This window comes from Poromitra crassiceps (assembly GCF_964638095.1).
Source record: "Poromitra crassiceps genome assembly, contig: HAP1_SCAFFOLD_80, whole genome shotgun sequence".
Classification (NCBI taxonomy): domain Eukaryota; kingdom Metazoa; phylum Chordata; class Actinopteri; order Beryciformes; family Melamphaidae; genus Poromitra; species Poromitra crassiceps.
The window spans coordinates 175,001-420,000 of record NW_028152247.1 but is presented as its reverse complement, the minus strand read 5'-3'; the positions used below and the strand labels follow the sequence as shown (position 1 = coordinate 420,000).

General features: G+C 43.4%; 1 protein-coding gene across 1 annotated transcript; it reads right to left on the bottom strand.

Annotated features, from left to right (window-relative positions):
• Positions 1–36,840: 36,840 nt before the first annotated feature.
• On the bottom strand, positions 36,841–203,472 carry LOC310800797 (protein NLRC3-like; the record flags this gene model as incomplete). Its single annotated transcript, XM_083664717.1, has 6 exons — positions 203,414–203,472; positions 165,836–165,964; positions 141,170–141,298; positions 43,150–43,220; positions 41,209–42,801; positions 36,841–36,899 (listed from the first exon to the last, which is right to left on the bottom strand). The coding sequence occupies exons 2-6, from the start codon at positions 165,943–165,945 to the stop codon at positions 36,841–36,843; spliced, it is 1,962 nt and encodes a 653-aa protein (XP_083520843.1). The 5' UTR covers positions 165,946–165,964; positions 203,414–203,472.
• Positions 203,473–245,000: the final 41,528 nt, after the last annotated feature.

Genomic DNA, 245,000 nt, shown 5'->3' with positions numbered 1-245,000 from the left:
ATGAACAATAAAGTTTTAGTGCACTTAAAGAGGAACTACACCCAAGGAACTACAAAAATGGTGAAAAGTAGGGTACTGAGCTGAGCTGCTATTGGCTGGTCTCTCTGTGCCCTGTGATGTCACCAGGCAATAAGAGAAGGCCGGTTAGAGGTAGTTAGAGGTTAGTTAGAGGTAGACTATTGAACTGATCTTCTGCTATTGGCTGGTCTCTCTGTGCCCTGTGATGTCACCCTCAATAGCAGGTACTGACATCACCTGGCACAAAGACCAACCAATAAGTGTAGGCCAGTTAGAGGTAGGGTCTACCTCTAATGAACACAAGTTTCAAGCCCTGCTTCCTCGAATGGCCACTTGAGGCTGGACCCAAAAAGGAGTCGTTCCCGTTTACCCCCTTGTTAAAATGTCCCACTTTGTAACAGGATTAACAGCCTGGGAAAAAAACCACAGCTTTGGCTTATATAGATAATTTCAGCTTTCATAACAACTGTACACGGGTGAATTTCTATATAACTCACTTGTTTAGAGTAAAACAGACAATAGAAAAGAGTGTTTTGGGAGTGATTGACAGGTCGCCTGGCCAGTGATTGCGCAGCTTGACGAGGACGGACCAATAGCAGGTGGAGCTGTGGCTCTGGGAAACCCCCCGTCTCATATGAGCTGCACAAGTTCCCCAAGATAGTCATAGGCTACACTAGGCTTCCAACCGGGAGTCCAAAAAACAACGGTAGGCTTCGTCCATATTATTTACTGTCGTTTTTTTTTTATGTTCTCCAACCACTGCTCCTTTGGTACAGACTCTACAGAGGGGCAGTATACAGTTCCCTTATATTGGCTGTGTCCAGTCGCCTCTATCCTGTACTGCCCGCATTTCTTGCACGTGTTGTGCAGTACTTTGCGCGTCGGTTTGCGGCGGACTGGATCATGAGCAGGGCCTGAGGGTGGAGCAGGGAAGAGCTGCCTCTGCATCACACGCTGAGGACCTGAGGGTGGAGCAGGGAAGAGCTGAGGGCCTGAGGGTGGAGCAAGAAAAAGCTGAGGGCCTGAGAGTGGAGCAAGGAAGAGCTGAGGGCTTGAGGGTGGAGCAAGAAAGGGCTGGCCCTGCATCACAAGCTGAGGGCCTGAGAGTGGAGCAGGGAAGAGCTGAGGGCCTGCGGGTGGAGCAAGGAAGTGTTGCCCCTGCATCACAAGCTGAGGGCCTGAGGGTGGAGCAGGGAGGAGCTGAGGGCCTGAGGGTGGAGCAAGGAAGTGCTGCCCCTGCATCACAAGCTGAGGGCCTGAGGGTGGAGCAAGGAAGTGCTGCCCCTGCATCACAAGCTGAGGGCCTGAGGGTGGAGCAGGGAGGAGCTGAGGGCCTGAGGGTGGAGCAAGGAAGTGCTGCCCCTGCATCACAAGCTGAGGGCCTGAGGGTGGAGCAGGGAGGAGCTGAGGGCCTGAGGGTGGAGCAGGCGAGATCTGCCGCGGCAATATCTTCCTCTTCTTCACCTTCGCCTGGCCCACGGTGCTGACGGGCAGGTGGTACTGGTGAGCTGGGCCTTGCTGGAGGGGTGCAGACGGGGGGCGCACATTAGCAGGAGGGACAGGGTCAGCCGCGACAGACAAGCGGCTGGGCAAGTCCAACCCCTGCATCACCACTGTGGTGTCCTGCCTCTTTACCCTCTTATTGTGCCACTGCACCAGGGTGGTGTGGCTCACTTCCACCAGCTGCAGGTTGGTATCCCTGATAATGGACATATTCCCCAGAATACGCTGCCTGATTTTTCTGTAGTCCTCCAGGATGAGATCCCACCTAGACACTGTCCTATTCCCCCTCTTCTTGGGATTGCGATGGAGATCACACAGCCGGATGAATATGGTCTCAATCAGGCGACAGCAATTTGGCCATGTGGCTAATGGGGCAGTGGTGGTGAGTGCATGCCTCTTCAGACTCTCCACACCTGGAGTGAAGTCCTTTCTCTTCTTAGGAGACCTGAACTTCCCCGTGTCCAGCCTGCTCTGGTGTCTGGCAGCAAACAACACCCTTCGCTTGTCGTACTCATGCAGGTTCTCCCACAGAGCAACAATGTTGCTCACCTAAGCAGAGAGAACACAACAGCGCATGAGAAGACAAACATATGTGAAGTGTGAACATGTATGACAGGGCATAGAGGGAAAGTAGTAAGGCAATAAGTGTTACTGAAAGGAGAGAACAGCCAGCACACTTGAATGTCCTTTCAAAGGTTTAAATCTATCATCTGGACAACCAGCGACAACAGACATTTCAGCCAAACAGCTTCAGCTTCAGCTTCATCGTTGAGGAACTACTATTGGGCTGTTTTCTTTAGATGTTTTTAAATTACTATTTTTCTATTTGTAGTTTTTATGATATATTTCCTAATTTATTTATCCTGCCTGTTACACTGGGTACAGCAGGACCAATGCCCTAGGTCTTTATTCCTTATCCTATCTGCTGTAGTTGTGGCTGACCAACCACACCTGCAGCACAAAAACCCAGTTGAATTATTGCAAGTCATACTTCAGAGGTCTTTGATATAGAGGCCGTTTTGAAGCACCTGTCTGTATCTACACATATCTTCTATTGTCCACTGATGCAGTAACTTATGAATGTAAAATTTTTGTAATCGTGCTTTCTACAAATGTATTATTCTACTGGTGGTTCTTTGGTGTGTTTGTAAAATACGTTATTGCTTAATTGATTGCATTTCCGGTATAATTGTATATAGCCGTCATTTCCGTAGGATTAGGGTTAGGGTTAGAAATTGAAACCTTTGAAAGGATATTCAAGTGTGCTGGCTGTTCTCTCATTTTAGTCATTGTGTTGTGCTTTGCACCTGAGCTTTTATTGATCGGTGAGTGTGCTCGCTACTACTGTGGTTGGACAATAAGTGTTACTGACCTGCTGGTTGTTTAGGGCCAAGGAGGACTGGTTCCTCAGCTCCACCAGATACTCTGCCAAGCTGTCAACTCTGTCAATGCCTGGCACGCCAGAGTCATCCACGTACTGAAAAAGGAGAAGAGAAAACTGAGATAAGCAACAAAATTTGAGAACAGTGGAGTGGGACAAAACACAGATATAGAGATTTAATTTCTTGAAAAATTATTAGCTCTTTACATACCACGGACTCAGCAGGAGATGATGAATGAAGCGCTGCCGAGACACCTGGCATGGTGTCAGCAGCCTGGAAGGAGGCAGCAGCCTGGAAGGAGGCAGCAGGCTGTGAGGAGGCAGCAGGCAGGGTGGAGGCAGCAGGCAGGGTGGTGGCAGCAGCCTGGAAGGAGGCAGCAGGCTGGAAGGAGGCAGCAGGCTGTGAGGAGGCAGCAGGCAGGGTGGAGGCAGCAGCCTGGAAGGAGGCAGCAGCCTGGAAGGAGGCAGCAGCCTGGAAGGAGGCAGCAGGCTGTGAGGAGGCAGCAGGCAGGGTGGAGGCAGCAGCCTGGAAGGAGGCAGCAGCCTGGAAGGAGGCAGCAGGCTGGAAGGAGGCAGCAGGCTGTGAGGAGGCAGCAGGCAGGGTGGAGGCAGCAGGCAAGGTGGAGGCAGCAGCCTGGAAGGAGGCAGCAGGCAGGGTGGAGGCAGCAGGCAGGGTGGAGGCAGCAGGCAGGGTGAAGGCAGCAGGCAGGGTGAAGGCAGCAGGCAAGGTGGAGGCAGCAGCATGAGAGTGAGCAGGCAGGGTGGAGGCAGCAGCATGAGAGTGAGCAGGCAGGGTGGAGGCAGCAGCATGAGAGTGAGCAGGCAGGGTGGAGGCAGCAGCATGAGAGTGAGCAGGCAGGGTGGAGGCAGCAGCATGAGAGTGAGCAGGCAGGGTGGAGGCAGCAGCATGAGAGTGAGCAGGCAGGGTGGAGGCAGCAGGCAAGGTGGAGGCAGCAGCATGAGAGTGAGCAGGCAGGGTGGTGACAGCAGCCAGGGTGGTGGCATCAGGCTGAGAGGAGGAGATAGGTTCAGAGGAGGGACAAGGCCGGGTGGAGACAGAGAAGCTTGGGCCATCGAGGAGACTGGTCACAGTATCTTCCTCGAAGCCCTCGTCTTCTTCGTCTTGTTCTACCTCGCCCTCAACCAACTCTTGCAGCATGTGCTCGGTCTCCTCTGAATCGGGGTTGACATTCAGTGGCTGTCCAGTCTGACTCAGAAGATAGTCAACACCAATCAGCTCTCCTATGAAAAAGGACAGACAGCGTTATTAGTTATATTCAAAGCATTGTACACTGTTTAGTTTTAATATCAGAGTTGTATGTATCATGTTATGAGTGTATGTTTTGCTTTGGCAATTTGAATGATACAAATAAAGCCTTGTTGAAGTTAAGTTAGAACACTGAAAACACTTTCAGTCTGAGGTTGCATAGCACAGGATTTGAGAGAAAATGGAAAAAATGGTTTGATTATACAAATACAAAAATATAGGAATGTCACAATCCCCCAGGCATATTATAACAATATACCGTAACTAAAATATAAGTGGGAAAAGAATACTGAAAACACACAAACTAAAAGTATTATGCAGCCAGATATCACATAGGCCATGTTCACATTACAGGCAAATCTGATTTGCTGCTAAAGTAATTAATCATCATTATCTTCATTGGTTTACCAAATCTGATTTGGGAGTGTGTCCGCACTGCCACAAATCTGATTTGGGCAAGTGTTCAAGTCGGATCTGTGTGTGCAGATACAATGAGCCAATGAGCCAACATACAATGTTTCTGGCAGTGTTTGCATGTCTGCTCTCTGCTCTTCAATTCCCCGCCCACTGCAAAAGACACTCAAATCTGATTTGGGTGATCAGCGCGTCCACACTGATGTCACATCAGTCAAAAGGAGATTGGAAACCACCTCCATATGTAGTTTGGGACAAGTGACACAAATCAGACTTGGAGCATCCAGACTCATTAAACCAATCTGCATATAATCATTAATAGGTCATTAAAGTTCACAAATCAGATTTGGCCTCCTAGTCTGAACATGGCCTTAGACATACCAGTATATTGGGCAGGTGGCCTGAAGTTTGGCTCCATTTCCTGGCCAAACACCTTCAGGCTGTTGGTGTTGACAAAGTGGGCCACATCACCGGAGTAGGTGAGGAGGGACGACGGCCTGCTGGTCACAGCTGCAGTCCCCCGATCCTGGTTCCACCTGTTCAAGCCTTCCAGGAGGTACAGCTGGAAGTTCAGTGAGTTTGCACTGGTTCCTGGGAAAACATGAACAATATTTAGCTTTTCAATCTGAATAATGCTTTCATTAAAACAAAAAAAACAAAAAACAAACAAACATACAAATTATTTTAAATATCATACATAATAATAGAGACCAACCTGGAATGAACCTGTTCAGGTGCAGGTGAAAAGACTCCAGGGATGTGGACCCTCTGGCACAGCGGTACCTGGTCAGCATGCCCCCGCCCTTGATGGTGGTGGTGCCTAAAGCTGTGTACAGTTGCACACCTGGCACGTCCTGGATGCACTTGATGTGCCGTTTCTGCACATCCCAGATGTGCTTCATGCGCACCTCTTCCAGCAGTGGCACCCCCATTAGGTCTCTCCCATTTGCCCCTCCCATTTGCTTCAGCAGGTCCTCGATAAGTTTGATGGTGGCCTCCTCACCACGTGTCCTCCGGCGGCAGTACTGGCTCAGCTCCTTCTTACTTATTCGCATGTCCACCATGTGATCAGTAAGGCCTGGCACACCCTCCTCTGTGAACTGCACTCTCTTAGCCTGCCGCAACAGAGTGAGGTCTCCTGCATCCCATTCGAAGATGCAGGCAGACAGGCAGCCCATGAAGGCGGGGTAGAGGGGATGAGCGTCGGTCGTGCAGCCGGCAGCCAGCCTCCTCATAAAGTGCCAGATGTCAAGCCGTATGTGAAGGTCTGGCCACTCTGCAAACCTGGTCTGCAGCTTGCTCGCCCCCTCATTCACGCAGCAGCCACAGTCTGTGTACAGCAGCACTGGTGGTGGAACAGCTGCCTGGCGGTACCGCTTCATCACACCCGACACCATCCTGTCCAGTCCTGGCCCCTCCTGCACCGTCAGGACACTCATCAGGACCTGGCCCACCTCATTTCCTATGGAGGCCACCCAGAGAGCTGTCCCCTTGCCATGGCCAGCCAGCTTCTTGGTGATCTGGAATTTGAACAGCGATGTTTAAGATAGTTTTTTTATATACACATTATTTATAGCAGTAAAGCTTAATTTATACTTATTAGAAAGTGTCGCTCAGCACATGGTCGCAGATGAAAAAGAAAGTGTCGCTCATGGTGTTGTATTTATACTTCAGTGAATGTTCGCCTCGTTCAACGGTCACGTGACACGATACCCGAACGCTATCAGTGCAGACAGCCAAGAGAAGAGAGGGAATGGAATGCACAGTGAAACCACCTCGGAGGCAAGATGTAACGTACTTGACTGCAGCTGCATATAAACGACACACAACCACACAACTCACCTCCTCTCGCTCTGGGAAATGCACAATGTTCTTTGTGATTTTCACGAAGTCATACATCAAGGACAGGCTGATAAAAATAGCGGAGACACGTTCATTCATTTGAATCGAGTGAAAACCGAAACAAGGAAGTCAAACGCGTGCCGTCTATATAGCAAGCCAATCAGACTTGCGCGATACTATGACGTAGTCAGCGACACTAGACATTTCACCAGGTAGCAGACACTGCTCGCCGACACTTGAAAGTGTCGACTCAAGTCCTCATTTCTGTCGGCGACCGTTTCAAAAGTGTCGGCAGACGAAGCATAAATTGGGCTTAAATGTATGTAGATTTATTACACAGCAGACATTTATAAAAACTGCATAATGTTGTCACTGACAAAAATCTGAATGTGCAGTTTATTACAGTTTTATTATTACAGTCAGATTATGTATTACCTTTTTGGTTGAGTCCATCTTTAAGATGGACCCTAATGTGGAGGTGATCCTGGCCTTTATGTGGTCGATGCGGGTGAGGATATCTCTGGCGTATACAGTCAGCAGCCAGCGACTGGTGGGGATGTCGATGGGCTCCGGGGGCTGCTGGCAGGTCACTGGGAAGAGGCTGGGCCGATCAACAAAGTCAGCACACTCCCCAAGATAGTGTGCCAACCTGTTGAGCCATTCCTCTCCATGATTCTCCTTTAGCTGCTTCACAAGCCGTGCTGGACTGTTGCCGAGCGTCCGGTCCCGAAGGAGCCGAATGACACGGATGTCACAAGCATACCTGAAATGCACATTTAATTTAATTTATTGGTTTATTTAAAACAGGGATGGTATACCCTAAATGTATTGCACCAGATATAGCAATGCTAATCTCCATCTGTTGTCCCTGGGCGTGTATACAATGCACATATAAAAATGATAATCCCACATAACACAAATAAATACACCAGTGGGACAGACCAGTATATTTTCAAAAAGGAATGATCAAACCTTATTTTATGATGATCGTGTTTGTCTTATTTCACCATGAGATGTTACAATAAATTGTTTAAGGAGTGGGGGAGCTAAACCATGCAGTATCTTATAAATTCAACAAAAATTGACCAAAGAAAGAACAAATAATAAGTTATATTATTCGATAATATAGTGGTATGGGATTGTTTTTTTGTCCAGTACTTTAAGAGCTCATATAAACAGTTTACAAAGTGGTTTACTCACCTTTGGGTCAGGATCAGCTGGAACATTTTCTGGCGCGGCAGGTCCAGCTGGTCCCGGACAGTCTGACTGGTCGACAGATAGTGTTGGGAACAATGAGTGCACCTGAGTGTCTCTGTAACCATCAGATAATACCTGTCGATGTCCAGAACCTTCCGACACCTCCTGTGGACACCAGCACCCGTCAGCTGCTTCCCACAAGTTGGGCAGGACACCCTCACCCTCCACAGGTGGTAAGGCATCCATACCAGGAGCCGATCGGTGAAGAAGCGGTCGGGTGTCGGTGTCTGGTGGTAGATGAGGCATGGGGCAGGGGGCTCGTACCACAGCTTCAAATCTGACCGCAGTTTCCCGGCGTTAAAGAGGGTGCTGGAGATCCACCTCTGGTCCTGTACAGGGATGCCCTTGGCCATTCCAGCTGGCAACCAGAAGGAAGCTGCAGCTCCAGCAGTGGCTGGCTGAATCCGTCCAGACTCATCCTGTTTGGAAGACAAGAAATAAGAATTAGTTTATTGCTTAGATAAAGGCTACACTAAAGATGAGTTACAACAGAGCCAGACCAATTAATATATGCTGTACTCACAGTCACGGTGGCCAATGAGGAAGTCCTCACAGAGGATGGTGCAGGGCTGGGGGTCCTCACAGAGGCTGTAGAGGAAGTCCTCACAGAGGATGGAGCAGGGCTGGGGGTCCTCACAGAGGCTGTAGAGGAAGTCCTCACAGAGGATGGTGCAGGGCTGGGGGTCCTCACAGAGGCTGTAGAGGAAGTCCTTTCAGAAGATGGAGCAGGGCTGGGGGGCCCCATCGAGAATGGAGGAGGAGAAGGAGAAGGAGAAGGGCTGGTGCTCCTACTGGCTGCTAAATTGGGCTTCAGTGAGGCAGATTGTGCCCCACCAAAACGTGATTTAGTGAACTGAAAGGAGAAACATGGTGCATCAGCCACCAGCCAAATGGACACATCAGAATATTCACTAGCATTTGGCTGGTGGACAAAAAAGTTAGTTTTGGACCCTGAAAATGATTCATACAAAACATTAATTTATAAGAAAAAAATACCATTGACAAACTCGGAGGGGGCCGCACGAAGGATCGTGGGGTTGCTGCAGTCGCACCAGGGGCTGAGTCTGAGGCCACAGACTGCGAGGCTTCAGTGGAAGACTGAGTAGCAGGCTGTTAAAACAACAGCATTATGACATGTGATGTAACAGCAACATCATAACAGCATTTTAACATTTAGACATGCGATGCAAGATTAACAATAATGAGATGTCATTTTTAACTAGATCACCTTAACGGTATGGAATCCACAATTACAGGTCGCCATGGACGCTCCAAAGAGGGTGGCCTGTCCATGGGCCTGCATGGGGCATTTCTCAATCTGAAATGATCAAAATTGTTATTTAGCCTGGAGTGAGTCACTCAGTGTACAGTTCGTCATCTGGTTGATAGACCTGCATAGTAATGACCATAATACAGTAAGTAATGCAGAATGGAATTTAACACGCAAAAGGGAAACATTGAACCACTTGAAGAAAACCACTTGAGATCAAAACTGAGCCAGGAGCCGTTAGAGGTTGCCTAACCCCTTTTAGCTGTTAAATTCCATTCCAGTAACTAGGTACATATTTTGCTATACTTTACCTTCTGATAGAGGCCATACCACTTCTGTTGCCTTGGGGCTGGTCTATTGCCTCCAGGAGGCCAAACCCCAGAGGTGGCAAATGCCCTCAGCCTCACCTTCCACTCACTTTCTCCCATGGACTTGTGGCTTCTGGGTTTAGTACTCATCTAAGGACAACATGATAATAACAATAACAATAGTTACAACTATGTATTGCAGCATAAACATGGTGTGCTGAGCAAGTGCATACTGATGGGTACAGTACCATAATACTGTTAGTTAAGCAAACTAGACTGATAAACATGTTATCAGTTTATAGCATAGACTACAGTCAATGGTTTATAGCCTAACCCAACAACTCAGCACCATTCAAACCCAGGACCATGTGTGGCTGTAATATCATTTAGCTTTAATAGTTCAGTGTTTACACTAAATCTATTTGTGCTTTCTCTATTCTTGTAAATATTAGCTGATTCTGATTTGCAGTGGTGCAGCCTATTATCTTTCAGTAAAACCAAATAGTAATTTAAAAAGTCCCCTATAGACAGCCATCAGTAGCCTACATTAACTTCTGAATAGATACCCTGTCCTCCTGTTTAACAGAGTCAAATGGAGACAGCTCACAGATGAGAGATAGAACAGCAGAGTTCTGGGGACTCAAAATAAGGTTAGAATAAGTATTAGGCTACTGTTTTTGCTAAAATGACAGTTATGTTATGTTATGTTAGGTACTGATCTTTACTCCATGTAGAAGTTAAGTGACAATGTGCTAATACATAGGCTATAGGCTACTGTCCTATTTTGGCTGAAGTAACGTTAAATGCAAGAGTCACACATGTCACTCTTTATAAGATAACCTTTGCTGAAAAAAAGAGGTTTAGATTAAGAGCATACAATACTCTTCTGCAGCCACCACTTAACCACTGGTCATATCTGATGACTAGATGTCATAATTAATGCATTGATAACTAACGTTAGTTAGCAAACCCAAGTCTTTGACAATTCAGCAGCAAATAACATGACGTCAATGCTGTTAATCAATAGCAATCATGATATTTAACGTTAGCACTGTTAACAAGCATTGTCTTCACAACCAGCCCACCCGTTCGGCACCGGCTTTCCCTCTGCGGCCCGCACCAGTTCCCCCGTCCCTCGAATAATTTGTTTCAATACTGTAGTTGTTTTGCTTGCTTGATCCAGTTTCCCTGTCTATCTGTCTCGTTAGCCTAGCTAGCCCAACCATCACAGGTATCCTAGGCTACTTTTGAAGTTGCCGACAGCATGGCCGTAGCACACGAAATAAAATACATTTGTGAAGCGGATGTAAATATAACGTGTAGCCTACTTAAGAAGCAAATAAGAACTTATGAACTTACTTTGAGGAGTTACTGCCGTAGGCAGAGGCTGTTTTCCAGACCGGGAGGGGGGCGTTATCGGAGCGGAGAAGCAATCTTTGCAGGTGGTAATTCCAATTGGTGATGTGTCCTCTATCGCATTTGGACGGAGAATACCCTGATTGGACTGTGAACTTGGTGAATAGGTGATTGGCTGATGCCCATTGTCTCACATAGGACTGTCATTAGAAGATTGGATGGTAAATATGGTGGTGATTGGATGATACTATACTGATTGGATGATGCGATTGGAGTTTATTGGATGATACTATACTGATTGGATGATGCGATTGGAGTTTTAGGCAACCGTGCAGACCTCAGGTACCGCCACAGCCGCCCCAACAATTGCTTCCTGATGCTGGCAGCTTCATCATCATTAGGGGATGGTAAAAAATAAATATAAAATACCGATAGCAATACCGTTCGTCCCGACGATTGATACTCCGGAACTGACCATTCAGGCACCGGTACCAATTTAGAATCAGTACAATCAGTACAATCCAGAGCTGTGGCCGGATGGGGCGCTGGTGCGTCGCTACTAGCCCTGTAACGGCGGGTTCACACACGCCTAGAGCGACGCTTTAAGCAACGCCTAAGCAACGCATAAAATTTAGCCGTCCTTGTTAACAGATGAGAGCGTTCACACATACCGCTGCTACGCTGCGCTGAAGCCACGCCACGTCTGTTCTATTTTTCAGCGTCTAGGCGCGCTGAACTGTCAAGCTGGCTGTTGTTTCTGACGGACTTGGGGCATATTTTCTACCAGTTTGCCCAAAAGGGAGGGTGGAGCGCGAATTAACGAGTGCATAGTAGGAGAGCTGTCCTTCATGTGTTCCTCTATTAACGTCTTTTCTGTCAGATGTATATATACCCCCCCTGTCTCAATGCATGTATCACTCATGGTGTTGATGACTCATAGTCACATGATTACCCGAGGGAAAATAACAATTACAGCCGGCCAGGAAATAGACAGACATCGTCACTTGCACATTACAATAAAAAAGAGGACTCACCCATGGTATAAATCAGATCTGAAAAGTGTAAAAAACCGCTGCTCATGTGATCAGCGTAGTGCAGAGCGGGGCTTCAGTGTGGCGTCCTGTGTGAACGCAAATAGGCGCCTAGCGTGCATGAAGCGATGCCTATATGCGTAGGCGTAGCTAAAAGCGTAGCTTTAAGCGTAGCTCTAGGCGTATGTGTAAACCCGCCGTAAGACCGGAGTCCTAGGATTGGGCACTATACCTGCTGCAGGGGGTTCGGGTGTCCCAGAGGGTGCTCTGACCTCATTTTGATTCTTGTTTAATATGCGTGTTGGATCGTACAATTGTCGGGGGCGGGAGCGTACCTATGTTCCCCGGGTCCTATATTCCCCGGGTCCTATGTTCCCCGTTTTTGTGGGACCGGGGAACATAGAACCCTTCCTAACCTCCCCCAGACCCTAACCCAAAACCTAACCTCTCCCACCCCTCACGCCTAAACCTAAGGTCGGCATTGCGGGTGGTCGGCATAGCGGATAGACACCCCAAATGTTACGGAGAGTGTTAAAAACGGGGAACATAGGACCCGGGGAACATAGGACCCGGGGAACATAGGGATGACCCCTCGGGGGCTACGCCTTGGCAGTGGGGCTGGAGACATAGCAAGACGCACTGTAGTTGACAACTTGCTACAAGAATGCAACATTTTATGTTTAGAGGAAACCTTTTTACCCAGGCAGCACCTGGGTAAACTGAACTGCTTTAATGATAACTTTTACAGGGCTGGGGAATCCACAACTGACCTGTATTGTAAGGGGCAGAACAGCAGGAGGCATGGCTATCCTCTGGCATAAGAAGCTGAACTCTGTAATAAATGTGATCAGGCTCGAAACAGATTGGTGTATTGCCATACAGGTTAAGCTTAATGACAGAGAATTTATCATCATTAATGTCTACACACCTTATGAATATCATCAGAATGAGGATGAATACCTGAATAGACTAGCTTTCATAAACTATTTTATTTCGGATAGCCTGTCTTCAAGTATATATGTGGTAGGTGATATGAATGCAGATTTATCTGACAGAAGCTCTCTGTTCGCTTAACACATGCTTCAGTTTTGTATGGATAACTGTCTTACTCTTTCCAGCGAGCTGCTTTAACCAGCGTATAGCTACTCATACAGTGTTGGGCAAGTTACTTTAAATTAGTAACTTAGCTACAGTTACTGCTCTGAAAAGTAACTTAGTTACTTTAAAGATAGATAGATAGATAGATAGAGTACTTTATTCATCCCCGAGGGGAAATTCTGGCGTTACAGCAGCAGTAGCATCAATGACAGCAACAAGAGCATCAATGACAAGAGCATCAATTACAAGAGCATCAATGACATTAAACAATTAAACAATAAAAAAATAAAAAAAAAGTTACACAAATAAAAAAAAGTTACACAACTAAGGTAAGGTGCAGAAACAGCAGTATTAAACTATTGCAATAAGAAAAGAAACACACCCATACGCGAAAATATACAATATACAATATATACCACTTTACTTCCACCGCCTTTACATCTTACGTTTCCCAGAAACTGTAGGTAAATTAAATCAAATCAACTAAATACTCCTAAATAGTATTGAATAATACTATTATTTATATTTCTATTATTTCTATAACTAAACTAAAGCTGTACAGTTTGTTATTTATATAATGATTGATATACATACTATACATAGTGAGTGTGCAATGTGGGCATGTGCACAGTGCATTGGATTCAATGTTCAGGAGGGCGGGAGGGGAGGGGGCGGTAGGGAGAGGAGGGCCCTCCTCTCTCTGCGTGTCCAGGAGTTATAGTAAATTGTTATTGCGGTGGGTACGAAAGACCTCCTGTAACGCTCCTTGCTACAGGGAAGCTGACTGAAACCGCTCCGTTGTCCAGCCAGCAGGTCGTAAAGGGGGTGTGTCGTGTCATCCATGATTTTGAGTATTTTTTGTAGCATCCTTCCCTCCACAACCACCTCCAGGGGCTCCAGAGTGGTCCCCAGCACAGAGCCCGCTCTCCTACAAAGTTTGTTCAGTTTGTTAGAGTCGCTGGCTCTGATGCAGCATATTGCTGCACACGTTGAAGGATCTGAGCCTCCTCAGGAAATAGAGTCTGCTCTGCCCCTTCTTGTAGACAGCCTCGGTGTTGCATCTCCAGTCCAGTTTTTTGTCCAGGTGAACGCCCAGGTATTTATAGCTGTCCACACTCACCACCTCCTCACCCCCGATGGAGATAGGGTTCGGCTCAGTGCTGGTCCTCCTGAAGTCCACAACCTCTCTGGTTTTGGACACGTTAAGGAGGAGGTGGTTTTCTCCGCACCAGTCCACAAAGCGGCTCACCAGATCCCTGTACTCCTCCTCCTCTCCATCTCTGACACACCCCACAACTACAGAGTCATCTGAATATTTCTGCAAATGACAGGATGTTGAGTTGTATTGGAAGTCAGAGGTGTATAGGATGAAGAGGAAAGGTGAGAAGACAGTCCCCTGTGGTGCTCCTGTGCTGCTGACCACCCGGTCGGACACACATCCCTTCAGTCGCACAAACTGTGGTCTGTCTGTCAGGTAGTCGATAATCCAGGAGGTTGTGGAGGCGTCCACCTGCATCCTTTGGAGCTTCTCACGCAGTAGTGCAGGCTGGATGGTGTTGAAAGCACTGGAGCCATATTGGGGCCATATTATGCATTTCCTAATTTTGTATCATATATATGTTGTCACAATCTTGGATGGTCATATTAAACATGGGCTAAGCTTCAAATAAATAGGTGATGGTGTTTTAATGTTACCCCCATCAACCCCCCCTCCCCCCCATGAAGTCTCGTAGACGAGACGACATGGATTTGTACGAGAGCCATAGTTGACGTCAGTAGAAATTGTTACCATGGTGATGCCAAGCCTAGCCCGGGCCGGCAGTGCACCATAGCCTTCACCCTGCCCCTCTCTTCCCTGTTCTGACTGCTCCAGTACACTGCCGACTTGTCAACCTAACCCCGCGTCACCAGGCTCTCTCCAACCTGGCTGTCTTGGACTACACAACAGTAGTCTCATGGAATAACAGATTCCAGATCGCAAAAACAAGGAGACGACTTGGAAGTGAGCGAGGACGTAGGACTGAAGTGGTAAGTTCTGAAAATATGTGTCTCATTCCAGCATCGGTTGTGTACCAATGTGCTGCTAGGAAGCGCTAACGTTACTTACCGGCTGGGTAACGTTAGCACTTGCTATTAGCCTAGCAGCACAGCTGCCTTTCATAGACATGAACAACCAATGAATGACGAAGGCACACATTTTCAGAACTTGTAACGTTAGTCCAACTTGCTGAATTCTCCAAGTCCTCATTTTGGTTTGGTCCATGTAGCCTTTGCTAGGAGAGGCACACTTTAGTCACAAGCATTTGGGACGTTAGCTAACTAGGTACATTAGCTGTTGTTTTGTGGCTTGAATGTGACGACAATATTAGTGTGAAGCAGGGCGGACTGGGATCATAATTCAGGCCGGGCATTAGATACCAAGCAGGCCAGGCCGATACGGGCTGACGTGCGTGCCGACGACCGAAGGCCGATGTGCATGCCGGAGGCCAATTATGAAGCCCAATTTGGGTCGTTTGAAGCCCAATTTGGTCCGTTTGAAGCCCAATTTGGGTCGTTTGAAGCCCAATTTGGGTCATTTGAAGCCCGATTTGGGTCGTTTGAAGCCCGATTTGGGTCGTTTGAAGCCCAATTTGGGCCATTTGAAGCCCGATTTGGGCCGTTTGAAGCCAAATTTGGGCCGTTTAAAGCCCAATTTGGGCCGTTTGAAGCCCAATTTGGGTCGTTTGAAGCCAGATTTGGGCTGTTTGAAGCAAGATTTGGGCCATTTGAAGCCCAATTTGGGCCGTTTGAGCAATGAGATGCACCCACTTTAACCCTGAAATGTAATTATTACTTCAGACTAACTAATAAAGTAATAAAACCACCAGGCGGCGCCTGGCCTGCTGTTCAGTGAGTGGCCTGTGACTGCGGGCACCAACACTTTTTTTTTTTTTTTTTTTTTTTTGCAGGCCAGGCCAGGCCAGGCCACCGGGCATTTGCCCGACGTGTCCGATTATGAAGTCCGCACCTGGTGTGAAGCTCCCCAGGCAGGGCATGACGTTATGGCGGCCGCGGTAATAGAATCCCTGCTCGGCCAGCCACCGAAGGAAATGTCCGGGTGCAGCCCGGGCATAGCGGAGCTGTAGATAGCTAGAGGGATGTTGATATATCAATTGATAGCTTGCTTTACATCCAAGTCACGTTTGTCGTCAATGGTTAAATTCATTTTGACAATCCGTTGCTCGTTGATATAATTTTTTTACAACTACCAAATTTAGTAGCCAAAGCAGAGATTGCCTGTCTGTTTCTGTTACGCATGTCTGTCTGTCTATCTATCTATCTACAGTATCTATCTATCTATCTATCTATCTATCTATCTATCTATCTATCTATCTATCTATCTATCTATCTAGAGAGATAGATTATCTATTAGATAGATAGATAGATAGATAGATAGTTAGATAGATAGATAGATAGATAGATAGATACTGTAGATAGATAGATAGACAGACATGCATAACAGAAACAGACAGGCGTCCCACACAGAAACGTTTTACCTGGAAATACTGACAGTGATTAAAGGATGGCTTTACTGTGGTGAATATGAAGATCTATTAAATGTAATGCACCTATGGAGTTGGAATCCGTTGACATTTTTCAAATTGGTCGTTTCTACACAGAGAAATCAAACAAAACCCACTCTGTGGGGTGGGATGGGGGGGTTAGAGAGGCGGTTGCGGGAGGCAGAAATCCTCCACTTCCCACAATGCACTGGGCTCATGGTTTTCCAGTCCACGCCCAGCCCGCAGGCCCTGGGGGCAAACTCCTGTAGGTGGCGGTAACGCACAAAAAGCTGATACCAACCGCCATAAAACAATAGAAGAAGAAGAAGAAGAAGGCCCTGGGGGCGCTGGCTAAAAAACATTATTCACACAATCTTGCTACTACTCTACTTTACTTCGTTTGTTCATCAAACGATAATGGCAAGGGTTAAATGTGTAGTTAGCTCGTGCATGGCGAAGAAGAGGAGAGAAGCAGAGGAAACGGGCAAAGCGCTTATTTCGCATTGTTTCCCAAAAGCTTGAGCGCTACGGCTAGCCTAGGTAGCTAGCATTAGCATAGGGCTCCATTAGCTGGGACTGGGCCCTGCGAGTTTGCAGTATTCATTTCAAAGAGGACTATCAACGTTCTTTTCTAGCCACGGAGACAGCTCAGAGTCGGAAAAGATTGGGGGAAGACTGCTTGCAATAAAAATCTACAGCTCTATGTCGATAGCTGCAATGTATATTTTTATTCATTTTGATTTCGTTTTAAAATGCTGGATTTTACCTGTCTTGTCTTTTCACCATCATCACTGGCCAGCCTCCCCTCGCTGTCTACATTTTCACTTTCCAGGACTTGGCATATATCATCAATTTCAATTTGTGAATGATAGTTATATATATAGATATATTTTTTTTTCCATCACTTACCATAGCAAATCAAAGATTTGAAATCATTCAAATATGTTTTCATTCACATGTGAATTCAATCCATAAGTAACACAATGACAGAATGTGACTATTTTGGTCATGGGTTTCATACCCTTTCTGTAATAGAACATCTAAAGCAAAAATCTTATCAGATTTTTGCTCTCGGACATAATCTTCTCAAATGAGGGTCAATGGTCTAATTTGGCACCGTTTAGGGGTCCTTGACATGAAAAGTTTGAGAACCACTGTCTTAGAAAATGCAGTATGATTTCTATTACAAATTTATGTAATGAAGACATTTTATAGGTTGGTGTGAAAAGCAACAGCTCTGCATCCCATGTGTTTATACTATGTTTTTACAACAGTAAAATGTTTGAGTTTCTTTGGTTAACACAGTAGTAAGTATTGATGCAGGTGCAGAATGAATAGATGCCAGCAATGCTCAAATACCTCTAATCTACTGCATCTAATGTAAATATCAACCTGGCTGCAGCTTTTACAACCCCATAGTGGCAAATAACCAAACTACAAGCAACATATATTTGAAATTGTAATACAAGTTCTGACAATATGTAAACACTATGTACAATGACAAATGGATGTTCAAAAAGCATAGTTCAAAGAGTTCTAATCTGCATTGTCCAAGATGTAGCCTACAGATAATGAAAAATGTATGCCTAATTCTAAGAGTTCAAATAGTTCTTGTGTGTCATGGATTGTTTGCTGGAAGCCACGGTATTATCAATCAGGTGAAGGGTACATGGATCGCCTGCACTGCACACGCTGGCAAAACAATAGGACGATGCCTCCCTCTCTCGCCATGTAGATTAGGCTATCAGGCGACACTGTCAGCAAAAAAACAAAAACAAACAGAAACAACATTAGAACGAACAGCATGCCTATTTTCAGTGTAACGTTTGACGTTACATACAAATGTTCTGCTATATAGTAGGATGCAAAAAATGATTGGTTATCATCATAATCTACTGCAAGCTATCAGAACTAACATTACACAGACACCAAAACAGTATAGTAACGTATTGTTATTGTTACACGTATCGTTGTATCGCTATGAAAAACATCATCACATAATTATTTAATTTAATCCCAGATGCCACTCTAACACCAAAACAGTATAGTAACGTATTGTTACATGTATCATTGTATCGCTATGAAAAACATCATCACATAATTATTTAATTTATTCCCAGATGCCACTCTAACACCAAAACAGTATAGTAACGTATTGTTACACGTATCATTGTATCGCTATGAAAAACATCATCACATAATTATTTAATTTATTCCCAGGCGCCACTCTTCTAACACCAAAACAGTATAGTTACGTATTGTTACACGTATCGTATCGCTATGAAAAACATCATCACATAATTATTTAATGTATTCACTCTTCTAAGACCTAAACAGTATAGTAATTTATTGTTACATGTTCTGCTATTACTTACTCGATGCTGCTGGCCTTGGCCTCGTTCCTCGGTATATTCAGCGACTTCTTCAAGAAGAAATTGGCCTCTCGCTGTAGCACAGCGATCAATCGGAGCACATTTGCAGCAGCACATTTGTCCCCACATGGCGAGCCTCGGCCTCTGGTTCGTCTCCGGCGGCCTGTTCAACTGCCTCTCCTTCCATACAATTCCGCAATTCCTCTGCACTGTAGTCTGACTCATATGGCGTTAAGTAGCCCTGAATGTCAGAGTTTATTAGCACACTTTGGAAATCGTCTTCATCCATATCAAAATCTTCAATTTCACCAGAAATATTTCCTTCAGCCATGGTTCTTTGCAAGGAGCTAGGGGAGCTAATGTTAGCTAGCCTATGCGGTGGAAAAAGATGGCCGACTACTGTTTTGGTTTTGGAGCAGTGGAGGGGCGTGGAGGACCTCTAGAGGCGGGACCATGGCGGCACAACCACACAAGAGTTGTAGTTTAAATCTGCACATCTTCCGCATGTGTGGTACACCGCTCTGACGCGGTCGTGACGTAAAACGCGTCAGAGCGGTGTACTAAATATGTGAACGATAAGGGAGATCAGCCAGGAGGGTTGAGTGAGGGGAGGTAAAGGCTGCTTATCTAATCATACTACTGACATTGTAATGACACAAATCTGGTTGAAAATCAGGAAAGCTGGCCTTTAAGGGGCTCACGCACAAATGTCGGTGCAGTTCAACTTTAAAAAAAGTGATGTAACGAGTAACGAGCCTGCTTAAACTGCAATAATTGTAAGTACGTTACGTTACTGATGAAGTAATTTGTTACAGTACTCGTTACCGCAAAAAGTAACTTAGTTACTGTAACACGTTACTTAATAACGCGTTAGTCCCAACACTGCTCATACATAAGTCAAGTATGGCACACCACATCTTGGCTGGACCACTGCATCAGCACCACTGATGCCCATGCCACCTTACAGTCAATGGAGATTCTGTATGAAGCTACTGTGTCTGATCATGTTCCATTTGTTATGTCCTTGGATACAGAAAGGCTCCCTAAAATGTCTGAGGAGGCCAATGGTCTCAGTATTCCCAGAGTAGACTGGGCAAAGATAACAGAGTATGATGCTCTGGCTTTTTATGGGAGAACAAATTATCTTTTGAGTGTTGTCTTCTTACCCATAGATGCTATTTTGTGTTCTGATGTAAACTGTAATGATGCCTCTCACTGTAATGACTTATGTAAAATGTATGACTGTATTGTGGGAGCTTTGTGTGAGGCAAGTACTCCACTCCTCACCCACCCTAGTAAGGCATGTAACATCAAGCCAGGGTGGAATAAATATGTAGCTGCCCATCATGCAGAAGCCAAGGAGGCTTACAGGTCCTGGGTTCTAGCCGGTAGGCCTAGACAGGGGCAGGAGCTGGAGTTTAAAAAGCTCACCAATGCCAGGTATAAGTATGCAGTTCGCTGTAAGCATGAGCAGGCCATGAGAGCCGACTCTATGGCTGAAAAGCTGCTGGGTAACGATGTCACAGGCTTCTGGAAGGAGGTAAAGGCTCTGAACAGGGCTGGGGCATTGTTACCCTGCACCATAGAGGGAGTCTGGTGCTGCTAATATAGCTGAACTGTGGAGGCAACATTACTCTGTCCTCTTCAATTGTGTTAAAAGTAGTCCTTATAATGTGGGCACCATTGTGAATGACGATGTAGTGTCTGTTACAGCTAAAGAAGTCTACCAGGCTATCTTACAGCTAGCCGACAACAAAGCATGTGGATTAGATCATATTTCTGCTGAACATCTTAAGTTAGCTAGCCCCAAGGCTGCAGTTCTTCTTGCCATGTGTTTTAATGGCTTTATAACCCATGGTTTTCTGCCGGCATCTATGTTGTCAGTCACTCTGGTGCCTGTTATCAAGGATAAGACTGGTAAAGTTGAGAGCCTAGATAACTACAGGCCTATCGCCCTAGCCAGTGTTATTTCCATTCTGATTTGTGTATCTATGCATTGAAGGAGGTTGTCAAAGCCTATAAAAGGCAGAACTCCTCTGTTTTAGTTGGTTTTATTGATGCATCTAAGGCTTTTGATTGAGTCAATCATCATAAGCTGTTTTTAAAATTGAGTCAAAGAGGTGTGCCTGGCAGCAGAATACACATCCTGGCATACTGGTATGCCAACCAAAGTATGCAGGTAAAATGGGGCAACAGGGTCTCTACCCCTTTTGGTGTTGGTAATGGGGTACGGCAGGGGGGCTACTCTTCCCTGCTCTCTTTAATTTATACATGGATGATCTCTCTGTCCAGCTAAGAGGCTGCAAAATGGGATGTATGATAGGTAACGCCTTGGTTAACCATCTTATGTACGCGGATAGGGATGGGTACCGACATCCGGTACCAAACGGGCCCCAGGGCCAGATTTCGAGATACCAGAGGATCAATAAGCTTTCACGTTAACGGTTCTCTTATCGGTACTGGAGAAATTAAGAAAATGTATTCCCTATTTATTTGCTACATGAACGTTGTTTTGCACATTTTATCGCACCAACTCCGTAAGACATGCCTATGATGTGTTTTTTGCGATTTCCGAACGAGAAAAGAGATCCTCTTTTCTTTTCCGTGTTGCTTTCTCTCTCTCTCTCAGAGGAGAGATAGGCAGCAGCTGCCAGCGAGGAGCCGATCTATCTAGCTGACTGAGAGGAGAGAGGGGCGGGGCGGGCAGCACACACACATGCACACACACACTGAAGCCGACAGGCAGCTGAGCCGAGGAGACACGCAACACGTTAAGAAAGAACGGAGCGATCAAAAGTCTGGTTGTACTTCACTCGAGTTGATGCTGACAATTCACGTTGTCATAAGTGTGATAAATCGTTGACTAGCAACGGTGGAAACACAAGCAATTTGTCTAAACACTTAGCCAAAGACAAAGTGCATCAAATAGGTATAAACAGAGAAATGCACTGTTTTCGACAAGCTAGCTCACACGACTTCATCATCTGTCAATAATGACCCGGTTGTGGTTACCCACGATACACGGATCCACCTCGTCATCAGGTAGGACTATGTGAACATGCATGATTAGGACGAGAGTAGTAAACAAACATTATCCAGCTGTTTGGGTGTGTTAATCATCAAAAACCCAGTCTGAAATAAATCGTCAGATCATCATCTCTCAGTTGTCCTAAAGAAATGTTACTTCCAGAGCAGGGGAGGATTTAGTGATTTGGGGGCAAGTGCAGCAGACAGATACTGTCGTGCTTTATTTATGCTTTCCCAGCTGAATGTTGGTATTGGCAGTGGTAGGAGATAATTCTTATATAATGCTGGATATTTAAATTAATAATAAAAACGCACCCATTAAGATTTTGCAACTTTTTTTTCTTTCTCCCTTAAAAATAATGAAAATAACCGAACAACCAGACCAATTTTTTTCGTTTTTTTTTCTCTCTTAAAAATATCAAAAAGTACCGATAAGAGTACCATTAAAGTACCGGATCGATAAGCAGTATCGATAAGAGTAGTAGTATCGTTAATTCCTCAACGATACCCATCCCTATACGCGGATGACCTGGCGATCTTCTCCCCCAGCAGCGCTGGGTTTCAACAACTGCTGTTCTATCTGTTCTGAATACGGGGTCCAATTTGATGTTAAATACAATGCTAAGAAGAGTGTTGTTATGATCTGTAGAACTAAAGAGGACAGGGATGTTGCTTTTCCTGTTTTTCATTTGTCTGAGCATGCTCTATGTGTCTGTGATTAAACCAAATATCTGGGCCACTTCATCACTGACCATATGGGTGATGATGATGCTAGACAGCGACGTGTGTTATACATTCAGGCTAACATGTTGGTCAGGAAATTCCACTCCTGTTCCGATGATGTTAAGATCACACTCTTTAGGGCTTACTGTACCCCTATCTATACTGCCCCCTTGTGGGTAAAGTTTAAGAAGGCGAGCATCCATAAACTTCAGGTTGCCTATAATGACTGCATGCGCATCTTGCTGAAAAAGCCCAGCTGGAGCAGTGCTAGTGACCTGTTCTGTAAGGCGGGGGTGGCCACTTTCCAGGCGCTCCTGAGAAATCTGAGGTACAGATTCATCTGTCTATTAAACGTGTCTCAGAATGTCATTATTAAGTTGCTCACTGATCCTGGGCTAAGCACTGTGAGATACCAGTCACATATGTGGAAATTCTGTTACCATTTATTTTATTTATTTATTTTAACCAAAGGGCACGACCCAGATCTCTGCCTTTCCTCTGTGTAATTACTCACCAGCAGAGAGCAGGAGAGTTTGAGTTTTAACAAGCCTTTAATGAAACCTCTACCTAAGACATGTACATCATGGCAGAGGACAAACAAGGTTGACAAAACACAAAATCAGAACCAATGCAACCCCCCCAAAAAAACTCAACAAAACAACACCAATCAAAACAAAACAGATCAGTCATGGACAATCATACACACTGTCAAGCCCTCCGCATCCCAACTATGTGTTAAAAAGCAGCTCTCCTCCCTCCAGCCTGCACACAGCTTCCCCCAGAATATCATCAAAGTTCATCTTCATTCATTTGAAGAGACCAGTGTCGTAAGATAACCCAAAATTAGTTAGAAGGAGTGGTTTAGTAAACTCCTCCTCTGTATCGTAAATTATAATCTCCACCTCCTACTCCCTCTTGGGGATTAAAGCAGTGAACAACCTGGTAACAGGAAGTATTACAGCTACGAGATATGAGATGTAGAAGATGCTTCCATGCGCATGTTTCAGTAATAAATCATGGATTCTTTTAAGCAAATAGAGTTGGTTATTTAGTAAAGGAGTAAGGGAATTCTTACAACAGTTTGGTGCCGAAATCCGGTTCGGAGGAGGGATGTGGTCTGTGAAGCCTGTTTGCCGCCTGGGAGCAGTGAAAAAAACACAGTCGACAAAGAGGCCTATTTGGGGCCTGCTCACTGCTTCGAGGAGACAGACGGACAGAGATGGACAAAATTTAGGGTAAGTTACCTATTTGCTTTTAAAAGTCTGCGGTTGATTGTGAAAGAAGATATCTAGGATGTAATTTCAGTCTAATTGGTTTTGTGTGAGCTATTTGTGTTTGTAAGCCTCAGGGAATTATTATTAAGTATTTATGATACAAAGTAAAAATAAACATTTGGGATGTAAAAATAAAACATTTTGATAAGAACTTTGGGAGTTAGATTATTTTGATGAGAACTTTGGGAGTTAGATGGTCAATACATGATAGCCTGTATTGAAGCCCGGAAAATTAAAAAAAGAAGTCGTTGATTTACCGACCGCCGGGAGTGGAAAAGCGCGCGATATAAATGAATGAATCAGACGCTGACCTAGTAACTCGAAGAGTACTGAGGGAGAAGCGAATGAGGGTGCCTGGAAAAGGGCCCAGCAAAGACGGAGAGATTTTGGAAAATGCACACTCTGATAAGATATTCATATTCGATCCAAAATTGAATCAGATGGAGGCAGACAGACTACTAAACGTACAGAATTCGAACAAAAGTTCTGAATCATTTTTGAGAAATGATCAGTCTTCGGTATATAAGAGTCTGAGAGCCTAATGTGCCCATTGATCTCCTGGAAAATTGAAAGATTTGAACCTCATTAACACATTGAATGCCAGCCATGTTTTCATTCCTGTAGGTAAGTTGTGCCAGGGGTGTTTTTGACGATTCTGGCTCATTTTAGAAGAGCCGAGGATTCTTTTCTGTTAAGAATTCATGAACACCAATCATCTAAAAATAACTAATAGAATGTGTGCTTTCTCTGTCTAAAAGAGTTAGTTTGCAGAGTTAGTAGTTATGTAGATATTAGCCGTTGAGTACAGCATGGTTTCAGCGTCTGGAAATTTATTCAGAGATAAATGGCTTTTTGTGAAACAGTCACTTTAACCATTCATTTTTGGCATCAGTAAGACCGTCAGACATTCTAAACAATAGTTTTGAACAGTAATTTCCTCCATAACAACAGGAAACACCCCTCTCATTCAAACTCCTCCCTCCGTGTGTCTTCTCCTCCTTCCTCCTGGCTTCAGCGGGCGTGTCAGAAGCGCGTTGTGCTGCCTGCCTGTCTGTCTGCGTGCCTGCCTGCCTGTCTGCCTGTCGGGCAAGACGAGTCTGAAACGGATTACTGTAAAATCGCGTCGCCATTTCCTTGAATGGCTTTCTCCCGCGGTGTGTGTGTGTGTGTGTGTGTGTGTGTGTGTGTGTGTGTGTGTGTGTGTGTGTGTGTGTGTGTGTGTGTGTGTGTGTGTGTTCGCGCGTTGCTGCGCGGCTCTGGGGGGAAGGGATCTCTGTCCGTTCTGTGTGTGTGTGTCCGGGCTTTTCCGCGGGAGGCGGCTGCTTTTGTGGCTTTTGGGTCCCGTGGCTGTGACTTCTCTCGGTCTCTGTCGCCACTTAGTGGTCGGTAAAATAGATTACACGCATGCTCTTGCTCCAAATAGTTATCTGGAAGATGTAAAAGGGGTTGATTGATGTCCCACCGTCAAAAAAACATGTAAGACGAGTTATTTCGGTTCTGGCACTCAAGCGCTGGATTATGTAAGACGAATTATTTCGGCTATGGCACTTAAGGTGTTAAAAGGGTAGAAATAGTTTGGGGAGCTATATATGAGAAATACACATTTGGGATGTATAGAACATTTGGGATGTAGCTGTAATAGACAGACTCTGTGTTTGTAAGTTAGATTTGGCATCTAGAAACTTGGGGTTTTAAAATATTGATTAAATTTGATTGAGAGGCAACTTAGGGAGTTTTATAATGCTCACCATAGGATATTTGGGATATAGGAAGTGATCTATATTGGGATAGATAATAGCATAGCATTATGAGTGCACGTGTGTATCAGGACTGTCCATGAATGTGTGGTGTGTTTGCAAACTATGTCTGTGAGTGTGAAATCTGTTTGACTAAGTGATTCAGAATTAATAGTGTGCTTGTTCCAGATAAACAGAGAGAAATATAATTTAACAGGGAAAACATGTGGACGCCAGAAGAAAAGACATATTTCATATAGATATACTTCAGAATTATTAGTGTGATTATTGAGAAGCCTTCCCAGTATGAAGCAATGTTGTTAAATCAAATTAGGAATGTGTGAAAACAATAGGAAGACAATGTTAGTCATATTTTGAGAGCAAATGGCCCCAAAATATGACCACCCTTTGTTTTATGCTTGTATTTGGTTGGTAACTGTTGTATAATTGCATGTAATATTGGAAATATTACATGAGAGGGTGTACTTTACCGTGGTAATTGGCACGACTGTCAGGTGGGGACCTTGAATTAAGCAATATTATATTGCTTATTTCAAGGTCCCCACCTGACAGCGATGATATGCTAAACAAATAAAAACATGGATGAAGGTTTTTTTAAACAAGTGGACATGACTCTGCAGTGATAGTCTGGATTAGAACTTGTTGCTGAAAGGAGGCTGAAGGAGGCTTCAGGTACCTAAAGTTGGCAGCCTGGCTCTTCCTTATAAATAAGGATTTGAAAAGGACGAGAACGACTGTGCAGGGACCCATCATGCCTGTGTTCCCAAAACACGAGGCACCAAAACACTCTGCCACTGCACGCACGCACGCACGCGCACACACACACACGCACACACACACACACGGTGACTGGTGAGATGAACCCAGGATCTTCTTGCTGTGAGGCGACAGTGCCACCTTGCTGCCCTCCACCACCATCAGTGAGAAAAGTAGCCATTGTTGAGGATTAAAGGCTCCTCCAGTCAGTTTTCCTGCCTGTAGAAGCGTTGGTGTTCTATGAAAACCTTCTAATATCTATCTCGTATAGTCACACCTCATCTGATTTGACCAAATAATTGACATTGAGAAGAACCAAAGGCTAATAGCTTGTTCCACTGCAACATATTATGTGTAATATTATGTGCTCTAAACATTCTGTGTAATTACCACATTAATTATCATATTTTAAATTCCTTCATTGCCTCCAACACTCTCACATCAAAGTTTGTCCTCCATAGATGATGGAGGCCATTTTGAAGCCATTTGGAGCCCTGTGTGTTTAAAACGATGGAGAATAAATATCATCACCAAAGTTCATCTTCATTCATTTGAACAGACCAGGAATGTGTGAAAACAATAGGAAGACAATGTGAGTCCTAAGCCTGATTTCAGATGAAGTGACTCTATATAGACGTCCTCAAATTAAGTTTCACCACAATATTCATATAATATTCATGTCAGCACATCATTAAGAAATGCTGTCTGACCTCAGAGTCTCCAGGCTGCAGTGTGAACTCTCCAGAAGATCAGACAGGTGCTTCACTGCTGAATCCAGTATGTTGCCAGTCAGGTCCAGCTCTCTCAGATGGGAGGAGGGGTTGGACTTCAGAGCTGAGGCCAGAGAAGCACAGCTGCTCTCTGACAAGCTGCAGTACATCAATCTGAATAAAGAATAAAACATGTAGATATAAAATAAAACATTCCTGTATAGAAACCCTGATTGAACTGTGGAGGTTTTAAATATACATGTTTCTAAAATGGTGAAGTCAACTGAAAGCAGCTGAAGCCAACAGGCTGCCAGGTTCAAAAATACATAACAAGGACAAAGCAGCACTCATTCATATGAATGACAACATGCTGCTGCTTCAATAAACAAGCAGAGACTGAAGAGTGAGTTAGTGAGTGGAGGCTTTTCTTCACTATCAAATAAATCAGCAGAAACAAATAAAAAAAGATGAGAATGTAAATTTGTGGCTGGTGGAACAAACTTCCACTTGAAAGAGTGGCATCACTCAGCTCAACACACAGAGCTAAACTTGGACATTGTAGCCTACTTGCAAAAAGATGTTTGTGTCTCTGTAAACAGAGTTTCATGCCCGTCAATTATCTGTGCCAAACACGTTTCTATTTACACGTTTTATTTTGTTTTATTTTTAACTAAAGGGCACGACCCAGATCTCTGTCTTTCCTCTGTGTGATTACTCACCAGCAGAGGGCAGGAGAGAGAGAGAGAGAGAGAGAGAGAGAGAGAGAGAGAGCCTGGAAAGGATTAAAGCATGTACCCTAACAACAATTTGGAAAGGATGGAGCAGGCACTCCTCGCTGCCCCCCCCACAGACACACACACACACACACACACACACACACACACACACACACACACACACACACACACCTTGAATTATTTTTTTCACCAGCTCTGCATCCAGCTTTGGGGTCTATGAGTAATTATAAAATGGCTCTATCAAATCAAGCAATCTGATTGGTTCACAGCTGTGGTATTTAGCGTGTGCCACAGCTAGAGCAGCATCCCCCGAAACGCCTCTTACAAAACAAATGGTAGCTACCTAGCTTGCTAGCCTCAAAAACTGTAGGCGATATATTTTTTTCCCAGCATGGCGAAGGCATGACCTGCTGCTTTCGCTATCCTGGGAGAAGAAAATATCGTTTTGAGTCCCTCAAACTACCGGTGCTCTTGGAAAGGAAAAGTAATCAAATGGAGATGAAGACTCATAACCAAAAGGGCCTAAATATGCAGGTCCAGGCACTCAAGGAGGTTTGAAAATGTAAAAAGCCTTAAATTGAATGGGCTTGAATCATTAAAATACACCAACGCGTGTCGGCTTGCACCTTCTTCAGGGTGTGATGACACACAGAGAAATCCAGAAAACAAACATTAAAATGTAGCAAGTCAACCAAATGACAGCATCACTACGGATGCAATAAAACAATAAAAAGACAGTAGAACCAATGAGGAAACCACATGAGCAATACAGTGTTTTTGAGGAAAGAACATTGGGATTGAAAGGAGAGAGAACCAATGGCTACATGTTAGGACTAAGACCATGGCTATAAGTATGATGAGAGCTCCAAGTCCTCGTTGAGACCAGGGTAACTGTTGCACCAGCTGAACCTTATTTATCTCTTAACACATTGAGTGCCAAGGACGTCTGTGGACGTCCTAAAAAAAAGTAACGAGAAGTGCCAAGGACGTCTGTGGACGTCCTAAAATCATAATTCATATTATTCCATAATTCTGCTGTTTAAGGTCATACCCAGCCAGTGAGCATGAATCCCTTCAAGGGATCACACGGCGCCACCTTAAACATCTACACGGGAGCTGCGCCACCCACCTCAGATCCTTTACTTTGTGCAGGAGAAAGCGGAGAAAGCCGTGATCAAAGCGAAACCGATGCATGCTGCAGCCAGAGCCATATAGATTGCTCTGTCTGCAGCTGACAGTTGGCTGGGATCCGCGCCCACAACTGAGCTCTTCTGCTTCTGTCTATCTGTCTGCATATAGTTTCTCCACACGATTCCCTGCCAGAAAGGCAGCACCCGAAGCCGAACGGCCAAACCTTTTCCTTCAGTCCCGTTTGGCATTTCCTTGTTGCGCTGGGATGCGCCCGGGGCAAAAACGGAGCCTGCGAAAACAGACTGTGCGTGTGGGGAGGAGCCCGCAGCTCAGGGGTGGAGAGAGGGGGAGAGGGGGGTGGGGCACGCAGGCTGCACAGAACTACACCATGTCACTACATCAGAAAATAGTAGCTAGAGTCAGTGAATGTGCTTGAAATTAGAGTGCAAAAAGTATTCATAAAAGTGACTTTATCTTGAAAAGTAAAAAAAGACAGCAGAAAACCCTTGAAAGTGCTCTTCTTTCAGAGGCTGTCATTTCATAATGGAACTGTCTAGAAACAAAATTTCTTCTTTGAAAGAAGCAGGAGTGTCCAATGTTTCATTAGAGTCCAGTCCTGTCCATATAGCCCTAATAGAAAAAATTCTATAGCTGTTTTCAACTGAATGGAAGTGAATCTGGCACAGGCTCCAGACAATTTTACTGAAGCGCTGTGGCACTCAATGTGTTAAGTTAGGCTGTAAAGTCTACACTTTGTGTGACCTTGATGAAGGCACAGTGTGTTGAAACATCAGGTCACAACTTGATTTAAATATAGAAGCATAACAGAGTGTGCAGTTCTCCATCTTTTCACATGACACCTTCTTCAGACAGTCTGCACCTCACCTGAAGTCTCTGGGTGCTCATCTCCAGCTCCTGTGTTCTTTACATTAAATGTCAGCATGATATTCATAGAACATCTATAATGAACAAAGAACTGACAGCATATCTGACCTCAGAGTCTCCAATCGACAGTGTGGACTCTCCAGTCCAGCAGACAGCAGCTTCACTGCTGAATATTTCAGCTCGTTGAAACTCAGGTGCAGCTCTGTCAGATGGGAGGGGTTGGACTTCAGAGCTGAGGCCACGACTTCCCAGTGAGTCTCTGAGAGTCCACAGCCAACGAGTCTGTGATGACAGATTTAATGTAAAATCAGTTATTATCAAAACAGAGCTGAGAACAAGCATACCAATACCTTTATGCTGAATGAATATACATGATGGTGATAATAATAATCACAATGATAATAATCCTAGTCATAATAATTGTAATACTCATATTGTTTTAATCACATTTAACACGTTCACTGCCAATGACGTGTTTTTACGTCAAACAAAATCCAACCGTTCACTGCCAATGACGTGTTTTTACGTCAAACTGTTTTTTCAGTGGTTTCCACTAGGTGAGGCCCTTGGGCAATAGGTGAATGTGGATCCGACCTCTCCCGCTGCCCCGGAAGTACTCTAACAAAGATTTCTATATAAGGAAGGCGGGATCGTTTGATCGGCGTGGGTTGAAAGTAGGTAAGTTGAGACAGAGAGAGACAGCATTAGTAGCGATTTATAGATAGAGAATTTCAGCAATTTAGCAATTTAGAGTCAGATTTAGAGCGAGTTGGTTAGCGTAGTTGATTTAGTTTGTTAGTTGTTAGTACAGTAGTAGTGTTTAGTATAGTCTTTATAGTAGACTTAGTTTAGATACTTAGTTAGCGCGTAGTTACAGTTAGTGTTCATTGTAGTTAGCTTAGCACATTTAGCGTTAGCGTCAGTTCATTTTAGTATTTAGCCTTTATTCTAGTTCAGTTTATTCTAGTTCAGTTTGATCGAGTTGGTAGCCGGTAGATTAGCCTTATTTCAGTTCAGTTTTATCTAGTCGTAGCAGTAGTTGTTTTATTTCAGTTTAGTTGGGAGCGGGTGGCGTGTTTGTGCCATGCCGGCCAAACGCAAGCGGTCTTCGGCGGCCAAACGAAAGCGATCGGCGGATCAGAGATCACTGCTGGATTTCTTTTCCGTCCGAAACGAGCTTGTGCCGGAGACCGATTCCGAGGTCTCGGATGACGAACGGGGTGAGCCCATGCATGTCGCGGCTGCGGCTGCTGGGCTGACTGAGTCTGAGTCGAGTGACCTCACGTCTTCTCCAGACGCGGATTCTGAAGAAGAATGGGAGCCATCCAGGAGCGAAGCTCCACAGAGCAGTGGTAAGACGATGTTTGAGATGACTTGTGTAACTTGTGTAAATGTAATTACTATGACTATACAAAAGCCAGCAGTCAGTCAATTCATTTTACTGAATTTCAGACTCTGAAGATGAGCCTACTGTAGCCAGCTGTAGCGGTACAGCATCTGGTGCCACAGCCTCTGGTGCCAGGAAAATGGGTAAGATCACACTTCAGAATCAGGTTTATTTTCACATCACAGGTTCCAGCCAGAATTCAGTACCACACATATAAAAAACACTATTTTATGGTAATTATGTATTTCTATAATTTGCAGATTGTGGCAGTGGAGCTGGAAGTGGGAAACAGCCTGCAGGTCCAGCCTGGTGTGACGTTGACTGGGAGCCAACCCACATCCCCTTCACAGCAGAACCGGGTCCTCATAGTGGTGGTGCTGCTGCTCTTCCAGTGGAGTTCTTCCAGCTCTTCCTGGACGATGAGCTGCTCCAGGCCATTGTAGTCCAAACTAACTTGTATGCACACCAGTGCATCAGTCAGGTCAGTGAGGCTCTGCCACATTCAATGCTTGGGAGGTGAAAGGACACTACAGTGGCAGAACTCAAGAGCTTCTTGGGACTATACTTCCTCACTGGGATCGTCAAGAAGCCTGAACTGTCCATGTACTGGTCCACAAATGAAGTGCTTGCTACCCCCCACTTCAACAAAACCATGTCTCGCAACCGCTTTCAGCTCCTGACACGATTCCTCCATTTCAGTAACAATTTTGATGTTGATGGTGCAGACAAGTTGTTCAAGGTCCGGCCAGTGTTGAACGACCTGTTAGAAAAGTTCAGAGCAATGTTCACACCGAGTCAAAACATCAGTATTGATGAGGGGATGCTCCTGTGGCGTGGGCGGTTGGCATTCAAAGTGTACAACCCACAGAAACCCATAAAGTATGGGATAAAGTCCTACATACTCTGTGACTCCCAGACAGGTTACTGCTACAGTATGAAGCCGTACTGTGGTGAGCGGTCCACCCTAGGCGAGACGGTGGAGTTCCTCCTCGGGGACTTGGCAGGGCAGGGTTACCACCTATACATGGACAACTACTATAACTCCGTTTCAATGTGTGCACAGCTGCTGGAGTGTCAGACCCATGTCTGTGGCACTCTGAGGAGGAACAGGGGCGAGCCACCTGCTACCATGGTGACCAACCACACCGTGAAGCTGGGGGAAACGGTCATGCGCCACAATGGTGGCACCATGGTTCTGGCCTGGCGAGACAAGCGCATCGTCAAAATGGTTTCCACTCTGCACGACGACACGATGGAGACAGTGCAGGTCAGGCAGAAAGGCAGCAGAGAGAGGGTCCCACACGCAAAACCCAAGTGCGTTGTAGACTACAACAAGTACATGAATGGGGTAGACAGATTGGACCAGAACATCGCATACTACCCCTTTGCCAGGAAGACATCCAGGTGGCCATTCAAGTTTGTCATGTACATGTTTCAGATGTCTTTTTTATAACGCCTTTGTTCTGTACAAAGCTAAATACCCACAGAGAAAGTGTAAAACTTTGATGGCTTTCATCCTGAGTGTTATCTATGCATGGACCAGACCTGTGGTGGAGGAGGAGATGGGTGGGGTGGGGGAGGAGGGGGGTGGGGTGGGGGGGAGGGCAGTGACCAACCTGCAACCATGCCCCGCCAGCCCCGGGCACCATACCTGGACCCTCAAGGCAGGCTGGATGTCAATATAGCGGGCCATGTAATGGCCAAGTATCCAGCCACATGCAAAAAGATAACCCATCGAGGAGGTGTAGGCTTTGTACAAGGAAGGGTGTTAGAGGCGAGACACGCTACCGTTGTGTCGAATGTGATGTCCCATTACACAGGGGTCACTGCTATGAGGTGTACCACTCAGATAAGAACTTAGCTTAGTGGCACTGAGTAGGCATGGGTCGTAAAAAAAAAAAAAAACCTGCCAGGGAGATTTGTTTTTGATGCTCTTTGTTTGATTGTTTGCTAGCTAGCAGGAATACATAAAAAGCACCTGCCGATTTTCATGTAACTTTGTGGATGGGTGTAACATGGGCCAAGGAAGTACCCATTACATTTTGGAGCAGTTCTGGATTCGGTGTACGAGCCCAAACCGGTTTGATCATGAACCGAAAAAACCTATAAAAAATATATATATATAAAAAAAAAAAAAAAGCTGAGTGACCTGTGGTCTGCTCTTGTTTTGTATTTATTTTGACATTTATTTATTTTATTATTGTATTATTCCTCCATTATTGAAAACAACTATTGTTCAGATGTCTGATGTCTCACTGATGCCAAAAATAAATGGTTAAAGTGACTTTTCTGCCTGTTTGATTGAATTTCACAAAACTGCGATTATCTCAGCTTTCTGTCTCAGACGCTGAAACCATGCTGTACTCAACGGCTCATATCTACATAACTATAGTACTAACTCTACAAACTAACTCTTTTAGACAGAGAAAGTACACATTCTATTAGTACTTTTGAGATATTGTATGTTCACAAAGTTCAAGCAGAAAATAATCCTCGGCTCTTGTAAAATGAGCCAGAATCCTCAAAAAACGGCTTGGCAGAAGCTACCTACAGCAAAAAAAAAACGGCTGGCAGTCAATGTGTTAAACACTTTAACCACAGCTTTAAGCTCCTGAACTTAAGCCCCCCTCACACCTTAACTGGAAGATATTTAGAAATAAAACTCTGAAAAGACATTACAATCTGATAGAGTGAGTGTTGAGTAGGAGAGTAGTAGGAATACAGTGCGTGGTATGTGGCGTGTCTGTGGCCTCATCATGCTGGGCTGCCACTCGGCTCGTGTGACTTCACCTGCCTGCATTGCAGAGAGCTTCCACACGCTGAGCTTGTGAGAAGAGTGGAGTTATTTTCCGGGATGGGAACCACTCTCCACTGGGCAGCTGTCACTGATGTGGCCGCCCCACACTTCGATGTCGCCCTCTGGCTCCTCCGAAGAAGCTGAGAAGGAGGAAGAGGCAGCCGGCCATGCCTCTCCCTTCACCCCACCGAACACCACGGGCTCGTCAGAAGACACGAACGATGAGGGAGCCTCCATCCAGCTCTCCCTCTCCCAGACTCTCCTGCTCACCAGGCTTCCCTATCCCGGGCCGCACTGCCTCCTCCGCCTGCCACCCCTCGTCCAGCAGCAGCTGGCCAGCGGCTCGACCTTCCTGGTTTCCACCGCAGCTCGCAGCTTGGGCCTGGAGCTTCCTGCCCCGGGAGCCACGTGCTCCGAGGGCGGCTCTCCTCCTCTCTGGCTCTGCCCTGCCCAGCCTGCACGAGCTGAAACACTGCGGCCGTGCACCACGAGAGGTCCTGCTATGCGGTGAGAGGACATGACGCGGGTGGAGGGGGAGACAGACTGAGGCTTCCCCTCTGCTCCTCCACTTAAAGACAGCCTGGTCCTCGTGCTCCTGCCTGGTGCCTCCTTCTACAACGGAAGCATAATGTCCTGCTGTTGTCTGCCGCTCACATAAAGCAGCCTAAAGTCACTATTCAACACAATATGAAAAGTGTCCTATAGCAAATGTCCAGACTCTCAGAGTCCTGCTTTTGTGTAGGAAAGGTTCACAAAGTACAGGTTTATTATCTAAAGTGACCCCGTGCTACTGTCCTCTGCTCAGATGAAGAGGATGGAGCAGCTCAGTGTCCCCATATCCCATCTCCTTCTCCCTCCTCACCACCGGCCAAGCAGCTCAAATATCAGATAGCAGTGGAGTTTGATATAAAGCCTAATATCACCCGCCTGGTAATAAAAACACTATAAAGGGCGTCACCCTCCTCCCTCTGAAAACTAAGATACCAGAGATAAAGTGTCATGTGTTTTTTAATAGTGTACAAACATTAACGGCTTCGGCTCCAAAGCCCAATTCTCCAGATGGGGCTGGTGCCGTTCAGAAAGCTAGTTTGTCTAAAACACTATTTGAGTCTAAAGCAGGAAAACGATGAGATAAAACGTTTCCTGCTGGACCACAGCTTTATAATAATAAAGCTGTTGTACTTTTAATACAACATCACAAAACTGTGTGTGTGTGTGTGTGTGTGTGTGTGTGTGTGTGTTTGTGTGTGTGTGTGTGTGTGTGTGTGTGAGAGAGTGTGTGTGTGTGTGTGTTTGTGTGTGTGTGTGTGTCTGTCTGTCTGTCTGTCTGTGTGTGTGTGTGTGTGTGTGTGTGTGTGTCTGTGTGTGTGTGTGTGTGTGTGTGTGTGTGTGTGTGTGAGTGTGTGTGTGTGTGTGTGTGTGTGTGAGAGTGTGTGTGTGTGTGTGTGTGTGTGTGGCCGGCAGGTCCACGCTCGGCTCCACTCTGGACGGGAGGCCCGCTGCCTCGGCGGTGCTCCCAGAGGGCCTCAGAGGTTTTACAGCAGAAAACCTCGGACGAAAGCAAGCCTCCTGATTGGCCTATAACTTGCGAGGGCGTGAAAGACTCAACCTTTCCGTCCAATCACAGGAGGAGAAGAAATGTACCAGAATTCACATTTCCCCCCACGTGGGCTCACTCTGAAAGAAGTGAGATTCCTGCTCGCACTCTCCCCCCTCCTCTCTCGGACATCAGTAACCACACCTACTCCTCGCTCTCTGTCCTATCACAGGAGGGGAAGCCTCGCTCTCTGTCCTATCACAGGAGGGGAAGCGGTGTTTGCCTAGGCGGCCTCATTCAAAAAGAGATGACTTTTCTTCTCTCACCCGCTTTACAACAATAACAGAGGAGAGACAGAGCAATCCTACAAGAGATAACACTCTCACTCCCTTTCATAGTGGCCCCCGCGCACACAGCAGCAGCACGGTGGGCTGAAAGCTGCTGTTGAAACAAATGAAACATACAGACTCATACAGAGTACAGCCCCTCTCAGAACACAGCCTGCTGTGAAGAGACATCTCCCAGGGACAGAAATGGCTTTGGAACACAATCACAACAGGCTACACTCAGCAATTCAAAACAACACATACAGTCGTCTTTTTTCGAGAGGGAAAGTTGGCTCTGGAGACAGAATTTAAAGATCCTCTATTAAAAGAGACGATCTCCCGAGTTCCCCTGAGGGAAGTACAGAGCACTTTCTATTCCTGTTACTTCCTCACAACCAAGAGGTCAGGTGGTGTTCGACCGATTCTGGATCTGTCGTATTTCAACACTTTCATAATAAAGTGTCAGTTTGGCATGCTGACAGTCAGACATCTGATGTCATGCAGAAAACAACATGATTGGTTTGTGACAATAGACCTGGCGGATGCATATTTCCATATTCCAATCTGCCAGGCACACTGCAAATACCTGCACTTCCTCTTTCAGGGGGTAGCCTATCAATACAACCATCTCTCCTTCGGTTACGCGCTAGCACCTTGAACCTTTACCAAGTGCATGGAGCTAGCCGTAGCCCCTCTATGAAGGAGAGGTATCAGGGTCCTCCACTATCTGGATGACCTGATTCTGCTGGACGAGTCAAGAGAACAGACTGCCTTGTTGCATACGATGGAGACAGTAGAGCACCTCCAATCACTGGGTTGTGCCATACATTGAACAAAGAGCTCTCCCCTCCCCAGTCAGACAGTGACCTATCTGGAGATACACCTCGACTCCAGGGTCATGAGATGGAGATTATCCTCAGGATAGGGTGGAAGTGCTACTCTCCCTCCTCCATCAATTTGCCCAGGGAGCCACAGTACAAGCCCTCACTGTGAGGCTCTTACTGGGGACAATAGCATTGAGTCATGCCATGGTGGCGCTGGGTCTCCTTCACATGAGAAGGATACAGTGCTGGTTCAATCGAATGAAAGTAGACTCGATACGGCACAAGAGGCGTGTCCTAAGACCCCCCCTCTCTATTCTCCCAGGTCTGGAGTTTTGGGGGACCCCCAACAGACTCTCAGAGGGAGTCCCTCTGGGGAGAGTGACGTCACATGTGACAGTGTTCACACATGCTTCCCTCTCCAGATGGGGGGGAGGACACCCCCTCTTCCTGCACATAAATGCCCTGGAAGCACTTTGCCCCACAGCTGTCAGGTTATCACATGCTGGTCAAAACAGACAGCACAACTGCAGTGGCTTACATCAACCACCAGGGAGAGACACACTCCGCCACACTCCTGGAAATAGCAAGGGATTTGCTGATGTGGTAACAAACACATCTGCTCTCCCTCAAAGCTCTTTGTATTCCAGGGGTGTAAAATCAAGCCACAGATCGTATGTCACATGGTGGTCCTCGTCCAGGAGAATGGAAGTTGCTACCTGATTTAGTGCAAGAAGCAGGGCAGAGGTGGACCTCTTTGCAAGCAAAGAAAATGTGCAATGTCCTCTGTGGTTCTCCCTGAACACACAGGACAAACCCCCTCTAGGGGTAGACGCGTTCTCCCCTAATAATCCCGCATTGTTTTGCGCGAACCGATTTATGTTGGTGCGGAACCCAGTGGCACTCATATTCTTGTTTAATTCAAGAAAAACATTTTGGCTAGTGGAAATTCTAATTGGCTACAAACTTTAAAATCTAGCAGCCATATTGGCTGGTGATGAAAAAAAAGTTAATTTCAAGTCCTGCAGGGAGATCAGGTGGTGACATGGGAGTGAGTGAGAAAAGGACCAAATATTGATGGATAAGACTGAATAATGACATCACTGGCTTCAAACAACCAAACATTTTAGCCGGCGACCGAATAAATCCCCCCTATCTGATTTCAGGCCCTGGGTACGCACCATTCAGAATGCCAGAGCCCCTTCAACTACCACGGTTTATGCAGCAAAATGGCCTGTGTTCCAAGCCTGGTGTAAGGGAAAGGGAGTGGAACCCACATCGTGTCTCCTCCCCACTATCCTGTCATATTTACAGTCCCTGGTGGACAGAAAATGCGTAAACCATAAAAGGTTATGCAGCAGAAATGTTGTCATGCCATGAAGGTTTTGGTGATAGAAGAGTTTTCTCCCATAACCTTCTTAGGAGATTCATGAGAAGTTTGAGACACAGCAGACCTGTCCTCCTCACTTCCCCCGTGGGACCTGCCCTTGGTACTGCGCGCCCTCGGAGAGCCTCCTTTTGAGCCGATAGACAAAATATTGCTCAAAATGCTCTCATTAAAAGAGTGAGTGACTTGTTCTCTGTCAGTGGCACCATCGTGTCTGTCTATCAGAGCAGATGGAGGATCAGCCATCTTGTTCTCTGTCAGTGGCACCATCGTGTCTGTCTATCAGAGCAGATGGAGGATCAGCCACCTTGTTGCCAAATCCCTCCTTTATCCCCAAGTCTCTAGATAGCTATTTCAAATCAAGAACTATCTCTTTCTTTCTGTCCTCCTCCTCACAGAGACAGCTCAGCATTCAACACCATAGTACCCTCCAGGCTGGTACGCAAGCTCAAGGATCTGGGACTAAACACAGCAATGTGCGACTGGATCCTGGATTTCCTGACAGACCGCCGCCAGGTGGTGAGGGTGGGCAACCTCACCTCCTCCCCACTGACCATCAGCATAGGAGCGCCCCAGGGGTGCGTCTCCAGCCCCTTCTGGTACGACCTCTACACCCACGACTGCGTGGCGACTCAAACTTCGAACACCATCGTGAAGTTTGCAGACGACACAGCAGTCGTGGGGCTGATCTCGGGGGGCGACGAGACGGCCTACAGAGAGGAGGTGGGGGCCCTGGAACAATGGTGCCAGGACAACCACCTCTCTCTGAACGTCTCCAAGACCAAGGAGATCATTGTGGACTACAGGAGGGGGGGGGCGCACACCCCCCAATCACCATCAACGGCACAGTGGTGGAAAGGGTAGACAGCTTCAAGTACCTGGGAGTCAACATCCACCAGGACCTGACTTGGGCCGGTCACACTGCCACTGTTGTCAAAAAGGCCCAACAGCGACTACACAGACTCAGGCGCCTGAAGAAATTTGGGCTAAGGCCAGAAATCCTTAGGGACTTCTACAGAGGCACCATTGAAAGCCTGCTGACTGGCTGCTTCACCACCTGGTACGGGAACTGTACCACCATGGACCGCAGGGCGCTACGGAGAGTGAGACGCGCGGCCCAGCACGTAACAGGATGTGAGTTGCCAGAACTGCATGAACTGTATAACCAGCGGTGCCTCAGGAGGTCCCTGAAGATCATCAAAGACACAAACCATCCCCACAACAGCCTGTTCTCCCTGTTACCCTCAGGGAGGAGATACAGGGTTCCAAAAGCACGCACAAATCGCTTGAGGAACAGTTTCTTCCCGCAGGCCACGAGACTCCTTAACCTACACAAATAGTGTAGTAGCCGTAGTTTACCGTACTGTAGCTGCTACCATTACGTATGTCTAATGTTTAATTGTATGTTTAATAAGGTATATGCTATAGTTATTTGATTTGACTTTGATTAGATTTTTGATTTGATATTTGATTTGATATTTGATATTTGTACTATGTTGTAAACGGAGTCCACAGCACAAGAATTTCACACGTGATACTTGTACCATGGAGTGACAATAAACATCTTGAATCTTGAATCTTGAGACCCCTCTGAGGAGGAGGCACACTGCCTGTAACCAATACGCGCTCTGGCGCAGTATGTTTTACGCACGTCAAAAACCAGGTGGACACAACAGCTGTTTGTCCACTACAGAGTCCAGTCCACACAGCATCTCCCCCATTGGTTTTGTGATGCTATCACATGATGCCGCTGCACATCTGTGCAGCGGCATCATGGGCCTCATTAGGGCACACAATGCTTTGCCCTGGGTACCTTCTCCAGGAGACTATTTCTCTCCCTTGAATTAAATGTCCTCTGGAGATAGAAATAACACAGCTATATGCCCCAGGACTGAAAGGTTTCCTGTAGATTACTGTATTGACTGTACATTCTGTATTCATATGTCTTAAATTAGTTTTCCCCTTTGAAAACCACACCTGCTCCCCGGGCCCGGCCCGTGAGGATGCTAGGTGGTCCAAAGGGGGATACCCTGGTCACCCCAGCCTCTGAAAGGGCGGAGCCAATATAATATAAACAAAGGTTTGAAAGTCAACCATAGTTTATAGATATTGGCGCAGCCCTTTCAGATGTGGGCACACTGCTCCACAGAATAGTGAAGAAAAATGACTATTTTGGGAGCAGATCGATGTGCGCACCCGCCTTATATACCCCACATGCTGCCCTCAAGGGGAGAGATGTGCAAGGGGGCGTGGCCATGGTTGGTGACAGCAAGTAGAAAAAATCTTCAGCCTTCGCTGACGTGAGGGATTACTATATGCACAGGCTCTGAAAGGCCCGCGCCAATATCTATAAACTATGGTTTACTTTCAAACATTTGTTCTGCTGCTGAGTTGGACAAAGGGAGCAGCATTATGTATTATCTTGAACACCATATGGATATTGGAATACATGATTGTGTTTTCAAAATGTCACATTTTATATCAGGAGGTTATACAGCAGTGGTGATATTGTTGTGGTTTCTTGTCACATATTTTCAGGGCTTGTTTATGAAGAGACTCAAACGGCTTTAGGGATGTCTTATGACCCTCAATACAATAGGAGAAATAAGAAAAAATAATTGTGTTTGAAAACATCTTGGATGCCACAGTAGTCAGCGAGTTTCTGATTTGTCTGAAATTGGCTAGATTACATTTCAGTGTTTGGCTCCTCTTCCTTATATGCTTTTTAAAGCACAGAGTGGAATCTAAAATAACATATTTAAACTCATCAACATTTTTTATTGGTGAACATATACAACACAAACGTGATGTTGTATGAATATAATGTACTGGATTCAGACGCCAGGAAGACTAGCTGGTGCCATATACATCAGTTAATGGGGATCCTTCATATATATATATATATATATATATATATATATATATATATATATATATATATAAATGAATAGGACACCAGGACTAACCGAGCCTTCCTGCAGTTCCTCACAGCTGGGATCAGTCTCTGTCGTCCCTCAAGTGATGTGTTGTAGGCGTTCAGGTCCAACACATCCAGAACCTCCTCTGACATCTGCAGCATGTAGGCCAGAGCTGAGCAGTGGATCTCAGAGAGTTTATCTGATCTGTTCTCTGACTTCATGAACTGTTGGATCTCCTGATGTACTGACTGGTCATTCATCTCCATCAAACAGTGGAAGATGTTGATGCTTCTGTCAGGAGAGAGATTGGAGGTGGTCATCTTCTTCAGGTTGTTGATTGCTCTTTGGATGCTTTCTGGTCTGCTGTCTGTCTGACCCAGCAGGCCTCCTAAGATAATCTGGCTGGACTCCAGTGAGAGGCCATGAAGGAAGCGGACAAAGAGGTCCAAGTGGCCATTTTTACTCTGCAGGGCTTTGAGCATGGCTTTCTGCAGGAAGACATGCAGGGATTGATCATGTTCATCCCAGTCTTTTCCCAGTAATGCCTCAAATACTTTCTCAGTCCTGTTTGTGTAGCAGTGGAATATGTAGACTGCAGCGAGAAACTCCTGAATGCTCAGATGAACAAAGCAGTAGACCGTCTTCTTTAAGTGCACACTGCACTCTCTTTTGAAGATCTCTGTGCACACTCCTGAGAACACTGATGCCTCTCTGACATCAAGACCACACTTCTCCAGGTCTTCTTGGTAGAACATGAGGTTGCCTGTCTCCAGATGTTCAAATGCCAGTCTCCCCAGCTTCAGAAGAGCTTCCCTGTCAGTCTTCGTCAGCTCCTGTTGACACCTCTCACGTCTCTCATTATACTTCTGCTTCTTCCTCTCTGTCTGAACCAGCAGGAAGTGTGAGTACATCTCAGTCAGGGTCTTGGGCAGCTCTCCTCTCTGGTCTGTAATCAACATGTGCTCCAGAACTGTAGCAGTGATGAAGCAGAAGACTGGGATGTGGCACATGATGTGGAGGGTCCTGGATGCCTTGATGTGGGAGATGATTCTGCTGGCCTGCTCCTTATCACTGCATCTTCTCCTGAAGTACTCCTCCTTCTGGTCATCAGTGAACCCTTGTACCTCTGTTACCCTGTGGACACATGTAGGAGGGATCTGATTGGCTGCTGCAGGTCTGGAAGTTATCCAGAGGAGAGCCAAGGGAAGCAGATTCCCCTTGATGAGGTTTGTCAACAGCACATTTACTGATGATGTCTGTGTGACGACAGACACAACCTTTGTGTTCTGGAAATCCATTGAAAGTCTGCTTTCATCCAGGCCGTCAAAGATGAACACAACTTTACAGACAGAGAGCTGCTCTGCTGTGACCGTCTGTAATGTTGGATGGAAAACATGGAGCAGCGTGAGAAGACTGTACCGCTCATCTTTGATCAAGTTCAGCTCCCTGAACGAAAGCGGAATCACAAGACTGACATCTTGATTTTCCAAACCCTCTGCCCAGTCCAGAGTGAACTTCTGCACTGAGAAGGTTTTTCCAATGCCAGCAATGCCCTGTGTCAGAACTACTCTGATGTCTCTTTCTTTTTCTCCCTTTTCTTCCTCTTGGCCAGGTAACCTTTCTTCATTTTCTTTCCCTTTCTTCTCTTGGTCAGGTAAGGGTTTAAAGATGTCGTGGCACTTGATTGGAGCTTCATGGAGGGGCTCCATCTTGGATGCTGTCTCCTGTTTGAGTGGAGCATCATGGAGGGTCTTCATCTTGGACATTGTCTCCAGCTGCCACACCTCATGTTGGGTATTGACATCTTCACTTCTTCCCACTGTGATGTAGAGCAGAGTGTAGATCCTGTTGAAGGAGGTTCCCATCCCTGCTTCAGCGGTTCCTGCTTCAGTTCCTTCTGTCACAAATCCACATCTCTTTATCAGAATGATCTTATGCTCATCTAAAACCACCTGCAGAGCACCGTCCACTGGAAGACATGAAGGAGTAAATAAGGGTTACTCCAATAATGTATAGTATCTGGTATTAATGGTGTGTGTGTGTGTGTGTGTGTGTGTGTGTGTGTGTGTGTGGGCTTGTGTGTGTGTGTGTGTGTGTGTGTGTGTGTGTGTGTGTGTGTGTGTGTCTGTGTGTGTGTGTGTGTGTGTGTGTGTGTGTGTGTGTATATATGTACGTACACACACACACACACACACACACACACACACACTGTGTATGTATATTATATGTTGCATGAGAAAGAAACATGTGTCTGTAGCAACACAATAAGTCCTGGTTATAGAAATGGGGACAACAGTAGATACACTCCAAGTCTTACTTTGTACGATGCTGGTTTGACTGGATGTCGGCAGTCCAGGTCTTCGTCTGTCATCACTCATCTTCCTCTCTCTGTGGAGATGAAGGCAATTAATTATGACAGATTAGAAACATTTATAAAGGTAGTAAAATAACTAAAAAAGGTTTCAACTATCTTTTGTTGCTCGCAAGCAGAGTATGGAATTAATGGAAAGTATCAGTTGTGGTGACATCTAGTGGACATAAATCACGAGTACAGGTTTTGGCAAGGAGGGCCACAGTCACATAGCCTGACTCCACCATACGGGGGCGGCATTGTTCCACAAATTCACAATCCACCTCAGTCTGGCCCTGGCCTCAGATAGGCGTTCAAACCGGCCGCCAGCCAGGCGAACCAATCAGCGTGAGCTATGGGGCGGGCTTTAGGCGAGACCGGGTGTGACGCCACCGAGACGCGCCCTGTAGTCTTTCACTCTGCAACATGGCCGCGGCGATGAACACCACCAAGGCTAGCATTGACGAAGCAATAACAACAGTTATTTCTCAACTGGACAGTATTTCTTCATTAAAAGACGAGCAAAGAACGGCACTGAATGCTTTTCTGGGTGGAAAAGATGTTTTCGCTCTCCTCCCGACTGGCTTCGGCAAGAGTTTGATTTACCAACTAGCTCCACTGGTAGTGAAAGAAATGGGGACGAAGCCCAATCCTATATTGATTATCGTGTCTCCGTTGGTTGCCCTTATAGCAGATCAAATCAAAGAGGCTATGAAGCTGGGACTCACTGCTATGCAACTCGGAGATAGTGACGGTCACGCCGATATCCTCCACGGGCGATGTCAGCTGGTGTTTGGTAGCCCTGAATCTTGGTTACTTAACGAGAAATGGCGGAATATGCTTTCCTCAGAAGTGTACCGTGAAAACTTAGTTGGCATTGTCGTCGATGAAGTTCACGTCACATACAAATGGTAAGTTAAACACCATTAGCTAATGGCTGTATAATGTTAAACTGTAAAACAGAACGCTGAAGCTAACAACTAGCGTTAGCTAACTACTACCAGCTTGTTCATAAATCAGGCTTACAGTATCATAGCTCAAAGTAGCCCCATAACGTGACGTCCCTTTATACTGTACAGTAAGTACAGTATAAAGCGGTGTCACGTTATGGGGCTAAGCTCAAAGATGAAGTGTTCTAACAATTATGTTGTAGCTATGTTGGGGTCAAACATTATATTCAAAACAATAAGTAAACATACACGTTTAACATTTGTTCTTACAGTGAATATGATACTGTAATCGTATTGCTGTAACGTTATCAACTGTGACCGTTGTTAGTAAACTTAGTTATCAAGACTCATTGTAGGATCTAATTTTCTTTCAACCAGGGGAGAGGCAGCAAAAGGGGAGCCCGCCTTCAGAGAAAGCTTTGCCAGGCTTGGAGAACTTCGATCCATTGCCAAAGAAGGTGAGTTTTGAAATACAACAACGCTACGTGATTAAGTACATGACTAATTTATAGTAATTCAGAAAAGGGGCATTGTTTGGGTGTGGAAGGGGGGCTGCATTGTGGTTAATCCTGCTGCCTTGCAAGGTTATGGGGAGGGCTGTATACAGTAGAACAGAGACATTGAAATGATCGTTATGCTGGGGGGGAGGGAGGGTTACTGTGTGTGGAAGCAGGGCTGCATTGTGCTGGCAACCTAGAACACAGACATTGAAATGATCGTTATGTTGGGGGGAGGGGGGGGGGGGTTACTGTGTGTGGAAGCAGGGCTGCATTGTGCTGGCAACCTAGAACACAGACATTGAAATTATCGTTATGTTGGGGGGGGGGGGGGGGTTACTGTGTGTGGAAGCAGGGCTGCATTGTGCTGGCAACCTGGGGAGGGTATTCCAGCTGCCTTGCAAGGTTGGGGGGGAGGGGTGTATACAGTAGAACAAAGGTAGTCCAATGATGGTTATATTGAGGGTGGGGGTGTTATTAGAAAAAACAGGTACCGTTTTAAGGCAGTTAGTGTCGTCAAAGTTGATGAATACAATTATTTGCATATGCTTTGAGTTGTTTAAAGAAAATATATCTGGAAATACAGCATTCTTGACCTGAAGCTGCCAGATATCATACATCACCTAATTGTTGTCCTTTTCTCGATTTAGAATGACTGGTTGCTGATACATGTGTGAATTTATTTGTCTTTCAGGTGTACCTGTGTTAGCGTTGACAGCATCTGCTGATAACAAGAACATAGGCCGTGTGACCAAGCTCCTGAATATGGAGACGGCAACTCAAGTGACTGTTAGCCCAAACAGGAAAAACATCAGTCTCGGAGTCGGGTTCCTGCCGATAACTTGAACTGTATGGACTGGGTAGTGAAGGAGGCTAAACATAAGGGTCTATCAATGTCTCCCATCATAATCTATTGCAGATCACTTAAGGCAGTTGGAAAAGTGTTCTGCTATCTTAAAGCTGAACTGGGAGAAGATGCTTGGGTTGACAGAGACCAGGATCATAAAGCGGAGAACCTTCTGATAGGAATGTTCCACAGTAAGACACTCCCACAGTACAAAAACCGAGTGTTGGCATCCTTTAACGGAGAGGGGAGCTGCAGAGTGGTTGTTGCAACAACAGCTTTTGGGATGGGCTTGAATTTCCCAAATGTTTCACATGTTGTCATGTATGGCTTGCCAGAGGATGTTGAAGATATTGTTCAACAGGTTGGAAGGGCTGGCAGAAATGGGTTGCAGTCACATGCAGTTTTGTATGCCATAAAACAAACTTCAAGGGCTGATCCTGAAGTTAAAGGACTGATACACACAGCCACTAAGAGCTGCTTTAGAAAAGCACTGTACAGTCATTTTGAAAACCAGCCAACAAGTGTAGAGCCAGGACATGTATGCTGCAGCTATTGCCACTCTGTATGTGCATGTGCCTCTGCTGTTTGTGCAGAGCCAACACGTTCTCACTCCGACCACGTAGCATATTGACGCTTTGTCCCGTCCCTTATGCGCCACTTGTTACTAACATGGTACCCTTGAGCGACCCATGAAACGACTTGGGCTTTCCGACTAAACTCAATGCAAACCCATAGAAGTCAACTTTGACGCTTATGGCAACTGCGCCCCCATCATCCTAACTGCTCGCCCATTAGTCAACTGCTCGCCCATTAGCGTCTGGGGGGAGGTTAGGTTTAGGCATGGGAGGTGGGAGAGGTTAGGTTTAGGGTCTGGGGGAGGTTAGGTTTAGGCATGGGGTGGGAGAGGTTAGGGTCTGGGAGAGGTTAGGTTTAGGCATGGGGTGGGAGAGGTTAGGTTTAGGGTTAGGGAGAGGTTAGCTCCTCCAGACGTTAATGGGGGAGCAGTTAGGCTAACGGGGGAGCAGTTAGGCTAATGGGGGAGCAGTTGCCATAAGCGTCAAAGATTACTTCCATGGGTTTGCATTGAGTTTAGTCGGAAAGCCCAAGTCGTTTCATGTGTCGCTCAAGGGTACCATGTTAGTAACAAGCGACGCACAAGGGACGGGACAAAGCGTCAATATGCTACGCGCTCGGAGTGAGAATGGGTTGGCAGAGCCTATCCCCAAACATGAGTCCATAGAACAAGATGTTACCATTCAAGGGAAATGTAGAGTTGTAACACAGGAGGATAAATCTATGATCCGGGACATGTTAGAGGAATACATGAGCTGTCTAGCCAAAGACACTGCACATATCTACACTAGCAAGTCTCTATGCACTGGATTTGGGGCTGAACTTATTGATGCAGTAGTAGAACACAGCACACACATATTTGACTTGGCTTACATTGTCAGCAACCTTCCAGTATTCAGATTACAACATGCAAGAGAAATTCTGCAAATTATCGGTGAAGTATTTGGTGATATTGAGGATATTGGCCCCTATCGTTGCATCGGCGCAGTTTCTAGGCCGAGCGGCAGGCGCAGATCAAAGCAGTGGGCGTGGAAAGGCGCACTTGATATCGTCGTGCTGGCGCTAGATGCAGCCCAAAGCATTACAACCACGCCTTTTAGGCGTAAAATTATGCACCGTCATGCTCATTGGATAAGTGCAATAAACGAATCGCACGCTTGCCTTTTTAGCACCAATTCCAGTGATCCCGCAAAACCAGACGAAAGCCAAACGCTCTGCCCCCCCCCCCCCCCCTCCCTTCATCCAGCCTGTCTGTCTGCATTATAGGCTATTATTCCATATTATTATGCTTCTCAAACCAATCTAACTGCAGTTTCAATACTGCAAGCATGTAAATACGCTACACTATAGCAAGATCAAAGTGAAAATAATGTTCTATGCATCAGCTAGAAAAATATAGCCTATTAGATTGGTGAAAGTTTGTCCAGAAAGATATCATTTTCTCTCGCCTGCTGCAGGAAGGATGATGCACATAAATATACCCTACATTATGTCAAGTCATTGCATAAATGTGTTTTTATTGTAAAACTAAATGTGAAATAGGGCCAAGTTATTGGAGGGACATCACAGTATAGCAGATGCCATTAGAAGCGCGTTCCGAAGCGCGTTCCGCTGTTACTTCTCTAAATCACGTTAACTCGACAAGGGGTATATATAGGCCCAGGAGGACATATATGTTTCACTTAGGGTGGTGTTTTAATTTCGATGATTTATTTGGTCCAATATTGAAATGTTCTACAATTGCAGGCTGTGTTACCATTACACATTATTTTAGATCGACCTTTTATATCTATTTCGCCTCATTTGGTTGCTATTTAGTAGCGAAATTTAGTACCCAATTGCATGCTGGGGCATTCACAGGCAGTCAGAGAGAGACAGTCGTATTGTGCCTGTCAGACTGCCTGCAGCCTCAAAGCGGTACGGACGGAGTTGTTTTACCCAGGCTGGAAGCGTTGTCACACAGGCTTGTGACAGTAACTCAACGCGGAAGGATTTATTTCACAATAAACTGGTAAACGCACACCAATGCCTGCTCCTGTCAGTAGGAGAGAGGGAGAGAGTGACACAGAGAAGGGTGACAGAGGAGAGAGGGGACGGACTGGCCCATTGAATAGGCCTGCTTTTCAAAGGTGCAAGGCGCTAAATTAACGGCAGGTCGGAAGATAGGAGTACGCCGGTATTTAGCGCCGACACGCCCACTTTGGCGCATTCAGGGACTCCGCCACGCCCATTCGGACTAAAGCGCATTTGGCAGCCTAAAGCCTATTGCTATTTTCCCGAAACAGGCGCTAGGCACGTTTTTTTGCGGTTAAGGCCCGTAATAGCGCCGATGGCCTGTGGGAGAATAGGGCCCATAGAGCCTACTTCCCAAGAGGATAGCTTCACTGAGCCAGACATGGATTATATGGGCTATGTTGATGAGGAAGACGAGGACTTTGAAATAGGATCACAGCAGAGCAGCTCAGACTCATATGACCATTAACTCATTGAGTGCCAGCCACTTTTGGAGAATGGACGCTCCCAGTGCCAGAGTTTCAGAGCGTTTTCAGTGATTTCTCGAGGCCCACAGAATATTGTGTGATATTACTATGTAAACACCGAACACGCAAAAAGAACAAGGAGACTCTATTGTATCATCAGCAAAAAAAAGTTTATTGATACCATTTTCCGTTCTTTAGTTATCAGCCGGAGAAGATAGGTCAAAAACAGCAAAAACATGCATTTCTATCTAGAAGCTGAGATATTCACCCTTTTGTGAAAGGCAGCATTTCAAGCACATTCACTGACTCTAGCTAATATTTTCTGATGTAGTGACCTGGTGTAGTTCTTTGGAGCCTGCGTGCCCCACCCCCCTCTCCCCCACTGAGCTGCAAACTCCTCCCCACACGCAACCAGTCTATTTTCGGAGCCTCCGTTTTTGCGGGAGGTGCAGCTCACAGCGGCTCACAGCGCGACAAACGGCACTGCAGGTAAAGGTTTGGCCCTTCGGGGTCGGGTGCTGCCTTTCGGGTAATCGTGTGGAGAAACTATATGCAGACAGACAGACAGAGGCACAGGAGCTCAGTTGTGTGCGCGGATTGATTGCTGTTGCCAGGCACCGCACTCAGAAAAGTAATTCATTGACCAAGTAAATATAACAGTATTATAATGACAACTTCACCCAATAAAATTACTCTTAATCAATATGGTTATTATTTGAGTTGATCATATCATAATCCATGAGTAAAACGCCAACTAATGTTTATATATAATATTGACATATAATAGTGAGATTATTTCGTTAAAATAAATGGTTATTTTAATGACAGATTCCATTGATTAAATATTTGTAATCATTATTGTATGTTTCAATGAAAAAATTATAATGTTAAGAACTAGATGTATTGGTCATATTGCTTAAACATTTTGGTAAGCTGGCGGAAGTGACATCATTTATCTGTTGAGAGCCCAGCCACATGGACAGAGGACATTTTGAGCCGGCTGCTTGAAGCTTTTTGCCACCCAAGATTTTCATCTTGCAGCACATCAATGTAAGTAACTTTAAACATATTCAAGCCACTGTTTGCTAAAAACGAATTTGCCTTGTGTGACTGGCTTAATTCCAACATTTTATTCGTGCTGCTAAGGTCTTGCTGCTGCACGGGCTGGTGCTTTCTGCATTTCCGTGTTTTCTGTTGGGCTTAATCAGTTTTAATGGGCGCGAGAAAGTAGTTCATTATTCCCCGTTGGCAGAAAAGATTTGCGTTGGTCCAGAGGTAGGTGCATGGCTGTCAGCACGGTACTGAGAGATAATGTCGGGTCGAGAAAGCCACGCCAGGAGTACCGAGTTAACACAGGTTTCCTCACGGCTTTGAAGTGAAAGCGCTCGGCTTGGCTTCACTGCAGACTCCGCGTGGACATGGTCTTCCCACGTGCAGCACACACCGTAATGAGCAGAGTACATAGCCAATCTATCTTTTTATTTTCGCCTGTATATCGGCTATTTCTGCCCCATATAACGTTATAACATCACGTGGTGGATGTGAAGAAACACCGCAGGCGATATTACTGTCTTTCAAAGGCTGTAGCAGACTCATTTTTGAAACTGTAGTGAGGAGCCTTATACCACATGAAACTAAGACCCACTGCATCCAATGTGGTCAAGCAGTGGGTTTCCAATGCTCCAAAGTTAGGCATTTTGGCGTTTTTTTGTGTGTCAGACAAGGCTAGATGCAGCACACACATTTAGACAGTAAATCAAGAGTTTATAGTAGGGCTGCACAATTAATTGTATTTTCATCATCAGAAAATGAAAATGTCTGTCTTTTATTCATATCAAATGAAATATTGAGTGTGTGGTTCATTCACTCTTTGCAAAAACAAATGCACATTTCCCCAGCCAGGAGGCTGTGTGTGGCAGGTGCACTGCACATGCATTTTTTCAAATCTGTTTATAGGGAATGCTTGGCACATATGAACATTAGACCAAATAAAATAAAACAAAGTAATACTCTTTAAAGACACAGTAACTGTATTCAGAATACACACCAATTTATAGTTTAACTGTAATGGAATACAGTCATATTTTGTATTTTAAATACATGTATTCTGTTACTCCCCAGCTCTGAACCTTTGCTTTGGAGGAAACCCTGTCGAGGAGGCGTTGAGGAGGCCAGGACCAGTACAAAGGTCAGCACCGTTTTAGAATTGTAGGATGTATTCAAAGCAATCGCACTCCAGGGGTGTCACGATACACTCAGTTCATGATATGATACATGATATTGGGTTCACGATAACGATACGATATTTTAACAATATTTTTTTGCAATAGATTTGTAAGTTGAGGGGGCATCCTCCACGATAATTTTCGTAATTTCACCATTTCTATCCTCTGTATCTGTGACGTCCCTCATCTGTTCACACAAAGCAATGAAAAGGAGAGCGAGCATGCAATCAGATGCAGATTACTGCCACCACCATGTTCAGCTTCTTTTTCTCGCGATATTCATTTCGATACATATTGTCACGTTTTGATATCGCGATATATTGTGGGACGATATATTGTGACATCCCTACACCCCAGTGTTTCCTCTAGGATTTTTTCAGCAGCGGTGGTGGGGTCACAGGGGGGATGTTTGAATCCCATCCGGCGGCCCTACAGCACAAATGATTCCCCCCCCCCCCCACCCCATAATTTTGGTGATTTATTTTACTAGGGATCTTGCGCACTACACGCGCTCGATTCCTAGGCTCAGCCGCTACGTAGGCTCGCCCGTTGTGCAGCTTGCCAAGCTGATCCTGCAACTCGCATTCGCTGAGCGGCCTTGCCCACAGCTCAGCTGCTGTGTGGCCAATGACACCAGCATTACTGGTGATGTCGGATTTATAACATCACTGATGATGTCAGTGGATTTATGACATCACTGGGATTCATGACATCACTGAACATGTCAGTGGGATTTATGACATCACTGATGATGTCGTCATTAGGATTTATGATATTACTGTCTTTCAAAGGCTGTAGCGGACTATTTTTGGAAGCTGTAGTGAGGAGCCTTATACCACATGAAACTGTAAGACCCACTGCATCCAATGTGGTCAAGCTTGTCTGGAAGTGGGGTTTCAAAAGTTAGGCATTTTGGCGTTTTTTTGTGTGTCAGACAAGGCTATATGCAGCACACACATTTAGACAATAAATCAAGAGTTTATAGTAGGGCTGCACAATTAATTGTATTTTCATCGTCAGAAAATGAAAATGTCTGTCTTTTATTCATATCAAATAAAATATTGAGTGTGTGGTTCATTCACTCTTTGCAAAAACAAATGCACATTTCCCCATCCAGGAGGCTGTGTGTGGCAGGTGCACTGCACATGCATTTTTTCAAATCTGTTTATAGGAAATGCTTGGCACATATGAACATTAGACCAAATAAAATAAAACAAAGTAATACTCTTTAAAGACACAGTCACTGTATTCAGAATACACACCAATTTAAACTTTAACTGTAATGGAATACAGTCATATTTTGTATTTTAAATGCATGTATTCTGTTACTCCCCAGCTCTGAACCTTTGCTTTGGAGGAAACCCTGTCGAGGAGGCGTTGAGGAGGCCAGGACCAGCAGTACAAGGTCAGCACAGTTTTAGAATTGTAGGGTGTATTCAAAGCAATCGCACTCCAGTAGGGGTGTCACGATACACTCAGTTCATGATACGATACATGATATTGGGTTCACGATAACGATACAATATTTTAACAATATTTTTTGCAATCAATTTGTAAGTTGAGGAGGCATCCTCCACGATAATTTTAGTAATTTCACCATTTTCATCCTCTGGGTCTGTAACGTCCCTCATCTGTTCAAACAATGAAAAGGAGAGCGAGCATGCAATCAAGCTGGTCCTGCACCTCACGTTCGCAGCTCGGCCACTGAGCGGCCTTTCCCACAGCTCAGCTGCTGTGTGGCCAATGAGACCAGCATCACTGGTGATGTCGGATTCATGACATCACTGGGATTTATGAAACTACTCGCACACCGCAGAGCTCCTTTTCTCCAGAGTTATTTGTGGTAACGTGTTTCATCACTGGGATTTATGACATTGATGATGATGTCACAGGGGATTTATGACATAACTGGGATTTATGACATCACTGATGATGTCACAGTGGGATTTATGACCTCACAGTGGGACAGCCCTCCCTCTTATACAGTCATATGGTGCTAATTTCTCAGCTACTTGTGTAAAAAGGTTGAGAACCAATATAATAAATAATAATATGATAGGGTGTAAATTAAGCTATACTGTTAGACAAGGAGGGCCCAATGCTTTTCCATTAAGAGCTAAATCCCCAACCCAACATTATGCATGCATGTGCTTCAATGAGCTGAAGACTGACTGTATTTCGCCCTATGCCCTATATGTTAAGACTGAGTCCAGTTAGACAAGGCTATATGCAGCACACACATTCAGACTGTAAATCAATAGTTTATAGTAGGGCTGCACAATTGTATTTTCATCGTCAGAAAATGAAATTAATGTCTGTCTTTTATTCATATCAAACAAGATATTGAGTGTGTGGTTCAACATATTGAGTGTGCAATCACTAGAAGCCGTCTAGAGCCGAACTCTCTGATCAAAGAGCGGAATCCTCTATTTTTTTCCTGCTGAAATCGGTACGAAAGCCGAAAGCCCTGACTGGTACAGCTTGGCTAAGCTACCAGCGGCTAGCTAACTTGCTAGCTAGCCCAACTACTACTGGACCTTGGACTCCGCCACGGTTAGCCTCGACAGGCAAGTGAACTACTGTGTCTGCAGCATCCACTGCTTGTCTAGAGCCGAACTCTCTGTTTAAAGAGCGGAATCCTCTATTTTTCTCCTGCAGTTAGTTAGACGGCATATGAGGAGGCGTGAGCCTTGTTCCCATAGTCAACAAACACAACGACGGAGCTGCCGTAGCAGCAGCGAAGCAACGTATAACGTTGAGCATCGTTCATACGACGGATATATATTTTTTCGAGTAACTTGGTTACTAGTCTCGGACCACGGCGTGTGTTCTTTTTTGAGCCGAAATTTCTGTACAAAGAGCGGAATTCTCATCAATCGGCTAGCCAGCCCAGATTGGCTTAGCTTGGCCAGGCTACAGCACTCTGCACTGCTACGGGAGCTGCTAGCTGTCCACCGGGGGCTAATGCTAATCCAGGCCGGGAGCTGCTAGCCGGACATCGATTGCTGTTTTCGGAGCCAAGCCGGGAGCTACTAGCTGTCCACCGAGTGCTGCTGCGGACCCAGGCCGGGGGCTGCTGGCTGGTCATCGAGCGCTGCTTCGGAGCCAAGCCGGGAGCCACTAGCTGTCCACCGGGTGCTGCGGCGGACCCAGGCCGGAGGCTGCTAGCGTGACATCGGGTGCTGCTTCGGAGCCGGACCGAGAGCTGCTGGCTATCCGCCGGGTGCTGTTGCTGTTCCAGGCCGGGGGCTGCTGGCTGGGCACCGAGTGCTGCAGCCGATCCAAGTCGGGAGGGCTGCTACTGAACCAAGCCGGGAGCTACTGGCTGGTCTCCGGGTACTGCTGGCATTGCTAGCTGGTCACCACATCGGCTCGCCAGGTACATCCATGGTAAGAGGCTAATGCCAACCTCGTCTCTCTTGGATATCTCGGTCCAGATGCTCGCCATAAACTGCTAACTGACAATCGTTACTTCAACCTCAGCATCTATTATCATGGCAGTGGTATTGTTTGCCCGCCTGGTTCTGCTCTCCCTGCCCGTCATCATTGACCTGGAGGTCTCAAGAGACAAATGGGTCCCCAACGATCAAGGGGAAAAATGTAATCTTTTGTACTATAACCGGGGAACGGGCTCATGTATTACCTGTTTTCATTTTTGCCCCCCCTGGATAGTCCAGGCTAATGTTGACGATGTTCTGCCCTATTTTGTCTCATTGTTTAGCCCATTTGACTGGTTGCTGTCATTTTTCTCTGGTCCGCTAAGCCACTGCAGACCAATGATTATGCCTGGGGGTAGTCAGCCTGCACCCAAGCTTTCAGTCAGGAAAAAATGTTTTTTTGTCTTATTACTTTTTTTATCTGGTAATGTTGAACTCAACCCTGGCCCTAATTCTCTGACTAGTCCTAGTGGCTATAATTCTAGAAGCATCGACCCGCCCGTCAGTCCCTCCCACCTGGACAGGATTCTTGCATCTCGAGGTCTTCACATTGTACATCTCAATGTGAGGAGTCTCTTAAGTAAGATAGATGAAATTAGGTTTATGGTCAACAAAAACAAGGCCCATGTTATCTCTTTCTCTGAGACTTGGCTGGACAGTTCCATTAATGACTCAGAGATTGAAATTCAAAACTATATAGTAGTAAGAAAGGACAGAAATCGTAAAGGGGGGGGGGGGGTCTGCGGATACGTTGGCTCTGACATTTGTTTTAACATTAGAAATGACCTTGACAGTGTGCATTCCGAGGCGATTTGGTTGGACATTTTACTGCCCAAAACAAAACCCATCTTAGTTGGGATTTTGTACAGGCCCCCGACACAATCGGGTTTTTATGACCATTTGGAGGAGTCATGCACCAGCGCCGTTGACCACGGGAAACGTGAAGTCATTCTGATCGGAGACTGGAACACAAATGTTTTGAAAAAGGACTCCTTAATTTATAAAGCTTTTATTGATTTTTGTAAGACCTTCAGTCTCCATCAGTTGATTTCAACATGTACTAGAGTATCCACTTCATCACAGACTCTTATAGATCTTATTGTAGTATCGGACAGGCACAACATTTCCAGCAGTGGTGTAATCGATTGTGCCTTAAGTGATCATGCAATCATTTATTGCACTCGTAAAACTCAAAGACCGGTAACAAATTGCCACCACACGGTCAAAATTAGACCTCTGAGGAAATATACAGCTGAGTCCTTATTGCACGAGCTGGGAAAGCTGGACCTGTCCCGTGTCCTCAGTTTGAAGTCTGTTGATGAAGCTTGGTACCTTTTTAAATTCATGTTTTTGAGAGTGTTAAATAAGTTGGCCCCTGTCAAATCGGTTAGATTCAAAACCAGAACAGAGCCCTGGTTCAATGCAGACATTATTGAAGCCATTAAGGCTAGAAATAATAGTCTGCATGTACATAGGAAGAAAAAGGATGAATTATCCTTTGGCATCTTTCAACAACTGAGGAATAAAGTCTTTAGATTGATCAAAAAGGCCAAATCAGAGCACTACAATGAAGTTATTACAGAGAACAAAGATGATCCTCAAAAGCTCTGGAAATCTCTTAAGCAGTTGGGGTACAACAACAAGCTAAAAACAAAAACTCTCAACTTGAACCTTATGCAGGAGGGCACCCTCACCTCGGACAAATCCAAGGTTGCGGGTATTTTTTATGAATATTTTACTACTATTGCAGACACTCTTGTAAATAAGCTCCCCTCCCTCTCTGGGCGGTATGGCCAGGATCATGTGGACTGTTTTTACAGAGGTCTGGGAGTCCAGGCGGATGGCTTTCAGCTCAGGGCTGTGTCCGATGAGGACGTGCTGTTGAAGCTCAGGGCCCTTAAACCTTCCAAAGCTACAGGTGTCGACAACATCCCAAGCAGGTTCATACGAGACGCTGCAGATATCATTTCACCCGTTATCACACACATTATAAATCTGTCTATCAAATCTGGTCAGTTCCCTCAGGAGTTCAAACACGCCAGAGTTATCCCTCTGCACAAAAAAGGTAGCAAATTAGAACATGGTAACTACCGCCCCGTCTCAATTCTCTCTTCCATATCCAAAATAATGGAAAGAGTCATCTTTGAACAAATCAACAGTTATCTCACGTCTCATAGGCTCCTGTTTTATTTCCAGTCTGGTTTTAGAAAATCATACTCAACCGACACCTGTTTGCTCTACCTAACAGATCACATCTGAAAGGAAGTGGATACCGGTAAGTATTGTGGTATGGTCATGCTGGACCTGCAAAAAGCATTTGACACAGTTAACCATAACATCTTACTCGGTAAACTTAGGGCTCTGGGTTTCAACAGCACGTCCCTCGACTGGGTTCGGTCCTACCTGGACAGTAGACGGCAGGTGGTAGACATAAATGGGACACTGTCCCGCCCCCTCCCCATTAGCTGCGGGGTCCCCCAGGGGAGCATTTTGGGTCCATTATTATTTTTGGTGTACATAAATGACATGCAATCTGCCTGTGACTGCCCTCTGTTCCTGTTCGCTGATGACCCCGCCCTCCTGTTCTCCGACGCGGACAAGGGGGAGGTAGAAAAAAAGCTCAGCATGGAACTTTCGAATGTTGGTGTTTGGCTCTCGGACAACAGATTGTCTCTCCACTTAGGAAAAACAGAGTCAATTTTATTTGCGTCCAAATTTAATCTTAAAAAATCCCCGGGATTTTCAATTATGGTGGGTGACGTGTCTGTACCCTCAAAGGAGGAGATCACCTACTTGGGATGTATCCTGGACAACAAGCTCTCAGGCGAAAAGATGGCTCTAAAAGTTATTTCTAAGGTCAATCAAAAGACCAAATTTTTAGCTCGCATCTCCCCAGTCATAAACAGTGCTACGCTGTTGATACTGGCAAATGCTCTAATTCAATGCCACTTCGACTACGCCTGCTCCTCGTGGTTCACAGCCACTGCAGCCAAACTTAAAACCAGACTTCAGACGGCCCAAAATAAACTGGTGAGGGTTGTCCAGGGCCTATACCCCAGAGCCTCTCTCCTCCGCTCTCACTTCCTTAGCCTCGGGTGGTTGAGAGTGGAGGAGAGGGTCTCTCATATCAAGCTATGTATGGTCCACAGGATCATTAACCTGAAAGCCCCTGTGTACCTCTCTGGCTATTTCCGGAGTGTTAGCGAGGTGCACAGTCACTCCACCAGGGGAAGCTCAAATAACGTTGTTCCTTTTAAATTTAAAACCTTAATAGGTAAATTTACTTTTTTATACTCAGCAGCGATTCTGTGGAACAGTCTCCCCGAAAATATTAAAGATCTAAGGTCCAAACTCACGTATAAGTCCACCTTAAAACAGTGGCTACAGAGCGGCCCCTAAGGTTGGCCCTTTCTGCAGAAATTGATTCGAAATGATTATTGCAGAAGTGTAAAATGTTGTATTGTTTTTACATGTATATTTATATGTGTATTTAGGTACGTGTACATGGGTGGAAGTGTGTACGCGTGTATTTATATACATATAGATGTTTTTTTTTTGTATTTATTTATATGTGTAACGCATGTAATGTCTAGTGTGTTAAATGTCCCTCGCGCACACACGCGCTCATACATGCACACATACACTCACTCCATTTGCTTCACCTCAAGGACCACAATGGAAATAAGCCCTCGGGCTTTGTTGTGTTTTATTCCTTTTGTTTCAATGAATCTGATCTTATGCTGTACTTCTCGTGCCATTGTTTCAATATTGATTGATTGAATACTTTATTGAGACAATGGCACGAGAAATACAGCGTAAGACCAGATTCATTGAAACAAAAGGAATAAAACACAACAAAGCCCGAGGGCTTATTTCCATTGTGGTCCTAGACGTGAAGCAAATGGAGTGAGTGTATGTGTGCATGTATGAGCGCGTGTGTGCGCGAGGGACATTTAACAAACTAAACATTATATGCTTTACACACATAAATAAATACAGGAAAAAACCATCTATATGTATATACATACATATAAATACATAATATACAAAAAACACGCGTACACACTTCCACCCCTGTACACATACCTAAATACACACATAAATATACATGTAAAAAAAAACAATACAACCTTTACACTTCTGCAATAATCATTTCGAATCAATTCTTGCAGAAAAGGGCCAACCTTAGGGGCCGCTCTGTAGCCACTGTTTTAAGGTGGACTTATACGCGAGTTTGGACCCTAGATCTTTTATATTTTCGGGGAGACTGTTCCACAGAATCGCTGCTGAGTATAAAAAAGTAAATTTACCTATTAAGGTTTTAAATTTAAAAGGAACCACGTTGTTTGAGCTTCCCCTGGTGGAGTGACTGTGCACCTCGCTAACCCTCAGGAAATAGCCAGAGAGGTACACAGGGGCTTTCAGGTTAATGATCCTGTGGACCATACACAGCTTAATATGAGAGACCCTCTCCTCAACTCTCAGCCACCCGAGACTGAGGAAGTGAGAGCGGAGGAGAGAGGCTCTGGGGTGTAGGCCCTGGACAACCCTCACCAGTTTATTTTGGGCCGTCTGAAGTCTGGTTTTAAGTTTGGCTGCAGTGGATGTGAACCACGAGGAGCAGGCGTAGTCGAAATGGCATTGAATTAGAGCATTTGCCAGTATCAACAGCGTAGCACTGTTTATGACTGGGGAGATGCGAGCTAAAAATTTGGTCTTTTGATTGACCTTAGAGATAACTTTTAAGGCCATCTTTTCGCCTGAGAGCTTGTTATCCAGGATACATCCCAAGTAGGTGATCTCCTCCTTTGAGGGTACGGACACGTCACCCACCATAATTGAAAATCCCGGGGATTTTTTAAGCTTAAATTTGGACGCAAATAAAATTGACTCAGTTTTTCCTAAGTGGAGAGACAATCTGTTGTCCGAGAGCCAAACCCCAACATTTGAAAGTTCCATGCTGAGCTTTCTTTCTACCTCCCCTTTGTCCGCGTCGGAGAACAGGAGGGCGGAGTCATCAGCGAACAGAAACAGAGGGCAGTCACAGGCAGATTTCATGTCATTTATGTACACCAAAAATAATAATGGACCTAAAATGCTCCCCTGGGGGACCCCGCAGCTAATGGGGAGGGGGCGGGACAGTGTCCCATTTATGTCTACCACCTGCCGTCTATTTTCCAGGTAAGACCGAACCCAGTCGAGGGACGTGCTGTTGAAGCCCAGAGCCCTAAGTTTACCGAGTAAGATGCTATGGTTAACTGTATCGAATGCTTTTTGCAAGTCCAGCATGACCATGCCACAATACTTACCGGTATCCACTTCCTTTCGGATGTGATCCGTTAGGTAGAGCAAAGTATTCAATCAATCAATCAATGTGTGGTTCATTCACTCTTTGCAAAAACAAACGCACATTTACCCGTGACAGGTCAGACACAGCTCTCATCTTCTTCTCTCAATGCCACCTGCTGTTTATCTGGAACAGTGCCACTAAATGTGGTTTCCTTGTTATCAATGTCTAATGTTCATCAAGAGGCAAATAATAATAAATGCTGTATATTTTCATATGAATAGCCTTGTTAGACCCAGACCCCACATTATGTAGGCTATCCTACATTTTCACAAGTTTCTTCTCCAAAGAAAATTACAGGGGGGGCTTTGGGGAAGCCCATATGAACTTTAGACCAAACAAAACAAAGTAATACCGTAAATAATCTCTTTAAAGACACAGTAACTGTATTCAGAATACACACCAATTTAAACTTTAACTGTAATGGAATACAGTCATATTTTGTATTTTAAATAGATGTATTCTGTTACTCCCCAGCTCTGAACCTTCTTTGCTGACGTCGAGGAGGTGTCGAGGAGGCCAGGACCATCAGTACAAGGTCAGTACAGTTGTAGAATAGACCCTTCTCACGGGGGCCATTTTGTGTCAAATTGGCAGGGTAAACACAGGTGCAAGCAACACACTAATGAGGGTTTCCAAATTCCAATCATTGGAAGTTGGAAACCCTCATTAGTGTTTTGCTTGCACCTGTGTTTACCCTGTCTTTTCGACCCAAAATGGCCCCCGTGAGAAGGGTCTATTGTAGAGTGTATTCAATGCAGGGCTCAACATTAACGGATGCCTGGTTGCCCCGGGCAACCCAAAAAAAGTTAAGCATTGTAAAAAATAGTCACAGCAGCAAACAGCAAATTTTTAAATTAGTCCTTCCACTGAATAGACAACTATGTAAGCTATTATTTGGCACTTTGCCTTTTGTCTATATTGGAAAGACTGCAACATTAGTATTACAACTAGCCTATATCCACATTGTTTAGTTTCCATGTTGTCAGTGCTGGCTCAACCTTCGGTGCTATTGATAAGGGATTATTTTACAAATCTATTAATTATTTGCTTTGTGTGAAAGTCCTTGAAAAAGTACTTGAAAGTCCTTGAATTTGATTTTGTAATGTATGTATGAACCCTGAAATTTCACATAACATTTATTTTTGGCCCACAGTCATCCATTCAGATTAAAGCTGCATTTATCAATGTTTTTGTGTTAAAATAAGTGTTAAATGGCTCTATATTCTTCTGACGGCAATCACTGAAATAGTGTTTGGTCAGTAGTAACTGGAACCCCCACGTTAAACCCCTTCCCCCCAGGAATTTACCGAGATATGAGTGACCCAGAGAGTGACCCAGAGACACAGGAGGAGATCCTATGGCAAGTAGAAACGTTTAAAAATGCCATAGATGTGTTACTATGCTGACCGTGCAACTGACTTTACGACTTTAAGTACACTATATAGACCAAATCAGCGGGATGTTTACATTTACTTCCGGGTACCCCTGAGGTCCACACAATATAATGGCAGTGGACGGCACAAACTGACGTGTTGAAGACAAAAACAGACAAAGAAGACAAAAATGGTTTATCCGTGTTGTGTTGTTGTTTAATATCATTCATAACAACACTTTCACTAACGTTAGTGGAGCCCCGACTAGCTAATTTACCTGTTGGACCAGACCAGAGTAGACTTGAAGCTAAATTAAATTAACGTGGCATCAGTAGCTCTGTCTGTAACGTTAACGAGTCTGCAAAAAAACAGCGAGTTTGACAGACAAACAAACGTTATTAGCTAGCTAACACTACATAAAACAAACACAGAAGAAAGGCTAGATACGTCGGACAAGCATGTTTACCAACCGTTTAACCATTTAAATTGAAAGTAGTCGGCCGAAAACACCGAGAGGGTTTGACAGCATTTATTTGACAACACGCACATTTAAACCTGCCGCCTTCCCCAAGTGGTACACGGAAGTAAATTTGTTTACATGGTGACGTCACGGTGATTTGGTCTATAGACTAAGCCCTAAAAAGGCTGAGCTATATGCCCGAGTCTCGCGTCGAGTCTATAGTGGCCTGACTGAGTTTTACTAAACGTTTTCTTGTTACTGGCAACTAACCTAACGTGAACGTTACGCTACCTGGCAGTGATTAGTGCATATGGAAACTCGAAATGTGTGTTACTCGAAATGGTTAAAAGTTAAATCAATTTGGTGGCGTTTTACTGCTATGTATGCTTTTCTAATCTTTTAGTCCATGGGCCAAACACCAAAATTTCACATATCGGTACCACTCAAGTGGGCAAATTCTAATCATGATTTTTGAACATGTATGTTGAAGCCATTTTATTTTGAAAACCATAAGCGGAAGTAGTGGTGTTGAGCGCTGGAAACTTGACGCTGTTTGTTTGCTAATCAAACTTTATTTAACCCAGCTGTGCAAAGCGGCGAGCAGACGCATTTTCTGCCAACAGTTATTAAACCGCACTCACGCCGCTCGATCTAAACTCATTATACCGAACGAACAATATTTTGATTTGACACTTTATTACTTTACATTTGATAGGCTAACTTGTTTTTGAAGCTTAAGAGATTTTGTTTTATGATTTTGAACTGAAGGAGGCAATTAGCTCTAGCCACATACAAACACACAAACAATAAACACATTCATACACTGAGCCATCCTTGCAGACAAGACAGAGCTGCAAGCCAACAACTACGACACAGAGCTACAAGTTACGGTAAGAAGATCCACGCTGTTGCGCGTTTAAGCTGAAGTCGGTGCGTCTCAAATGGCTTATATGGAAATTGAAATTCAGTAAGAAAGCCCGAACAAAAGTTTAATAACTCGGCACACTTGAGAGGATAAGAAAGAAAACTTCTCAAGTGGAAGACTTCGCTTGTCGATGGAAAAGGAAAAGTATGCACGTTGTTAAATTAAGTTGAACAACTTCTCTGATGAGGACAGTGGAAATGGACCTGGATGGAATGAGTTAATGAGGGTGCATTGCACTGAAGTGGATGTTGCGATAATGGATTTGAATTTGATGGATATCGCAATAAAAGTGTGATGGTTACATTCCTCGCTGTATTAACTTTGACAAGGATTGCCGATGGTTCATTATTGATATTGAAAGTGCATGCCTATGTGAAGAGGACCGCTGTTGTTTGATCAGTGAATATTGATGTCTGTATGCTGTTCTAACAATGGAGGATGAAAATAAAAAGTTATCTGAAGCTGCTGGTGGAGTGACTGAAGATTTGAATGTTCAAAGCATACACATGCTGCAGCAAGCACTGCCTGTGACTGAGGAGAAAAGACAAGGGAAGCTAACTCCAAAGGCCCTTGAAGCTAATTTTGAAAAACAATGTAATAAAAGAAAAGCTAAACTTGGACAGCTCACAGGCAAAAGGAATGCTATTGAACAACTTTTAGTTGATTTTGCAAACATTGAATTAGTAAAACAATTATTTGATAAATTTAATGTTAAAGCAAATGAGTTCAAGTCACTTCACATGGCAGTACATAAATTACAGCAGGAAGAAGACAAAGAAAAGGATAATAATTGGTACATGTCAAAAATGTCATTCTACGAGGATTTCCACCGCAAAGTAGAACATTGGCTAAAAAATGCACATCTTGTACAAGAGGCAGAACGAATGAAGGCATGTGATGACGTTTCAATTGGCAGGATCAGCAGAAGAAGCAGTGCTACAAGCACCTCCTCAGTTCGTCGTCAAGCAGAGGCTGACAAAGCAGCTTTACTTGCACGTGCTGCTGCTCTCAAGCAAAGGCAGGCATTGGACATGGAGGAGGTACAATTGAAAGCAAAAAAGGATGCATTTGAGTTGGAAGTGGAAATCTCAGCTGCTAATGCAAAGTTGAAAGTGTTGGATGCTACTCATGATATAGACTCAAAGCCTGTTAAGTCTTCAGACCGTATCAATGAATATTTTGCATCAATGGAAGGTGTACAAAGCGATGATGGCGGTGATGATGAGGAGGAGGAGGATGATGAGGAGGATGATGACAAAGATGGTGGTGATATTAATGATTGTGAAGAAGAGGAAAATGGAGTTCAACCATCACCAGCCATCTATCAACCCCCTCCTAGTGGCCAATCACAACGTTTGATGGGACAGATGTCTCAACAACCACCGCCTCCTAGTGGCCAATCACAACGTTTGATGGGACAGACGTCTCAACAACCACCGCCTCCAAGTGGCCAATTGCATCACTTTATGGGACAAACATCTCAACAAATGCCTTTATGGCAACAGATGTCTGCTAGTCACCAACAACCTAGCACAAATGTTGGAGTGCAAGATGGTGCACAGTTGAACTTGCAACCAAGTACAGCTATGATTGACATTATGAAAAAACAAAATGAAATCACACAAATGTTAATTCAAGAACAGAGGCTCTCACTTTTGCCTTCTCGTGAGGTTCCTGTTTTTAAAGGTGATCCATTAAATTATATCACCTTCATTCGAATATTTGAACACTGTGTGGAAAGTAAGACCGACAACAACAGAGATAGACTGCTCTTTCTTGAACAGTATACGGAAGGACAGCCAAAAGCAATGGTGAGGAGCTGCCTTCACATGGATTCACAAAAAGGTTATGTGGAAGCAAAACGGCTGTTGGACAAACACTTTGGGAATGACGTTTTAATAGCTGCTGCCTACCAAGAAAAGATTTTGAATTGGGAGACAATCCGATCGGAGGACAGGAAAGCCTTGCACAGATACTCACTGTTTCTGAGAGCATGCTGTAATGCTATGAGTAATAATGACATTTTGCAAGACATGAATAATCCTACGCACCTGAAGTCTGTGCTGTCAAAGCTACCATTCAAGATCAAGGAGAAGTGGCGGACGGTGGCGTACGATTTTCATGAGCGCACAAATCAAAGAGCCAGGTTTCAACAGCTTGTAGATTTTATTGAAAGACAAGCAAACATTGCCGTTGATCCCCTCTTTGGAAACATACAAGATGCTGTAACAGCAAAAGACATGAAGCCAAATCCCCGAAGCAGCAAATATAAATCAATTCCTGGCCCATCGTACAATAAGAGCAGTTTTGCTACTGTAACAGAAACGCATGAACAAAAGGATGAATATCGAAGCGCAAACACAACTACATCCCTGCCACCGAAGACATGCATATTTTGCAAAGGAAATCACAGTACAGAGTTGTGCAAAGATTTGGACAAAAGGATGCACAAGGACAAAGTTGAATTCTTTAAAAGGAATGGATTATGTTTCGGATGTGTCACCAAGGGACATATGAGTAAAGAATGTAGCAGGAGAATGACTTGTAAGATATGTTCGAAGAGGCATCCTACTGTGTTGCACATTGAAATAAAGAAAGATGCAAGTCTAAGCACAGAGAACATGTCAGTGAGCAGTGCGTTGGTCACTATGAAAGGGCCTATCCGTACTGGGGCCGGTGACCAACAGAAGTTGTCGATCGTTCCTGTGCAAGTTAAGTTAACAAATTCCAATCAGAGACTCCAAACATATGCCTTCCTTGATCCAGGAAGCACTGGGACCTTTTGCACAGAAGCTTTAAGGAAGCAACTGAATGTCAAAGCAACACCAACTAAAATCCTACTTCGCACTCTAGGACAAGAAAAGGTAATTTCTATCAACACGATCAATGGACTGGAAGTGTCAAGTCTTGAAGAAGATGATTTTCTCCAACTGCCACGAGTTTACACCCAAGAAGAAATTCCTGTTACCAAGGAGCAAATTCCCACTCAGGATGATGTGCAAGAATGGGACTACCTAAAAGAGGTTAAGTTGCCATATATTGATGCAAACATTGGACTCCTGATTGGAAATGATGCAGCTAAGCTCATGGAACCTTGGGCAGTGATTAATAGCAGGGGTAAAGGACCCTATGCAGTTAAGACAAGACTTGGATGGGTGGTTAATGGACTGCTACATGAAAACATTATTAGCAAGAAGCAACCAAGCCACGTTTTCAGCAATCGTATATCTATCGTAAACTTGAATGACCTCATGATACAACAATTCAATGTTGATTTCCCAGAAAGACACTACGAAGACAAGGCAGAAATGTCTATCGAGGATAAAAGATTCATGAAAATCATGTCTGACTCAAGCAAGATGAAGGATGGTCACTACCAGTTAAACCTTCCATTCAAGCAGAATGATGTTGTAATGCCTAACAATCGCCACCTTGCAGAGCAGCGTGCTATGTCATTGAAAAGGAAGTTCAGATGTGATCCTGAGTTTCACAAAGAGTACACTGACTTTCTTGAAAGTGTAATTAAAAAAGGACATGCTGAAGCTGTACCACGAGCACAGCTAAAACAAGAGGAAGGAAAGAGCTGGTACTTGCCTCACCACGGTGTGCGTCATCCCAAGAAACAGAAACTTCGTGTAGTTTTTGACTGTTCAGCGTCATTTAAAGGAACTTCCTTAAATGATGAACTAATACAACGCCCAAACTTAACCAACACATTGCTAGGTGTCTTGATCCGTTTTAGACAGGAACCGGTGGCAATGATGGCAGACGTCGAAGGTATGTTTCATCAAGTGAAAGTCACACAAGCTGACAGCAACTTCCTTCGGTTTCTGTGGTGGCCGAATGGTGATGTCACTCAAAACCTAGTGGAGCACCGAATGACTGTGCATCTGTTTGGAGCAACATCTTCATCCAGCTGTTCTAGTTATGCCTTGAGAAAGACTGCTGAAGATAACAAGGACAAATTCTCAACAGTGGCTGTTAATACTGTGAAAGAGAATTTCTATGTTGATGATTGTTTGAAGTGTGTGTCAAGTGACAACGACGGCATAACACTATGTGAAGAATTAAGAACCCTGTGTGCTCAAGGTGGTTTCCGCCTAACCAAATGGGTAAGCAACAGCCGTGCTGTGTTGACCTCTATCCCAGAGGAAGAACGAGCTACAGAGGTAAAAGATATCGACTTGGATAAGAAGCATCTACCGGTAGAGCGAGCCCTGGGGGTGCAGTGGAATGTGGAAGAGAATACATTCACAATTCAAGTAAATGTGAAAAATCAGTCCTACACAAGAAGAGGAATCCTATCGACTGTAAGTTCAGTGTATGACCCGCTGGGATTCTTAGCTCCATTCATATTCACTGCAAAGCACATTCTGCAGCAACTGTGTAAATTGAAATATGGATGGGATGACAGGATTCCAGAGGCCTTCAGACAGTCGTGGCATAAATGGCTCACTGGACTACAACAGATGGAAAACTTCAGCATTGCAAGATGCATTAGACCTAAGGAATTTGGTGAGATAAAGTCAGCCCAACTGCATCACTTCAGTGATGCAAGCGAGTCAGGATATGGTACTGTGACCTACCTGAAAATGAGCAATGATAAGGACCAAGTTCATCTCACTTTAGTCATGGCAAAGGCAAGAGTAGCCCCCTTGAAGCAAGTCACGATTCCAAGAATGGAACTCACGGCTGCTGTACTTGCAGTACGAATCGTCAGGATGATGGAGACAGAGCTTTCCCTTCCACTTAAAAGAGCAGTTTTTTGGACCGACTCTACATCCGTCTTGAAATATATCAGAAATAACACAAAAAGATTTCAGACGTTTGTGGCTAACCGAGCCTGTTAAGTCTTCAGACCGTATCAATGAATATTTTGCATCAATGGAAGGTGTACAAAGCGATGATGGCGGTGATGATGAGGAGGAGGAGGATGATGAGGAGGATGATGACAAAGATGGTGGTGATATTAATGATTGTGAAGAAGAGGAAAATGGAGTTCAACCATCACCAGCCATCTATCAACCCCCTCCTAGTGGCCAATCACAACGTTTGATGGGACAGATGTCTCAACAACCACCGCCTCCTAGTGGCCAATCACAACGTTTGATGGGACAGACGTCTCAACAACCACCGCCTCCAAGTGGCCAATTGCATCACTTTATGGGACAAACATCTCAACAAATGCCTTTATGGCAACAGATGTCTGCTAGTCACCAACAACCTAGCACAAATGTTGGAGTGCAAGATGGTGCACAGTTGAACTTGCAACCAAGTACAGCTATGATTGACATTATGAAAAAACAAAATGAAATCACACAAATGTTAATTCAAGAAAAGAGGCTCTCACTTTTGCCTTCTCGTGAGGTTCCTGTTTTTAAAGGTGATCCATTAAATTATATCACCTTCATTCGAATATTTGAACACTGTGTGGAAAGTAAGACCGACAACAACAGAGATAGACTGCTCTTTCTTGAACAGTATACGGAAGGACAGCCAAAAGCAATGGTGAGGAGCTGCCTTCACATGGATTCACAAAAAGGTTATGTGGAAGCAAAACGGCTGTTGGACAAACACTTTGGGAATGACGTTTTAATAGCTGCTGCCTACCAAGAAAAGATTTTGAATTGGGAGACAATCCGATCGGAGGACAGGAAAGCCTTGCACAGATACTCACTGTTTCTGAGAGCATGCTGTAATGCTATGAGTAATAATGACATTTTGCAAGACATGAATAATCCTACGCACCTGAAGTCTGTGCTGTCAAAGCTACCATTCAAGATCAAGGAGAAGTGGCGGACGGTGGCGTACGATTTTCATGAGCGCACAAATCAAAGAGCCAGGTTTCAACAGCTTGTAGATTTTATTGAAAGACAAGCAAACATTGCCGTTGATCCCCTCTTTGGAAACATACAAGATGCTGTAACAGCAAAAGACATGAAGCCAAATCCCCGAAGCAGCAAATATAAATCAATTCCTGGCCCATCGTACAATAAGAGCAGTTTTGCTACTGTAACAGAAACGCATGAACAAAAGGATGAATATCGAAGCGCAAACACAACTACATCCCTGCCACCGAAGACATGCATATTTTGCAAAGGAAATCACAGTACAGAGTTGTGCAAAGATTTGGACAAAAGGATGCACAAGGACAAAGTTGAATTCTTTAAAAGGAATGGATTATGTTTCGGATGTGTCACCAAGGGACATATGAGTAAAGAATGTAGCAGGAGAATGACTTGTAAGATATGTTCGAAGAGGCATCCTACTGTGTTGCACATTGAAATAAAGAAAGATGCAAGTCTAAGCACAGAGAACATGTCAGTGAGCAGTGCGTTGGTCACTATGAAAGGGCCTATCCGTACTGGGGCCGGTGACCAACAGAAGTTGTCGATCGTTCCTGTGCAAGTTAAGTTAACAAATTCCAATCAGAGACTCCAAACATATGCCTTCCTTGATCCAGGAAGCACTGGGACCTTTTGCACAGAAGCTTTAAGGAAGCAACTGAATGTCAAAGCAACACCAACTAAAATCCTACTTCGCACTCTAGGACAAGAAAAGGTAATTTCTATCAACACGATCAATGGACTGGAAGTGTCAAGTCTTGAAGAAGATGATTTTCTCCAACTGCCACGAGTTTACACCCAAGAAGAAATTCCTGTTACCAAGGAGCAAATTCCCACTCAGGATGATGTGCAAGAATGGGACTACCTAAAAGAGGTTAAGTTGCCATATATTGATGCAAACATTGGACTCCTGATTGGAAATGATGCAGCTAAGCTCATGGAACCTTGGGCAGTGATTAATAGCAGGGGTAAAGGACCCTATGCAGTTAAGACAAGACTTGGATGGGTGGTTAATGGACTGCTACATGAAAACATTATTAGCAAGAAGCAACCAAGCCACGTTTTCAGCAATCGTATATCTATCGTAAACTTGAATGACCTCATGATACAACAATTCAATGTTGATTTCCCAGAAAGACACTACGAAGACAAGGCAGAAATGTCTATCGAGGATAAAAGATTCATGAAAATCATGTCTGACTCAAGCAAGATGAAGGATGGTCACTACCAGTTAAACCTTCCATTCAAGCAGAATGATGTTGTAATGCCTAACAATCGCCACCTTGCAGAGCAGCGTGCTATGTCATTGAAAAGGAAGTTCAGATGCGATCCTGAGTTTCACAAAGAGTACACTGACTTTCTTGAAAGTGTAATTAAAAAAGGACATGCTGAAGCTGTACCACGAGCACAGCTAAAACAAGAGGAAGGAAAGAGCTGGTACTTGCCTCACCACGGTGTGCGTCATCCCAAGAAACAGAAACTTCGTGTAGTTTTTGACTGTTCAGCGTCATTTAAAGGAACTTCCTTAAATGATGAACTAATACAACGCCCAAACTTAACCAACACATTGCTAGGTGTCTTGATCCGTTTTAGACAGGAACCGGTGGCAATGATGGCAGACGTCGAAGGTATGTTTCATCAAGTGAAAGTCACACAAGCTGACAGCAACTTCCTTCGGTTTCTGTGGTGGCCGAATGGTGATGTCACTCAAAACCTAGTGGAGCACCGAATGACTGTGCATCTGTTTGGAGCAACATCTTCATCCAGCTGTTCTAGTTATGCCTTGAGAAAGACTGCTGAAGATAACAAGGACAAATTCTCAACAGTGGCTGTTAATACTGTGAAAGAGAATTTCTATGTTGATGATTGTTTGAAGTGTGTGTCAAGTGACAACGACGGCATAACACTATGTGAAGAATTAAGAACCCTGTGTGCTCAAGGTGGTTTCCGCCTAACCAAATGGGTAAGCAACAGCCGTGCTGTGTTGACCTCTATCCCAGAGGAAGAACGAGCTACAGAGGTAAAAGATATCGACTTGGATAAGAAGCATCTACCGGTAGAGCGAGCCCTGGGGGTGCAGTGGAATGTGGAAGAGGATACATTCACAATTCAAGTAAATGTGAAAAATCAGTCCTACACAAGAAGAGGAATCCTATCGACTGTAAGTTCAGTGTATGACCCGCTGGGATTCTTAGCTCCATTCATATTCACTGCAAAGCACATTCTGCAGCAACTGTGTAAATTGAAATATGGATGGGATGACAGGATTCCAGAGGCCTTCAGACAGTCGTGGCATAAATGGCTCACTGGACTACAACAGATGGAAAACTTCAGCATTGCAAGATGCATTAGACCTAAGGAATTTGGTGAGATAAAGTCAGCCCAACTGCATCACTTCAGTGATGCAAGCGAGTCAGGATATGGTACTGTGACCTACCTGAAAATGAGCAATGATAAGGACCAAGTTCATCTCACTTTAGTCATGGCAAAGGCAAGAGTAGCCCCCTTGAAGCAAGTCACGATTCCAAGAATGGAACTCACGGCTGCTGTACTTGCAGTACGAATCGTCAGGATGATGGAGACAGAGCTTTCCCTTCCACTTAAAAGAGCAGTTTTTTGGACCGACTCTACATCCGTCTTGAAATATATCAGAAATAACACAAAAAGATTTCAGACGTTTGTGGCTAACCGAGCCTGTTAAGTCTTCAGACCGTATCAATGAATATTTTGCATCAATGGAAGGTGTACAAAGCGATGATGGCGGTGATGATGAGGAGGAGGAGGATGATGAGGAGGATGATGACAAAGATGGTGGTGATATTAATGATTGTGAAGAAGAGGAAAATGGAGTTCAACCATCACCAGCCATCTATCAACCCCCTCCTAGTGGCCAATCACAACGTTTGATGGGACAGATGTCTCAACAACCACCGCCTCCTAGTGGCCAATCACAACGTTTGATGGGACAGACGTCTCAACAACCACCGCCTCCAAGTGGCCAATTGCATCACTTTATGGGACAAACATCTCAACAAATGCCTTTATGGCAACAGATGTCTGCTAGTCACCAACAACCTAGCACAAATGTTGGAGTGCAAGATGGTGCACAGTTGAACTTGCAACCAAGTACAGCTATGATTGACATTATGAAAAAACAAAATGAAATCACACAAATGTTAATTCAAGAACAGAGGCTCTCACTTTTGCCTTCTCGTGAGGTTCCTGTTTTTAAAGGTGATCCATTAAATTATATCACCTTCATTCGAATATTTGAACACTGTGTGGAAAGTAAGACCGACAACAACAGAGATAGACTGCTCTTTCTTGAACAGTATACGGAAGGACAGCCAAAAGCAATGGTGAGGAGCTGCCTTCACATGGATTCACAAAAAGGTTATGTGGAAGCAAAACGGCTGTTGGACAAACACTTTGGGAATGACGTTTTAATAGCTGCTGCCTACCAAGAAAAGATTTTGAATTGGGAGACAATCCGATCGGAGGACAGGAAAGCCTTGCACAGATACTCACTGTTTCTGAGAGCATGCTGTAATGCTATGAGTAATAATGACATTTTGCAAGACATGAATAATCCTACGCACCTGAAGTCTGTGCTGTCAAAGCTACCATTCAAGATCAAGGAGAAGTGGCGGAGAGTGGCGGAGAATTCTTGAGATTCTTGATCTCAAGAATGATGTTGTAATGCCTAACAATCGCCACCTTGCAGAGCAGCGTGCTATGTCATTGAAAAGGAAGTTCAGATGCGATCCTGAGTTTCACAAAGAGTACACTGACTTTCTTGAAAGTGTAATTAAAAAAGGACATGCTGAAGCTGTACCACGAGCACAGCTAAAACAAGAGGAAGGAAAGAGCTGGTACTTGCCTCACCACGGTGTGCGTCATCCCAAGAAACAGAAACTTCGTGTAGTTTTTGACTGTTCAGCGTCATTTAAAGGAACTTCCTTAAATGATGAACTAATACAACGCCCAAACTTAACCAACACATTGCTAGGTGTCTTGATCCGTTTTAGACAGGAACCGGTGGCAATGATGGCAGACGTCGAAGGTATGTTTCATCAAGTGAAAGTCACACAAGCTGACAGCAACTTCCTTCGGTTTCTGTGGTGGCCGAATGGTGATGTCACTCAAAACCTAGTGGAGCACCGAATGACTGTGCATCTGTTTGGAGCAACATCTTCATCCAGCTGTTCTAGTTATGCCTTGAGAAAGACTGCTGAAGATAACAAGGACAAATTCTCAACAGTGGCTGTTAATACTGTGAAAGAGAATTTCTATGTTGATGATTGTTTGAAGTGTGTGTCAAGTGACAACGACGGCATAACACTATGTGAAGAATTAAGAACCCTGTGTGCTCAAGGTGGTTTCCGCCTAACCAAATGGGTAAGCAACAGCCGTGCTGTGTTGACCTCTATCCCAGAGGAAGAACGAGCTACAGAGGTAAAAGATATCGACTTGGATAAGAAGCATCTACCGGTAGAGCGAGCCCTGGGGGTGCAGTGGAATGTGGAAGAGGATACATTCACAATTCAAGTAAATGTGAAAAATCAGTCCTACACAAGAAGAGGAATCCTATCGACTGTAAGTTCAGTGTATGACCCGCTGGGATTCTTAGCTCCATTCATATTCACTGCAAAGCACATTCTGCAGCAACTGTGTAAATTGAAATATGGATGGGATGACAGGATTCCAGAGGCCTTCAGACAGTCGTGGCATAAATGGCTCACTGGACTACAACAGATGGAAAACTTCAGCATTGCAAGATGCATTAGACCTAAGGAATTTGGTGAGATAAAGTCAGCCCAACTGCATCACTTCAGTGATGCAAGCGAGTCAGGATATGGTACTGTGACCTACCTGAAAATGAGCAATGATAAGGACCAAGTTCATCTCACTTTAGTCATGGCAAAGGCAAGAGTAGCCCCCTTGAAGCAAGTCACGATTCCAAGAATGGAACTCACGGCTGCTGTACTTGCAGTACGAATCGTCAGGATGATGGAGACAGAGCTTTCCCTTCCACTTAAAAGAGCAGTTTTTTGGACCGACTCTACATCCGTCTTGAAATATATCAGAAATAACACAAAAAGATTTCAGACGTTTGTGGCTAACCGAGTTGGCATTATCAGAGAACTCTCTGATGTTGAACAATGGAGGTACGTGAGCACCAAGATCAACCCTGCAGACCATGTATCCCGAGGTCTTACAGCTGAGGCATTTTTAAAGTGTGAAACTTGGAAGAATGGTCCAAACTTCCTGCAAGAAAAGGAAGAGACATGGCCGGACTTACCTGCTGATCTCACCTCCATACCAGCCGACGATCCTGAAATCAAAAAAGAGAAGGTTACAGTCAATACCATTCTGATAACAGAACAAGATCCTACTAATACCCTGATACATCACTACTCAAGTCTCAACAGATTGAAAAGAGCTGTTGCATGGATGTTGCGATTAAAAACTCACCTTTTGCAACTGAGTAGGAAAAGGAAAGACCTGTTTGCCATGATACAAGCTCAGGACCCAGACCCAGACAAACAGAGACACGGGATTGAGCGAGAGATAAAAAGGTTAAAAGACAATATAAGAAAGCACAACATCTCTCAGGATGATTTGAACAAGGCAGAGAAAGCTGTTGTACAATTCAGTCAAAGACAAAGGTTTCAAGAAGAGATTGAAACTTTGCAAAAAGGAAATTTGAATGTGAAAAAAGACAGTTCAATTTACAAGCTTGATCCAAAACTTGACCAAGAGGTGTTGAGAGTGGGTGGGAGATTAAGCAGAGCAGCCATGCCGGAAGATGCGAAGCACCCTGCCATCCTCCCAAAGGACCACCATGTGTCTAAGCTCATTCTTCGAAGTATACATCGTCAAGTAGGACACAATGGGAGAAACCACATGCTTTCCGTGCTGAGACAGAGGTATTGGATTCCATGTGCCAATTCATTGTCGAGAAAGATTATTTCAGAATGTGTGATATGTCGGCGTCTGAATACATCTGTTGGTGAACAGAAGATGGCAGACCTGCCAAAAGATAGGATAACTCCTGACCTACCGCCTTTCACACAAGTTGGGGTAGACTACTTCGGTCCGATAGAAGTGAAAAGAGGACGCACCACAGTCAAAAGATACGGAGTCATTTTCACCTGCCTAGTCAGTAGAGCATTACATCTTGAAGTGGCCCATTCTTTGGATACGGACTCGTGCATTAACGCTCTCAGGCGCTTTATCGCTAGAAGAGGTCAAGTGAGTGAAATGCGGTCGGACAATGGGACCAATTTCATATCCACTGAAAAAGAACTAAAACAATCTTTGAAAGCATGGAATTTGGACAAAATTGAAAGAGCTCTGCAACAGAGAGGAGTCAAATGGACTTTTAATCCCCCCGCTGCTCCCCATCGGGGTGGAGTATGGGAGCGGTTAATCCGTTTACTCAAAAGGACCTTGCTCTCAGTCACAAAACATCAGACACTGGATGATGAAAGTCTTCATACAGTAATGTGTGAAGTGGAAGCCATACTTAACAGCCGTCCACTCACAACAGTCTCAGGTGACCGTAACGACCTAGAAGCACTCACACCAAATCATCTGTTATTGCTAAAGAAACAGCCGATTTTTCCACCAGGAGTGTTCCAGGCCGATGATGTATATACACGTCGCCGTTGGAAACAGGTACAATACCTATCTGATCTGTTTTGGACGAGATGGATAAAATAATACTTACCTCTCATGAATGAACGTCAAAGATGGAACCGCATCCAGAGGAACTTTGAAAAGGGAGACGTTGTGATCGTAGCAGACACAAATGCACCAAGAGGATCCTGGATGCTGGCTAGAGTCCTGGAAGCAATGCCAGACTCAAGAGGACTTGCATTTTGTGCGTCTTCAGACGAAAACCAACATTCTTGAAAGGCCCATCAGCAAGATTTGCCTGCTGGTGCCAAATGCAAACTAAAATACTGAAGCTATAATAGGCCATTACACCATGCCTGTTTCACACACTTCACAAGCATTTACATTGCAAATATTTTTGTTAAACATTTTTTGAAATGGCTCTTGTTTTGAGTTAGTGTATTGTTATTAGAGCAAGCCCATAACAATAGGGGCCGGTTATGTTGAAGCCATTTTATTTTGAAAACCATAAGCGGAAGTAGTGGTGTTGAGCGCTGGAAACTTGACGCTGTTTGTTTGCTAATCAAACTTTATTTAACCCAGCTGTGCAAAGCGGCGAGCAGACGCATTTTCTGCCAACAGTTATTAAACCGCACTCACGCCGCTCGATCTAAACTCATTATACCGAACGAACAATATTTTGATTTGACACTTTATTACTTTACATTTGATAGGCTAACTTGTTTTTAAAGCCTAAGAGATTTTGTTTTATGATTTTGAACTGAAGGAGGCAATTAGCTCTAGCCACATACAAACACACAAACAATAAACACATTCATACACTGAGCCATCCTTGCAGACAAGACAGAGCTGCAAGCCAACAACTACGACACATAGCTACAAGTTACGGTAAGAAGATCCACGCTGTTGCACGTTTAAGCTGAAGTCGGTGCGTCTCAAATGGCTTATATGGAAATTGAAATTCAGTAAGAAAGCCCGAACAATGTATATATCCATAGATGATATTTTAGTATGATAGCCTTTCCAGAATGGTAGCTTTCTCACGGTTATCAGCTCATGAAGTTAGCCAGCCCCTACAATAATTTGGATTCTAGGTGCTGATGCATATCCTATTCTAGGCTCTTTTTAGGACCTTTACTGATGTTTGATGAGAATATCTTTGATAGAATTGTAAAGGGTAGCTTCCTAGCTTTCATTTAAGCTCAGTTTTGTGTCTCTCTGACAAATACAGAGGTCACAGGAGCTCCTCAAACTGTCAGTGACATTCGTTTTTCCACAATTTTCGTCTAAACTATAGATTTATTTCAGCACTGTGGCATCTAGGAACATCAGAGATACAAACAACAAACACTGGAATACTCACAGGACTATAAGGATTCAGAAAAGGTATCATGTGCCCATACTATCCCATCGTGAGGGGTGAATGTGGCCCTTAAGGTAGAAGAATGACTTCTCAAGGGAAATGAGCCAGAGCCCTAAATTTAACAAATCGGTACCAGCCAGGTGGGCAAATTTTACTTGTGATTTTTTTAAATTCATATACATCCCTAGATTATGTTTTTATATGATAGACCTTGATGACTGGTAGCTTATTAGTGCTTATCCCCTCTTAAATTATGGACTGCTGTCGTTCAAAACTAGGAAAGTGCCCTCCCTGGAAATCATCTTTCTTTCATTATCCGTTTCCTAGGGTGTGTCTGGACTACTGTTAATATTACATAGATATAGGCAAACTATCCTATGATATTGTACATACTATACTATACTAGATATACTATGCTTGTCTACTAAAGTGGCACATTTCTCAGTCAAAAACAGAGTAAATTGACACGTTTCTCAGTCAAAAATAGTTTTATTTGTGTTACATTATATGAACAGCCACATTCAAAATGTTTCCAGTCTTTCAGGACAATATTAGGACAATCTACCCTTCCTGAGACACCATGCCACCCACGAGGGCAAAACACCATCATCGTCATTCACATCTGAGTGTGCTGGTTGGCACATTTTTGTAGTTTGCACAGGTTTGTGCACTTCAGACCATTATTGAGACCTGTGCACTCTGGTGGTTTGCACGACCTCACACACTTGCAGGAGAGCAACTGCAAAACGGTCTGGTGCTGGGGAACCGCACATCCACTGGATTTCAAGCTGCCCCTCATCGTCTGTGGTCCACCCATGGTCCTTGGGGCTTGGTACAGATGGCTGGGTTTGAAGAGACCATCTAGAGATTGCAGTCTGATCTTTTGCATGAATGGAATGCATTAATAGCCAATCCTCAAATGGTGGAAGCTGGCTGGACTCGACCTCCCCACGTCTGGTGCAGAAAAGTTGGTGTCGGAGGAGGTTGACATCTATAATGTGTGTAGAGGGTACATATACATAATACATGTGGCACATGATTTCCAGCAGCTTCTTGAAGAGCTCATTAGAGACATCCCAAGCACGGCCGAGCTCAAGGAAGGCTTCTTGATATGTCCTGTCTGTTCAGGGTGCCCACTTTTCCGTGTCTTGCAAATACGCTGACAGTGTTGCAGCCAGTGAACGTGTGCATGCCAATCAAGGCGCCAGTAATACTATCGCCGCGTGATTTGCATAGTTTGGTGATGTCCTGGAACATTGTCTTGTTCTGTGTTCCACATTTTTGGTACATTGGGCATGGGATGTCCTTGCTCCAACCCAGAGTCAGTAGCAGGACATCTGTGTCTGCCATGATGATCACTGCCTTGAAGCCAGACTCTGCTACATGGAGAGCATGCATTAGCATGCAGGTGTCAGCTTCTTCCTGAGAGGATTTGAGCTGTGTTACCTCCTCCCATTGGTTCCTGTTGATTTTGAAGCAGACTACTTCACAGGTAACATATAAGGCCTTGACTTGTAGTTTCTATCTGTGTTTGGGTCCTTTCCATTCCTCAAACAAGAATTTGATCAGACTGACTTTGCTGGCAGCGCTGTAGAGCAGTTTCCTCCAGTGCTGGATGTTGTGGCTGGAATCATGCAGGTTGGTTACATCTGGCGGGGCAACAGTTGCAGTTGACAAGCTGACAAACTCATATTGATCTGGACTGAGTGGATTCACAAAGGAGTTTCCCATGATATCAACAATGGACTGTACTTTAAGGACCATAGGTGGACCACAGATGATGAGGGGCAGCTTGAAATCCAGTGGATGCACGGTTCCCCAGCACCAGGTGCCGTCTTGCAGTTGCTCTCCTGCAAGTGTGTGAGGTCGTGCAAACCACCAGAGTGCACATGTCTCAATAACGGTCTGAAATGCACAAACCTGTGCAAACTACAAGCATGTGCCAACCAACACAGTGAAGAAGAGCTTGCTGCACAGCTGACAGACTCAGGTGTGAATGACGATGATGGTGTTGCCCTCGTGGATGACATGGTCTCAGGAAGGGTAGATTGTCCTAATATTGTGTTGAAAGACTGGAAACATTTTGAATGTAGCTGTACATATACCGTAACACAAATAAAACAATTTCTGACTGAAAAGCGTGCCAATTTACCCTCTTTTTGACTGGGAAATGTGCCAATTTAGTAGACAATTAAGTATAGCATATATATCTATCTAGTATAGTATAGTATGGTATGGTATGTATAGTATCATAGGATAGCATGCCTATATCTAGACATGTAATATTAACAGTCAGTAGTCCAGACACCCCAGGGAGAGGATATAATGAAAAAAATATGATTTCCCATAATTCCCATAAGTCCATAATTTAAGAGGGGTGGTTAAGCACTAATAAGCTACCATGGTCATAGGAATTTAAAAAAATCACAAGTAGAATTTCTCCACCCGGATGGTACCGATATCTTACATTTTGGGTTCTGGCCCATTTCCCTCAAGAAGGCATTCTTCTACCAAATTCAAAGGGCAAAATTCACCCCTCACGATGGGATAGTATGGGTTCATTATACCTTTTCTGAATCCTTATAGTCCTATATGAGTATTCCAGTGTTTGTTGTTTGTGTCTCTGATGTTTCTAGATGCCACAGTGCTGAAATAAAGACTATAATTTAGACAAAAACTGTGGAAAAATGAATGTCACTGACACTTTGAAGAGCCCATGTGAGCTCTTTATTTGTCAGACAGACACACAACTGAGCTCAAATGAAAGCTAAGAAGCTACCCTTTACAATGTTGTCAAACATGTTATCATAGAACATGGTTAAAGGTCCTGAGCCTAAAATAGGTTATGCATCAGCACCTAGAATGGAATTTATTGTAGGGGCTGGCTAACTTCATGACCCGATAACTGTGACAAAGCTGCCATTCTGCAAAGGCTATCATACTAAAATATCATCTATGGATATATACCTGTTCAAAAATCATGATTAGAATTTGTCCACTTGAGTGGTACCGATATGTGCAATTTTTGTGTTTGGCCCATGGACTAAATAGGGGAAAATAAGAAAATGTCCAATAAATATGAAAAGCTACTCCTGTGGAAAGGCTATCATATATTAATTTACTTATATTGACCCTATAAACAATTTAGTATAGGTAAAGTTTTGCCCACCCATATGGTACCGATATCTGGTCTGGCCCATGGACTATTTACGGTAATACTGGTTCATCTGCCAGGAAGCTCACAGACCAATGAATGCGCTGTAAATCATCGCACGTGATGCTACTCGGCCAATCAAATAAGCAAATCGTTTCTCCCTGTCGTTTCCTAGTGCTGCTGTGAGAGTAGGCTCGTTTGAGATGACTGCTGCCTCGCCTGGAAAGCAGTCGAGAGCAGGCGAGCACAGTCAGGCGAGGCGTCAACAAGTCGAACACCCCCGACGGCACACTTCCTGCTGCTTTTCTTCTTCTACCGTTTTGTTTAACAGCGGTTTGTAAACAAATTAAAACATGCATTAGCGCCACCCACACTCACTGCTCAAATAACACAGCCCTTCAGATTCCTTATTTTTATTTTTACGTAGGCATTCCAGGTGGTAGGCTATTTATGTAAAATATGGAGTGACAGCTTGGAATAGATATAAAATTGAAGTTTCTACACTTCACTGTGGGTTTGTGATGCACCTGTGTTGAACCAATGGGCGCTCAGCTTGATGCGTTTCTCGTCATCCTCTGTCAGCCACAGTCGGGCGCAGTTGGTGGGGAGCAACTGCGGCGCCTCGCTCCAAATCTGCGCCCGCCTCGCTCTCGCGAGAGTCACGTGACTCACGCAGTCGGGCAGGACGGAGCAAGTCGGACAACTTTCTAACCATCATGCAACGGGGCAAGCAAGGCGCTGGTCGAATCTGCGCAGAATTTGCTCATCTCAAACGAGCCTAGTGACACATGGACGGAGGGGATGATATAAGTAATTTCACATGGCGTGGTCAAAACAAATGACTCTTACATGTCCATTCATTGTTCTTACGGGCAGTTCAAAACCAGTATGTCTCGGTTGAAGTGCGATCCGATCCTGACCTGTCTATGGAAGCGCCACACATGAGCAAGCACACACACACACCAGCGCACACACACATTCACTTGCCCGACGGAGAAGTTTTGGGAACGCTCGACAGACACAGACAGACAGACACAGGCAGAGGGGGCAGACGGATAGATTGATATATGGATGGATGGATGGATAGATAGATAGATAGATAGATAGCTCACTTCTCTAAAGAGAAAAGGTGGAGCTGGAGGTTTGTTGGCTTGATTTAACAGTCAGTTGTATACAGACATTGTACCATTAGGCTACTTCAGTCATTGAGTTCAATGGCACTGAATCATAATGCAAGCTACGTTACAATGTTCCGGACCTTTGCTTAAGGAAATTTTCTCGAACTGGACCTCTTTGAATTTTAATTGAGTGCCCTCCCATCCAGCACCCGAACGACACGGCTGTAGAGCAGAATGGCTCTGCTGTAAAAGGGTAGAAGCGCTAATGCCATCCATCCAACCATCAGAGATACTGTCTGAGGTAGGCTTTAGACGTTAGCTTAGCATCACCTAATATCACAGTCAGTCCTTCTCACAAAAAATGCTCCAGGTAACGCTTTCTCCATGCAAAAATGCAAATGTTATGTGTGAACAGCCCCATACACAGCTGATTACCCCTGCTCCGTCATTACCATAGTAATCACACAGACCCCCCCATCCGCGAGTACCTGGTTACTCGTTCATAATTGAGGGAGAGTACTCGAGTATTTCAATTGCTTAAAATGCCCATCCCTAATTTTTGCCCTTGCCCCTGGCTAAATTCCTACACGGATTCTAAAGTGCCTCTAGTTTATTTCCTGTTGCAGTGTTTGCTAATACAATAACTGACAGGAAATAAGCTAGGTTTCAAACTTTTGTGGTCCCTAGCAACACAATTCCAGTGAAACCGTCTATATACAGACTGTCTGTGAAAGCTCAGTATTGGGCAATAATATATTAGTGGTCACGGTCAGGCCCTGGTTACTTTATGATGACAAGGTTGGGTAAGGCACCAGAGCACACAGATCAAGATCATGTTTCTCGGTGATGGAGATACTGGTTTAACACATTCCTGTTTCCACCATGTTTTAGTGGCATTTTCCGGCAACTAGAAAAATATAAAGCCGGACAGGAGAAACAGGTGAAATGTATGAACGAGCTGAAGGAGGACAACAACAAAACTACGGCACTGTAAGAGATGACACCGATGCTACTGTAACTATTACTGGTACAACACATGCACATTGAATTGTGTCTTTTGTGGAATGTTAATCATTCTGCTTCTTATCCTTAGGAATAAGAAACTTGAGGACCAGCTAAAGGATGTCACAGGTATTTGGAATTCACTATTGTAATTTGCTCCGAGTTCTGATTGCACAATTTATACACACCATTTATAGAGCAAGATTGTGTGAAATTTGCTTAATCTGCTAAGAGTAACTTATTTTTTTATATATGGAGTAATATATATATATATATATATATATATATATATATATATATATATATATATATATATATATATATATAGTGTTTCCCCTAGAAAAATGTTCAGGCCTGGAGGGATTTCGAAACGTACCCCGACTGCAACGGTGGGGGCCCTCGCCGGCGACGCTAAACTTTTAACTAACCTGTTCGCATCTATGTTGGCAATGGCATCCCAAGTATCATCATACTATTATGGGATGCGATGCGAACAGTTGTATTATAGATTGTGCTTTTCCCAGGCAACGACACACATTGACACATTTTGGAACAGCGCTGCACGCTGGCACAATACTCCTAAAAGCAAAATGCTTATTGTTTTGAATGATTTGGCATCTTCTATTACTGTCAACACTGTCAACACCAGTATTGTTGTATTGTAATAATATGCCATAAAGGTTTATAGACATTTTGGGGAGAGCGGGGGGGGGGGGGGGGGATATATATATATATATATATATATATATATTTTTTTTTCCTATTTTTGTTCTGGCCTGGTGGGGGCGCTGTTGAATGGTAGGGGAAACACTGACTGAGTGAGAGAGACAGAGACAGAGAGACAAAGTGGAACGTCACTTCCTGCTTCAGCACTGTACCAGATAGGGGTGTCGCGGTACGTGTATTCGTCCCGTGAATTCACTGTATGGGTGTCACGGTTCAGAACCGTTCGGTGCGTGAAGCGACACGACGAATACGTCAAATCCAGAAGGTGGTGCAAAGCACCTAAACGCTGTTTGAACGCCATTCAATTGAATTGAATTAAACGGCACAGAAGAAGACACACCAGAACAACACAAGGGCCATAGAAATCCACGTTCACTGAATGGAACGTTTTGTGGAGAGGAAACATTACCGTGGGGTCGCTCCAGCATGTTTACAAGCCGTAGCTTCCATGCTACTTCACAAAACCACAACAATATTGAAGCGTCCAGCTGCTCCCCCTTAACCATTGTCAAAAAAAGTGCAGAGCAGTATCCTAATGACTTTTATGACTCAGGCGATAAGCTGTTTTGCAAATTCTGTCAACATCAAGCCAACGAGGTAAGCTTGCTAATGTAACGTTACGTAGCCACGACGCGCAACTATAAAGGACTTTCCTTTAGTCCTTTATAGTTGCGCGTTGCGGCTAAACGTTACATAACACTGACAAAGCTGCTTGTAAACAAGCAACTTACATCATGAGATGTGAGATGACAAGCAAGATGCGGTGAGGAAGAGGGGATGACTCCTTGTCATGTTCCAATAATCCATTACGATGACCGAACGTAATGGGAAAGTGAAACCCACCCGCTGTCTGTCAGACAGGGTGGCTACTACTCCCCACATGCACTCTGTTTACAAACTTGTGTACAATAAAGATTTAAAGTGGGGAGAAATGCCTTTGCCCTGTCAAACAGCTGGAATACAGACATCTGAGAGGGAGGTGCACCCCACACTTTGAAAATCACTGCTCTAGATTAGAGTAAAACCTTTTTGTGTGGATTGCCTAGATTTGATTAAATTGTGGACATTTATTCATTCCCACTTATTAGACACTATTTCTGATGGTAAAATGAGCGTAAAAAGCAAAACACAGAATTCAGAAAAATTCAAAGGGAAAAAAACAGAATTTGGGATTTGTTGCTTTTTTCCTCCGTTGTACCGTATTCGTACCGAACCGTGACTCCGAAACCGAGGTACGTACCGAACCGTGACTTTTGTGTACCGTGACACCCCTAGTACCAGAGATTTTCATCCCCCATTTATTTTCCCATAGACTTTTCGTAAAATGCTTGTAAAAATAGTTTTACATCATCAAACCAAACGGTTCAGATATATTTAGAAACAGGAGAGACCACATAACTTTTCACTCGGACAAACACGCAAGTGTGTGTGTGTGTGTGTGTGTGTGTGTGATCTTTAGGTGCAGTGGTGACATCTATGTCCCTTTACCAATAAACTGTGCGTGTGTGTGTGTGTGTGTGCGTGTGTGTGTGTGTGTGTGTGTGTGTGTGTGATATTCAGGTGCAGTGGTGACATCTATGTCCCTTTACCATTAAACTGTGTGTGTGCGTGCGTGCGTGTCCAAGCTTTAATAGTTCATCATATTAAAAACATGTAATTTCAGCCCCTTTTTGTCCTCTGTCAAAATTTGCTAGTACCGGTATATACATTTTCTGCCTTCAAACATAATAGTTTATGTTTGACTGAAAGGCATATTACTTTAGCAAGTAACTAATATTAGATATTAGTTTGGCAATCCCGATGGAAGGCTTGCCCAGTGGACAAGGTGAATTAGCTGGTGAATTGAAATGTTCCATCTGAATTGAACATGTTTTTTGTTTTTGTTAAATTGTTTTTGTTTTCTCGGACAGAGAGTGGAGAGAGAGAGTAAAGGTAAGAAAATGTATTTTCATTCTTTCCTTTTCTTCGCTGTGCTCATATCTAAACGTTTCTCCAACAATGGCAGCTTTTCAGGATACGAGAAAAATAGCCTAATTTTCTATCTCACCACACTGATGAAACTTACTGTACTTGAAAGGACCATAGAAAAATCTAGTTCAGGTGAAAACTCCTGAACCATATGCATTACGCACTGCACCGCACCGTCACTTTGGTTGTATTGTATTTGTGGACTGTGGTTATGTATATACATTGAGTGTATACTGTGTAAAGCCTTGTGATGTCTGTGGTTATGTATATACATTGAGCGTATACTGTGTATAGCCTTGTGATGTGACTGTGTAGCCTACATAGTTATGTGGGTTTACAACTTTTTGATGCCTCCGCCGGCGATAGACAGGCCGGAGGCATCATGGATTCGGATTGTTCGTCCGATGTTCGTTAACGTGATATCTGAGGAACGCCTTGACGGAATTTCATCAAATTTGCCTCCAACATCGACTTGGACTCAAGCATAAACTGATTAGATTTTGGTGGTCAAAGGTCAAGGCCACTGTGACCTCTCGAATGCCATTTTCAAGCTTGTTAACGCGATATCTCAGGAATGCCTTGACGGAATTTCATCAAATTTGCCTCAAACATCGACTTCGACTCAAGGATGAACTGATTAGATTTTGATGGTTAAAGGTCAAAGTTCAAGGTCACTGTGACCTCACACACCCAATTTCCAAGCTCTGTAACACAACATCTCAGTAACGCCTTGACCGAATTTCTTCCAATTTGCCTCAAATGGCGATTTGGACTCAAGAATGAACTAATGGCGGAGCCATAAATCCGCGGTGCTGTCCTTCTAGTTCTCACTTGTGTTGAGTTGCAAACTAAATCAAAATGTTTATTATGATTTTATTTTTGGACAGCATTCATGAACAGCTCATCTCAAGCATCTGCGCCTGAAGTAGACCGCGGTATGCAGTTGACTTCACTTGAATTATTGCTTTTTATGATGTATTACATGAACTGGTCATTCACATGCACTATATTTACCCATAAGCAGATTGTTGTAGTTTCATTATGTCAATGTTGTTTTCTGTGTGTTCCACAGAGAAGTTCAAAACACTGCTGCAGGATTTGTGGGCATGTGTGCCGCAGCAAGCAGCGAGCATATTGCAGTTCCCTGGTGAGGCGGCGTTATTAGGGGCTGGTGAGCTCCTCTGCTCTGGTCCCTCTTGTATCTCGATGTTATTAAAAGCTTACAAATAGCCATTTGTTCTAGATCTGTATACAAAAAGGATTGAATGCAGGACTGGTTTGATAGAAGTTTCGATACTATTGGATACTACTGTTATTTTCGGTCGAGTACCGATACCCAGCCCTAATGATATGGTAAAACATGTTATCTTTTGTTTATTATTATTATTATTATGATTATGTTATCACACAGCTACATCTAGACTTTTGTGTGAACTGCAGGGGCCACTGTTCCTGAAATTTAAATGTAAATTACATTTAAATTAATTTAATTAACCTTTATTTATATGGATGGGAGCCTCACTCACTGAGAGCAATGCTCACTTTTTCAGGAGTGCCCTGTTCACATTACATACACTAGTGACTAGTACATACTTATACATTTACTAGGTTACATTACAATACTACACAACACTGCATATCTTTAGACTGTGGGAGGAAACCGGAGCACTCCGAGGAACCCCACGCAAACACTAGGAGAACATGCAAACTCCACACACAGAAAGGACCGGGTGGAGATTCGAACCCACGACCTTCTTGCTGTGAGGTGACAGTGCTAACCGCTGAGCCGCCATGCCACCCAAAAAATGTAACACCCTCTTGTGATGTCAGCCCCAGAAGAACGTTGCCCTGGCGGCCTGTAAAATAAGTTTTGTTTTTCTACTAATCATGAGCCCAAAATGTAAATTCACTTTTTTTGACCTGCATCACGCTCTTTAAGGGCATCAAGTCAAATGTTCCTGTTTTCAATCCCCTCATTAAGTCTTGTGCAGGATGAGGAAACTGCATAAAAAGTCATCAGAGAATATTTATAACCCAGCATTCCACTCTTCTGTTTCCTGTGATTTCAGAGCTCAGTTCCTCAGTTCCTCAGTTACTCAGTTCCTCGACTGACTCGGTGAGCATTCAGTCATATTTTAAGTGTGAAGTTCTTTGAATATCCGTTCTTTTCCCGATATACAGTAAGGCTAAGCCAGTGCAAGTTGCTGCTATTAATCCTTTTATTTTATTGCGCCAGTTCTTAGAAAAATCCACAGAAATTAATGAACAAGAAATGTACATAAAAGTCACAGCAGATAGAAGCTATGATCACCTTTCAAAATGTGTGTATGATTTCTTTAAGGACAGAGAAGTGGACTCTCTTGAGACAGAGGAGGTGGAGAAGGAAAACTGACCCGAGCCCACTAATGTAATATGATTATTCCAAATGCTGTCTCAGTGGGTTAGGGTTTGAAATACAATGTTGTGTGTTTTGATAAAGTCCCACTCTGGATAGCCACAATGCGTGTTTTACATGATTTTGTTCCTTGTCTCTGGCCTCAGGGTTTGTGGGTACAGTCGCCACCCGGTGTTGTAAGGACTACATCTCAAGAAGTCACGTGACTTCATGCCATGTGTTTGTCATGTGACTTTTCTTGTGTGGATTTGTTTGCCAGAGTTATTTCCTGCTGCATTTACAACTGATGATGGTGTTTGGATGAACACTGAAACGTCTTGTTAGGGGTTCAAGTCCCGAAGGGGCTGAAGCCCTATTGTTTTTGTATGGGTTTATTATTCTTCTGCTTCTTGTTGTTCTTGTTGTTCATCTGCCTCAACGCAAATTCCCGTGAGTTGGTAAATCTCTGAGACCTGAAATTTGGCACAATGACAGATATTGGGTGCTAGTTTCTACTCAAGAAATGTTTTTTGAACCGGCCTGAAGGTGGCGCTATAATTAAAGGTTTTACATTAAAGGCCATAACTTCCACGCCGTTTGTCAGATTTTCAAGCATTTTTTCCCAGATGTTTAGGTGAAACATGAAAGTTCAAAGTTTGGAAAACACATTTTTGACATCTCCTCCTAGACCGTTTGACCGATTTCCACCAAATTTGCCAGGAAGCATCTATTGAGGAAGCTCTACAATCCAGATTTTTGAAATCTACTTTAGTTTCAGAGATATTAATCTTAAAGTTGTGAGAGGGCGTGGCCTCTCAGCTAAATTGTCATAACTTCATGACCGATTAACGAATCTTCACGAAACTTACTGGAGATGTTCGGAGATCATCAAAGACCATGTGTATCAAGTTTTTGCAATTCGACCAAAAGGGGACGCCATAAACGCCAGAAATGGGCGTGGCCTAACACAAAAGGTGCCATGGCACTAGTCCGATACCTCACGAGTCCGACACCTCATGAGTCCGAAAAAGAGGCATTGGACAGACGTCACATTAGTCCAACAGCTCGTTAACCCGACAACTAAAATCTCACTAATCCGACCGCTCGTTAGTCCGAAAATAATGTGCTCTGACTGCAGCGCATTAGTTCTCATTCAGTCGAGACTGTGTACAAAACGGCAAATTGTTATGCTGGTTTTCTCTCCTTTCTCTCTCACCCCCTCCCTCCTCCTCCCTCTCCTCCCCCCTCTCCCTAATGAACATAATTATGTTTTTGATCATCCAATAGTTCAAGCACTGCATGGCTATTATGGCCTGATGACACGGAGGTATAATTTATGATCAGCAGACGTGCGTTATTAGATATGACAATATGGAAACAGCACTCCAGAACAGGCTGGAATGAACGTCGTAGCCTATACTATTGTGTGTATTACAGTGGGTCGCGGTCTGTTTAATTCAAGCAGCAGCCAGAGCAATCTACATGGCTCTGTGCTGCAGCATGAGCGGTTTCGCTTTGATCACAGCTTTTTCAGGCTGTATTCCTGACATTTCTGTAATCTGGAGAGCACTGTCGCCACCTAAGGGTTCTGTAAAATAGGTTAGACACATTCAATAGCTCCCATATTGTAAGAGGCGATGTAAGAGGCTTAGATCGACATCCCCCCGTCAAAAAACGCAATTGACGACAATCGTCGTCTTTGGCACTCTACGTCAGTATTTGAATTGACGACAGCTGTCGTCATTGGCACTCAATGAGTTAAGCAGGAGGCCATTAGAGGCTCTTACAACACTCCTGAGTGGTGTCGACGCAAGCTGTGGACTGTCTTGTTCAGTTGACTTTGTTTAGCTGAATGAATGCTCATCATTAAAATGGTTTTGGTATGTAACTTGAACATAAGCGAGTGATTAAAAGTTAGTGTCGCTCAAAACTGTCTGTTTTTTCTTTTCTTCCAGGGATGCAAATTCATCACCTTTAGGTGACAGTCACCTTTTTCATCCCCAAAAAAGTGAATTATTTGAGTGGTTTAGGTCACCCTTTTTACCATCCATGACTCTGCACCCCTGCTTTTCACCTGTTCAAAGGGATTGTTTCAAATCATTACGCTAGAAGCATTGATCAGAGTTTGCCATTTTACTTTGAGGACACATGGAATCCAACTTCCAGATGATGTACAAACATAACTTGTTCTGTAGAGTTACAAGCAAAAAACTAATGAAAACAAATTTGAAGTAAATCCAAGTAGTTACATATAAATACAAAAGTAAATCGGAAAGTCAATTAAGTAAATTCAAACAGAAATATTTACAGGCCTTCAAACTTCTGAATCTGAATAACTTGGCTGCCTTGCAAGGTTAGCATTATTGATCCCTGGGGTGAATATGAGTCATGCTACAGGTGCTCACACTCAGGTAGGGAAAAATATGAACATCAAAACAATATAAGAGTTATAGGAATAGACTTAAAAAAAAACAAGTGGCAGAGCCTAGTGTCACAATTATGTGCATTCTACAATCCTTTTCAAGTACTCTGAATGCGAGGTACATAATATTTTCATATATACAGTAGTGTGAGTGAAAGTAATAATGATAATTAAGATGCATTTGGTTCAGTCATTAATGAACAGTAAGTGTAGATTGTTGATTGAAGCACAAATTGGAGTATTTACCAGTTATTGCACATTGAGTTTTACTGCACAATCAGATATACATTATCAAAAGTGTATTGTGGAAAGAGTCCAAGGCTATATTTTTGACCGACTCAGAGTGTCTTACGCTCTGAGAGAGATGAGTTTGATGGCCACAGGCAGGAATGACTTCCTGCGACGCTCTGTTGTGCATCTGGCTGGGACCAGGTCTTGCACTGAACGTACTCCTCTGTTCGACCAGCTCATCATGGATTGGGTGGGAGAGTATGTAGTCATACCAAGGACTAACATTTTTTCACAATTAAAATCCACAGGATTAAATACAAATTGTTTAAAAATATAAATACAAAACTGAATGGGAAAAAATATATAGGAAGTAAATACAAATAGAGATACATATTTATAGTTAAACGCCCCCACACTTATGTTGCAAAAAGTAGACCGGGACACGCACATCCACACTGGGCCAGGGTGCTGGATCAAAAGGTAAACTTACAGTGAAAAAACGATCCGCACACCAAGAGAGCTCCCGTTGGACACTTATCCATTATGTCTTATGTAAGTAAGTCTGAGTCTGTGAAACTTATGTAGTCCCTTTTTTAAATTGGGACACCCCTCCACTCCTTCAACTTGGACCTCATCCAGCCCCACAACTCTCTGTCCTTCAGTTTTGAAATCAGGTTTCGGTTGAAGTGGGGGAAGGCTGTGAACTGTCTGCCTGGTTGGTCTTTGAACAGCTCGGCCTCTCTGACAACCTCAACAAGTGCTAGAATGTCCTCAGTCTGGTGACCTGCATGATGGATGCCACTGGACTTCGATACGCCCAGCTCAGTGTCTGTGATGTCCATCATGTCCTTTAGGACACCAATGGACTTGTTGATCCTGTCTGCTGCTTGCTCAGTCATGTTTGTGCCTGTGCGCTTCAGGAAGGATTTCTAAAACTTGTTGAGGTGTTCCAGATGCAAATCTAAGGGGATATTCTTCCCCTTCCCTCCCCTCCCATTCCAGAACCTGTTCCAGGTGAGACTGTGTGCCAAGCGAGGGGAAAGAGTGGCATTGACCTGCAATCTCAGCAGGAGTGTACTGTAGGCATATTGGGCCCTATTCTCCCACAGGCCATCGGCGCTATTACGGGCCTTAACCGCAAAAAAACGTGCCTAGCGCCTGTTTCAGGAAAATAGCAATAGGCTTTAGGCTGCCAAATGCGCTTTAGGCCGAATGGGCGTGGCGGAGTCCCTGAATGCGCCAAAGTGGGCGTGTCGGCGCTAAATACCGGCGTACTCCTATCTTCCGACCTGCCGTTAATTTAGCGCCTTGCGCCTTTGAAAAGCAGGCCTATTCAATGGGCCAGTCCGTCCCCTCTCTCCTCTGTCACCCTTCTCTGTGTCACTCTCTCCCTCTCTCCTACTGACAGGAGCAGGCATTGGTGTGCGTTTACCAGTTTATTGTGAAATAAATCCTTCCGCGTTGAGTTACTGTCACAAGCCTGTGTGACAACGCTTCCAGCCTGGGTAAAACAACTCCGTCCGTACCGCTTTGAGGCTGCAGGCAGTCTGACAGGCACAATACGACTGTCTCTCTCTGACTGCCTGTGAATGCCCCAGCATGCAATTGGGTACTAAATTTCGCTACTAAATAGCAACCAAATGAGGCGAAATAGATATAAAAGGTCGATCTAAAATAATGTGTAATGGTAACACAGCCTGCAATTGTAGAACATTTCAATATTGGACCAAATAAATCATCGAAATTAAAACACCACCCTAAGTGAAACATATATGTCCTCCTGGGCCTATATATACCCCTTGTCGAGTTAACGTGATTTAGAGAAGTAACAGCGGAACGCGCTTCGGAACGCGCTTCTAATGGCATCTGCTATACTGTGATGTCCCTCCAATAACTTGGCCCTATTTCACATTTAGTTTTACAATAAAAACACATTTATGCAATGACTTGACATAATGTAGGGTATATTTATGTGCATCATCCTTCCTGCAGCAGGCGAGAGAAAATGATATCTTTCTGGACAAACTTTCACCAATCTAATAGGCTATATTTTTCTAGCTGATGCATAGAACATTATTTTCACTTTGATCTTGCTATAGTGTAGCGTATTTACATGCTTGCAGTATTGAAACTGCAGTTAGATTGGTTTGAGAAGCATAATAATATGGAATAATAGCCTATAATGCAGACAGACAGGCTGGATGAAGGGAGGGGGGGGGGGGCAGAGCGTTTGGCTTTCGTCTGGTTTTGCGGGATCACTGGAATTGGAGCTAAAAAGGCAAGCGTGCGATTCGTTTATTGCACTTATCCAATGAGCATGACGGTGCATAATTTTACGCCTAAAAGGCGTGGTTGTAATGCTTTGGGCTGCATCTAGCGCCAGCACGACGATATCAAGTGCGCCTTTCCACGCCCACTGCTTTGATCTGCGCCTGCCGCTCGGCCTAGAAACTGCGCCGATGCAACGATAGGGGCCATTGTGTATGGTGATAGATTTCTCTCCTCAGATCTATGGTATTTTGATTAAACATTTCCCCATAGGTCCAGTTTGGACTCAACAGAAGGCGGATACTCCAGAATGACGGCCCAACATGCTTATATGAAGCATATGGATTTGTTAATTCAAATATATCTTTAATTATGGTTTAAATGTTCTGTTCTAGGTCTCGGAGGAACTGCGGTGACTTTGTGTGTAGATAGACTTCTCCCTTTCTCCTAGGGGACAAGAGGCCATGGAGAGGTTAAATGACCTAACTGCACCAGGTTGTCAGTTAATGGATTCAACAGATGGTTAAATGGTTCTTGTTATCAGTAAGACTTCTTTTAGACTGGATGGTCTATTAACCTTTAATGGATATATGGTCTTGCTCAGTCACGTTTGGAAAACAACATAGGGTTTATGGCCCTTCTCTGGGATAGATGGTTGCAGGAGAATGGGGGGAGCCGCATTCCACGGGATGCCCCAGCAGAAGGAGAGATATGTGGAAGGGAGATCAACTCTATGCATTTAACAATCTAAATGAATGACTGTTGTTGCTTATTATTCAATATATATCCTACTGATTGACTAACTGGTTTGGATATCCTATGAAATAAAGTTAAAGAGCATACATTGGATGCGCTGATTTTTCCACAGAGAAGAGAAGATATGCTCAAGGACACAGCACCAATGAGAGGACAGTCTGATGTTGTATGTTGTGTGTTGGACAAATTCAATTTGTCCCATTTGATACACAAGGAGAGTGCTATAATATTTAGATAAATAATAGCCTATTGTTATTATTGCAACTAGAGAATGGAAAATAAAGGTATAGTCAAATTAGTTGATAAGTGGTAATAGATAAGAGTTTTCTCATCCGGTTTAAACAGGGTGAGTTTTTCTCTGATTTGTTGAATTTAACTTAAGAAAGCTACCATCTTACTCTTTTTACACTCAATAGAGTGGTTTTAGACTAAGAGGTAGTGGTTTGGGCTGTATGATGTTTAAATCTGTAAATCTGTAAAATCTGTAAACTGTAAATGATTTCGAAGTCTGTAATTCACTCCTGCTACTAAACATCAAGAAATCCAAGGGCGAGGACGACATCGCCCCGTTCCTCCTGCGCCTTAGTGCGCACCTCACTGCTGCCCCGCTTGCCCATCTTCTTAATTTAATTTTTTCTTCTGGTGAAATTCCTGCCATTTGGAAATCAGCTCAAGTCACCCCCCTGTTTAAAGGAGGTGACCCAGGCGATTTAAATAATTATCGACCTATCTCCAAGTTATGTTGTTTAGCCAAGGTCATGGAATCCCTGGCGAACAAACAATTGCGGGCCTTCTTAGATGCACACAACATTCTCCATCCCCATCAATCAGGTTTCAGACCCAGCCATAGTACCGTCACTGCCACATCACTCATCCTCAATAACATACTAAATAAAATAGACTCTCGACAGCATTGTGCAGCTGTCTTTGTAGACTTATCAAAAGCCTTCGATACTGTAGATCATGCCATCCTGTTAAACAAATTGTCTTCCTTCGGTCTGGATGACCTCTCTGTCAGATGGTTCACCAATTACCTGTCTGGGAGAAAACAGGCTGTTATTGCCGACAACTTCAGATCTAATTTTGCAGCTATCAACAGGGGCGTTCCCCAGGGATCGATCTCCGGCCCAATCCTATTTACTCTGTATATAAATAATATCTCCTTACCCTTCGAGCACAGTAACGTCCATTATTATGCAGATGATACCATCTTGTACTGCTTCGGGACCACCCCTGCTCAGGCCGCTGCTAGATTGCAGACTACATTTGATGCATTTCAAAGGTCTCTGTTTGAACTCAAATTAGTTCTAAATTCAAAAAAAACTAAGTGGATGCTGTTCACTAAATCCCCTGTCGTCGAAGACAGTTTTGGCATTCACTCGCTTCAAGGTGAACAAATACAGTATGTTGATTCCTATAAATACTTGGGCATTTGGCTGGACACTAAACTCTCTTTCCATGTACATATTGATAATCTGACAAAAAAGCTACGGAGAAAAATTGGTTTTCTGTATAGGAATAAGTCCTGTTTTTCGTGTCATACGAGAAAATCACTTGTTCACTCATTAATAATGTCTGTTTTTGATTATGGAGATGTACTGTACATGCATGCCTCATCCACCACCTTGAAGCCGTTGGATGCAGTGTATCACAGCGCCCTGCGCTTTATAACAGGTGATGGCTTCTGTACACACCACTGTATACTGTATGAAAAAGTGGGCTGGCCCTCCCTGTCGGCTCGAAGAGAGCAACATTGCCTTTTATTTATTTACAAAGCACTAATTGGAAAGCTTCCCCTTTATCTGTCTTCACTCCTTACTCAGAACAACACAAGTCATCATACCCGCTCACAGTCTCATATCAGACTGCTCATTCCACGTGCGAGGACTGAACTCGGAAAGACGGCTTTTTCTTTCTTTGCCCCTAACAAATGGAACAGTCTCCAGGATATTTTGAAACTGGAACTCTTCATCCCCCTAGAGTCCTTCAAAGCGCACATCGAGAGTACCAAGCGCGAGGAGTGCGCATGTTTTATTTAATGTACTTAAGTACAGTACAGTATTTAATCTTGTCTTGTCTGTCTGCAATTTTGTTTTCCTGTATGTGTATTGTTGTACCAGGGCGCCCTTGTAAATGAGAGCCCGCTCTCAAGAGCCCTCCCTGTATAAATAAAGGTAAAAAAAAAAAAAAAAAAAAAAAAAAAAAAAAAAAAAATCCAGTTCAAACTGGGATTAACCCATGATTAGTTGAATTTGATCTTATCCAGGATGTAGAATTAGTTTATATAGTCTAAAGTAATTATAAATAAAGTGCTATAGGATTTCTAAATAGCTAAATAGCTAAATTAGCTGACCAAACCATAGGAGTTGAAAATAGGAATTTAAAGTAAATATATTGACAGTTGCTTTGGTAGATAGGAAATAAAATGGATGACCAGTATTCAAGTGAGGGTTAGTGCTGTGACCTCCAGTGGAAGCCAGGTCACATGATGCGGACCAAGAGGAGGAGGAGAAAACACGCCTGCATAGGAGTGACAGAAGGGAGAGATCATATGACCACCAATGACAGCCCAAGCAGTGAAGGATGTCCCCCAGGAGGAGGAACCTTCGGGGAGAGACCAGCCCACAAGGAAATGCACTTTAAAAGTCCACGCAAAATATTAGAATTGGTCGATTTACAAGGGTCTATTTCTTGACCTGCTTCATATCAGCTGTGAGGGAAAGACCACTGCAAATCCACCTCGGAGATCTCTGAATGGGGTAATATAACTCGACCTGCCTTTGTACCACTATGCAATAACTATATAAAATAATGTTCTAAATATCAGAATTGCTTGTTGTATTGATTTTTCATATATCTGGAATAATTGGACACTGGAAAGGTATTAACATATGTCACACCTTCTGATTGGAGTGGGCAGTTTTAACTAGGTTGAACGAGGCACAGAATAATACTTTCCAACAAATGGTGACCCCTCCGCGATGAGGATCCAGAGAAAAGTGAGCATTCTGATCAAGCATTTCAGGAAACAGTGGTTTAACATCCCGGGGAAATATCAATAAAGGGTTTACGGATTACCTTTTTCATAAAAATATCTGCATTGGCTATTCTAAATTATTGTTACACTAACTGAATTCCAAAAATGCTGTAATTTATCAATCAAATTTAGGAACCGGTACAAAGCTGGTCAGACACGTGTTTTGATATTTTGGAAGGATTTGTAGGCGAGATGTACTTTAAAACATCTGCCAAAGGGACCGAGCGCGTGTGAGGGACGTAATTAACCCCAAGACCATTGCCCATGACCGAGCACGTGTGAGAGAAGTGATTAATCTCAAGACCATTGTCAGACCGAATGCATGTGAGGCGAATAGTACATTATTATTATGATAATACTAATTTTCCAAGACCATAGCAAAAATATGTATATATACAGAGCCGGCGTGTTCTGGGGAAGTCCGCTTTGTACAGAGAGCATTAATGCTCAGGTTTTTGTATTTTATTGTAATATATCTCTGAAGGTTTTGCTATAATATGAATTGTGAAAAAATCAGCTATAGAAAAGATCATAAAAGATTATTTTTAATGGGGAAGAAATAACACAGAATTGTCTAATAATAGTAATATCAATATCCATATTTTGAGTTGAATTTTAGATTCTTCCAATTTATGTTGCTATGTAAATTAGACACAAAGGTGTATGCTATAAATTTAAACAACAAGATGAACCTAATGTAAGATTAAGTCATTTTGGGTTAGTATTCCTTTGTATTAATGTGTTACACTGCTTTATGATCCATAACTTTGCTGTAAGTTTGAGAAGAAGAGAATGAATGTAAACGATCCTTAGACTTAGGGGAACATTTTCTATATAATAGAAAGGGATAAATAGGTTGTATAATTAGTCACACTCCTTGATTTGTAAAGTGAGTGCTATTTGAAACAAAGAAGTTTCAGTGTGCAGGGACGCCTGTCACAGTGAAACGGTAATATGTAAGAGTATAGTATATAAATAGAATCAACAGTAATTTGACGCTTATGAAAAAACTGTTTGTGGAAGAAAATACACCACAAGTTGATGCGCGCAGCTTCTAACCAAGGGTTCGGGTGCAGTTAAATGGCCGCGGCTGTGATAGTGCTGGCACTTTTTACTGTCTGAGTGGGCTCTGGAATGTGGCAGGAGAAGTCTGGGAGGAACGCCGCGCGTCTGGCGGAGATGGGACCACAGAGCGGAGAATTGTAGATAGCCTATGAGTTATTTTGCCGTCAGGTTGGCGCTGTTACAGTCGCGCGACAGTTCAAAATTAGACATATAGGGCCCTATTCTCCCACAAGCCTTCGGCGCTAAAACGGGCCTTAAACGCAAAAAAACGTGCCTTGCGCCTGTTTTGGGACGATATCAATATGGCTTTAGGCTGCCAAATGCGCTTTAGGCCGAATGGGCGTGGCGCAGCCCCAGAATGGGCCAAAGTGGGCGTGTCGGCCTTAAATCTCGGCGTACTGATATCTTGGCACCTGCCTTAAATTTAGCGCTTTGCGCCTTTGAAAACCAGGCCTATTCACTGCGCCAGTGCACTTGTGCCTCTCCCCTGTCACCCTTCTCTGTCTCTCTCTGAAACCAGGCGTATTCAGTGCGCCAGTGCTCTTCTGCCTCTGAGTCACCCTTCTCTCTCTCTCTCTGACTCCCTCGCTCAAACAGACACAACACATAGCAGCCACGCAGCACCCAGCTTCCCATAGGAAATAGCAGTTGTAAGTTTACTGCCTGTGAATGTCCACTCCCAGCATGCAATTGGGTCCTCCATTTCGCTACTAAATAGAGCCGAAATAGATATAAAAGGTAGATCTAAAATAATGTGTAATGGTAAGACAACCTGCAATTGTCGAACATTTCAATATTGGACCAAATAAAACATGAAATGAAACACCACCCTATGTGAAACATATATGTCCTCTTGAGCCTATATATACCCTGTGTGGATTTAACGTAATTTAGGTAAGTGACAGCGGAACGCGCTTCGGAAGCTTCTACTGTCATCTGCTATACTGTGATGTGCGCTCCAATAACTTCGCCCTACTCCACATTTAGTTTTACAATAAAAACACATTTATGCAATGACTTTACATAATGTAGGGTATATTTATGTGCATCATTCTACCTGCAGCAGGGGAGAGAAAACGATATCTTTCTGGACAAACTTTCACCAATCTAATAGGCTATATTTTTCTAGCTGATGCGTTTAGTACATTATTTTCACTTTGATCTTGCTATAGTGTAGCGTATTTACATGCTTGCAGTATTGAAACTGCAGTTAGATTGGTTTGAGAAGCATAATAATATGGAATAATAGCCTATAATGCAGACAGACAGGCTGGATGAAGAGAGGGGGGGGGGGGGCAGAGCGTTTGACTTTCGTCTGGTTTTGCGGGATCACTGGAATTGGAGCTAAAAAGGCAAGCGTGCGATTCGTTTATTGCACTTATCCAATGAGCATGACGGTGCATAATTTTACGCCTAAAAGGCGTGGTTGTAATGCTTTGGGCTGCATCTAGCGCCAGCACGACGATATCAAGTGCGCCTTTCCACGCCCACTGCTTTGATCTGCGCCTGCCGCTCGGCCTAGAAACTGCGCCGATGCAACGATAGGGGCCCTAGCGTTTTAATTTAGAAATATAAATAGATATGGAATGGGATTAATGGCCTATGGCCTATGGATTATGCAAATAGATATAATAGGCGTCACATAGATAATATGTCCTCCCAACTAGTAGACATGTGTGCGTGAGACGGGGTAGATTATAAGCATGCCCGGCTCTTTACGCATTCAAAGAAATATAGCTCAGTTGGTAAAGCGCTCGGGTTTGAACCTGTGAAGTGTGCGGTTCCATAGTAGCCTAATGGAACAATGTCTGTATGTAGTAAACGATTGACTGTTAAATCAAAACAGACATCGACAACCTTTATTTAGTTTTTGTCTGTTTGTCAGTCTGTCTGTCTGTCTGTTTGGTTGTCTTTTATCTGTTGGTCGCTCGCAGTGCAAACTTCACATGTCGTTGGGCAGAGAATGTGTGTGTGTGTGTGTGTGTTTGTGTGTGTGGGCTGCTGTATGAGGAAGCGGAGTTTCCGGCAGTTTCCAGCGGAGGGAGAGGATTGCTGACGCTGCGAAACTCCGAGAAAAACGCCGCTGGCCGGTCCGGCTCGGGGGGGCTAAGCAGCTGTACAACAGGTAGACGTGGTTTTCTTTCAGGGCTGGTACAGTGACAGCGAGCTGAGCACCAGACGTGACTTGCATCGGGCGGTGGCGAGCCAGCAGCTACCGGAATGGCCAGGAGGGTGTTTCACGTTACCTTTGTCTGCTAAAATGAAGTTGATAATGTACAGTATTGATCCAAGGGGGAAACAAACCCTTTCAGAGGAACCTATAACACAAAACTGTCTCTTTTACTGCTTTGTCCAGGACATTGAGAGTAAAGGAAAAAAATGGTCTATGGGAGTGAATTGAGGTGTCGGGAGCTCCGTTCTGTTCAAGGTCTATATGATAAATGAAGTGAGCATGCGCAAAGACTGGGCGTGTCTAAAAACACACCATGTCCAAGAATGTTGTCCCTTGAGAAGGTTAAAGAGGTCAGCCCTTTCCTAAGGGTGGGGCTGCACGAGTGGGGTAGGCTCCTTGAGCAAGGCATTACATCAGGGCAGCGGTGCTGTAAGTGGCTGATTATGTAGGCTATAAGTTCCATGTTTGAGTTGATTTGAGTGTGATAATTTGAGATAGATAGGATTTTATGATACTGCATGAGTGATGGTTGGATGCCGGGTGTGAAATTTGATAGAAACGGATGTCATTGTTGATAATGCTGATAGTATGGGGCGTGAACGTTCATTGATTCTATGGAGAATGAAAGCATTGATTATAATATTTAGATTGGCGAAATGGTGCTGTGTTTTGTCGGTGTGGCTGTGATATGTGAAATGATGTCTGTTCATGTTTGGAACATTCTTGATGACATCATTTGTTGTTGGTGTAGCCTACTGGAGTTTCAGTGTGGATCAATTGGCAGGGAGGATTCATTAATGATTACTCGTTTGAGGTGTCAATTGATCTGACCATATTGATAGTTGTTTGATTAATTTAGACCAAAAGGGGGTCCCCATGCATTGTGAGGTGCATGGGGAATGAATGCGTAAAATATAGAATGGACCCAGATGGAAGGTTAAATCTCAGCAAAAAACACACTGACTCAGATATAATAAATTATGAAAAATAAAATAGATTGGACTGGGAAAGTACAGAAGTGGGGAACACTGAACACTGCACATTATATAGTAATACGTACTGAATAGGAAGTTTGCAGTGACACATAAAAGAACAATAGTTATATGATGAGTTTGTTTAGTTGACAACTTTGCATAAATGAAGGGTTTGTTGATTAACTTGAAAATTCTCTCTGTCGTCTCTATAGAAGAACTAGCTCAGACCCAGGTAAGATACATCAACATTTTTCCGTTTGAGAAAAGCTACACATAGCGAAATTTACACTTAAGTACGCTGGAGATGTTTTCAAAAGTATCTATAAATAAGTCAATGGCCTCCTCTGAGGACGAGATTATACTTGATTTTGCATTTAGAGTATTGTTGTTTTGCCTCAGTCTGGGGACTGACCCACCCCAATAAGCTAGCTCTTAAAGCAGTTGTTTTTTTTGGGAATTCATCCAACCCACTCAAGACATGTACACGAAATCTGTAAACTTGAAAGGCAGACTCAAGGAGCCATCTTGTTTATGAGGTGCATTGCAAACAAATTATAAAGTAAACAATTGAATATGTACTCACAGAGTATCTCAAACATTATCTGCCATACGGGCGTACTTGTTGTACTAATAAGAATACAAGAAATTATTTTGTTTAAAATACAGGCACATTGTGAAATCTGATGTTTACAGTTACAGGCGGTACATCACAGGAAGACCTTCACACCGGGACAATTCCAATATCGAAGATGTTGGGTTTCATTTTTGCATAGTGGGAACTAAGCAAATAGTCTTATGCACTCATTTGGTTACAAATAGGTCAAGGGGGTATGGGTTTAGAATGGGTCAAGGGGGCAACCATTATTATGACAAATTAGGAAAATGAATAGATGCACTAATGGTTAAGTTGTGTTTGTGCTGAGGTTTAATGTTGTCTAAGTGGGTTCCAGGAGAGCTATGGGAACAGTTATGCTACTGAATGAACTGAATGTTGTCGTTAGAGGGGTTTCAAATGGGGCTTATGTTAGATGCAGTACCAAGCCAGGTTGAAGAGCCAAGTTGAAGAATATGTTTAAAATAACTCAAATCACAGTGCTAATATAATATGCTATGTTTCAGGAAAATATGTATTTGGACCGTCCGATGCTGCCATGGGACGAGATCAATAAGTAGGTGGTTTCACACCTCTATTGGAGGTGTGAAAAGGGGGATTGATAGATTTCTCTCCTCAGATCTATGGTATTTTGATTAAACATTTCCCCATAGGTCCAGTTTGGACTCAACAGAAGGCGGATACTCCAGAATGACGGCCCAACAGGCACGTGCACACATAGACATGAAAGGGGGCTTGAGCCCCTGCCTTTTTTTCAGTCTGTAAAAAGTGCCTTTTTTTTTTTTTTTTTTTTTTTATTATAATACATTTTTCATTTTCATTCCAACAACACATGAACAAAACAAACAGCTCAGACACATGAAAAAATAAAATAAAAAGTGCCCTTTCCTGACCATGAATGCATTTCTAATGGTGCTTTGTATGGAAATGGCCCTTTCCATGCCATCACTGAAGGCAGCATTCAAAGAGAAATGCCTTTTCCGAGCTCTCTTGGCCTTGAATGCACCATTTGTAATAGGCCTCTGCATGGAGCAGTGTTTTTCTAAACCGCCCCTGAAGGCACCAACCCAAAAACGCACGTGGCCCATCCCCACCCACTCCAGCAGTGCGCACTCCACTCAGCCAGAGCAACCATGCAGACGGACAGCAGCAGCACAGGCGCACACAGTCTGACAGATATATCAGTCAGTCAACATGAATCAGGTATGTATGTTTGTCAAAGTCTCATCCTAAAATGAGATATTCCTCTAAATCTGGTTAAAATCGGAATATTTAAAATGAGTTATACCCCTAAATTGGCCTTCAAATTGCCTCAAATTTCTGTAGTGCCCTTTTATGAATTTGAGCCCCTGCCCCTCTAATGTTCTCTGCACGTCCCTGCGGCCCAACATGCTTATATGAAGCATATGGATTTGTTAATTCAAATATATCTTTAATTATGGTTTAAATGTTCTGTTCTAGGTCTCGGAGGAACTGCGGTGACTTTGTGTGTAGATAGACTTCTCCCTTTCTCCTAGGGGACAAGAGGCCATGCAGAGGTTAAATGACCTAACTGCACCAGGTTGTCAGTTAATGGATTCAACAGATGGTTAAATGGTTCTTGTTATCAGTAAGACTTCTTTTAGACTGGATGGTCTATTAACCTTTAATGGATATATGGTCTTGCTCAGTCACGTTTGGAAAACAACATAGGGTTTATGGCCCTTCTCTGGGATAGATGGTTGCAGGAGAATGGGGGGAGCCGCATTCCACGGGATGCCCCAGCAGAAGGAGAGATATGTGGAAGGGAGATCAACTCTATGCATTTAACAATCTAAATGAATGACTGTTGTTGCTTATTATTCAATATATATCCTACTGATTGACTAACTGGTTTGGATATCCTATGAAATAAAGTTAAAGAGCATACATTGGATGCGCTGATTTTTCCACAGAGAAGAGAAGATATGCTCAAGGACACAGCACCAATGAGAGGACAGTCTGATGTTGTATGTTGTGTGTTGGACAAATTCAATTTGTCCCATTTGATACACAAGGAGAGTGCTATAATATTTAGATAAATAATAGCCTATTGTTATTATTGCAACTAGAGAATGGAAAATAAAGGTATAGTCAAATTAGTTGATAAGTGGTAATAGATAAGAGTTTTCTCATCCGGTTTAAACAGGGTGAGTTTTTCTCTGATTTGTTGAATTTAACTTAAGAAAGCTACCATCTTACTCTTTTTACACTCAATAGAGTGGTTTTAGACTAAGAGGTAGTGGTTTGGGCTGTATGATGTTTAAATCCAGTTCAAACTGGGATTAACCCATTAGTTGAATTTGATCTCATCCAGGATGTAGAATTAGTTTATATAGTCTAAAGTAATTATAAATAAAGTGCTATAGGATTTCTAAATAGGTAAATAGCTAAATTAGCTGACCAAACCATAGGAGTTGAAAATAGGAATTTAAAGTAAATATATTGACAGTTGCTTTGGTAGATAGGAAATAAAATGGATGACCAGTATTCAAGTGAGGGTTAGTGCTGTGACCTCCAGTGGAAGCCAGGTCACATGATGCGGACCAAGAGGAGGAGGAGAAAACACGCCTGCATAGGAGTGACAGAAGGGAGAGATCATATGACCACCAATGACAGCCCAAGCAGTGAAGGATGTCCCCCAGGAGGAGGAACCTTCGGGGAGAGACCAGCCCACAAGGAAATGCACTTTAAAAGTCCACGCAAAATATTAGAATTGGTCGGTTTACAAGGGTCTATTTCTTGACCTGCTTCATATCAGCTGTGAGGGAAAGACCACTGCAAATCCACCTCGGAGATCTCTGAATGGGGTAATATAACTTGACCTGCCTTTGTACCACTATGCAATAACTATATAAAATAATGTTCTAAATATCAGAATTGCTTGTTGTATTGATTTTTCATATATCTGGAATAATTGGACACTGGAAAGGTATTAACATATGTCACACCTTCTGATTGGAGTGGGCAGTTTTAACTAGGTTGAACGAGGCACAGAATAATACTTTCCAACAATGGCCGTAGGCCTTGTAGAATAACATTGCTACTGAATACAACCTCAGCAACCTCTCTCCATCTCCCTCCTTCACTGCATCCTGCATGTTGGACAGGAACAAGCCAAAGCTGAGTCTTGCTTCTGTATGTTGTTTTTTGTGGTCCACCGAACTAGGCCTGGCTGTATCAGGCACACCCATGGGAGGTACTGTTAAGCCCTGTTGTTTTAGCTCATGGTTCTCCCTAGCCTTGCTGTACTTGTAGGTGACGGGACAACCTGGCATGCGGCATGGGAGGTTTTTATCCTGTAGAGGATGGTCGCTGGCACTATCTCTGACCCTGGTTACAATGTCTGAGATGTCATTGAACATGACAAACCGGTTCACAATTTGAGACACGGCTTCATGCAGCCAGTGCCTTTTCACATCTGGTGAACCAGTCCTGATGTGGTCGGGGATGAAGCCCTCCGGGACATCTGTTGAGACATTTTTTTTAAAGCGATAATTACAATAACATCATTATTATGGAAGCAATAGACACAACAGAAGAGCCATGACATTTAAACAATTCAAAAATAATAATTTAGATGCCTATTAGGGCATAGATTCCAGATACAAAGTAATGATTTACTATAGAGTGGCTGGCAAATTAGAAGATTTATGTCATCATAAAAAGAAAAATAAATCCTAGTAAAATGTTTGGAAATTGATAATGTCAATGTTTAGAAAGACTATATAGTGGAGTATGTGACCATAATTGAACTTGACTGTTTTAGTAATGACAATCAATTGTGTACCTGTGACATCGTTCAGTCCAAAATGTTCCATTGTGGCAGCCAGAAAGAGAGCAGCCGTGTCCTTTTGCACAATCTCTTTATATGGGTTGAATGCAGCATGTGGACCTTTTTTGGCATTGCTGCACCTGTAGGAAGATGAGAATAGGATGAAAAATAAGAAGCCGAAGAAGAATTTGAAGATGATGGCATGACCATCAGACTTATGCCAAATTCATGGTGGCAAGAGTTTGTTAATCGGACGCGGCGAGTGACATATATAGTAATAATAACTAATAATAACAATATGATAATAATCACTACAATAATAACTTACAGCGCTTCTCAAGAATTTGAAGCTGCTGTATAGTAAACGCTAAGGAGACGATGTTAGTCAAACAAACAGTGGACAAAACATGAGACAGACAGACGGAGATGGATCGGGGAACTAGGAAAAGGCGGTAGAGAAGAGATGGGTTTATGGTTAGGGTTAGGGTTAGAAAAAGGCAGGAGAGAAAAATTGTAAGAGACTCAGATTTTCAGATGTCAGGGGGGAAGGAGTTCTAGAGCCTGGGAACTGCCCTAGACAAAGCTGCAGAGATTAGACTTGGGTCTGGAGAGAAGGCCAGCTGAGGTGGATCTGAGGGGCTGGGAGGGTAGGTAGGGGGAGAGGATGTCAGTGAAGTTGGTGAAGGGCTTTATAGTTGATGTAAAAGATGTTGTACTTGATCCAGTAAGAGAAGTACATCACATGTACACACACATGAATATATACAGACGAGACAATACATACACAAACCTAGGTCATCGATCATCAAGTCATCGATCATCAGTCGTCAGTAATAGTCAATCACCCCCCTCCCCCCAGTAGTACCAAGCCTGACTTCATGGTGGCTGGACTGGATATCCCCCGGCGGTACAGAGCCCAGTAAGTCGTGATGATGAAGTACCAAGCCAGAATTCATGGTGGCTGGAGTTCATCAGTGAAAATAACATCCCTGCAAAACATTTGGACACAAGTTAACAATGCTGTTTGAGTCAGAATATATATATATAAAAACATGCATGCTGAACATGCTGGCATAAAAAACAGACACCTACTTAGAAGACCAAAGAAGACAACATAACACATTTGTTTTACCTCAACTTGTTCATGTTTGAAAAGAGTGTCCCATGATCTCGTGCAGAATCCTCTTTGTAAAATACGTGATGATAGATCTAAAATGCAATGCATTGTATAGTACAGTAAGCACACAATTTCATGTAGGAGGAAGATATAAATTAAATTGGTAATATATTTATTCAAATAAGGCACAAATATATCAAGTTAATTAAAACATTGTTTTGGCGGTTGTGCTACAGTAATTAACTGCTAATCAATACTGTTGTAAATAAACAGCTAGAGTTCAAACTTTGAGTGAGCTCACCCACCTCAAACAGGTTTCGGATTGCATGCCAATCCTCAAACTTGAAGACAAGGCCTTCCAGTCTGTGTTCCCTGCTCTCTCCTTCCGCAAAGGCCCACTGAATGTTCCGACTGTTCCCCTCTGTCAGCCTGTCACCGCCGACTAAGACGCTTGCCCCTCCATGTGGGTCCTTTGGAACATACCTGCATGACACATCAAGTAGATTTTCAAAGCTTTATCAACACACTTCTCTTCAGATCAAGCTGTAATTAATAAATATCTTCGCCTTAGTTCAGGCCAAAATAAGGCACGGGGGCCGCTTGCAGCGTGTAATCAAGCCCCTGCACTCAACGAAACAATATTGGAATGTTATAAATAGAAACATACAGGCATTTTCTAATATAGATGTCATGAATCAGAGTTGACTTCTGTGCTAAAAAGCTGTTATTGCACAACGTATGTGCTTGTGCATCTTCATTCTAAAGGAGCAAGTGGTTTCTATTTGTTTGTTTGTTTCTCTGCCATTTTTGTCCCACATTGTGAGATTTGTGATGATTTTGGTCAGTAATGATGTCACAATGTCTAGGATATGCGAAGTTGGGCAATTGTGCGCAGAGTAATGTCACTCGAGCACTCCATGATGCCATCGAGATGCGTAGTGGTGGAAAAGCACTAAGTTGAGTGCAGGTGTCACTTTTCAACCAACTATGGTCGGTGAAATGCACAATACTGACATCAGATAGATTATTAGTGGCCTGCCTTGGAATTTATGAAGCACGATGGGAGTCCTACTTACTCATTCTGGAGGTGTTGTAAATGTGGACTTCTTCATTCGCACACACCACCAGTCTATCAGCCGAACAAACAAATCCATCCACTGGATCCACCATACAGTATGGCTGTTGAAGACAGAGGGCCCTATTCTCCCACAAGCCTTCGGCGCTAAAACGGGCCTTAAACGCATAAAAACGTGCCTTGCGCCTGTTTTGGGACGATATCAATATGGCTTTACGCTGCCAAATGCGCTTTAGGCCGAATGGGCGTGGCGCAGTCCCAGAATGGGCCAAAGTGGGCATGTCGGCGCTAAATACCGGCGTACTGCTATCTTCCGACCTGGCGTTAATTTAGCGCCTTGCGCCGTTGAAAAGCAGGCCTATTCAGTGCGCCAGTTGCGCGGAGCGCTCCCCTCTGGCTCTCTCCCTCCCTTCTGGCTCTCTCCTCTTTCACCCTTCTCTGTGTCACCTCTCTCCCTCTCTCCTCAGTCTGACAGGCACAATACCGACTGTCTCTGACTCCCTCGCTCAGAGTCCCATAGAAAAAATAAGCTGTAAATTCACTGCAATGTGAATGTCCCAACATGCATTGTGCTTGTCCATTTCGCTACTAAATAGCAACCAAATGAGCCGAAAACCTATATTAAGGGAGGATCTAAATAATGTGTAATGGTAAGACAACCTCCAATTGTAGAACATTTCAATATTGGACCAAATAAAACATTGAAATGAAAACACCACCCTATGTGAAACATATATGTCCTACTGGGGCTATAAATATCCCTTGTCGATTTAACGTGATTTAGATAAGTGACAGCGGAACGCGCTTCGGAAGCTTCTACTGTCATCTGCTATACTGTGATGTCCGCTCCAATAACTTGGCCCTACTCCACATTTAGTTTTACAAAAAAAACACATTGTGGCAATGACTTTACATAATGTAGGCTATATTTATGTGCATCATCCTTCCTGCAGCAGGCGAGAGAAAATTATATCTTTCTGGACAAACTTTCACCAATCTAATAGGCTATATTTTTCTAGCTGATGCGTTTAGAACATTATTTTCACTTTGATCTTGCTATAGTGTAGCGTTTTTACATGCTTGCAGTATTTCAACTGCAGTTATATTGGTTTGAGAAGCATCATAATATGGAATAATAGCCGATATATGGAGACAGACGGGATGAAGGGAGGTGGGGGGGGGGGGGGGGGATCAGAGGCTTGGGTTTCGTTTGGTTTTGCTGGACCACTGGAATGGAGCTTAAAAGGCAAGCATGCGATTCGTTTATTGCACTTATCCAATGAACTGACGGTGCATAATTTTACGCTTAAAAGGCGTGGTTGTAATGGTTGAGGCTGCGTCTAGCGCCAAGACCAAGATATCAAGTGCGCTGGTCCACGCCCACTGATTTGCGCTGCGCCAGGCGCTCGGGCTAGAAACAGCGCCGATGCAACGATAGGGGACAGAGTGCCCACCAACCATCTCAGCAGGGACAAGCCAACTCAGCCAATGTTGGACTATGACATTGCTAAGTCCCTCCCTGATCCTATATCCATATGCGCCGTGAGTTCATGGTCCTGGGGAGCCGAATCATAACACAGTACCTGGATGCCTTCAAGCCATTATCGCCTGTCGTGGTTCATCACATCCCTCATCAATATTCAGCAATAATGTCAGAGGCCTCCACCCACGTAAGTATTAAATGTTGTACAGTACAATTAGGATTTGTCCGTTGAGTTAACTTCTTAAGTAGAGCAAGTAATGACTAGTGTACTGGCATAGGATTTTAACACAAACCTTTATGAGACTATAATCCATATATTGTCTCTTCATAGCACCCTCTTGGACTTATCTTCAAAGATGAGAACCAATCTGGGGACTTGGTGGACATTGGTGTATTTGAATATGTGGGTGGTGGAGATGAATGTGTTGATGGTGCTGTTGCTACAGGCAAGACACTGATGCCCAGATCTGCCATTTCAGCATCTGTTAATGAGCTGAAGGTTAACTCAGCGGTTTCCCCTGTATCAAAAACAAACACAAACAAACACACACACACAAACAACAGAAAAAGAAACATTAAGAAATGTTAACACAAATAGACTCAGAAAATTAGAATTGACAACACTACTGCAGTAACAATATAAACAACAAACACCAAAAATACTGTCTGGCCCTTCTCACCTGACAAGACAGACAGTTCCATGCTGTGGATAGCTTTATCCAGGTCCCTCACACTCGCAGTGTCACTCAGTGGGCTTGTTGCAGGAGCTCCAGCCGCATCCATTGTCTTGCCAGTGTTTTCCACTCCTTCAACAGTGCTTCCACCTTCAGCAGTGTCTGTGTCTCTGTCTTCTTTGGCTACACTTGCTTCTCTACCCTGGCTCTCCCCCCCCTGCACCCCCATCTCTCCTTCTCTCCTCCTCCACATTCCTATCTTCTCCCCACCTCCCCCCTCTCCTCCGTCTATATTGCTCATTCTCTCCCCACCTCCTCCCTCCCCCTGCTCTCTTCTCCCCCACACCTCCCCTCCCTTCCCCTCTCCTGCTCTCTCCTCCTATACCCTCCCCACCCCATCACTCTCTCACATTCCCCCTGCTATTCTCCCTTCTCCTGCGCTCTCCTCTGCTCTCCCCTCATTCCTATATTTTCTATATTATCAATTGTTCAAATGTTATCTTTATTCTGTATATTCTTGTTACTGTTGTGTCAGCTAGAATTAGCTAGACATATTTTCTGTGAAGCCCTCTGAGACATGCTTGTGAATTAGGGCTATATAAATAAACTTGACTTGACTTGACTACTTTCAGGAGGTGAAAATCTTCGCCACAGGTGTTTGCTAATTCTTTCTGTTTTCCTACAGCGTTGTTGTGTGTTGTTGTTATGCCCAGTTTGCTTAGCCTTTTAAAAACTGCCTTCTTCGCTCCGCCATACTGTAGGATATCCACATAATATGCAAAGGCTGATAAGCGGGGTTGCCTTCCTCTCAAAGCTATCGCAGCAGCAGCACAAGTGACATGGGGAGACTGATTGGTGATTCGATCAAATATGGCAAATAGGAATGGTGACAGATGCTGGAGATCTAACAGCAAATTTGCAAATGAGAATGCCTTCAAATCATCTGCTGATGACTTAAACAGCATAAAACCCTGGTATGGGTTACAAAGTATTTTGCTCTCATCCTCGATGACTTGAAGGACATTTTCCATCAGTTCTCCAAATAGTTCTTTGTGTCTGACTATCAGATTGGCTGCTGTTGTCCAATTTTCCCTTGTGATGTGTTCCACAATCCCTGCTGTGCTGTTGTCACACACGGTTGTTTTCCCCCTGATGTTAACCTGAAAGACAAAGGGGTTTATTATTAAGTAACCATAACTGTCACTATGCATATTTAATTATAATGTATCAGCCTCTGATTCAGCTTTATTGGCCATGGATGTGTTCAAATAACAGGAATTTCCCTCGTTTTTTTGTTGCTCACAATGCACTGACACAGAAAACAGCTCCAAACCAGGACAACAGAGCTGAACAGAGGCAAACATAAATATTTGCTACCGTGCAAAGATATAGATACAGTACACTATAGAAACACATGTATGTATATAAACAACACTGAAATTAGCAAAGAAGGCAAGAGTGCAGCATGCAAAGCTGGTGGAATAAATATGTTATTATTAATATTAAATTAGGTTAAGTTATATACACATGAGGTAGAAGGGTAAGTGTAAAGTTTAGAAATGAGACCACAGCACAAAGGGAGTAACGTTATAAAGCTTTTAGTGATATTTTACTGTTCTCTAGAATACAGGCTTACAGACCTCTTATTCAGTTGCTTCCTGAACCCGCTAACCACGAAGAAGACCGGGCACTGAATATCACAACAACAAACTGAGAGTGCCCTCTTGTGGACAACATGAGAACATCACATGCATAGCAACATAAACATTACAACCCTCCCCCCCTTACTTTTTTTCTTTTACATCAACTGTTAGCATGCAATTGAACTCAGATTTTTTTCTTTTACATCAACTGTTAGCATGCAATTAAACTCAGATTTTTTTTCTTTTAGCACTATACTTTTCAGTCCACTCAATTTATTCAAAGTCAGTGAGGTATGATGGGGGTCCTCTGTTTGTCCTGACTGGATATCTACGGACAGGTGATTGTGACCCCGGGGGTTCAGGGGGCTCTGGGTTTTGTTCTGGATGGATTTCAGTCCAGTCCATGGCATCCTGTCCACCACCCATGCCTTCCCCCCCACCTGCATGAGAGTGGTGATTTCCAACCCCCGGTTGAGTCTGAAAGTGAGATGAGTTTCTGGTGATGATATGGTTGTTGCGTTTGGCTGTCACCATGGAACCTTTCACAGCGATGACCTTATATGGGAGGGGATTGTAGGGAGGGCATAGCTTCCCTTCCTTCTTTTGACGACACAGGACCAAGTCGCCCACTTTTAGAGCCAAAGGAGCAACACGGCGCCTCTTGTCAGCATTATATTTCATCTTGTTCTTTGCCACCGCATCCGCTTGTCGTAGCTTTGCATCCGTCTGAGACTGAAAGGGAAGAGGAGATTCGGGCAGCTTGATTCTGAGAGGCCTACCGAAAAGCACATCGGCAGGGGCCATTCCAGTGGAGCAGTGGGGCGTGGCACGGTAGTTCCGGAGGAACGCATACAGAGTCTGTTTCCATGGAAGACCTTCAACATGAGAAGCACGTATTGTCTTTTCAAGAGTACGCATAAAACGCTCGGCCTCTGCATTAGCCTGTGGCCACAGTGGAGTTATCTTCCTATGTCTGAAACCCAGGTATGTTGCGAAGTCTGCAAATTCTGAGCTTTGGAAGGGCGGGCCGGCCATTGTCCGTTTTGACCTCCAATGGGATCCCCAATGTAGAGAATATTTTGTCAAGTTTAGGTATCGTGGCTCTGGCTGATGTGGACTGCAGATCTTCTACCTCCGGATACCTGGAGTATTCATCAATGACCACCAAAAGGTAATCGCCAGAGGGGAACGGACCACAGAAATCCACACCAACTTTTTCCCACGGGGATGATGGCAGCTCAGACATGCGGAGAGGCTCTTGTGTGTGATTGGGCACAACAGCCTGACACGGGATGCAGCCAGCTATCATGCTTTCTACTTGGCCGTCGATGCCAGGGAACCAGACCTTCTCCCTGATCAACCTCTTCGTCTTAACCACCCCCTGGTGGCCTTCATGTGCAAGCGATATTGCCCTGTTTTGTAAGGAAAGGGGGACAACAATCCTTGTGCCCCGTAGCACCGTGTCATCATTAGCGGTCACCGTCAGTTCATTTTTTATTTTTTTGAATGACATGAGAGCAGCAACATCCACTCCGTCTCCGTCAGCAAAATCCTGTTTTTCAGAGAGTGACTCCCACAATCCTTCTTTAATGAGTCTAATGACTCTGCACAAAGTGGGGTCAGCTATGGTAGCATGCTGAATTTCGACCAGTGTCATTGCTTTAGGGACAGCATTTATGGCGATAAAGTTCACGTATTCTTCCGCCTGCCTCTCAGCGTTTGAAGCCTCCTGACAGACATGTGACACCTGCGCAGGGTGACGTGACATATAGTCTGCCGGGTTATCCTTGCCAGGTTTGTAATGGACCGTGTAGTTGTACGGCTGCAGACGCAGACCCCAGCATTCTATACGAGCAGGCGGCCTGGATTTGGGGTTATTGAAGATCCATTCCAACGGCTTGTGATCAGTGATAAGGACAAAGGGTGCTCCATACAGATAGATGTGAAAATGTTCACAGCCCCACACAATGGCAAGAGCTTCACGTTCTGTCTCTGAATATTTACGTCCAATGGGGGACAGTGCTCTACTTGCATAGCTTATCACTCTAGCTGGTTCATTTGGGCCTTTCCTTTGTGCCAATACGGCCCCAAGACCCACTGGGCTAGCTTCGACTACCAGTTCAGTTAGTTTGTGTGGGTCAAAGTAGTTCATCACAGCATCACTTGTAAGGCTTTGTTTCATCTCCTTGAGAGATCTCTGATGCTCATCTGCCCACGTCCACTGAACACTCTTTTTCGTAAGTTCCCTCAAGGGCTGAGTTATTGTGGCAAAATCTTTGATGAAACGGGCACTGTAATTTGCCATGCCGAGAAGACTACGGACCTCGCTGGCATTGGTTGGGGCAGCAGCATCATGAAGCGCCTGAACCTTTTTGGGATCAGGAGAGAATCCCCCATCTGAGAATGTGTATCCAAAGAAGTCCAGAGTAGAGCTGCAACTATCGATTATTTTAGTAATCGAGTATTCTACCGAATAATCCATCGATTAATCGAGTAATCGGATAAGAACCCTTTTTTGTGTTTTCAAAGGCTTATCGTAACTATACACCAAAAAATAAGATAAATCTCTTCAAATAAACAACTACATTAGTTTCTTTCTTAGAAAAAACAACATTTTTATTTTTAAATTGCATAGAACTGGCGGTGTCATCTTTTCAACCTGACGTTTGAGTTCTTCCAGTGTACAGCAACCGTTAAATAATATGAATGAATGGCTTACTAGCTAGTTTACATCGTTCATTTACCTTACAGCTGCATGAGGCAACTTCACACTTTGCTGCTTCCAAATGGCAGCGGGAGATAACTGAAACATTTGAACTTTAAGACCCAGAAATCCTGTAATGTGATGTCAGTAAACTGTGCACAAGCACGCTGGTCGCTGTATGATAGCTTCACAACAAAGGAAAATGGAAGAGTACACACATTAGTGGTTTATATTGGAACACTTTCAAACTTGCATGCAAAAAGGGGGAAACCACAACCAAGTTAAATTGTAGAAAACTGTATTTATTTACTCAAGGTAATTGCACATATTTACTGCTTTAGTTTTAACATGAACCCAACCAGTGCTTTTTTTTTTTTTTTCTGTCATTATTGAGCGAGGTGACGTAATCTGGGCCTTGCCTTGCTAAGCAGTGCCTAAAAAATAAAATAAATAAAAATAAATGTCTCTACACATACTGGTGTGTATTAAACTAGTTTGGGACCCTCCGAGGAGCAGGTGAATGCAGCATTTGTCATAGGCTATGCGGTAGCTTACTCAGTCGCTACTGCTGCGGCTGTAAAATTGATTTGAGCGACACACAACGGCGGGGAAAAATGACTCGTTTCACTATCAGAATATGATCCATTCGGTCCGATAACATTCGGAAGGTCTAGAAGAGCCGCATAATTAAATCATTTATCCCCATTCCCGGTAGCAGAGGGCTAACCCGAGGTTATCCAGCTCAGTCTGCAGACGTCTCTGGTGCACAAACATGCTCTATCCATTCAAACAGAGAGCAGATTGAAAACTCAGCGACAGTAGATTGTGAAATACAGAGAGTTATGTGGCAGTGATGGTGATCGGCTTAATCAGCAATGCATTGTGCGAACTCGTTTGGCAACGGCTTGAACGTAATGGACGCTCATTTATATGTAAAAGTCACACACTAAATCACACGACGACAGTTTCGGTCGCTTTTTCGGCCCTGGTTCTTCCCTTCCCGGCTCCTCCTGTCTGCTTTCTCCGTCGCCTCGTTCCATTTTGCGGGGTCCGCTCGCTAGTCGCTATAGCTGCTCTCTGGTCTGTCTGTGTCCTCACGTGTTTACACAGGAAGAGCGCTGTGCCACACCAGTAAGCGTCCGTGAGAAACAGTCTCTCTAAATGCCGTGTCGAGGCGAATCATTTTGGCCTCGATCAATTTAATTATTCGAGTTATTCGAGGTACTCGAGGAATCGTGACAGCTCTAGTCCAGAGTAGTTTGTGCATATGAGCACTTGGCCTTATTGAGAGTCAGGTTCTTCTCCTTAAGGCGCTGAAATGTTGCCCTAAGAGCTTGGTCATGTGCAGCCTTCGTGTCACCACCAAGATGTCATCACTTAGGTTGATAACTCCCGGGATGCCATTCAGGGTTTGTTGGATGGCATTTTGGAACACCTCTGCGGCTGAGGAAACACCAAAGCTCAGTCGTTTGTAACGGCGCAGTCCCACGTGAGTGGAGAATGTTGTGATGTATCGAGAGGATGGCTCCAGTTCTAGCTGATGATACCCACAGTTTAAGTCCAATTTTGAAAAGAACCTAGCTCCATTGAGTGACTGTATCACGTCATCCACTGTAGGGGTGAGATGTCTTTCCCGTTCAATGGCCTGATTTGCAACCTTCATATCCACACAAAGGCGCACTGCTCCCGGGTCTTTTGGCTTAGGAACAGGGACGATTGGAGAGACCCAGGGAGTGGGACCGTCCACTTTCTCGATTATATCAAGGTCCTCATAGGCGTTGCAACTCTTCCTCAACTCTCTTTCTTACATGAAACGGTATCTGTCTGTGAGGTTGTGCAACTGGAGGAACATCTTTCTTTATGTGCAATTTGACTTGAACGTCCTTCAATTTGCCCACCCCACGAAAGAGATCAGCATACTCTGTGAGGAGATCATCCACTGACTTCACTTCTGTCTGGTCCGAGGCGGTTGTGGGCTGCACTGGTTGTCGTGGAGAGGTGTGAAGTGCGTTGGCAACTTTGACCAGTCCCAGTTGAGTGGCAGTGTCATAGCTCAGTAGATTCCCATTATTACCTTGCAGCACATTGAACGTTGCAGTTGTAAATTTAGACTTTGATTCCACTAGTGTGGTGAATTTCCCTATGGCAGGCAGTGGGACACGTGAGCCATAAGGAAAGATGGGAACCATGCATTTGGTGAGTGGGGGCTTGCATCTGAAACTCTGATATGTTGCTTCATCAATGATATTCACAGATGCCCCGGTATCAAGCATCACTGTTATATTGCAGTCACTGACCCTTATCTTTGCATGTGGGAGCTTTGTTGTTGGTCGGGAAACTGTGTAAACGTACTCCTCAGAAGACTCTGTGTCTACATTACTCATTGCTTGTGATCTGATGTCACCGCTTCCCCTGGTGTGTACATAATGCACTTCATGTCGTCCTCTGATGCCGCCTTGTGGTCGTTTAGAGCGACAGCATTTTGCAAAATGTCCTTGTCTCCCGCAAGCATTGCATATTTTCCCCCGTGCCGGGCATGGCATCCCTTCACGGTGGGGAAAGGGACCAGAGCAGTTGTAACATTTTTTCTTTACAGCTCCCCTCCCCATATCCACAGCTAGAACGTCTTCCCTTGAATGTCCTTGAGCTGCACTTTGTGCCTGTTCCATTCCTGATGCTTGAATCTCAGCAAGTGCTATGGTTCTGCCAATCAAGAGGTGTCAATGTCATCTCTGGTTTCTGTAATGCCTGACGCGGTAGCTTATTACATGTGCATGTTTGAATGATCATAGTTTTGATCTCTCTTTCAACATCAGGGAAGTCACAGGTTGCTGCCAACTGCCGCAGCCTCGTGTGATAGGAGTCAAGTGTAACCCGGGGCTCAGCTCTAACTGAGAATAGACACTGAGTGGCACAGAGACTTCTCTTTACCTCTAGAATCAGCAACCAATTGGACCAGCGCATCAGAATTTAGGTTCGGTTCACGGGATGCAGGAGTGTTATCAGTAAGCATTGAGCAGCAAGATCAAAGAAGACGCACAGACCAACAGGTAAGTATAAAAGTTATTAATAGAAAAACTTGTATCAAAGTGCAATAAAACATAAATCATATACAGGGTATTGTCTCTTTTTTAACAGTGTATTTCTTGGTTTTTTACCTTTTTATAGTTCTTGTTTTTCACTTTTTACAGTGTAAATCGTGTTTTTAACCTTTTTACAGTGTAAATCCTGTTTTTACTCTTTTTACAGTGCAGTAATTCGAGTTTTTTAACGAAATCACTTTTTGTAGTGTAGTCACACAAACTTGATGATGGAAACAATTGCTTTTGGTCACGTATTTATGAATTATATTTGAAACCTATTTTAGAGACTGTTTTTAATGACTTTTAATCTATTTTAGCTTTTAAACTGGAGTCGAGGTATCGGGTTTTGACCTGAGATAAACCATTTGTTTTATAGTATTTTTTTAAACAACCTTAACCACCCTTAAGTGCAAACAATACGAAACATTAAATTAAATACCTCTTAAGGTGCATCAATTGGCAGAAAAACAACTTGAGCTTTACAAAATAACAAGTGATGAATGAGTTCCCTTTTTGTTCTTTCCGTCCAATGGAGAATTAACTACTCAGTCCGTGGACTAAATCCCAGTGTTCTGGTACAGACCAGTCCTACCAGATCTCCAATTGAAAGCAACAGTTCAGTTCGTTCAGGATTTTCAAGTTAGCCTGGCTCGCCACGACCACGGCACTCTGCAACCACTACTGTGGCACAGGGTAACAGCAGAATAAATCCACTCCAGTGAAGACAGTTACATATCGAACGTAGAACAACAGGGAGACAAAAAGACCCGGCCTGAAAGGCCAAAACAAAATTACTCATTCATTCACTATTGCAATTTACCAATATTAATGCGACTCTTTTCATTGTGTCTCTCAACTTCAGTAACTTAACCACACAGATGACTAATAATTATCATGGCTACTATACATGTAAATGAAATAAAATAATCAAATGTATTTTCTTGGATAAACATCACTGTATGAATTAGTTACTCCGACCCTCCTCCTTCAATTTCCATCGCGCTGCATAGCACACAGGCAGGGTGTCAAATTACAGCAAGTGATTTGCACACGCCATTCTAAACAAATCAATTGTAACTCATGAACCGTTTTGGCATGGGCTTACACACAAAATCTGATTGCTTTTACCCATCTAACAATCTGCATTGGTCGGATTCAACTAATTCACTCGCAAAATAAAATGCACTCACCAAGGGACGTCTGGTGTAACTCTGCTATTTTGCGGAAAAACAGCACAGCTCACACACCGCAGATTTCCATCCACTTTGTAGTAAACAGGTGACATGGGAATAGAGCAGATAGCAGTTTTAATATCTAATCTTTACACCACAGTCGATGCGCAACACAATGACTGCAATAAAATGTGGGTCAAGTGGAAACGTTTTCCTCCAACTTCAATACACGCGATAGCGGGTACAGCAATATACAGCAACACACGGATTTCGGCAGCTTGAAGCTCAAAACCGAACGTTAGTAACAAACGGATTGGCTTCTCCAGCAAAATTCACCGTCTGGTATCCCAGTAGAATCAGGTTACTTAAGAGTAATTCAGCGTTCAGGTACGTCTGTCTCTCATCTCGTTTGGAGGGAAAAGGAATTTCACACCACGTTTCCGGCTGACAGTTCCGCAATGCGTGGAATTTACGGAATGCAGTCAATAAACGAAGTTCTCATTGGTCGGAGTGTAAAGTCTCGCGAGTCTATCTCACAGAATCATTCTCGGAGCTATTTTATTCCCAATGTCACCTGTTTCTTCACAAACACTTCAAAACAAACACATCCCCAGCTGAAATGATGGAGACATTTCAGTATTAGAAATCTTTATATTTATATCATAGTGGATTATTTCGTTTGAAATTAACAAATTTATTTCCTTTATGGAAAATACTAATTTAGGAAGAATACTTCACTGTTTATGATTACTATAGTTCAGTCTCATAGTTAAGGTCTAGTAACATGGGTTACACAAGTGTCTCCCCAGCCAGTTGTTTAGCTTCTCTGAATTTGTAAGTCTCGTAGGTTATGTTGATTTTAGGGGAGAAGTACTCACTCAGTTTGTCTTTTGCTCGTTTGTAATCCTTTGCTTCCCCTGTGTCAGTGAGCGTGTCAAAAACGTCCTGCACACCTTTCCCTGTATAATGCAGAAGCATTGCCCATTTTCTTGTATCATCTTTTACATCCAGGGCAATCATGAAGTTCTCAAAGCGTTGTATCCACTTTTTCCAACGGACAGACGAAGTCTGATCTTCACTGATGTCAAAAGCAGGAAAAGACGGCAGTGCGGTAGCCATTTTTGCAGAAAAAGAATTGGGTGAATCCTCGTCGCCAGTGTAAAGTTTAGAAATGAGACCACAGCACAAAGGGAGTAACGTTATAATGCTTTTAGTGATCTTTTACTGTTCTCTAGAATACAGGCTTACAGACCTCTTATTCAGTTGCTTCCTGAACCCGCTACCCACGAAGAAGACCGGGCACTGAATATCACAACAACAAACTGAGAGTGCCCTCTTGTGGACAACATGAGAACATCACATGCATAGCAACATAAACATTACAGTAAGTAGTTAAACTATGAATTATAATTTCGATTTTAGAGGGCAGGAAGTAGTGCAACAATATTCGGCACTTCAGGTAGGACCCCCCCCCCCCCCCCCCTCCCTCTCTCCCTCTCTCTCTCACACACACAGAGGTCACCCCCAGTGTGCCTTGACAATGTGATCAAAGGGTAGCTCTGGCTCTTGGGGGGCCCACTATAGGAGATTAACAGTAGAAGTGTGTGTGTGAGTGTGTGTGTGTGTGTGTGTGTGTGTGTGTGTGTGTGTGTGTGTGAGAGAGAGAGAGAGAGAGAGAGAGAGAGAGAGAGAGTGAGTGAGCGAACACTGGGCAATTTGCGTTGTTGAGTCTGCTTGTAACACCCTTCCCCCACCCTCAGCTGTAGGTACAGTGAGAGGATGGCCGGCATGGTGAGATGAAAGGGAAGATTAGACCCTGCCAAATTACCAGGGTTATGTGTATTATTATCTATTGTGTTATATGTACTAGCCAAACATTATCTCCATAGAGAGGGAATATAGCTAATCCCTGCCTAGTCACATAGATAGAAAAGCGACAACAGTCATGAACCAGATACAATTTAACCTGCCAAGGCAGCTGGATTAGCGCAAGTTGGCAGCATTAGATACAATTTGGAATAGTTTAATAATGCAAATTTACCTCCAACAGACTTCGCCGTGCAGGCATCCCAGTGGTTGGCTTCGACAGCCTACGCGTTGGAGTCGTTGTAGGGGTGTGAGGTGGTGTGGTGGCAGGTTTCGTTTTTTTAATACTCCTTGGTGTTTTCGAAGGTGTAGGCTCTCTGTCCCGTTTATCTGACCTCGCTGCATCGGCACTGTCGTCAGGTAACGTCCGTGTTTCTACCGTTGAAGTAGCGTTAGATGTTTCTGGAGGTCTTCTTTCTTTCTCCTCTCCTTCCCAGCGTCTTAAAATGGAAAAATCGTCTTCTATTCTTGCCAGCAAGCGAAGACACGTCCTACACATGCGACACGATAGTGAGGGGTCATTAAATAGTGTTAAACCTAATGCTATCAGGCGTTCGTTAACACTTTTTTCGCTGGCGACCTTCTTATCAAATATTTTCTTTGTATGCGATAAAGTGCCTTTTATGCGCAAATTCACGTTACAAAAACGGCAAAAATCTCCGACCTCCATGCTAACTATTGTGCTCTCAACTTTCAATGGTAAATTGTAGTTCTGTTTACGTTGTCCTCTCCGGCGCATCAGCCGCTACGTCATGAAGGCAAGTCAATCTGATTGGTTGGCGTTGGCACGCCCAGACGGTGACAGACAGACGGTCCATCCAATCACCTGCCAAGTAGCTTGAAAAAAGTGACCGCCCTCTTCAGCAGGGTAGCTTGACCAAATCCAGATGGATGTTGTTTGTGAAACAGAATGTGAAGCAAACTCATCAATCTGGCAGCGTCAGGTTAACAGTCACATGGCCCGCAAAGGACTATGGGATATGGGTTGAGGTATTGCCATGTTCTGACTTAGTGATTCAGTCTATCTCGTGACCTGAGAGCGACTGTGAGCAGTGATGGAATATGTAGAGTACCAGGAAATAAGCGGCTCCAGCTACTTGCTGGGCCAAAAGAGAAGCGTCTTGTCTCTCTGTTCCTGCGTCTCTTCACAGAAAGACATGTAGCATCTTTGTTGCTAACTTGATGACACAAACATAAACCTGTCAAGTGCAGTCGTACCAGTAATGTAATGTACACACTATGGTGTGTACATTACATTACTGGTGGGCGGGATGAGACAATTTGATTGACACATGATGGACGTGCTATTGATTAACAGTAGTGTTAAAAGCAGCATCAAATTAAACAGGGTAGTGAAGCAGTATTTAATGAAAAGAAGCAGCGACGTTTGGAAACACATTAAACTGAAATGCTGAAATTCCTTTTGAATAAATAAATGTTGGTAAATATCGGTTATCAGCCATAACAGCAAAGTAAATATCGGTTATCGGTATCTGTCACAATTTTCATATTGATGCATCCCTAATTGGGTTGTTCAGCACACTCTACTCAGAGGCCTAATCACAGTATTTCTGCTATACAGTTGTGGCTGTGAGCCAGTGTTGAAAAAGTGTGCAAAATCTAGCAGATAATGAGTAAGTATTGGACTTTTATAATTTGGCTTCAAAACACAGTTTTTTTTTAAGTTAATCTTAATGACTTTTTGTGGTTATGTAATAAACACTTTCCCCACGAACTGGTGCATCGACTCCGCAATAGAAAACCAAAGTCACGGCCACTTCCAGTTTAGGCATACAAACAGATTTCATCCGCCAATAAATGTAAAAAAAAAAAAAAAGTTTTACTTGGTCAAAGCACTCGGCCCAAGTTTTGTTCTGAGTGAAATGTTCTGGTCTCTCTTGATTCTAATAATACAGATTTTACTTGTGTAACTTTGCTGTCTTACTGTAACATTTTCAAGGTGCTTTTTTGGTGCCATGGCAGCAGTGAGGGGGTGCTGCTGTGGCAGCGTGGGGGTTCTTTTGTAAAGAACAAATAAAACATTTAAAGTCCCTGGAAACCAGAAATATTTTTTTATTATTTAGCATTTTGAGTTCATCACATCACAGGAACCTATGTTAATAAGCCACCAGCCAAATTTGAACGATGATGAACGTCGCAAAGTATATAAATTTAGGTTTGACAGTCATGGCAAAAGTCATGAGAATCAATTATATTTTAGAGTGTATTTTCTCCCGCGGACTGTGTGGGCGTGTCCCATCTGGGCTCTGGTACGTAGAGGGACCGGGCTCTGTGGGTTGCCACCCGGCCGGGCTCCTCCCTCGTCTCACCAGGTCTACGACCTGTGCGCTGCACCAGACTCCCCCGCTCCAAACATCCCAATCCGAGGTGATGGTATCTTAGTGGATACCATGCAATACCAGTACTTGGTGGCACTGCAGTCTCCACTTGCGGCTTGAATTGACCTCCTAAAAGGCCTCTCGTGGGTTGTTGGGCTTCTTCCTCATGGAAGACGCAGGCTGGGGAGCTAACCCACACTGCTACCCGGGTGCCGTCCCTGTTCCGGCTGTCAACTGACTCTCCAGTAGTCACTAGTCTTTCCTGGTTGTCACGTAGTCTATTCCTATGAGTCACTGGCTAGGCCAGGCTAACTAATAAAGAAAAAAAAACATTGCATGGATGCATAACTGGGATGTATCCTCAGTGATGTACCCTGGGGTCATAGGATGTTTCGGGTCTCGCAACATCATACACCCTCGCCCAGGTGACCCAGCCGGGGCTGGCCCAACTTTGCCAGTATAGCTACCCACGGTCAGCCCTCCAGGAAGGGTCGAAGGTGGTCACGCGGTCAGGGCCACTCATTCATATTATACTTGCAGTTATCTAGGCAATGTTGAATTATATTAGTGAACAAATAGGTAACATGTAACATCACGTTAGCATTATATTCACCAAATCTTGCTTCAAACGGCCCAAATTTGTCGCCAGCATGTGTGTCAGCATGTGTTGGCCTGGCCTGCAGGGTATCTGCATGGTCAAAATGATTATAAAAAGTTGCAGAAAGCAACAGGTTATGGTTGTTTTGTTCCTTTTCAATTCGTTTTAATTCGATTTTGTGCCTTGATTACGCCTATAGCCTAATAGACCGCCTATCAAGCCTATCAATTGATCTTCGATAATTTAACGTTACTGAAATGTGTCTCTCTCTCCTGCGACCATGTGCCGCTGTAAAATAAAATAATTTAAGGGAATAATCTGTGAATTATGAGTTATCATGATCAGTATTCTCTTAGGGCTAGGAGCTCCCTTTTTATTTATTTCAGTATAGCTGTTCTCAGATAACACATTCTTTCTGTGTTTAGGAATGTCCTCATGGCCATGAAGTGTGGAAATGGATATCACAGCCGGTTTTCAAGTTTGGGATGTTGGGTGGCGACTTCATGCTTGCAACTAACATCCTGTTGAGCGGGAATAACTTCACAAAAGTTGCCCTCCTGCTCCGCTTTATGAACATGGGATGTGTAAACTACAACACATTCTTCTTGATCCAAAATGCAAACTGCGTGGAATCAATCAAGGCGTTCTGGATGGATCGAAGATCCGAGGCCATTCAGCGGTTGCAGGGCAAGGATGTGGTTCTGTTAGGTGAGTTTGGAGTATCACAACGCAATGACAACATGTTTTACAGTACACAGCTGCCAATATGTGATCTCATCACCCTCGTCCAGAACGATTGACTGCGCACGGCTGAGATGACTAACAATATTGGTCCTCTAATTATTACTTCTTTGTCATTTCAGGGGATGGGAGGAACGACTCACCAGGTATGGATAGATTACCAAAAAATTAAAATATGTCAACAGAGTCAAGGCCTAAGTGTCTTGCAGTAAACTTGGAGTTGTTTGTATTAGAGCACAATGTCAAGACCTATAATTTTATGCTGGCTAACTTTCCCAATATGTACTTGTTCTGCCTTTCAGGTCATTGTGCTCAGTTCTGCAGTTACACAACCATGGAGAACTCACGCAAGGAGATCGTCAACGTTGTTACTATTGACAAGAGGCAGACAAGGCGGTCCTCAGTCATCATGGAAAGAGAGGCCTTCATCATGACAGTGGAGAAACTACACAATGAGGTTCACCTTGTGGAGTTCTGCACAGATGCACATCCGCAGATTTCAGCCCTCATGAGTAAGCAAATATGCCAGTGGTATTGGGAAATATATGTAAGCTGTATCAATACTACGTTTGAATAATACATAATTTTTACATTTCACAGACCCCGAGAGAGGAAGGTTCAAGGACTACGGGATAAGGCACACTCTTGACATGTGGCACGGTGCCAAGAACCTGTCCAAAAAACTTGCAGCAGTAAGTCTTTTCTTCCTTCCTCCTTACATATGAGCATTTTGATTTTGTGCACAAAACCAAATTGTAATCTTTTTGATCCCTCAAGGCTGCAGCAGTCAAAGGCAATGGCGGCCTCCTCATCTGGTTGACAGACATTCTCAACCATTTCTGGTGGTGTTGTAGAAAGGCAGACACAGTGGAAGAGTTTTTTGTAAGTTGATCTATTTTTTTATTTTATTTTGATATATTTGAGATTATTTCTATTAGATATTTATCTAACAATTGGTCCACAGAAATTTAATGGAATGTTCAACCTTCTATTTGGTTTCTATTACTGTAAGGTGCTGTGGCCTGGAATCGTCCATCACGTCTGCGGAATTCACAAGTGGTATGTTGGGGAGTGCGACCATGAGCATCTGGAGGACTTTAGCCAGAAGGAATACATCGAGTACCAATCTGCGACACACACGGCCCTCCTGGCTGTAGTCGAGAAAAAACGGTGGCTGAAAGATGTGCACAAATTCTTGACATTCAGGTAATACAATTTATCCTAATTATATGTGAGAGCCTAACTACAGTTGACGGCCGCTTCTTTCCACCTGACAGCGGGGGGCTTCTCCACCAGGACGTAGAATGTGATGTACTAATGATTACATTTGATGTTTTTTATGTCTACATAGATCAACTGCCGAGCTTGAGTCATTCCAGGCCCACATTCTGATGTATGCCAGCAAACGCCATTCATTCTCACCCCAAGTCTACAGCGCCAGAGTCCTCCTTGCCGCAATAGACTACAACTATCACCTGAACAGACAGTACAGATGGACTAAAGCCAGGAAGAGGATGTGAGTTCAATATGCACACAACAACATAACTATCTTTCCAAAAAGTGCTATGGCCTCATTAGCATGGGCCATAAGTTGATAATTTTTTGTATAATAGACAATGTGGAGGAACCCTGCTTTCGCATAGCCCCTACAACTGTTGGAATGCTGTGTTTCAGATGGAAACGGGTGTACAAAAAGAACGCCAAACGTTGGAGTGTGTATGGTGACAAGGTTCCGAAAACATACGGCTACATCCAAGACCTGCAGGCCAAGGTAGTGGGAAGCAAACTGCGCGAGGACAAGGGGATGCCCCGGAGGAGACCAGAGCGCCCAGAGGACGCAATGACCAGACGCCTTGGCCCCCTCCCACCCATTCCCCCGCCACCCACTGAAGAACTTGCTCAAAGACTAATCAGAAGAGGTATGTCACTGAAATAATGTAGTCCTGTGTAACTTCACGTTTAGATTATATCGATGATTGGAATGACTCATACTAAACAAAATTATATTGTCATTGTCTGATTTACTAGGTGCAACTCAACCGGACGAGCCACAGGAGGAGAGATGATCAGCATTTCCTTCTCACAGCCACTGATTCTGTCCTGATGGGATCTCTGTTTACCTCCCACTGTGAGAGCACCTCAAACCCACAAGACACTTTACAGACTTTACAAATAAAAATAAATTTCACTGTTTACTGCTCAGGCCGACTATTTTTAAATAAGTTTGGCTATTCCCCTTTGCTTGTCCCTTAGTTCATGCTGCCAATTAGCGAAGAAAAATCAAATCAAATGGAAAAAATAAATCTTCCTTTCCATCAGCAAACTTCTTGTGAAAATCAGATCTACTGATGTCTACTGCAGCTATGTTTATAATTTTTCTAGTGTGAATTATTCTTGTCCGGTTTCACAAGTGCGAACACACATTGTGCTATATCTACGACACTGAGGAAGGCCTAGGGCCGAAACATGTTGTGCTGTACTGCTCCTGACTGAGGAAAATTAAATATTGAAAATGACTTTTTGAGTGCTGGCTTTTTCTTCCTATTGACTCTGTACTCGTGCCGTGCACTGGACCTCTTTGTTTCACTCTCTGAGTGTACTCGTCCTTCTCCACTTTTTGATATCTACTGTACCCCATTGCTGAATATTTTTTACTACCGCCAGGGCTATTTTGTTTTTTGATATAAAACTGTCTTCATGCCAGGTAGAATTTTGTCTGAGCCATCCCTTTATGTTTCTGATCTTTGATGTTTTTGTAAGTGTTGACTGCCAACTGTCTACCTCAATAAATTTTGGACAATTTATGCTAGTATCTTTGGCCTTTATTTTTCATTGTGACTGTTTAGCATGCCTTATTACTGCAGTGGTTCTCAAGCCTTTTCAACTCAACGATCCGTAAACTCACAAATTAGACCATGGCCCCCAGTTCATAAGATGTAGCCTCAGCTTCCCCCATCTGATAAGATTTTTGCATTGAGTGTTTCATTACAGATAGTATGCAAACCATGTGTTACTTATGGATGGTGTGTTATTGAAAATAATTAGTTCATGTTTTGACTGGGGGCCTCTGGACCCTCGTTTCAGAACCACTGCATAACTTTATAGGCTGGCTGTGTAGCTACAGTTTGTTCGTGTGTATACACTCTATAGCAGTGGTTCTCAAAATGTGTGACATGAAGGACCCCTAAACTGACAAAGATTAGACCACGGACCCCCATTTGATAGGATTTTGTCCCACGGTCCCCCACATGATAATAAGATTGATGCTTTTAGATGTTTGATTACAGAAAGTGTATAAAACCAATGACTAAAATAGTCATTGTGTTACTTATGAATGGAATTATAGCTAAAACAAATTGCCTCCCTTTTGGCTGTGGAGCAGTGTGGACCCGCTGGAAACCCTTCAAGGACCCCTGGGGGTCCCCGGACCCCAATTTGAGAACCACTGCTCTGTAGTGTATATTGAGTTTCATTGCAGATATCACAAATTCATTTTTCTGCAAATCTCTTTATTTACTAAATCTAGAGAAAGTGCAATATAAACTGTTGATGGAAAAAATATTAGAAAGTTGAAAAAAAAATCCCTAAAAAGTGGGAGCTAAACAAAAAGATCCTGGACAAAACAACCAAAAACTGGATCTATTCCTTTTCTAAAAATCAAATACAAATACACAGATGCTACAACAAATAGTAGATAGAAGTGACCACAAGACCGCTTCAATCCAGCAGCTACTACAGTACCAGCGTGCCAGAGAGTCCTTCATCACTTTACTGTAAGCCAGTACAGTAAAGCTACATTTATTGTCAGTGTCCAGGGATGAAACCGGTATAGTGCGCAGTTGGAGATGGCCACTTATCTCTGATCCGCCACACACAGCAGCTGGGAATAACTTGCCGGTTTCGTGGGCCAAGTGCTCCATGGTGCCAATAGGTAAAGGACCTATATGCAGCAAAACGGAACTCCTTGTTGTCATCCCCAGGCTCCCCTCCTCTGCCCATGGCTGTGATGTCAAATCTGTAGTTTCTGTGGATGCGGAGGATTGGTTCTTGGAGGCAGTACATTTGGAATGCTTCCAGACGGCTGATGCAGTAATCTGGGTCCATCCCACAGCACTTCCTCTCCATGTCTGTGTCCATCTCCCTGCAGTTGCCGCACACACACCATGGCACTCCTTCGACCGCAGCGGGAGCTGGAGGGGCGTTGTTCCTGCGTTGAATCATCGTCAATGCATCGAACATAAGACCTGGCTGCCTCTCAAAAAGTTCTGTAGCCAGTTCCCTCAGCTCCTCCAATTCCAGGTTTTGGATGGTCCTCTGTAAAATAAAATAAAAATATACATGTACATCAGGTTTTGGAAAATAATCAATGAATATGCAATTAGTATATAAACTTGTATTTCTAAAGATGAAGTAATAGTGTAATGATCAATTTGTTGAATAACTGCTGTGTGCATTCTGGGTACATGTTCAACCAGTGGAAAGTGGTACAGTTTTGTACCCATAAACACAGAGGTTGGGTGCACTGCTGTTTTCATAGATTGATACAGCTGATCTGAATATAAATAATACTCAAATGATAATACAATGAGGGCACATACCTGTGTCTCCTCTCTCCTGTCATTGCGGAGGGCCGCTATACGTGCTTCGTTATCTTGTTCCTCCTGTAAACGCCTTTCCTCTCTCTGGCTTCGGGACCTGGTTGCTCCCCTGCCCCCACGGGCACGACCACGACCCCGTCCTCTTCCAGCACGGCGAGGTGCCCTGGCCCGCCTCGCTTCACTGGTGGAAGGCTGGGGTGACATGCATCCCTGGTCTGTATCGGACTATAAAGAAAGAGCAGTGACCAAAACGTTACGTTGCAAATGATTTAGTTGTTTAGTCGATGACGATCGATAAACTAGTAATGTAAGTTGTAGTAAGCAACTCCAGTCTTCACAAGCGAAGCTGGGCTATTGTGTTGTGAACAAAACATGTAGGTTTTGTTTGCTCTTGGTGAGAAGCGAGTGGGTGCAGAGCGCTTCAAGGGCCACTGTTGTGGTGTGAACGAGCATGGCTGTGTGTGGGGGGTGTTGAGTTAGCGTGTGTTTCTTTGTGTAAATATCTGTTCTAATTTTCCAAATATAAATAACAGACTGTAAACAACCAACGTTATACTAAAAATAGGTCCCGGACTAGTTTTGGGATTAGCAGACGAACAAAAACACCTACACGCTATGTTGCTAGACTGCTGTGTTTAGCTACCGATGTCCCCCACATTGAACTGAAATCATTCAAATGTAGCTGTGTAAACGTCTTTGTCTAACCTTGGCGATAGCATGAGGCTATCAGGGTTTACTAAAGGCTAAGTTACATGGAGTTGGATCGGCAGATGAGACAAATAACGGTAGCCTTACAAAGCTGACTAACGTTAGTTTTCTGGCTATCATGTGGAATTTTTAATTATTTGAGTCAAATACATTTTTGCGTTCTTGGTTGATGTACTTACATCTGCAGAAGACATTCTCCAGAAAGTTGTTTTCTCCGTCAAGACTCTACTGTTCACTGCATTCACTACGAGTTTTACCTGGTCGGGTGTGATGAGACGGGAGGCGGGGGAGGGGAAGAGAGAGGGGGGAGTGCTCCGCTCTGGTGGGTGGGGTTCAAGTTTGTTTTGATAACGCCCCTTTGTTTTGGATGTGAGATGTTGTGAAATGTCGACATCTAGTGGACAAATAAATCGCACACAGTGCCTTTAAGAATTGAAGAGAGAGGAGTTTGAAATTAATGCCTATTCATATTTCCCGTATTTAATTGGCTCATCCCAATTAAAATGTGATGAACCAGTTGGCAATCAGTTATGGATATTTTTTTGGTTTATTTTCAAAGAGTGTTTATTCTATTTTATTTGATCTGATAATATGTATAGGCCTAAAGCTGTAGGAAATTCATTGTTTAGGTGTTGTCTCATGCCCTATGCACGTGAGTATAATTGCTTATTTTGAGTTAATATAATAGGCTATAAAGTAGTCTACTATACTTTTCAATTTAAGAAAATCTATAAATATATGCCTGATGTTATTTATATGCTATAGCTGTTTTCAGGGGAGCTGTGTGGACAGAGAGAGAAAGGAAAGTGTCGACAGAAAGGTTTATAATTAACATATTCATATCCACCTTAGTTTTTTAATGTCCCGCTGTTAAATGATTATGGGTGCAAGGTCCGGTCTAGAACATGACTGATTGTTGCAGCTGGTTGTTAACGTTACTTGAAATAACACTCGTTTGATGATTTATTTGAGGGAATGTAATAATGTTATCTATCACACCCACTAACCTGTTGCTCTTTGAACAACTCGGGATATTTATTGGCCAAGCTGGATGTGATTCGCTCCCTTCACCTGCAGCTTTGAAACATAGTTTACAGACGGGTTATGTTGTTTCCGTGTCAGCAACGGAACGGTGGGAGGGGGCGGAGGATTACACCGGAAGAATCACCCATATTTCACGTAAGGCATCATGGCAGCTAGAAATAAGGTGGATAAATATTCATATATTCATATATATAATATCCACTCCTTTCCTCCCCCACCTCCCCTCCACTCCCACCTAACCACCAACCCCCCCTCCCACTCACACCCTCCCCGCCCCCACCCACAACCACATCCCCCACCTCCCCTCCCCATAGATCCGGACCGCCCCCTCACCATCACCGAGGATGAAGTCCACCGGTCGTTCTTGCGTATCAATCCACGCAAGGCGGCCGGCCCGGACGGCATCCCTGGGCGTGTCCTCAAGGCCTGCGCCCACCAGCTGGCAGGCGTATTCACAGACATTTTTAACCAGTCCCTCTCCCTCCGGCAAGTTACCCCCTGCTTCAAAACAGCAACAATCATCCCCATTCCCAAACAGCAGAAAGTGACCAGCCTCAACGACTGGCGCCCATCGCCCTCACGCCCATAGCCAGCAAATGCTTCGAAAAGCTGGTTATATCACAGATCCGCCCCACACTCCCCCCAGACCACGACCCGCTACAATTTGCATACCACCCCAACAGGAGCACAGCGGATGCAGTAGCACATGTGCTCCACACCGCCCTCTCCCACCTGGAGGGGAAGGACACCTATGTGAGAATGCTGTTCGTGGACTACAGCTCAGCATTCAACACCATATTACGCTCCAGGCTGGTAAGCAAACTCAAGGATCTGGGACTAAGCACAGCAATGTGTGACTGGATCCTGGACTTTCTAACAGACCGCCACCAGGTGGTGAGAGTGGGCAACCTCACCTCCTCCCCACTGACCATCAGCATAGGAGCGCCACAGGGGTGCGTCTCCAGCCCCTTCTGGTATGACCTCTACACCCACGACTGCATGGCGACTCAAACTTCGAACACCATCGTGAAGTTTGCAGACGACACAGCGGTTGTGGGACTGATCTCCAGGAGCGACGAGATGGCCTACAGAAAGGAGGTGGAGGCCCTGGAACAATGGTGCCAGGACAACCACCTCTCTCTGAACGTCTCCAAGACAAAGGAGATCATTGTAGACTACAGAAGGGGGGGGGGGGGGCACACCCCCCAATCACCATCAACGGCACAGTGGTGGAAAGGGTGGACAGCGTCAAGTACCTGGGAGTCAATATCCACCAGGACCTGACATGGGCCAACCACACCGCCACTGTTGTCAAAAAGGCCCAACAGCGACTACACGGACTCAGGTGCCTGAAGAAATTTGGGCTAAGGCCAAAAATCCTCAGGGACTTCTACAGAGGCACCATTGAAAGCCTGCTGACTGGCTGCTTCACCACCTGGTACGGGAACTGTACCACCATGGACCGCAGGGCGCTAAGAAGGGTGAGGCGTGCGGCCCAGCATGTAACAGGATGTGAGCTGCCAGAACTGCAGGATCTGTACAACCAGCGGTGCCTCAGGAGGTCCCCGAAGATCATCAAAGACACAAACCATCCCCACAACAGCCTGTTCTCCCTGCAACCCTCAGGGAGGAGATACAGGGTCCCAAGAGCACGCACAAATCGCTTGAGGGACAGTTTCTTCTCGCAGGCCACGAGACTCCTTAATATACAAATAGTGTAGTAGCCGTACTGTACCGCACTGCAGCTGCTACCATCACGTATGACTAATGACATGTATGTTTAATTAGGTATATGCTATTAGCACCTAACAGAATGTTATTATGTTTAATTATGTTTAAAGCATGTTCATGACATTTGCACATATGTGCAGTGAATACGCCACTGTCTGTGGTGTGTCTACTGCTTTATTGCTTGTTGCCTCTTGTTTTTATTTTTTTATTTTTTATTTTTTGCACTATGTTGTAACGGAGTCTACAGCACAATAATTTCACACATGATACTTGTACTACGGAGTGACAATAAAAATCTTGAATCTTGAATAATATTCTATAACATATAGAGGATGTAGCCTAGATGATTTACCAATAAGCACACTGAAGAAGAAGGGCATCTGGCCCAAAACTTTGTTCAGGCAATACAATTTAAATAAAGTAGCCTATCAAACTTATTGCAGTGCTGTCCTGGAGTAATTCCTTCATGAAGCATATTTATTTGCAAAATAAATGTTAGACCCTGTGCTCTAGAACAGTGGTTCCCAACCTACGGTACGCGTACCGTAGGTGGTACTTGCGCCCCCTGCTGGTGGTACTTGGAAGGCTCTGTGATTTTTATTTTTATTTATTTTTATTTTTGTGCAAAATCCATGGTGGTCATTAGTAGTAGTTTTCAAACATGTGAAAGTGAAATAATAATACTTATTATAAATATTATTGGCAGTGTTTCTCAAGGTAGGTGGTACTTGCGCCCCCCCCTGCTGGTGGTACTTGATCCCTGGAATCCCAATGTTTAAATTATGAAATAAACCCAACTTTAAAATCAATTGTAAAAGATGTTTATCTATCAAAATAATACTACGAATGAAAATAAACTTGTGATCATTGAAATTGAGGTTTATTTTGTTGTCTTGAGATTTAGAAACAAATATTTGTTTCTGACGTATTTTTTTCTGACGTAATATTTGTTGCTGTGTGTGTGTGTGAAAGAGAGAGACACTGTACAGTTGATATTTTGTTGATAATGTTCTGATTTGCTGTGAGAGAGAGAGAGAGAGAGAGAGAGAGAGACTCTACAGCTGCTACTGTATATGCATAGCTGAATAGACTGTATTTTAACGTCGGTCATATGGTGGTACTTGGAGAGCCAACTACTTTATCAGGTGGTACTTGGTGTAAAAAGGTTGGGAACCACTGCTTTAGAAACTTTTACTTTCATTTAAAATGTAAAATATAAAATACATTCTTATCACTTTCTGAATTGGGGTGGGAATAGCCACATGAGCTATTTACACCCCCACAGAGGTGTAGTGCTATCTTAAGAAGTGGGGGAACGCACCTATTATGCGGAACACCCCCCTCCCCCGGCACACGTACAGGTCCCCCGCACGCACGCACACTACACTGACACACATATTTATATTTATTTGTGCATGGTATTTAGGATCTTTAAACGGGAGGCTCCTCGCTACCTCTCTGACTATTTTTGTAAAGTCAGTGAGGTACATGGCTACTCCACAAGAGGAAGCACCTCCAACATTGTTCCCCCTAAATTTAAAACTCTAAAGCAGGGGTCAGCAACCTATGACACGGGTGCCACCTCTGGCACGCGAAGAGGTAACCAGTGGCACGGCGCACACAGTAGCAATAAGTGCGCAACTCAGATTTTTTTTATTTTTATGTTGAAATGCCCTGCCAAATTACCTATTCCATAGCCATTTGCAGTTGCACAGCCTGTTATTTAGCATATTTACGGTAGTGACACACTCTACTCTGCCACTCTGATTGGTTGCCTTCCAGGGCAGCAGAAAGCAGATGAAAGATGCCAGCGCAAAAGACAAAGAAGGACCGTGCTGTGTATCTTGTATAATGCTCTCATTTCAATGTCCTGACTTTAGATGGAATAACATTACAGATACATTGGAGATTTAAATTTGGATGTGCGAGTCATTCATCTTGGTGTGGCACACTGATTGACAAGCAAATTTGAAAATGGCACTTTATATAAAAAAGGTTGCCGACCCCTGCTCTAAAGGGTAAATGCACCTTTTCCTACTCAGCAGCTATTTTATGGAATAAACTCCCTGAGAGTATTAAGACCCTTAACTCCAGGTTCTCTTTTAAGCTTGCATTGAAAAAATGGCTGGTTGGCTCCCAAATGTGATCCTAACCTTTTATTTTCCTTTTCTTATGTCCCCTGAATAGTCGTGGGTTTTAAACCCTAGGTAGGTTCCTGTTTTTAGTTTATGAGCTGGTCTCTATCTTATTATTTATTGAATGATGCATTCTTGCTAGGTATCTAAATAACCATTCACTTAAGGTTAAGAATGTATGGTTTGAGTGTAAAATGTTATCTGTTTGTGTTGTCTTTGCCCGCGCACACACACGCTCATACCTGCATACAGATTCACTCCTCTTGTCCCACACACAAGGACCACAATGGAAATAAGCCCTCGGGCTTTATTGTGTTTTATTCCTTTTGAGCAATATGGTTATGTTGTGTTGTCTTGAACGATCCTGCATTTATTGTTTCAATAAAGTTATCAATCAATCAATCAAACACGACTTAACTTATTGTGTCCTTTAGACACTGCAGAAGTAGCCCATGACAGAGTCAGTTATCACAAACAGCTAAGCTAAACAAGTCTCAAGCATCACACAAGTTACACAACACAAGGCATAATTGATCATAATTTGGCACGGCGGCTGGCATTTTTAGTAAGTAACTTACCATTTTGTGGTGAATTCTGCGTTAATCTAAAAGAAATCTTGGTAATGTAACTCCATAGTAAAATTTACACCGCTTGCGCATGTGCAGAAACTGAGAAACCGGACCGGTGTGCTTCCATGCGTAGCTGATTTGGCCCACCCATTTACTGTTAGGAACGATATGATTGGTCAATTTTACTGTCATGTGATCCTACAACTCCTATGTGCTAACTAGTGTCCTAGACCAGAGCCATATAGGACACTAGTGCTAACCAACCTACCTGACTGTTAGCTCCAGGCTTAAGGGGGCGTGTGCCTGCCTGGTGCCAAAACAGCTTTTAACATTGTTTCTAAATGATTGTAAACATACCTTTTTAGCAACTGGTCCAAAAAATGAAAGGATGTTTGGCTGCCTTTTCATCTTTACTTGTTATCGTGAGGTACTGGGAGAAAAAAAACATATTTTGATGCTGAAAATGCCACTAGCTAGTTAAGGTGGAGTGTTTCCGTCTTCCTTCAAGCCACGAGTTGATACCATGTGAATCATTCAGCCCACCTTAAATATTAGTGAAGGTGGAATGTTTCCTGTTATTCCTTCAAGCCACGAGTTGATGCCATGTGAATCATTCAGCCCACCTTAAATATAGACGAATGACAATTTTGTCCAGATTCACTCGTTTTATTGGGTCGACACATACACACACACGTTGACACACACAAAACACACACAAAACACTGCTTGGAGAAGTATGGGAACGCCGTTCCCCCGCGTTCTACTGGCACTACACCTATGCACCCGCGGTACAAATAGCCACATGGGTTATTTACACCCGGGTGTGAATAGTGACATCGGGTATTTACACCCGGGTGCAAATAGCATCTGTCTTAATCTTTGGTCCCTTCATAGGAAAGAATTTGGTCACCTCTGGTCTATAGGGTGAGCAGTGTTCTTTTGGGACCTGGGGGGGAAAACGTGTTTGCGAGCTTTTGTATGTGTTGATGGACAATACAGATGTTGCTCATTTGGTTTCACAGTCTTACTGCAGTACTGCCAGCTGCCACAGCAGTAAAAGAGGGGTCTTTTTTATTCATTTCTGTTTTCTTTGTTCTTAACAAAAGCCCCTTGCTTAACAAAGGCCCCTGCTGGCGATGTGGCAGCAGTGCTGGGAGACACAGGGAGACTTAAAGGGATAGTTCAGTTTGTTTGAAGTTGGGTTGTATGAGGTACTTGCATACAGTCAGTGTTCTACATAGAATGCAGCCGACGCGGTCCCAGTTTGGAGAAATTGAGACCGGCTGCTTCAGGCAAGTAGAGCTGTCTGCTGAGTGTGAAGGAGCCATGAGCAAAAACATAATAAAACAACAGAACAAATACATAAAATGCTTCCATACTGCTCACCTGGCATAATCCACTTCCTGGTTCATAGGGGGGAAAGGCAACGGGATTTTTGCATGGGAATTTTGGTTAAATGCATGAAATAAGGTCTGGTTAACAACGGTTTATGAAACAGCGAATGTTGTGTTCAGCAAGATCATCTTCACAATGAGGACCACTTTTATGACTTTTGAAGAGTTTTCTGAGAATTGTGTAAAAATGGTAAAATGGTAAATGGCATGCATTTATATAGCGCTTTTAGGGTTAGGGTTAAGCACTTTACAATCAGTAGGTACATTCACCCATTCATACACCGATGGCGGCAGGTTACCACGCAGGGTTCTGGCACACCATCGGGAGCAATTTGGGGTTCAGTATCTTGCCCAAGGACACTTCGACAGGCAAACTGGAGGAGGCGGGAATCGAACCACCAACCTCTTTTATCCAAAGCAATTAGTGGATGACCCGCTCTACCTCCTCCCCTCAAAACAACACACTTATGCTTCAAAAGTCATAACAGTGTTCCTCATGTGTGAAGATTGAACACAAACTTTGCTGAATCATAAACTTTTGTTAATCGCAGGACCTTATTTCATGCATTTAACCAAAATTCCCATGCAAAATCCCATTGACATTTACACCTCTGAACCAGGAAGTGCAGGGACTTCTGGGTAAGCCTACAAAATGATGTCATCCCTGCACCATAGGCACTGGAAGGGGGCGGGGCAGCAAGGGGACAATGTGTCCTCGCAATATGAGAGAGTGAAAAAAAGAGAGGAGAATAAACAGCAGCCAGGGAGGGGGGAGAGTGAGCGAGCCACGCCCACATAGCCTGGTAAAGCAGCCGGTCACATGACCTCACATTTCATTTAGTTCTACCAGACCGTCTGGCCTCCAGCTTTCACACAGTGTTTGCAGTGGGTGGAAGTTGGGTGGGTGTACTTGCCTTGACAGACAACTCCTTCAGCCAATCAGCGTTGGATCCAGTCAGTGGCGTGCCATCCATTAGGCGAACTAGGCAAATGCTAAGGGCGCTTGAGCCGTTAGGGGCGCCAGAGAGGGTAACATTTTTTTATTTTTTTTTTATTTTTTTTTACAAATACTTTTTCATGATAATAGGCCTACTATTATTTTACAATAGTAGACAAAAATAAGAAGAACAACGTCTTAAGTCTTTAAATAATAGTGAAATCATTTTTCTAATTCTGGCTTTCTGGCTGCCCGGGCTGCAGCACTTTCACCATGGTCCCTAATCCATACCACCCCACCCCCTGCGCGGCCGTGCCCCCTTCTACCTGCTCGGAGCTTTTTCCCAGAGTGGGGAAAGGGAGCTGGAAGGTGGGTGCTGAGGGTGCTGCAGCACCCCCTGGTGGCAAGAAATGGATTTTCGAAATTGTTGGATTTGGCTGTCTTGTGTTTATACCACCAACAAGATGCATTAAAAAACAGTTTGTGCTTCCCAGCTCTAATCTTATTTCATACGCTCTCTCTTCAAAAGTGTTAGATTTTCATCATAATCTGGTTTTCCATAATAATAATAATAAGTTCAGTGTTCATGCCTGTGTTTCTGTCTGTTGTAGTGTAAAACGACTAAAGGGAGAGCAGGTGCTTACATGAAAGTGAGCGAGAAAAGGAGAAGATACTGAATAATGACATCACAACAGTATAATCCTAATGTTAATTTAAAATTAAATATTCTTCTAAATATGGATGAAAGTCCAAAAAACGTAAAATTTTCTTCGGCGCTGCCCTCACCTGCAGCACAGAAAGACCCTTCCTTACAGCACCCCCTACCTAAAAGTACTTCCAGCGCCACTGGGGAAGGGCGATTCTGAGCCTGCACTGCAGTGCTGGATTAGCTACTATATAATTTTTTATTATATTTTCTTTGGGGGAGGGGGGAGGGGGGGGCACCAGCAAAAATCTTGCCTAGGGCACCAACTTGGTCAGGCACGCCACTGAGTCAAACCCAAATCCACTCGGGATAAAGGTAAAAACATATTTTCTGCTGAGGAACTTGGCTGTTGCATACTCCTGTATCTGGACAGGCAAGGAGGCAGCCATTATTGTTTTGCTAGCAGCGTTCCTGATTGACCGGTTATGATGTCAACTACGAGGCGGGTCACTGATTTGCTAGAACGCTTTGCAATTTCTGCAAATAGCCTCCCAGGGCTTGAGGCCAGATGGTCTGTAGAACTAAATGAAATGTGAGTTCATGTGACCGACTGGTTTACCAGGCTACCCCCCTCCTTCCCCCCCCTCCAGCATAGGAGTGAACAGTTGGAAGAAATGGCAGATCCTGGACAATCATGAGAAGAGCGATCAGCACAAAGAGGCAGTGCAAAAGATGCTGGCTTACACACAGGACACATCGATCACTGTGGAGCTAAAGAAATATCCAGTTTTGTTTTATTTATTTATTTTATTGTCCCCCCATCTCAAAACTCATTCTGGCACCACTGCCCTGCAGTACTCTATTGAGCCAGGTTGAGCTAGCATCACCAGAGGAGAGTGTCAGGGGGAGAGTGGAGAGCAAGGAACATGGAGGGGGTCATCAATGAATTTCTCTGCCCTGAGCCTTCTATGTTAGAGACATGTTTTGAAGGTTTTTATCATGATTCCTCTCTCTTAAGCTGAATTTATACTTATTAGAAAGTGTCGCTCAGCACATGGTCGCAGACGAAAAAGAAAGTGTCGCTCATGGTGTTGCATTTATACTTCAGTGAATGTTCGCCTCGGTTCAACGGTCACGTGACACTCGAACGCTATAAGCAGACAGCCAAGTGAAGAGAGGGAACGCACAGTGAAACCACCTCGGAGGCAAGATGTAACATACTTGGCTGCAGCCTGCAGCCGCATATAAACGACACACAACCACACAACTCACCTCCTCTCTCTCTGGGAAATTGGTCACAATGTTCTTTGTGATTTTCATGAAGTCATACATCAAGGACAGGCTGATAAAAATAGTGGGGACACGTTCATTAATTTCAATCGAGTGAAAACCAAAACAAGGAAGTCAAGCACGTGCCATCTATACACGAATCCTGCGAAGTCGCGGATGTAAACAAGCCGCCATTACTGCGGTGACCTACTGTGTTGTGGCTCCAGGGGGAAATACATGGCGCGCGCGTTTGAATGCAAGCTGTCCTCGAGTGTAGCCTTATATTTTTCTACATTTACATTTTTATTCAACGTTACTTTTGACAAAGATGCCTAGGAAATCGGGAAGAAGCTGTGCAGTTATCAGCTGCCCTGCAACAGTAGTGGCAAACTTCAACTTTGGAAGATAATAGAATGTGAAATACACAAGCCTTTACTAGCGTTAGCTACATGAAGAGTGCCCCTGTCTGAAATCATAACGTTACATAAAGATACAAATATAGATTCCCTGGACGTGCAGAGGACCGAGCTGTTCGCCAGAGGTGGATCAAGAATATTAACAGAAATGACTTTGTTCCCAATAACAACAGCACGGTAGGTTTTGGTTAACAGTCGTAAATCGCTAACGTTATTTCACCTCATAATGAGTAGCACTAGCCTAAGCTAACAGTGATTATGACACATGGGTTATGTCAACATTATGATGGTTGTTAATGGACTGTGAATATCAGACAGGTCCTTTCAGAATGATGTGTTCATCATCTGGTACAGTGCAATATTTGGCCAATCCACCCCGAGCTCAGGTCATTTTGACCCTCTATGAGAGACCTGTAGTTGGCATTCTGTTGCTCATCACAAGCCAGGGGATTAATAAAATACCCTTGAATGCCTATACAAACACAAATTCGTATATATATTTTTTATTTTTACTAATGTAATTGGTGTGCAATGATTACATGCAACTTAATTGTTTATGCTAGCTAGCTAGTCAGTAACGTTAACATTAGCATGTTTACACAATAAGGTCAGTTGAAATGCGGCTCGTTAAGTGGTATTTTTTCCGCTATTTACAATTTGAATAATTACTATCCCCATCCATAATAAGGTCGTACCTTCATCAGTAACTGGGGGCTACTGTCTCACGTTATCAATCCAGCGCACGACGCTGTTATCATTTGGCACTCTGCAGCAGCCAGCAGCACAGTCTAGCTGTGGGGACCTACCCCCGCAGTAATGGCGGCCCCACTAGATGGCGGCCTACACAAATTGGCCGGTGGATTCGTGTATATAGCCCAGGGGTGCCCAAATTCTTTCCCATGAAGGGCCAAAACTCAATCTGGGTGGAGGGCCGAGGGCCAAAAATAAACGTTGTGGAATTACATTAAAATGTATTGTGTTTTATAGAAGATTCTAACATTCTAAATCTAAAATAACATTTCAATATAATAATCTACTTTTTATTTGTTTGGTAATTTTAATAATTTGCAATTGGTTATATATATTTAAAAAAAACATCTGCATTTGTGGGGAGCTTAAACATTTAATCAGTAAACACCCCGTTAAAAACAGTTGTATTTTCCACCTTTGTAATCAAGAGATAAATTTGACTTAATTCACAACTCAAGGTAGCCTACTTTGAAAATCAGCTTTATTGTCCATCTTTTGTAAACAATTTGCCATGACAATTTGACAAAAACATGCAATATCCTGGTTGCTAATGTGGTTCCTCTGGTCGGTAAAGGCGCCAGAGGGAGGGGAACTGGTTGGAATAGCGTGAACCTCCCACGTGCTATGTCCTACCGCAACACGTTCTCACTCCGACCACGTAGCATATTGACGCTTTGTCCCGTCCCTTATGCGCCACTTGTTACTAACATGGTACCCTTGAGCGACCCATGAAATGACTTGGGCTTTCCGACTAAACTCAATGCAAACCCATAGAAGTCAACTTTGACGCTTATGGCAACTGCTCCCCCATCAGCCTAACTGCTCGCCCATTAGTCAACTGCTCACCATTAGCGTCTGGGGGGAGGTTAGGTTTAGGCGTGGGAGGTGGGAGAGGTTAGGTTTAGGGTCTGGGGGAGGTTAGGTTTAGGCATGGGGTGGGAGAGGTTAGGGTTAGGGTTAGGGTCTGGGAGAGGTTAGGTTTAGGCAGGCATGGGGGGTGGGAGAGGTTAGGTTTAGGGTTAGGGTCTGGGAGAGGTTAGCTCCTCCAGACCCTAATGGGCGAGCAGTTGACTAATGGTGGAGCAGTTAGGCTAATAGGGGAGCAGTTGCCATAAGCGTCAAAGATGACTTCCATGGGTTTGCATTGAGTTTAGTCGGAAAGCCCAAGTCGTTTCATGTGTCGCTCAAGGGTACCATGTTAGTAACACGCGACGCACAAGGGACAGGACAAAGCGTCAATATGCGACGCGCTCAGAGTGAGAACGGGTTGCCTACCGATGAAGCTTCCTCTGTCAGGTGAAAAGAAGCGGCTGGCTAACTGCCCATGTCTCGGAGGAAGCATGGAGCCAGTTTCGGCTCTCCTCAGATCGGCAGAGGGTGGAGTAGCAACCAGGATAAATAAATTAAATGGAGTTAGTGTGCTAACTGAAGTTCAGGAACACAAAGACCACACCATGTAATTATCTGCGCCGCACTAAGCTATTTCACCTGCGCTCCAATCACTTCACTGATGAATACACCTGTGTTCTATCAACACAATCACTCGTAGCATATATAAACATGACCATATTCTCTCTCTCCCCCCCCGTTCGCCTCAGTCGTCACGACCCTCCCCCCCAACCCCAAGTTTCTTCCTCCGTTACAGGCAGCACGGGCAGAGTCTGCATGTTCTCCCAGTGCCTGCGTAGGTTTTCCCCGGGTACTCCGATTTCCTCCCACAAACAGCAAAAGACATGCTAATTACGGGCAGCACGCGCGGAGTTTGCATGTTCTCCCCGTGCCTGCGTGGGTTTTCTCCGGGTACTCTGGTTTCCTCCCACAAACAGCTAAAGACATGCTAGTCAGGGCCGCATAATCCTGCATCTCTATCCCCTGCTCACAGGAACCACGGGGGGCTGATGGAGCCGGGACTCCATCCCGTGAAGCTGAGCTGCGCTCTAGAACCGAGCTTCACCCAAAGACGCTACCCCCACTCTGAGTCTCAACCCCTGGGTTCCTGTCACCTCCGTACCACTCTCCTGAAGAGACGTTGTCGCACCGCGACCCCATTCACGTTCTCGCACCCAAACACCCACTTGCAATAAATTATCTTTTTGTTTAAACATGGTGTGGTCTGTTAGTGAAGTTAGCACTAATGGGGGATAAAATATGGGATAAAGAATCGGGGGGAGGGGGGTGGGGGGTTAAAAAAAAAAAAAATCCCCCATCCCCCCTCCCCCCCCCCTCCCAAATCCGTGACAGGCCAAAACAAACAGAGCCAAGTTTGGCCCGCGGGCCCCAAATTGGTCACCACTGATATAGCCAATCAGACCTGCGCAGCACATTGTGACGTAGTCAGCGACACAGACATTTCACTAGGTAGCAGACACTCCTCGCCGACACTTTAAAGTGTCGACTCAAGTCCTCATTTCTGTCGGCGACCGTTTCAAAAGTGTCGGCATAAATTGGGCTTTGATCTTCCTTGATTTCATCTGACTCATGTAAACATGTAAACAGCTTTCATGTTTTAGGGAGAGGCACTGTAGGTACATATTCAGGGGAGCACAAAGATGGTGTGTGATGGATTGTGGGCAGTCTGGGGGCCAAAATGCCAGGGCCAAAATATTGTTCCAGTCCAGCCCTGATTATCTTTACAGTTTAACAGTCATCTTACTTTGTGTCTGAAGGTCCAGGTTCATTACTGAAGTTTGGAAGTCTGCTCTTAGACTGGTCACTCCTACAGCTGGGTGTTGAAGACTTTGTTCTGCTCTGCCTCGCCCCCATCTTCTGGACTTTAGTCAGTCTGAAACAAACCACCCACGCACGCACACACACACACACACACGCACACGCACACGCACGCACGCACGCACACACACGCACACGCACATGCACACACACACACACACACACACACACACACACACACACACACACACACACACACACACACACACATTTTAATACCTTTATTTGTGTTCACATTTAGACAAAAACTCCTTGAACACAAACAATAATAGATGCACAATCAATGGGAAATCTTATAGTGACAGATGTATCTAGTCTGAATCTATGGATAAAGGAAACAGCGCCTCCTCCAAATGTGGCGACTGCCAATTATTGCATAAATAGAGCAGAATTTGGCCAGAGCCTTGGCTCTCGGTCTGGGCAGTCCTGCCCTCTGCAGGCCACTTACGAGCAGCCTATGGAGATTACCAAGGCTTCCAAATATGAAAACAAGCAATTTACAATTATACCCAAGCCCTAACCCTAACCCTCTGTAATCTTACCATAACCATAGCCACTACTTGCCTAACCTTAACTCTACCACTTAACCCTACCCTATTGACCTAACCCTAACCTTAACCTAACCATAACCTATTAATCTAACGCTAATCTTAACCTAACCCTAACCTATTGACCCTAATCTTAACCTAACCCTAACCTTAACCTAACCCTAACCTATTGACATAACCCTAACCTTAACCTAACCCTAACCTATTGACCTAACCCTAACCTTAACCTAACCCTAACCTAACGCTAATCTTAACCTAACCCTAACCTATTGACCTAACCCTAACCTTAACCCTAACCTATTGACCTAACCCTAACCTTAACCTAACCCTAACCTATTGACCTAACCCTAACCTTAACCTAACCCTAACCTATTGACCTAACCCTAACCTTAACCTAACCCTAACCTATTGACCTAACCCTAATCTGAACCTAACCCTAACCTATTGACCTAACCCTAATCTTAACCTAACCCTAACGTATTGACCTGACCCTAATCTTAACCTAACCCTAACCTATTGACCTAACCCTAACCTATTGACCTAACCCTAACCTATTGACCTAACCCTAACCTATTGACCTAAGTGTCCAACATTCAATATGTGTCTCAAAGGCAGGATCAACACAGCTGCAACCAAAACATTAATGAGGGCCCTGGCACTGGAACACCGGCCAGCTAGCAGCTGGTCATAATCCGGATTTCACTGCATGTTTAGAAGGGGCTTAAGTGGAATGGAAGTTGGAAACAATCATTAATGTTACGCAGTGCTTCGAGGCACGGTCCTGAAAGCGTCTTCGCTCTGCTCCGCTAAACGCGCCCTGTGCATTTTCACTTCCTGCTTCAAGTTGTGTCAAGCAGCACAGAGCAGGTAGCGAGCAGCTTAAACCCTTGGCTTTGCAGGGAGGTTTGCCATGTCGATGAATAAAATGAATAAACCTGGTCACTTCCTTCCCCCTTGAACGCTCGCCCTAATCCGGGCCCGTATCCTACTCCCTCCCCTCCCCTAACCCTAGACCCTACCTCTACCCTGGCGGACCCCAACACCCTTCCCTTCCCTGGCCCTAACCCTAACCCCCTCTCCCCTAACCCCAACCCCCTCTCCTCTACTAACCCTAACCCCTCCCCGGACCCTAACCCTAATTCCCTTTCCCCTAACCCTAACCCCCGCCCCTTTTCTAACCCTAACCCTATACCCTCCAACATCTCCCATTCCCTCCCCACCCCATCACTCTCTCACATTCCCCCTGCTCTTCTCCCTTCTCCTGCTCTCTCCTCTGCTCTCTCTTCATTTCTATATTTCTATATTTCTCCATCAATTGTGCAAATGTTATCTTTATTCTGTATATTCTTGCTACTGTTGTGTCAGCTAGAATTAGCTAGACATACTTTCTGTGAAGCCCTCTGAGACATGCTTGTGAATTAGGGCTATATAAATAAACTTGACTTGACTTGACTTGACTTCTGGGTAAGCCTACAAAATGATGTCATCCCTGCACCATAGGCACTGGAAGGGGGCGGGGCAGCAAGGGGACAATGTGTCCTCGCAATATGAGAGTGAAAAAAAGAGAGGAGAATAAACAGCAGCCAGGGAGGGGAGAGAGTGAGCGAGCCACGCCCACATAGCCTGGTAAAGCAGCCGGTCACATGACCTCACATTTCATTTAGTTCTACCAGACCGTCTGGCCTCCAGCTTTCACACAGTGTTTGCAGTGGGTGGAAGTTGGGTGGGTGTACTTGCCTTGACTGACACCTCCTTCAGCCAATCAGCGTTGGATCCAGTCAAACCCAAATCCACTCGGGATAAAGGTAAAAACATATTTTCTGCTGAGGAACTTGGCTGTTGCATACTCCTGTATCTGGACAGGCAAGGAGGCAGCCATTATTGTTTTGCTAGCAGCGTTCCTGATTGGCCGGTTATGATGTCAACTACGAGGCGGGTCACTGATTGGCTAGAACGCTTTGCAATTTCTGCAAATAGCCTCCCAGGGCTTGAGGCCAGATGGTCTGTAGAACTAAATGAAATGTGAGTTCATGTGACCGACTGGTTTACCAGGCTACCCCCCCTCCCCCCCCCCCCCCTCGAGCATAGGAGTGAACAGTTGGAAGAAATGGCAGATCCTGGACAATCATGAGAAGAGCGATAAGCACAAAGAGGCAGTGCAAAAGATGCTGGCTTACACACAGGACACATCGATCACTGTGGAGCTAAAGAAATATCCAGTTTTGTTTTATTTATTTATTTTATTGTCTCCCCATCTCAAAACTCATTCTGGCACCACTGCCCTGCAGTACTCTATTGAGCCAGGTTGAGCTAGCATCACCAGAGGAGAGTGTCAGGCGGAGAGAGGAGAGCAAGGAACATGGAGGAGGTCATCAATAAATTTCTCTGCCCTGAGCCTTCTATGTTAGAGACATGTTTTGAAGGTTTTTATCATGATTCCTCTCTCTTAAGCTGAATTTATACTTATTAGAAAGTGTCGCTCAGCACATGGTCGCAGACGAAAAAGAAAGTGTCGCTCATGGTGTTGCATTTATACTTCAGTGAATTTCGCCTCGGTTCAACGGTCACGTGACACTCGAACGCTATAAGCAGACAGCCAGGTGAAGAGAGGGAACGCACAGTGAAACCACCTCGGAGGCAAGATGTAACGTACTTGGCTGCAACCTGCAGCCGCATATAAACGACACACAACCACACAACTCACCTCCTCTCTCTCTGGGAAATTGGTCACAATGTTCTTTGTGATTTTCATGAAGTCATACATCAAGGACAGGCTGATAAAAATAGCGGGGACACGTTTATTAATTTCAATCGAGTGAAAACCAAAACAAGGAAGTCAAGCACGTGCCATCTATACACGAATCCTGCGAAGTCGCGGATGTAAACAAGCCGCCATTACTGCGGTGACCTACTGTGGTGGCTCCAGGGGGAAATACATGGCGCGCGCGTTTGAATGCAAGCTGTCCTCCAGTGTAGCCTTATATTTTTCTACATTTACATTTGTATTCAACGTTACTTTTGACAAAGATGCCTAGGAAATCGGGAAGAAGCTGTGCAGTTATCAGCTGCCCTGCAACAGTAGTGGCAAACTTCAACTTTGGAAGAGAATAGAATGTGAAATACACAAGCCTTTACTAGCGTTAGCTACATGAAGAGTGCCCCTGTCTGAAACCATAACGTTACATAAACATACAAATATAGATTCCCTGGACGTGCAGAGGACCGAGCTGTTCGCCAGAGGTGGATCAACAATATTAACAGAAAGGACTTTGTTCCCAATAACAACAGCACGGTAGGTTTTGGTTAACAGTCGTAAATCGCTAACGTTATTTCACCTCATAATGAGTAGCACTAGCCTAAGCTAACAGTGATTATGACACATGGGTTATGTCAACATTATGATGGTTGTTAATGGACTGTGAATATCAGACAGGTCCTTTCAGAATGATGTGTTCATCATCTGGTACAGTGCAATATTTGGCCAATCCATCCCGAGCTCAGGTCATTTTGACCCTCTATGAGAGACCTGTAGTTGGCATTCTGTTGCTCATCACAAGCCAGGGGATTAATAAAATACCCTTGAATGCCTATACAAACACAAATTCGTATATATATTTTTTATTTTTACTAATGTAATTGGTGTGCAATGATTACATGCAACTTAATTGTTTATGCTAGCTAGCTAGTCAGTAACGTTAACATTAGCATGTTTACACAATAAGGTCAGTTGAAATGCGGCTCGTTAAGTGGTATTTTTTCCGCTATTTACAATTTGAATAATTACTATCCCCATCCATAATAAGGTCGTACCTTCATCAGTAACTGGGGGCTACTGTCTCACGTTATCAATCCAGCTCACGACGCTGTTATCATTTGGCATAGCATTACTGCAGTCTGCAGCAGCCAGCAGCACAGTCTAGCTGCGGGGACCTACCCCCGCAGTAATGGCGGCCCCACTAGATGGCGGCCTACACAAATTGGCCGGTGGATTCGTGTATATAGCCCAGGGGTGCCCAAATTCTTTCCCATGAAGGGCCAAAACTCAATCTGGGTGGAGGGCCGAGGGCCAAAAATAAACGTTGTGGAATTACATTAAAATGTATTGTGTTTTATAGAAGATTCTAACATTCTAAATCTAAAATAACATTTCAATATAATAATCTACTTTTTATTTGTTTGGTAATTTTAATAATTTGCAATTGGTTATATATATTTAAAAAAAACATCTGCATTTGTGGGGAGCTTAAACATTTAATCAGTAAACACCCCGTTAAAAACAGTTGTATTTTCCACCTTTGTAATCAAGAGAGAAATTTGACTTAATTCACAACTTGAAAAATCCTCAAGGTAGCCTACTTTGAAAATCAGCTTTATTGTCCATCTTTTGTAAACAATTTGCCATGACAATTTGACAAAAACATGCAATATCCTGGTTGCTAATGTGGTTCCTCTGGTCGTTAAAGGCGCCAGAGGGAGGGGAACTGGTTGGAATAGCGTGAACCTCCCACGTGCTATGTCCTACCGATGAAGCTTCCTCTGTCAGGTGAAAAGAAGCGGCTGGCTAACTGCCCATGTCTCGGAGGAAGCATGGAGCCAGTTTCGGCTCTCCTCAGATCGGCAGAAGGTGGAGTAGCAATCAGGATAAATAAATTAAGTTAGCACTAATGGGGGATAAAATATGGGATAAATAATGGGGGGGGGAGTAAAAAAAGAATAATAATCCCCCATCCCCCCTTCCCCCCCCTCCCAAATCCGTGACGGGCCAAAACAACCAGGGGCCCCAAATTGGTCACCACTGATATAGCCAATCAGACCTGCCCTATGGAGGACCAGGAGAGTCTTACACTAATGAATAGAGTGTCCCCTTAATAATTATCCAATCGTACAATTAAAAAGAGTAATTTCAAAAAGAATTCACAAATGACGTATTAATACATCATTAAAAAGTCGTATTTGGAAAAGGAACTTCAAAAACATCCATTAAACAGTGTATTTCAAAATGGAATTACGAATACATCATTTAAAACATCATTTAATACATAATTTCCTTATTCCTATTCGAAATAACCATTTGGAATTGTATTTGAAGTCACTATTTCAAAACCAATTCAAAAAACCGTTTGGAAAACCATTTCGTTTTAACATGACACTTTTTTGCTCTTTGTCCCCAGCCAAACAGTGTCAATCGTGAATTGAGCCCCCTAATGCAAATGAGCCATGTAACAGGCTCTCTGATTTGCTAGAGAGCTTTGAGGCGTGAAAGAGCCTGGCTCAGTGGACTGCCTCTTTGTGTTCACACCCAGAGCTATATAGATACAAGAGTTGTGACATGTCCATTCACTCCAATGGACCAGTTTGTTTTTACCTCACAAAAAGGTCCTGGATTAAGCAGCGCTGTCGAGTTGCAGCAAAATTCACTCTCTGTGTTGTACTTTGAAAGGGTCAGACGTTTAAAAAAGTAAAATTGTATATTTTCAGCTTCATTTTATGCATCCAAACGTAATGGCTACATGATTCATGATTTTGGACCTCCGCTCGCTAACACAACTCTCTTACTAGATTCCTCTGGTCCCACCCTCTGGTCACACCCACCCCACCCCCAGTCATTTGCCGCCAGCCAGGTAACATTCTTTGTCTCATGCTCCAGAGCGCTGCACATGACGATAGACATGGCGTCTCCTCTCGCCTCGGTGCAACTGAAGGAAGCGAGCGACGGCTCTCCATTTCGGTGGCAAGGTCCCGTAATATTCGGGGAATGTCGGACATTTCTGACAGAGGTATCTTGCTACAATGCTTCTTTCTGGCTTGTCCACCATCAAATCCTGCATGTGCAGGAGTCTCCCATACGGAAGAGGCATATATACACATATATGTAGTAAACATACATGTAGTATATGTTCATATAAGTATTCGACATATATCCACATATATATCCAGGATATATGTGCATATATGTGCATATGTATCACAATATATGAACATGTATGGAATTGGAACGTTTCATATATGGTCGATATATGTTTGTCCTTTATAATTATATATGTGCATAGATGTATAGATTGTATATGGACACATATGGCAATTAATTATATGTACATTTGTATGCATTGACAGTATACGGGCATATATGGTTAATACATATATAACTATATATGAATAATAACTATACATACAGATGTTTTATTTTATATGAACATATATGACTATTACCTGTGTATAACTGTATGTATTTATCTGTATTCGACATATATCCACCTATATATCCAGGATAGATGTGCATATATGTGCATATATATCACAATATATGAACATGTATGGAATTGGAACGTTTCATATATGGTCCATATATGTTTGTCCTATATAATTATATATGTGCATACATGTATAGATTGTATATGGACACATATGGCAATTAATTATATGTACATTTGTATGCATTGACACTATACGGGCATATATGGTTAATACATATAAAACTATATATGAATAATAACTATACATAGATATATGTTTTATTTTGTATATCCAGGATATATGTGCAAATATATCACAATATATGAACATGTATGGAATCAAAACACATATCTCTTAATTAAAAGAAATATAATTTTCCAAATTATTTTTGATTGAACAACATCTCAGAAGTGAAACCCACCATAAAAATGGTTAGTTTTGTGCAAGACTTCCAGCACTACTGGATATTTTCAAGGTTTGTCCAGTGTGCATGAGATTGAAAAATAAGGGTTTTTTGACAGTGGAGTCATTAACACTTTGAGTGCCACGGCCCTTGGGCAAAAGGTGCTGTACTGTGCCACATAGGCCGCAATGCATTTTAAAACAGTCATATAATTTCTTTAATAATTACTATGTAAACACTGAACACGCACAAATAATGATGAGACTCTCTTCTATCACCTGCAAAAAAAAGTTTATTGATCCCATTTTCCGTTCTTTAGTTATGAGCCGGAGAAGATAGCTTGATTAGACCAAAAACAGCCCTTTTTTCTACGAGCTGAGATAATGACCCTTTTGTGAAAGGGAGCATTTCAAGCACATCATTGACTCATTGCTAATATTTTCTGATGTAATGCTGCAGTGCCTGGATCTGTTGTATGCTGTAGTGTCCTGCGTGCCCCACCTCCCCCCCTCCTCCTCCCCCCCCCCCCCCCCCCCCGTTGTGGGAGGAGTATCTCTCTGCTCTGCTCCGCTCTGCTGTGAGTGCATTTGCTCTGCGTGTGCTCAGCAGTGAAAAGTCCGCTCCGCTAGATCCAGCTTTTTTACACCCGCGTGTATGTCACCATGCTTCCAGTTGAGAACTCCACGGCTGATCATGCGAATAGACTGTTGCAGCGGACACGAGGTGCTCAATTGTGACAGCAGATTGGCTGCTGCAGGGGCACAGCTACGTTATGCTTCAATGAAGCAGCTGCATACGGACGGATGCGATGCGATTTCCTCTTCCCAAACGACTTCTTCTGTGTGTTTTACTCTATGGTTTTACTCCACTTTCTCTCATCTGGAGTGCGCTGTCGCCACCTAAGGGTTCTGTAAAATAGGTTAGACACATTCAATAGCTATTATATTGTAAGAGGCGATGTAAGAGGCATAGATCGACACCCCCCCCGTCAAAAAAACAATTTCGAGTTACTGACGCCATTTGGCGTCGCTGGCAGCCTACGGTAAATTTCTAATGACGCCATATGGCGTCGCTGGCACTCAATGTGTTAAAATGCCCCATAGTCTATATTATGGTTTTAGTGTAAACATTATATATTATATATGATTTAGAAGCTCATCGTAAAGCTGATTCCAAATATATAATTTAAAAGCTTCATAAATTAAATCCTGTGGAGTTATTAACCATATTAGATCCCTGATCTCTGCCCCAAATGCATCATGGGACTTCCATGCAAATTCTGGAGAAATGTTCACGCCCCCTCCAACCAGTCTCTCTGCTGCACCCTGGATTACTTACATGAACATAGATGATCACATGTATTAGAATACTCAATGTTAATTGCTTATATGAGCATACCTGCTGACATGTAAGTAAAGTCTTCTATGTTAATTGCTGATTTACACATATATGTAGACATATGTAAGTTTAACCCTATATGTTCAATGCGTAGACAAACATATATGATTACACGTATGAGAATATCCGCATATGTTAACTGATTATATGAGCATATATGTTGACATACATAATAGTAATCATATATGTTTAATGCTTATACGAACACATATTTTGATATGGAAGAGAATAACATATATGTGTGTTGCTTGTATTTGCATATATGCGGAAATATGTAGAAATATTCTTATATGTTAATTGCTTATATGTACATATATCTAAACATATGCGAGAATAACCCTGTATGTCCATTACTTGTATGAACATATATGATCACATGTATAGAATACTCATATGTTAATTGCTTATATGAGCAAACATGCTTGCATATGTAAGTAAATTCTTATATGTTAATTGCTGATATGCACATATATGTAGACATATGTAAGTTTAACCCTATATGTTCAATGCTTACACGAACATATATGATTACATGTATGCGAACATCCGCATATGTTAATTGATTATATGAGCATATATGTTGACATACGTAATAATGATCATATATGTTTAATGCTTATATGCACACATATTTTGATATGCAAGAGAATAACATATATGTGTGTTGCTTGTATTTGCATATATGCAGAAATATGTAGAAATATTCTTATATGTTAATTGCTTATATGTACATATATCTAAACATATGCGAGAATAACCCTGTATGTCCATTACTTGTATGAACATATATGATCACATGTATGAGAATACTCATATTTGTTAATTGCTTATATGAGCATACATGCTTACATATGTAAGTAAATTCTTATATGTTAATTGCTGATATGCACATATATGTAGACATATGTAAGTTTAACCCTATATGTTCAATGCTTACACAAACATATATGATTACATGTATGCGAACATCCGCATATGTTAATTGATTATATGAGCATATATGTTGACATACGTAATAATGATCATATATGTTTAATGCTTATATGCACACATATTTTGATATGCAAGAGAATAACAGATATGTGTGTTGCTTGTATTTGCATATATGCGGAAATATGTAGAAATATTCTTATATGTTAATTGCTTATATGTACATATATATAAACATATGCAAGAATAACCCTGTATGTCCATTACTTGCATGGACATATATGATCACTTGTATGAGAATACTCATATGTTAATTGCTTATATGAGCATACATGCTTACATATGTAAGTACATTCTTATATGTTAATTGCTGATATGCACATATGTGTAGACATATGTAAGTTTAACCATATATGTTTAATGCTTACACAAACATATATGATTACATGTATGCGAACATCCGCATATGTTAATTGATTATATGAGCATATATGTTGACATACGTAATAATAATCATATATGTTTAATGCTTAAATGCACACATATTTTGATATGCAAGAGAATAACATATATGTGTGTTGCTTGTATTTGCATATACGCAGAAATATGTAGAAACATTCTTATATGTTAATTGCTTATATGTACATATATCTAAACATAATAGAATAACCCTGTATGTCCATTACTTGCATGAACATATATGATCACATGTATGACAATACTCATATATGTTAATTGCTTATATGAGCATACATGCTTACATATGTAAGTAAATTCTTATATGGTAATTGCTGATATGCACATATATGTAGACATATGTAAGTTTAACCCTATATGTTCAATGCTTACACAAACATATATGATTACATGTATGCGAACATCCGCATATGTTAATTGATTATATGAGCATATATGTTGACATACGTAATAATAATCATATATGTTTAATGCTTATATGCACACATATGTTGATATGCAAGAGAATAACATATATGTGTGTTGCTTGTATTTGCATATATGCGTAAATATGTAGAAATATTCTTATATGTTGATTGCTTATAGGTACATATATCTAAACATATGCGAGAATAACCCTGTATGTCCATTACTTGTATGAACATATATGATCACATGTATGAGAATACTCATATATGTTAATTGCTTATATGAGCATACATGCTTACATATGTAAGTAAATTCTTATATGTTAATTGCTGATATGCACATATGTGTAGACATATGTAAGTTTAACCCTATATGTTCAATGCTTACACAAACATATATGATTACATGTATGCGAACATCCGCATATGTTAATTGATTATATGAGCATATATGTTGACATACGTAATAATAATCATATATGTTGAATGCTCATATGCACACATATTTTGATATGCAAGAGAATAACATATATGTGTGTTGCTTGCATTTGCATATATGCGGAAATATGTAGAAATATTCTTATATGTTAATTGCTTATATGTACATATATCTAAACATATGCAAGAATAACCCTGTATGTCCATTACTTGCATGAACATATATGATCACATGTATGAGAATACTCATATATGTTAATTGCTTATATGAGCATACATGCTTACATATGTAAGTACATTCTTATATGTTAATTGCTGATATGCACATATGTGTAGACATATGTAAGTTTAACCCTATATGTTCAATGCTTACACAAACATATATGATTACATGTATGCGAACATCCGCATATGTTAATTGATTATATGAGCATATATGTTGACATACGTAATAATAATCATATATGTTTAATGCTCATATGCACACATATATTGATATGCAAGAGAATAACATATATGTGTGTTGCTTGTATTTGCATATATGCGGAAATATGTAGAAATATTCTTATATGTTGATTGCTTATATGTACATATATCTAAACATATGCTAGAATAATCCTATATGTCCATTACTTACATGAGCATATATGATCACATGTATGGGAGTACTCATATATGTTAATTGCCTATATGATCATACATGTCAATTTATATTTGGATCACATATATGATCCTCACATATATATGCATATATCTCAGGTGGGTTTGTATGCAAAGTGCATACATGTACATGTATGGTGACATATATGTGGACCTTCTGTCGGATGTATGTCCATATATGTGTATATATGCCTCTTCCGTATGGGCTGGTCTGCACTCTGCGCTCTGGAGCATGAGACAAAAGCGACTTCTTTACATGCAGTGGAATCCGTATTATAACCTGTTCCTAGCCGGTTGGCCTGCATGTTAAACAACAATTAGCCGGCCTACGCACACTCCCGCGAGTCCGTATCTATCTCGCCGGTGTAAGAACCGGATTAGCGCAAAAGGAGCTGCAGTTAAACAGTGGCAGGTCATTATCCGCAGTTTATCACTAGTTTTTCCGCCCCCTGTATGTTGAGTGTTGGTGAAAAATAAAAATATAGCAGACGTTTTCGTTAGTGTAGAGCGCCGTTTAAAAGCCACACAAGCAGCATCAGTCCTGCTGGCCAGCGCTGGACCCGCTGTGAGGAAACACACAGGAGGAAACTGAAATGTCAAAACAGACATCCCTTGCTAGGCCAGTCCTTTTTTTTATCGAGATCATGCAACAAGTAGCCTACTTCAGGCAAGCAAGACGGCAGGAAAGAAACAGAAGCGTGCCTGCCGCCGCCAAAAGCGAAAGCGACCCGACCTAGGCTGTCAATTTAGCGGAGGTAAAAAGCCTTTTTACCTACTCGGGCGAATCAATCAATCAATCAATGGCTCGCGCTTGGTTCGTATGATGAGAAGATGAATCTAAATGCTTACCACAAATAAAGCCACATGGGAGCCGAGAACCAGTGCAGGAGAGCAGCCGCGCAGGTGTCAGGTGTGGAGTGGGAGAGATTAAGGTGCCTACTAGCCTATTGCTGGGGATTCAAGTTGTCGCACTTATTACTTTTAGCTAACGCTACGTTGTTTTTTCATCAAGGCAACCAATTAAATATTCTTGCCGCGAAATCGGCCTCTTAATGACAACACTGGAATAAATAAGATCGACTACGACTATAGAGGCTATAAAGAATGGACTATAGAGAAATAAATGGATTCAAAACGTTTATTTAGGAAACATAGGCTATCAAACTTTTGTGGGGAGAAATACATTTAAAACTAGTCAGATATGACTAGTTGCCACTTGTAAAATAAATCACCCACAGTGATTGACGACGGTGCGACCACTATTTTGACTGCCTCATAGCTAAAGCTGTTTCCTATCACATTTCTTGTTTTGGATACATGCTACCGCGCCGACACCAACCCCCCCCACCCCCTGCCCGCTGGCAGAAAAAACGGCTCATATCGAGTTGTTTCTTAACAAAGACCCCTCATGTTTAGAAAGGCAAAACCTGAAAATATCCTGTTCTCTGTAGCCTGACATGATCCAGAGTCCATGTTTAAAAGGCACTAAAGAATGTTACCTGGCTGGCGGCAAATGAATGGGGGTGGGGTGGGTGTGACCAGAGGGTGGGACCTGAGGAATCTTGTAAGAGAGTTGTGTCAGCGGAGGTTCAAAATCATGAATCATGTAGCCATTACGTTTGGATGCATAAAATGAAGCTGAAAATATACAATTTGACTTTTTTAAACGTCTGACCCTTTCAAAGTACAACACAGAGTGTGAATTTTGCTGCAACTCGACAGCGCTGCTTAATCCAGGACTTTTTGTGGGGTAAAAAAAAACTGGTCCAGTGGAGTGAATGGACATGTCACAACTCTTGTATCTATATAGCTCTGGGTGTGAACACAAAGAGGCAGTCCACTGAACCAGGCTCTTTCGCGCCTCAAAGATCTCTAGCCAATCAGAGAGCCTGTTACATGGCTCATTTGCATTAGGGGGCTCAATTCACGATTTACACTGTTTGGCTGGGGACAAAGAGCAAAAAAGTGTCATGTTAAAACGAAATGGTTTTCCAATCGGTTTTTTGAATTGGTTTTGAATTAGTGACTTCAAATACAATTCCAAATGGTTATTTCGAATAGGAATAAGGAAATGATGTATTAAATGATGTTTTAAATGATGTATTCGTAATTCAGTTTTGAAATACACTGTTTAAATGATGTTTTAAATGATGTATTCGTAATTCCATTTTGAAATACACTGTTTAATGGATGTTTTTGAAGTTCCTTTTCCAAATACGACTTTTTAATGATGTATTAACACATTCACTGCCAGCCGTTTTTTTTTTACTGTAGGTAGGTTCTGCCAGAGGGTTTTTTTGAGGATTCTGGCTTATCTTTCAAGACCTGAGGATTATTTTCTGCTAAGATTTTGTGAACACACAATATCTCAAAAGAACTAATAGAATGTGTGCTTTCTCTGTCTAAAAGAGTTAGTTTGTAGAGTTAGTAGTTATGTAAGCATTAGCAGTTGAATACAGCATGGTTTCAGCGTCTGAAAAATTATTCAGAGATAAACGGCTTTTTGTGAAATTCGATAGAACAGTCACTTTAACCATTCATTTTTGGCATCAGTAAGACGTCAGACATCTAAACAATAGTTTTGAACAGTAATTTCCTCCATAACAGCAGGAAACCCCCCTCTGCTTCCAACTCCTCCCTCCGTGGGCGTTCTCCTCCGCCCTCCTTGGCTCTGCAGCGGGTCTGTCACAAACGAGTTGCTGCTGCTGCTGCTGCCTGGCAGTCTGGATGGGGCTCGCTGGATGGGTTTCGCTCGTTTCTTGGCGGTCCGGTTGAGAGCTCTGATGAAGCTCTTGCGATTCTGGGCTTATTTATGGTGCGTGTTTCAAAGTGTGCATCCAGTCTATTCTTGGAACCCCCCACCGTTGCCACCGCTGTGCGTCAGCGCGAAAGTGAAAGCATTTTCGCCATCAATTTGACAGTATGAGAACGGCTTCCTCGCGCTTTTCCCTCCAGTTTTGGCTCGCCTCTTTCTACTGTGGAGAGACATGTCGCCACTCAGTGGGTCGGTATAAAATAGATTATACACATTCAATACCTCCAATTCTGGTATAGGAGACGTAAAAGGGTTAGATCAACGTCCCACCATCAAAAAAAAAAAAACGATTTTTTTGACGACTCAACTCGTCGTTGGCAGTGAACCGTTGGATTTTTTTTGACGAGTCAACTCGCCATTGGCAGTGAACGTGTTAATACGTCATTTGTGAATTATTTTTGAAATTACTCTTTTTAATTGTACGATTAGATAATTATTAAAGGAACACTCTATTCATTAGCTTAACACATTGACTGCCAGCCCTTTTTTCAATGCTGTAGGTAGGTTCTGCCAGTTTTTTTTTGAGGATTCTGGCTCATTTTACAAGAGCAGAGGATTCTTTTCTGTTAAGACTTCGTGAACACCAATCATCTAAAAAGAACTAATAGAATGTGTGCTTTCTCTGTCTAAAAGAATTAGTTTGTAGAGTTAGTAGTTATGTAGATATTAGCCGTTGAGTACAGCATGGTTTCAGAGATTTTCAGAGAGTTTTGAGATAAATGGATTTTTAGAACCACCTCACGTGCCTGTGATTATGGGTGCCCTTGGGCAAGTCTGTATACTGTATTGTGTGTGTGTGTGTGTGTGTGTGTGTGTGTGTGTGTGTGTCTCCAAACTCCTCCCTCCGTCTGTGCTGCTGCTGCTGGCTCCGCGGCCGCTCTCGAGCAGTCTGGATTACTGTAAAACGGGCTCGTTCGTTTCTTGAGGTGTCGGCTGAGAGCTTTGAAGAAGCTTTTGCGATTCTGGTCTTATTTATGCTCAAAGGTACTCGAGTGTGTGTGTGTGTGTGTGCGTGCGTGTGTGTGTGTGTGTGTGTGTGTGTGTGTGTGTGTGTGTGTGAAATCGAAAGCGTTTTCGCCCAGCTATTTCCTTGAGAATGGCTTTCTCCCGCGGACCCGCGGCTGTTTTTGCTCGGCTTTGTCTCTGTCTGGAGAGCACTGTCGCCACTTAGCTGGTCGGTAAAATAGATTATACACATTCTCTTCGTCCAATATTGGTATAGGAGACGTAAAAGGGGTTGATCGATGTCCCACCGTCAAAAAAAAAAATGTTTATGTAAGCCGAGATATCTCGTCCTTGGCACTCAACGGTTGGATCCTGTAAGCCGAGATATCTCGTCATTGGCACTCAACGTGTTAAGACTCTCCAGGGCCTACAAGGTATGTCAAATTTAAAATTAAAGTACATGTCTAATTTGCATTGTTTTACACAGTTTTTCTAGGCTAAGGCCAAAAGTGTCATGCAATGGGTAAATGGCATTTCCAATCGTTATTTCGAATCGGGGATTTAATATAGTGACTTCAAATACAATTCCAAATGGTTATTTCGAATAGGAATAAGGAAACGATGTATTAAATGATGTTTTAAATGATGTATTCGTAATTCCATTTTGAAATACACTGTTTAATGTATGTTTTTGAAGTTCCTTTTCCAAATACGACTTTTTAATGATGTATTAATACGTCATTTGTGAATTCTTTTTGAAATTACTCTTTTTAATTGTACGATTGGATAATTATTAAGGGGACACTCTATTCATTAGTGTAAGACTCTCCTGGTCCTCCATACTGCGCAGCACATTGTCAAGTCAAGTCAAGTCAAGTCAACTTTATTTGTATAGCACATTTCATACACAGAGGCAATTCAAAGTGCTTTACATAAAATGGTTGACAGGAAAATAAAAGAACAGAAGAGAGTAAGATGGACATTTAAAAGCATCACAGCAAAACCTTAAAAAAAGAGTATAAAAAGTGCATTAGAATAAACGAAAAGAAGAAATAAAATGGACATTTAACAAAACTTAAAAAAAAGAGTATAAAAAGTGCAATAAGCAACAGGCGCAGCAGTTGCAGAAAGATGACTCATTGGGTTTGCATAGTAGCTGTCAGCAGTTAAAAGCGACGGTAAACATAAAAGTCTTTAGTCTATTTTTAAAAGTAAGTAAGGTTGGGGCAGATCTGAGGTCTTCAGGCAATTTGTTCCAGCTAGCAGAAGCATAGTGGGTAAATGCAGCCTTCCCCTGATTTGATTTGATCCTAGGGACAGTTAATAAGGTGGACCCTGTTGACCTAAGAGTTCTAGATGGTTTGTATCGTGGGAGCAATTCAGCTATGTATTTTGGGCCTAGGCCATTAAGTGATTTATAGACTAATAACAGTATTTTAAAATCTATTCTCTGACACACTGGCAACCAGTGTAAGGACTTAAGAACTGGAGTGATATGATCAGCTTTCTTAGTCTTCGTTAGAACTCTAGCAGCAGCATTCTGAATGAGTTGAAGTTGCCTAAGTTCTTTTTTGGAGAGACCAGAAAAAAGGCTATTGCAGTAGTCTAACCTACTATAAATGAAGGCGTGAATTAGTTTTTCTAGATCCTGTCTGGACATGTATCCCCTAATTCTTGCTATATTTTTAAGATGATAAAAAGCAGATTTTCTAATTGACTTAATGTGGGAGTTAAAGTTGAGATCGGAATCAATAATAACTCCAATATTTTTGACTTGGTCCTTAGGCTTCAGGGATAGAGACTCAAGGCGTACAGTGATTTTAAGCCTTTGTTCTTTGGGGCCAAACACGATCACCTCAGTTTTGTCTTTGTTTAGCTGTAGGACATTCTGGCACATCCAGTTATTTATTTGATCAATGCACTGGCACAATGATTCTATGGGTGCATAGTCAGCTGAGGAAAGAGTTATATACAACTGAGTGTCGTCTGCATATAGGCTACTTTGTTTTTTTGCATAATTAGGCCTAGAGGGAACATATAAAGGTTGAAGAGGACGGGCCCCATAATGGATCCTTGAGGCACCCCACAAGTCATCCTAGTTAGGTCAGATGTGTAATTGCCAATGGAGACGAAGTACTTCCTGTCTTGAAGATAGGACTTGAACCACTGGAGGACCGTACCTGATAGCCCAACCCAGTTTTCCAGTCTGTCCAATAAAATTGAGTGGTCAACAGTGTCAAATGCAGCGCTAAGATCCAGTAGCACTAGAATCGAATTTTTGCCTGAGTCTGTGTTCATTCTGATGTCATTTATGACTTTAGTAAGTGCGGTTTCAGTGCTGTGATGGGGGCGAAAGCCTGATTGGAGTTTATCTAGGAGATCATTTGAGGTTAGGAATCTATTGAGTTGTAGGTAAACAACCTTTTCAATTATTTTGGCTATAAAGGGGAGATTAGATATTGGTCTGTAGTTACTGATTACCGATGCATCAAGGCTACGCTTTTTTAGTAGGGGTTTAATAACTGCAGTTTTCAGGGACTCAGGAAAAGTGCCGGTCACAAGGGATCTATTAACTATTTGCAATAGGTCCGACGACAGACAGTTATAAACGCTTTTAAAAAAGCTTGTTGGAAGGGTATCGAGACAGCACGAAGATGATTTAAGGCCTTGCCTTAGTTTCCTCTAAGATGTCGTGGTCGATAACGCTGAACTGGGACAAATTTATCGAACTAGGGATCTGCGGGTAGGATCAGGTCACAGCATTTCTTGGTGTGGAGCCACTAATAGCCTGCCTGATATTAATAATTTTATCCGTAAAAAAGGCAGCAAACTCATTACATTTGACAGTAGAGAGGAATGCAGGTGCTACACAGAGAGGCGGATTAGTCAGTCTATCAACTGTGGCAAATAGAGTGCGTGCATTGTTCACATTTTTGTTAATTATCTCGGAAAAGAACGATTGTCTCGACCTTTTCAGTTCGAGGTTGTAGGAGTGAAGGCTTTCTTTGTAAATATTATAGTGAATGTGAAGATTAGTTTTCCGCCATTTACGCTCAGCTTTCCTGCAATCTTTCTTTTTACATCTAACGGATGCAGAATTTCGCCAGGGTGCTTTAATTTTGCCAGACAGCAATTTTAACCTAACAGGCGCCACACTATCAATAGTATTCAGAATTGTTGAATTGAAGTTATCAAGAATCTCATTGACAGAAGCTGATGAGGGAGGAGATAAAGAAAATGTCTCCATAAACAGCGCGCTGGTGCCTGCATTAATGTCTCGGCTTTTAACGGTTTGTGACCTATTAATGATCTCAGGGGAGATTTCCATTTCAAAAAAGATGCAAAGATGGTCAGACCACGCAACATCAATAGTCGACACAGAAGAGGACTTGAAGCCCCTAGTAATAACTAAATCCAGGGTATGGCCTCGGTTGTGAGTAGGCCCTGAAACATGTTGAGACAGATCAAAAGTGTCAAGTAAGATATTCAGTTCTTTGGCAAAATTATCCGTCGGGTTATCAATGATTATTGAAATCCCCAGCAATAGATATACAATCATGTTCCATGAAAATTAAGGAGAGTAGATCAGCAAATTCAACGAGAAAGCTGGCTGAGTATTTTGGTGGTCTATAGATATTCAGCAGTAATACAGTGGTTGAGCATTTCAGAATAGCAGCAAGGTATTCAAACGATGGAAAGTCTCCAAATGTTACCTGCTTACATTGAAACATATCAGAAAAGACAATCGCTACTCCCCCCCCCCCCCTCTTATCAGCTCTGGGAGTGTCAATGAAGCTATAATTAGGCGGTGCTGATTCGGACAGAACATCCACTCTGTTGTTCATATCGAGCCAGGTTTTGGTGAGGAACATTAAATCCAGATTATGGCAGTATGGGAGAGGGCTCCCATACAGGGTCTGTCACAAACGAGTTGCTGCTGCTGCTGCTGCCTGGCAGTCTGGATGGGGCTCGCTGGATGGGTTTCGCTCGTTTCTTGGCGGTCCGGTTGAGAGCTCTGATGAAGCTCTTGCGATTCTGGGCTTATTTATGGTGCGTGTTTCAAAGTGTGCATCCAGTCTATTCTTGGAACCCCCCACCGTTGCCACCGCTGTGCGTCAGCGCGAAAGTGAAAGCATTTTCGCCATCAATTTGACAGTATGAGAACGGCTTCCTCGCGCTTTTCCCTCCAGTTTTGGCTCGCCTCTTTCTACTGTGGAGAGACATGTCGCCACTCAGTGGGTCGGTATAAAATAGATTATACACATTCAATACCTCCAATTCTGGTATAGGAGACGTAAAAGGGTTAGATCAACGTCCCACCATCAAAAAAAAAAAAACGATTTTTTTGACGACTCAACTCGTCGTTGGCAGTGAACCGTTGGATTTTTTTTGACGAGTCAACTCGCCATTGGCAGTGAACGTGTTAATACGTCATTTGTGAATTATTTTTGAAATTACTCTTTTTAATTGTACGATTAGATAATTATTAAAGGAACACTCTATTCATTAGCTTAACACATTGACTGCCAGCCCTTTTTTCAATGCTGTAGGTAGGTTCTGCCAGTTTTTTTTTGAGGATTCTGGCTCATTTTACAAGAGCAGAGGATTCTTTTCTGTTAAGACTTCGTGAACACCAATCATCTAAAAAGAACTAATAGAATGTGTGCTTTCTCTGTCTAAAAGAATTAGTTTGTAGAGTTAGTAGTTATGTAGATATTAGCCGTTGAGTACAGCATGGTTTCAGAGATTTTCAGAGAGTTTTGAGATAAATGGATTTTTAGAACCACCTCACGTGCCTGTGATTATGGGTGCCCTTGGGCAAGTCTGTATACTGTATTGTGTGTGTGTGTGTGTGTGTGTGTGTGTGTGTGTGTGTGTGTGTGTGTGTCTCCAAACTCCTCCCTCCGTCTGTGCTGCTGCTGCTGGCTCCGCGGCCGCTCTCGAGCAGTCTGGATTACTGTAAAACGGGCTCGTTCGTTTCTTGAGGTGTCGGCTGAGAGCTTTGAAGAAGCTTTTGCGATTCTGGTCTTATTTATGCTCAAAGGTACTCGAGTGTGTGTGTGTGTGTGTGCGTGCGTGTGTGTGTGTGTGTGTGTGTGTGTGTGTGTGTGTGTGTGTGTGTGTGAAATCGAAAGCGTTTTCGCCCAGCTATTTCCTTGAGAATGGCTTTCTCCCGCGGACCCGCGGCTGTTTTTGCTCGGCTTTGTCTCTGTCTGGAGAGCACTGTCGCCACTTAGCTGGTCGGTAAAATAGATTATACACATTCTCTTCGTCCAATATTGGTATAGGAGACGTAAAAGGGGTTGATCGATGTCCCACCGTCAAAAAAAAAAAATGTTTATGTAAGCCGAGATATCTCGTCCTTGGCACTCAACGGTTGGATCCTGTAAGCCGAGATATCTCGTCATTGGCACTCAACGTGTTAAGACTCTCCAGGGCCTACAAGGTATGTCAAATTTAAAATTAAAGTACATGTCTAATTTGCATTGTTTTACACAGTTTTTCTAGGCTAAGGCCAAAAGTGTCATGCAATGGGTAAATGGCATTTCCAATCGTTATTTCGAATCGGGGATTTAATATAGTGACTTCAAATACAATTCCAAATGGTTATTTCGAATAGGAATAAGGAAACGATGTATTAAATGATGTTTTAAATGATGTATTCGTAATTCCATTTTGAAATACACTGTTTAATGTATGTTTTTGAAGTTCCTTTTCCAAATACGACTTTTTAATGATGTATTAATACGTCATTTGTGAATTCTTTTTGAAATTACTCTTTTTAATTGTACGATTGGATAATTATTAAGGGGACACTCTATTCATTAGTGTAAGACTCTCCTGGTCCTCCATACTGCGCAGCACATTGTCAAGTCAAGTCAAGTCAAGTCAACTTTATTTGTATAGCACATTTCATACACAGAGGCAATTCAAAGTGCTTTACATAAAATGGTTGACAGGAAAATAAAAGAACAGAAGAGAGTAAGATGGACATTTAAAAGCATCACAGCAAAACCTTAAAAAAAGAGTATAAAAAGTGCATTAGAATAAACGAAAAGAAGAAATAAAATGGACATTTAACAAAACTTAAAAAAAAGAGTATAAAAAGTGCAATAAGCAACAGGCGCAGCAGTTGCAGAAAGATGACTCATTGGGTTTGCATAGTAGCTGTCAGCAGTTAAAAGCGACGGTAAACATAAAAGTCTTTAGTCTATTTTTAAAAGTAAGTAAGGTTGGGGCAGATCTGAGGTCTTCAGGCAATTTGTTCCAGCTAGCAGAAGCATAGTGGGTAAATGCAGCCTTCCCCTGATTTGATTTGATCCTAGGGACAGTTAATAAGGTGGACCCTGTTGACCTAAGAGTTCTAGATGGTTTGTATCGTGGGAGCAATTCAGCTATGTATTTTGGGCCTAGGCCATTAAGTGATTTATAGACTAATAACAGTATTTTAAAATCTATTCTCTGACACACTGGCAACCAGTGTAAGGACTTAAGAACTGGAGTGATATGATCAGCTTTCTTAGTCTTCGTTAGAACTCTAGCAGCAGCATTCTGAATGAGTTGAAGTTGCCTAAGTTCTTTTTTGGAGAGACCAGAAAAAAGGCTATTGCAGTAGTCTAACCTACTATAAATGAAGGCGTGAATTAGTTTTTCTAGATCCTGTCTGGACATGTATCCCCTAATTCTTGCTATATTTTTAAGATGATAAAAAGCAGATTTTCTAATTGACTTAATGTGGGAGTTAAAGTTGAGATCGGAATCAATAATAACTCCAAGATTTTTGACTTGGTCCTTAGGCTTCAGGGATAGAGACTCAAGGCGTACAGTGATTTTAAGCCTTTGTTCTTTGGGGCCAAACACGATCACCTCAGTTTTGTCTTTGTTTAGCTGTAGGACATTCTGGCACATCCAGTTATTTATTTGATCAATGCACTGGCACAATGATTCTATGGGTGCATAGTCAGCTGAGGAAAGAGTTATATACAACTGAGTGTCGTCTGCATATAGGCTACTTTGTTTTTTTGCATAATTAGGCCTAGAGGGAACATATAAAGGTTGAAGAGGACGGGCCCCATAATGGATCCTTGAGGCACCCCACAAGTCATCCTAGTTAGGTCAGATGTGTAATTGCCAATGGAGACGAAGTACTTCCTGTCTTGAAGATAGGACTTGAACCACTGGAGGACCGTACCTGATAGCCCAACCCAGTTTTCCAGTCTGTCCAATAAAATTGAGTGGTCAACAGTGTCAAATGCAGCGCTAAGATCCAGTAGCACTAGAATCGAATTTTTGCCTGAGTCTGTGTTCATTCTGATGTCATTTATGACTTTAGTAAGTGCGGTTTCAGTGCTGTGATGGGGGCGAAAGCCTGATTGGAGTTTATCTAGGAGATCATTTGAGGTTAGGAATCTATTGAGTTGTAGGTAAACAACCTTTTCAATTATTTTGGCTATAAAGGGGAGATTAGATATTGGTCTGTAGTTACTGATTACCGATGCATCAAGGCTACGCTTTTTTAGTAGGGGTTTAATAACTGCAGTTTTCAGGGACTCAGGAAAAGTGCCGGTCACAAGGGATCTATTAACTATTTGCAATAGGTCCGACGACAGACAGTTATAAACGCTTTTAAAAAAGCTTGTTGGAAGGGTATCGAGACAGCACGAAGATGATTTAAGGCCTTGCCTTAGTTTCCTCTAAGATGTCGTGGTCGATAACGCTGAACTGGGACAAATTTATCGAACTAGGGATCTGCGGGTAGGATCAGGTCACAGCATTTCTTGGTGTGGAGCCACTAATAGCCTGCCTGATATTAATAATTTTATCCGTAAAAAAGGCAGCAAACTCATTACATTTGACAGTAGAGAGGAATGCAGGTGCTACACAGAGAGGCGGATTAGTCAGTCTATCAACTGTGGCAAATAGAGTGCGTGCATTGTTCACATTTTTGTTAATTATCTCGGAAAAGAACGATTGTCTCGACCTTTTCAGTTCGAGGTTGTAGGAGTGAAGGCTTTCTTTGTAAATATTATAGTGAATGTGAAGATTAGTTTTCCGCCATTTACGCTCAGCTTTCCTGCAATCTTTCTTTTTACATCTAACGGATGCAGAATTTCGCCAGGGTGCTTTAATTTTGCCAGACAGCAATTTTAACCTAACAGGCGCCACACTATCAATAGTATTCAGAATTGTTGAATTGAAGTTATCAAGAATCTCATTGACAGAAGCTGATGAGGGAGGAGATAAAGAAAATGTCTCCATAAACAGCGCGCTGGTGCCTGCATTAATGTCTCGGCTTTTAACGGTTTGTGACCTATTAATGATCTCAGGGGAGATTTCCATTTCAAAAAAGATGCAAAGATGGTCAGACCACGCAACATCAATAGTCGACACAGAAGAGGACTTGAAGCCCCTAGTAATAACTAAATCCAGGGTATGGCCTCGGTTGTGAGTAGGCCCTGAAACATGTTGAGACAGATCAAAAGTGTCAAGTAAGATATTCAGTTCTTTGGCAAAATTATCCGTCGGGTTATCAATGATTATTGAAATCCCCAGCAATAGATATACAATCATGTTCCATGAAAATTAAGGAGAGTAGATCAGCAAATTCAACGAGAAAGCTGGCTGAGTATTTTGGTGGTCTATAGATATTCAGCAGTAATACAGTGGTTGAGCATTTCAGAATAGCAGCAAGGTATTCAAACGATGGAAAGTCTCCAAATGTTACCTGCTTACATTGAAACATATCAGAAAAGACAATCGCTACTCCCCCCCCCCCCCCCTCTTATCAGCTCTGGGAGTGTCAATGAAGCTATAATTAGGCGGTGCTGATTCGGACAGAACATCCACTCTGTTGTTCATATCGAGCCAGGTTTTGGTGAGGAACATTAAATCCAGATTATGGCAGTATGGGAGAGGGCTGGAGGGCATGTGAGGGAGGGGACGGTCGGGGGGGTGTGGGGGATGGCAGAGAGAGGGTGGGTGGGGGGGGGTGGGGAGCAGGTAGGTTGAGTGACGTAGTCAGCGACACAGACATTTCACTAGGTAGCAGACACTGCTCGCCGACACTTTAAAGTGTCGACTCAAGTCTTCATTTCTGTCGGCGACCGTTTCAAAAGTGTCGGCATAAATTGGGCTTTGATCTTCCTTGATTTCATCTGACTCATGTAAACATGTAAACAGCTTTCATGTTTTAGGGAGAGGCACTGTAGGTACATATTCAGGGGAGCACAAAGATGGTGTGTGATGGATTGTGGGCAGTCTGGGGGCCAAAATGCCAGGGCCAAAATATTGTTCCAGTCCAGCCCTGATTATCTTTACATTTTAACAGTCATCTTACTTTGTGTCTGAAGGTCCAGGTTCATTACTGAAGTTTGGAAGTCTGCTCTTAGACTGGTCACTCCTACAGCTGGGTGTTGAAGACTTTGTTCTGCTCTGCCTCGCTCCCATCTTCTGGACTTTAGTCAGTCTGAAACAAACCACCCACGCACGCACACACATGCACACGCACACGCACACGCACGCATGCACACATACACACACACGCACACGCACGAACGCACGCGCACGTACACACACACACACACACACACACACACACACACACACAGTGCACACACATACACGCACGCGCACGCACGCACGCATGCACGCACACACACACACACACACACACACACACACACACACACATTTTAATACCTTTATTTGTGTTCACATTTAGACAAAAACTCCTTGAACACAAACAATAATAGATGCACAATCAATGGGAAATCTTGTAGTGACAGATGTATCTAGTCTGAATCTATGGATAAAGGAAACAGCGCCTCCTCCAAATGTGGCGACTGCCAATTATTGCAGAAATAGAGCAGAATTTGGCCAGAGCCTTGACTCTCGGTCTGGGCAGTCCTGCCCTCTGTAGGCCACTTACGACCAGCCTATGGAGATTACCAAGGCTTCCAAATATGAAAACAAGCAATTTACAATTATACCCAAGCCCTAACCCTAACCCTCTGTAATCTTACCATAACCATAGCCACTACTTGCCTAACCTTAACTCTACCACTTAACCCTACCCTATTGACCTAACTCTAACCTTAACCTAACCATAACCTATTAATCTAACGCTAATCTTAACCTAACCCTAACCTATTGACCTAACCCTAACCTAACCCTAACCTATTGACCTAACCCTAACCTAACGCTAATCTTAACCATTGACCTAACCCTAACCTTAACCTAACCCTAACCTAACGCTAATCTTAACCTAACCCTAACCTATTGACCTAACCCTAACCTTAACCTAACCCTAACCCTAACCCTAACCTATTGACCTAACCCTAACCTTAACCTAACCCTAACCTATTGACCTAACCCTAATCTGAACCTAACGCTAACCTATTGACCTAACCCTAACCTATTGACCTAACCCTAACCTATTGACCTAACCCTAACCTATTGACCTAAGTGTCCAACATTCAATATGTGTCTCAAAGGCAGGATCAACACAGCTGCAACCAAAACATTAATGAGGGCCCTGGCACTGGAACACCGGCCGGCTAGCAGCTGGTCATAATCCGGATTTCACTGCATGTTTAGAAGGGGCTTAAGTGGAATGGAAGTTGGAAACAATCATTAATGTTTTGGTTACACCTGTGTTTACCCTGCCTTTGAGACACAAATGACCGCTGTGAAAATGGTTGAAGAAATAGAGCAGAATTTTGCCAGTGCCTTTCTGTAGCTTTTTGGGCTGTCCTGCCCAATTACTCTCTCTCGTAACGGACAAGCCCGTCTTTTATTGTCACACGAACACCACAATACATGCATGCGGCCACAACACACTCATGCTGACGGTGGCCGGTGAAAAGTGTCCTCTGCATTTAACCCATCCAGGCATGTCCTTTCCTCCGAGGGGCAGGCCAGGAGCAGTGGTCGCTTTCTCGTACAGCGCCCGGGGACCAACTTCGGATGTTGACGTCACTGGTCGGATGACGATGACGATCTGATCTTCTGCATGTTTTTGGTGGGGGGGTTATATACGGAGGAACCCCCTGGGGGGTACGGGGAGAACATGCAAACTCCACACAGAGAGAAAGGCCCTTAAGACGAGATAACCCACTCTGGGCAGTAGGCACTGAAGATATGGGGGGGAACACAACCACAGCGCTCACAGTGTCCCATGCGAGAATCGAACTCAGGACTTTCTAACTGTGAGGCGACAGCGCTACCGACTGCGCCACCGTAGCCTACCCCTAAATTTGTTCTCCGCATTTGACCCATCCCCTGGGGGAGCGGTGAGCAGCAGCAGTGCCGCGCTCGGGAATCGTATGGTGATCTAACCCCCCAATTCCAACCCTTTGATGCTAAGTGCCAAGCAGGGAGGCAAATGGGTCCTATTTTTATAGTCTTTGGTATGACTCGGCCGGGGATCGAACTCACAACCTCCCAGTCTCAGGGCGGACACTCAAACCCCAAGGCCACTGAGCTGGTCTACTACTGTAGCTACTACTGTAACAGCCAGCCTGTGGACATTACCTAGGCTTCCAAATATAAACAGCAGCAATTTACATTTGTACCCCAGCTGTATAATAGCATCCTTGAGCAGTTGGTACAGAAGAAGAAAGAAAGACACCGGAGCTGGTCGCAGCCTGTCTAGCACCATGTGCAGACTACAGCAACGTTTGTCACCTGCTGTTACCTGCTGGTAGCTTGGTGCTGCAGCTTGATTGGCTGTCTTCCTCTCTTTCCGTCTTCAATTGGTCGATTTCAAATTGCCCCCTCCTTTCATCGCTGCCGTCCGACGCGCATCGATTTGCAAAGCATGCTGGGATACCAGGCGGCGGGCAGCAGCGACGAGAGGAGGGAGCAATTTGAAATCGACCAATTAAAGATGGAATGCGTAGTCAGTGAATGCCTGTGTCCACCAGACGCAGTGCTTCGAGGCACGGTCCTGAAAGCGTCTTCGCTCTGCTCCGCTAAACGCGCCCTGTGCATTTTCACTTCCTGCTTCAAGTTGTGTCAAGCAGCACAGAGCAGGCTGAGCTGGGCAGGAAATAAAACTGTCAATTTACAAAATAAAACCTGTTGTAGGTCAAGGGAAGGGACAGTCACAGTGAGGGGGGACCAATTTGGCCTGCTTTTAACACATTCCCTGCCAACAACGTATGAACACGTTTTCAGAATCCAGCTGTTCCCTGCCAACAACGTGTTTACACGTTTTTGGCATCGATTTTTTTTTTTTGACGGTGGGTTGTGCATCTAAGCCTTTTACATCTCTTATATAATTATTGGAGCCACCGAACGTTTACAACCCATTCCACCGACCCACTAAGTGGCAACAGTGCTCTCCTTGCTAGAGAAAGGAAAGCATTTTTTTAACTTGTCAAGCCATTCTCAGCCCAGCCATTCTCCTTTTCGCGCTGATTGCTGGCGATGTGGGATTGCAAATTTACATAATAGATTCAGCCGATCTACTATGATCGGGTGATAGATAACAGGTGGAGGAACACACTTTGAAACACGCAGCATAAATATGACCAGAATCGCAAAAGCTTCTCTCAACCAAAACTCCAAACAAGCGAGTCCATCCCGACTTCCTCAAACAGCGGCCGTGCAGACAGGCCAGACAGGCACAGGAGAGCAGCAAAGCACTGACTGGTGACAAGCTTGTCCGCCCACGGAGGGCGGAGTTGAAGCAACTCGAGAGGGAGGGAGAGAGAGAGAGAGAGAGAGAGAGAGAGAGAGGGAGGGAGAGCGAGAGGGAGGGAGAGAGAGAGAGAGAGCGAGAGGGGGAGGGAGAGAGAGAGAGAGAGAGCCAAAAATGAATGGTTAAAGTGACAGTTCCATCCAATTTCACAAAAAGCCGTTTATCTCTGAATATTCTTTTTCACGCTAAAACCATGCTGTATTCAACTGCTAATGCTTACATAACTACTAACTCTACAAACTAACTCTTTTAGACAGAGAAAGTACACATTCTATTAGTACTTTTGAGATATTGTATGTTCACAAACTCCAAGCTGAAACGAATCCTCGGCTCTTATAAAATGAGCCATAATCCTCAAAAAACGGCTTGGCAGAAGCTACCTACAGCAAAAAAAAACGTCTGGCAGTCAATGTGTTAATATACAGCAATTTGTATCCCTTCCATTGTTTTGGCAGCTACTTAGGCCATGTCCACACGGAGACAGAAGCAATCTTTTTTTTTTCGTTTCAGAAAAGTTTTCCATAAACACGGAATCGTTTCAAGAAATGTGTGTATCCACATGAAACCACTGAATGCCACTGAAACCGCTGTAGAATATATGCCAGGCCGGTAAGTGGCGCTGTAACGCTGCCACAAAGTACACCACAGAGAATAAGACAATCTCGTCAATAATGGCATTCAACCACTAGGGGCGCACAGTCTATAATGTGTATCTCACTGTAGCGAGCAGCTTAAACCCTTGGCTTTGCGGGGAGGTTTGCCATGTCGATGAATAAAATGATTAAACCTATACAGGCAAATGCAGAGCTGTTCAGCAGGGCTGATGGTCTCCCTGTAGCCTACAATATAGAACGTTAACTATCGGTGACGTTCCTGATATCATCCACTTCCATGATCTTTAGACATGTTGCAAACACATCCCAGCGTATTGGCCGCTCCTGCACATCACAGCACAGGCTAAATGATGCAACATAAATATACATTATATAAACTCATGGCATAAATGTGTTTTTATTGAAAAAGTTGCATCAAGTAAGCTAAAGTCTTGTTGGAGTAGCGGTAAACGAGTGGACATCACAGAGCAGACATCACAGTGCAACCGTGTGTTCCTCAAACCTCTCACTTCCCTATTGACGTTGTATTTGCGAGGGCTATATATAGGGCAAGCCGAGTATGTCGGTTACACTCAGGGTTTACATTTCATTTGATTTAATTTTGTCCAATATTAAAATATTCCAGAATTGCATGTTGTATTCAAAATAAATATAATTTTTATCTAACACGTTAAGCCTGATTTTGTTTGTGTTATTGTAAAAATGCAGCTGTCGCTAAACCTTCTGGGAAATATCCGATGAAGGGAGGGGAGGGGTGGATGGGAAGAGTCAGCTGTGTGGAGCCCTGAGGATGTTCTACACGCTGTTCTCCGTGTCCTCCACTTGTTGCTGACGGTGGTAATAGAGGAGCATTATATTTTGCTGCAAGATCCCTAACAGGCTCAGTAGCTGCTGTAGCATGAACGCTAGTGCCATGATTGTTATTGTTGCTGGTGGAGAGAGGTGGGGCTATGGCGTCATCGGTTCAGGAAAGATGCGTATGGGTTGTAAACACGGAAATGCAAGGGTGGCATCTTCAGATTTATTCACTCTGGGACCCGGTTTCAAAAATTAGCGTATACTCCCAGAACGTATACTCCCAGAACGCGGTTCCATCTGGACGAAATGTCTATATGACAAAAAACTTTAGCGGATAGACCTAAACTCGTCTCCGTGTGGACATGGCCTTAGGGTCAAATTAACATAGCGAGTCTGTTTGAAATTCTTGTGTCAATGAACTAAGTTCAGTAATGTTGAGGTTATGGTTGATGTAGACAGTTGCACTGTTATACTGTTTGGCTACAGAGTGTTGCCGTACCCAGCCTAAGTCTCGTGAGAGTTGCAACGTGATCTTATGAGATATACATGTTCCCGTGCTGTCATGTCAACATGTCCTCTCACCTGACTCTGGTATATTTAACAAGTGAATAAACGTCAAGTCAAACTGTAAAAAGTGACGCCTGCACCTAAACAATGGACGGATTCAGACGTCCAGACCCTCTGGTCTTTGATGGAAATGTGGAAGAGAACTGGTGCAAGTTTGAACGTGAATATGAGATATTCATTGCTGCAGCACACAGTGACCAGAGCCTACTCCTCAATCTACAGTGACCAGAGCATATATACTCCTCACACAGTGACCAGAGCATATATACTCCTCACACAGTGACCAGAGCATATATACTCATCACACAGTGACCAGAGCATATATACTCCTCACACAGTGACCAGAGCATATATACTCCTCACACAGTGACCAGAGCATATATACTCCTCACACAGTGACCAAAGCATATATACTCCTCCACACAGTGACCAGAGCATATATACTCCTCACACAATGACCAGAGCATATACTCCTCACACAGTGACCAGAGCATATATACTCCTCACACAATGACCAGAGCATATATACTCCTCACACAGTGACCAGAGCATATATACTCCTCACACAGTGACCAGAGCATATATACTCCTCACACAGTGACCAGAGCATATATACTCCTCACACAGTGACCAGAGCATATATACTCCTCCACACAGTGACCAGAGCATATATACTCCTCACACAGTGACCAGAGCATATATACTCCTCACACAGTGACCAGAGCATATATACTCCTCACACAGTGACCAGAGCATATATACTCCTCACACAGTGACCACAGCATATATACTCCTCACACAGTGACCAGAGCATACTCCTCACACAGTGACCAGAGCATATATACTCCTCACACAGGGACCAGAGCATATATACTCCTCACACAGTGACCAGAGCATATATACTCCTCACACAGTGACCAGAGCATAATATACTCCTCACACAGGGACCAGAGCATATACTGTATACTCCTCACACAGTGACCAGAGCATATATACTCCTCACACAGTGACCAGAGCATAATATACTCCTCACACAGTGACCAGAGCATATATACTCCTCACACAGTGACCAGAGCATATACTCCTCACACAGTGACCAGAGCATATATACTCCTCACACAGTGACCAGAGCATATACTGTATACTCCTCACACAGTGACCAGAGCATATATACTCCTCACACAGTGACCAGAGCATAATATACTCCTCACACAGTGACCAGAGCATATATACTCCTCACACAGTGACCAGAGCATATATACTCCTCACACAGTGACCAGAGCATATATACTCCTCACACAGGGACCAGAGCATATATACTCCTCACACAGTGACCAGAGCATATATACTCCTGACACAGTGACCAGAGCATAATATACTCCTCACACAGGGACCAGAGCATATACTGTATACTCCTCACACAGTGACCAGAGCATATATACTCCTCACACAGTGACCAGAGCATAATATACTCCTCACACAGTGACCAGAGCATATATACTCCTCACACAGTGACCAGAGCATATATACTCCTCACACAGTGACCAGAGCATATATACTCCTCACACAGTGACCAGAGCATACTCCTCACACAGGGACCAGAGCATATATACTCCTCACACAGTGACCAGAGCATATATACTCCTGACACAGTGACCAGAGCATAATATACTCCTCACACAGGGACCAGAGCATATACTGTATACTCCTCACACAGTGACCAGAGCATATACTCCTCACACAGTGACCAGAGCATAATATACTCCTCACACAGTGACCAGAGCATATATACTCCTCACACAGTGACCAGAGCATATATACTCCTCACACAGTGACCAGAGCATATATACTCCTCACACAGTGACCAGAGCATATATACTCCTCACACAGTGACCAGAGCATATATACTCCTCCACACAGTGACCAGAGCATATATACTCCTCACACAGTGACCACAGCATATATACTCCTCACACAGTGACCAGAGCATATATACTCCTCACACAGTGACCAGAGCATATACTGTATACTCCTCACACAGTGACCACAGCATATATACTCCTCAATCTGGCAGGAACCGAGGCTACAGAGAGAGAGAGCGGTCATTCACATTATTCACCTGCGGTTTTGTCAGAGGACAATGTGGCCATAACACCTGCGGAGTCAATGGAGGATCCAGAATGCCTTAACCCATTGATACCTGATGCAGCATTTGCGTGTATATCCCTCATTTGTGTGTGTATCCCTTTAAGACCGTGAACTTAAAGGGATACACACACAAATGCTGCATCAGGTATCAATGGGTTAAAAGGAAATTCAGGGAGATATGCAGCCCAGTGACCAACGTGATGATGGAGAGGCATCACTTCAACACCAGATACCAACAACCTGGTGAAACAACTGAGTCAGAGGTGCCTTGCTCAAAGAGACAGATCTCACTCTATCAAAGGCTGTACGCATCTGCCAAATAAATGAACTGACTGAACAACACAGTAAAGCCCTCTCTGCACAAAGACATGTGACAGTAAGCAGTGTGTCCCCTCATCCACCTGCACAACGTTCACAACTCCTTTCAGCAGATTTAACTTCCTGAAGATGCCCTTTGGCATTAGCACTGCCTCTGAACTCTTCAAAAGAGCTATGGAACAAATCTTTGCTGGATACCCGTGCACCAGAACCATGGATGACATCAGCATTGGTGGCAAGGGAGTTGAGGAGCATGATCTGAAGAAAGTGTTGGATCGAGCCATGCAGACAGGTGAAGCTCAGGCTCAACCCAAAAAAGTGCAGGTTCAGGCTCAAGGAGGTGAGCTATGTCAGACACATATTCACAGACGATGGACTTAAAGCAGATCCAATACAAATCACAGCTATCAGTGAAATGTCACCTCCAGAGGACAATACAGCTCTCTCTGTCTTCTAGGGATGATTAACTACATGGGCAAATTCATCCCAAACCTAAGAGAAGTGTCAGCACCACTTTGCCAGCTGCTGCACAAGGATGTGGTTTGGAGCTGGACACAGCATCAACAGGACACTTTTGACAAGCTCAAGACATGTGTCACCAGCCCACCTGTGCTTCACTACTATGATGTGCACAAACCAGTGACTCTCACCTGTGATGCATCCCAGTACAGCTTAGGAGCTGCTTCCTCCAAGATGGTAAACCTGTGGCATACGCATCACGCACACTGACCGAGATGCAGACAAGATACACTGTGACAACCTAGACTTGTCCCCGGACCATACGTTTCACAACGATACAGACACACCCCCGGATACACCCATCTACTTACGGATTCGTTCCCGTTCGCGCCATTATTCAACTCCCTTCCGCATAAGTTCATTCTGTTTTTCTTCTGAGAGGAGGAAGGAGGAAAAAGCGAGAGGTGCGTCGCCGCCGGAGCAGCACGCTCAGATGGGACATCAAACAAAAAGTAAGGCTGTTTAAAGTAAAGCTGGTCACACTGTTTATCCACCTGCCACTGAAGCCGTCCTCCGTGCCTTCAACAAACTCTTGTTTTCTCCCAGATCGCTCCATTGCCTCTCTGCTCGGATGCTCTCCTTTCAGCTCTCTCGCTGTTTACCCAAGCCACTGAAGCCAGCGTCACTCACCCACCCGCAGCAGCAAAACCCGTTCAGGATTCACGGACTGCATATTGGACTGACTGACAGACTGTAAGTGAGAAAAGCTATTCTTACTTGACCGGGTTTTGTGGATTCTTTGCTTTGTTTTGGGTTGTATTAATAAGCTGAACTGAATTGAATTGCACTGAATGTAATTTCCTTGTTTCACCAGGGCTTTTTTGCTGGGAGCACATAACCTGTGAAAAGAAAACCTGTAAATGGAATGGATTACTTTTTGTGGTACTATGAACCATTGAACTGACTGGATGGGTCGGGTGTAAATCCTGGACTGGATTACCTGGGTGAACTGAGGGATATGGACTGGAAATGAACTTTTCCCTGAAACTATTTCTTGCACAATATATACTGAAACTGAGTTTGTTGGGTGTGGTCTGAAATTATTTGAGTGTTTCTGTGTTTGCCTTTAACACATTGAGTGCCACAGCGCTTCAGTAAAATTGTCTGCAGCCTGTGCCAGATTCACTTCCATTCAGTTGAAAACAGCTATATAATTTTTTCTATTAGGGCTATATTGATGGGGCTGGACTTTAATGAAACATTGAACACTCCTGCTTCTTCCAAAGAAGAAATTTTGTTTCTAGACAGTTCCATTATGAAATGACAGCCTCTGAAAAAAGTGCACTTTCAAGGGTTTTCTGTCGTTTTTTTTTACTTTCCAAGATATAGTCACTTTTATGAATACCTTTTGCACTCTAATTTCGAGCACATTCACTGACTCTGGCTGGTGTTTTCTGATGTGGTGGCGTGGTGTGGTTTCTGTGCAGCCTGCGTGCCCCCCCCCCCCTTCTCCACCTCTGAGCTGTGGGCTCCTCCCCACACGCACAGAGTTTGTTTTCTCGACTCCGTTTTTGCCCCGGACGGATCCCAGCGCGCATCAAGGAAATGCAAAACGCGACTGAACGAAAAGGCTTGGCCGTTCGGCTTCGGATGCTGGCTTTCTGGCAGGGAAGCGTGTGGAGATAGATAGAAGCATAAGAGCTCAGTTGTGAGCGCGGATGCAGCCGAGCCCACTCTCCGCTGCAGACAGAGCAATATATACGGCTCTGGCTGAAGCATGCATCGGTTTCCTCTTTGATCACGTCTTTCCCTGCTGTCTCATGCACAAAGTAAAGGATCTGAGGTGGGTGGCGCAGCTTCCCTGTCGATGTTTAAGGTGGCGCCGTGTGATCCCTTGAAGGGATTCATGCTCACTGGCTAGGTACGACCTTAAACAGCAGAATTATGGAATAATATGAATTATGATTTTAGGACGTCCACAGACGTCCTTGGCACTCCTCGTTACATTTTTTAGGACGTCCAGAGACGTCCTTGGCACTCAATGTGTTAATGTTTGCCTTTAATGCATTTGTTCTTGCTGGGTTGAACTTTGTTCATTCAATGTGCAGGGTGTACATGTTGTTATGTGTGCACCTTTGTGAGGTTTGGTAAGACTGAATGACACAACCCTGACTTAACTCTTAAATGCTAGGAGAGAGACCTGGCTGGCACCCCTAACAAAATAATACAGGAAAAAGAAGGAAGTCAAAGTCAAACCGTCACAACGCACAGCTCTAAAAATAATGTCAAAAAACCCTATGAGCTGGCATCACTGCCATACTGAAGCAGTATAACCTGCTCAGTTTTGATAACTTCTTAACATTTTCTTCTCTTAACACATTGAATGCCAGCCATGTTTTCATTCCTGTAGGTAAGTTGTGCCAGGGGTGTTTTTGACGATTCTGGCTCATTTTAGAGACAGCCGAGGATTCTTTTCTGTTAAGAATTCATGAACACCAATCATCTAAAAATAACTAATAGAATGTGTGCTTTCTCTGTCTAAAAGAGTTAGTTTGCAGAGTTAGTAGTTATGTAGATATTAGCCGTTGAGTACAGCATGGTTTCAGCGTCTGGAAATTTATTCAGAGATAAATGGCTTTTTGTGAAACAGTCACTTTAACCATTCATTTTTGGCATCAGTAAGACCGTCAGACATTCTAAACAATAGTTTTGAACAGTAATTTCCTCCATAACAACAGGAAACACCCCTCTCATTCAAACTCCCTCCTCCCTCCTCCCTCCTCCCTCCTCCCTCCTCCCTCCGCTGTACAGCGGGCGTGTCAGAAGCGCTTTTGCTGCTGCCTGCCTGTGTGCCTGCCTGCGTGCCTGCCTGCCTGCTTGCCTGCGTGCAGACGCTCCTTGTGCGAGTCAAGATGGGCCGGGGAATGCGTGGGCGATGGGCAGATGTTGATTCTGGCCTTTCTGAGGTGTTTCAAAGTGTGTTTCACCTATGATCTATTTTGCAAATCGCTCTCCGCTCTCTGTGTGCTGCTGCCGGTGCGCGGCCGCTCTCAGGCAAGACAAGTCTGTTACTGTAAAATCGCCACGGCATTTCCTTGAACGGCTTGGTCCCGCGGCAGTTTTTTCTTTGATTTCGGTCGTCTGGGGGAGCACTGTCAACACTTAGTGGGTCGGTAAAATAGATTATACACATTATCTTGCTCCAATAGTGATCTCGAAGATGTAAAAGTTGTTGATTGATGTCCCACCGTCAAAAAAAAAAAAATGTTTATGTAAGACGAGTAAACTCGGCTCTGGCACTTAAGCGTTGGATTATGTAAGACGAATTATTTCGGCTATGGCACTTAAGGTGTTAAATTAGTTTTTAAATGTCTGCATAATTTGGCTCCTGAGGTTCTGTGCAAATCTATTAAAAGACATAGTGTCACTAGAGCCACTAGGGGGCGCAGCTAGTGGTAACTGTGAAATTGCACACCATAAGACCTCCTTAGGGCAGACTGCTTTCTCCATTGAGGGCTCTCATATGTGGAATGCTATGCCCACCAAGCTGAAGCAGACTCTCAATCTTAATATCTTTAATACAAATGTTAAAGACTGGCTGAAGAATAGTCACGTCTAGTTATATATGTGCTTCATTGTAGGTGTTTTTTCCCTTTGCTTTGCATGTCATGCTTTGTCTATTGCTTATATGTGCTTTTGTTCTGTCTGCATGCAATACTGAGCAGTCTCCTTTCTATATATTATGTGTAACTATTGTTTGTTTTATAGTACATGACATGATTAGTCTCCTTTCTATACATAATGACTGAGTAACTATTGTGTTTGTTTTATAGTACATGACATGATTAGTCTCCTTTCTATATATTATGAGTAACTATTGTGTTTGTTTTATAGTACATGACATGATTAGTCTCCTTTCTATATATTATGACTGAGTAACTATTGTGTTTGTTTTATAGTACATGACATGATTAGTCTCCTTTCTATATATTATGAGTAACTATTGTGTTTGTTTTATAGTACATGACATGATTAGTCTCCTTTCTATATATTATAAGTAACTATTGTGTTTGTTTTATAGTACATGACATGATTAGTCTCCTTTCTATATATTATGTGTAACTATTGTTTGTTTTATAGTACATGACATGATTAGTCTCCTTTCTATATATTATGACTGAGTAACTATTGTGTTTGTTTTATAGGACATGACATGATTAGTCTCCTTTCTATATATTATGACTGAGTAAATATTGTGTTTGTTTTATAGTACAGTACATGACATGATTAGTCTCCTTTCTATTATGAGTAACTATTGTGTTTGTTTTATAGTACATGACATGATTAGTCTCCTTTCTATATATTATAAGTAACTATTGTGTTTGTTTTATAGTACATGACATGATTAGTCTCCTTTCTATATATTATAAGTAACTATTGTGTTTGTTTTATATTACATGACATGATTAGTCTCCTTTCTATATATTATAAGTAACTATTGTGTTTGTTTTATAGTACATGACATGATTGATTAGTCTCCTTTCTATATATTATGAGTAACTATTGTGTTTGTTTTATAGTACATGACATGATTAGTCTCCTTTCTATATATTATAAGTAACTATTGTGTTTGTTTTATATTACATGACATGATTAGTCTCCTTTCTATATATTATAAGTAACTATTGTGTTTGTTTTATAGTACATGACATGATTAGCCCTAGAACACTAACGTCGGGTGATTTTCACCCGGACAATTTAATTCACGTGATTTTCATTGTCTTGCTGCTGTCTGAGGTGGGCGGGTCCTTAGGTACCTTCAGGATGCTCACTGACGTCATTGAATGTAGGTTTGTTTCCCTGCTCCCACTCATGGTTTTTTCTACCGGCTACGTGTTCGGGTGATTTTCACCCGACGTTAGTGATAGAGGGTAAAATATCTTCGGGTTAGGGTTAATGGTATTGTGGTGACTTTTTTTTTTCCCACCACACAAGTCCCATGAATGGGTGGACCGAAGGAGAAGTTGGGAGCTCCTGTTTTTTGAATTTGATATATTTTTTATAGTGTCCCCCATAATAAACTTTTTTGTGTTTTTTGTGATATTTCACATTAATAATTAATAATTAATTCATGGCCAGTTTAGGACTGCCAATATTTAGCACAGGCCAAAGATTTTCATAATTGTTGGTCATCTTTCAAGACCCACAGTAAATTATCTATTAGCACCAGAGTGATTTGCAATACCTCAAAATGAAGATGTACGTCTCTGGGTTCACCAGGAAAAAAAAAGTGAGCTTTTAGCATGTTCTGTACTCTACTTATATCCATTTATATACACCCTGTTTTCACCCAATAGGTCTCTCTGAGATGACAAACAGGAGAAAAGTCAATTTCTGTAAAATACACATTCTCAAGCAGAACTCGCTCTCAATTCTTTTATTTTGAACTGTATTGACATCAGACATGTAAATACTATTCGTTATGACACAAATGAAAAAAAAAAAAATATATATATATATATATATATACACATGAAGTGCTTTTTTTTTACATTCAAGAATACAGCAGTGTGAGTGAGTGTGCAGACAGACACACAGACAGACAGACAGACAGACAGACACACACACACACACACACACACACGATCCCCCTTCGTTGCGTGATTTCTAACCCCACATAGGATAAGCAATAACCACGCCCTGTGGCGCCGGGATTGGCCAGGAGCAACACTGGAGGGCACGCAGCCCAGCGATTTCATGAACCAACTGAATAGCTCTTGAGAACAGACGGGCTGCTGTGACTGCCGCTTCTGCCGTGTGTTTATTTTGTTTTGTTCTGGTGCACCCGTCCTCGTCCATGTCTCCCTGACTGTCCTATTCTGCCTGCTATTTGATCGTTCTCGTTTTCCCCTCGGCTATTCAACACGTCCTCCTCACCGCCCTCTGATCGATCATTTCCTCATTCCTCCGATGATCAAACGCATCTGTGGATTACTTTCTCCCGTTTTCTCCGGCTGGCACACAGGAAGGGACCAGCTCCTGCAGCGCGCGAGGGGCGTTTCAATGGCGTTTCTCCTGTCTGCACATAGTGCACAAGGAAGCGTTTATCCGTTTGCTGCTTTTCCTCTTGCTCAATTTCAAAACAACAGCTGCGGTATGTGTTTGTTCACGTGTTGTCTTAGATGCTAGGGACCTGATACTATGTCACAGGCTGAGGAAGTGTTTGAACTACGCCCTGCAGTAATAAAAACAAAAACACGTCAAACACGTCATTGGCCCTCTGGGCTATTCCTGATAACACGTCAAAGACGTCATTGGCCCTGAATGAGTTAAAAACAAAAGAGTACCTCAATTTGCCATGTATTGTTGTACTTTAAGATATTTTGATGAGAAGTATGTTTTATGGGGTATATTGCATCGGGTGAAATACACCCGACGTTAGTGATGGTGTGACCTTAAATCACGTTAGTGTAGGGTTAGTCTCCTTTCTATATATTATAAGTAACTATTGTGTTTGTTTTATAGTACATGACATGATTAGTCTCCTTTCTATATATTATGAGTAATTATTGTGTTTGTTTTATAGTACATGACATGATTAGTCTCCTTTCTATATATTATAAGTAACTATTGTGTTTGTTTTATAGTACATGACATGATTAGTCTCCTTTCTATATATTATAAGTAACTATTGTGTTTGTTTTATAGTACATGACATGATTAGTCTCCTTTCTATATATTATGAGTAACTATTGTGTTTGTTTTATAGTACATGACATGATTAGTCTCCTTTCTATATATTATAAGTAACTATTTTGTTTGTTTTATAATACATGACATGATTAGTCTATATTATGAGTAACTATTGTGTTTGTTTTATAGTACATGACATGATTAGTCTCCTTTCTATATATTATAAGTAACTATTGTGTTTGTTTTATAGTACATGACCTGATTAGTCTCCTTTCTATATATTATGAGTAACTATTGTGTTTGTTTTATAGTACATGATATGATTAGTCTCCTTTCTATATATTATGAGTAACTATTGTGTTTGTTTTATAGTACATGACATGATTAGTCTATATTATGAGTAACTATTGTGTTTGTTTTATAGGACATGACATGATTAGTCTCCTTTCTATATATTATGAGTAACTATTGTGTTTGTTTTATATGATGGCAATCGCCGATGTGGTTGTTGTAGTCAATGCAATTATACTTACCGTTGGTAACAACTTTAAACATCCCCACACAGGTAAAGTGATTCCTATAAAAGGAGTAATTTCATGCCAAAATAAATCGGTCATTTATCTCATCACTTGCCCTTGTGGCAAATCCTATGTAGGCAAGACGAGTAAAGCATTGAAAACTCGTATTGCTGAACACAGAAGCACTATCAGGTGCAAAAATATGAATTATCCAGTGGCAGCTCATTTTGTTGAATTGAATCATCCCATCTCCTCCTTAAGATACATTGGTATTGAAAGGGTCTCGCTCCCTCTTAGAGGAGGTAACTTGGAGGTCTCACTTTCTAGGAGGGAACACTTTTGGATCCACCATTTAAGAACCCTGTCACCTTATGGACTGAATGTGGATTTTGATTTAAAATGTTTCCTTTAAAGTAGCTTATCATTGGATATTTAGATGAAGTTATTTATGATGTTCATATAGAGCAATATATATATATATTGGTTTAGCTAACTTTGTAATTGTATGGTGTTTGCTGTATACTGTATATGATTGACTAGTCAGTCACTGATTGTTTGCCTCACCCCAATGATCATGTAATCACCACCAGATGTGTGAATAGGGTGTGGCCTAGCCTTTAAAACATTTCCAGTACCTGTTGTTCCAAACTGCTGTTGATTTTGAAGAAGGCCGGACGGCCGAAACGTCATCATTAAAAGTATGCATATGGAGCCAGAGTGTGCGACACTTTCTTTAATTTAAAGTTTATTTTCAGCTGTCAGCAATTTGAATACAATCTCGCCGAGGTCATTTTTCTGTTTTTTGCAGATTATGAAACTACAGACTGTAAGCAGACAAGATACAATACAATACAGTACAACACAATGCGACGACAATACATCAAACAATAACAACGGATATGATCACAAGTGCTTCACACCAACCCCACCCCAGTGGGAAAAAAAAGTAAATTACAAGAGCTCATGTGTTCAGAGCTTATTAAGCAGACCAATACTGGATGGTATGAAAGTGGTAGCAAGAGGTATTGCTGCACTGGAAACCTCCAGTGTTTGGGTTGGGGCGACTGATCGCTCAGAAGCTGGGGCAGGGGGGGGGGGGCAGAAGGCTGCGGGGTGACACCCTGGGGGTTTAGCCCGCCGAGATGATCTAGCCGGCTCATCAAGAGGGTGTGCCGATCAGCAGTTTCGGAGGCCAGAGCCTGGATTGCTTCTTTCTGGTGGGCAATCATCTGGCGCAGAAGTGTTGTTGAAAGTTGGGTTAGCTGTCTCTGCATGATTGTGTCCAAGGCCCCGAATGTGACCATATGAGTAGGGACATACAGCTGACCGCCTGGTGGGTCAGCTGAAATGGCCGGCTGGGAAACTGGGGTCTCGGGAGCTTCCTCCTTGATTTGCGATAATGTACCCGCTAAATCCATTTCTGAGTTGTGCATACTGTCGGGCTTGGCGTAAGACATGTGGATCTAGTCGCGGGTAGTTGATGGCCTAGACACACTTGGTAAACTGAAGTCTCGATGAGTAGGAACGCTGTGGAACTTGAAAGCTGAATCTGCAAGGTTTGAAGATAGGGAACTGTTGCAGAAAGTTGCCGTGATATTAGTCTATGGACAACTGCAGAGGACCTGCAGAAACGAACCTTTATAGATCCCGAATATGACATCACCTAGTGTTATGACATCACCAGCGAGACCATCCAAAAGGCATGATTGAGAGACTTGTGAATCATCACATCATCACCGTCCGTGACATCATCAGTGATCCATGACATCATAGTAGGACCATCGACTCGAGTGAAGTACAACCACACTTTAGATCGCTTCGTTCTTTCAGCAATTCTTAACGTGCTCTGCTCAGTTGCATGTCTAGTCTATCTGCCTGCTTGCCGGTTCCCTGTTCCCTGTGCATGTGTGTGGTGGGTGCTCTCAGGCACGCCCCCAGCCCCTCCCCTCTCCTCTCTCTGTCCTCACTCCTCTCATCTTGGCTGGCAGTGCAGCAGCTGTGTCTCTCTCGTCTGACGGGGAGCAACGCGGAAAACATGATCCCTTTTCTTCTTTGGAAATCGCAAAAAACACATCATAGGCCTGTCTTACGGAGATGGTGAGATAAAATGTGCAAGATAACGTAACATTTATTTAGCAATTATATAGCCTATAGGAAATCTATTTTCTTAATTTCTCCACTCCAGACAGTACCGATAAGAGAAGTGAGGTCTCCAGACCATATTTCAAGCTGAAGGCCACTCATGCATAATCAGATCATCCCCTGACGACAGTCAAGTCCTAGCATAACGTGGTCAGTCAAAGTCCTAGTATGACGTCTGCTATGACGTCAAATATGACGTCAGTTAATCCTCATATATATAGCAAGGGTTCTATGTCACCTCTCTCTCTCCGGCCGATCATAGCAGCAGTAGCTTCACGGCAGTCCATCTCCCTCGAAGCCGTCCTCCGAAGCGTTGTTTTGCTCCACATCTGCAGACCGCATCAGCATCCTCAAGCCTTCTCCACCCGTGGATATTCACCGCAGATCTCAACGCTCCCCACTCCATTCCTGGTATGTCGAGTTCCGAGCCAGAGCTGTCCATGGACAGCGACGACAGCTTAGACATCGCTTCCCTGTTCCGGACCGGCCACGGAGCGTACTTGCTTTCCGAGGCGTCTGATGAAGACGTTGGCGAAGCGGCTGGACCACAGGCTGCCAGCATAGCCCCGACGAGAAGGCCCAGCGCGCGTTCCCGTGGCACGGGGCGCGCCACTGCGACGGCCCGTGGTAGGAGAGCAGAAGACGAAGCGCCGCGCCGTGGACGCCCAAGAACGCGAGTGTGCCGGAAGGAGAGGCCGCTCGGCGCGGACGCGCGAGAGGCCGCGGGCGAAGACCAGTAGAGGCAGCTGCCCCGAGAGCTGGGAGCCGCCGGGGAAATGCAGGCCGCGGGGCCGCCGCGAGACGCCACGTCCTTCCTGGTCGCACTGACCTCCAGGCCGCCTCCCCGGAAGCGGAAGCGGCCCCATTCGTAGCTCCGCCGAGCCGACAGGGGTCGTCAAGAGCCATTCTGCTGTCCCTGCTAGATGCGAGCAGATCAGTAGAAGCCCGTCTGAGCGCCCTGAAAACCCCCCATTCCCCCCACGTTCGCCGCAGCCCAGCTGGCGCAGCAGCCGATCCTACCCCCGCCCATGCAGCAAGCCGACGTGCTCCCCACCACCACCCAACCCGCCCAGATGAACACTCTGGTGTCCGCCACGCCCGCCATCCCATTCGGTATGTCTTTTGTTTCTCCCTGTGCCAATGTTTCTCCCAGGCTAAGGTCCAAGATTTTAAAGGGCAGAGACATTAATTTAGTTAGCATACTCCTGCCATCTCCCGAGTGTAAAAGGAAGGTTACGGGTGACCCAGATGGCCCCGTTTATTTAAAGTCGTCCGACCCCCGCCTTCCCAAAGACCTTTCCTTATGTGACTTCCTGAACACGTTTGGCGTCTACCGTGACGTGATCTGCGAAGTGTACCCAGAGCGCCGCCATGAGCTAGACAAATATCTAGCACTAATAGGGGACCTCTACTCCAACCACGGTAAACTATTTTACCAATATCATAAAGCATTCTCCGCTAAAGCCGCCCTGATGATCACTCTGGCAAATAAGCGGCTTGACTGGTCCATCATGGACATGCAGATATTCATGTCGCTGGTTAGCGGGCGGCCGGCGAACACCTGTTACTCGTGCGGCGAACCGGGGCACTCCGCACAATTCTGCCCAAAGGCGGCCTTTCAGTCCGGCGCCGCCCCCTCCCAGGCGCCCTGCACCAGCGGGTCCTCCCAGGCAGGCAATCAGGTGCGTAACTATGGCCTCAACACGCTCTGCAAATATTTCAATGAGAACGTGTGTACGGTCCCTAACTGTTCCTTCCTGCACTCATGTAGCTTCTGCGGGGACGCCCACCCCCGCTCCGCCTGCCCGCGAAGGAACCGCCCCCCAAAGCTGGCCCTCAAGAGGGAGAGATCAGGCTTTCGGCGATACTAAAACTCCACCCCTCCACCCCCATCGACGTCCCAGCTCTAACACAGGAGCTGTCCCTTCACCCCAACCGCCCTTTCGTCAACTACTTATTGTCCGGCCTCTCCCAGGGGTTCAGGATAGGCGTAGTCTCCCCCCCCCTGGCCCCCCACATATCAAAAAATTTGCAATCCGCCCTCAAGGAACCTGAAGTAGTCTCCCAACTTCTCGCCAAAGAACTACCTAAGGGATTCCTAATCGGCCCCTTCAAGTCCCCCCCCCTTCCCGGTGTTCCGGACAAGCCCAATAGGCATCGCCACGCGCAAATATTCCGGCAAGAAAAGAATGATAATTGACCTCTCGGCACCCCGGCACGGCCCCACCCCCAGCATAAATAGTCTAATTCCCCCCGAACCCTTCTCCCTCCACTACGCCACAGTAGACCACGGCATCCTCCTTATTAAGTTTGCGGGGAGAGGCGCCCAGCTCTCTAAGGCCGACATCTCGGACGCCTTCAAAGTCATGCCCATCCATCCCTCCCAATGGCCGCTGTTCGGAATCAAATGGGAGTCGAGGTTCTACTTCGCCGTCAGGATCACGTTCGGCTGCAGGAGCAGCCCCGCCATCTTCAACTCCCTATCAGAAGCGCTATGCTGGATCCTGCTGAATAACGAGCGTCTCCCCGCCGTGCTCCACATGCTGGACGATTTTCTGCTGGTGGACACCCCGTCGGGTCCCCTCGGTCTCCCTAATTAAACTGAAGGGGGTGTTCCGAAGGCTAGGCGTGCCTCTAGCAGAGGAGAAAACCGCCGGCCCCGCGTCATCACTCGAATTCCTGGGCATCAACCTCGACTCCGAGCTCATGCAAGCCTCTCTCCCCCTCGAGAAGCTCACCCGGATCCGCGAAATCGCCCAGGCTCATACGTCCGCCACCCACGTCACCAAACGGGAGCTCCTGTCCCTCCTCGGCCACTTACATTTCGCCATGCGCATAATTCCCCAGGGCCGCTCATTCATTTCTAGGCTGCTCGACTTGGCGTCCTCAGTCCCCGGGCTCCTCAACCCGGTCACCCTCGACGGGGGCTGCCGGTCCGACCTCCGGTTCTGGTCTCACCTGTTATCGGACTGGAACGGGGTTTCCTTCTTCTACGAGGACGTCGTCTCGTCGGCTGACGACCTGACATTTTTTACAGACGCGGCCCCGTCCGTGGGCTTCGGGGGGCTTTTCGGAGCCCGGTGGTTCACCGGCCCATGGCCGTGGCAGTTCGCCGGGCTGGACCAGTCCTCCGCGCTGTACGAAATCTACCCAATAGTGGTCGCATGTCACCTGTGGGGGCGTCTCTGGGCAAGGAAACGGATAGCCGTAAAATGCGACAACGCAGCGGTGGTTGCCATAGTCAATAAGGGGCGTTCAGCATCCCCGGATATCATGCCTTTCATGCGGCGCCTGACCTGGCTCTCAGTCGCCCATAACTTCATTATAGTAGCCCAGCACCTCCCCGGTCACTCTAATATCCTTGCTGATCATCTCTCCCGTTTCAATTTTCAGGCGTTCCGCAGACTCTGCCCCGAGGCCGACCCATCTCCAATGCTGATCCCTCCATTCTCCGCCCTCACCCTCTCGTAAGCCACCCCCCCCCCGTCCTGCCCCCTCATCACCACAATCCCCTTCTCACCAATCTACTCCACACTGCCCAACTCTTCATCAGGAATGGTCTGGCCAGTTCCACGGTCAAAGCCTACGATTCGGCCTGGTGGTCATTCGCTTCGTTCTGCGTCTCAGCGGACCTTCCCACTTACCCGGTCCTGCTCCCCACGGTATGCACGTTCATTACTTTCTGCGCAACCACCCGACGCCTGCGCCCCCGCTACATCCGCAGCCTAGTGGCGGGGATCCAGTTCCACGCAAGGCGATACGACCCCGCGTTCCCCAGCCTGTTCTCTTTCGCCATCATCAAGTCCCTGCTAAAAGGGATCGCTAAGGCCTTCCTGTCCGCCCCAGACGCCAGGCGTCCCATCACCCTCCCCGTGCTGCGGCAGCTGCTGACCCGCTCGAGAGAGGCCAGCCCCTCACCACTGATAAATGCCCTCCTAGAATGCGTATTTTCCCTAGCCTTTTACGGATTCCTCAGGGTCAGCGAGTTCACTTCCCCCACAACGTTCGACCCCGCACGGGACGTGACCCTGGCCGACCTAAAGTTTTACCCCAACCACCACAGCATCGCCCTCAAACACGCCAAAGCAGGCGGGGCATGCTCCATTGTCATCGCCCGGAACAATTCCCCCTTCTGCCCCTTCTCGTCCATGGCTCACTACGTCAGGCTCAGGCCTCAGACCGGCCCCTCGGCCCCCGTGTTCCTCATCGCACCTTGTCACCACATGACAAGATCCTGGTTCACCCTGCACCTCAAGCAGACGCTCCAGCAATGCAAGCTCCCGACAAAGAACTACTCCAGCCACTCCTTCAGGATCGGAGCGGCCACCTCGGCCGCCGAGCAAGGAGTGTCCTCCGCCTCCCTCCAGCAAATGGGCCGCTGGTCCTCATCGGCATTCTCCAGCTACATCCGCCCGGAGCAGGCGGCCATACTGGCGGCCCAAAGAACCCTCCTCCCTTAAATCGGTGAGCATGGCAACAAACAATGTCCCGGACTTCCGTGCCGATAAAAATGTCTCGTTGGTGGTGGCTCCCCGAAAGCATGGCGCCCAGCAAGGCGCAGTAAATTCCCCGGCTCATTTTTGGGGGGGGATAGAGAAAGAGAGAGCAGAAAGTCAGGGTAGTTGCGCCAAGGCAGCCAAGTAGGCCAAGCCGGGAAGCGCCAAGCTAAATTTTAATGTACCAAGATCGAAGGCCCGACCGAGTTGGGAGCGCCAGCCGCAAATAGCTGTAAGTCGCTAAAAAGGTTGAAGGCCGGAAAAGTACAATCGCGAAGCGCCAAGGCGGCCAGGTAGGCCAAGCTGGGAAGCGCTATCGCGAGGTGCCCGACCGAGTTGGGAGCGCCAGCCGCAAATAGCTGTAAGTCGCTAAAAAGGTTGAAGGCAATAAAAGCATGTACCAAGGCCCGACCGAGTTGGGAGCGCCAGCCGCAAATAGCTGTAAGTCGCTAAAAAGGTCGAAGGCCGGAAAAGTACAAGCGCGAAGCGCCAAGGCGGCCAGCTAGGCCAAGCTGGGAAGCGTTGTCGCGAGGTGCCCGACCGAGTTGGGAGCGCCAGCCGCAAATAGCTGTAAGTCGCTAAAAAGGTCGAAGGCAGGAAAAGCATGTACCAAGAACGAAGACCCGACCGAGTTGGGAGCGCCAGCCGCAAATAGCTGTAAGTCGCTAAAAAGGTCGAAGGCCGGAAAAGTACAATCGCGAAGCGCCAAGGCGGCCAGGTAGGCCAAGCTGGGAAGCGCTATCGCGAGGTGCCCGACCGACTTGGGAGCGCAGCCGCAAATAGCTGTAAGTCGCTAAAAAGGTCGAAGGGAAAAGTACAATCAACTACTGGCGCCTGCAGATCTCAATTAACCTCCGGTAATCAGATCTTCCTTTTGGGGGATCTCCTAGCCTATGCAGGTGCCCTCCTCTTGCCTCAAGAGCAGTGCCACTGGCCAATGGAGTCAAGCGCCAAAGTATTTGCCATGCATGCCGATTGCTAAATAAAGTTTGTCTAATCCTACCAACTGGCCTCTCATGATTGAAGTGAGGTCTCCAGACCATATTTCAAGCTGAAGGCCACTCATGCATAATCTGATCATCCCCTGATGACAGTCAAGTCCTAGCATAACGTGGTCAGTCAAAGTCCTCGTATGACGTCTGCTATGACGTCAAATATGACGTCAGTTAATCCTTATATATATAGCAAGGGTTCCTCTCTCTCTCCGGCCGATCATAGCAGCAGTAGCTTCACGGCAGTCCATCTCCCTCGAAGCCGTCCTCTGAAGCGTTGTTTTGCCCCACCCACCTCCCCAGTCCGCCACCAACGAGTCTTGACTCCTGATCCCCCATGGGGGGGGGGGGATCTCCTATCCTATGCAGGTGCCCTCCTCTTGCCTCAAGAGCAGCGCCACTGGCCAATGGAGTCAAGCACCGCCTATGCAGGTGCCCTCCTCTTGCCTCAAGAGCAGCGCCACTGGCCAATGGAGTCAAGCGCCAAAGTATTTGCCATGCATGCCGATTGCTAAATAAAGTTTGTCTAATCCTACCAACTGGCCTCTCATGATTGAACTAGTCTAGGGAAAATAAGGTTTGACCTTAAACTAATTGCAACAGAATTTATTTTCACATTTCTATGTTCATATTGATGCCCGAAACACTGTACTAAAAATCCCAGAAAATCCCATTAGTGGAAGTATGTTAAAATGACGTTTTTTCAAAATGGCTGCCATTATTCAAATTTTGGCCATATCTTGACTCCAACTAGACCTAGAATTACAAATTTGTTGTCTATTTCCACAATTTTGGGGGCAAGGAATCCACAGAAATGGTTGTTGAGTCTCTAAGTACAACAGATTTTTATTTTCTCATGTAAGTATGTCGTAATACAACATGGCGTTTCTCACAATGTTAGCTACAACTTCGTATTTGTTAATCATACACATTTTGGGTGATACCCACTACCCTTGAGCATATTGAAGTGCTTGCCATTGAAAAAGAAAGTTTGTTGTTTCATATTTCCAATTAACACATTCACTGCCAGCAGTTTTTTTTTTACTGTAGGTAGCTTCTGCCAAGTTTTTTTTTTTGAGGATTCTGGCTCATCTTTCAAGAGCCAAGCATTATTTTCTGCTAGGATTTTGTGGAAACAAAACATCTCAAAAGAACTAATAGAATGTGTGCTTTCTCTGTCTAAAAGAGTTAGTTTGTAGAGTTAGTTATGTAGGCATTAGCAGTTGAATACAGCATGGTTTCAGAGATTTTCAGACAGTTTTGAGATAAATGGATTTTTAGAACCACCTCACGTGCCTGTGATTATGGGTGCCCTTGGGCAAGTGTGTATACTGTATTGTGTTTGTGTGTGTGTGTGTGTGTGTGTGTGTGTGTGTGTGTGTGTGTGTGTGTGTGTGTGTGTGTGCGTGCGTGCGTGCATGCGTGCGTGCGTGATTCGATAGAACAGGCAGAACACCATTCATTTTTGGCATCAGTGAGCCATCAGACATCTAAACAATATCGTTCTGAACAGTAATTTCCTCCATAGCACCCGCACCCCCCTCTCCTTCAAACTCCTCCCTCCGTAGGTGTGTCTCTGGTGGCTTTGCCGTGTTTGTCTCACAGGCGAGTTTCTGCTGCCTGTTTGTGCTGCTGCTGCTGGTGCGGCCGCTCGTCGGGCGAGTCTGGATTAGACTGTAAAATCGGGCTCGTTCGTTTCTGGGTTTTCGGTTGTGAGCTTTGATGAAGCTGCGTGCGATTCTCGGCTTTCTGCTGGTGTTTCAAAGTGTGTTGCACCCATAATCTATTATGCAAATTTGCAATCCCCCACCGCCAGCTCCCAGCGCGAAAGCGAAAGCGTTTTCGCCAATCCATTTTCATGAGAATGGCTTCCTCACGCGGCTGTTTTTTCTTGGCTTTCTCTCGTCTGGAGAGCACTGTCGCCACTTAGTGGGTCGGTAAAATAGATTATACACATTCAATACCTCCCATATTTTTATAGGAGATGTAAAAGGGTTAGATCCACGTCCCACCGTAAAAAAAAAAAAAAAAATTTGGACGAGATATCTCGTCCACGGCAGTCAACCGTTGGTTTCTGCTTGACGAGATATCTCGTCCACGGCAGTGAACGTGTTAAAATGTATTCCGGTAATTCATTTATTCCCTCACAGTGTCTCTAAAAGTGTCTGGAAATACATAAAAAATGAGCACATCTATTATGTAAGGGAGCTAGGGCTCTGTTTGTTTGTCTGTTTATCTGTCTGTCCCACTGATGACATCATCAGTGATGTCATAAATCCACTCACACACACACACACACACAGTCTCAGTGATGATCTCATCAGTGATGTCATAAATTGTGACATCATCAGTGATGTCAGAGGCATTGTGATATCATCAGTCATGTCATAAGAGGTTGTGATGTCATCAGTGATGTCATAAAAGCAGTTGTGACATCTTCAGTGATGTCATAAGAGCAAAATCAAGTCCCAGGGGCAGACACTGTATGAAGTGGGAGTCTGGTTTCAGTCTTCAGCCATGGACAGCTGTATGTTGCCAGCTGCAGGACAGGTGATCCAGCATCCCTGAAGTATGCCATCAAGGAGCAACCAGGGTCTAGGCCGCGTAGCGGCCGAGCTGCTTATGCGAGCTGCAGGGCCAGCTCGGCGAGATGCAAGGCAGGCGAGCTCGCGTAGCGCGCAAGATGCCTAGTGGATTATAATTTCTATTTGAATGGTGAAATTAGATCCTACTTGATATCTTCTTGATATCTTTGAGTTTTGCTATGAGTTGTACCATGTTCATGAGAATCACCCACCTGTGGCATTCTCAATCCATAGGACATGAATGAAAGGCCAGGGGTCTCTGATTTCCACATGTGGATATTGATGTGTCCAACTTCTGCTATGATGTCACAGCTATCAGAGGTATTGGTTTGGATCGCTGGTGTAACTCCAGCTATAATGCCCAATGCCCATACCATGTAATGTGTTGTGGCCATCAATGGTTCTGATGTTATGGTCATATCAGCAATGTACTGAATGAAGTGGCCTTCAACATTGCCAGGGAGGTATGTTCCTTGAGAAGCAGCTGCACTTGACTCAACCTTTTCACCTCCTGATATGAGGAACAGAATCGAAGGTTACCAAGTGTTTTCACCAAAAATCTAGATTGAAATTGGTGATGCATTTGTCAGTCCTATCTGGCGTGATGAGAACCCAACTTGCCCTTGCTGCCCGCATGGCCTGTCCTATTGCAGCTATGTTTAATTCACAGTTCTTGCCAGCAAACAGTTATTTGAGGATAAGCTGAAGGGCTTCCATGTTTCCTTTGGCAGATTATATATTTTGAGGGATATGCATCTCTGGGAATCTTGATATCTTTTATCTCAGTCTTTACCAGTCTGGCAGCAGTTTTCACAAGACACACTTTTTCTTCATCAACATCACTATTGTCCTTCCTAGATGCATGCAAAAATGCACTCAAAATATTTGAGGCCTTCGGCTTCAATATAACCACTTCTGGTTTGCCATTGATTTCTGTAATGATTATTTGGTCACCACTTCAAGGTATTGTTCAATTTTCACAGTTAGGTCTCTAAGTGCAATTTGCTCATCATCATTCTGTTCTAAATAGCTGTCTGCTCTTTTTCTCTGGACAACCATGTTCTTCAGCAAAGGTCTGAGGTATTTGTTTTTTGGTACAGATAGATGGCATCTGCAGCATGAAGATCTTGGGCAAATGAATCCTGAAGGTCTTCTTCCTCTGTGGTGTTTTATGGCAGTTGGCATCCTTTGTTGCATTACCGCCTCCTTCTGAATTTATCCATCCACTGTTTCCCTACATTCTGTAAAACCCGATCCCCTCTCCTCTTCTGTTGGTCTTTCCTGAAAGTCTTCTTCTTTTTCTTCTAATGGCTTCCTGGCAGACTGATGCCTTGCGGTGGTCCTAACAGGAAACATAAGTGGGCAGGCGGCGTGTGTGCCACGATTGTGATGTCATGATTGCCATGTATCAGTGATGTCATCAGTGATGTCACTTGAGCAATTGTGATGTCATCAGTGATGTCACTTGAGCAATTGTGATGTCATCAGTGATGTCACTCGAGCAATTGTGATGTCATCAGTGATGCCACTCGAGCAATTGTGATGTCATCAGTGATGTAATAAATCCTTCTTCTGGGGTGTTTTATGGCAGTTGGCATCCTTGTTGCATTACGGCCTGGCTGAGGCTTTATAAGTGGTGGGAGAAGTAGGGAGAAGAGCACAAGTGGTACGTCATCTCCAGAGTAAGTGTGTATTGTTTATTCATTTTTGTTTATTTGCACAAAGAAAATGAATAACAACAGATACAAGTATCTTAATAAGCTATTATTAAGCTATACCTATTAGTAAGCTATTAGCTAACTAGTAAGTGGTTATTAAGCTAGCCTACTTTGAATGGTAACAGACAATGACTGTCATTGGTAACAGACAATACATGGCGGTCAACTTATCCATAACCTTTGGATATGGAGAACACTTAGCCTACCTGTCCACTCGTCTGCATGTTTGAGCTACAACTTGCGCTGTGCCTTGCCAAAATCAAATTGCCTCAATGCGAGACTCGTGAATGACATGACTATGAAGTTATGGTTTGGGATGGCTGTCTGAGGGAACAAGATGTGCATGAAAACTTACCCTTTTCCACTAACTGTAACATTAGAACATATTAGCCACACTTACATTTTTTATGTTTTGTTTTGTTATGTTACAGCATGTTTGGCAGGGCTTTTCCCTAGCCCCGCCCCTTTCCTGACCACACCCCCTCCCACCTCCCACATACACTCCCCCCGATACACCTGTCCATGCCCCCTACCCACCTCTCGAATCCAGACTCTCTACGTCGACCTTCCTATCCCTATCAACAGACTCTTTTCCCTAGCCCCGCCCCCTCCATTGAGCCGACCCGGATCAGATCCACCCCAAAATGTAATGGGTTCTTCCTTGGCCCATGCTACACCCTTCCACCAAGTTTCATGAAAATCTGCCCAGTAGTTTTGCCGTAATCCTCCTGCTAACAGACAAACGGTCAGACAAACGGCACCGAAAACATCACCTCCTTTGTGGAGACAATGCCAATTTTGACAATGTTCCACTACTGGGATTTTCTGGGATTTTTAGTGTGTTAAATTGGAAGGTTTCAAGAACTGAATACAACAAAAATAATTTCTGTTGCAATTAGTTTAAGGTTGGGTCATTTATTCTAACAGATTCCCTAGACTTAACCGTTTAACGTGAAAGCTTATTGATCCTCCGGTATCCTGAAATCCGGCCCCGGAGCGCGTTTGGTACCGGGTCTCGGTACCCATCCCTACTGGGAACTAGCTTCTGCTATATACTGTGTATGCATCGCATCAGATACTTTGGTTTGACTTGTTGAAATGAATGAATGTGATGATGTAAATAAATAAATAAATGAATAAATAAATAAATAAATAAATAAATAAATAAATAAATAAATAAATAAATAAATAAATAAGATAGAGAAAGAGTTGTTGTTGCTGGTTTTCGCTTGTTACAAGTTTTATGATCACATCTATGGCAACAAGCCAGTTGTGATTGAAACCAACCAGCAGCCTTTGGTTACAATCCACACAAAGCCTTCTCACACAGTCCCAGCATGCCTGCAGCGCATGATGCTGAGTCTGCAAAGATTCAACTTGACTCTGGTCTAGAAAAAAGGAAAACACCTCTATCTGGCTGATACCCTCTCATGTGCACCAAGGCATCACGTCAGTCCACGAAAAGAGGAGCAGCATGAGTTTGTGACGTTCAGCTGAATAAGTGTCCAAATGTTCATGTCATTCTGGCCAATACTCCACTTCTCTTATATCATTTCAGTCTGGAATATGGAATATCTTTCAATAATCTATGATTTAGCTGCTAAATTGTCAAATACCGCCGTCTGCTTGCTACCCAGGCACTTATGTATGTACTTAACCTAACTAATTTAACTAGGGATGGAAATGATCGGAAATGGCCGATTTTCACGTGATCGGCCTCGATCGGTGATCTGCGTCGGTCACTCTAAATAGCCGATTCTGTGAGACGATTTTCACGTGACGTGCGCGCACCCCAAAGCACCGAGACAGGCACCCAGCCATCACACCACACACGCCAGCATACCTTCCTCGTTGTGGATTTTTTTCACCGTCAGTGAAGTAGACAAAGCTTGCAGTTTGTCACACATGCGAGTCAAAAATAAGCCGTGGAGACAGAGGTGCGGCCGAGTCCCGCTCGGCTGGAGTCCAGTCTGAGCGGCTCGCTTCACCTCACTGGCCCCCCTCTCTCTGCTCTCTCTACCCGGGAAGCAGTGCTGCTGCACCCGGCCACAGCGCACAGCCGAGGTGGCGAGGTGAACGTGAGCATTGTGTCCAGTATAACCATTCCCTGACCTGCATTGTCCATTCCACATCAGCGCTGCTGCCTCAGCCTGTCAGTCATGTTGTAACGTGGATACAGGAGAGACTATTTGTTTCGTATTGCAAATAGAACGACGGACATAATAATAAAAATGCATCGGACTCACAAGTGTGCAAGGTTTTCTGTGCGTGACAATCTTTTTTCGGATGGCAGATTAAAAAAACGCATACGAAATTTCGGACTGGGTGTATGAATGAATGAATGAATGAAAGTTTTATTTACGTGTCAGGACAAATTACATGACCCATCCCACATGGGATTATCAGACACATCAACATACAATTATTACCATATCGATTCCGGTGCATAAACAATACAAAACCATACAAACACACACACAGCACACGCGGCATGAACAGCAAAACACCGATTTAACTACAATGTGTAGTAAGTAAAATATATGAATTATCTATCATATGTCATCTTTTTCCTCCTATCCCACGCATGAGAAATGTATTCGGAAAAAGCAAAGATGTTGTCAAAAAGAAATTCAAGTATGGCACCTTCTTCAAAAAAACAAGTTTAACTCAGGGGAGTGAACTTTTTTAAATAGTATCTCTCGTAAGTCATGATACAATGGGCAATACAAAATAAAATGAAATTCATTCTCCACTTCCATCAACTCACAATATTCACAAATGTAAAACTCCGCCTGATATTCAGACTGAAGATCGTTACTGTAACTCATAAACTAATTTCCCCTCTACTCAAGACGACTGGTCTGGAGCCAGGCTATAAACTCCTTGTCCATGGATCATTTTGATGTTCTGTTGCACCTGTTTTCTTTTGGAAAAGTAAATGCATGATAGCTGTGGGATATAGGCTATTGGATTTTATTAAATTTTTGCATTCATTGTATTTGCACAAAAAAGCTCTGTCCAGTAACCTGGAACACTTTTATTTTGAGATGTGTTTGAGTGAGATGGTCCTACTTCATGCAAATGATAAGAATTGTTATATGAATCTTAATTTTCAAACAAAGTTACAACAACGTTTGGGTAAGCTGTCAATTGTTGTTCTTAGAAAGAAAATCGGAATCGGCAAAAATCGGTATCGGCAAGTCAGACGATTCAAAAATCGGAAATCGGAATCGGCCAAGAAAATGGCAATCGGTGCATCTCTAAACTTAACCTTAACTAACTATAGGGCACAACATTGTCAGACTAAACTCCGGCTGACACCCCAAAAACCTCCAATCCGCTACAGAAAAATGTATATTGTTTGGTAACAATGGATGTGGATTCACTGTACGGTAATATAGTGCACAGTGAAGGCCTTGAGGCCTTAAGGTATTACCTCAACCAAAGATCAGAGGGGAGCACTCGCCCTACTGACTTTTTATTGGAATTGACAGAATGGACACTTAACAACAACATTTTCATGTTTCAGGACCAACTGTTCAAACAAGTCAAAGGAACTGCTATGGGGGCCAGTTTCGCTCTCAACTACGCAAACTTGTTCCTGGGCCTGTGGGAAGAAAAGTACATCCTCAACCCTGTCAACCCATTTTTTCACAATATTATATGGTATGCCAGATACATCGATGACATCATCTTGTTTTTTGACTCCACTGAAGAAAATCTATTGTCTTTTCAGAAATATGATAATTCCATCAATTCAAACTTGAAATTGAGCATAGAATATAGTGAAACAGAAATACATTTCTTGGATCTCAAAATCCTTAAGAATCACGAGGGCCAACTGCACACTTCCATATTCAGAAAAAACACAGACCGCAACACGATTCTAAGAGCAGACAGTTTTCACCCTGCAAGCCTCATTAACACATTGAGTGCCAGCGACGCCAAATGGCGTCAATAACTCCAAATTCATATTTTGACGGGGGGATGTCGATCTAAGCCTCTTACATCGCCTCTTACAATATGGGAGCTATTGAATGTGTCTAACCTATTTTACAGAACCCTTAGGTGGCGACAGTGCCCTCCCGATTAGACAAAGGCCAGGAGAAAAGAGAGAAGAAGTCATGAAGAAACGCGGAAATCATAACGTTGAAGCATAACGTTAGCTGTGCCTGTGAACAAACAGCAGTCATCTGCTGCCACAATTGAGCCCCATCTGTGTCCACTGCGATAGTCCATCCATATGATTTAGTTGCCGACACGGCGACACCAGCGTCTTTCTGAAAAGTTACATTATTCTCAGCTGGGAGCCGAGGACACGCTGTAAAAAAGCGGGGGGATGCAGGCAGCGGACTTTTCAGTGCAGATCAAACTCAGAGCAAACCGCAGCAGAGACACTCGACTCCTCCCACCACGGGGGAGGAGGAGGAGGGGGGTGGGGCACGCAGGGCAATACAGCGGCACAGCATACAACCATTGACAGTACACACACACCCAGGCAGCAGGCTTGATGCATAGAGAGCAAACAAGCTAGAATAGGCTATCTGATGCCCACCAGCAGTAAATCAAGACCAGCAAGAAGGTGTAGGGTCTGCGCACGCAGGGGCCAGCGCTGCTGGTTGCAGCTAAAACATATTATTTGGCCAAACAAAATTCCTTTGTTTTCACTCTTTTATTGAAGGAAATTATTTTTGAGGTGTCATTATATCAGAAAATATTAGCTTCAGAGTCAATGATGTGCTTCAATGATAAAACAAGGGGTGATAAAACAGTGCAGGACATGTTGTGTTTTGAATATTGTTATTATGTTACACATCAAATGAAAGCTTTCAATGTTTAGTTTCATAAAAAAAAAAAAAAAGTGATATCTTGTTTCCCTATGTAAATAGAGACTTCAATATCCAGCATGACCCCATGAAAGTGAGCATTTTGATGTTAGACCAAGCTGTGTACTAATATTTGTAGAAAATAAACAAAACATTCTTTTGACATACTTTTTCCCGCAGGTAAACTAGACATTCTAACCTTTCATTTCAGCTATAGCATTTTGTTCAACTCAAAGCAGAATTCATTCTGTCGCCTTTCTAACATAAAGATGTGATTATCTCAGAAACTAATTTCAGCATGCTCTTTTAGGTCGAAAACACTCTTTTTCAGAGGGGTGTATTTCCAAAATGGAACGGTTTATAAACACAGTTTTTTTTTTTAATGAAACAGAAGGGTTCAAAGTTTCATTGAGGCTATTGGTTGTCCATATAAGAGGAACACAAAAAATGATATGGCTATATTAAAATGCATTGCGGCCTATGTGGCACAGTACAGCAACCTTTTGCCCAAGGGCCGTGGCACTCAAAGTGTTAATAACATCCCATTTGGGCAATTTCAAAGATTGCGGCGTATCTGTGACCAAGAGGAAGACTTCATGGATAAAGCTGTAGAAATGGAAGACAGATTTAAACAAAGAGGATACAGATCAGGAGTTCTGCACAAACATCTCCACAAAGTGAAATCCTTGGATAGGAAACAGTTGCTAAAAAGGAGTGACAAACCTCACAAACAGAATCAGGTCTACTTTGTCACACAATACAGCACTGAGGCCTACAAAATAAAAAACATAATAAAACGCAATTGGAATCTTATACAGAGCGACCAAGCTTTATATGAAGCTTTTCCTGAGTCCGTATCTTTCTCTTCCAGGCGTGCCCCCACCCTACGGGACACTTTGGTCCGCAGTCATCTTCCACCGCCTCCTACTCATAACTGGCTCTCCAAACAGGTTGTAACTTTTCCCTGTGGACATTGCAGCCATTGCCCCAATGTCACGAAAACTAAAACATTCAACAATGTCCACAATGGAACTGACCACAATATAAGGTATTTAGCCAACTGCAATACCTGTTTTGTTGTTTATCGTCTTCATTGTGAATGTGGAAGTTTCTATATTGGACGCACAAATATGTGTTTTAAAGATCGTCTAGCAGAACACAAATACGCCATCCGAACAGCCAATGAGAACTACCCCATGGCGATGCACTATAAGGAGGCAGGACATGGTAGCGCAGACACTCATAGAGCTTGTGTCATTGAAGTGGTACATGAAAACAAACGGTGAGGGGACCATTTTAAGTATCTTCTAATCTACAACGAGAGTCCTTTTGGATTTACACTCTCAAAGCTACAGTAAAACCAGGACTTAATGAGGAGTTGGACCTTACCTATTTTCTTTAATGCAGGCTGGGTATTTGGTATTTGGTATTTTGGTTTTTGTAGTAGGGCCCACTGCCCAGCTACTTTTCTATTTTTCATGGACAAGAACCCCACCTCCGAATGAGCACCTCTCCACTTTGATCACACATTTTTAAGCCAAGCAGCGTTCCTTTTTTTCTACTTTTCCTATTGTTTGTTTATTAACTGGCCCCTGGCCTTCTATCATTTCACGAAAGTGGCCCCCGGGCAAAGCAAGTTGAGTATCCCTGCTCTAGAGGAACTCCATGAGCACACAGCTGCAGACAGCACCCTCTATGCAGACGCTCACCCGTTTCATTCAAAACGGATGGCCAAGACGTGTCTGCAGTGTGCCAGAGGAAGTGAAACCATTATTTGGTTTCCGTGACGAACTGGCTGTTGAAAACAACATCATGATGAAAGGCAGCAGAGCAGAGCAGTTATTCCTGTATCTCTGCACTCAGAACATCTGAAGGCGTTGCACAAAGGACACCCAGGTGTGGAATCAACAAAGAGAAGGACAAGAGAAAGTGTGTTCTGGCCTTCAGTCAATGATGATATTGAGACATTCAGCCATTCAGGCATGCAGCATCTGTAACAGCCTGAAGCCCCACCAACAAAGAGAGACACTAAAGCCACACACTTCCTGATCTGCCCTGTCTGTTGTTGCAACACAGATATTTGAATGGAATAATCATCACTATCTTGTGCTCTTGGACTCATACTCAGGACGGTTTGAGGCTGACCAACTTAAAGGGACCATATTATGCATTTCTTAATTTTGTATCATATATATGTTGTTACAATCTTGGATGGTCATATTAAACATGGGCTAAGCTTCAAATAAATAGGTGAAAGTGTTTTAATGTTACCCCATGAAGTCTCCTAGACGAAATTACATGGATTTGTGACGATTTTGTGCGAGAACCATAGTTCTGGTGACCTAACCCCGCGTCTCTCCAGCCTGGCTGTCTGGGACTAACACAACAGTAGTCTCATGGAATAACGGATTCCAGACCGCAAAAACAAGGAGACGACATAGAAGTGAGCCAGGACTGAAGTGGTAAGTTCTGAAAATATGTGTCTCATTCCAGCATCGGTCCAATGTGCTGCTAGGAAGCGCTAACGTTACTTACCGGCTGGGTAACGTTAGCACTTGCTATTATGTTAGCCTAGCAGCACAGCTGCCTTATAGACAGATCAACAACCGATGAATGACGAAAGGCACACATTTTCAGAACTTGTAACGTTAGTCCAACTTGCTGACTTCTCCAAGTCCTCATTTTGGTTTGGTCCGTGTAGCCTTTGCTAGGAGAGGCACACAGATAGTCACAAACATTTGGGAAGTTAGCTAACTAGCTACATTAGCTAGTGTGAATCTCCATGGGCAGGGTGTAACGTTATGGCGGCCGCGGTAATAGAATCCCTGCTCGGCCAGCCACCGAAGGAAGTGTCCGGGTAAACCCGGGCCTAGCAGAGCTGTAGATAGCTAGGGGGATGTTGATATATCAATTGATAGCTTGCTTTACGTCCAAGTCACGTTTTTCATCGATGGTCAAATTCGTTTTGACAATCCGTTGCTCGTTGATATAATTGTTTTACAACTACCAAATTTAGTAGCCAAAGCAGAGATCGCCTGTCTGTTTCTGTTATCCATGACTATCTATCTATCTATCTATCTATCTATCTATCTATCTATCTATCTAGATAGATAGATAGATAGATAGATAGATAGATAGATAGATAGATAGATAGTCAGACAGACAGACAGTCTCGCTTCTACAGCGCTAGCTCTCTGGGCAGAAGTTTGCAAACACAAAAACTCCTCGCGCTGCCCACCTGGAGTATTTCCCGGAGGGTGGGGGTTTAGGGACAGGACCTAAAACAGAGCGTTTCAGACAGAGGGTGAACTGGAGGGGACAGTGAGAGCCAGTACAAGATAAACAATGAGTTTTTTCCAACTTAAAAAAAAAAAAAACTATGACTGATGCAATAAGTTACTCTAGTGGAGGCCAACAATAAAATAATAATACATTATATTAGCAAAATATGGGCCCTTTAACAATTTATCATACCTATGAGCCACGCTCATACATGGTAGAGTCTGAAGGAAAGGAATACAGACGCAAACAACATCACATATATATAACACTGTTATATATATATATATATATATATGTGTGTGTGTGTGTGTGTGTGTGTGTGTGTGTGTGTGTGTGTGTGTGTGTGTGTGTGTGTGGAGAGAGAGTGCGCGCACGTGTATGAGGGGGAGGGGGCATCAATTAAGAGCACTGTACTCCCACACTGGCTACCAAAAATGTAATATACATAATATATATATCAGATCGGCAATTAGGCCTCGCCCCCTTTTAGGGTGAAAACACAATCCTCTCCCCGTTGACCTCAATGTAAAATAGCACTACAAAAACAATTGTAGAAAAATAACAGAATCAATCTCGTTTATGAATGACCCCAAAACACCATGACATGACAATATATTACAACTTGTCTGGCCGTAGAATGGACTTTGACCCATCTAAAATCATGTCATGACTCACGGAGCCCAGCATCGTTGTACCCGGCTACTTGGTGGCTACTAGAGTAGTAGAGTAGGGCTGTAAAAAAGAACGTCACATATGACATGATTTTAGATGGGTCAAAGTCATACATGTATATTTGCGGTGTATCTTGTCCATTCTATGGCCAGACGAGTTGTAATATATTGTCATGTCATGGTGTTTTGGGGTCATTCATAAACGAGATTGATTCTGTTATTTTTCTATAATTTCTTTGGTTAGTGCCAGAGCCGTGTAGATAGAAGAGTCCTGACATCTCCATTCACGCCAATGGACCAGTTTTTTTACTCTCAAGAGTTCCAGGAAGTAAGGTTCTGGATTAAGCAGCACTGTCCAGTTGCAGCAAAATGGACGGACAGTTTGTGTTGTACTTTGTACTTTTTTTTTCTTGAATCAAATTGTACATTATCAGCTTAATTTTAGCATTCAAAAGTAGCATGAGACCCATTCCTGGCTGTTCATTGGCTAATGAGTCTCGCATTTTGGTCCTCCGCTGACCTCTCTCTCTCTCTCTCTCTCTCTCTCTCTCTCTCTCTCTCTCTCTCTCTCTCTCTCGTTAGTGCTATTTTACATTGAAGTCAACGGGAGAGGCTTGTGTTTTCCCCCTAAAAGGGGGCAGGAACATGTGCTGCCAGCAGCCGCCTACAAAATGACATATTGCCGATCTGACGTATATTTAAATATACTAGGCCATATAAAAAAATACAAAAAATAATCCAGAAAGAAAGAAAGGAAGAAAGAAAGAAAGAAAGAAAGAAAGAAAGAAAGAAAGAAAGAAAGAAAGAAAGAAAGTGTTCTCAATGTGACTGGTTGTATGACAAATCCTCAATAAGGGGAAAAAGAAATGAGCATGTGACTTTTGGGGGATTCAGAGCGCAGCAAACTGTCTGCCACAGGCAGTGTGATCTTCATTATTATTATTACACAATATTATATATTACACATATATATTATTATATATATATATATTATTATTATTATTACAATAGCGTTTGCTCCTGCACCCATCTTTGTCTGGTAGGATATCTGCTGAACTCGACAGCAGCCGTCTCAAACAGCCACAGTTGGCACGGTTATAGTTGGTACCAAAACCCATAGCCTGTATAGAATAAATAATGTAAATAGCCTATGTAGTCTTTACTTGTTGCCTCTCTTGCCTCTGGTCGCCATTGGACTAATTACTTTCTTTTTCCTTCCTGGATATTGTTACAGGCACTCCCTGAAATGACTGTAGCTACTTCCCTCAAAGTAGATATTATGATTCATATGACACGGGAAAATACACTCTAGACATTATATAAAAGCTCTTTACTATTATATTGACTCTATTATATTCAGGTCTACTTATTATTTCAGTCCTTACCTCGTCTTTCTGTCTCTTTCCCCGTAGTCTCACTGGCCTGCCTCCTCTCCCTTTCCCCGAGACTCGCAGGCAGCAGGGTTGCCAGATCTGAGAGAAACATGCAAATCAAACTGAAAGTCAAGCTGCACATACAACGTGGCTTATTCTGTGATTAGTAATTTACTGCATAAAAAAGTGAATGACATGTATGGACATTTGATGATTTATTGAGGCAGGTTATTTCTGCATTATTAATCTCTACTCTGTCAATGAAGAGCATGCTGTTGACTTTGTAAAATAAAGAGCATAATAGCTATTGTATGTAGCCTACATACTCAACAGTGTGTTATGTGTTCTATGTTATCATTAATCATTATAATGTGGTAGCCTATGTGTGCACGTTCTCTGTATCAGTGTCAGCAGAGCTGCTCTTCCTACTATGTTTTAAATGTTATTATATTTAAAAGGATCTTTGTTTTATTAACACGTGCCTAACACTTGCACAGCAGCTACAGACTACGGGCCCTATCGTTGCAATCGGCGTAGAAACTGCGTTTAAGGCCTAGCGCTAGGCCGCCTAGCGCAGTTAGTGGGTGTGGACCAGCGCACTCGCTATCTTGGTATCGGCGCTACACGCAGACTCAACCATTATAACCACGCCTTTTAAGCGTAAAATTATGCATAGTCCGCTCATTGGAGAATTGCAGTATGAGTCACATGCTTGCCTTTTAAGCTCCAATTCCTGGACAAATCCGGTTAAACCAGACAAAGCCAAGCGCTCTGCCCCCCCCCCTCCTTTCATCCAGTCTGTCTGTCTCCATATATAGGCTATTATTCCATATTATTATGCTTCTCAAACCAATCTAACTGCAGTTTAAATACTGCAAGCATGTAAATACCCTACACTATATCAAGATCAAAGTGAAAAGAATGTTCTAAATGCATCAGCTAGGAAAATATAGCCTATTAGATTGGTGAAAGTTTGTCCAGAAAGATATCATTTTCTCTCGCCTGCTGCAGGAAGGATGATGCACATAAATATACCCTACATTATGTAAAGTCATTGCATAAATGTGTTTTTATTGTAAAACTAAATGTGAAGTATAGGGCCAAGTTATTGGAGTGGACATCACAGTATAGCACATGACAGTAGAAGAGCGTTCCGCTGTCACTTATCTAAATCACATTAAATCGACAAGGGATATATATAGGCCCAGGAGGACATATACGTTTTACATAGGGTGGTGTTTTCATTTCTATGTTTTATTTGGTCCAATATTGAAATGTTCTACAATTGCAGGTTGTGTTACCATTACACATTATTTAGATCTACCTTTTATATCTATTTCGGCTCATTTGGTTGCTATTTAGTAGCTAAATGGAGCAGCACAATGCATGCTGGGACATGCTAGGCAGTGAACTTACAACTTCTTTTTCCTTTGGGAAGTGTGTTGTGTCTGTCTAAGCGAGGGAGTCAGAGAGAGAGAGAGAAGGGTGACAGAGAAGAGGCAGAAGAGCACTCATCGCAACTGGCGCACTGAATAGGCCTGGTTTCAGAGAGAGACAGAGAAGGGTGACAGGGGAGAGGCAGAAGAGCACTCCTCGCAACTGGCGCACTGAATAGGCCTGGTTTTCAAAAGCGCAAAGCGCTAAATTTACGCCAGTTGGGAAGATATCATTAGGCCGGCATTTAAGGCCGACACGCCCATTCTCGCCCATTCAGGGAGTGTGCCACGCCCATTCCGCCTAAAGCGCATTTGCCAGCGTAAAGCCATGTTGATATCTTCCCGAGGCAGGCGCAAGGCACGTTTTTTTGCGTTTAAGGCCTGTTTTAGCGCCGAAGGCCTGTGGGAGAATAGGGGCCTGTATGTACATTCAATGCAATGTAATCATTCCTGTAATAGCAGAAAACCTCAATAGATGAACTTGTAAATTGACTGCATCCCACCTGCCTAATGTCCATCACAACTGAGTCCTGTAGAAAACATGACAGCTCTGTGTGTTACAGTCAAGTGTCTCTGAACTGCTTTTCAAATCTAATTAACTATTTTACTATGTATTTAAATTGCTACAGTTGTAGCTATTTCACTTTTTACTTTGATGCTGCTTTGGCAATGTAGAGAACTGAATGTGTCTGTGTGTGTGTGTGTGTGTGTGTGTGTGTGTGTGTGTAGGGGGGGGGGGGCAGAGGCGCGTGGGAGTGCTTGACAGCTTTTGACAGGAAATAAAAAGCTCAAGTTCCTGGTATTCAAGCAACATGGCAACAAGACGCATGTGCATGTTTCTCACTTTCATTGCAATCACGTGACCTAACTGAAACCTTATTTGACCTTATTTGGCTTAAAGGTACAGTGATTCACCGTCCTAAGCAAGGTGCATAGCACAAACACAATAATAGGCCTACACCACTACAACAACCACAACCGCAACAACAACAACAACCACCACCATCACAACAACACAATAACAACACAACAACACAATAACAACAACAACACAATAACAACAACACAATACAACAACAACAACAACAACAACACAATAACAACAACACAATAACCACAACACAACAACACAACAGCAAACAACTTCACAAACAACAAACAACTAGGGTTGATCCAGCAAACAACTTTTTCACATGGCGGAGCCGATGCTCAAAATTGTAAGCTGCAGTACACCCTCCCAACCACTGAGCACCGAACCGATATATCCGGCGCTGTGGAGCACCTAAAAACTCCAGCACTGGCATGTGAAAAAGTGCTCGGTATTGGAAACTACGTACTATGTGGGAGTGCCTGGGCAGCCTCATCTTGGATAACAACATTGGCTCGGAGGTAGGTACAGTTTAATAGTGTTGGGCAAGTTACTTTCAAAATGTAATATACTACATATTACTAGTTACTTTCATTTGAAAGTAATACGTTACTTTACAATATTACTTGTATCGGCCAGGAGAATGGATATCACTTTGTAGTTACTCAAACTCACAGGCATGCGCTGCGCTGCGCGGGGACGGGAGAGGCGCTACAGAGTGAAGCCTGTACCCCGCGGCCTCTCACCAGGTAAGACCGCGGCTTCACCAAAGACCCGCTGCGGCCTAGCGGAGCGCTGCAGCCTGCACTCAGCTACAGAGCTCCCTGAGCAGCAGCCTTTTTTCTCTCTCAGACAATTGAACACCCGCCACGATTTTATTTCACCGGAGGCGAAGGCAGCAACACAAAAGACTGATGGAAATATACATAAGAGAAGAGAAGGTAAGCCCACTAAACTGGTATGCAGCCGCCAGCATTGCATTGACAGTCAGTAGACAGAGTAAACACGATTCTGCCTGACCAATCAGTCGTCAACAATGTTTTCACGTCACCGTATGGTACCGGGTTCACAGAATAGAACCACGACAAGGCAGGTACGAAAAGTAGCACGACTCGACCCCGCACCCGATCTGACTGTTGTCACCCCATTCTATCGGCGTTATCAGCGTCCCATCACTCCATTCATATCGGCCAGTAGGCCCCTATTTACCTGCTAATAGGTGCAGAAGGCGATTATCCACGATTATTTTAGCTGACAGCCCAGCAAGCCCTAACCTCGCGTCACCAGGCTCTTCTCGGTGAGAAGCGCTGCCGAAGGCGCATGCGCAGAAGATCTCTGATATTTACGGAAGAATAGTACACCATTCACGCTTCATTCATCTGAGGTGAGACGCACGAGATCTTTTAAACTAATTATTTAGTCAACAATACAGAAATTACTTTTAATTTACGGAACATGAGTTAACCGTTTTGCAATTGCATTTTGCGTGATAGTATTAGCGTTAGCAGGACGCTAGTCTTGCTAAGCAGGTAGCAGCTAGCTGCTAGCTGCTAGCAGAACGACGCTAGTCCTGCTAGCATTATGGCTCATTGGCACCAATCTCTGCTAGTTTTAACCTCAAACCAAGCCAAACAGCTACGAGAGTAATCGTGACCATAAACATTTGAGTCAGAGCACACACAAAAACGTATACCGAGATAAAGTCGGGTGGACGTCTAGTCTCTTTCAGTTTGAGGCTAATAAACTACGCTACCCACAATGCTGTAGCCGTGCTGGCCGCGATACAAAGCAGTTGATGTCGCACTTAGCATTGTGGGTAGTGTAGTTAATTTACCCTCAAACTGGACGAGACTAGCTAGACGTTCACCTTCACGTCAGTGCAAAGCTAGTCAATTGCATCGCAAATAAAACCTGTTTTTCTTTAAACAAGGTTGATATCATACGGATTTGTGCGTTTGGAGCAGCTACCATCGTCTGGTTGTTCCTGGTAAGTCTATTTTGCATGTTTGATAATCATCAATCATCAGTGGTAGGTTATATAGTCCAGTTGAAGAACAAGCAGTAAAAAATGAATGAATAAAAGGCACAAAATATCATTAAATGGGGGTCTATTGCCCTGATGTAGACTAAATTAGGGGTCCTTCCTTGATATGAAAAGGGTTGAGAATCACTGCCAGATTTTGAGCCCTTCTCCGTGTGTGTGTGTCTCTCTCTCTCTCTCTCTCTATAAAACAGCCTGCGTGTGTGTACCTGTTTGTGTGACGGCTACCTGGCTGATATGCTGCGGCTCGCACACCTATTGTGTCCACACAGACATCGTTGCTGCTGCGATCTATTGTTGGGAACTGCACGCACCTCTCAAGGTAAAGAAAACACACCGGACAACACCGAAATCTCTGAGCTGAGCCACGCTCCTTAAGCCCCAAATGCACTGGGAGCGAAACTTGACGCGCGTCAATTTCTGCCCCTATAGCGCACTGCAAGCATCAGATCTGAAATGTATCCACCACAGAATGACAGAACCATCAGTATTTTGGGGGAAATGCCACTAATTTATATGTAGGCAGCCACAATGACCGATGAAAAAAGTTGTTATCCCGTAGTTTTGAGCCCCTGTCATTCAGAGGCTGTTGGATCATCCTATCTGTCTGCCGTGCAGAGGGGGAGAAAAAAAGGCAGCGCAAAAAATCTTTCATATCTCATCCTGACATCCAGGGATAGGCTATATTTTGCTAGCCGATGCGTTTAGAAAATTATTCTCACTTTGTGGCTTTAGGCCTGCTGTGTGGCTACTCTAACCTGTAAACGTGGGCAGCTGGCTAAATTAAGATCGACATGTCCTGCCATGCACACGCGCTGCTCGTGCTGGCTGTTAGTCCAGGGCATAATATAGTTTTCCCTGAGTGTAATCTATATGTAATCTATATAACAGCCTGCGTCTACCTGTGTGTGATGGCTTCCATGGCTGATCTGCTGCGGCTCACACGCCTGTTGTGTCCACACAGACATGGTTGCTGTCTGTCTGTCTCTCTGTCTGCCTTTCTGTTTGTTTGTTTGTTTGTCTTCTGTCTGCCTGTGTAATATCCCTCTACCTGACTTTTTGTCTCTCCCTTCACAGTTCCAATTCCCAGTTGTGCCCCTCTCAGTGCCAGGACTTCTGTGGTAAGTTTGTGTTATTACTTACCATGCACTATGTCTTAGTTGAAGAATGAAAATGTTGGTTTTCGACCAAGCTACATAGAGAGAGTGGGCCCCTTTTCAAATATGTCTTGTGCAAATTTCTCTTTGTTTACCTTTCAGGTTGAAGATGGCTCAGAAAGGTAACCCTTACATTTCCTAATCTGTGTTTGAGAAGGATGGAATGCTATGCAACATCCACACTTGTCTTATCCTGGCCTCAATGTTATTTTTTTCCACTTACTAGTTTTTCCTTTGTTTCTCAACAAGAGAGAACAGAGATTCGACAGGACCAAAAGGAAGCATTGAAGTCATTCTTTGACCAGGGAATGACACGTGTGGGCTCATCCTTAATCCCAGAGGCTGCATCAGCTACTGCTTTGGATACCTGTGTCATAGAAGTAAGGTTTACTTAAGTGCTGTCCAGACTCACACTCGCGAGCACACTCAATCCAATGAGAAAAGCTTAGGTGCAAGGCCAAAACAAACTATTTAAAAGAGAGAACAGGCCAGCACGCTAAATATCCTTTCAAAAATGTAATCAATCATCGCCCAGATATTGATTAAACTTTTGAAAGGACATTTAGTGTGCTGGCCTGTTCTCTCTTCTAATTACTTAACTCATTACCCGCCAGAGTTTTAAAGGAAAAGTCGCCAGCCAGTGCCAGGGTTTCTGAGCATTTCCAGTGATTTTCCGCGACCCAGGGAATATTTTCTTCTATGACTATGTAAACACAGAATATTCCAAAAGACCGATCAAAGCCTCTACTTTCATGGGGGAAAAAGTTAGTTTCTGCCTTCTTCCCTTCTTTAGTTATCGACACTTGAATGTAGGTCATTTTCACTGAAAACACGCGTCTCTCACCAGGAAGCTGAGAAAACTCACCCCGCACGGAGAGCGCACTGGGGCGGGTCAAACTCTCATGTTCTCCGTGGGGCTGGTGCTTCCTGGTACTAGATGTGTGGAGGTCTGGGAGCATATTTGACATCTGAAATTTACACTATGTGAGGGTTCACAAAGCGGATGACTGATCTAACTGACAGGAGCAGTGATTGGTGTGCGTTTAATACTTAATTGTGAAAGAAATCCTTCTGCTTTGAGTGACTGTCACATGCCCGTGTGACAACGTGTCCAGCCCGGGCGCAATCTGGGAACCCATCGGTTATTTTTTTTTCTTTTCTCTCTCTAACCTCTGGGGGCAGGGTAATTTTTGAGGCAACCAGGCTGGATGTGTTTTATGAGCTTCCTCTATGAAGGTCGCTTAAATAACTTTAGTGGACGGCAATGGCGGATGAGTTAAGTGCTGCACTAACAATCAACATGTCAAATAAATACATCATTCTGTTGTATTGCTCGTACAAATGGCAATAGAAAATGGAACAGGTGGTTTTGTTAAAATTCAGGTTAATTTGTGTAGTACCATTCATTTTCTATTTTTCTCTTTCAGAACTGGATTGGAAACTACAAAAGGTCCTTTAGAGCTCCTTCTCAGTCCTGCCCCTCAAAGCCGAGATTGCATACCCGACCAGTGTCAGGATACAATCTCTTTTGTGCAGATATTTTAAAAAACAAAGGTGAGAGACAATATTTATTAATGGATGCTTGTATACTAAAAGGTTTGTTAGTGGCCTTGTTTACGTTTGGGGGTTCGCACGGGGTGTGATTTGTGAAACTGATTTTCAGGATGGTACTTGGCTAGTAGCCTGGGTAAACCCAGCCTCCACGTGACCTCTATGTGCTATCAGTCACGAATAGCAGGGCATTCACAGACTAGTCGCCTAGTAAAACCACTGGTCGACACTGTGCTAGGTAGTCGACTAGTCGTTTTTGTGTGTGTTTTTTTGTAATCTTTAAGAAAGAACATGAGGTATTTACACGACATACATGGACTATCATATGCCATATCCCATATCCCCCACAAAGAACATCAAAACACAACAAAACAAAACAAGAAAACTGCATAAGATACACAATAATCCAAGAACAAACAAGACTATTGGACAAACAACCAAACAAAAACAATGCATTCAAAGTAAATACATAGATCTTGCCCTGTTGGCAGCTAGGAAATGCATAGCTTTAAATTGGAAAGCATCCAATCCCCCAGCTGTAGTTCACTGGTGGAATTAACTCTCAAGCTACCATACATTGGATAACATTTACTACAAGAGCAAAGGCAGATTCTTAGACATCCCCAAAATATGGCAGCCACATAGCCTACAGAGTTTGACTTTAAGAACTTTTTACCCCAGTGTCACCTTTAGGGACGACTAGTCGACTAGTAAAATTCACTAGTCGTGAATGCCCTATAGTACATAGAGGTCACATGGAGGCTGGGTTTACCCAGGCTACTTGGCAAGTACTTCACACACTGAAGTTGCATTCATCATTCTAAGACTGCTGTGTCTGTTGAAAATAAACATGCATTTTACTTTACACGTGTTGTTTTTACAGAGACAGAATGTCTCTGTTAGCCTGGTAAACCATCGGATGGTTTTAACCACTGAGCTAAAAATATGGACAGAGCTATCCCATTGATTTTGGTCTCCCGTTTGGGGTTGCCATCTTGGTTTTTCGTCAGCAGAGTGGGAGGGAATGGGTTGAGTTCTTGCACAGCTCACGTGAGATGGGGGTTTCCCAGAGACGCAGCTCCGCCTGCTATTGGTCCGTGATCAGCAAGCTGCGTGATCACTGGACAGGCGATCTGTCAATCACCCCCTTTTCTATCATCTATTTTACTCCAAATGGGCGAGTTATATAATAAATCCCCCCCCCCCCCCCCCACTAATCTAGTTACAAAGTGGACATTTTAACATGGGGAGGATGCCTACTAACCTGACTGCCAGATGGGGCGGTATTGAGTTCACAAATTCACAATCCCACAAATGTGAAGCAACCTACATCCATCTGGCAGCGTCAGGTTAGATGCCTACTGCCCGCGACTCAAACTCAAGACACCTAGTGGCCATTCAAGGAACTACAGCTTTTCAATTCACTTCTGCGTCATCAGAGGGAAGCCGGGGGCGGTTGGCCACTGGTTTTAACCTGGCTATGTCTCTATATGCAAGTAAAGAGATGCAGACTGTAAAGTGTTAAGTATTCTGTGCATCTGTGCATCTATTTCTTTTCTCAGGCTCAATGAAGGACATTAAAGATGGGTGGTCCACATTAGGGGAAAAGGAGAAGGAGAAATACAAGCTAGATGCAGCAGCACTCAAGGGCGAGGCAGAGGACCTCAGCCCTGAGATGAGGGCCCTTCAAATAAAAAAGCACCTCAAACTGCTGAAATCAGAGGTTTGGAAAGAAGCTTAATTTCATTGCTGTCCGGTGCAAACCTCTTAACTGCAAAAAAAGAAGCTATTTTTGGTTATTTCTGCGTACCCAGCTCATTTAGAAAAAATCCAAATGGAGACATTTGGAGATCAGAGGTTTGTGCAGCGACAGCAACGAAGTGTTTCCTGCAATAAGTGGCATCAAGTATTATGTGAGGATGATTGACAACAATTGTGATGTGAGCAGAACACTGCGACAGACAATTGAGTGATTATATTAGATTCTGTCATTTCAAATGAATTCATCCCAAATAAATATTCCAGCTGATCTTTTGGTATACTAAATAAAGTCATTCCAGATTTGCATACTCGAAGGATATAATCCAAATGTATGTAATGACCAGTTATTAAACCAGAGAAGGCAAGCATAGTATGGTATGTGTTTAATTGCAACATCTACCCTACATAAAAGAGCATGCACCAGGGATTCGTCTTTTTTCGAAACGGCCAATGGATCCGGCAACATTCAAGAATTCCGGCCTTATAATATTTACCGGTCCAGTCAAAATGTATTGAAAAAAGATAGATGTAATCAGTTCTTAAATACATAACATTATTATATGTTTTTAGCAAACAAAATCTTAATTTTAAATAATTTTAGTTGGCATTTATTTAAAATATAATTATCTAACTATTCACTGTGGTCTGTGCTTGTGAGTGCAAAGGGAGCGAGCCACACACTGCTCCTTATTTAATTAATTAATTTGGCTTGGGTTTAGAGGCCCATTTAGAGGCCTATTAAGATACAATAAGAAACAATAAAACACAAAAAACAAAAGCTATTATCCAATCGTCCAACAAAAGTATTTTACTATAGTGAATGAACTCTTCACAAACTTTGTGAACTGAACAGTTTGTGATATATTCCCATTTAATTAAAGGAACACTCTGCCCGTTTTCAACCAACTTTGTATCATAAGAACATCAGTAGTATATCAGAAAACTGTAAACTGTTTTGAAGTCTGTCATTTAATTCGACAGTTATTGAGTGTTAAAGTGTGGACCAGTGACATCACTGGTGCACACTAACTCAAATTAATAAATCATTAACTCAAATCAACTCTCAATAACTGTCAAACTATTCATCATTCATCTAGTTTGACAGTTATTGAGAGTTGATTTGAGTTAATGAGTTATTAATTTGAGTTAGTGTGGACCAGTGATGTCACTGGTCCACACTTTAACACTCAATAACTGTCAAATTAAATGACAGACTTCAAAACCGTTTACAGTTTTCGGATATACTACTGATGTTCTAATGATACAAAACTGGTTGAAAATGGGCGGAGTGTTCCTTTAAGCAAGCAAGACACTGGCGGGCCTACATTAAATGTCTCTTTGCATCCAAGAACGTGAAATTAAATAACTTGAAAAATAATCTAAATTAACAACCTTTTCCCTACCTGCGACAAGCCAGAGATGAGACGTGCAGTCAGTCAAACTTTTAAAAGTAGCCTATATTTTCTGAAGCGGGTCTATTGACAATGATGGTTATTAAAAGCCAACATGCAGCTGGTTGACACGCGGGCATCCAACTCACTTTCACAACGAACTTATGGGGCCCTATTCTCCCACAAGCCTTCGGCGCTAAAACGGGCCTTAAACGCAAAAAAACGTGCCTTGCGCCTGTTTTGGGACGATATCAATATGGCTTTAAGCTGCCAAATGCGCTTTAGGCCGAATGGGCGTGGCGCAGTCCCAGAATGGGCCAAAGTGGGCGTGTCGGCCTTAAATACCGGCGTACTGCTATCTTCGCACCTGCCGTAAATTTAGCGCTTTGCGCCTTTGAAAACCAGGCCTATTCAGTGCGCCAGTGCACTTGTGCCTCTCCCCTGTCACCCTTCTCTGTCTCTCTCTGAAACCAGGCCTATTCAGTGCGCCAGTGCTCTTCTGCCTCTGAGTCACCCTTCTCTCTCTCTCTCTGACTCCCTCGCTCAAACAGACACAACACATAGCAGCACCCAGCTTCCCATAGGAAATAGCAGTTGTAAGTTTACTGCCTGTGAATGTCCACTCCCAGCATGCAATTGGGTCCTCCATTTCGCTACTAAATAGCAACCAAATGAGCCGAAATAGATATAAAAGGTAGATCGAAAATAATGTGTAATGGTAAGACAACCTGCAATTGTAGAACATTTCAATATTGGACCAAATAAAACATCGAAATGAAACACCACCCTATGTGAAACATATATGTCCTCTTGAGCCTATATATACCCCTTGTGGGTTTAACATGATTTAGATAAGTGACAGCGGAACGCGCTTCTGTGATGTGCTATACTGTGATGTCCGCTCCAATAACTTGGCCCTACTTGACATTTAGTTTTACAATAAAAACACATTTATGCAATGACTTTACATAATGTAGGGTATATTTATGTGCATCATTCTACCTGCAGCAGGGGAGAGAAAACGATATCTTTCTGGACAAACTTTCACCAATCTAATAGGCTATATTTTTCTAGCTGATGCATTTAGTACATTATTTTCACTTTGATCTTGCTATAGTGTAGCGTATTTACATGCTTGCAGTATTGAAACTGCAGTTAGATTGGTTTGAGAAGCATAATAATATGGAATAATAGCCTATAATGCAGACAGACAGACTGGATGAAGGGAGGGGGGGGGGGGGGCAGAGCGTTTGGCTTTCGTCTGGTTTTGCGGGATCACTGGAATTGGAGCTAAAAAGGCAAGCGTGCGATTCGTTTATTGCAGTTATCCAATGAGCATGACGGTGCATAATTTTACGCTTAAAAGGCGTGGTTGTAATGGTTGAGGCTGCATCTAGCGCCAGCACGACGATATCAAGTGCGCTGGTCCACGCCCACTGATTTGAGCTGCGCCAGCCGCTCGGCCTAGAAACAGCGCCGATGCAACGATAGGGACCATAGTCTACTTCACAACATGAAAATATTTGCTTTACTTTAAACTGAAGGGCAAAGGTAAGAATATGAGCCTTGTGTCAGCTGCCTACATCATAAATTAATGGACATGATAATAAACTTTACAACCTGTCAGATGACTTATCTGTCGCTGCTTCTCTCGCAATATGCGAGCAGTTTCTTCACTGATAAGCGCTCCGCTGCATGTGCAAAGCTGAAACCAACTTTGGATTCTTATCAACCCAACTTTTCCTCGCTGAGGCGGCTTTTAATGGCTGTTTGGATCTTGTTCTGGACCATCGTTAGATGTATTTTTTCCCTCTTTCACCAAACACTCAACATAACAGCGGGGCGAAAATAGATAATATATTTAAGTCTATATTTAAGTTGTACCTTATGGCAACATCACTTAGGCTATAGGTCGCACAATATTAGGCTATTTTATATAAGGAATTTTATTTATTTGGCACATTTCCAACCAGCTACTTGAGCCAGTCACCTTTTAATTTGCCGGCCCACGGCAACAAATACTGGCTAAAACCAGGCAATTAGCGGCTAATTGAAGCCCTGGGATGCACTGCAACATCACAGTGACCAAGTTCTTGGACACTTACTGTAGTTTTTTTTTTTTTTTCCCATGCAACATTTTCTGGGAGTATATAATAAAAAGTTTATGTTGATCCAGTAATAACTATCCATTTGATTTTGTTTTCTTCTAACATTTTCAAAGGTGTCCAAACTGGAGGAGCTAGGTGTCGAAACGGCAGCATTTTCAGTTGACTGCCGAAACCCAATGGCTGCGGTGAATCAGGTGTCCAGCAAAAATGCAGCAGGCTTCCTACACTTGACTGACACCGCTTCCAAGTTTGCTCTTTATTTTAAAGGTAATCTCTTTACAAGAATGTAACACTTTATTTACATGTACTTTTTCTGAGCAGCAGTTAAACATTGACTGAGTAGGGGACATGTACTTGAGCTGTGGCTAGAATTAAACTTTTCAAAATAACCACAAGCAGTGTCCTGACATTTTTCGTGTCATGTCTTTACAGTAGCACAGCCTTGTCTAATAGGCCATTTTCACAGCAACTGTTTGGAGGTGGTAAAGCAGGTGTAAACAATAACGTTAATATGGGCCCTGGCACTGGAACACCTAAATGGAATGGAACCCTCATCGATGGTATTGTTACACCTGCTTTACTTCCTGCTTTACCACCTTAAAACGGGTTGCTGTGAAATGGATCTTTAGTTTTCTAGTTTCGTGTTTTCTATGGATTACTCTGCAGTGCTTGTAAAGTCATTACTGAAATTCGGAAGTAAAATTCTATACAAATATTGGACGTGTCAACCAGACCAAACTGCCCTTTAAAGACTTTAAAGAGATTCCAACACTTGTTTTACAATGTCCAGTAAAGCAGTGAATACATCCAGCAGTGGAGTTTGCATGTTCTCTACGCGTTTCCTCCCGCCATCAAAGACATATATGTTAGGGTTCATGCTCCTGTCAGGCCCCCTGACTAAGGCAATGGCAAAATAACTGGAGTTGGTCCCCGGGTGCTGCACTGCGGCTGCCCACTGCTCCTAGTTCTAGGAAGGTTCCTAGTAGAGCAGTCGGTCTCAATTTGTTTTGGCTTCACTACCCCCTTGGGGTATTTGGATGTTTATGTTTGTGGAACTTACTTTCAATGGCTTCTCCAGGTCTTTTATGGCATCGGTTCTAGCTGTTTTGGATCTTGTATCTTGTTTACCACCCATCGGATAAAGTCCCCATGCATGCACTCAAAAAAATAAGTATACCAAAAACCCAGACTTTAACCATTTCAATTAGATGTAGTTTTTGCATACATTTCAATTACATAAGTTCAATGTAAAATGTCACATTGTATGTATGTATGTCGATCATGTTGTTTCTATGTGAATAGATTAAATAACTTAGTAGTCAGACTTGATTAAATAAAATAAATGGAAACGTTTACATAAACTGTATTCACTTACTACATATACAGTTAAGGGAAACACCCACATAAACCTTATGGGCTCTATTCTCCCACAGGCCATCGGCGCTATTACGGGCCTTAACCGCAAAAAAACGTGCCTTGCGCCTGTTTCGGCAAGATAGCAATAGGCTTTAGGCTGCCAAATGCGCTTTAGGCCGAATGGGCGTGGCGCAGTCCCAAAGTGGGCGTGTCGGCGCTAAATACCAGCCTAGTGATATCTTGGGACCTGGCCTACATTTAGCGCTTTGCGCTTTTGTAAAGCAGGCCTATTCTGTGCCTTCACTGCTTCTTCTCTGTCACCCTTCCCATACGGAAATGTAATATATGGCATATATGCCCCTATATCAAGGCATATATGTTACATATAAAGGACATATATTACTATCTAATACAAACATTCACCATATATATGGAGATATATATTTTTAACATATATGGAATAATCGCATTAAGATTTGTATATGTACATATATCATATATGCATATATGATAGGTTTATATAAGGCGTATATATTTTTGCCAATACATGTTAACATATATGTTTGATCTTCATATGCAATATACATGTTATAAACATATGTGAAATACCAATATTAAGATATGCATATGTACATATATTACAAAACTATATACGGTTAATTTTTAAATGGATGCTATATGTTGCCGCCATATATGTAATCATATATAGTTAGGGTATATATGTAAGATATACGTGTTCTGCTTATATGACATACACATATTAGGATTTGTATATGTTCATACATTAAATGTACATATACGAATAATCTATACATGGCATCATATGTTTTGACCATATATGTTACAATATATATTTGATCTCCATATGCAATATACATGTTATAAACATATATGAAATACTAATATTAAGATATGCATATGTACATATATTACAAAACTTTATACGGTTAATTTTTAAATGGACGCTATATGTTGCCGCCATATATGTAATTATATATATTTAGTTTATATATGTAAGATATACGTGTTCTGCTTATATGACATACACATATTACGATTTGTATATGTTCATACATTAAATGTACATATACGAATAATTTATACATGGCATCATATGTTTTGACCATATATGTTACGATATATATTTGATCTTCATATGCAATATACATGTTATAAACATATATGAAATACCAATATTAAGATATGCATATGTACATATATTACAAAACTTTATACGGTTAATTTTTAAATGGACGCTATATGTTGCCGCCATATATGTAATTATATATATTTAGTTTATATATGTAAGATATACGTGTTCTGCTTATATGACATACACATATTACGATTTGTATATGTTCATACATTAAATGTACATATACAAATAATTTATACATGGCATCATATGTTTTGACCATATATGTTACGATATATATTTGATCATCATATGCAATATACATGTTATAAACATATATGAAATACCAATATTAAGATATGCATATGTACATATATTACAAAACTTTATACGGTTAATTTTTAAATGGACGCTATATGTTGCCGCCATATATGTAATTATATATATTTAGTTTATATATGTAAGATATACGTGTTCTGCTTATATGACATACACATATTACGATTTGTATATGTTCATACATTAAATGTACATATACGAATAATTTATACATGGCATCATGGGCCCCTATCGTTGCATCGGCGCAGTTTCTAGGCCGAGCGGCAGGCGCAGATCAAAGCAGTGGGCGTGGAAAGGCGCACTTGATATCGTCGTGCTGGCGCTAGATGCAGCCCAAAGCATTACAACCACGCCTTTTAGGCGTAAAATTATGCACCGTCATGCTCATTGGATAAGTGCAATAAACGAATCGCACGCTTGCCTTTTTAGCTCCAATTCCAGTGATCCCGCAAAACCAGACGAAAGCCAAACGCTCTGCCCCCCCCCCCCCCCCCCCCCCCCCCTCCCTTCATCCAGTCTGTCTGTCTGCATTATAGGCTATTATTCCATATTATTATGCTTCTCAAACCAATCTAACTGCAGTTTCAATACTGCAAGCATGTAAATACGCTACACTATAGCAAGATCAAAGTGAAAATAATGTACTAAACGCATCAGCTAGAAAAATATAGCCTATTAGATTGGTGAAAGTTTGTCCAGAAAGATATCGTTTTCTCTCCCCTGCTGCAGGTAGAATGATGCACATAAATATACCCTACATTATGTCAAGTCATTGCATAAATGTGTTTTTATTGTAAAACTAAATGTGGAGTAGGGCGAAGTTATTGGAGCGCACATCACAGTATAGCAGATGACAGTAGAAGCTTCCGAAGCGCGTTCCGCTGTCACTTACCTAAATCACGTTAAATCCACACAGGGTATATATAGGCTCAAGAGGACATATATGTTTCACATAGGGTGGTGTTTCATTTCATGTTTTATTTGGTCCAATATTGAAATGTTCGACAATTGCAGGTTGTCTTACCATTACACATTATTTTAGATCTACCTTTTATATCTATTTCGGCTCTATTTAGTAGCGAAATGGAGGACCCAATTGCATGCTGGGAGTGGACATTCACAGGCAGTAAACTTACAACTGCTATTTCCTATGGGAAGCTGGGTGCTGCGTGGCTGCTATGTGTTGTGTCTGTTTGAGCGAGGGAGTCAGAGAGAGAGAGAGAAGGGTGACTCAGAGGCAGAAGAGCACTGGCGCACTGAATACGCCTGGTTTCAGAGAGAGACAGAGAAGGGTGACAGGGGAGAGGCACAAGTGCACTGGCGCAGTGAATAGGCCTGGTTTTCAAAGGCGCAAAGCGCTAAATTTAAGGCAGGTGCCAAGATATCAGTACGCCGAGATTTAAGGCCGACACGCCCACTTTGGCCCATTCTGGGGCTGCGCCACGCCCATTCGGCCTAAAGCGCATTTGGCAGCCTAAAGCCATATTGATATCGTCCCAAAACAGGCGCAAGGCACGTTTTTTTGCGTTTAAGGCCCGTTTTAGCGCCGAAGGCTTGTGGGAGAATAGGGCCCCATATGTTTTGACCATATATGTTACGATATATATTTGATCTTCATATGCAATATACATGTTATAAACATATATGAAATACCAATATTAAGATATGCATATGTACATATATTACAAAACTTTATACGGTTAATTTTTAAATGGACGCTATGGGCCCTATTCTCCCACAGGCCTTCGGCACTAAAACGGGCCTTAACCGCAAAAAAAACGTGCCTTGCGCCTGTTTTGGGACGATATCAATATGGCTTTACGCTGCCAAATGCGCTTTAGGCCGAATGGGCGTGGCGCAGTCCCAGAATGGGCCAAAGTGGGCGTGTCAGCCTTAAATCTCGGCGTACTGATATCTTGGCACCTGCCTTAAATTTAGCGCTTTGCGCCTTTGAAAACCAGGCCTATTCACTGCGCCAGTGCACTTGTGCCTCTCCCCTGTCACCCTTCTCTGTCTCTCTCTGAAACCAGGCCTATTCAGTGCGCCAGTGCTCTTCTGCCTCTGAGTCACCCTTCTCTCTCTCTCTCTGACTCCCTCGCTCAAACAGACACAACACATAGCAGCACCCAGCTTCCCATAGGAAATAGCAGTTGTAAGTTTACTGCCTGTGAATGTCCACTCCCAGCATGCAATTGGGTCCTCCATTTCGCTACTAAATAGAGCCGAAATAGATATAAAAGGTAGATCTAAAATAATGTGTAATGGTAAGACAACCTGCAATTGTCGAACATTTCAATATTGGACCAAATAAAACATGAAATGAAACACCACCCTATGTGAAACATATATGTCCTCTTGAGCCTATATATACCCTGTGTGGATTTAACATGATTTAGGTAAGTGACAGCGGAACGCGCTTCGGAAGCTTCTACTGTCATCTGCTATACTGTGATGTGCGCTCCAATAACTTCGCCCTACTCCACATTTAGTTTTACAATAAAAACACATTTATGCAATGACTTTACATAATGTAGGGTATATTTATGTGCATCATTCTACCTGCAGCAGGGGAGAGAAAACGATATCTTTCTGGACAAACTTTCACCAATCTAATAGGCTATATTTTTCTAGCTGATGCGTTTAGTACATTATTTTCACTTTGATCTTGCTATAGTGTAGCGTATTTACATGCTTGCAGTATTGAAACTGCAGTTAGATTGGTTTGAGAAGCATAATAATATGGAATAATAGCCTATAATGCAGACAGACAGGCTGGATGAAGGGAGGGGGGGGGGGGGGGGCAGAGCGTTTGGCTTTCGTCTGGTTTTGCGGGATCACTGGAATTGGAGCTAAAAAGGCAAGCGTGCGATTCGTTTATTGCACTTATCCAATGAGCATGACGGTGCATAATTTTACGCCTAAAAGGCGTGGTTGTAATGCTTTGGGCTGCATCTAGCGCCAGCACGACGATATCAAGTGCGCCTTTCCACGCCCACTGCTTTGATCTGCGCCTGCCGCTCGGCCTAGAAACTGCGCCGATGCAACGATAGGGGCCTTGCCGCCATATATGTAATTATATATATTTAGTTTATATATGTAAGATATACGTGTTCTGCTTATATGACATACACATATTACGATTTGTATATGTTCATACATTAAATGTACATATACGAATAATTTATACATGGCATCATGGGCCCTATTCTCCCACAGGCCATCGGCGCTATTACGGGCCTTAACCGCAAAAAAACGTGCCTAGCGCCTGTTTCGGGAAAATAGCAATAGGCTTTAGGCTGCCAAATGCGCTTTAGGCCGAATGGGCGTGGCGGAGTCCCTGAATGCGCCAAAGTGGGCGTGTCGGCGCTAAATACCGGCGTACTCCTATCTTCCGACCTGCCGTTAATTTAGCGCCTTGCGCCTTTGAAAAGCAGGCCTATTCAATGGGCCAGTCCGTCCCCTCTCTCCTCTGTCACCCTTCTCTGTGTCACTCTCTCCCTCTCTCCTACTGACAGGAGCAGGCATTGGTGTGCGTTTACCAGTTTATTGTGAAATAAATCCTTCCGCGTTGAGTTACTGTCACAAGCCTGTGTGACAACGCTTCCAGCCTGGGTAAAACAACTCCGTCCGTACCGCTTTGAGGCTGCAGGCAGTCTGACAGGCACAATACGACTGTCTCTCTCTGACTGCCTGTGAATGCCCCAGCATGCAATTGGGTACTAAATTTCGCTACTAAATAGCAACCAAATGAGGCGAAATAGATATAAAAGGTCGATCTAAAATAATGTGTAATGGTAACACAGCCTGCAATTGTAGAACATTTCAATATTGGACCAAATAAATCATCGAAATTAAAACACCACCCTAAGTGAAACATATATGTCCTCCTGGGCCTATATATACCCCTTGTCGAGTTAACGTGATTTAGAGAAGTAACAGCGGAACGCGCTTCGGAACGCGCTTCTAATGGCATCTGCTATACTGTGATGTCCCTCCAATAACTTGGCCCTATTTCACATTTAGTTTTACAATAAAAACACATTTATGCAATGACTTGACATAATGTAGGGTATATTTATGTGCATCATCCTTCCTGCAGCAGGCGAGAGAAAATGATATCTTTCTGGACAAACTTTCACCAATCTAATAGGCTATATTTTTCTAGCTGATGCATAGAACATTATTTTCACTTTGATCTTGCTATAGTGTAGCGTATTTACATGCTTGCAGTATTGAAACTGCAGTTAGATTGGTTTGAGAAGCATAATAATATGGAATAATAGCCTATAATGCAGACAGACAGGCTGGATGAAGGGAGGGGGGGGGGCAGAGCGTTTGGCTTTCGTCTGGTTTTGCGGGATCACTGGAATTGGAGCTAAAAAGGCAAGCGTGCGATTCGTTTATTGCACTTATCCAATGAGCATGACGGTGCATAATTTTACGCCTAAAAGGCGTGGTTGTAATGCTTTGGGCTGCATCTAGCGCCAGCACGACGATATCAAGTGCGCCTTTCCACGCCCACTGCTTTGATCTGCGCCTGCCGCTCGGCCTAGAAACTGCGCCGATGCAACGATAGGGGCCCATATGTTTTGACCATATATGTTACGATATATATTTGATCTTCATATGCAATATACATGTTATAAACATATATGAAATACCAATATTAAGAGATGCATATGTACATATATTACAAAACTATATACGGTTAATTTTTAAATTGACGCTATATGTTGCCACCATATATGTAATCATATATATTTAGTTTATATATGTAGGGTATACGTGTTCTGCTTATATGACATACACATATTAAGATTTGCAAATGGCCATACATTGAATATACATTTACGGACCATTTATACATGGCATCATATGTTCTGACCATATATGTTGAGATATATGTGATCTTCATATGCAATATAAATGTTATAAACATATATCAAATACCAATATTAAGATATACATATGTACATATATTATAAAACTTTATACTGTGAATTTTTAAATGGTGTTATATGTTGCCACCATTTATGAAATCATATATCTTTAATTTATATATGCAAGATATAGGTGTTCTGCTTATATGACATACACATATTAAGATTAGTAAATGGCCATACATTGAATATACATTTACGGATAATTTACACATGGCATCATATGTTTTAATATGTTTTAGACCATATATGATAAGATATATTTATTTATATATAGACGATAAACATTTTTAACATGGAATACACGTTATTAAGAAATATATAAAATATACATTTAAATTATGTATGCAAGATATGTTTTAAACATAATAAATACCCATTTTAAGATAATATGTATATACCTGTATCTATAAAGACAACAAACACTGAATAAGTCTGGGAAATATGTTTTAATACATTTTATACACATTTGATTATACATATTTCTCTTTATTACACACACAGGGTTGCCAGGTCAGTCCAATAAACTCTTAACAGCAGTGTGCCAGTATTAAAACTGGTTTTCCCTACACAGATCTTTCACCTAAGCCCTAAATGGCTTTGTAGATACTATATACTATATTATCATAAATAATATAGCTCTGTTGCAGTGGTTCCCAACCTTTTTGTCATTTCAGGGATCCTGTCTGATAAGATTTATTTATCCCATAACTGTCTCTACAGCAGATTAACCATGAAGAAGAGTGTGGAACCTATGAACTATACTGTACCTTCTCTCAACCGGCTAACTTAAAGGCCAGACCTGTCAACTCTCCCGTTTTTCCTGGGTTTCTCCCATATTTTCACCACCTGCCCCGTTTGTTTTGACATGATGTGACATTATGAAATCCACGTGTTCTATTTGGTCCGGTTCCTATACAGTTTTAAACCTACTGTACCTACATCACACAGTGGCCTTCGGTAATTTGCTTTTAACTGATAAATTTGCCCAAAAATTTAATTCTGAGATTATCTACGTACTCACCCCCAGGCAGAGGTGTGACTGTGAACCAGTCATTGTTTTGCAAAATCTCTCTTTGTCTCTCTGTCTCTCTCCCTGTGTCTCTCTCATTTTCTCTCTTTCAATCTGGCTCTCCATCTCTGTGCGTCACTCCATCTTTCTCTTTGTCTGTCTATCCATCCCTGTGTCTTTCATTTTCTCTCCATTTCTCTCTCTGTCTCTCCATCTCTCTGTGTCTGCCTCTCCATCTCTGTGTGTCTGTCTCTCCATCTCTTTGTGTCTGTATCTCCATCTCTCTGTCTCTCTCTCCATCTGTGTGTTTCTTCATCTATCTGTCTCTCCATCTCTGTGTCTCTCCATCTGTGTCTGTCCATCTCTCCCTGTCTCTCCATCTATCTGTGTCTCTCCATCTCTCTGTCTGTCCCTCCATCTCTCTGTGTCTCTCCATCTCTCCGTGTGTCTGTCTCTCCATCTCTGTGTTTCTTCATCTCTCCATCTCTCTCTCTATCTGTCTCTCCATCTCTCTGTGTCTCTCCATCTCTGTGTCTGTCTCTCCATTTCTGTGTCTGTCTCTCCATCTCTGTGTCTGTCTCTCCATCTCTCTCTGTGTCGGTCTCTCTCCATCTCTCTGTGTCTGTCTCTCCATCTCTGTGTGTGTCTCTCCATCTCTGTGTGTGTGTCTCTCCATCTCTCTGTGTCTGTCTCTCCATCTCTCTGTGTCTGTCTCTCCATCTCTGTGTCTGTCTCCCTCCATCTCTCTGGGTCTCTCCATCTCTGGGTCTGTCTCTCCATCTCTCTATCTCCATCTCTCTCTGTGTCTGTCTCTCCATCTCCTTTTGTGTCTCTCCATCTCTCTGTGTGTCTGTCTCTCCATCTCCCTCTGTGTGTGTGTGTGTCTCTCACAAAGCTGCAGGGATGAAGCCACCAATGGGAGCAGCAGACTCAAAAGGGTTATACAGTGACTTCATAATAATTCAGAAAAGTCATGATATAATCAAATTTTTGCTTTTCCAAAGGTATGAACAAACATTTGTTTTCTATTTCTGAGGCAGGTATAGCAGTTAGATGACCTAACACCTTCTCGACTGGATAGAAATGTAGGGGATTTTGAACACTAGTGGAAAACGTGTGCTTCCCCTTTTCAAAGAAGCGACCAAAGGCATAACAAGTGCTGCCACTGCCTACATCTGCCACCATGAATGTTTTAACACAGAAGAATGTGTTGTCAGTTTTGAGACGAACTACACTTGAATTCCTCTTCTTTACACGGTGGTATGCCTGGGAGTGAATAATCACACCATTGACAAAAACTCTGTCGTAATAGTGTACGACCTGCTTCTCTACATGATGAGCAACATTGTGTAAAGCAATATAATGGTCATGCTCCATCATTTTTGTCTTGGGTGGTCCAAAGGCAGTAACTCCCTCACACGTCACTGCATGCTTCCGCATCTTTTTCCTGCTTAATAACTGACTCAAAACATGTCCACATTCTGAAGAGGAATTTGTCGCTCTCTCGCTGGTGTATAGTGGAAGGGCGTTTTCCATCCAGAAAAGTCGACATATTTGCATAGGCACAGACTGAGTGCTTTTGACCATATCTAGCAACTTCATGTTATAGGCCTCAAATTGAAAGGCAGAATGGGCCCATAATGGGCCCCAATTCTGGACACTTCTTGACAGATGGAGGCAGAGGTGAACATTGAAGGTGACATTGCTAACACCATAGAGGAGCTCCATTTCGTGCACAAACTGAATAAGAAATTCCTGTGCTTCTAGCAGCTGCTGTGATGTAATGGATGTGGTAAGCAGCAAAGCTATGCCACTTGCCAGTTTGAGCCAATGATTGAGGTACCTGTCAGGTAGAATGCCCTTGAGGACAGGAATGCTGTAGAAAAGTAGCCACATCAGCCATTCATGGGCTTACCAGTACCGTCTTTCTTTTATGGATCGAGGTGTTCTGGAGACATTACATGGGGGTTTGATATTTAACAGTACTTCGTCAATTTTTTGAATGGACCTACCTATGTACCAAGGAGACTGATGGTTTTCAGAGTTACACCACAGCGAAGTGATAGATCTTGTAACTCCAAGGAGGGCACTGTGCATGTAGTCAGGGATACATCCGTCAATGATATCAAATCCAGGTAAAAGGGACAACACAGATGGACCTTTGACGCCCATTGAGGGTGTGCCTGTCTCAACAGCCGTTGTCACTAGCTCTAAAGTCTGCCTTGCACATCTAAGGGCTACATTCTCCTCATATGGGTAAGCCCTGGCCGTCCCCTGACCACGTTTGACCACTGTTCCTTTCTGAAAGCAATAAGGACATCCAAACTCCCCATTGAACTGTTTGAAATTCTGTAGGAGCGGACGGGCAACAGAATCACTCACAAGTATTAAAGCATATACTTTGCTGTTACCATGAACACCATCAGAAGTAACCCAATCCAAGCCACGCTCCTGGAGATCAATGCACTCCTTTACAAATGGGTCAAGATAGATGTTCATCGGGGGCTTTTTAGCTCCAAACCACAATGCTGCTAACATGATGTGGTCTGGTCTCAGATGGGGAGGCAGTTCGTTTAGAGTGCACAACAGGGGCCATATAGACTGTGAAGAGGATTTGAATAAAGGTACGCCATCACAGCTAAAGGTGATTGAAAAGTTGCGGCAATCATTTGGATGTGCAGTTTTCAAGGCCTTTTTGTAGAGCAGACCATCGCATATGTCATCAATTGTGTCAGGGTTTACTTTAACCTGGTTATCGCCTGTCAATTGTGACAACTTGTGTTGTTTAATGATGTTTCGTAGTTGTGCTTCAAGAGGCAGAACAATGAAAAAGTTTCCTGATTGTATGTGCTCCTTTGCATCAACTTGTTTACCGCAACTTCTGCAACTTACACTGTCACCTCTAGTTTCCATCAAGAAAGTACACTCTGAACAAAAATGCTTGACAAGAATATAGTCCTTGTAATCATTTATGTTTTTGTAAAAATTATATTTAGTGGTTGACACTGAGTGTTCCCCGGTGACAGCATTTATGACTTTAAGTATGTCCTCAAGTGCTTCATCAGTCAAACGATGTTTTGATTTTAAAGCTAGAAGGAGCAACTCATGCTCTTTCCTTTTTTGTTCATGTAGTGCTTTCTCACTGTATTGTGATTTCTCCGTTTCATTGTTTCTTATGTCTTTATCACGTTTGATGTCCTCACCGCCGTCATCACTCGATTCTTCTTGGTAGTCAGTTCTTTGCTGCATGACATGTTGAATGTCCTCACCCAGGGGCGGATTGGCCATCAGGTGCAGTGGCAGTCTTCCCGGTGGGCCGCCGGACAATTGGGCTAGTAGAGAATGAATGAATGAATAAATAAATACGACTTTATTAACAGTTAATTACTTCAAATTGTCGTTACATTGTGTCCAAATGACGGAAAATGGCAACAGGGGGAAAAGCACTCATAGGATGAGAGGCGATCTGTTTACATCATTTGGTGCATGACCGTCAGCCAGAATGTAAAAGTAGTAGGGATGGGCGCGAGTACTGGTACTCGAGCACTCGTTCATAACGTCAGTATTCGAGTAACGTTTCTGCTGTTCGGGTACTCGCCCCACTCCCCACCCCTTTAAAAATGGTAGAAGATCTATGCACGAATCGTCATGTGGATCTGGCAGCAACCAGCAGCAACTGCACGGGCGTCAAGTCAGCCAGAATGTACAAGTACGTCATCTGCTTTGTTGCTTTCAAAATAAAACGCTTATTGTAACCTTATTTATTTTGAGTAATGCGTTACAGCCACAGTTTCACGCCATATAACATCACAATGAGTATTTTGATACAAGGATGCTGCTTCATTCGTTGAAATACCTTTTCTCCTCCAACGTGCATCAATAAGCTATTTACTTTTGTTTAAGTAACATTATTTTGAAAGTTTTAACCGGAAGTTTTCAAGCTCTTCCCGAAAATGGTGGCTGGAGATGTTCTCCCGAATGAGAAGCACGCTTCTTCATAGCGCACGCCCGATAAAACCCATTGAAAACGTTGCACTAGTTTACTGACTACACTGTCGTTTCCCATAACGTTAGTCACAAGAAATGTGGAGAAAGAATCACTTTTTGGGAGACAATCGCATCATGGTATGTATGTATTGGAAATCAAATGCCTTCACTTGTTTCACAACTTGTCTGCTCCAAAGCGCTAATCCAACCATCGGAGATACTGTCTAAACTAAAGGTAGGCTTTAGATGTTAGCGTCACCTAATATCACAGTCAGTCACTCTCCGGACAAAAATGCTCCAGGTAGCGCTTTTTCCATGCAAAAATGCAAACGTTATGTGTGAACAGCCCGATACACAGCAGATTACCCCTGCTCAGTCATTACCATAGTAATCACACAGCCCACGCCCCTCGCGTGAGTACTCGTTCATAATAGAAGGAGAGTACTCGAGTATTTAAATTGCTTAAAATGCCCATCCCTAAAAAGTAGGTCTTCCGCTTTAGGGTTTTCAGACTAAAACCCTCATTGTAACGTTAACATGAATAGTAATTTTATTTGAGTAATTGAGTGTATTTATTTTACACCGGTGTAAAACAAATACACTCAACTTGGAGCCTTGTAGTGTGCGAGCTTTCTTTTTCTTTTGTGAGTTTTTGCCTCGAGCTCTGCACCTGACCTATTCAGGTTTGGATTTGCGTGTCTCTACTTTTTCTCACTACATCATATAACCTGTCATCTAAACATGTTTGTTTAGCTGGCCACAGCGCTAGTGTCTGATATTCTTAATACACAGCGGCATCGCCATTATAGCTGGTCGAGAACGCGGAACGTTATTACCAGACCAGAGTAATATATATATAATTATTATTATTACGCTACCGATAATTGATAATTGATCGTAAATTTTCCCGAATTTCGATTTTGGAAATTGATTCAAAATGACCATCACTAACCCAGACCCTGCCACAAATGCTTTGTCGTGTAAGCAGAGTGGGCTGACCAGCAACAAATTCCCTGGCTTTTTTTACCCCAGTCCACTCTAGTGCTTACCGCCATCATCACTTGATTCGTCTTGGTAGTCAGCGACATGTTGGATGTCCTCACTGCCATCATCACTTGATTCGTCAATGACATGTTGGATGTTCTCACTGCCATCATCACTTTCCTCTTGGGAGAGTACCTGCACAAAAGAGTTGTTTAAAATAGAATGCTCATCGTGCATCTCAGATAAATCTATTTCCTTTCACTCATCAAGTGTCCCTTTCACTAAAGGTTTTCCCCTCAATGTCTTCAAAGGCAAGACATCAGGTGTGAGGTGGATGAAGTGATGTGGTCAGAGAATGGATGGTCATTGAGAGTCAAGTAGAACTTCACTGTATTTGTCCCCAGTGCAGCAGTGGACACATAAATAAACTAAAACCACCACGGATATATGCCTCCACCAACAAGTGAGCAGTCGACATCCATGTCTGTCCAGACTTCGACGTTTGTGCCAAATGTGAAGCACCCCCCATTTTGCGCTGTGCTCTGCGCTAAACACGCACAAGCGCTAAATTCCCGCTTTTATGACGATAAGGTCCTTGGTGTCTTTTGATTCATGGTTATGGAGTGTTATACAGGGTTCGTACAGCTTTTTTAGAGTAAAATTCTAGCACTTTCAGAGCGCCGAGAGCAGATGGTCACCCTCATGACAAGGAGTGGAGCAGAGCTGAATGGAAAAATGTTCCTTTTCCTTTCGGAGCCCATGTCAGTCAATCGTTTCATTTCAGCTATTAGATTTTTGGTTTACATGAGTGATTGTGTAGATGAAACCAGAGGTTGTGTTAGACTTTCTCATAAAGATTGTCAGAATTTAATATTACCTGTGTTAAAATGACAGGCAGCTCAGATTTTTCTGTCATTGTTTTATTGTTTTAATGGAAAAGATGGAAATTATTCGGTTAACGCAACCCCTGGATATTATGTTGTCCTTGTTATTTTACAAGGAGTTTATTCAAATTCAAACATATTCCTAAGCTTGAAAACATGTCGGTTAAAATCAAGCATTTTCCAAACTTTCAAGACTTTGTACAAATATAGTTTTGTTATGAGAAATTATTTTACTTTTTTGGGGATTGCACTTTGAGTTTTTGGAATGAGGTTAGACTTTCAAGAAATGCATCCAAACGATTGAGAAAAACTGCAATAAACTTTGAACAAACAAGCAAACAGTGCTCTGTGCAGCAGCGGGGCGAACTGGCACAACACTAGTGGTACTGAATTCTGAACTGTGTCTAGAGTTTCCAGAAACACAATGAACAGTGGAAACCTCACTGAAAATAAGTTATTTCCAGTGAGGTTTCTACTGTATTGGAGATGTTCTTATAGCATCTACAATACTTGCATAGCATTTTATCCTCACCTGCAAATCTGCCTTCACTTTATTGGACTGGATACTTGCAATATGAGGTTCCATTGATTTCTTTCCAGTTTGTTGCTGAAAGACAATATGACAATTATCAAGCAGTGCAATACAAGAAGCCATGCCATGCTACTACAAGAATATGTAGGTACTTATATACCTAGATCAGGGGTGTCAAACATGTGGCCAGGGTCCAATCCAGCCCAAAGGATGACTTTGCAAATTGTGAAAATTGCACTGAGGAGTCCTTCAATCCAATGTGATGCAGTTGTGAAGGATAAGAGGTACTGCGGTTCAGGAGCAAGTTAAATCTAATTCTTATGATTTTTCCCCATTATTTTCTCCCCAATTATACTTGGCCAATTGATCCTCATGCTGCCCTAATGGCTGCCTTGGTCGTTGCTCCACCCTCTGCCGATCTGGGGAGAGCTGTAGACTAGCACCATGCTTCCTCCGACACATGCGCAGTTGCCCGCCGTTTCTTTTCACCTGACAGGGGGAGCTTCACCGGCAGGACGTAGCATGTGGGAGGATCACGCTATTCCCACCAGTTCTTTTGCAGGAGCAAGTTCAATCTTAAGTAGCGTATTCATCACTAAATGGTCATCTATTTATATTACCTTTGCTTGACTATAGAGCACACAGTTGCCATCAATTGTAATCAGGGGTGTGTAGTGGTAAATACAGAGGTGGGTAAACTATCCAAGCTGAGTAGTTTACCACCTTATTTGCCCTCAATTGATTTATACAGTTGATCAGAAAATAGCTGAGTGAATTATCTGCCTCATTTCAAAGGGGTGGGTAAACTGTGTTTACCCTCCACTACATCCCTGACTGTAATGCAACTTACAGTAGATTTTCCAATGTGCTTGATAACCTGAGATAGCTGGGATAACCCTATGTGAGAATGTCTTCTTAAATGTACCTGTAACTCTTTACACGAAAATAAACTGAAAAATGGAGAGGTTTTGTCATTTATAGGTTATTATTGATTTTCTTTGTTCTTGTCCACTTGACACCAGATTGGGTCGCATGTGGCCTGTGGACTAAAATGAGTTTGACACCCCTGAAAATAACACAATCATATAGCTGTTGTGGTAACTTCTGTGAAGGATATACATGGAGTTTCAGTTCTGTTTCTGTTACGGAGAATGTGCACTCAGCCAGAGTTCAAGGAATGACACAGGGATGAAAAGTTATGGATAGTGAACTAGAACGACCGCACCACAGATATATGCCTCTGTCAACAAGTGAGCAGTTGACATCCATGTCTGTCCAGACTTTGACATTCGAGCCAAATGTTAAGAAATTCCATGTTCCTGAAATATTGCATTAAAGAGCTTGTAAATGGGGTTCATGAGGTCACAGTGACCTTGCACTTTGACCTTTAACCACCAAAATCTAATCACTTCATCCTTGAGTCCAAGTGGCCATTTGAGGCCAATTTGATGAGATTCCGTCAAAGCGTTCTTGAGATATCGCGTTAACAAGCATGAAACAAGCGGTCGTGAGGTCACAGTGACCTTGAACTTTGACTACCAAAATCTAATCTGTTCATCATTGAGTCCAGGTGGCCGTTTGAGGCAAATTCAAAGAAATTCCATCAATGTGTTCCTGAGATATCGAGCTTGTAAATGGTGTTTGAGAGGTCACAGTGACCTTGACCTTTGATGACCAAAATCTAATAAGTTCATCCTTGCATGCAAGTTGATGTTTGATCCAAATTGGAAGACATTTCATCAAGACGTTCCTGAGATATCGCGTTAACGAACTTGGGAATGGCGTTCGTGAGGTCACAGTGACCTTTGACCACCAAAATCTAATCAGTTCATCCGTGAGTCCAAGTCAATGTTTTTTTTTTCCAAACTTTTTTTGTTCGTTTTCTGTATATCATACAAAATACAGATTTAAATTTAAATACACTTGACACTTTTAAACAAAAACCCATCCCAAGAGAACCCCTAGCCTATTACACCACATACATCATGTCATACATCGCAGTATATCAGTACACAAAGACACATAAAAAATAAAAAAATAAAAAGAGAAAAAAACACACCACCAACAACAACAAAAACAGATTCCAAGTCAATGTTTGAGGCAAATTTGATGAAATTCCGTCAAGGCGCTCAGATATTGCGCTAATGAACATCGGACGGACGGACAGATGGACGGACAACCCAAATCCATAATGCCTCGGGCCTGCATGGCTGTCGCCGGCGGAGGCATAAAAACGTGACAGATACCAGTGGGCTGTACCACGAATGTTGTATAAGAAGATCCAGGATCTGTCCCTTGATCTGGTTTGGCTAAACCAGATAATTGCCATCTAGCTGGATTCTAGTTAACTGGTACTAGAAGGTAGATCGCCACTCGTTAAGTGGAACCAGGTTTTTCTAATCAAGCTGAGAGCTCGTGCACATGAAAACGCCCGTGCACTGGAGCTCATGCCCGCAAAAGAGGCGTGGTTTTTAACAACTGCCAATCACAATTCAATATGGTTAGCTCATTTATTAGCTGACCAACCATAAAGTAAAATCTAAAGCCACAAGGTGGTAAACTAGACCACTCTATTACAGTAAATAATTACATATTTTCATTGTGTCAATGATTTTTCATTTGTTGGGTTGTCACAGTTAAGAAGGCTGTGTTAAGTTCTGTTAAAGTGTAACTAACCCCTAAAACACTTTTCAGCGTTTAACCAATACACATGGCTTTTGGGGTGGTATGTGAAGGATTATGGTCAAAAGGCATTGTGGGTAGTCGGATACTGTGGCTAATGTTAGCGTCTAGTTAGTTATGTTACATGGCAGTAAAACGCCACTGAATGACCAAATTGACCAAATTTAACCATTTTGGGGAAAACAGTTTCCATACGGACCTATCAGCGTTGGCTAGTTGTTTATAACGTGGCTAGATTTATAAAGTGCTCTATCTCTGATACATTGTCATACAAAAAAAAGAAAAGGGGTTTGGGAGGCGGGCCATAGCGTCGATGATTTGATTTGACAGTTCTGGGCGTTGGCGTTGGCCAATCCTGGCGTGTTCCACCCCAAATCCAGTGTGTTCAGGCGCAAAGCGAGTGGGTTCCGGGACGAACAGGCTCTCTGAGGCACGAGCCAGTAACGTTATCTTTAGAGCAGTGAGTTAAATACAATATTCCTGGAATGCGTGTTTAACGAACCAGTTACATGTCCTCTGCATTCTATATCAAATGACATTACTGTTCATTTTATATGTTACATACTTATTGGCCAAGTTAGTTTATGGGCTAGACATTCTGCCAGGGTACAAGGGACTATAGGCGGCCATCTTACCTGCAGAACTTTCAAATCAAGTAGAATACCGTTTTGCCAGAAATCCGGGGGGCTAAGTGCCGATTTAAATTGCCTGTTCTGTATTGTTTTTATTGCATAAGTTTACATTTGGGCCATCAAAGATTTACTTTAGCCACTAAATGTCTGGGCTTCGTGGCCCTTGGGGCCAGTGTTTGATAGTATAAGCATCTATTCCTGTCAGAAAAGAAAGTACGAATAAAGCTAGAACAATTAATTCGTTTTTTTTATTCTGGATCAAGCTAATGGCGATGTTGATTGAACAGAATCAGTTACAAGCCTTTGTGTCTCTTGCTCACCTGACAGGATGTCCCAGCAGGGCTGTCAGTCACAATTGCATCCTGGTCATCTTCTAAGTCATCTGAAGTTTGGTTTTGCTGGGTTACAATGTGATAATTTCCATTTAGTGTAAAAATGTATTTCAAGTTTGCAGGTAGCTAAATAATAGATTTTCAGTTCAAACTATAGTTTTACATTACATACGTTACATTTAGCAGCAATAACAGGGACATTACATAGTATTCTGTTCTGAAGATTCCCCATACCTGCAAGGTGTCACTCGTGTCCTCAATATGCATGTCTGATTCAGAAACAGCTGGGTCTTGCTGAAAGACACATGAATAAAAGAATGTGGTTAATGATGTAAAAAATAACTCACAAATATGACATATGAACGACATAACGACAATTCACAGAGAAAAACAAAGTGTTGAAATTCACAAATTTGGACAGCAACAGAGTTATTCATTACAAGGCTATGGGCCCCATCTTCCCAAAAGCACTAATTTTGCGTGCGCAATGCAAATTGGGGGCGGACACAAGTGCATGCCTGTGATAATTGTACTGGGCATAGGCTGCCACATGCCAAAGCAGGCATTTCAGCGCTAAAATGTGGGGATAGATGGCATTATGCTATCATCAGCAGTGCGCAATTACTTTGCGCTAAGAGCTTAGAAAAGGACCTCTTACGTGCAAATACAGTACATCGCTGCGCTGGGAGCGCACCGTAATTTCCGTGCAGTGCAGCGCAGTGTAAAGTACAATTCCATTTGGATATGTCATTACGCACAGCCTTGCCACGCCAATACATCAAATTCTGCTGCTAAAATAGGTATTAGCAGATAATTCAGTGAGGCAATCAACTCTAACTCACTGAGAAACTTTTACCACATTGCAAAGAGGGAAATGAATTGAGAAAACTTGTTGGACAATGGACGAAGGCTATTTATCTTCATAACCCGGAGGGTCATTGGCACCACAGACAATATGTCAATAAGCTCTCTCTGTCTTCGCACGAGTGAGTACACTATTGCATGGAGATAATTACAGCGTAATGCATGCCTCACGTAAACAGTCATTGCTATACGGGAATCTGATTGGTTTTGATTGACGTAATACCCAGGATTGCCTGGCCACACCCGTGAATAATTCTGGTAGTTAATAGGACCCAAATCCCGTTTGCACAGGCATTTTGGGGCGCAAATGATTTTGGCACGGCTCTAATTTGCGTCTGCGACACGTGCCGTGAACGTTCCCGCATCCCCGTCAAGAATTGCATCCCCAACATATTTCGGGGCTGTTTTAACTTCGAAATCAGGGAGGTCACATTTACCAGACAATTATATCACTTTTAAACGGTTATGTTTCTGTATAAATCATTACAATATGCTCCCGGGAGGTGGGGATGCTGCCGGAGCTGGGGTGCAAATCTCGGCGTAACACCTGGACACTGGCGCAAGGCGGACTGCTATCTTCCCTGCCTTAAGGCAGGCGCAAACAGGTGCGCAAGCGCTAATAGGGGATAGCGCCTGTCAGCAGATAGGGAACTACATTTCAAAATTAAAAACAAAAGATTTAAAAGTAATCTCTAGTTCTTTGAATTTTATTTAGCAGAAAACACTGTTGCAGCTGCCTGCAGCAGCACCTAGCTAGCCAGTCACATGACGCCTTCAGGACTCTGGACGCCGAAGTGGCGCTGTGAGTGCCGCTGCTGTAGCTGCCGCTGCTAAGCTGTCGCCAGGTGACAGCCCGATGGAGGCTCTAGCCGGGTGGATGGCCGACGGCCGCGGGGGCCTAGCCCGCGCCCGTGTTGAAATGGCCGTGTGCACCGCCGAAAGCCGCAGGGGTCCGGCCTGCGCCGTAGATGTCAGATGGTCAGGCGAAGGCCGCGGGGGCCCGGTAGGCCTGCCTAGCGGCCTAGCTAGGCATCACAGGATGTTGTGCAGAGTACATGGCTATATCATTTGTAAAGATTTTTTAAAACAGATTACTATTTCTGGCACCGACTAGAGGTAACAGATGTTTAAGTGACTTGTCATGCACATCCGCATTTAAAAGTTGTGAAACAGTTTCCAGAATCTTTCAGCTGTCATGTATACAGAGGTAAATCATTTTTGTGCATCCCATGACTCCCAGTGCATTTTCCAAATGTGTTTGACTACTTCATTATTTCTAGCTGAATGGTGTGAATTTCTTCAACAGTGAGATGCGAATCGACGTATATGCCTTTCATTTTGGCTTATGCAAGCCATGGTAAAGTGGTTCCCTTTTTCTTAACCGATGAGCTTCAAAAACATTCATTTTTGCTACCAATAATGTACAGGTATATGCAGTTAATGAAAAAAGGAGCTGTGTTCTCCTTCAATACATGGCAAGTCATGCTGTGGCTTTGCAGTAACGCAGGGCCTTGAAAATCAAAATTGACTACCTCTACTTTGAACTAAATGCATATCTTCCCAGTGTGGCTTAACATGACAGAACAAAAATATGATGTACCAAATGCAACAAAGTTTCAATTTGATGGCCTTCAATCCTCACCTGTAACATATCAACCACAGCATTTGGTTGTCCTTGCACTCCATCTCCAACACGTCTGAAAAGAATAAAACAGTGAAATGAAGGAAAATGTAAGAGCCTGAACAGTTCCGGGGATCTGGAAAATGTTACTTAGGCTACCTAAAATGAATTCTGTCTACATGCATGCATGGTGCCGTGATAATGTGGCAATCACTCATCTTGCACAAGATTCATTGTTTTTCATCAAAAAAAGAAAAAAAGAAAAGAAAAGTGGTTTAGGTCGTTTCTTTGTTTTTATCCACACTGACAACAGCTACATCTATCTACTAATTCTAATGTAACAACTGATCTAACATTCAGCTATTACATTTTCTATAGCCTAGAGGCAGTAAGCAATCAACGTTAAGCAGTGAAACGTTGGACTTACTATCCATTCATTTTTTGCCAAATGATTCAGTTTTTATATCTATAGAATTATGTATGACGATGTAAATTTACGATTCTGCCTGTCTGGCACAGACACGTCTATCGACATCTAGACCAATCCGGTTGCAGCAGTCAGCAGATCTTTCTTAAATTTTCAATACAGTCTGGACCACTGGACTCGCTAGGATAGCTGGGTGCTGCTTCTCCGGTACACTCATTAGTTGCTAGCTGTTACCTAGTCTCTCCCCAGACTCAAATATTACGTTGAATCGCTGCGCTCCTCTGCAGCATGCAGTAACGTAGTGTATCAGCGTAAGAACTCTCATGGGTCTGGCGCATTGAGATTAGGGCTGCTCGATTATGGCAAAAATCATAATCACGATTATTTTGATTGATATTGAGATCACGATTATTTAACACGATTATTCATTGACATTGAGAACATCATGAATTTATTGAACATTGACACTGGCTTTTCTTTTTAACATTGGATGTCTTTGGATTTTACATATAATTGAAAATAAATAAATAAATAAGTGAAAATAAATAATAAAAGTGCAAAGATTTAGAAATAAAATAAAAACTAAAAAAAATATACAGTATATGTAGGCCTACTATGTTGCAGTGAACTGCCACAACTAACTGCAACTATTAATCTACATTCAATATGTTGGTAAACATCTGAACTAGTAGTCCTTAAACCTCAAATCTAACCAAATGAGAACGCTATTGAGTAACGTTCGTTTACATTACATTAAATTACTCATTTGGCAGATGGTTTTATCCAAAGCGACTTACGTTTAGGTTCATAATAGGCTATTGTTAATGTTTATCTGTGAGCTTGTTAGCTGTTGAATATGCGGTCGCATTGTAAAGAGTGTCCTGAATCGATGACATTTTGCGGTGGCAGGAGTGACTAGATGGGGCTTTGTCTTGTTCGTTTAGCGTTATTTCTTGGTCATAGACCACTTTGTGAGTGGATTTCAAGTGATTAAACGAAAGAGGGAGAAGTCGTGTGCCTAGGGTTGCCAACAGTCCCGTATTAGCCGGGACATCCCGTATTTGGGTCAAAAGAGACGTGTCCCGTACGGGACGCCACTTGTCCCGGGTTTAAGGGAAGAGGCATATATATTGTGACCTGTCTGTCTGCTTGCCTGACTGTGTGTTTGTGTGCTGTATGAGATAACACAAGGGCGCTAGGACCCTGGGGGTGCCGGCGTGCCGCAGCACATGAGAGCACAGAGCGTGTGTGTGTGTGTGACTCTCAGGTGGGTGCGGCTATATTCTCTGACAGCGTGTGGTGTGCCACAATCACTCATGTGGAAAAATTAGCGCACGACGTGAGCATGAAAGAGATGGAGACGCAATGCGGGCGTGATGAACTCATTTTTGTCCATATACCACATAATAACACATCCAAAGTATTATCTTATCAAATCTGTCTGTACAGACAAAGATCAGATATACTAGACAAAACAAGGCAGATACATTTATTTCTCTCTGGAACCCATTTATTTCTCTTTTTTCCTCTCTCCCTGCTAGTGACCTCACTCCCGTAGTGGCTTCCCTAGTTTAAGTTCCTAGTCAATAGTCATAGTAAATATTCTTACAAATCTTCTATCGTAGTACCAGAGATAACTTCTTTGTTTGTTTGTTGTTGTTTTTTTGTTTGTTTGTTTTTTCTGGTCTTAGATGTATGTATGAATCCATCGAATCCATGCATGTTATTTTTCTTCTTTTTCTTTTTTTCTTTTTCTTCTCCTTGGTTAATTGCTGTCAGGGTCGTGGGTGGGGGGTAGGGATTCTGTTACATAATTTTTTTTGTGTCTTTTAGGTATAACCTGTTATCTACTGTTGTCTGAGATTTCTTGTTTTGTCTGGTTGAAAAAATAATAAAAATTGATTTAAACAGAAATCTGTCTGTACATGTATGTGCACTATAATTTACAGCAGTTATGCCATCTTCTTTGGTGTGTGATTATTTTCAAAGTCACATTTGAAAGACCACATTCAAATCACGCATTTTCAAACCTTTCAATATTATGTGAAATGTTTCTCTATCAAGGGAAATGGCAATAACAGCTAGTAATGACAACAGAAAATAAACACTGTCAAGGGAATAACATAACACATTTTTTAGAGTTGAATGTAAAAAATAATAATATCATGGGGGGGGGGGTTGGTCCGACAGTCCCGTATTGCTGGGATGGAATGTTGGCAACCCTAGTGCTGCCATGACCGCATGGCTACTATTATGCCCTAGTGCCATATAGGCCTAAATGTTTTTGACTGACATATTATGTACAGCACTCTGTACATTCGTGCTGGGAGGGGTGCTTTAGAAATAAACTTTTACTTACTTACTTAATACCAAAAATAAAACCTGTTTGTATGTGACGCTAGGGCTAGGCTAACCCGTTAGCAATTAGCTAATGGCTGGTGGTTACTAGGCCTCATCCTCCCCGGGACGGGAGTTAACGTTATAAAACACATTTCCTGGCAGTTGGACAACCTGGTAAGTTCTGAAAATATGTGGATAGTATTGTGTTATTCCAGCTATCGTTATCGGTTGTTAAATTTTAGTAATCTTAAGCCGAAAAACAGCGACTAGCGAAAGCGGCTATTGCTAACGTAGGTGTGTGTCTTGTCTATGACGATATCTATCATTAGTTGCTAGCTGCTAGTAGCTGTTACCCATCGGTAAAGATCAGAATTACATACCGTTTCCAGCGATGCAGTGTTCTTTGGGGGGGGGTATCATCATCGTCAACGAGATATCTTTTGTAGATCATCTCAGCGCACGTACACTACAGTCTGTGGAGACTGGTCGGCCAGCTAGGCGGAACTTCTTCTTCTTCTTCTTCTTCTTCTTCTTCTTTAGTGTTTTATGGCGGTTGGCAACCAACTTAAAGGTGCATTACCGCCACCAACTGGACTGGATTGTGGAACAGGGGATTCAAAACGAAACAAAACAAACAAAACCAAAACAACTACTCTTAAATTCTTATGTCTACCCCAATTTCTTTAAGAAACTTAATAACATGCATATAAATGCTACCTGCTGTTTTCCCTAATAAACCTGGCAACGAAAAATCTTGATGTTTTGCCATTCTCAATGCCTGAAACATAGAATTCCTTTCTGTATCGTATTTCCTACAGTGTAAAAGGATATGTTCAACAGTTTCTGGTTCACTACAGTGTATACATTTCCCATCAGGGTGCTTGCCTATTTTATGTAATGTATGATTGAGAGCTGTATGACCTATTCTTAAACGGGTGATAATGCTTTCTTCCCTTCGTTTCCAACCCACCCTCCTTCCAGCCCCAACCTGCCTTTGTATGTTATATAGATGTCTACCAGTTTCTTGACCATCCCAGTACTCCTGCCATACTGACTGCACGTATGATTTAATTAATGTCTTGACTTCAGCTTTACTTAATGGAATGTTTATATCTACCTGTTTGATTCTTAGTGCTTGTTTGGCTAAGATATCCACCTGCTCATTCCCCTCTACACCAACATGAGCAGGAACCCAAAGGTAGCGTGTAGCTATGCCCTTCATCTCCAGCCTGTACATTATATTGAATATTTCATTGACGATATCTGTTCTGAATGCTGATCTACCAGATTGTATGCTTTGTAGTGATGAAAAACTATCAGATGCAATAACTGTGTTGTTTCTTTCTCTCTCCTCCACCCACCTTAATGCTAATATAATTGCCAATAGCTCCGTTGTGTACAGTATACTGAAAGATGGTCCGACACCCTTTTCTTAATACAAATCTCACCCTCTGGAATATATACTGCTGCCCCTGCACACCCGGTTTCTGGATCTTTGGAGCCGTCTGTAAATACAAACACTGAATCTGAATAATGCTGTTCAAAATAGCTCTGGACTACATACCACTTTGGAATTTTCTTTGCCTTGTCCTTTAATACCTGCTGAATGTTGAGGTCTACCTTCGGCAAGGGGAATAACCAGGGAGGAATCGAAGATATTGCAACTGTGGGGCTATATTGTAACTTACCCAATCCTATATGTTCTGCCTCTCCATTACCAACCCATCCAAAACTTGTGATATTTGACTCATGGTGTTCCCAACAGTCCTTCAAAATGCTCTTGGCAGGATGTGTGTCACTATGACCCTGGAGATTAACCCAGTATGCCAGCATTAACTTCACCCTCCTAATCCTCAGAGGCATGTCTCCCATCTCCACCTGCATTGCTGCCACTGGAGATGTTTTAAAAGATCCACTGCAGATTCTCAACGCCTGAGCTTGTAACGACTCTAATTTCTTGAGGTTTGACTCTGCTGCTGACATGTAAGCTACACTCCCATAATCAAAGACACATCTCATGAGTGCCCAGTATATATTTTGTAGTGATGTTCTACTTGCTCCCCACTCCTGTCCAGACAAACATCGGAGTATGTTGATGACCTTTTGACACTTAGCTTTAACTTTATCTAAATGAACACTCCATGTGAGCTTTTCATCAAACCATACACTGAGAAATCTAATAACTTTTACCTGCTCAAGAGGTTGTTCATACAATTTCAGGGACATGGGTGCGATTTTATGCCGCCTTGAAAAACAAATTACTTGTGTCTTTGCTACAGACAATTTGAATCCCATTTTCTTCTTCTTCTTCTTTAGATTTCCGGCAGACTAGGCACGGGTTGGTGCATTGCTGCCTCACACTGTTAAACTACGTCACTGCACATTGACCTATATCCTCTGATACAGGTCTGTAGCGACAAGGAAGCGAACTACTTCCCTAACACTATTTATTTGTGCAGTGGTGTTGTCTACGTGCTACGCAGGTATATGCAGTATACACACTGCGAACTGACTCAGATTTGCGTGTGCGCACTGGGAAATGCGCTATGATACGTATCGTTTTCAATTTACATTCATAAAATTCACCCTGTGCGATCTGTGTGTTACCCTGGCCTACGTTCAGCACAGCACCCAAGCCTGGCCTTTACCCACGCTTTTAAATAGGCGTCCTTTTTAGTCAATGAGGCTGTGTACACAGGGCGCCTCAATGTGAACCTTCCGTGTACCCACGCCTTGCCTGAGCTGCGCCGATTTTTACGTGAGTTCTATTTTCAAGCCGACTAGGCGCGTGAAGGCAGACTTTTTCTGTCAAGCCAGGAAAGAAAAACGTGACAATATCCGTGGGAAATGGCAAAGTCAACTGAATTTCAAAATAAAATTGTGTTACAGCGTTGAGCAGAGAGAGAGAGAGAGAGAGATTGACGGGTGGCTATCATGTGGGGCTTTCTCCCCGTCGGCAAACAAATTTTCAGGAGACAGAATAGCGACCGAAGAAGCAAGATGAAGCTGATAGCTATTCTGTAAAAGGGGAGCTGATCAGTGGCCAGCAGATCAGACTGTGGTTGTACTGGTCAGCTTCCAGGTATGAATGTGTGTGTGAATGTGAACAGGGCACTCCTGAAAAAGAGAGCATTGCTCTCAGTGAGACTCCCCCTGTATAAATAAAGGTAAAAAAAAAAAAAAAAAAAAAATTGGGGATGAACAACAACAAAAAATGGGTCGAATCTCCCCCCACTTCCGGCCGAAACTACGGGGGGGGGGGGGGGGGGGTCAGAGTCACAGTATACCCTCTGAAAAAAGGTAGACTACACTGCCACCCCATCACCCAACAGTGTTTTAAGGGAAACGCTTTTAACTCCCAGTTTGCCCAGCTCAATAAATAATTCCCTCCTTTCCTCGGCATAGTGTGAACATTGCAACAGTACATGCTGCACAGTTTCCAATACTCCACAATGCTCACACTTGACACCCCATAATCATCAGCCCACTTGCCAGCCCACTCACCAAGTTTTGGAGCGGGGAGGGGATTGTCTTCTGACAACTGACAACTCCTGCTCTGATTGGCTGGTTGTTTGTTGACATAAACTCTCACCAAACCAAAATCCTCCACTTTTTTTTTTCTTTGATCTTAGTTTGCATGAAACAGGCAGCGGCAGATATCTGATTCGATTGGGAGCACAGTGAGCAAAGAAGCTCCTTCCCCACTTTTAGTCTCACAATGACACACACACACACACACACACACACACACACACACACACACACACACACAAACCAACAAAACAAAAAAAATAAGGTACAGATATATCGGAATTCGACATTACAACGTAGCTACCAGCCGCATAATGTGCTTATGTGCTCGTGAGAAATGTGCCTGAGATCCCATGCAAGGGGTCAATCATGAGAGAGCAGTCAGGCGATCAAGTCATCCCCGTCACCCCTAACCTCATCAAGGTAGGCTAAGAACGGGTCCCAAATGGTAGAAAACCTTTTAAGTGTATTGGTCCTCAGGAACATAAGTCTCTCCATCCGTATAACAGAGGTCATGTCCGCCAACCACAGTTGGAAGAAGGTGAAGAGGGGGACTTCCATTCCTTCAAAATAAGTTGTTTGGCAACAGTCCCCTGTGTCAGAGACAGCTGCACAGCTGTAGGGAAGCTCATCTTGGCACAATTGTTGAGTGTCTGGATCAAATAACACTATCATCATAGGAATTGAGCGAAGGGGCCTCCTTTTTGCAATGTTTGTCTGGGGGGAAGCCCACACTCAGAGACATTGAAAACGACAGACTATGTAACTTTTTAGGGTCCTTCAGACGTAAACAAAGTTTTTTTTTTACATCCTAAAGTCTGAAGATTGAGACTTTTATAGGCCATATACAATGTGTTCTTTTAATTGCTATATTATTGCACCATAACTCAAAACATAAACCTGTTTTGCTCCAATGTAATACAATGTAAACAAAGGCCCTTTCATGGTACAAAACCGTAGTGTTGCTCACTTATCACCTCTCCTCTTAACCTGGCTTCCACCACTCTTTCCCACAACTTCATGCTGTGGCTGATCAACTTTATACCTCTGTAGATACTACAGCTCTGCACATCACCCTTATCTTTGAAGATTGGCACTAGTACACTTCTCCATTCTTCAGGCATCCTCTCATTTACCAAGATTGTGTTAAGTAATGTGGGTAAGAACCCCACTGCCATATCTCCTATAAACTCCATGCCTCCACAGGTATGTCATCTGGCCCAACCGCCTTTCCAGCCTTTCCTCCTCATAGCTGCCCTTACTTCATCCTTGCTAATCCGCTGCCCTTCCTGATCCCCCCATCATCCGACCTTCTATCTTTTTCAGTTTCTTCTTTCATCAGCCCATCAGTTTGGGACACAGTTGCCCACAACAGATGGAGTTGCCCGAATCGGAGTGGGCGGGGCCCAGGGGCATCACCCAACCTCATTCCCCCCACTGTAAATCTGAATAGATATCCATAATATATGAATAGAAAGGGGGTGTCATGTCAAGTTCCAAGTCTTTCGTCCAGTTTCGGCCAGATTGTGCCCCTTTTAGATTATCGTAATTGTGTATGTTCCTGCGTCCACCATCTTGAAACTGTAACTGTGAAACTGTAACTGTTCGATTGGCACCAACCTATTATCTGGGGCCCATGTACAAACATATTAAAAGATTGGAGCGCTGCCATGTTCAGATTTTTTTTT